This window comes from Columba livia, chromosome 6 (genome assembly GCF_036013475.1).
Source record: "Columba livia isolate bColLiv1 breed racing homer chromosome 6, bColLiv1.pat.W.v2, whole genome shotgun sequence".
Lineage (NCBI taxonomy): Eukaryota > Metazoa > Chordata > Aves > Columbiformes > Columbidae > Columba > Columba livia.
The window spans coordinates 17496825-17785182 of NC_088607.1; the positions used below are offsets into that span (position 1 = coordinate 17496825).

General features: G+C 38.3%; 8 protein-coding genes and 1 long non-coding RNA gene across 32 annotated transcripts in view; 6 read left to right on the top strand and 3 right to left on the bottom strand.

Annotated features, from left to right (window-relative positions):
* Positions 1-22091: 22091 nt before the first annotated feature.
* LOC110362212 (uncharacterized) lies at positions 22092-85353 on the top strand. 9 transcript variants are annotated; one of them, XR_010473494.1, is made up of 5 exons: positions 22092-22512; positions 60735-60941; positions 62812-62878; positions 65513-77991; positions 78490-85353. It is a non-coding gene; the product is annotated as an uncharacterized LOC110362212 (long non-coding RNA). The 9 variants fall into 9 exon arrangements; XR_010473495.1 differs by lacking the exons at positions 22092-22512; positions 60735-60941 and having other exon boundaries at positions 62737-62878; positions 65513-73623; positions 75806-75878; positions 77812-77991; XR_010473491.1 differs by lacking the exon at positions 60735-60941.
* On the bottom strand, positions 62303-132994 carry MYOF (myoferlin). 8 transcript variants are annotated; one of them, XM_065067281.1, is made up of 55 exons: positions 132756-132983; positions 126737-126792; positions 125762-125853; positions 115390-115498; positions 114194-114278; positions 111893-112053; positions 111244-111372; positions 109767-109829; positions 109605-109655; positions 108028-108058; positions 107438-107553; positions 106095-106221; positions 105009-105112; positions 104006-104074; positions 103846-103889; positions 103344-103426; positions 101082-101120; positions 98484-98608; positions 97941-98057; positions 97399-97576; positions 96497-96621; positions 95870-95976; positions 93487-93679; positions 92294-92449; positions 91176-91307; positions 89538-89701; positions 87686-87800; positions 87461-87566; positions 85386-85528; positions 84923-85096; positions 83735-83846; positions 82238-82315; positions 80280-80461; positions 80020-80178; positions 79762-79860; positions 79305-79466; positions 78612-78777; positions 77913-77989; positions 76936-76992; positions 74542-74553; positions 73201-73299; positions 72439-72564; positions 71507-71662; positions 71303-71394; positions 69603-69773; positions 68871-69019; positions 68512-68651; positions 67442-67530; positions 67263-67358; positions 66430-66571; positions 66023-66122; positions 64907-65100; positions 63870-63979; positions 63387-63534; positions 62303-62929 (listed from the first exon to the last, which is right to left on the bottom strand). In XM_065067281.1, the coding sequence occupies exons 1-55, from the start codon at positions 132841-132843 to the stop codon at positions 62894-62896; spliced, it is 6234 nt and encodes a 2077-aa protein (XP_064923353.1). In that variant the 5' UTR covers positions 132844-132983; the 3' UTR covers positions 62303-62893. The 8 variants fall into 8 exon arrangements, 7 of the variants coding, with proteins under 7 accessions (XP_064923353.1, XP_064923354.1, XP_064923355.1 ...); XM_065067282.1 differs by lacking the exon at positions 101082-101120; XM_065067283.1 differs by lacking the exon at positions 76936-76992.
* A 1630-nt stretch (positions 132995-134624) lies between these two features.
* CEP55 (centrosomal protein 55) lies at positions 134625-149179 on the top strand. 2 transcript variants are annotated; one of them, XR_010473486.1, is made up of 10 exons: positions 134625-134801; positions 134941-135133; positions 136720-137004; positions 139675-139740; positions 140541-140682; positions 142728-143035; positions 144988-145059; positions 145913-146038; positions 147217-147483; positions 148461-149179. XR_010473486.1 is itself a non-coding variant. In XM_065067288.1 (9 exons), exons 2-9 carry the CDS (start codon positions 134951-134953, stop codon positions 147421-147423), a joined length of 1389 nt encoding a protein of 462 aa, XP_064923360.1. In that variant the 5' UTR covers positions 134625-134801; positions 134941-134950; the 3' UTR covers positions 147424-149179. The 2 variants fall into 2 exon arrangements, 1 of the variants encoding a protein (XP_064923360.1); XM_065067288.1 differs by having other exon boundaries at positions 147217-149179.
* Positions 149180-158352: 9173 nt separating this feature from the next.
* On the top strand, positions 158353-167060 carry FFAR4 (free fatty acid receptor 4). The gene is made up of 3 exons (XM_065067289.1): positions 158353-159091; positions 159839-159967; positions 163764-167060. The coding sequence occupies exons 1-3, from the start codon at positions 158477-158479 to the stop codon at positions 164169-164171; spliced, it is 1152 nt and encodes a 383-aa protein (XP_064923361.1). The 5' UTR covers positions 158353-158476; the 3' UTR covers positions 164172-167060.
* On the bottom strand, positions 165017-172646 carry RBP4 (retinol binding protein 4). 2 transcript variants are annotated; one of them, XM_005506963.4, is made up of 6 exons: positions 172393-172646; positions 172084-172219; positions 171314-171450; positions 171048-171154; positions 169142-169354; positions 165017-165386 (listed from the first exon to the last, which is right to left on the bottom strand). In XM_005506963.4, the coding sequence occupies exons 1-6, from the start codon at positions 172629-172631 to the stop codon at positions 165373-165375; spliced, it is 846 nt and encodes a 281-aa protein (XP_005507020.2). In that variant the 5' UTR covers positions 172632-172646; the 3' UTR covers positions 165017-165372. The 2 variants fall into 2 exon arrangements, with proteins under 2 accessions (XP_005507020.2, XP_005507019.1); XM_005506962.4 differs by having other exon boundaries at positions 172375-172519.
* An 8653-nt stretch (positions 172647-181299) lies between these two features.
* Positions 181300-210572, top strand: PDE6C (phosphodiesterase 6C). The gene is made up of 22 exons (XM_005506960.4): positions 181300-182026; positions 191423-191575; positions 191687-191776; positions 192007-192147; positions 192728-192802; positions 192891-192955; positions 193067-193133; positions 193851-193898; positions 194126-194275; positions 194949-195092; positions 195176-195244; positions 198338-198484; positions 198867-198974; positions 199082-199191; positions 201215-201302; positions 202947-203047; positions 204109-204216; positions 204451-204514; positions 205517-205591; positions 205729-205812; positions 207004-207157; positions 209939-210572. The coding sequence occupies exons 1-22, from the start codon at positions 181547-181549 to the stop codon at positions 210010-210012; spliced, it is 2595 nt and encodes an 864-aa protein (XP_005507017.1). The 5' UTR covers positions 181300-181546; the 3' UTR covers positions 210013-210572.
* Positions 210573-211393: 821 nt separating this feature from the next.
* Positions 211394-235739, bottom strand: LOC102086349 (protein FRA10AC1). Of its 2 annotated transcripts, none has more exons than XM_065067297.1 (14): positions 235557-235739; positions 231613-231689; positions 230289-230381; positions 230167-230212; positions 229425-229501; positions 228659-228742; positions 228221-228305; positions 223003-223048; positions 218440-218553; positions 217405-217447; positions 215802-215926; positions 215148-215186; positions 213651-213735; positions 211394-213196 (listed from the first exon to the last, which is right to left on the bottom strand). In XM_065067297.1, the coding sequence occupies exons 1-14, from the start codon at positions 235587-235589 to the stop codon at positions 213154-213156; spliced, it is 990 nt and encodes a 329-aa protein (XP_064923369.1). In that variant the 5' UTR covers positions 235590-235739; the 3' UTR covers positions 211394-213153. The 2 variants fall into 2 exon arrangements, with proteins under 2 accessions (XP_064923369.1, XP_064923367.1); XM_065067295.1 differs by lacking the exon at positions 235557-235739 and adding an exon at positions 233191-235424.
* An 87-nt stretch (positions 235740-235826) lies between these two features.
* On the top strand, positions 235827-267204 carry LGI1 (leucine rich glioma inactivated 1). Of its 6 annotated transcripts, none has more exons than XM_065067291.1 (9): positions 235828-236078; positions 254706-255155; positions 255518-255589; positions 259450-259521; positions 259625-259696; positions 263863-263934; positions 265188-265357; positions 265781-265945; positions 266030-267204. In XM_065067291.1, exons 2-9 carry the CDS (start codon positions 254965-254967, stop codon positions 266845-266847), a joined length of 1632 nt encoding a protein of 543 aa, XP_064923363.1. In that variant the 5' UTR covers positions 235828-236078; positions 254706-254964; the 3' UTR covers positions 266848-267204. The 6 variants fall into 6 exon arrangements, with proteins under 6 accessions (XP_064923365.1, XP_064923364.1, XP_064923366.1 ...); XM_005506959.4 differs by lacking the exon at positions 235828-236078 and adding an exon at positions 236123-236307; XM_065067293.1 differs by lacking the exon at positions 259625-259696 and having other exon boundaries at positions 235827-236078.
* Positions 267205-282996: 15792 nt separating this feature from the next.
* Positions 282997-288358, top strand: part of SLC35G1 (solute carrier family 35 member G1) — a 10398-nt gene continuing 5036 nt past the window's right edge. The window contains exons 1-3 of the mRNA XM_065067298.1: positions 282997-283294; positions 287368-287548; positions 288013-288358. The exon at positions 288013-288358 is cut by the window's right edge and continues 5036 nt beyond it. Of these exons, the coding sequence (XP_064923370.1) occupies positions 283087-283294; positions 287368-287548; positions 288013-288358 (735 nt within the window). The 5' untranslated portion in view covers positions 282997-283086. The remainder of the gene's footprint in view (positions 283295-287367; positions 287549-288012) is intronic.

The following is a 288358-nucleotide window of genomic DNA, read 5'->3' on the forward strand; positions in this document are numbered from 1 at the left end:
TCACACCTAAAGATTCTGCTCTGTAGTTTGACTCTAAATGTGGGACAGTGGTGAGTTTAGGAAAGGCACAAGGAGGAAAAGAACTGGTGTGAAAGATTTGGGTAGGATGTGATGTTACACCTCATATTCCACAAAACCAGGAAGACCTCACTGTTGGCTTTACTAAAGCAGAGACTTCATTTGAACATGCCAGACTGCCACCCCATATCCTGGCCCTACCCTCCGGGTGGTGAAAGTGGTGCCATTGCTGCAGTGTTCCCACTGACAGCTGCTTCCCAGTGAACCCTCTGTGTTAAAAGAGAGCCCCAAGATGAGTTGCCTTTGCACGACACACCCCTAAGGTAGCTCAGCAGCTGTGCAGTACCAGAGAGGCTTCTCTCCTTGTGCCCTGCCACTCAGAATTTCATAGGGCCAGCAGCCTCGTTTAAAGACAGGTGCAACCTCACACTTTACGGAGAGGTTTGTTTCTTACCCTTGGGAACAGAAGAGCAGGGTTGTAAACAAAACTCTTAGAGAGGAAAATAGTAGGTTCAATCCCTGGGGTGGCTGCCTTGGCAAAGATGCTTAGGAGATCACTGCTGAGTTAGAGATGTTAGATACACCAGTAATGATGCTCTCAAAGCTTTTTACTTCACAGCTATCATACTCAGGCTGGTTTACAGTGATGCAGACTCAAACTCATTTTCTTTGAGTTATTTCAATAATTGCTTTCTTATAATTAAGACTGATGTAGACGAAGATTTGGACCAATGTCTTGTAACAAATTAGGTCTTTATCTTGTTATTCTTTCTTCATATACTGAACTTCATACTTCTCAAAGCTCTACTTCTGGCCCTGCTACATCACTGTGGCTGGCTGCCATTTTGGAACAGTTGTTTTCAGCAGAAGTGGCAAAAATACAATAGTGATATTATAAATCCATCTTGTATTCCCAAATTCCTTGAAACTGACTGCTTGCACTATCTGACAGTGTGAGGTCTGCAATCAGATTGAACACAGAAATATTTGCCCGTGTTATATACAACTGTATATAGTTATACATCTAGCTATATAAAGTCAGGTAGAAATATGTAAAATGTTTTTATCTTCACATTGCCTACACTTGGCAAAGAAGCACAGATATACTGTGGAACTGAACTTTGGCCTGTCACCTCGAAAGCACAGTGTGTGTCCCACCTGGGTGATGCTCCTTCTTTGCTTGTTCTTCCCAAAGGCTGAGGAAGCACAAGGATTTCATAAGAAGCTTCTGGATCAGACACGCGTGTCTGCTGGTTTTACTGAACACCTGTGCATTTTGCAGCTTGTGTGAGCTGAGCTGGCACAGGTGCCAGGGCCACCTCCCTGTCAGCTTCGTCCTCTCCTGTCCTCCTGTGACTTCCTGCATGTCCCTGATCTCAAATATCTGCCCCTGCTCTGTGGCTTCCCTTCCCTCCTGCAAGCCCCTGAACAGAGAGTAAATGTGGTTTCATGTCCCCTCATGCTCCCTGCACCTCTCTCATCTGTACCAGGCTTTCCCTTTCCCCTTATCTCCCATAGCAGTGCTCAGGGTGGCCCTGTCTCCCCACCTCTCTCAGTAGGCTCCCATCACTCCCATCTGAATTCCCTTCCCCAGTCTTCTACTCCTAGTGAAGATGGTGTCTCCAGTCTTTCTTTGTCTGAGAAATAGGCTCATTTAACTGGGGCAGGAAGGATGGGCAGAGATGAGAAAGAGCCATTGTTATGCTGAAAGCAGTTAATGGGTGCCACCAGACACTTGTGTGATCTACAGACCATGGCAGAAGTCCCTCAAGCTGTGTTGGTGCTGCCCATGGCACAACCATTTCCCACTTCTTCCTTCCCAGTTTTCTGAGTTTCCTCCAGCTGAAGAAGGGTCTGGCACTAGTCTACACCATTCCTTGACATTTTCTAATGGATTTGATGGGATAGTCAAAACAATCATTCTACAGAGGAAGAAATACCCTCAAGTTGAGAGAAGGCCTAATGATGTGTCATTAAAGACCTGAGGCTTGGGGTTTGGAAAACTTGGCAGGACCTGTCCTGCATGGGGAGGACTGACAAGCTGAAGCTGCAGACAAAGCTCCATGTCTTCTTGGAGTTCACTGTGCACTGGGTGGGTTTGTGGAGAAGGGTGGGATTTGGTGACCTGGGCCCTTACTTTCTCTTGAGTGTTTAAGCATGCCATGGAGAAAGAAAAACAACAACAAAAAGTCACACGTTTCCAGGGGAAAATGCATTTTTTTACAGGCAGATGCTGGACCTTCAGCAGATACGTCAGTCAGCTGCATGCTCTGAGGGCCCCTGTTTGATTAAGGAACTCTTCCTTTGTGTTTCTGTAGAAATTTGCCTTAGTTCTTGATTGGACTGGAGCTTTGATGTTTAATTTGCAAAAACGCTGTCAAATAATTTAAGAGCCTAAATAACTTGGGCTTTTATGCCAAAAAACATCCGCTGTCGTATTTCTTTCACTTTTCAGGGGGTTGCCTGTTGGAAGCCATGTGGTTTGTTGCTCACCTTTTCAGTTTTGCTGTCTGAATATGTGGAAATTACTTACATTTTCACTTTTCCTCATTATTTTTTTCCTCTCTCTCCCTTACCCGTGTCTGCATCACAAGTTCTCACTTTAATATTCCACAAGCAGTAAGTCTCTGAGAGTTTTCCTTGCAACCAAAAAAGCAGAAGTAAGATTTTGCTGGTCAGAAACAAAGTGTTAGTGATTCATTGAAACAAATCCAAGTAGCTGGTGGGATCTCTGTAAATATGCTGTAATGAATCACTAGTGACCTCTAAGGGGAAGATAATGTGTCAGAGTTTGCCGACAGGTACACCTCTAGACCGGCACGGGAGATGGCTGTTTTCATATTCCCTGAGAGGTACAGGGAAGGTGGTTGAAATAAATCTTGTAAGAAACGGGGTGGCTGGCATATGATGTCACTCACCTACGAGTTACATCCAGCCCAGCTCAGCAGTGGCTGAAGTTGTTAATATATCATTGTCCTTTAATGGTCTATGAAAATGAACTTTTGATCCCGGTTCTGTTTTAAGTAAACAGATGACCCTGTCAAGCAACACCATCCCATTTGGGAGCTCAGCATAGGCTAAAGCCAGCAGTAAAAGATCTGTCGTTCGCAGACATTGCTAGTCAGCTGTGAACTTTTGTCCAGGGGGTGGTGGTGGTGAAAGGACACAGCAGGAAGTATGAGAAGTGACACTCGGGCCTTACCGATTTCTTGTAGATTTTTTTTTTTTTTTTTAACTCTAATTCCTTCTGTCACAAGGAATTTTGGAAATTAAGAATATTGTTCATGAATAGACTTGGAAGGCAGAAAAGGTTAGTAATCCTGCCTGTCTCTTCTAGAAGCTGCCTGTGCAGTGGCAGGAGAGAGTTCACGTATGGTTCAGCTGACCTCTTACTCTGCTGAGGGACTGCAGCGGCAGCCCAACGCTTTGCTGCTTTTAGTTGGAGTGATGCTGAAGAGTGACGGTCACACGTGCAGGCTTTGGCCCTGTTGATCTGAACTCAGTGATCAAGTGAATGTGTTTCTACAGAACTAGCATGCAGATGGAACTCTTTCCCATTTCAGTGCTAGAAGGCAAAAATGTATTGCAACATGCTGCATTTAAGGGATACCATGCTAACATCTTAAAGATGTTTTTTCTCACAAACAAGAAAATTCACTGTCTATAAACCTTTTTTTTTTTTTTTTTAACAGATTACAATCTTCTTTGCTAAGCCCAAATAATTAGTTTAAAGTTAAGGACTGCCTTATACCATAAAGCTGGGTAAACTTTTTTTTGCTGGGGGGAAGGGAAGGGAGCTGCACGGCCTTTCACCTTCCAGCTTTACAAGCAAAGCCAAACTTCTGGGCAATCACTGTGCAAAATGCTTTTTCCCTCCCCCTCTTCCAGTGATGGTTGCAAACAAAGGTCTTTAGGGCTGGCTACTCCAGACTTCAGGACTTTTAAGGGTCTTTACTTGACTGGAGATCAAAGGTTTCTCCTTAAAGAGTTTATCACTCAGACAAATACTCTGCAGTTAGCATTTCAAACTGGGTTTACAAGTCAAATAATTTAGCAATTTCTTCTAATCATGTGGCCTTATGCGGAGGCTGCTGGATGCCAATTATAGCACCACTTTGACATGGAGTGCAGCATTATCTATTGACAAATGTGTGCGCCCTTTTCACCATTCTTCACCGCAGAGAAAAGAGATTTCCACATATTCTGAGTAGGTCCCAGACTGCTCAGCTGGGGCCTGATTTCCCTTCCTGGGATTGCTGATTCCTTACTTGTCACCTTCAGTATATCTCCTCCTCTCTTTCTGTCTCTGCAGAAATTATTTTTCTCCTTTGAAAGCCTAAGAGCTAGGAAGGCATGTCACTGGATGGTGGGCATTATTATTATTGGTGTACAATGCAGTAATGTAACTAAAATGATGTCTTAAGCGTTGTTCAGATGTTGCTAACCATTAAACCTTCTCTGTTCAAAGTTGTTATCAGAACACCCTGGCTCTAAGTAGAAGAGATTGCCTATTCCACTGGTGTGTACTTGTAGGCAAAACTGTACCACCAGCTCTTTCATGTTAGCTGCTTGAGTTCCGAGCTCTGTTTATTGTCTGTGCTGGATTTTCATCTGTTGTGTTCTGCATAGATCATCTTGCTAAACTCATCACTTTAAGCATCTTCCAGAAATGTTTTGAGCAAGGACACTAGCACCTGTCTTGTAATCATGCAGTTTTTAATCTTATCAGGCAGACAAATGGAGTTGTTGACTTGTTTTGGGGAAGGCAAAACTTATGTTTCTGTTAATCTTTTACATACATCTTCACACATACACACGCAAGACCAAACCAGAACTTTCTTTACACATATTTTATTTTGGATGTAAAATTATGGTAGTAATATCAGTTATCCGTTACATTGTGAGAAGAGTAACAGATAGGATTCATTGAAGGGAAGGTGCCTAGGCTTACACAAACTATCAGCTTGTTGGAAGGGGAGCTGTATAAGAGGTATTATACATCCCTTCTTTCCACCCCGTGGAGGGAGGCTCTCCTCTGCCTGCTGCGGAGGCACAGGGTCTGACTTTGGCTGGTAATTCCAGAACAGAAGCATTTTATGGAAGCAGAAAGTGATCAGTGGGTCAGATTTTTTCATTAAAAAGGCTGAATGTTTTCTCACAGCTTCTGTGCAACCAGTAATGTACACAGTATTTGGGCAACATTATTAATAAGAGTTTAACTGGCTAATTGTTTTCAATTGAAAGCACAAATATGGTAAGGAAAAATATCAGTATGTCATGCGTAATTTGTGGCATGTGTTTTTTTCCAGATGAACATTATGGTTGGTATGTGCCAGTTGTAATATAGACTGATATGTTCAGCATTATGGGTGACTGAGCACTTGATAGAATAATTTTATATGATATTAAATAAATTGTATGTTCTACCTGCACCTGTAGGTATGTGAGAGGTTGGTTAAGGATTACTTTTAATTTAGGACAGCTTTCTTTGGGGGATATTAGGTGCAAAACAACCCCTCTAGTTTTATATTACTATGGTACCTGCTCAGCATCCTGATAGCTCAACAGTGCTAAATTCATAGAAAGCATTTTTGATCATCAGACCCTTTCCCTCATAGAGAGGGTAGTTGTTTTCTATGTCATTGGAAAGTGTATGGCTTCTGTTCCCCAGGATGACAGTTTCTATGTGAAGTCATTCAAGCAATCACATTGGCTGTGTGAGAACTGCAGGCTGAGAAATGCAGATGGTGTTGCATCTTTCTACTGACCAGCTTCTGCACATTAGCTTGTCCTTGTCCAGGGTCTCCACCATGCAGAAGGCCTTTGCAGAACAAGTTGAAGCTAAGGAGGTAACTATGTCACTTCAAAACCAGGAAAATTAAGTTCTGGAGGGCTTTCACATCCGGTGTACTTTCAGGAGCAGCTTCTGGAGATCATAATGAGATCAGAAGCTTGCCTAGTTCTGCTGAGAAAAACTGGCACCCAGTTGTTTAATTTGAGTCCTTCTGGAACAGGTAACATTCAGGTGAAAGCAGTAACAGCTATAGTGTTCTACACCATCTAGTGTGCTACAAATGAAAGTCATGGTACCCCACCCAACTGACTGTGAAAAAAGTTAAGAACTCTAGATTCTTTCATATTCAGATACTGGCCGAATTGCCAAAAAGTTAAACGTGTGTGCTGATATACAGAAGACAACAGAAGAAAAATTCAATTTCTAATGGGTTGCAATTTTAGGTGGACATTCAGAAGTGAATCCTAACTGGGCTCTTGTCAGTATTTGTAGGCTGCTGCATGATTTTTACCTTTTCCCTGAATTATATCCAGCTCTTTCAAAACAACAGCAACAAACAATCCCTGTTACATATTTTATTCCAAATTCATGATAAGAAATTGCTAAAACAGTCATATCAAGTTATTTCATCACAATATGACATCAATATAGTGTTGCCTAACACAGGGACCATGCAATATCACACACAGAAGCAAGGTATAATATGGGAGAGAACCTAATTTGAGTTGGAAGCAAAACTACACTTGAATTTGAAAAGCCCAGACTGTATCTAGCCCACATTTCTTGCAGCACTTCTCTACCAACCCAGTCTTTACCCAGGAGGCCTATAAAGAGCCTATCCTCATTTATTTTGTTACTATTTAAATTTTTGTCGTAGCATCCAGGAATCTGAAGCATGGACAAGGAATCAAAAAGGGTATTTTCTGCCCCACCTTTGTGCCCAGTAATCTACAGGTCTTGATGGACGTGGATGTGTTATTTTTCTACTAGATATGCTCAGGATGTCACCTGAAAGAGGGAAAATAGCAATGGTGTCTCCTTTTCATCTAATTGCCTACTAATGAAAGTTGCCATCCAAGACTCGGGAAACGTAAGTCATACCTTGGCTAGGTGACACACTTCTCCCCATTCCTGGGAAAGCATTCCTAACCACAGAGCCTTGGGCAGTGTGATGGAGTGCCCAGCTCTGGGAGAGAAATTTGACTTTGACTGGAACAATTGTGCCAGAGCAAGATTGTAAGTATTCACTGGTCTGGCCAGGAAGTAGGATTCTAACACAGGAGTTGAGGTGCTTGTCTGAAAGCGAGAGGCTTGGCTACACCTTTTGTGAAGTCATACATCTTTTGATGAAAACTTGATTAGGCTGAGAATGAGTTTGATGTTGTCACTTTGGTTACCCCATAGTGGTGAGATGGCTAGACAAGTGTAGAGTTGATGTGTTCAACTCTGCTTTTTATGTTGCTATCTCAGACCTTAGCAATGGATAACAAATGTCCAACCTTTCTAATGATGAGTGAGTTTGACTTTTGAGAGGAGCACACTTCACAGGATAAGCTAAGCTCCTAGGTACCCTAAATCCAAAGGTTCAAGTCTTACCCTCTGTGATTTAGTTCAAATGTTTCCTAAGAAGACAGTATAGACCAATGCAGTGGGGAACATATTTGCTCATTGTGGTCCTGGGAATAGTAGTTACAACAGACAAGAGTAAGGCAAGAAGCAGCAACACTGGCTTACTGCAGAAATGCTCAGATTTCCGAATGGGCTATCAATATTTCTGTGCCTGAATGTGAACATTGCCCACATTATTATCTCTACCTGGGAAGAGGAATTGAATAAAAGACATTAATAGGCCTGGAGCTTTCTGAATGATTTATCAAGTAGTACGAGAATTTGTAATATGAGGGTTAAATCTGGAAAACAGCTGTGTTATGGACTACAATCAATCCAAAATATAAATTCCTTGTTCTCTCATACCCTATTTGGTTTGTTCATGTTATTTCAATGGAGTAAATGAGGATCCAATTTTGCATTCTTTACTCACATACACAACTAGTGTAAAAGAATTGCCTTGTCTGAAAAGGAGTTGTGATAGGTTTGAGTTAAAACAGCAGCACTGGGCAGTAAGTCATACTCTACAGACTAATTACTCCTTAGCATTTCATCATGTGCCACAAAGCCTAGAAACTAAAATATTCACACTGACTGTAAAAAGATCTTTCTACACTTCACCACGTGCTAAGGTATGTTTTCTTTTGGAAGTAACAATATACCGAACTTTCAATTTAATCAAAATGTTAATTTTGTATAATATATTCCTTCCATTACTGCTGCTTAGGAAAATGGTTCTTGCCATGCAAGCGGTGGGAGGAAGTGGGGAGAGAAAGAACTGTGTTTTCTAGATTTTAATTTTGAGAGAAACTATATTAATATGTTAATAACTTGCAGGTGTTATTTTACAGATTACTTTACTTTGGCAACAATCTGGTTTTGTTTGTTTGTTTTTAAATCAGAGCTAGTATTTTTTATCATAAGCAATAAATGTTATCATAGCATTGGACTAGAAGAGACCTTCTTTGACACTGCTGTTGCAGGCACAATAACTACTATCTGGTCACAAAACCCATTCTTGAAATGTATCAAACTCGGTCTTAAAAAAATATATGTTTTTTGTGTCTAGTATTCTTAATAGACAGCTCATCTTGAAAGTTACTTTTCTAATAGTTAAAACCTTTGAAAACCTGAAAAAAATTGCTCAGAGCTAGATTATATCTATTTATTCTTGCACTAATTTGGTTTTAAAATTAAATAAGATTTTTTCCTATTTTGAGTATTTGTTTTTACTTTTATTTATAGAGAACCATCCTAGCAGACCTTACTCTGCACCACATGAGCCTTTTCATTCTCTTCTCCAGGATCCTGCCTGTGCAGCAAGCCTTCTTTTCAGTCATTCAGTTTTGAACAAAGATTAATTTAAAATGTGGGCTAACGTGAACAGTACTTCAGATGGGACTCGAACAACTCCAGTGTTATGAACATTTGACTGTTTCCAATGGAAATGTCTTGCCTTGTATATTCCAGGATCATTTTTGGCTTTTCACAGCCATATCTTGTTGGTGACTCAGTCTTTTCATGATCAGGTAATACCTCCTGATCTTTCATTTTCCATCTTTTGTTGTCAGCTGATGAGACCCTTAGTCTAATTTAAATCCTCATTATTACTTGCTAAATATATATTGTACTTTCCATATTACTTTTCATCCCGCTTTTTCTGCCGTGGTCTTCAAGAGCATCTGTTTCTCTTATGTGCTGTTTGGATCATTCTGTTTTGAACACCACCACCCTCTGGCTTTTTTTCATCTTATGAAACAAGATGGTCACAAAACTGATCATTACAGTCGTAATTTCCCCTCTAACCACCTCTGACCAAATATACCTCCTTTCAGCAACTTCTCTCTAGCAAAATTCTCATCCACTTCACAGCTCTCTCAACTCGTACCTTATACCTACCTTAACTAACGAGCATGTTTGAAGCATAACATCAAGGCTTTTTCTGTGCCCAGAAATTCTGCTATTTTCTCAAAACAAATAATCATGAAATATCTCACTCACTCTGATACATTTACTGTGAACTCTCACTGGTAGAGCTGAGCTTCACATGTTAGTTCTATACAATTTCCCATGAAGCAATCCTTAACTCGTCAGAAACAATTCAAAGTGTGTGCATTTCAAGTATGGATGATGGTGTTGTTGACAGGTAGTTTTGTAGTTTATCATTGCAATATTCAATAGCTAATTCCTCACATAACAGAGGGGATAGAATACAGTAGCAGGATAATTTTTTTAAAATGCGTGTTGGACCTGCTTTTTTGTCTGTTGGTTTCTCCACTCAGAATCAAGATTATTACATTCTTTCAAAGCTGATTTAAAAAGTCTTGTGACTACAGTTGTGCAAATATCATCTTTATTTATTGACTGATTAAATCTTTGTAATGGGGACCTAGCATAGTTAATCTGTTCCAACAGAAAAACGTGCTTCAAGAAAGATTAATATTCTCCTAACCACATAGAGATCATGTATATGCTAATGATATATACACTAATGCCTTTATTTCCGTATCATTTTATGATTTGACATTGTTTTGAGATCTAGATCTTTGTGAAACACAACTAAGTTGAGAAAGGAAAAGAGAAATCTTCTCTTTTTCTGCTATGGACAACCTCAAGCAGATATAAACACCTACAGAAAGTTTTGTGTATATTATTGAAAAAATAGAATTGAAAAGTAGAGAGGCTTCAAAATTTTCCAGACTTGGACTCTCTAGTAAAATAACTTCTGTAATTTGCATATTAACCATTCTTGAATAGTGGAAAAGGTTACTAATTCCTCAAATATAGGCCCCTAGTACCTGTTTGTTTCTATATATTTTTTAATCTATGACTTATCATGAACAATTTTCTAGTTAAAGGGAGTATGTGGTTCAGACTCATATTTGGTCAGATGACAAATATGTCTGGTAAGGCACCAAAATATTTTCTTTACAAAATAGGAATAAGCCATGAAAAATAGGTTTTCCTTCTCAAAGAAAAATAATTGTATTTTTGTAACTTTTAAAATCCAGCTAAAAATTATAAGAAGGTAAACTTTTCTGCAGATGACTTCAGACTTAGACACCTGGTTTTGCAACACAGAACCACCTGTGCTGTGTTAAACATGAGAGGAAGGAAGTACAGTATACAAGGTAAAAAGTACAGGGTGAGGCAATGTGATGTATCCCTTAGGTCAAACAAGAGGCTGTTTGTAAATGACCCTTCTGAGGCAGACACATAACTTCCCAAGACTGGAGCATTCTACAAAGGGATGCATAAATAGCAGTTGTTCACAGCAAGGGTTATACTATATGGCTATTAGAGTGAATAGAAGCAACTCACTTCTTGCCAATGACAGGAAATAAGGTCAAGCAAGATAACAGGTCTTTGAATTAGAGGTTTTCAAAATATTAGTCTTACGCCTTCAGTATGGAGTTCAATGAGTGGTTCTCTTTTAAATGTCCTACTTCTAAAACTCAAGGACATTTGAAACCCAGCACACAAACAGCAGTCATTAGGTTTTATACCTGCCTTACCCAGCTTCACTTACTCCAGAAGGCAGCATGATTAATAACATAGCCAAGCTGAATGTAAATAACTAAAAAATGCAACTGGGGATTTTGGGAACGCTTTGTTTAATCTGGATGTTCTACCTAAAAAGAAGGGAGAAGAAATCATGAAGTATCATGATGTAGGGGAGGTTTAGATTGGATATTAGGAAAATATTCTTCCCAGAAAGGGGTTGTCAGGCATTGGAACAGGCTGCCCAGGGAAGTGGTGGAGTCACCATCCCTGGAGGTGTTTAAAAGGCTTTTAAACGAGGTTCTTAGGGACATGGTTTAGTGCTAGAGTTAGGTTAGGTTATGGTTGGACTCGATGATCCTGAGGATCTGTTCCAACCAAAATGATTCTGTGATTCTATGCCAATGTTGTAATAGCATCACTAGCCATCTGACGTACCTGAGAAAACAAATATTTGTGTAACAGCACATTGTTCACTACTAATCTTTAATGTCTGTATTCCTGTGGCACAGAAATAGTTATCTTTTTCCATAATCCTTTAATGAATTAATTACATAGTCCATTTCCAGAATGGCCCAAGTCTCAACTTTCTTCTTTGGCATTTGCTAAAGGCAAATTGGTGTTTTCCTGTTACACGTTGCTGAATGTGCCTAATAAGTCATCATTCAAAACTAGCCATTACCATGTTTTAAAATGCAAGAATTTAATATCAAAATTTGTTAGGGAAATAGTTTTTCAGTGATTCCTAGAAGTTCAGCCTGAGGTACTGTCCTCTTTATCTCATATCTTCAAGTCTTACAAGGTGTTTTTTCCTGCAAGCCATTAAAAAATGTAAAGCAATTAGATCTGTGATAGGTGTATGAAATTAAATCACAAGCATAAACTCACAATAATTTAAACTCTTATGTATACATACCATGTTCAGTAATCACACAATAAGTGAACCTACATGAGCTTGTCTCATAATGGGGTGAATTCAATAGAATGAATTCAAAATTAGTGGAGCTGTCAGTAACACTGAGCATATGTGAAAAACATGAAAATATATACCTTTTTTGCAGCCCACCTAGTAAACTAGCACTTTCCATTAATTTTGTATTAATACTTTGTAGTCAAAATCAGAACTGAAAAAAAAAATATATGCCAAATTATTTCTTACAACAGATATATAGTGGTAAGAGTTTTTCTCTACCATGTACATATGTTTAGTAGGTATGTAATTTGATTTTGCACATATATTGTTCTTTCAATAAAATACAAATTACTCCTAGCTGAATAATTTCTAACTAGTTTAGTACATTCATGTAGTAAGAACACAAAGACTACATATTTTGTTTCAGTTTTTGTGTATGCATTTGTGTTTCAAGTCAAATGCATAAGAAACAATGGACAAGGTCATTTTTTAGAAGACAATAGAAAGTCTTGTCTTTCATTTAGCAAGAAAGGGTAAAAACTCTTGATGGTCATTAACGTGTTAGTTGGGCAAGAAAAAAAAGATTAAACATCCTTTCACATTATCCCGTAATCATAAACAATTTCCTTGATGCAGGAGTTTCATACCTTTCATAGGGATGTCAAAATGACCCATCTAAGTACATCAACTGCAAGACAAAGGAGGGAAAAGTTCCCACATTTGTGTTCCTTCCATAATGCTGCAGCTCCTTCTTTCAAATGACAGCATATTTCCACTGGGGTTTTGCATTTAAGTGAAAAAACTTTTTTTTTTATATTTTATGCTTTGTTCAGTAATAAAATGACAGTGATGTTAACTAGATAGATAAATATTGCTAGTACATGAGAGAAATATCTGTTTCTAGTACAAATGTGCTGTTTAGGCAGAAGAAATATGAAATATTAAAATATATTTATTACAAATAAAAACCAGGTATATTTCATGCTTACATGACATTCTTCAGTTTAGAGAGTGATCTATAATCTATAATGAGATCTGTAATAAGGAGCAAGTACTAGAAATAATTATATTCCAGCTATATGTTAAAGATTGATGGTTTGAAACCATGATATACAAGGTTACATAGTTAAAAATATTTTCTTCACTAACATACATCTCTTTAAATAGTGGGAAACAAAAGAAGGTAGTAGCCCTCATCAGATATATCACATTAAAAATCTAATTCAAATCTGAATTGTAGACTGACTACACAGGGAGATATTATCTTTCTAAAACATAGATACTATTCCAAGGTCATAGATCCAATAACTTCACAAAGCTAAAGGTAACATCTCCCCACTGTCAAAATTGCTTCTGATTAATTTTTTACATATTCCAGTACATGGCTTTGGGAGGGTAGAATGGGAAAAAATATTGGCCTTATTGAGGAAGTAGGAGAGGGAAAGCAAGAATTTCTTTTTGCAGTTCAACTTTTGGCTTTTTTTTGACAAACGTTAGTTATTGTTTATTTTTGACAGTCCTCTTGTTGTTTAGAATAATGTTAGAAATAATGATTTCTCTCTCCCTTTTTTTTTTTTCCCCTATTCAAATTTTGCTTATTTTGAATAAAGGATTTATTGCGTTTTCCTTTAAACAGTGTGCAGAGTTGCATCAGCTTGACAACTGTTTTGTTTCTTCGTGTTTTTATATATATGAAAGATTATCTGTCTCACAGTGGTCTTTTCTTCCACTCTTCATTAATTTTAATGATTGTGTATTTCTACCATATACTCTGTGATCTCCCAAAAGCAAATCTCTGCGTGGTATTTGGTTTTCCTTTTCCTTGGGTCTCTAACTTTTATTTACAAACACTTAAGAATGCTGTCACATTTCCCCGTATTTTTTTTCTCTTGAGTTATTCCTTATTCTTCAAAAGATTTTACCCAGTGTTCACCGATTCCGCTAACTCTTTTATTCATGTTGTTCTGCCACAAAGGGTGGGTTTGAATAATTTTTTGGTACCTGTCTAAAGTCAATTGTTTTTATAGGCTCTTGAGAGGTTTGCAGCTCCTCCCTGTTTGCCATCTGTAGCTGTAGGAGATGTATTAATTCAGCAAACATGGCTGTGCTGCTGTGCCATGAGTATACAGAGCTCAATCACTATTTTGCAGTTTTCATTCCCAAACTAAGAAGCTCCTTGAACAGCATTATCTGAGATGTATTTTAAAATGGGTCTCTCCTGTGTGTGGCCACTATGAATGTAATATCTGAGTACTGCAGTCCCAATGCATTTTCTTTGCATTTTTCTTAATTAGGAAAATAAGTGTTGTTATTCCTATTTCACATATGGTTCAGCATGCTTCAGTGTATAACTGCCCCAGTCTTCTGGTGAATGACATACTTCAACACAGATTTTCAACTCTGCAACTCACGTCCTAACTACTGGAGTTTTAGTATGGTTACTGTGCTTTATGTCTGGTTTCTATCTCAACCTTTTAAAGGAAAACTCTTTACAGACATAGAATTCTACATATTCTGAAATTCCTGAGGTTTTGGATGAAAAATGCTTACAGATTGTCGTACAAATTTGAGAAGAAATTTGAGTCCTTCTGCTTTATCTTATTTTCTGTCTCCAGAGGTGCGGGGTTTTTTATTTTATTGTATTACACATATGAACTTTCTCTGTCTATTGTAGTAACATTGAAAAACATTAATATTGTATCTGAGGTGCCTGCTGAGTGTTTCCGACACTTACCCTAGGAGGGGCACACATGTTAGTAATGATATCTCCAGCTGCTGCTAAATAAATCATAATGCCATCTTAAAAACATTGACAAAACAGAACCAGATTCCATACTGAAAGCTGACCAATCTTCCATATGAATGTATTTCACAGAAATTCCTGGGCACCTGTCACAAGACTTACTCTTCAGTTGTAATTAAAATATATCCATAAGTATTTTCATTGATATCTAAGTACACATACTCATATCTTTTTATCTTTTGTTTCTTTTTTGTAGAGTGTAAAATTACCTGCCAAGCATTGTACTCTGTGCAAGGTTTGTGGTTTGAGGGTCATGCAGAAAAGGGGAACCTGAAAGACGAAAAAATGGATGTACAACTCTGAAACTGTTTGTATATCCAATACATAAATGCTGCCCTCAAATGCAGGCACTTTTGTTTTATTTTGTTTCGAGCTGTCCTCTAGAAATGAAAACATAATCCTGGTATTGTTTCCTGCTGGAGAAGCATGAATATAACAGGGAAGAAGTATTACACACATTTTAATAGTAAGGAATGAAAACATACATGGGATAGGGTTTTAAATAACTCAATGATAATTCCATATTTTTTGCATAAAGGTACCCAACTGAAATAAAATTCCTTACCTTTGAAGGTTGCTCTGTTATTTTTCTGGTTTCCATTTTATGATGAATGGATAGGCTTCTGCCTTACTCGTAAGTCTTTCTTGTAATAATTTTTGCACTTGGTGATCCTTTTGTCTGTGTTACCTGGCTTCTGTTTTCTCTGAGGCAATCTGCACAGTTACAAAATTTACCACCAGTCTAGAACATTCAAAAGTACTGGTAACTCTTTATAGAGAGTTCTTCATGTTCCTTCAGTACTTCGCATTCATAGGGGCTAAGAAATACTTTTAAATAGTCCTTTCAGAAATATGAATTTGAGACAATTTTTCCGCGTGTGTCTGTAAGCTTTGCAGACCACAGTGTGCTTTCAACACGATTTTCAGGTAGTCATGTCTTTTGGTCCTGCTATCTGCTGTCCTTTGGAATAGTTCTTTCACACTGATCTACCCTGTAATACCATAACACCAGAGTGATGGTACTTGTCTTAAGGTGAAATGAGTGAGAATCTTAGGGCATGTGGACCATGGAGAGCAGCATACTTACGCCGAAGTTTTCAAAACTTTCAACTCAGGTCTCCTTAAGAGAAATAATTTGGAATCTGGAAGCCAAAAGCAAATTTTCAATGCCAGTTAAATAAGCTTCATAGCCTTCACATGCAACAAACCCCGTTGGTATTACAAGGAGTGTACTTAAACCACTGAATGTTCTGTACAGTGGGAGAAGTGGGGTGTATGTTCAGAGGCAACAAATGCTGCTAATACTAACCTACCATTGTCAGTGCATAAGGCTACTGTCATGCTGAAATTCTGTGTCATGTGAGAGCTATTAAGAGGTGGAATGTAAATTAGAGAAGTAGTGCAGCACCATTACGTGCTGACCTCTTCCTGTTCCTGAAGGCAGCTGATTCACAAAGGTGTTCAGGACATTTATCCATCAGGAGCTCCTAAGAAACAGAGGACACTTGATTGGACAACATCATCTGGTGGAAATTAGCATGTACCAGTATTTATTTTGGTATCAGTCACCAGCCAGCAATGACTAGTATGAGTGCTAGTATGAAATCATTCCAACATATCATGCATGTATGCAAGTAAGAAATACCAAGAAGAATCTTACATCGGAGGTGGTGTATCACATATCTATTAATTTAAGCCCTGTAGAAAACATTGCCAAACCAGGGGGGCCTGTGTGCCTTTTGTTTAAATCGCTGTATTTATTGCCGAACACCTGAGGAAACTGTTAAAACACTATCTTCATACAAAGAGAATCCTCAAAATTCTGCCAAGTTCAATGTTGGCATGGTTTATAGACCATTCCCATGCCCACAGGACTAGAAAGTCTGCCCAAGGGCACAGGAAGGTTGTAGTCTAGTTTGGAACAGCTTAATGTAATGAAAGATGTAAAGTAACCACTGGATACTGGAAATTAATAAAGCATTTTGGATTAAAGATATAACTTACAGGGTTTTTTCCTCTAGTTTAAATATATGCAAAGAACAGCAGCAAGTTTGGTGATGTTTTTTAAGTTTGTTCCTCTAATCCTGTACTTTAAGCCATTTTTGCTTTGTGAATATTGCATAGATAGCCATCCATATTTATAGAAGTATATTCTACTCATTAGTCTCTTTTCTTTCAGTAAAGTACTCAGCAGCCAATACTTTAATTGTGAGCTCATTTAAAATACAGCAATAGTATAACATAAAAGGAATCTAGAGTTAAACCACTGAGACTATTAAAACTGTTCCATATAAGAAATAAAAAGGGGAGCAAAAACTGTCTGGGGTACTGTTATACACAAAGTACGCAGAACACCTCATCTGCTTTCTGGCATTAACCCAGCCGAGACCTAGCTACCATGTTAAAAACAGATTAAACTAACATCCATCAAGGTGAAAGATAATTATTGCTTGTGTCAGACAACACCTGTTTTTGCAGCATTCCTAAAGTGAGTTAAACTAGAGACATGCTGAAGCTTTCCACTGAATTTTACATTTGACAGTTGCCTGAAGCAATTGCGTCTGTGAAACACCTTCACCTCTTCCTTTGTTTACTTTTTTGAGTAGACAAAAAATGTTAAAATACTAAACAGAAAAATTTACAATTAAGCAGAAAATCCAGCAGTGAAATACATAATGTCAATAAGGGGTGTTTATTGAAAAAGATGTTATGATAGTCTTTTGTGAAGTCTACATACAGACCTGCTGAAAACATTCAAGAATGAATTCTGCTTATGTTACTCAGGTGAGTAATCCCACTTACTTCACTGGAATTTCATAAGAGTGAAAGTAGTAGTCCCTAGATAATTCCATAATTTGCTCCTGCTATCTTCAAGCAACACTGCATAGGCTGTAAGGCAAGGTGTTCATCCTACTGTATACAGTAATCTGTATCACAGGCACAAATTTCACAACACAGTCCTGCTTCAGTTGTGCCAAGACAGCTTAGAGTCCATGGATCAAAGTGCATTCTGTTATGTGAAAAGCAATGATACATATGCATGCTATACCTTTTATATGTTAGTTCACAGAAGGATATGGAGTCTTTTCTGGTTTATTTTGCCTTTTTGTGAGATGTAGGATAAAGTTTGATTTTCTGACTGTAAGATCAACAGAAGTCTTTTGAAATAGACATATTTAGAAATAGAACTTTTTTCTCCGTATGGATAAAAATGTTGAAAACTCTGTTACCAACCACTCCACAAGGTACAATCTAACTTGATCAGGTTAAATACTAAAGGGACCAATCCAGAGGTCACTTACATCAACTGAAGTGTGGTTTGGATTATACCTGATAAAGGTCCAGGTGAATTATTATGCTAAACAGTAGTCCCTAAATCAATTTGATTGGAAGAGATGTTGCTTTAGAAGAGAGAAGGAAGTGAGAGGTTTGGTACACGACAAACTGCACATTGAGCCAAGATGGAAGAGAACTGGGAAGGCATGCAAGAATGGAGCACCGACTATCCCATTCAAAGCAGAACTGCTAGCACATGGTAAACTCTGGTAAACTGTGTTCAAGAAGTAAAGAAAATCCCTCTGCAAAAAATGTGCTTCCCAAGAGAGAAACACAGAGGAAGAGAAGAGAAGAGAAGAGAATGAGCTGAGGTCACAGATGTGATGTTTATTGGGGCAATTGATCCAGAGGCAGCACAGCATGCCTCATTGCAAAAGGAGGCAGCAGTTAACAGTGATCTCTACTAGCTGGTTTTAATGACACCCAACTTCTAAAGACTGCACACAGATTTGAAAACAAACATGATCAGATGGAGAGATGTGAAACAGATAAATTGTATAAGCCAAAGGCCTTAAAGGAGAAGGTACTGCCACAAGCAAGTTAGGAGAGGCAGTTGCACCACTACAGATAAAAGATCATCTTGAGGGAAATCTTTGCTGAGTGATCAAGCGGAGGAACTATTGGAGCTACCTCATCTATTCTTAAGAGTTTTATCTGAGAGCATGTCAGGGCAGTATGGTCACAGGAAGGGCAATGCTGACACCACCCACAAACAGAAGGTTTGATGGGACTGCAATGTTACCTTTTCCATTGAAAACTCATTTGGAGGACAGACCTTGGTCAGCAGAGTAAGTCTGTAAGTAGAGTAACCACACTTCCCAGAGAATTAAGAGAGAGGTGAACAGAACAAATCGATAGAGGAGACCACAAGGTAGCTAAAGTCAATGGGCACCAAAAACTTAGTGGCCTGAGTTTTTGTTAAGATCGTAATACAAGAGCAGTACTGACAGAGGAAGGACAGTTGGTGACAAATCAAGCATGAACATTAAATAAAACGGATGCTCTGCAAAAATCATGGTTTTACAACAGATGACAGAATGACCAGTAAAACATTTTTTAATACTTTAGCAACATCAGCACATGAATTTCCAGAAACTTCAGATCAATGGGTGAAGAGAGACCCAAATGTAATCTGACAGGACTGTAACCAGAGGCAGGAGTTAGGAGTATGCAAACAGTAAGAGTGTGTCTGTGGAAAGTGTTTTAGAAATGATGCCTCCAAAGAGGATGAGGTCAGTGAAGAAAGCTGTCAATTATTTGAGCTGGAAATCTACATTGCTGGGAGCTGTATTAACAGTACAGCTGGTACTGATTATATAAAAGCAGTACAGGAAATACCAGAAAGAGAAGATAAAAAATGTCATTTGGTTTAAATGTAGGAAAAATACATTTTTGTAGTTATAGTGATAACTGTGGAAGGTCTTAGTGCATTTCTTTACATCTCTCTTAATTTACTGATCCTGTGCTTTAGAATAATGGGCTTAGAGCATGATTCAGTTACATTGAACCTAACTAAATGAAAGGTGTAATTGGTGATTAGAGAAGTGCAACGAGATAATGGAAGGAACCAAACAGCCTCCATATGATGTTTTTCAGTGTTTTATTTTTCAGACAACTCTGAGTACAGACCTAACATACATTTTTTTCAAATCCTAGCCAGAAAAACAAACAAACAAACAAACATTGTTATGGTTATGAAACATAACAGTTTTTGCCCTGGAGTTTGTAGCCTAGAACTATTTGAGTGCCAAGTCTATATTTCTACCTGTGTTAACACTTCAGCCTCTAACACTGTCTGAAGTGGTTCAAAACTGGTAGAGAAAACCCGAATGCCCAAGGCAACATCCAATCTGAAGAACAAATCATTACAATTAGCTGCCAAAGAGGAGATGATCACAGCTGGAATCTGGTTCAGGGAACTGCTCCACAGACCATGCACACCAGCTGAGTCCCATGTAATGAACCTTCACCCATTTGTCTGCATGACACCGCATTCTTGAGTCAGTGTTGACCATGGCACTATATTTATCTTGCAGATTTTTTTGTCGTCCATGACCTCCAGATACCTAGACAGCTAAAACCTTTTTATGAAATTCTCACCCACTCATATGTCTAACACGTCTTTTTGCCTGTTTTTCACAAATTCAGTTCTTCCCCATTTGTTTCTGTTCAAAATGATGGCAAAAAAAAGATTTTCCTAGGCTGTTATTTCACTCACCTCTCTCTCTCACAATCATTTCACAGTCTAAGTCGGTGTAAGTGATTTGTCTTTTGAGTTTCATAGCTTGTATGAGCTTCTCATTCAGAATATAAAGGTTGACTACTATTTTTAATCTGTTAACGATGCCAGTGTCTATTTTCCACTTATTACATTTTCAAAAGAGCACCAGAGTGCTTTCATCAATATATTTGGCAGAAGCTCCATTAAGAACTTCTCTGGAAGTGCAACCTTAATTGCCCTTAGATACAATGCCTACAAAAAAATTGCCAGCCACGGACTGCTGGGGTCCTGAGAGTCCTGCTCCTCAAGCCAACAAGTATTGTTCTGGTGTTCTGTTGTAATTTGTTCTCTTTTATTTAACAGCAAAGCTCTGTCAGGCAGGGACTTAGGGACTTTTTTTGCTTTGCATTTATGCAACATTGCTAGGACCCATAGTGATACCATCAGAAGAACAATTAATAAAACTGTGCATAAAATTATGTCTCCCAGAGGCCAGAGTTATTTGCTGCTACCCTGTAGCTTATGAAATAGCTACACGCAACATAAATGGAAGACGTACCTTTTGCGTGACCTACTTTCTATCTTGAATTATCTTGTAGATGCAGCATTCCTTCAGTAGGCAGATTCTGTGTGATTAAAGTGTCACATCTCAACACAGACTTTTAAAAAGCTTGTAGCATTTGCTGCATAGTTCCAAACACTGTGTGTTCCGAACTCTGTGTGTTCATTTGTATTTGCTACTCCACTTTTGCTTACTCCAGAACCAATAAAACTGGCCCCAGCCAATTTCAGTGGCACTGCTTGATTCTAAACTTTCTCCCTCCAAATCGCTTAAAAATGCATGCATCAACACAGCAGTCTAACAAGCCATTTTAGGAGCTGATTTGATTGATGCTTCTGTAATAGGTTGCCAGTACAAGTCCTACAACAAATTGGAAAAAAATGGGAGAGCAGGGGCACACACAGGGTCTACAGAGCAAGGGTCAGCTTCCTAAGTCTCACAGAGGATTCAGTGTTTCAGTTGTGGAATGGGCTTCATAGACTGTTCAGAACTTGCAAGAAGAAAGACAAGGGGATCTGAAGGATTAAACACATATTGGTCATCCACACTTGTCATTGTGAAGGTAACAGCAGCCTTGGGGGGGCTGGCAACAAAATCTCCTACCCGTTATCATTCCTGATGCCAGAGGTAACCTTCTCCCTGGATCATGAAATGGGTGCCAACAGCCACCCCTTCTCCAGTTCAGATGAGTCTCAGCCCACGGCCTTTCCACAGAGGGGCAGGACGCAGCGGAATCATTCCCGCATATTGCAGGTGCAAATAAATTCTCCCTGTGCTGTGGAAGGCTTGACTGGAAAGCAAGGCCCGGCAGGGCTTATTCAGCACAGCAGCCAGGGGCAGCTCAGAAACCACGGGGGAAATTCGTGCTGTCCCAGCTGCAGGGTGCACAGTGCCCCTTGGGTCCAGGCTTGGTTGGGTTTGTGGTTCCTGGCAGGGAATGTTTGAGGGTATTCAACAGCTGGGGAGAGGAATGGAGAAACTCAACTTTATCCCTTGAAAAGTTACAAAGGTTAATTCATAGACGATCTAGGGTGTGAAGTTAGGTACTTCATAGAGAATATATCAAACTAATCAAACAATGATTCAGGTGATTATTTTTCAGATTTCTGATAACAATGCAAGTATTCCAGTGCATAAAAAGTTATTGCTTTAAATCAGGTTCCTAAATAGAATTTCAGTAGGATGTTGCCCTTCAAATGGTGAGCCAGGGACTCACTGTCGGCTACTTCACATATTGTTGGGCACTGCAGAGGTGGGTCCTGAAACTGCACCCATCTAATAAAAATCCCCAGCCAGCACTGACGGGACACCCCGGTTAACAGGGAGGGCTGGATTCGAGGTGCGGGTGCTGCCATCTTCCCCAGACGCCGCCGCTACCGCGCGCCGCGGGGCCCGCCGAATGCCCCGGGACGGGCGCTCCCGGAAGGCGCCTCCGCAGCGGCCGTTGGGGCTGCGCGTGCGGCCACGGGCGCGCGCGCGGCAGGTGCGCTCGTGCCGCAGCCGTTAGCGGGGCTGTTAGAGGCCGGGCTCGGCACGGCGGCAGTGCTGTCCTCGCTCCCCGGCCGGCCCGTTTCCGCGCTGCCTTCCTGTGAGAGCGGCGGCTTCTCCCCGCTGGGCGCCGGCCGCCTCGGCTGCGGGCGCCGCCGGTGCCTGGCTGCGCGACGGGCCTGAGGCGGCTGCCCTCCCTTGCAAAAGCCTCGCGGGTTTAGTGCCTTTTGCAAGTGATGTGAGAAGATACCGGGACTGTTAATTGCAGGTACAAGGCATCCCTTTGTCTAGCTATTTGAAATGAACTGGGTCTGCAGTTGGCTTTGGGTGCCAGCTGAACTTCCTCCTTATCGTTATTTGCATCTGTATAACCTGTTAATTGCGTGATCAGGAGTGGAGCGAGAGTCCCAGGGAGCGGCCCCGGAGGTAAAGCGCGCTCCGTTTGCTGTGCAGAAGCCTGTGGGGGGTCAGGCGCTGGTGGCCGCTCTGCGCGCACCTGAGGGGCCGCAGCGCCTCGCCAACCGCAGCGTGGACCGGCCGCCCGCTGGCTGCCCGGCGGGCAGTGCAAGGGCCGGCAACGGAGCGGTGTGAGCGGGTTTGGTGTTAAATGGTAAAGTTGGAAGACTTAGTTGGAGAAGAAAGGAATACCAAATGTCTTTAAGTCACTTCAGGAAATTTCTAATTCTCTAGTCTGTCTTCCTGTTATAGTTTAGCCGATTAAAAACATATATATAACTTTGTTAGTAAGTGCATCAGAGAGGCAACGTTAACTGTAGTATTGTTAGTGGTTATTACAGCCGCTCTCCGCGAGCAATCTCTGGGTTGCTTTTTTCACCCTTTTGGATGGCAGGCAGTAGTGAGTGCCTCCAGTCTTACAGGCTAGTGAAATACAGGTTCTTGTGCGATATGATTGTTTTCACAGGGAATTAACAGGGGGCTGAACAGTTGAAGGGTTTTATCACACATCTGTTGATATTGTAAGGCTCATTTGAACCATATGTAGTATGCGGTCAGTACTTCTAATGTGGTCAGAAATCTCTCATTCATATGTGCTAGTGAGTTATGAAACTGATTGTGAACTTGAAGTATAGGACATCTTGCAGGGTCTTAAAAGTAATTTTTAAAGCCTTGGAATATTTTCCAAGTTTTGTTGGTTGATAGGTCTAAAATTTATAAAGCATGAATTGAGACTGCTGTAGAATTTTTAGTACCATTAGGAAAGGATCATAGCAGTCATGTGCCAGCAGGCCGAGATTTAGGGCCTGTGAGGAGCATCAGCATAAGAATCTGAAATGCACTGTGTTTTCCCATTTTTTCAAGGACTTTTTCTGTTATATGTCAGGAATGCAGGTGACAAACTTTTTCCTTTTGGAAAAAAATATTTAAGCTTCTCTATAATACAGAGAATCCAGCCTGAACATAAAAATGAAATAGCAGTGCAAGGAGCCAAGTGAATTCATGTGTGCAGAGTATTTTTTTTAACTAACTTTATCTGTGAACTCCCAGCCCTGGAGCCTATTTGAAATGAGATAGGAAGCTTCAGGCTTGTCACAAATGCAGCTACAACTTGTCCTGGGGAAGCCTTCATAATGGGGTCAGGTAAAGTTCAATGAACTACCAAACCAGCACTATTTCAGAAATGCTAAGGTGCTCTTTCCACTGATCTCTCCACTCTCTCTGCCTGTTATTAAACTGGTAGTTTTTACAACATCAATAAAGAACTTTCCTACCCAATTGCCCCAGACAAAGGCCTGAAAGCTAGGTTTAAACTATGAAAACTTTGTGTTAGGTTCATTTAGATTGTTTTGCTGTGTCAAATACTCACTTGAGTTCAAAAGTTCAGATGAACCATGAACTTTGTCATCTCACAGCAGGCAGTTCTACAAATATAATCCGAAAGTGAAAAAACATGAGATATTTAAGGTGCATTTGATGTTCTGCGTGGAATATACTTGGAGTTCTGCATTTGCGAAGTTCTGCTTGACTTAAAGAAACTTTTAACTCTTTAAAAGATAAAAAAAACCTAAACACAATTAAGCCAAATAATTCCTTGATCCCTGACCTTTTAGGCTTTCAAACCAACACATATTCAGTGACTAATCATTACTGCACAAACTAAACCCAGCTAATCTTCTTAATAAATTGCAAAGTCTTGTATGTCTCATGGTTTCAGTGATGGCTTTTCTCCCTGTCTGGAACATTGCAGAATATCAAAACAAATGGGTCATGGCTTTATGTATTTGTTTAAAGTTTGAATCTATGTCATCTCCTGATATAGTCTTGAGTTGAGCAGGTTTTACAAGCATATGTGAAGTATTAGAGTGTTTGGAATGAAAAATCAGTCAATGCAATTTTCACTTACTTATTAGACAATAAAATCGTGTGGGCAAAAGCAGTTTGTGCAAAACTATTTTATAAATGTGGAAACATACCAGAAACTGAAGAGCCTGTAATAAATTCAGCTTATTTTCCTTGAAAAGGAATTCCTTATTCCTATTCTCTCCTTCCTTCTAGTATGTCTGGAGACTCAATCTATCAGGAAAAAGCAGCACTTATTTTTTTAGACTTAAATTTGCAATAAGAAACAACAACTGATTTAAGGCTGTTGTGCCTGACTGTTCATAAATTGTAATTCAGGGCCCCTTAGAACTGCTATATCTATTTAAAAACCAAAATAAATATGACATTATCTGAAGAGTATTTTTAGTATCACATGTATTTTGTGATTTTTACATTAGAAAAAGTTTGAAGCTTTGAACTTTATGCTGTGTAAGAGTTGGGACCCCAAAACGAGGAAAACAGAAAATAGTTATAGATTTTTGTTAAAATTGCTACATTTAGTCTCTGTATGAGGCACTTCCTTTTTGCAGGAGTAATTTAATTGCTTGAAATAATTCATTGCTATTTTTGCATTACTTAGCAAAGAACAGATGTAAACATAGGGAAGAAGTTAGCAATTACGTTCTTTGTGAGCAACAGAGGAGAACAAGGAAACATCAAATTTGGTGGACATCTGCAACAGTTCAAAATCTGTGCTGCTAAGCCCATAGTTGTAGCTGAGATTGTGACTGAGCTTGTGATGTGTGTGGTGGTTATTAGGGTCACTACCCTATCTCCTCCCCCTTTCTGAAGGCTTGCATCTGCTCAGTCAAAAAAATACACATTATAAGAAAGAGTGTATTGCAAATGTTCGTTATCTTTGGCAGTTCTGTTGCAGTGTGGTAAGCAAATGCACCTATTCCAGGAGGTAGTGATACTGAACTCATGGGATTAGCTCTGCTGCAGCAAGCATGAGGTTGCTTTCTGCTTTCAGGATGTCATGGGAAGAAGCCAGGGAAGCAAAAGTAGAATTTCCAGAATATAAGCAGTGCGTTTCAGTGGCAATAGCTTCCTGCTAGTTCTGACAAGAAGCATTATATACCACATCAGTGATCTGCAGCATGATCTACAGACCTTTTCTGAAGGCTTGGTTTATAGCCCAATTTATACTTATGCATTATACTTTCCTTAGTCCCTTTATGCTGGTTAAAAATCATAGAGCAGTACAACAAGCTTTCAGAATTCTAGGTCTAGGTGAGGAAGACTGTCTACTGAGACCTTTCCTGCCCTCTCTTCCAGCACTTCTGAAGATGGGTTGGTGGTAGGAGAATCACTGGAGATGAAATCCATAGGCTGTGTTATCACTTAGACTCTGGGCAGCCTTCTGTAATGTTATCAGCAAGTGACTGTAGACACTGTGATGCAACCTAGCATCAGAGATGGCTTTAAGCCAATTGAGTATTCTGTCTCTTCTCTGAGAGCTCCCTGTAAATCCATGTAGAGGTACAGCATATGTACAGTCTTCCTAAAGTGCTGTATGACCTGTGAGTGGAAGAGAATTTCGGGGGTGGTGGTGGTGGTTGTTTGGTTGGTTTGTTTTTGCAAGGTACAGTTTAGACCAGAGTCCCGTGTCAGTTTCTAACTGAAGAGTTAACTAATGCTGAGGTGGCCATTGTTTCCAGTTGTTGAGGCTGGTATAGCAGAGGAAGAGCTAGGAAGAATAGGTTGTTTTTCTCCCATTCTGAACATGGCCAGTGGTTTTAAACATATTTTTCTTCTTCCATTTGGGAGTATGAGTTTTGCTGAAAAATATTCTACTGAAACTAGCTGCAATACTAATAAACTTCATGCACTACAGTACTTTTTATTGTCCATTTTAATCAACTTTAGTGAGACAACAGAACGGTATTTTTCTTCTTATATATATATCTTGCATAAATAGATAGGGTCTAATTTATTGTGGCAGGTCCCGACAGGTGAAAACTTCTAAATGGATCTCCTGTTTTTATCTTCAGTTCTCCTAAACATATAGTAATTGATTTAATGTATTTTGGAGTTATAATGAGAAAATAGAAATATTGATAAAAAAACAAATGTGACTCACTTTTTTGTTACGTTTCTTCCTATAGGTCATCTCAGTTCTGTATAGGTACAAAGAGCAAAATATGACAGGCACTGAGATTCATTACTGAGGCTGTGTATAAAAGGTTAAACTGTTTAGTACCAATTAATAAATTAGAGTGTGTTCATCTCTCATTTCATTTTGACTGAAATAGAATAATATTGGTGATAAATACAATCCCTTTTTCTATTCAGGCTTCTGTTAATTGGAGTGATAAGATTATTTAGTGAATGGAAATATCTCTAGGATGGAAGAAAGACAGGCATAGGTATTGTATTGCTTGTGAAAGCTTGAATTACTAGGCTTTTCTGTTTATTATAATTTGTTGTTTGTTATAGCAAATTTTTAAACAAATAACAAATGTAGCAAATTTGTCATATTTATTATAATTTTATAAATATTTTTATGTTACTTATGCTGATATACTGATAGTTTGTCACCATAGAAGTAAAGCACGTTGCCTGCTTCGAGAATGCTGAAGTTGGAGTTCTGATTTTTGTTTATTTAAGCATCTAAAATGGTGCCAGTCTTTCCCAAGCTTCTTGAGACTTCAAGTATTTACTGGAAAACCTGAAACTAAAAGTTGATTTCTGGTATTAACCTCTTACTGGTCCATTTGCACATATTTGGGGAAGAGAATTTTCAGTAGTATTTTGGTTTTTTGGTTCTGCTTGCAAGGTGTGTAAGACTGAAAAATCATTAAAGTGATTTCAGAAACATTCTGGTTAGACTTGACAATAAAAACTTTAAAAATGTTTTTGGATTACAATGGTGGAAAACTTGTACATTTTTTCCGAAGTGGTTGAACCATTACTAATTCAGTGTTTCCTGATCTTATCCATACAATGCAGTAGAGGCTTTGAACTTTTTTTTCAAATAGATCCTTTAAGAGTAAATATCACCATGTTACATTTTTACTTCATAAATATGTCAATACTTTGCTTAATTACTAGATCACCAGTCTTCTGGGGGCTGACATGGAGTTTAAACTGCAGTCACTTAAAGTAAGGGCTGAACAACTGAAAAGCCGAGACTGGCACTGAGACCAGAGAGAAGGGGCTTGTGCACTAGTGCGTGTGTTTGCTGTCTTAACAGAAAGCACACCGAAAGGTCTAAGAGCTTGATCCTCTGACTGCTCAGAAGCCTGAAAATAGTTTAGTTGTATTGGTGTGTTCCCAGAAGGGAACAGGGAAGTGGTAGATTGCAGTCCCGACTCTTAAGTCAGTGTGATCAAGCCTTGCACTAGTTTGAGCAAAAAGACGGTAGCTGCAGTAGTTTCAGGTTTGCCACTGGTCCAACAGGAGCCATAAGGTGTTTCCTCTAGTGACTTGCGTAAGTACTTGTGTCTTTAACTGCCTTAACAGGAGCCTTTAAATACTTGTGAATGGCAAAGAAACAGACAATTGAAAACAACAGGAAGAGAATAAATGAGAATGTTCAGTTGTAATAATTCTAACAAGAAGTTTGTCTTGTTTTTTGTCTTCGTTGGGATTCTCAAGTGTTTTCTTTGTCATCCTGTCAGGACAGAGGTTTGCTTTGAGCTTACAGAACAATTCCCATTTTCCTGTCAACAAGGAGTCTCTGACAGCAGGCTAACCATAAATTAACATCATTCCATGTTTCATATCCTCCTTGTTATCAGATCAGATACCTGGCTAAATTGTGGTTAGCAGGTCTAATTCTTTGTATTGTTTGCTGCCTGCAAGGCTGTAGTTTGCCTGGACCATCAGTGCTGCCTCCTTTAGCCTTCAGCCAGTTGCTCAGCTGCTGTCTTCTCTTTCACTATTCTTTAAATTGCTTTTATTATGACTGTTAAAAGTGTTTGTTTTACCTCAATTTTATCCTGGCTAGATGAAAGTGAGGAACTGTCAGTACTGGCTTCACAGCCCATAAAAGACTCTGTGCTATTGACAGTTTTCACCACAGTGTTTTGGAAGTTGTACTGTTGCAGGAAGCTGCCAGGGTGCATTTCTATACCCTGTGGACCTGCCCGAGGCCACACAATAAAGTGGTACTTCTTGCTGGTTTGTGAATCTCCACCTTGGAATGCCATAACTGCTGCTGCCTTGTCCTGTGCCCTAGGAGATTTTCCCACCCCAGGAAAAACTCCGGAGGATTAACTGATTCACTGTAATGACAATGCTGGTGTGTGTTCCAGAGAATCCACTGCTGCAGGGTTCTGATATGGCCACTTCTTTTAACTCAAGTTCTGCATGTGTTTGCTTTTTAATGTTTTGTACAAATGTTACCAATGTCCATGGGAGCTGTTATATTAGTGGACATCCTGATGTCATGTTTCCGACTTGAACTGGATAGTGCTGTTCGTATGACACTTTCATAATTTGTTTTGGCTCTATAAAGTCAGTCCAAGGAAATGAATTTGTTTCTTTAAACGGTTCACTGTGCAATCTACAGATGGCTGCCTCTCAGACTCCAGTTCTTTCACGTGGTTCACAATTCCCTGCTATCACTGACTAACTGTTCAGCCTATGTTTTACTTAAAGGACATCTGACCTTTTTGTAGTTTTTGTTTTCTCTAAAGTTACGAGGTCTGAGCTCGTGAATCTGAAAGTTTGTGAACGTGCTGGAAATCAGTGTCTATTCCAAGTTGAAATAATGCTGTACTTGTTTCTTTTACAGTTTGGATTCTGTGTGCTTCTAGAATGTATTAATTATTTAAAACTCAGCTGTTTTACTAGCAGTCTCATCTGTTCACCTTCATATGAACCTTACGTAAATACCAATAAGGAATGACATGCTGCTACTTCAGCTGTTATGTTAGTATAGGAAGTATGCTTTTTTAAAAACACTGTATTTTAATGGAATGGCTTTCTGACACACATACAGAAAGCACAGCTCGGGGGAGGCAGAGGAGAGAAGATGTCATCTTTGTTCTGCCTTTCCTTTGGGAACTGGTTTGCTTGTCATACAGATGCGCTTGGCACAATCTTGCTTCAATGCTGATGGGCTAGTGTGTGGTCCAGGATAGCTAAAGTACCTGGGCCCAAGACTCACTTTCTGTATGGAAAGAAAGCGTAGAGCTTTCTATCTCTGGCTTCCATGATGATGTCTTTATGGCAGCAGAGAAGCAGAAAGAGATACACAATCTTTTTTGGATGAACAGCATTTGATCTGCTGGAAAACATGCAAGTCTAAGACCTGGTTGCACTATTTCCTAGGGAATATCTCATCTCCTTATACTAGTACTTCTGTGATGTGAGGGTTTTAGCAGAATCATAGAAGATTATGATTTTTCAGATTGTCCAATATTTAGAGCAGTGCAGTATTATTAAAGTTAGGACTGGCCTATTGACATTTAGTGAAAAGACTGGATTCCTGGGCGGGATGGAAACTCAGGGAAACCGGGTTGACTGCTTAGAGAAGTGAAGAGAGGAGAAGGAAAGGGAAAAAATTAAGAGTTGATGAGAAATTGTTTGGCCTGAGAGGATGGATTCATCATATCTGTCAGTAGCACTTTGAAATAGCAGTCCACCTTTTAGATGTTCTTGCAACTGTGATCTCTGCTCTGAAAAATCTCCACTTGCATTCTTTCATCTTACAGCTGGAATATTGAATAAATGACCTTTTCTGACTCAGACACATTGTTGTCTCTGACCTCCTCAAATCGTGGTTTCACCTTTGTTGCTGCCAGATGCCTGACTACCTTCCATCTCCCATTTTTCTACACCCCAAAACTGTCCTTCATTCCTAGCTGAGTATTTCCTGTTGGTCTGTCACAGAGCTGCTTTTCTCACCACTTGCCTCTCAGATCATTATAATTGACAGGCATTTACATTTTATTCCACTTTAGGAAAGCAGCTTCCATATGGAAAACACATTTTATTGGATGTTTGATTCATCCAGGAGCTGATCTTAGCCATAATAACTGTTTCTCATTCAGCGTTGCTGCTTTTCTTTCTATATTTTCCAGCTGGACTGTTGGAGGCATAGGAGGTCAAGTGGCTTGTCCCAGACTGTGAGTCAGTGCTGTGAATTTGGACTAGGACCCAGTATCCTAAAGGCTCACAGTCTTCTCCTCTGACCATCACTAGACCATGCAGCATCTCTGAAAGGCCTGGCTCTATGGAAAAATACACATTAAGAACACTGAGTTTGAGTCTTTAATTCCCAGAATGTAGTTATTGAGCCTTGTTCAGATTACAATGAAAACATGTTTTTTTAAGTAAATAAACCATATAACAGCTTTTGGGGGGTTGGCTTTGTCTCTTTCTTTGCCCAGCTAAGTAGCGACAAAGTGTTTTTTATCAGTGACTAATACAGGAAGCAAAACACGAAGGGGAAGAAATCTAGAAATGTTTGGCTTCGCTGTGGCCAAGATTTAACAGATTTTGGAAAGACCATCTCCTTTTGTAGCTGCATGCAATTGCAGTTGGGTGTCTTTTGTATTTAATTTGAGCATACTTTTAAAAAATAATTCTATGTTCAAACCTGCCTCTTTATCTGTGATACATACTGAGTTTTCTCAAGGGTGCCTTTTGTAATACTTTGGTTTCAGAGATCTTAGTTAAGACATTTTGTTTTCAGAGCAGCTCCACAGGATGACAGGGGCACTCCCTTATTTTATAAAGTACAGTAAAATTGCAGGGAAGTTGGTGCAAGAACTTCTGCCATGTTTGGGACTCTGGTCTGAGGTATTCAGACCTGATTTATTGGGGAAAAGAAATTATGTTGCTTATGCTCTAAAGGAATTTGGCTATTATTGTCTGATTTTTTTTTTAAAGAAAACTGAATACAAAAATTACTTGTTGGTGAACAACATCAATGTATTTCCACAAGATGCAATTTAGTTGAATTGGTCCTACAGAGACTTCTGTCACAGGTTTTGGACTGACAGCACCTGTAGCTTGTTGTCTACTCAGTGAAGAAGTAATACCTCTGCAGACATGAACTCTTTTGCTGATGTCTGATCAAACCTTTTTCTGTTTTCTTTCCCCATCCACTGGCTTCTCATCCTAGTCTCCAAGCTGATCTTATACAAATGCAAAATAATGGTCTCCCCATCAAAGTCTTAAGTCCTTGTTCTTAAGCATTGTAGTACTAGGCATTATCATCTGCATGTATTGATGGGGCAAAGTTATTCTAATTTCAGGGTACAGTGGTACAGTTGCACTGAAGGTCTGCAGAAGACTGTCCCAGGGCAGATTTGAGGAATGGGAATGTTCATACTAATCAGTTGGAGAGTTGCAAAATTACAGGCAATTGTACAGAGACTTTTATAATGCAAAATATTGGATAACCTTAGCTTTTGCTGAGTCAGCTGTGAATAGAATGCATGTTGGTTTGGCAAGAGCCACTGTTACGCTATCAATCTGGCCATGAGGCTGAGCTCTGAAGAAAACAAAATTTGACTCATAGACTCCACTAATTTTGCTAGGTACTCGTGGTCCGACTTTGTATTTTCTATTTTGTTTTGAATAACATACAGGCCCCTGGCTGATGCTTCCTTGTCACCTCATATGTGATTAAGCATAAAGTACTTTTTAATCCTAGAACATCTCTCATCAGTGCTTCGACTTGTGTATCTGTATTACTATAAACCAATAATAACAGCACTCCTGACAACACATTATGTAGTTCTCTGTTGGATATTTAAAATACAGAAGCTCATCTAGTTTTGAAAGTACCTAAGTGTGATGATGTCACACTGCTTCTGCTGAGCTAAGCAGATTACCGGAGATGACTGGTTCCTGTGTCAAATGTTTTTTATGATCTTCAGAATTTATAACATAGTACTGATGGTCATTTCCCTTTAGATTCTCTCTTACAGGTAGCACAGCTGTAGCAGATCTGAGGCCCTTCTACCACACATGCAAACTAGCCAGCTTGGTAGGTTTTAACTTAAATTTGAATAGTTTTGTAATCCTCTATACAGTGGAAATAGAGATGGCACTCTCACTGATGCTTCTCTGAAAATAGTGAGGAAAGAGGTCCAGTGTAACTTAAGGCTGCACTGAAAAAATGGGCACAGATGAAATGGCATACATATGCCATAAGATTCCAAGGGAAATATTTCAAGGTTAGTAATTCTTATAAGATGTCTGCTCTTTGAAATTTAATCCTCATGGAAATTCATATTCTCATGAAAATTTCAACCAACTCATAACAGACTAGAACTGGAGCTGATCTGTCTGGTGTTGATTTTAACTAGAGTCAAAGCTGTAGTTTCAGTATTGAACTGGCTTGCATAGCTGAAGTTAATTTTTTGCCGAAATGTTAATTTTTTGCTGAAATGTTAAGTGAAGGACATCACAGTTGAGATTCTGATTATAACTCCTCTCTAACAGACTTCATATAATCATGTGCACACGTAACTTTAAATTTATCAGTTTATACTGGTATACACAGAGTGTGGAACTGTTGCATGCTGTGGAGGTTGTGGGGCAGGGAGAGGGTGTTGGTTCAGTTTGGTTTTGCTTTGTTTAAGCTTAAATTTGAACTCTGGAGGTAGGACTTTCCAAAGGATGTCTTGGGTATTTTTGAGACATAAGACACTTGTGAAATGAAGAACATCTGGTTCAACATTGTTAGTCTCCATTTGGAGAATGCCAGTTAGTTATTACTTGGATTTTAGGGTGAAAAGAAAATATTTTGTTTTCTAGCATTGTCTATTGTTTTTCTGCTTTTGAAGCTTTTCTGAGCTAGTGGAACAGAAACAGTATGCGTTTTATATATATAATCAATGTGTTATATAAGCAATGGGTGGTTTTTTTTTTTTAATTTTTAATATTATTTATTTATTTATTAAGCTCTGCAACTCTGAAATGGTTAGTTTTAGTGCTAGCTCAGTCTGGAAACTTGAGCTGCTCTAAATAGCAAATTACAGTTCTGCTTACTTTATTGTGGGGCTACAGTATGCAAACTTGCAGTGTAAACTCTTGCATTCAGATGAGAGAAAATGAGGGCTAGGGAGGCTTGCCTGATTTTTCACCTGCTGCAGTGAACTTCTGACTTCACAGAATTTGTATGAAGCCTAGAAAACCATTAAAGTTTAACAGCTACCGGTCTTTCATCAAATAACTTGTAACAACCAGTGCTTGGAATACCAGTTGCTCCCTTGGGTTTCATATGTACAACATAAGAATGTAATTTTACTTTCAGTCTTTCCCATTTTGCTATCGCTCCTATTTATTAAAAGTTACCAAACACTTTGTAAGGTCTACTTTGCAATGTACCTTGCCAGCCTCCCATAACTGTAGCCAGTAAGGAGAATGGAAATGTTTACCTTTTTTTTTCTTTTCATTTTTTTCCCTGCTTGGAACAGCCCTTTATATTGCCAGTAGCACTTGACAACGACATTTCTTCTTTCTTCCACAGTACTCCACAAACTGGGCAAATGATCGTTTTGCTTGTGACAGAAAGTAAGGTAAAGTGCATTTCAGCAAAAATCTCCATTAAGTGCTGCTCTTACCTTCTGTCTTTTTATTCCAGAAACTCTGCTCTTGAAGTTAGCTGCTGAACATAGAAGCAGGTAGTTTGCATCACAGGCTCTGCCTCGTTATTGCAAGAGGTTAGTAGTGTGAAAAAGAAAGGAAAAGCCCTAACCCTCATTTTTTTTATTAGTAAGTTTATTTTTTACTGCAGTCATCACTGAGGTTTATCTTCTGTAAGGAAAATCCTTTGGAGGATTTAAGTAAAAGCAAACAGCTTCCGTGAATTTTGCTACTTCCAATAATTGAAAAGTTCAATTCATCAAGTTCTGATTGTGTTTTGCTTGGGGGAGGGGGAATGTACCTATATGTATAAGATCTCCTCTGAAGTGGGTGAAAAAGCTGTGGGAAATCTGTTTTATCTTGATTGAATTTTCTTTTTAATCAGTTATGACATGGTGCACCAAGAATGGCTATTTCCCTCTTCCCGCACCCCTGCAATGAATTCTTCAACAAGTAGCAAATTATTTAAGATAAATGCGTACTGCTGTAGACAGCTGCCAGAATAGAAGTGAAAATAAACTGGTGAAAGGAAACTGCCCAGTTCATGGAGAGGGCAGCAACGATATAGTGCAGCAAGTCCATGACACTTGTGGATACACATGCTGAAAGACTTACCCTGGCTGGCCTGCTACAAATCTCCCAGTAATTCATTAAGGGGAAACGCTCCTTGCAACATTTCACTCCTATTTTAACACCCTTTGTCTTTACCTTCCATACCCAGTGGGTTCATTCCTATGTCAAGTGAGCCTCAGTGAAACCAGTTTTTCATTCCTGATAGAGCATACTGTTTTGCTCGAGTAGAAAGATGAGATGGATGCTTTTACTGTAAGTATTTTAACAGTCTGTGCTAATTTTTCAAGGTTTGGGGTCAAAAGGAGGATATGATAATTGTGATCCAGTAAAAAATGTAGAATAAAGTAGTGTGACCAGTGACTGAAACAGGGGTGAATGTTGTCATGTTTTGCTGTAACTTTGAGAAAGTGCCTTGAAGAAACAGTCATCCTCTGTATGCAATACAATCAGTAGTATATTAAGATGGAAGTATAAAATCATATCCTGGTTGTTCTAATCGGCTTCAAATATTTGAAATTACAGAATTAATTTTTTTTAATTATCACAGGGGCCAATTTGCTATAATTGTCTGGGGAGGAATCCCATTAACTTCACTCTGAATTTTTCTGAAGGCTGACCATGGGATTTGACCTGTTTAAACAAAGAAGCTTGCCATTTATTTCAGCCAGTATTGAGTTACATCAAGTGTCTCTATTCCTCCTTATGTAACTTGACAACCCTAAAGAAAGTTGTAGCTGAGTTCTGGTTTAGTAATTTTGTATTTCTAAAACAGATCAGAGTGGGACCATACTTGAATTTACACAATAGTTACTGAAATATGTTGGCAGAAAGCTGGGTCTGGATAACCTGAGCGTATCCACAGAAGTAAAACTGTCATCTTTTGCTCGTAGTTTACAGTTTTATGAGATTAGACAGGTTGGGAGGACAAAGTATAGCAATACCAGTACTTCTGGTATACTTTTTAAAAGCTGTAATAGCTGCATAATGGCTTACTGGCTGTTGCTGCCAGATCTAGAGCTGATTTGATTTTCTAATCAGCAGAGCATAGTTTGTGGAGAATGGTTCTATCAAGAGAACGTTTCAGAACAGTTCTATCAAGCATGCAATTCAAGAAACAGTCTGTTTTACATTAGTCTGTCTCTGGCTACAGATTCCATTTTTTTGAAGTCTTGTTTTTATTTCCCAGTCTATAAAATGGCTCATCATTGATGGCGTTCTGTGGGGCCTCTGGTTTCATTCATAAACCTTTACAGTCTGATGAGATTTCCATGGTCGAGACACATTCCATTGTCCATATGTACACTTACATACATGTGCATGCTGCAGTCTAATATGTGTGAAGGAAACTCCCCTTTTGTGGAGGCATATAAATGAAACATTATCTTACGGTGAAATGTTTGTACTGGGCCAAGAGTGGGCTGCATGTTCACACTGGCCCAGCAAGAAAGCTAACCTCTACAATATTTGGAGGTTTTGTTGCCTGTGTCTTGTGTGGTTTTGTTTGCTTGGTTTTAAATTGTTTTTTAATAGTACTAACAGGTGTGACTGAAGGTACCAGAATTGAGGCTGCTGGAACTCCTGTTAACTTTCCTGTGGATTTCAACTTGGAAAGTCAGTGAGCTGCTGTTGTCTTGGTTTAACACAAATGGTAGTTGTAACCAGGATGGAAACATCCAATATTATAAATCAAACAAGGCAAACCCTGTGCGTAGTAGTTATTTTTTTTTCACTGACTGCATTAAGTTTGAGACTTTAGGACCTGTTTCTTTAAGTGTCCACCTTTGTGAGTGATTAAAACATTCTCATATTTGTATGTAGGTGTATGTTTGCTGTTCATTTTTTAAAAATCCTGAGAAATGTGTATCTGGCATGATACGGAAGTGCTGTGCTTGATGCTCTTTCTTATTATGCACATAGAACATTACTAAAGTTTCATTTTCACTCTTACATTTTAGCATTGCTGTTTTCCCTTCATGATTGTATTTGGTGTCTAAATATTGTTTGATGTGCTATGGTTAGTTTGAAAGACTATTCCTGCTGTTGTATAAGCACATCTCCTGCTTGGTATCATGCGCTTTGTGCCAAATACAGTGATGCTGTCTGAATTCCAGCATAGGAGTTCACAGGATTCCCTTTGCACAGTTTTGGAACCTGAAGTTTCTCTTGTGTGTTTTATTCTAGTTACTTGTAATGGTGTTCCATCACTTTACTCTATATTGCTAACTCTCCAACAGTATTCTCCATTTTTTGTCAGCTTGTATTCTGTTTTCTTCAGGCCTTCCTTATCTCTGATTGTAAATTGCATCCTCAAAATAACAACTATCTACCCCAGCATTATCTTAGCAAAAACAGACCTTCAGAGGAATGCTAAATCAAAGTACTATTAATATGAAAAGCAAATGGTAATGAAAGTAGAAGAACTAAGTAGTAAGCTTAGTAGCTAAAAGACAAAAGAAGAATGAGTGATGAGTCTTAATACTGTTTTGGGTTAATGTGATGGATATGATTTTACCTAATGACTGGCTATTACAAGCATCGATGCCACCTGGTAAAGTAGATTAACTGTTTTGTATAACTCTAAAATTAATTGTGTTAAAAAGTGAACCATGATTAGTAACTACTTGCGGAAGTGTGTTTCTTTGCCAGATGATCTGTGTTAGCAGGAATCATGACAAGCACATGAAGACTTAGCCTAGCTCAAAAATGCAGACTGATTCAAGGTAGAAGTAGAAACAAGGCACTACACTGTGCTTTGGATCACAAGGAAATGCGGGTTTTATTTGCCTGCTTATACTATGCTGTTTATAATTGACTTTGAGAAATAAACAGTCCTTTTATTAATAAAAATATTACACGTACTTAATAGGTAGATCTCATCCAAGATGTTTTTTTTTCTGTTTTTCTCCTTTTCACAATATTATTAGAAGTTGACTGCTAATGTGAACTGAACATCCTAGAAGGCTTGGTTTTGCTACCTAAAAGCGATGATCTCCTGAAGTACAGGTAGCATGCATATAAGGAAGCAGTAAAACATAAAATGTAATTAATTTATTTTCAGAATTCCTAGAAGGTTTGGGCCTGTGACACCCACTATCTTCATATTTCATCTTGAATTTATTTATTGATGGGAACACAGAGGTCGAAAGGTTTGTATTACTGCTGGAGATGTGACAGAGTGGTTCGTCAACCAAGTTGTGAGGGAGGCTTTCAATACGTAAGATGATCTATGACCTTAGAATTAGCATCTAATACATTTCTACTATCCATAAGAATATATTTTTATATAAATAGCCTCTTCATTGCTGTATGTGAGGTAGGAATGGGAATGACATATTCCACAGGCTTTAAGAAAAGGAGATAATTTGCTCTTAAAGGTGTGGGTTGTTTTTGTTTTTTTTGCCAGAACATTTTTTTAAGCTATTAGTAATGTCAGATAACTAGAAAACATTTTGAGAACATTTCAACTTCAAAAGAAGGATCTGTAGCTTATTGAGACAGTACTAAGTACTTTTGTGTGTTCAAGGCTGACAAAGTAAAATATCTCTAAATCTCTTCTGGTAGGTAAAGCAATGGTTAAAAACTTCTGTTACATAAATCATTGCTTGCACTTAAAGATTGTTTGTATCACTTGTAGACTAAGCAGGGCAAATGTATGCAAGCAAATATTGCTTAACTTCAAAACAAGAATCCCAAAGCTAAATTTTAAATAGAAGGACACAAACAGACCTGTGAGGTGGAGTGTCTGCCTCACCAAGATATCTTAGTTTGCTATAGCAAGAAAAGAAAGAATATTTGTAATGCATAGTACAAACATGGAGGGGGATTATGAGTAGCATTGCTTTGCTGGTCATGCTTCTGCTTCGGGAAGTCATCCTTAATTTGGGAAGCAACAAAAATAGAAAAATGAGAGAGTAGGAGGAAGAATAATGGAAACAAATCTAATTGGGCGTGAAAAGAAGTAATGGTGCGAGCTAGAAGCATCAAGATTCCATGAGGATTTTTCTCCGTTGACAATGAAGGAATAAAAAAGCTTTCAAAGGTGTAACTTGCATTAATCCAGTGGCTACAAGTGTGTACTGCAGGAATTGTTGCTAGGAGAGAACAGGAGGGATTACTTTCATCATGCTATTTATTCTTTGTAGTGTGCTGTGCCATTGAATATGTGGTAGGAAGTGTGTCCTGCCATTCTTCTGTGACATTTTAAAAATGGCCAATCCAACAAGGAGTCTGAGGTTATTGTACCCTGACCAATCAGTTACCTTTTCATCTGGTAAAGTGGTAAATTGCAGTGTTAGGGAGTAAGGAGGACATGTGGAGAGCAGCAGGTTTCAGAAATGTAAGTTTCCAAGTGTTCCAAAGCCTTAGAGATGCATAGACATGAATAAAATAACTTTGCAGAACAGTGTAAACTGTAGTGGAATAGCTGCATATTTTCTGAATCAGGTCACCTAAAATGCTGAATTAGCTCATCCTTACCTCAGCCACTTCAGAAAGGAGCCAAGGGCCTGTTTGAGTTATCAGACAACAGCTCAACCATGGGAGAGGTCTAAAGGCACAGCCTGGTAGTCATGTACCCTTTCATGTGGTTAATGTTCTCATCCCTCCTGGTTTTCTCTTTCCATCAGCTAGTTCTTCTGTGTACAGCTGACTATTTCCCGAGAGGTAAATTCAGGACATTGGCGCATTTAGAATTTGGTTTAGGTTTTAGAATTCCTTGTGACAGTCTTCATTCAAGTGAGTTGGAAGTTGCTATAGCTTTGTCTCCTAGGTAAAATAAAACTCTCAGATACTTCGATTTGGATCCGCCTTGCTATTACCGTGCTGTGTGTGTGCTCTGGGTGATATTAAATATTACACAGTAATTCTCAACATCTCAAATACATTCCCAGTTTTGAACTTCTAGAGCATCGAGTGGTATTGGCTGATAGCCAACAGCCTCATCCTTGTCATCAGTGACCTGAATGCCAGATACACTTCTGTTGTAAATTATGCTTCTACTCCTTGCTCCGTGTTAATTGCCTGCCTATAGTCAGTGTTTCCTATAATCAGTGCTGCACTTCCCATTGGGACTTTATCATAACGATACAAATGCTACTGGGATGCAGAGGATCCGTGCACATGGTCTGGTGTGACCAGACTGAAGGCAAGAAGGCAGTGTTGACAGTAGATTATGAGAGTTGGGTGACTTAGGCACTGGCAGAGCAGGCAGAGCCCAGGGAGCACAAAAATCCTGCCTTCAAGTGAGAAGAAGAAAACAGGCAGGTGTTGAGAGTCTCACAGCAAGGACAGTGGATATGTTTGCATGCCCAGTCTGTGCTGACCCTGCAGCAGTTTCAGCACAGCTCAGATTGTGTTGATCCAGTGAGTGTGACTGATTTGAGGTGAGATTTCTGTAACTTTATGGGGGAATATTATTACAAAATTCCCTTTGTTTTTGTGAGATGTCTGGATCCACATTTATTCCTGAATTGCATTATGCTCATGATCAAAGTTTTGTTTGTGTGTGTTTGTTTTCTTCCTTGAAAATAGCTAGGTATTTGGAAGTCTCAGAGAAAGAAAAAGCAGATAAAGGAAGAGTTGAGAAATCTGTCTAAACTTTAGGCTTAAAATTTGAGTTACTACTGTATTTCAGTTACTGAGTCTCTGGAATACCATCTTGCTACTTTCAAGGAAAGATGTGCAGTGGGAAACAGGGATATTCATTTATTCTTGGGGAAGAAAAGTGAAAACCTCTAGCTTCACACTTGGCCTATGACCATGAACAATTAATCAGTTCATCTTTTGCTCCAGGGAGAAACCCAAATACATTCACCAAAGTGCGTAAGACCTTTATTGGAACATAAATAAAGTGAAAAGATGTCAGTCTTATCTTAAAGGAGTTTCTGAGGTGGGCATCCTCTCCATGTACAGATAGTGAAACTGACCTCACAGGACTTCTGGGACTGATTGTAGAGCCCTTAATACAGGACTGTCAATGCTAAAATGTGAAATTATTTTAGAATAAGTTTCAGTGAGCTGCCATGGGGATTACTTAGGTGATTAAGAATCACTGAGTAAATCTGACCCACAAACATTTACCTAGGATCATATGACAAGTTAGTGGCTGTGCCAGGAATACAGCCTGCATCTTTTGGCTTCCAATCCGGTGACTTATGGACTGCCAAAAGCAAACAGGGTGATTAAGGAAAAAGCATCAACGTGGATTTTGCTGAAAATGGGAAGCCATAATATGTTTGAGATGACAAATGCCAATAGGCTGTTAAATTCACCCCTTAAAACCATTCAACTTCCAAGTACTTTAACAAATCTTAGTTGGGTAAATAAACAAAAGAGATCAAATGCAAAATTCCTTGTTAATCTTATTTTATTTAGTTAGTTCTGTAAGTCATAGAAATTATTCCTGTTCATCCAGAAGAACATTTTCAAATTAGATGGGGGGGGAAAGGGGGAAAGACCAACAACCCCTTTTATTTTTGTTGAGGTCTTGGTTAATTGTAAAAAAATTTATGACCCACTGACTTTAGTGATGTCTTGGTTTTTTTGATGTTTTCCCCTTTTGGCTTGTTGTCACTTCCAGATATTTTTTGGTCCTGTTTTCAGAGAGCATACCTGATTTACTGTGTCCCTTTTAACTGGAGTTACAAAGTCTTAGAAGTTCAGTAATAGTTTTTCTCGCTATGAAAAATGAAGTTCTCAATGAAAAAGGCTTTTATATGATGATTGATAGGTCTACTGTATTTCTGGTTTTAAAATTCACTTTGTTCACTTTTTGTAAAGCAGAATAGTGTCAATATTGCATACTATTCTGACAAGTCCACTATAGGCACTCAGATGTCAAAATGTTTCAAAAACATACAAAAAATAAAGAAATGAATAGAAGCTTCCTTGTTCCTTAAATTATTACTGTGTTACCCTGAACTGTAAGTGAACCCTTTTTGCTTATAAAAGAAGCAGCTGTTCATGCGATTGAAACCATGGTTCATTACAAGCTGACCTCAAATTCAGGAGTAAAACTTCCTCTATTTTACTACAACTATTCAGACGTGGACTAGAGATAAACAATAATCAAAATCAGGATGAAACTTGACTGGGAAACCCTCTATACTCTTTGGCAGAATTATAGCAGCTCTTGGATCACCAAGAGTGATATAATGTTAAATGACCCTAAAACATTCCCTTCTCAAATGCAGCAGGTCTGTGCTGCCAACTCTGTAGCAAACAAAGGCTGATTGTAATGACTCCTTAAGCATAAGAGTATAGCGATGTTAATTATCACATTGTTTCACATTAAATATTTACAGAGATTCAATATGAAAATAGACCTGTTTATGTTGATTTTACACTTTTTGGGGGGGTAAATCATGTGATTAAACAGATTTTCCTTGTGTGTGTCTTATTTGAGTTTCATATATTCCTTAAATGGTTTTGCTTTTTAGCTAATTTTGAAATTACATTGAATGCAAAACTAACAAAAGTAAGCTAGTGTGCCACTACTCTGTTTTGACTGAAGACGTACGTCTAGAATAACGTCATACCATTAAAAAACGTATAGTAAATTGATGCTCATTACTAGCCAACTCTTTCATAAATGAAGTAGGGCAGTGACATAGTGCCTTGGATGTACGTTTCTCTCTTTTGGTCTATTGTGTTTGTTATCCCTTTTCTGTAGCTCCCTTGTTTGTTGTTGTCCAATTTTGAGGCACAGCAATCTTTTTCTAATATTATTCATGACCCATATAACGAGACTCAGAGATAAGATCTTTTACTATTTGCTGGAGTGCTATACAGAGTCCCTAAGATTTCATGATTGAGTACAAATAGATTCTTTATGTGAGTGTGTATTTGCCATGATACATTCAATTACACAGATTTGGGGCAAAAAACTTTGAGTCAGAGTGAAACACAATAGGCATCAAGTAGTAGCAATATTAATGATACTTGTTCAGTAAACTCAATTCTTCCTCATAACTGTGCTCAGACAATTTTTTACTGCATTCTGACCTTTCTTGTGGGGATGTTAAAAACTCATTATGGGAGTGGATCTCTGGGCTTTTAAAATGTGTTATGAAAATGTCTTAAGAAATTGCTGAGAAAAGAATTGAAAAAAGCTGTTCTCCTATGCTTAGAAATCTGCTGGCTGGAGAGGTGTAATATTGTTTTGAGATAAGCTGATACTATCTTCCATTGATAGATTGTTTTCCTTATGCCTTATTCACCCATTGAAGCACTTGTGGTGTTTGGCTCTCATTAATAATCTGCATAAAATTTGATGAGGTGTTTTTACCAAAGATGAGGTTTGTTTAAACTGTCTAGTCCTTGAATGTTAGGAAAGCAAGAAGCACTTTTGTTGAAGTGTCATTTTCAGGGAAGGTAATTGAAAAGCTAAAGCTTTACATTTCTCAGAAATATTTTCTTAAATTCGTTGTCTTTTCTTTGCTCATAATGTGTGCATTGGATGCAGTGTCTTCTTCCCTACTCAGGGGAAATCCATGTCATCTTTGTCCAAGTCCATCCCCTGTCACAGAATCACAGAATGTCAGGGATTGGAAGGGACCTCGAAAGCTCATCCAGTCCAATCCCCCTGCCGGAGCAGGAACACCCAGATGAGGTTACACAGGGATGTGTCCAGGCGGGTTTTGAATGTCTCCAGAGAAGGAGACTCCGCAGCCTCCCTGGGCAGCCTGTTCCAGTGTCTCTCACCCTCACTGAGAAGAAGTTTCTTCTCATATTTAAGTTGCACCTCTTGTGTTCCAGTTTGTACCCATGTCCTTCCCTTAAGAAGGCAGGAGGAGACCACCTAATTCTAACATCACAGTTTTACAGATTGCACTGTTTGGTTTGATCCCATCGCCCTGCAACTTCATTAGATTACTCATGCCTGCCTGCCAGAGGATCAAGAAACTTTACCTGGAGTCACACATGGAAGAGGACAGAATTCCACTATGCTAGACTTTTTTTTTTTTTTTTTTTACTCTTCTTAAGCCCTACTGGTGCAAACTCAGCCAGAGTCTGAGCAGAGAAAAAAGAGGAGAGAGGAAGAGACTGGGCAGCTGCTTAACCATGACTATATGATATGGAGTCATGCTTAACACAGACCACAGCTGCCTGCTGCAAAACATGGGTGCTCTTCTCTCTGTCTGGACTAGGGACAAATCTCTTTCACATGTTGCATGTATTCTGTTTTCAGTTTGTCTTAGCGTGTTTTCATTTAACTGCTGGACTCTCACTGCTTATAGTTGTGCCCTCTTTTTCTTGTGTTATAGGTCTTTACCCTTACAGGTCTGTCTTCTTCTCTGCTTTTGAACTTCTGACTAATCTGCTTTCAACACAGGCATTTTGGATTTGTTTCCTGTCTGGCCACAGTCCTGCTGATTACGCATGGCATATCTTTCTGTAAGAGTGATAATATTTTAAATGTGATATTTTTTATTAGTAGTAAGTGGTATTATGGTCATTAGCTAAGTATAACCTTAAATGTAATATAGGATCCTGTATATCATGTCTGATTATTGGACCCGACTGTTCTTTTTGAAGTGATAGTCTGAAAGTATTTTACACCGCAAGTGTGCAGTGCTGTTGCTCCTGAGGCTGACCAATATTTTGCCTTCACATGGAAAGTGTGTGTTCATGCTCTGCTATCCCGCATATTCATTGTAGGTGGAGTATGTCTAGCACAGTTTCACTTCCTCTCAGCTGCCTGGGGGATAAAACATTCTGCAGAAGAACTCTCTCATGTAGGGAATTAATGAAGATTTTGGTCCTACTGTTGTTTGCTACTGTTATATTATCAGTCTTCAGCCTATGTAAATGCCTGTTGAGTTAAAAAAGAGCCACAAAACCTGAGGCAAATTCTGTTAATAGCTTTGGTTGTCAACCTTTTCTTGTATTAGTAATCTTTGTTCAAGCATTCTTAGTTCATTTTCGGTGAAGGTAAGCCCAACTGTTCTGCTTTCATGGTAGATGCATTTCTGGCTCAGAATGGCATTGTCAGCTTATCAGGTATGCTGTGCTTTGTGGGTGTCAGCAGCATCGCATCATGATTGTTGGCCCTGCTACAGGGGACACAATTCAGCACTGACCATACCCAGCAATGACCAAGCTCCTCTGGCCACCAGTGTGAAAAGAGCTATGGAAATCCTCTAATTTCAACCCTATGCTTCCTTGTTCATCCCCACAGAAATGTGCCCATTGGATCCACTGCAGCTGGTTATTGTCATCCATGTGTCTGTAATCTTGATTACTGAGTGGGGAACTCCTACAGAAGAACAGAGGCAGATGAAGACATAGTGACTTCTTTCATCCACTTGAAGAGAAAACCGAGCTCACCCATAAACTTTTGGATATTTCTTTGTGGTCCATTAACTGTTAGGGCAGCACTTCCACTTAATGAAGCTTTTATGGTTCAAGGCAATATCTTGTGGTTGTTTACAACCTCTTGTCACCTGACTATGGAATGAGTCAGCAAAGTGTATCAGCTTTCCACTGGGGAGACTGTTTTCTTTTTTGGGTATCTGTGTAGCTACAAGTGTCTAAGCAGTCTTACTGTTAAGATAGGGGCCCAAATTGCTTAGATGCTTTTGATAAGTGAGCATCTCTCTTGATACTGGTGTGATTGGATAATTACCAGACCTTTTTGTTCCTCATTGAGTGCAAGCTCGTTGGTCATCGTTGCTTTCCAAATCTCGAGTTCCCTGAGTCCAAGGATGACTTGGTGGTGATTTAGAGAGCTCCAGATAATTTCAGAATCTCTCTTGGGCTTTTCTAAGCAGAGCAGATCTTAGGTTTATTACTCATCTTGTATCTTCTATTTATTAATTTTGATTATCCAAGAACAGCTGAAAAATAGCAGGTTTTGGAGGTACCTTTCAACAACATTGAAATACATCAGACAGAGAAATTACTAAAAAGATGGATTAGGACAACAGTTTTCAGTTGGAAGAGATGTATAATTTACACTTCATCTGCCCATAAAATAGAGCCATACCATTTTGAAGAAAAGGAATGAAGGATGTGCACTCTGTGAAGCTATGGGGAGAGTAGAAGAATGAATAGAACTGTCCAGTGGAATCAGTACATGTACCCCTATAAATGCCCTGAAACAGGACTAATGTTGTGCCTGTTGTAGCTGAGTGTAGGGTTCAGGATGCTCCAAAGCCAAAGGGAGCACCTGGGAGTATGAACCCCTCTTTTCGTTGCTTACAGCATCCTGGATTGTCCTGTCTGTTCTCTTGCCTGTCCAGGCTGATGGTAAGCTATTTAGGTGACTGTGTGATGGCACAGCTTGCAGAAGTCTACCACTTTATCCAGTCTTTCAGATGAATGAAAAAAAAAAAATCTTTGTCATTTTAACCTTTTTTCAGTGGTTTGAATCAAAGATGAAGTGTCAGATGTAACTTTTAATTTTCTGCCTATTTAATTTTAGGCCAGGTCTTTTGGCGTTATTTAGTCAGAGTGCTATTTTAATGCAGCTATTGACATGTGACTCTTGCTCCAGCGTGTTTTAGAAATACACAAAATGTCTGAAGTTTAAAAAGCAAATTATGCAAAACTGAAAAGTATGAGGAACAAAGTAGACTTATTTTTCTCCTTATTCTTAAAAAACAACAAATACTAGTTATCCTAATATAGCCTAGAATGGACTTTTAGAAAAATGTCAAAGATCACCTGTGTTTGGAAGATACTATTTAGATATGGCTCATGCCAATGAGAAACTGGTTTAAAATGTGAGGACAGTATAAAGGGCTTTTTAATATTGTGAGACTTCAAAAATTGGCAAATGTGAAAAGTTATCCACAGCCATTTGTTGATATTGAAACAAACAAACAAAACCAAAACACATTCTCCTTCCCCCCCCCCCCCCCAAACCACCCCAAACCTGTACCAAACCCTCGTATAAGGATAAAGCCTATACAGATTTTAAATAGCTGCTTTCGAAGCTAGCAGTGAAGTGCGCTGTTTGATGACATTGATGGCTCCTCTGTTAGGGAACTTAGATTTCCCTGTGGTCATATTGGTTTGACTCAGGAAAACACAGAGGGGTCTAAATATCTTGGAGGGAGGTCTTCTGTTGTCCCGTGCAGAGGCTGCTCACGTAGTACTGTTGATTATATTATTTTTCAAAGAGAGTCAGAACAAAACCAATCCTCCATGACCAAAACCAAAATACAAGATATCTGAAATGTATTGGCCTCTCAGTGCTGCTGTTGTTCTGATACTGCACCATCTGCCACATGCTGCACTGTGATTCTCTTGAAGTATGTATTTATTTCTGTAGTATCTGATAGTTTATGCTACATACGTTAGAAACATGGAAGAAAGTAGCACTGTGCCTGAAGATCTTTTGAGTTAAACAAATGGGATACAAAGGGAGGAAGGATGTTTTTATTTCTGCTTGCCCTGTTATTTTGTTTGGTCCATTCTGATGCCTTATGTAGCTACTCTGTTTTCTAGATGCTTTCTGTAGCTACTGGCTATTTTCTTTAACTGCACACACATGCCTTGTTGCCTCCGGTGTAACCCTTTCTTAATCTATCATGTTACTTTTATGAGTTTTTCCAGTTCCTTGTAGCTTTCTTCTGTTTTCACACTTGTGTACAAACATTTCCTTCAGTTCTAAAACACATTTAATTTGTATTCTGCTTCAAACTGTTTGGTCGTCTCTGGCTTTTGGGGGAATCTCTCTTAAGCACTTAGGTTCCTCTTAAAAATGCTGATCAGTCTGCTAGTGATCTTGCTATGCCAGAGCCACTGGGTATCTTCTTTGTGGTCATGAAAGATATGCCTGAAGCAAGAATGAAAACTACACTGTCCTTACTACACCTGGTCTACTCTGTACTTGCTAGCCCCAGGATATTGCAGCCTGGAACATCTTGCACTTGGTTTCAAGAACAGTACCAGTGTGACCTGCACAGATGTGTCCCAAACACAAACACAGCCAGTGACTCCCAATATCAAGATGCTCTGATGTCCCTAAGAAGGAAAGTGGAATGCCCTTCTGTCACCTCTGTGGTTACAGAAAAGCTAAAGAAGAATGCAGATGCTACTTTTTGCAATTCAAACATCTTTAACAGTGCAGATTATTTGCAGACAAGGAGAACATAATTCATTCTGTTCTTGTTATATTAGCTGCCATCTGCCTCTAAAGCTAGTATAATTTTTAAAAATAATGCAGTATATCAATAAATACTGATAGCTGGATCCAAAGCTAGCAGCAACCACAGTGTTCTTCAGTTGCTACTCATGGTTTATTTCATAATCTCACTTGAAGGGACTCTCAGAAGACAGAAACTTTTTTTCATTGTCCCCACTTCATAAAAATCACACTCTTCTGAAAATTATCAAACTCTTAATGAAGCGATCGTTAATACTTTGAGAACGATTACAAAATGAACCAAAGAGCTAGGCTGGGAAAGTCATATTTCAGCTCTACGTTCAAAAATCTGTGAACTGGCTTAAATCCAAAGGCTTTGACATTTTTCTGCCACTGCACTGAAGCTGCCTTTTGTTTTTACTTGGTACTTGGTTTTAGTGGGGTTTTTGTTTGTTTGTTTTAATTTTTATTTTAATCACTTATTTTCTGTATGAAAAAACATACTATGGAGTGGAGGGAGCAGTGTGAGTAGAAATTGCTTGCAAAAGGGTTTGGAACTCAGAAGTCCTTAAAAAACAACAACTACAACCAAACTAACCAACCAAACCACAAACTTCTTAAGAATATCTTAATTCAAATAAGAGATTTATCATCTATGTTACTTTACCAGTAGTAGGAAAAAATTAGCATAAGACTTCTAGCCAAAAGCTCAGAACAGCAGGTTTTCAACTACATAACAATGCAAGTTTTGCCTTGTTGTTGATCCTCGACAGAAATCATAATGTATATCCTGCTCACTTTCTTGAGGCATCGGTGATGATGCTGGCTCTCCTCCAGCTAAGGCAGTATTCCGGGGAAAGATAGCATAGCCAAGCCAGTCAACTGTCTAAAAATGACTGTGTTGGAAAGGAAGGGTGAGAATAGAGAATGTCTTATCACATAAAAATAAAATTTGTTATTTTAATGCAGATTTTTAAAAATATATTTAGTCTGACTTCCCCCTAAAAATTGCCTAAGCAGTTTTTTTCTATTGGATCCCAATTCTATTATTGTCCCTCCTACTGGAGGAGGCTGGTTTGAAGAAAACCTGTCTTAAAAAATTAAAAATAAAAAAAATAAAGTATTATAATTAAAAAAAAGAAAAAAAAAAAGAAAAAAAGCAGAAACCACCCACACTAAAAATTAAGTCAAAATATTTGATCAATTAGTATTATCAAAATTTTATTCATTTGGAAACATATCTCCTCCAAAGCTAAGGTGGAAGAAAATAGCAATAGTTGGTTTACAAATTGGTTATTTAGAAACATTTGAAATGCAGCATCACTTAGCACTGATTGTGAAGTAATTGTTCTGTTAAACCAGGATGTTAGATTAAAGAATATTAAATGATTTAATAGGTGGCTGAACTCAAAAAAAAATCTCACAGGAAATGTCACCTGTTTTCCTATCGTGTGTCTCCCTGGGCCAATAACTTCCATGCAGCTGAAGCATTGTCCTGTATGGCTTCACTGGTGTTCGTGACTGTCTTTTCCCATGGCACATAGAAACGTTATTTCCACTGAATGACAACAGTTCCTAGGATTGCAATGATGTTTTTAATTCTGTTTTGCTTCTCTCATATAGCTACGTATTTCTAAAGACTTGGTGTAGGTGCTCTTGTTTTCAAATTATTTTCATAGAATTTCAGTAAGTCCATGTTTCTTCACTGCACTTCTGGAATTAAAAATGCAAATGCATTAAATCTTGCTCTAATAACAGACCTCAAAATAAATTGTATTCAGCTATAGCTCTCTCTGCTTTGCTAAGATTAATAAATCTTAGTGCTCAAAAGGCCAAGTCTGTGTTCACCACAAAAAGGAAACACACAGGTGGGTGCCTTTGTCAGCCAGGATAGCAGAGTCTGGTGAAAATAGTTTTGAGGTCAGATGTACTATGTTATAGTAAAGCTTGATTGGATAAGGGAAAACTGTAATGTGCATGTATGTAGTTTGTTTTCCAGACACTCCAAGCATCTCTGATTTGTAGAGAGGCCCGTTACTGTAGTCACACATGGACTACTCTCTCCCCATTGTGTTAGGGTTTTTTTGAGGGAGTACAGGGTTGAATATGTGAAAAAAAACTTATATGCTGCCTTGGTGCAATTTGAGAACAGTTTCTTTTTTTCTTTGGGTTTTTAATTTGTTTGTATATTGCCATTTCTCTTTGGAATGTTAATCCTGAAGTGACTTGAAAAAGGTTTGGCCTCTGAAACATTTTGTTTCTCCTGGCACATCTTAAAAATCATCAGCCTTTGAAAAACAAAAATTCCAACCAGAACTGAAAGTTCCCCCATAAGCTAATGGCAGAATCCAGAAATGTGTTTTTTGCATACCTTATAGCAACAGTCATGGCAATAAATTAATACTCTTGTAAATACAATCCAGAATTTAAAAAGAAAATATTTAGGAAAAAAAACCCCAGTCAAACAAAGAGAACAGCACCTTTGCCCAAGATATTAATTGGATAAAATGAACAACAGTTGTTGAGCACTAAAGTTTCGTGTTGAGTGGACTAAGCATCAGTCTTGCTGTCATTCTCTTCCCACAGGGGAGGCGTCATGTCTATGAAGAAAGCTAATCCCTGCAGAGGGTGAATTTCAGACACACCTGCCCTGAGTGCTTCTCTGTCGGGGGGTTGTAGGCTGCTCCACATGCTGACTACTTGGGCATTAACTTGTGTCATCTACTTGGCTCAATACACTTTATAGGGAATAGGGGCACCTAATAGTAAAATCTGCCTGCTGTCTAACATGAAAGTGCTTACACCATTTATTGGATCCATCCTGAATTTTCTTGTGTGCTGCTGGTCATCTAGCAGCCTTGTGTGTGTGAGATGGAACCTGGCCAGCAGCTTTGAGACTTATTAGGAAAGGACTGATGAGAGAGGGATAGACAAACAATATGGTAGCATAAACCTTCATTTGTTCCTTAGGAAACCAAGCTAGAGCCTGAACTGGGCAAATGTTGTAATATCTGCTCAAACCTCTACCTTAGAAGGGATTTGAAAATACTGTTACTTTCTGGGTTTTTCTTGCTGTATTTGTCTGGTTTTTATGCTGCCTGATATTGGCTAGTACAGAAGTACTCAAATTTGAATAGTTTAAGGTAACTTGCAAGCCACTCAATCCATCTTTTCAACTGGTGAGTGCAGAAAAATTAGAAAAGTTATGTCCAGGCATGAGAATCTTGAATGCTTAGGTGAGGTGGTTTTGGATTCCATTAATTCTTTTGTCCTTTTTAACCTTAATACCGAGTTCACTCAATAGGACAGAAGAAACAGTCCATGGGACATACCACCAGCTTAAAAATGGCAGGAGCATGTTACCTCTCCCTGCCTTTCCCTTTGCCAGCTGAATGCTCCCTCTTGTACTCCCACTTTATGTTTTAGTAGACGTTCTCATCCCTGCTGCATTAAGGACGTCTGTCTTATGTAGCATCAGCCAATGAAGTTGGCTGAAGTTGGTTCAGCATAATATAGCACTAAAATAAGGCTCTGATTCTGAAAGCATGATACTAGTGATACTCGTGTGGGACTGCATTCTTTCTCAACAAAGTTGGTTTATTTGGGTGTGGCATTGATTTGGCTACAGCAGTAGAGGGTTTTTGCTTTGTAAAATGTTGTTTTCAGGCAATGGCTGTGTAATTGTTACTTTGAAATCTCAGAGAAAGTTTTTTCTAGTAGATTAAACCTTGGACCAGAATTTAATAAATCTGGCTCCTCTGGCTCCTGACCTGTTTGATGACAGTGAGCAAATCATTTTATCACCCTGTGCTTGATGCTTACCTAGTGAAGCCTGTTCACATGCACTGAAGCTAGATATTTTTACACACCAGAGCCAAGAGTAAGAGTGTCTCACTAGAACATGAGATGGCTTAGTCTGATGTGACATTTATCTTCACTCATCAGAAGTGCAATCAGTGGGGAGTTACCCACATCTTTGTTCATGGAGATAAATGTCAAATGTTATCTATTCTACATTCTCATATGGTGTCTATCACCATGGTATCTGAATGCCTTCCAAAGGAATAATGTACACATATTAGACCTAAACCAGTTAGCAAATAATCATCATAAAGATGTCACTGACAATTTTCTGGCAGTGGCTGTTTGGATCAAATCTTTCTTGTTTCCTTTCATTCTGCAACAGACAGGGAGAGATAAGCTTGTTTAATTATTGGGAGGGGAGGGTGGGGGGGATTAAAAAAAGATAGACTTGGACAGTATGATGGAATACTGAATTAATAATAAATTCTTTCTTTCACCTTCCTTCTAGTTTTCCTTTCTGCCCAGGAGGCTAAAGACATGTTCTCTCTTCTGAAGTCAGTCTCGGAGTGAGCACTGCCAACAAGGCCAGGTGTAATTTAAAAATATTTATGCATTGTCAGTTCTGGAATTAATCTTTCTTAATTGAATTGACACGAACTCATGTCTGCAGGTAATGTAAACTGTCAAACACTCTGCCAGTGACAGCATGTTGGTCAGGGTGGTGGAGTTAATGAGAGATCTAAATTATGATGGAATATCTCAGTGTTGGCTCTGGAGCCTGGTGTTTGTAAATGCATTAGTAACATCACATTAACTACAGGCTACAGACTCTGGAGTTCAGAAGGGCTAATTACTTGTTTGCAGTTTCTGAAAGAACTGGGAATGAGGTATTTGTACCTCAGAAACATTTTAGTAGTATGTTTGCTGCAGTGAAATTTATTTCCATTGAAATGCATATAATGGAATTCCTAAGCATACTATGTTTCATTTGATAAACAGTGCTTTTATAGTCTGGAGATATTGCTTTAAAATGCACATATCAAAGCATTTATCGAAGCTGTCTAGGAGGTCTTGCTTGCAGTTACCTCTTAGCAGAGCACTTAGCAGCGTCTCATATCGAAGCTTTCCTTTCTTTCCCCTCATGGCAAAATGGAATTACTGTTAGCTTTCTAAAATCCAGAGAGTGCAGGAAGGGTACTATGTGTGTAATAGAAATCATAGATAACGTTTGTGTTGAAGGAACAAAATTAGCAGATGAGCCTTTGCTTGCCACAGGCAGCTGTTCATGAGGATTTCCCAGGATCTTCCAAGCTTAGTGAAGCAGCATGGGCTCTGCGTGACATGCTTGAGGGGTGAGGCTGCAGCCGGGTTTTACTGGGGGGAGGTAGGAGCTGATGAGTGCAGTGTCTGAATGATCTGTCCTCTGAAATGAATACTTGCTTATGAGCCATAATAAGTACTAGTATCACACTGCTTTCTGTGCTAGCATTCAGACCCTCTTTCCTGCATGCAGGTTGAGCTCAGTGGAGATTTGCCATGCATAACACAAACAGGATGCTGATTAGATTCTAAACAGCAAGGGATTGATTAAGGCTTTTGTCTTGAGGTAGCTGGACCATAAGAGAAGACCTGACTGATAATAGTGAGTCCAGTGATCCAGTCTTCCAGACCAAAGGAACTGTGCTTCTAGATGGAGCCCTGAAAACAAAAAGCTAGATGTTTGAATAACAGCTTGATATTGGACAGTCTCCCTGTGGGTGTGGGTGCAGGATAGAAACCAAAGGATCTCAAGAGTCCCTTCTACCCTTTCCACAGACAGAATTCTGAACTGATAAATTGTGCCTCTCCAAACTTGACAGATGTTCACCTAGGAGGACTAATGAACATAGTTTACCCTTTTTAGTTCTTTTCTGGTAAGCTTTTCAAGAGGTAACGTAATTCACAGTAAAAGCAGGTCTCCTAAAGTTTCACTGGCTTTGGTTTATTTTAGAGTAAAATATTTTCTGAATAATTTGAGATAACTTCACAGTTCAGGTGTTTGTAACTTTTGAGAGTGTTAACTTGGCATATGCTGTCTTTATTATGAAGTGAATGCATCACCTCGTCATTGTGTCAGAGTGCAGGGAAGTAAGTGAAGGAAGGATTTCTGTAGGTGTGTGAACTAAAACAGCTACATTTTGAAGTAACCGTGGGAAAACGGAGGTAGTGTAGCAAAGGTGATATCTGCTCAAAACTTTGGGACGTATTTAAGAAATTCATTATCTGCTCTGGTGCTTCTTTCTGTAGATTGTTTACAGAATAAAAGCACAGGGTTGTTTGACATATTTGGAGAAAATGCTGGTTAAGTTTAGCCATGCAGCTCTTTGTACTTAGGAATAATTATGTTCTCCGTAGACCTTTTTTGCCCTAGTTTTGTGTATTGTTAGGAATTTTGTTCTGTGAAGTAAACAGAAAAAAAATTGGAAATTAATAGATCCTTTTACAAATGCTAACTTCACTTTGTTTTCTCAGGTATCATAAGCATATCGTTGTTTATGAATGTTCTTCTATAATATCACAGGTGGATGCTTGTTGCTATGTAAAACCTTCCTCTCCCTCAAACCCTCCTCAAACTCTACATCCTTCCTTGAGCTCCCTAGTGATTCTATGTCTTATACCAAAAATTTGATTTTAATGGGGTAATTCTGAATTGTGAGTTAAGACAAATGAGTTTAGAATTGAGTTTCCTTTGAGACATACCATTTTGCTCTGAAATTAGTTAAAAACACTCATCTTTGTCAGACATAAATCTTCCAGAGAGATGTACTTATCTGAAGGAATGAAGAAACATAAGCAAAATTTTAGATTTTGAGGTTATATTTTTGACTATGAGGTATTACTAATAGCAGATTATCCAATACCACAACAAAAGTTGTAGCTGAGAAATGGTACACTGATATCTGTGTGGGCAGATCTGCTTTGCAATGAGAAATACGTTGTACATAAGGAGGAGATAGGGTCCTTCTTGGTGTAACTCTCTCAAAGTAGTGTTACATTTGTGAGAAACACGGTGTGCTGTGATCTTTCTTGTTTAACAGTCATGGATGAGTAATATAGTTTTTTAGAAAAGATGATTTTTGAGAAAGAGTGGTTTGATAGCAGTCCAGAGCAGCAGTCATGTTCACTGAACAATGTTGTTCTCACGGCTTTCCAGGGTGTGTGGGGGTTTTTTGTTTTGTTTTGGTTGGTTGTTTTTTTGTTTTGGTTGTTGTTTTTTCTTCAGGAACATAAATCATTGGTGTTCTTCCTAGTGTGTCTTTTTACTGGCATCACAAAGCATGAAAATTCTGTAAAGCCACATTATTACAATGCAGTGACTCATATGGCATAACTCATATACTGCCTCCTCTTATTTTGATTCCTTCCTTGTTACTCATTCTCTTGTTTTGGTGTGTTTTGTTGTTGTTGTTTGTGCTTGTTTTGTTTTTTAAAGTGCGGACAAAGATGAAAGACACAAATAGCTATTTAAAAATGCTGCCCCGATAAGACCGCAGTTCACCAAGGTCTCTGGAGCTGTTGTCTCCATGTTAGCGCTTGGCTTTCATGTCAGAGTTCATTTTATGGTGTTGTGTCTGCCAGCTATTTCCATATGGTTTTCCACTTTTGTCTTATGATGGGAATAGTACAGGACATGTTAGAGCAGACAGGTTAACGATATTCAGACTAGTGTTTCATCTCATTAGGTCTAGGTGACAGAAAAGAAAACATGAGCTTATTGAGCTTGAAGTTTCCATTGAGTTGCTGTGGGTTTCTGCATCTCTTGTAGATATAGGAACAGGGGCCTATTACAACCTGGCCTGTATTCCTGAGCGCTTGTAACAGCACCAGCCACTGCATGGGGCTTGTAGATGCCTCTGCCCAGATTAGATGCAGAGAACTGCTACCACAGGCAGTTCTGGTAGCTTTCTGTAGCTTTTTAATTGAAACTGCTATTTATGGTAAGCAACAAGCATGTTATTTTCACAGATGGGCAATGGATTATTTGTCTTTACCCCTTTTAAATTACTTTCACACCAAATTTTCACAGCCTTTTTTTTTTTTTTCCTTCCCATTGCATCCAGATTAAAAAAAATATATTGGAGGTGAAATTTGGTATTTCCGGAACTGGAAACTCAGCTTTTAAGCCAGTAGTGGCACACCGCAGTGCATATGTGTAACACAGTGGAGGTTTTAGGGAGCTTCACCATCTGTCCTGCATGAGCTTTGCAAAGGTAAGACTGATTTGGAGGCTGGCTGACTTGAAGGACATTTTTCCCATGTGCTCCAAAGGGGACAAAGGGCCGATAAGTTGTTAGAATTGATGATGACAGCAGAGCTCTGCCATGATTTGACATGCTGGCCTGGCTTTTGCCGTGCAAGATGGATTTGGGGTTCAAACCCATTTTCTGCCCTTCTTATTGCTTTGAGCGCACAAGTTTGTTTTCAGGGTCTTTTGCAAGTTTGGGAGCAGGGGAGGTTCAGTTCTCTTTCATTGCTTTGGGGGGTTTCCATTCCATTTTTCTTTAATTTGCTCCTCCCTGTTAATCGCATAAGAGAAGCTTAGAGTGTTAAGTGAATAGATAATTCTTGGTCTATGTATATGGGCCAGAAGAATTCAGATTTGCATGAAAATAGCTATCCTCAGGTTAAACCTTTACATTTGGAAATAAGCTCTTTTCAGGTCTATTTTCCCTCCATTGTTATGTGTTTCATTTAATGTGAATGGTGGATGTTTGGGGCGGGACAGAGGTTTGTTTGACTATTCAGATGCATTGGCAGGGTTTAAGTTGGCACAGCATGGATCAGAGCTAGATGACTGGAGACATCTTATTTCTAATTAAAAGCACACGCACATATACTTGTGCAGTTGAAATAAATCCTTTCTTAGAGCTGATTGCTTCTACCTGTCTACTTTTTCTGTGTTTATACTCTGCACAATAGGACCATCCCATTTTGTTTCAGGATTTTTTAAGGCAAAAACCAGAACAAAAACTGGAATACATCCCCAGTAACAGAGCCCCTGTATGGCAACAGCAGGTGACAGTCTCACTGGGCATTCCTGTTCCTTTCCTTCTTGCATAAATACTTGTCTATCTTTTACAATTTTTATCTTTTCTTTCTTAATATTCTAGCAGTAGAAGTTATATAGTGCATATACAGTGCAGGCCTTGGTATGAAGGCAAATGGAATATGGGGTAGAATGTGTGTATTTGGGGCTGGACTGATCTGATGTGGGCAGGATTAGTTTTAAAAGTTCAATAGGCTGCCTCCGACTCGGAATCAGGCACTCTTCAGCTTTGAAGAAAGCCCACGGGAAGGGATCTCCTCTGCCAGGCCAGGAGGGTGAGAGGGCCAGGAGCTCATCACTGGAGTCCCAGGGCTGCTGAGGCCACAAGTGGCCTTTGGAGGCCAGGGTGTGCTTCTTGCACCGGAGAAGTGAGGGCAGGAGGCTGAAGCGAAGGTGATAGTGAACTGTGCTATCTGTTCTCAACCAGAGAGCTATCTGAACAAAACATTTGTTAATTGTGTTAATTAAAGCAAAGGCTTCATGTATCCAGGAGTAAAAGCGGAGCACATTCATACACAAAATACTTCTGCAAAGTTTCTCCTCTTGAAATCAGGGAATGGAGTGTTAAGAAATCAGGAATTTTGCTGCAGAAGCCTGATGTTTTTCTCAAAGATAGTGATGTCTAACACTTTGCTACTAACTGGAGCTGTCATTGTTTGAGCATATGCTAATATCTGTCTTTTACATTTAGAATAAGTGTTGGGCTTTTTCAAGAATTCTTTATCTCAACTGATAAATTGTCATGTTTGCAGTGTCCATCCCCATTTTTTGGTACGTATGTGGACTGGTGGCTAAGTACTTTTTTGCTACTTTATTTTTATTTACTTTCCCTATTATGTTTGGCCTCCTACAGGCAAATAAATTCTTCTGAAGGTCATTGCTGTGCAGTTGATGTATTCTTGCCTCCATGAGTCTGCCTGCAGTCCTGAAACAGAGTCTTGGGGCAAAGGAACTTGCTGATGACTCAGTGTGAGAATGTTGTGTTTGATGACTATGTCAGCCTTAAGATACTCTTCTCAAGGCCATAACCCATGATTTCTTCCAACACACCATAGTACTATGGTTTGAAGCAAATAAGAAAATAGTCCCACACTAAAAAAATTCAGAAAGTATGTAGGAAGAGCTTAGTGGTGTTTTCTTTTGTTCTAAGTCTGATTTTATTAGTCAAAAGCATGGTAGTGAACAGGAATAATTATCTAAAGTTAGTAAGGCCACCGATACCAATGCATTGTGAAGCCATGGCCCCATTGGAGTGGTAACTCTGAAGCTGGTCCATGATCGTTAGAGATCACTTATTCGTCATATTTTATCTGATAACCTGAGTAGTAAGGAGTATGTACTCAAGTCTAGAGGTGGGGATTCTGCAAGGAAGGGCGTCTCTCGCAGCTGTGCTAGTATGATCCTGCTCCCAGTTGCACAGCGCTAGGTCTGAGTGGAATACCCTTCTGGGGATTCCTGCCAGTGAGCACGGGATGCGGTGAAGTATTAGAGCTAGTGTATTTTGTAATGTTGTCCTAATACGTAAATGCAAGGAGGTATTAGGGATTTTTCTTCTTACTAAACCAAATAACATGCTCGGCCAGTGTGTTCCAAGATTTATCTAAAATCTGCACTAAAATGTCTCCTTTAACCTTTTGTAAATTTTTTGCCTTTTAGTTTCAAAGCTTTGATGGGGAAGAAGGAGTCTTGATGTGTGAACCCACATGGTTTTAATACAATCCCTGAAGAAAGGCGTCTGATTTACGTTCTCTACCTCTCTGTAGCTTTAGATAGCTGTTATTCTCCTGGTACTTTGTCACTTTCCAGGCTAGTGCTGACCTCTTCAGCTTTTCTCATACAGGAGACCTTACCCTACCTGCTTGCTTTTGATTGCTTTCATTGTCCACATTTGAATCTTCATTAATTATAACCTACCTTTTTTGAGACCTGTAGCAAAATCAAAGTTTGACTATAAGAGGATTATGATTGATACAACACTGTAAACATATTCTTGGTTTGTTCGTTAGTCCCTGTCTGATGATGCCTCTAACTTTATTAGTTTTCCTAACTGCTGTTTCATATTGAGCTGCGCTCAGTGGCAGACCCAGTGGAGGACATAGCTGCGTCAAGAGGTACTGATGGGAATTCAGGTGCTTAGGTGCAAATCTGTAACCGTTCCATTACTGCCCAACAGCAGCTGCATTTAAGGTTTATATAAGTTCTCCGGTCACTCCTAGTTATACATTTCTTCCTTTCTGGAGGTTTGTGTGTCTTCCTACGGCCGAGCAGCTTGGCACCTACCCTTCATCGTCACCAAAAATTTCAGCATCTTTGAAGGCCTGGGCTGGAGGTGGTAGGCAGTCTGAGAGTACAAGTGGCTGCAGACATGCTGTAGGCTCTGTCTCTCACTGACCACCTCTAGGTAGCTTTCCTAAATGAATACAGCAAGCGCCTCTGTCCTGTCTGCTGACACTCGTGGGTCCCTTTGAGGTGGCTGGTGGTCTCTGTTTAGGGTGACTGTGTACCTTCTGCTGTGTTCTGAATGCCCTGGTGCATTTTGCTGCTAGTCCCAATATCTTGTATGGCTGGGAAAAGAGAAAAGGCTTTGGAGTCTTTCAGAAGCAATTATAATGTATTCAGAATTTTTTTACTTCCCTAAAGGAAGTATACTTTTTCCTTGCTGTGTTCCTCATCTTGCACCTGTCAATGGATTTAATCTCTTAGCCACAGCAAAGGTTACAAAGGAAATTAACTTTTCCGAAGGGTACCTTTGTGGTCAGAGCATGGTCAGGCTTGACAGACACCACGTGTATTCTCATTTGTTTTCTGCATATGACATTTTGAAGAACTTTATAGTTCTCTTTCTTTAGAGAATTGTCTTTCTAATCCAGGTCCCTCTCTGTGTACATGACAGCCTGACTGTACACATGACACACGCAACTCTGAGCAATGGGCAGTACTGTGTAAAAAGCTGAGTGCAATTTCCTAGCTGAACTAGCACTGGCTCAAGGTTCAGCACTGAATGCTGCCATCTCACTCTCTGCTACTGTGTTCAAGTTGCTAAATAGGTATCCAGAGGCATGGAGTTCAAATTCTGCCTACTCAGCAGCATTAAAGTCAGCGTGGACCAGACTTGGAGTCACTTTCTGTTTGTATGTAATAGACCAGTCCCCAAAGTGCTTATAGCTGTGCTTTCTAAGTACATGTAGAAGCAATGGACTTTGATGGGACTGTGTTTTCCCTTTCCCTATTAAATATATCTTGTTCATCTCCATATGTGAGGTTTTTTTAGGATAGGAATAGAACAGAAGTATTGGCAGGACTTTGTGAACACATGAGACTTGGGATGTCATCTTGTGGTTGTTCAAAGAAATGCAAGAACAGCTTGTAGGCGTTGGTGAGTTTACTGGCTCTTTATTTTACACTGAGCTGGTTTGGATGCAAATTTTTATTCTTGAGCTATGTGATGATTCTTTTGTGTATAATCCGTCTTGTTGTAAAGTACACCACAGTAGCTGTTAACCTCCTTACAGCCTATTCCAGTAGTCAGAGTTTGTGGTGACTACAGCACGTAACCGATAGGAAGTCCCATGCTGCGTGGATATCTGGGTGTACCAAAGAGTGAAGCTGCCACTGTTTGAACCTACGTGATGTCAGAGACAGGAGGACTCTCACATACCGCTGGAAAGTGACATACTGCTTTTATTTAGCCTTTTTTTTGTTAAAATCACTTTCCTTGGCTGTTTCAGCTGGGTAGCATCTCATGTTTGAATGACACACAGGTGCAGAGAAGGTAGCCTCATCAAACATTTTATTTTCACAGAAGAGAGAAGTCATTTTAGACCCAGATAATATTTTCTCAGGCTCTGTGTACTGGGTACATAGTGACAGGAGTACAGCTGAACTGGCCCCATCAGTTTACCGTATGAAATACTTGTCAGTTTATCCATTTAGGCAAAACAAACTGACAGAAGGAGGAATTTCTGGGATTAAGTAATTTCCTGTTGCAAGAGTGATAAGGGGCAAATCTACATTCTGCCCGTTTTTTTTTTCTGTGGCCTCAAAGGATGTTTCCCTCAGTTGCTGGCAGCTGGAGCAGTACAGAGCGGTCCTGGCCAAAGTGAACATCGCGGGAGTCAGTGCAGAACAAGAACAGCATCAAGTTGTTCCCTACAAAGGGCTAAATCTGTGCCGCTTGAATGAGGCAAAAAACTACTGTATGTTGGAACCGTGCACAACAGCTATACCAGGGATTACTCATTTGACTAGCATGGTATGTAAATGTTAATGATTACCTTTTCTTTCTTGTCAACATATGTTCCCTTTTGTTTCTTACTGGAGCAGACTGGGAGACAGAATGGCTTCTCGGACTTTTCAGTTATGTCTTCAACAGCATTGCTAAATGTGGTGAAACTGTCAAGCCTATGCGTGCTCAGACAAAAAAGGCATCTGGAAGAGGGTGAACTCAACTCAGGGCAGAACCTGACACTCTGCAAATGCTAGGGGAACAGGCTTGCTCGGATCTCCATTTCAGAATTGTTTTCTGGGAAATGCTCTGTCAAGTTAAATGTTTTCTAATTACAACCCTTACAAGCAACACACTTTCTTGTCTTACAATGAAAATAAGGCTGCTGTAATTTTTACTGCCTGTCAGGTTTATGGCATTGATGGGGACAGATTTTAATAGTGAATGATCAAACATTAGCTCACAAAAATTGCCAGTTATTTCTGGAGTGCTATTTCGTCATCAGTGAAGGGACAGTCCCTCTGGATGGTGATTAGTTCCAGCTCTGAGCTCTCATTCATAGGTCAAAATGCCTGAGAGTTTATTAACAAGCCAAAAATAAGGGCATTGTTATCTTTTTGACAGAATGACTGCTGCTTGCACCACTCTAGCCAATGGGACTTCACATTCTGGGAATTATTTCATGTAATACCTTTACTCTAGCTTATTCAACAGAATTAAATCAGTATAATTTACTTATTTTGCCTGACAAGTACATGCTGTGTTACAGGAAAGCAGTATGTGTGCCCCTAAACACAGAGATTTTTCAAGCCTAATTCATTACTGCAGTTATTTTTGTCGCCTTTTTAAAGACAGCTGAAGTCTTCATCCAGTCAAGAGCGTGACAGTCATCCAAAACACTGATTTCAGGTTCTGCTGCAGATTTCCTACATTTCAAGCACCAGAGACTGTTCAGAGAGATGCTTCTGCTTTGACCCTCCATAAAAGCGAGGTGGAATCCCTGACTAACACCTGATTTAGTGCAGATTAGATTTTGTTGTGCCAAGGGAGAGGAGACTGAAGCTAAATGAAATACTTCCCATGTGCAGATCAGATTTCAAACAAGGACTGAATCTGGGTTGTTTAGGATTTTATGTTTTGATTCAAGATCACTTCTAAACACAAGGACCATAGTGTAACTATGTAACATTTCATTTCTTTATTAATTTCTTAATTAATGGAGAAATTCTTTAGAACTTTGTGCAGAAGTATTTCCTTCTTCTTCACTGTGAAGGCAGCAGTAAAATACCTTAAACTCCAGATTTGTGGCATTACATCCTCTGATAGACACTGTAAAATACCTGATGCATTGTAGTTTTGTAACAGATAAAGAAAACTAGAGACTTGCATTTTACTTTTGGATAAGTTTATTTAAACATTTGTAAAATATACTAAGTAAACAGTATATTATTTACTTCTATGTGCATGCAATTGTTGTTAAGATTCATATATAGCATTGTCAAGTCTACAGTGCAGTAACTAAGAATTTTAAGCAGCATGATGCTGAAAACCTTTCTAGAAACAGTGTCTGACCCTTCTTTGATTGCACTGTGAGGTTTCTTTGTGTACATAAGTAGTGCTTGTTTTTAACTTAATTAAAATGTAAGGTTTCAAAGTGTGCCCAAGAGAAAGGAATTCTCAAAAGAAGTATCCATTAAAAACCAGAGATAGCAAGAGCAGGCAGCCTCCCGAGTGATTTTTATGAAAAGTCTAGTTTAAAAGCAAGGAAGTCAGAACTTTACCATGTGTAGGTATGACTGAAGTAAAAAGTGTACTTGAAATACGAAGGGGTTTATCCTGTCATGGCCCCCTCAGCCTTGGCTAACCTTGGTTAAATTCTTACTTCTCTACTTTACAGTTCCAAATACTAGCAGATACAAAGCATGGAGAGCCTTGCTGAATATGGTCTGCAGCTGGAGGATGAGGTAAATAACTCTTCTTTAAACTGGTTTCACGATCTTCATTGACAAATAGTTCTGTTGGGGGAGGAGGGAAGAAACAATAGAGGTAAAAAGATATACACAAAATAGTTTTGTAAATGACATTTAAGATATTAAAATGGATCAGAATGTATTCAAGGTATGGTAATTTCAGTTAAAATACAGTAAAAATGAGTAAGATATCTCAAATTAAAGTAGACTGAAACCCAGGCTCTAGACCATCTATGAACTGTTTCTAATTGTGCAGGTCATTAACACTTCTAAAGCACTCATTTGCTCATTAGTTAATAGGTTAGTTTTAACATAGATTTTAATTTTTTTTCAGTAAAAATCATTGGGAATTTTTTACAGCTATAAGGATATACACCTTATCTCCTATTAAAACTGAGCAGATGGAGTCTCTTGTGTGAGTGAGGAGTGTGTCCTGTCAGTGACTCGTACATAACTTAGCTTCTTAGCTCAGTGAAGAACAGTAACTTTAAAAAATTCTTACCGGCAATGAATAGAGGAGTACTGCTACAAACAAGAGTACAATCAGCAAGATGATAAGGCCTATAAAGACCCATTTAAATCTGCGCCACACAATAAATTTCATTGTCTTGCAGGGATTTGTAAACCAAAGGAAGGAAGTATCTGGTCGGCTGCATTTTGAAAGAAACAAATATTACTCATACTGTAAAAATAGGAGATACTTAAGCATAAGAATATAACACATTAAAACAGTCTGGTTTGGAGGCTGAAGAAAATACAGATAGTTTTGTAATGTAAGATAGCAGGTTCAGTAAACATGTGCTGTTATACTGAAACCACCTTGCATTTTATCCTAATGCTTGCAGAAAGAAACGAGACTGGCTTTTATAAAGGTTTTACAAAGGATAATTGATATCTAATAGATCCTTCATGCAGATTTTGTCAAGAACATCAGAGTAGATAGATATTATCTATTTCTCAAGTTAGTGAGAGAAAAGTGTCTTACTTTGGTAGATCAAGTTTGGGGTTCATGTTGGGTTCATCTCTTCCTTTACCAGCTGGCCTTTCCTCAGCTTCTTTTTCATTGACAACTTCCAATGTCATTTCAACTTTACCCTTCAGAAAACATGTGGGATGAGACAAGCATCATATTGAAGCAGCACTAACAGCACTTGTTTGGTGCTTATACAGCAGAGTTTGAGACCACCTCATTGGGTGCATCTGCGTGTTTTTCATTTCCTTCTCAAAATGGAATTGTTTCTGCACTGTGATGGTGTCACCACACAGTATCACAGAATGACAAATACAAAACGAAATCACCATACATAAAATGGTTCTAATTCATTTGTAGTTCTCTTTTAAGCTACACATTTTTTTTTCCTATTTAGCAAAACCAAACCAATTTTTCTCTTATTTTAAGAAAACCCAAAGATGGCATCTTTTCCAAATGCCTAAGCATCTCATTTTTAATTGCTGTGCCTGATAGATGTTTCTGAATATTTTTCTTCAATTAATTACATTCCTGTAATAAGCTTTAAAGGCAAAAACATTAGAAAGAAGAAGCAGATGCACCTGAAAGGCTTAACATTCTAGGAAGTGTTAAATATACATTTATATTCTGTATAGAACAAGTTAAAATGCTTTAGGTCTTCTGGTTCTTTGGCTTTAAACTTTTTTCTTTAGTCTTTAATGCATTTAGGATGTCTTGTGTTTCTTCTAAGCAATAACATGATAAATTCATTCACACAATAACTCTATTGGCTGCTTTGGCAAGATAACACAACTCAACTTGGTGACAGAGTCCTTCAAGTTAAACGGACTTAAAACCAAAATAAATAAATTTAAGTATTAAACTCCTACTTTAAAACAAAAAATTGTTGATGGAGCAGTGTTACTGAACTTGTGCATGGAATGTTCTCTTCACTCCTCATCTGTTTATCCACTGAAAGCTCACAGCTAAGCAGGAGACTCTTTACAATCTTTATAATCTGAAAAGCAAGGTGAGCACATTTTAAGTACTTTTTAAAGAAGTAATAAACTTACCGCTAAAATGCGGGAGCCATCCTTTTCAACATAACATGGCCACCACCCCTTCATGGATTTCTGTTCAAAGAGAGAGGCGGTCTTGGGAACCTTCTGGGAACCATCTGCTTTGTACTCTGGAATCATGTCTATGTTGCACTTTTCTGGAACTTTTGCTGGAATGACTGTTCTATGTAAATCAAGTTCCACAAAGCCTAGGAGATGGGTACAAAAATAAACACTGCACAACACAATCAATCATACAACATAGTGGTTCAACATCAACCTTTCTTATCTCTAAACATGTTCTACAGGAAAAACAACACACACTTTACATTCTTGCTTGTCTAAGGAGGTTGTGTGGCAGGGAAGTGGGACCTGTCAGGCTGTGCTCAAACCCATCTTGCTGGTGTTGAAAGCACTGCTGTTGAGAAATTTGACTTAGAAAGCTCTCCTCCCCCTTTCTTAATGCAAGATCACTTGATTTTTAATAGAGGTTTTTCATCCCCACACACCTAAGCAGAAGATAACCAAATACAGCAGTGTAATACTAAGGTAATTTCTACTAGTTGAACACATGATTTAGCTAACTTTAATAATGGTTATAAATAAACTGTTTATTTTCAGATTTTGAGGCCTATATGATTTGCATGCAAGCTGAAGACTTTGGAGCTGTTTTAATACAGAGCAGAGAATCTTCTCCAGAGCAACATCTATACAAAAGGTAAGAATTAATAATGGTGTGAAGTAGCATTAATAGTCGTGTGAAGTAGACTGCTTAATCTATATTACAGCCTTATGTCAATACTCTTATGTGTAATTGAAGTACTTTGTTTTATATCATTTTACTTAAAGAAATAAGCAAAGTAAGTTTTAATGCACATTATAATTTCATGTACATTGTGATAGGAATTACCTGAATGTAAAGTATCTTGGTTTACCTGCAAGTAGGCCTTTACTGAATAGTCCGTTATTCATTCTTGAGCACAAGTAACCCTGTACTGCGTGGGAAAGCAGGAGTGTATCTGCATGCTCAGTGGCTCACTTTGTAAACACAGTCCTTATGTGATAATGTAAAATTGTTCATTTTTATCTCTTACTTTGAGACAACTGTAATTATTTTCTTAGAAGTCTTACCCAGGTAGTCATCCAAGGAGAATTTGTCATTATCCCATATTTGGATGATAAGTTTGGGTGGGATTCTGAATTCTGTTTTGTCAAGACTCCAAAAATGTTCCTAAAATGTTAAAAAAAATAATAATCCAAGCATCTTTTAAAAATTACTTATGAGAATTCAGTGCTGTGGCCTGTTAGTACTTGTGAATTCAGGGGCTGGTGGAAGTATGAAGGACCTTGCTAAGAGGAGAGTGCTGCTGCTGACAGTGTGGTGTTCCCGGCTTGAAGGCAAAATTGAATCCGTTCGCAATAGCAGTTCAAGGAAAGTGCAGAACTGAACCAAACCGTCTCTTTCATTATGTAGGTACAAAATTATGAGACTAATTACAATCCATATTATAAGTATTGAAATTTTTAGAAAAACTTACCTTTTTGGAAACGACACAGAGTTGCTCTGCTGGGAGATAGTCAAAAGGAAAAACAAATCTCCAGTTAAAGTTCCCTTCACCATCCAATGATCGATAGTGAACATCCGTTTTCTGCTTATTTTCTTCATTACCAGGCATCCATCTGAAAATACAGAGGGATGTGTCTGGTGCTTGTTTGCACTGTAACCACATCACTAGGTGGTTGCAAACAAGCCACAAGAGTTGCTCACAGAAGGCTGGAGGGTCTTTCACACCCTTTCTCAGTTTGGTTCCCATTTGGCACTGTAAATAGGAACATCTGAACTGAATTTCTGGTCTGCTAAGACCAGTACTGTATCAGTGGTGGGATGTTGGTGGTGTTTTTTTTTCTTTCTTTTTTAGGATAAATTAAACTAATAGCCTAGTAGTATGTTTCTCTGATTTCTCTTGTGGTTTGGGTGAGTGTTTTGTTTGTTTGTTTTGTTTGGTTGGTTGGTTTTTGTTTTGTTTTTTTTGTGTGTGTTTTGGTTTGGTTTGTTTTTTCTTTTTTTTTTTCTGGACTAGGAAATGTAAAAATTACGAATCCAGGCTGTGCAGCACCAAAGTTAACTCACTATCTTTTCAATTGTTTCCCACCTCAAGAGATGAACTTCTGGGATCTTTCACTGCACATTAACTGGTCATACTTTATCTCCTAATACTTCTGTACTTCTCGGAGGTTAGCACTATTTCAGAGGCCGTAGTGTGCACTGACTTGGCTGAACCAAATAATCTTTGGAACCTGTGGTCTAGGCATTCCCAGGACACTCTGACAGTTATTAATTTGTAAGTGTTACATGATAGGGTGCTCATACCCCTTAACGTAAATGTCACTCATTTCTTCCCCTGTGATGCTCTTTTCATCCAAAAGGACGTCTTTGGTGTTCCAGACAATCACCCGCAAGACATACCTAAGAGAGATGTTTGGGGAAAGAGAATTGAATTTGCTTGTGTCAGGGCTGCCAGCTGGTGTGCAGTATATATGGATACTCACTTCTTGGCTTTTCGGGGAGTGATGTTGAAGGGAGGGCCTGGAGGTCCTAAGCTTTTGGGGAAAACATCAACCCACATCTGGAGCTTTCCCTGTGGCAGTGGAGAAGATGGATGAGGGATTGTTTGTTGTATACGGTTTTGTCACGGTAATCCCATGGAACTGCTTATTGACATGCTTAAGTACTAATTTTTGCCACAGAGCAGAGCTCACCCATGTTACCAATGTCGGAGCTTCTCTAGACTTCAGATAGGAGCAAGCCCAATCCTTCATGCGATACAAGCTTCTACAAATGAACAATGCCAAGAATTCACATGATAGGGATGTTAATTCCTAGTGAATTCAGTGCAAGTTAGAGGCCTAAATAGTTCTCATTCTGGAGGTCCAACTTCCTGTTCTCTCAGAGGTGCTATTAAGTACAGTGTCATTTGTGTGGCTGATAGTTTGCAGCTGGTGGCCTATGCAGTGTAGATGATCCGTCCCCTTACCTAGACTCTGAAGTAAGGCAACCACTGAAGATTATATACTCTATTTCAAATGCAGGCACCTTTATTTTTGCAGTTAAGTTCTCTGGTTGCTGCAGAAACTTTCTTAAAAATACAACCACTGGCGAGTTAGTAAATGCTAGAAAACAAATGTTAGCCTTTGTTCCTCTCTAACAGAGAGGTCCAGTGTAAGACTTTGTGCTTAAACTAGCACCTTTGGACCTTGTAGAGAAATTACAAGATTGGTCTCATTTGTTGACTGTAACTTGGAAGCTCTCAAGCCAGGCTGTCTCCATTATTTTTGGTGAGGTATTAAATACATATTTCAATTTATTTCAGTACTGAAGTAATAAATCTTTCCCAATTTCCATTCTGTCAGTGTTTAAGGTGTCACTTGGGGGTCTTAGTGGCAAAACTTAACTGCATTTTTTTTACATTTCTAGACTAACTTGCCTTAGTTTCTCAGTCAAATAATGTTTTATAGCCCTCTTCCCCCTGAGTGATACCACACCACTGACAACATGACATAAATGCAGGAATGCTCTATTTCTGTATTGAAGAAACAAGAAGTAAACTGGCTCATAGTACCTGGGAGATGTTGGGCTGGAAGGTGCTATATAAGGTCCTTGTCTCCACATGTTCAGGTACTAAACCCTGGGTTCTCAGGATATGAAGGGCCAGCCGCTCTTCACCTGGACCAAGATGCTGATGCAAAATTTTGTTAGCTTCTGAAATAAAAGAAATGGACAAAGAACATGAGTTAATGAACCAGAATTTGGATTTGAACTTTAAAAAAATGTAAACCAGATATTTAAAATTGAGTGGAAAACTCTGCTCAACATTAAAAAAATCAAATTTTTTCTAATTTTCTGTAAAAAACTAAAAAAATTTATATATGTATCAATGTGTATTTAAGACAGAAATACAGAATAAGTGAACGAGCTCACCAGCTTCCTCCAAAGTATAATCTCGTCCCCCGTAGTTAATCTTTCTACCATTCTCAGAGAGGACAGGAGGAGCATAGCCTTTAAACCTGGCTACATTTTGCAGTAACTGGGTTGGTTTTAGTTGATCACGCCAGGTATTCACACCTGAACTTTTGGGAAGGAAAAGAAATACATCATAAAATTATTCAGCAGTCAGGGCATTTACATGTCATGTAAAATGTATTTATTAAACTCATTCATAAGGGGCAGCACTGTAACTGCCTAGATTGAGGCCACTTGAGTTTGAGACAGTGACATAATTTTGTACCAGCTCTATTACTTTCCAAGGCAGAATGCTTTTTTCTTTACATATCAAAGTAATTTACACTAAAAGATGCCTTCATGTTTATTTCCATGAGTAGGTCATAAAATTCTGTTAGGTGTATGTTCTCTGGACAGAAATAACACGCATTACCATATAAAGAGAATATTAAAATGTTTGGTATCATGGTTTTAAGTCAAGGTTCTTCTGAACACTTTGCAGCTTACCTTGGAATTCAGATGCTAGAGTGAGCACAACAAACACCCATGAGAAGCCATAGCATTGGTTATTAACCATATAATTCTTAAAATGAAGGAAGCACAGGTTTTTGGTAATAATTTTTTGTTTGTTGTTTTTTTGTTTTTGTTTTTTACAGAGACTGGTTACTATATCTTACAGATAAGAAATTTTCAATAGACAGAGTGACTTACATGCAATACTGCTGTGGGATGCCACAGTGAGATCCATAACGAGAAAGGAATCTGTTCTCAAGATCAATTATGGTTTCACCCACTTTTTCATCCTGCGTCAATGTGTCATAGTCATAGACTGAAATTTTCAGATCCTTTTCTTGAGGCAAGAAGCAGCTGAGTTCATACATTCTAAACATAAAAATGTCCAGTTAATGCTATCGCTCTTTCGAGCACTACTTTTTAAGCTTCAAACCAAACCAAAACAACGCCAAACTAAAACAAAACCCAACTTAAGCACGTTTAAGTTTATTTTTGAGCAATACCCTTTACAAGATATTAAAGAGATGCCAGAGGGGTGGTAGATGCCTCATCCATGGATGAGGCCAGGCTGGCCAGGGCTCTGAGCAACTTGATCTAGCTGAAGATGTTCCTGCTCATTGCAGGGGGGTTGGACTGGATGAGCTCTGAAGGTCCCTCTCAACCCAAACCATTCTATGATTCCAGTGCTGATAAATCTAGCAGTAGTTACTGCTCATACCACAATTTCTGTTTTCACTTATTAATAATTCCATTAGCACTCCTATGGATATTACATCCTTCCTTTCTGCCCAGTGTATTCCTTAGATGTTTTCTGTGCAGCACCTTGTATTGGGACTGAGAAAAAAACTAGTGTGGGTCTGCCAGCCACTTTAGAAAAAGGATGGTTGGTCAGTCCATAGTATGTGTGTGATTAGAAACTTTACATTTTTTTTTACCACAATAAAACCATAGCTGGAGCCTTAAAAACTATGGTCCAAATGTATGCTTGTATGACTAGAAGGGATTATTCTGTCATCTAGCTGTCCTACACCAAACAGACTGTATAATTTTCTCAAATTAATTATTGGAATTTACTTCCAAGATATGCAGCCTCAGGGTTTGTACTGCTGCTGAATCTGTTGCCTTTGAGGTAAAGTATTCCATGGTTCATTATTCTCTGCATCTTTTTTTGTTTTGCTTTATTTCTAGTGTAACTTTTAAACTGTGGCTTCCAGAGTAATTCTGGAAAAACTTGGAATCTTGAAGGTACTTTATACCCATAATCAAGTCTCTTTGCTGTCTATGTCTTTGCATGATCCGAACAATTGGAATCCTGCAGCACATCATTACAAAGTAGGCCTTCCCAGCTCTTTATAATGCTTCTAGTCCTCCCCTCCTGACTTTTAAAATCCTCCCCTAACTCTGGAAACCAAGCCAGACCCAGAATTTTATTAGTAATTATAAAGATGCTGTAACCTCTCCATTCCTAATTAGTATTTTTTCTATTGATATATTTCAAATATATTGTTAGTCTTTGAAGGAAAGACCAGTGTACGGGTAATGTATGTTAAGCTGATTACTCATTGTGACATCCAGTTAGTTTTCAGAGTTAAAACTTTTTCCATATTCTATAAGCTTATTTTATTCTTCTTGTATGCATAACAAAGGGCAGTTTTAATACATATACATTATTTGACTTTGTGCAATTTACCCATGTGATACAGAAAATCTGTAGAGTAGCCAAACACCCATGTTGTCCAGTGATTTCAAAGGGAAATGCCTTATGCAACTTTACACACAGTTAATTGTCAGTATGTAACTATGACTACAGCATTGGATATTTCAAATAATTGTTTATCTTAAAAAATAGGAAAACATTCTAAAATACAATAAATTGAAAATACAAAAAAATTTGTTACCTGCCAAAAATTGGGTTGAGAGTATTAGGCACATAATTATCTCTGTCTTCAATTACTTTTTTACTCAGGGATATTTTTATATAAGGATCGCACTATTTAAAATAAAAAAAAATATTGTTAAGAAATAGTTATCAAGACTAACTTTATTTGAAATACACTACAGCAGAGTTAGCTCACAGACATCCCAAAAGTAAAAAGTCTCACCAGCCCATTATTATCCTGGGGTTGAAGCTGCAAAGCTCGAACAATATAAATTCGCACGATGCACTCCTGAGGCCCACTGTCCGGGAGCTCACGGAACTGGCGAGGGGGAGCTGGAACAGTGGGATCATCAGGCAATGCATAGATTTTAAAGGATCCCTAAAAAATAATGTAAAGACTGAGTCAAGAGAAATGTAGCAAAGTTACTGTTAGGTTTGTTTTTTCTTATTTGTCCTCCACATTCACACTCTGTTTTATATAGAATAGCAAAATTACAGCCTGATCCATAGTCACTTAGAAGTCTTTTGGTTTGCTTTAGTGGAGTTTGGATAAGACTTACTACAAAGGCAAGGTTATATCCTTAGCTGATTTAAATCAATACAGCTCTTTTGATTTCAACAGTTACTTGGTTTTCTGCAACTGAGAATATGTAATATATATTCCATAAGCATCATTTAATGTACTGTTTTTATTTTTTTCTTTTGTTTGACCATTGTTTTTTTTTTTTTGTACATACCATGTTAACATTATTTTAATCTTTAAAAATCACAGAGAGAGTCACAGAAATAGTACCAAATACCTTTTCCAAATTTATTCTAAAAATGTACTTTGCTCAGAACACCTGCAGGTGAAGCTTTAGGCCTGTTCACGAGGTTGTCTGGTAAAGTTCTGTACCACAGGTACCAGGGAAGGTCACAGCAGCAGGAACAGAATTTCTTTTAAATTAGCATGTATCACGTTTAGCGTGAGAAACATGTAGCTATACATTCCTTGAAAAAGAAGGGCCTGTACCTAAGCAGTTATGAGCATCTGTTGCTTCTGTTAGCGTGTCCATGCTTAAGCTGAAATGCTTGCATGTCGACTTACTTAATAAACCACTTACATACAAAGCACTGTATGTAGCATTTGCTTGTTGCCCATTATTTGACATTTACCTTGAATTCCCCAACCACTGATGGATCATCACTGTCCTCAGATTTGCCTCTGTATAGCTTAAATGTGTCACAGAAGTCTGTTAAGCTATTAAATTCAGGTACCTTTTCCAATTCACAGTCGTACACCTTAAAAAAAGAAAAAGGAAAATGAAAAAAATGCAGTTTAGAAATTACCGCACAGATGAGCTCCACCATTGTGGCACTGCAAAGTGTATTGTATGTTTGATAGAATATCTTAAGGAACCAAAGCATTTGGAACATTTTTATTTTCACATCTAAGTGGAAGCAAATGCGATGCTTGGAGAACATGCTATCAAACTTCATTTAGGCCATGTTAAAAACAGAATAAATAGCATTTCACAAACTTATCTTTCTTCATGAGGTGTATTAGATGAGAAATGAAAGTGGTCTGGCTTCACCTTCTAACCAGACAGTAAAAGTACTGATCTTCTCTTTTCATACTTTCTGAATGTGTCTGTTTATTTAGGATCTGCCTGGCACCAAAAGAAGTCAGGAATAAAATTCCATTTGACTGAAGTTTAGATTAAACTCTTAATACATCTCTTAGTAAATGTTGTTAAGTAGAAAAGAAGCAAACGTATCTTCTCAAAACCTTCACTTCACCACATGAATTAGTAGTGGATATTTACAGGAAATCATGTACAGTTAAACTCTGAAGAGCATTTAAAAACAAAGGGCACAGCTCTGACCAGCCTTTGGGCCTATAAACACTGAGATAATTTATTTTATCCTGAGCAATACCTTTAAAGTGTCATATCCTTTTTTAATATACTGTCCACATTTTTCATGGTCTCCTATTGAAGCATAAAATTTGCTCCACCAATCAACAATTTCTTCCTCCTTAAAGAAAAGCGAATAAAAAAGTGTTATTGAGATACAAAGCCTTTTTTATATCATGCTGTACAGCAGAAACAATGAACAACAGAAACTACAAAACATACTAAAAGACAGTATACTCTGAAACTTAGTTAAGTAATAGTAAAGGTGCATCTGAAAGAAAATTAGAATGTGAATATTAAGGCTAAAACCACGGAATTTCTCTTACCCAGGTTTAGGTATCTAACCTATAATCCAGCTGCGTTGACAGTCAACAGCCAGCCATCTCCAAGCAAGCAATTAATTGCTGGTATCTAGAAACCTGTTGCAAACGACTGACTTCTGGAGGTGAGCGTATTTCTCTCCTCCATCTCTGGGCAGGGCGGCACATCTCTCGCCACCTGCGTTCTGGAGTACTGCAGTCAGGGCAAGGGAAGGGAACGTATGCTCAGCTGGTGCAGTCTTTGCTTCAGCTGCTACGGAGAAACATTGTCATACCTGGTATTCATTACAGGAATTGCGTGACTGTAAATACTACAGTGAACACGTTGAAAACTTCTGAGGGACAAATATGCTAGTTTGCTTTCAGCATTCCCATTTATTTCAAAACTGTTGCCTTGTAGTAACACTGTAACTGCTCTAATCATGCACCATTCCGTTAAAACCAGTGAGGATTGTCTGTGTTGTGACAGAATCTGGCGTTTGGAGATTGACCTTAATGTTTACCAAAGGCACTTGGAAAAAAGGAGCAGTGAGTTTTGCTGTCTTAGAAATACTTTAGTGAGCTTCAGGAGACCCTAAATGTTAGCAATCTATACATTCCACTAAAACAGTTATTTCTGTGGGGTTTTTTTATCTTTATTTAAGTCTGATAATCACTTTGTTCAATAGTGTGATATTTTCTGTGCTTATCCATAGGGATTGCATAATATAATTATCTGTCCCTGAAAATATCCTTCGATTGGTAATGAATAGTATTCATTCATGGTGTAAATTTGAAAAAGTCTTTAAGATTGTTTGAATTTAAGTAGAGTCTTAAAGTACGTGAGCTGTTTTTTAAAATATCTAGGGGCTTTTATTTCAGTCATGCATATTTTTCCTAAATTTGCCATTTTACAAGTTCACTGTAGGTTTTATGTCAAGCATTTTCAGAGATTACCGTTCTCATCCATGTGCTTCAAATGCTAATTTAGGGGCAGTATTGATTTATTGATTTGCAGTTGGGGAAAACCAACGTGTAGATTTTAAAAAAATAACAGACATTACCTTTTCCGTAAGCTGGTCATGACGATCAATTGGTAAAAAGAGAGCAAAACAAAACCAGTGGTAAGGATATGATTTTTTAATGACTTTATGAATTCTATACAGTTAAACAGACTTTAAATGTTTAGGTTTTTTTATATCGTATGTATGTAAAGTAAGTTACTAACATCAATAATTTATATATACTTTTGAAGAATACTCAGACATCATGTTTAACTTTTTTCCTGCTGTTATGTCCCAGATATTAAACTGGAGCATATATATAAACATTTTTAAAAGCAGGTTTTTAGTACTGTAGGATTTTATCACCCTGCGCTTTGTTCTTCATATAACAAAGCAAAACTGAAACTTGGTTTTCTGTTGTGTCATTGCAGTGTTCCACTCTGAATTCTGTTTATTGATTTCCATGATAGCATCATCTGTGCCTTCATCTGTGGTTGCATAGAGCACTGGATCTGATTTATCTCATTTGAAAAATGTTTCTAGGAGCACTTGCAAAACTGCATCTATTCCAGAGATTGTTTTCCAAACAACTTTCACATATATAAAGTTCAAGTTATTTTTTTTTCCTTTTTGAATATTTAGTTCTTTATAAAACAATTTGCTAATGCTCAACAGCCTTTTCCCTTTTCCTTCTACTATCATTTTTCAATTGGTTACAGGCTGTGGATTTTCAGGAGTCTGGAAGAAAGTGAATTATAAAGTACAGTATCAACCAGTATATATGTCTATGGATTTATCTGTATAAGTGTATTAGCAATCTACACAATCCAAAATGCTTCACCGGTTAAATCACAGATACCATAATTATGACCATAGTCCATTAAGAGCAAGCACCATGCATCCCATTTGGAAGCCAAGATTAGCAAGTGTGATTTTGGATAGTGTTTATGCATCATACCGTGTGTTTTAATTTAAAGGCATAATCCATAAATTTTTGTGCAAAGCAGAAGAAATATGCAAAATGCTTTATGAATACGAGCCAAATGCATCAATAGATCAGGACATCACACTGGTATATCATGGTCATTTACTTCGATTTGCAGTCTCTAAGTAATTCTCTTGCTGGGATGTGCAGGTGTACTGTATTTGCGTAGTCTTGTCTAACTTGAAATCAGAAATACAGATTTTTTTTTTCAGATTTGCACAGGACTGACAGAGGTTCTTAGGGACATGGTTTAGTGCTAGAATTAGGTTAGGTTATGGTTGGACTTGATAATCCTGAGGGTCTCTTCCAACTGTGAAATGATTCTATGATTTCTTAAAGGTAATTGGTGTGATTTCTTCTCAGAAACCACGTCATGTAGTGATTTGCAAAACTTACAGGCAGAATTCATGAGGTAATTTTGAATACTTTGCCATATTTAAATTTGTCTTTGTTTAAACACTGGTTTGTAACATTGACAATATGAAGAGTAGTTTGCATAGCTATGCAATAATGATTTAAACTCTCAATTCAAAGCCTTTTCACAAAATACATTGTGTAGAACTCTGAATCTTTCATCAAAGCATAATGTTGGAAGAGTTTAAATTAGGGTTTGCGGTTTTGTGGTGTTTGTTTGTTGTTGTGGTGTAGGGATTTTTGTTTGTTTTTTGTTTTTTCCTTGATATACCTTCATATGTCTCCTCAGCTAATGCACTTGGTAGCTTCGGGAAGAAGAGATTAATAGAAAAAATAATCAAAACCTTAAGACCTTCTTTAAAAATTCCCAAAGCAAATAATGCATTTTCAATATTTTGGTATTACTGTTACTAAAACTGGTAAGCAGGATGTTCTCACAGAATGCCAAAACACAGAATAAAATGCCATATGATAAATCTGAGATTTTGGAGTGAAATATTCACATGGTAAAGATCATGTAATGGTTACTGTCCTTTTTTTTTAGCATATCCATTAACTTTACTGCGGATTTTTATATTTGAAGTTTCTAAGACACTAACACTGAACTATTAGCTTTTGGGTCCTCTTGAAATTATGGGAAAAAAAATAAGAGATACGTGTTTCCCTAGAAAAGCTAGACTTAGAATTTTATTTACTGTAGATTTATTTTACTCTCCAGAAAGTTCACTTTTAAACAAAGTTTTACTATTAATAGTGTAGTTAAATCCTGTTGATTTTGTGCTTTTAGTAAATAGATTCCAAATAAGTTGACACACAGAGTTTTTAATAGTTAATACATTTTGTACAAACATGGTAAGACTTTCGGAATAAAGATACCTTAATATTTGTGACTAATTATACTAGACTTATGAGCATCATCTCCTCCAAAATCTCTGTATGAAATAATTGTCAAGAGAAGTCCAGCCTTGTGACCACGTCCCATTAACATTCTTCCCCCACCCACCCCCGGTCTGGTCATCTCCATGCATTAGCTGGGGACATACATACATACATACATGCACTGTTGTTGGAGAAGCCATTTTGCTGAGTGCTGCTGACATACTGCTTAAACACTAGAAATTGGAATGTAATTGATGAAATTTTGGTATTTTGTGTCCTCAGGGTGTTCTCTGCATATCATTTACACTTTCCACAGTTGCACTAATTTCAATTCGAATTGTTTTGAATATTCTTTTCTCCGTCAGAGATGCTATCATTGTATCTAATGTTATATTTGGCTTGCGTGATGTCAAACTCAACAAAACAAATTGTGTTTCACCTTATGTAGCATTTCAGGTTTTCCCTGCTATAGCTGAAAATGTGTTTCACCTTATGTAGCATTTAAAATTTTCCCTCTTCTGGTTGAATTTAACTACACAAATTCAATCAATTTTGCCAGTGAGTTCAAAGTGATAAGTTTTCTTTGTTGTTTTAATCTCTTTTCTTAAAATTTTTAAAGGAAATGAAAATTCTCCATACCAGCTATCAAACATTTATATTAGAACAGAAGGCTTAATTCAGATAAAAGTTAAAAGACTGTTGTAAAACCCATGACTCTGATAAAATGAACAGCCAAAGGTCTGTGTTACCTTGGCTTTGGTTCTGTACCCACCAAAGCAAACACTTTCTCCTAGCTCCTTTGTTTAGAAGCACTCAGTCTGTGCAAGATCAGGCTGCTGTAACCATCAGCAGTGGACAACTGGGTGAAGTTCTACCATATGCCTCGGTAGCTACTGAACAAAGGAATTCACTCTTAAGCTACTGGGTGAACTTTACCATGCATAAACAGCTATAGTTTTATGTTTACTATATGAAAACAGACGTTAGAATGATTAACGTATTTCCTTTGCTTTCCTGTCACAAAGTAACTTTTGTTCCCTCTTGCTTTGCAGGCAGAAGGTTGCATATGTTTCTGACAATTTTGCTGTCGAGATAGTTTCTCAGAAAGCACAGAGCTGAAGAAGAAAGTCAGGCATCAAATTTCAAAGCTTACCTGAGCCGCTAGCAGTGGCTGCGTGTCTTCCATTTCAATTACTGTATCCTGGCGAGGTGCAGCAGAAAGGAGACTAACTGTAAGCCAAAGATTTTATTAAAGCAATATGATGTAAGGAAAATATCTTACTAAACATTTTCATCAGAGTTGAAGTCCAAACAGTTACAAAACATGTAAAAGAATTCAGTGGCTGTATGTTTGATCCTCGAAAGAAAGCAATTAGTTGCCATCTGTTGCTAAAAATACACAATATATTTTTGTGCAGGATATGCAAACATTTCTAGAATATGTAGAATTTTTAAAAATAGTAAAACTTGGAAAAAAAATATAGAGGAAATGTGAGCATTGTATTCAGAGCATTCTTGCTGGAATACTGGATCATGATGTTGGTACTTAGTGTAGGGGTAATATGCAGGTAGTTAAATTCCAGGTTGATCCTAAAGAGGAACTTCAGGGAACCAGTTATTATTAATAACTGTTAATAACTCTGAGGGTGGACTTGCCTTTTCACTCTGCCCTCTTATGTGCCAGCTCCACAGAATACTGCATTAATACTGTGATTTTCTTTTTCTTTCAGATCACGTTATCTCTCCAGAGGTACACGAGATGGCTATTTGTCAGTACCGTATGCGGAGTAAACACTGAAGACAGGTTATTCTAGCATAAGAAAGTAGAATTTTTCATTTTCTAGCTGTTTACCTTTCAGTTGTGGTGCGATGTCTTCTTTAGCAGTGTAGGGGTCACAGCGAAAGCTTTCCAGTAAATCAATAGTACACTGTCCCACGATGGGCTTCCGTCCAAATGGCCTGTGGTCTATTACTTTAATAACAAGAGATGGACTGTACAGCTCCTCTTTTGGCAAAAGCTAAAAATGAAAGGTCAGAGTTTTTTTTATAATGCCAACAGAAGGAAAATGAAGACTAAAGATTGCCTCCCTAAATTAGAGCTGTTACTTCATTTATTTAATACTGAACTATGTTCTATGGCTGTTTGGTGAATGAAAATTTCTAACCTTATATTATGATTTAATAGAAGTCAGTGGGAATAAGTTTAATTGCCTCAAATCTTGAATTTTCTTGACTCTTGCACAGATCCCATCCTAGCAATAAGAGAATAGCCACACATCTGCAGGTAAATTGATGCTTTTTCATATATATATATATATTGCACTGAATTATGCATATAAGATGGTATAATTTATCAGCGATTGTACAGACATGTTTATATGATCTTGATTAGAATTTTCAGGCTCAGTAAACTGCTTAATGTTAAGTCAAAAAAGGATGTGTAAGTTTTTCTATTCATTCTTGCATAACAAAACCTTGAGCTTTCAAAGTACGGGATAACTGATTTTTGCCATGGATAGCTGATACATAGCTTTTTGCAACGTACAACTTTCATGAAGAGAACCGAAGATGGAAAATTTGGTGTCTTTTTGAGGTTTCTGATCACCACAGATTCCACCCTTTCACCCCCACATTCCACAATGAGACTCGGAGACATAACAGGTGCCAGCTGGTAGTTTTTCATGTTCCGCAAACCCCAAGCCAGGATCTGTAAAATAAAATCTAATATAACCAAAGGTAGAAGAGACATCAAGATGCTTAATGTGGTACTCAAAAAAGTAGGAAAGAAGAAATTAAGTATTTTCCATAATAAAATGTGACTGGGAAAATATTTCAGGGTGGTTCTTCTAGAAACATTAATGGAAAAAATGAAACTCAAAAACACAGAAAAAACCCCCCCCGTATTTCTCACTATATTTTTTTCTTAAGTAAATGCACAAACTTACTATCAAGAAGATGAGATGACGGTACTTGTACTCAGTTAGTTTAAGAACAACCCATACCTCAACAGCCGTAAGTTGAACTACTGGTCTGATTCCCTGAGGTACCATGTAAAGCTTTGGTGCTCTTTGTGATGGAAGAATCGGAAGGTTGGCACCACTCTATTAAGACACAAACATGAATATTAGTTTCTCTCATCTTCCTTAAATAAAATACCTTGCAAATACGAAGACAATTCTTCAACATTATGACTTGCAGTGAGAGGATATATAATATATCATATTATACATACACACACAATAATGGTAAGAAATATACACCTTGTCCTTCAAAATAAGTTCTGCAGCAAAAAGAATGTCTCCACTGGCTTTGCCATTATTTATTACAGGATACCAGAGCAGTTTTGGTGTGATGTCCTCTTCTGGTATTAACTTGACCATGGGGGAACAAATACTTCTTCCAAGGAATTCATCTTTACCCTGCAACCAAAAATAGCAATCTTAGCCATTAATGTTATTCTCAATTAATATAAATAAATAAATAAATAAATAACCAATCAGGGTAAAAAGCATTCACCTACCACTTGGTCACTGTCGAAAAGTTCAATGACAACATTAGGTGGGTTTTGGGCCACTGTCTGTGGGTTCCCATAGATCTCAATTTCATGAAATATGAGAGTTTGGTCCCATGTAGGATTTAGAGTTGAATGAATGATCTCGGTTGTTTTGCTTTGATGGAGGAAAGAAACATGAGCATATGGATCTGAAATATCATGCAAAGATTAAAAACACAGAGTTACAAACAAACAAAACCCCATCAAGCCATAAGGCATACAGGCACCATTTTTTATCAAATATAGTATATTATTTTTCTTTTGTCACTACCAGTTCTATAAGCCATTCTATTTAAAACAAAAGCCCACATATACACATAATTTACATTTAATAGAGCAAATTCCATTTCGTTACTAAATAGCTTCCTTTATTAATAGTATAAATGAAAATGATAAAACATCTCGCAAATCAGAAAGAAAATCTGAAAAATAAAATGAAACACTGGCTATACTAATCTCCCTTTAGTTATTGTCCCTAGAAGCTTTTTTTGCTTGTTGTCTCCATGTATATACAGCTGTACAGACTCATAAATAATACAGAGAAATAATTCTAGTTCTGACTAGTTGCGAAACAACATTCTCCCAAGCTGTATTGCTCAGATCAAGTTTTGGTTTCAAACATGCTTATTTATAGCAACCTCTTCTTGTAAAACAGCTGAATGATTAAAGTGGTCTAGGCCCAGTGGCAGGTCTTTAAATCATCAGGCTCTATAGAAGGTATCCGACGATGGTCATTAACATTTCCTGTACAAATTGCAATTACTAAGGACTGGAGGCTATTTTAAAGGTTATCTTTAGATCAGTTTCAACAGCTTCTGGCTAAGAACCTGAACAGAGTTTTACAAAATTTGGCTAAAACTTCAAACTAGTTTTAGAGGAAAATAAAATTAGATGTGCTAGTTTATGTGTGACTGCATCTCGGGTCCCTATCTTGAATTCTACATATCCAAATTAGAGGCATGTATTGTTGTTTCTTTGTATTGTGCTGCATTTTGAAGTAAGACCAAATATACACAGGCGGCTGTATAAAAGACTCCCCTCATTTCAGAAAACAGCACTAAAATATCTGTAACTCTATGTCTTTTGTAATAAATTAGTAAATGCATCACACTTAATTATTAATTAAAACACGGAGAAAAAGAATGCCATAAATGGAGATTGATGGGGAAAGAAAATTCTAGGCTGCTCATTTCATCTTTGTCTGGACTTATTTAAAGGGAAGTGTAAAGGCATATTCTTACAGAATCTAATTTCAATTTGCCCTCTGACTACACTGTGAAATTTTAATTCTAATTAGCAAAAATTAAATACTTGATAATCTGGGTATTGAATTAGCCTGACTACAAAGAGGCCAAATGGATACAGCACTGTTGGGATACCTAAGAGCTGAAAATTGCCATTACTATTGAAAAAAGGGCAACAGGTACACTTGTATGAAAAAACAAAAGCCATGCTTATTAGTAAGGGGCAGTGTAGTTTTCCACAGGTTCATCTCAGTAACGCATTAATGTAAAATACTGAACGCTGAGAGGCAGTTGGTGACGTGACAGCCATCCAGCTTTCCTCATCCTTGCTTTTGTGTGAGCTTCCTGCAGGACAGCTTAGGAACCGCATGTAGGCTTAGAAGGAGAAGCTAAGGAAGGCACAGGGATCAGTCCTGGGAAATTCAGACCTTATCTGAATTCCCATTCCCTCGCTGAGAATTAGTTGGCAGCAGCAGGTGCTGCACATTCAGAGCACTTATTTTTGTGCAGCTCCTGGGGCAGTACTAACCAAATCTGGATCATATGTAATGAAGCTGAGACTTCATGGTGCGGTTTCAGTAGCTGGAACCTACCCACAGACCTTAAAGATTTAAGATATTCTGTAGCTAAATCGAGTTACACAAGTGGGTTTTCTGCCCCATTATAATGATTTTTCCATACCTGAAAAGCTGTCTTTGTCTAAAGCCATGAGATTTCTTGCTTGGTAGACGTAACAGCGAAGGTGGTAAGTATATACTCCTGTATGAAATAAATAAAAGAGTTCAACTGCATTACGCAGGCTTCTTTTCTGCAATGAAGATATTTTGAGTTTATAAAAATGCTTTACACATTTTAGCTCAAGCACTGCAGCACATTTCTGCTTTTCTAGGAACAGGTGTACTAATACCAACAAGCTACGACCTGAAAGCATTTATTCCAACACTGTTTAAAGCAGAAATTAAAAAATAAACATAACAAACAGAAAACAAGCAAAACACAAAAAAAACCCCACAAGATTAAAGCTACTTGGATGTTTTTCATCGCATGATCATCTAAAAATTCTTCTATTCAAAAATTCCCCTTTGAAATGCTGTCATAAGCCAGTACCTCCAAAGAGAATCAAGAACTGGGCATTCCTGGGCTTACTACGGCACTTACAGGGACCTGGGAGTTTCACATTTTTAGCTGTTAGGTCTAGAAAGTTAATTCCAATTGCAACTCTATCTGTTTAGCTACAAGATTAAAAAATAAAATAAAATCACTGCAGTTAAGGCGGACTAGCGAAAACGTGAGAGCAGCCCAAGCCCTGGACAGCACATGGCTAAGTTACTTCAGCTGTTCTTTAAAAGATGTAAGCTCTAACCCTTTCAAGCCCTTGGAAAAATCTGAGCCACACACAGCCTCAGTGAGCTGAAACCTCTGAAGTCTGGTAAGAAAAGGTGCCTTTCTGCTCCTATTGTGGTCATTATTTAAAAGAAACCACAATAATCTTCCTCAGCTTCTGAAAGACAAGATTTAACATTTAGGCTCCCATTTCTGGGGGGAGATCAAGTTCTGCAGAGTCCAAATAAAGACAAGTGTTCCAGTCAGAGATCCTCAAAAAGGGTTTCGAGTCTTAGGAGTGGATGCAATTGGCCTTTTTTCCTGTTAACTGACAGTGGTGGATCCCACTGCAGTGATTCCAAGGCATTGAGAGTCACTCCACATGGGCAAAGTTAACATTTTGTTCACTTTGCCAACTCACCTGCATGGTCTTACTGCTTCCTCTGGGTCAGGCATTTGTCTGACCCTGCATTGAGCTGGTTAAGTGAGCTGAAACAGCAAAAAATTGGTTGTACATATACTATCTCTGCTGGCTTAGCTTCCTGCATTGTTACGGAAGGACCTTAAGGCTAAAAAAGCATCATTTAAAATAGACTAAAATTCAGGTGCTGCAATAGCTTTAAAATTCCTGTCCTGTACAGGTTTTAAACATGTCTCCATGACAGTGGACTGAAATATCGAAATGACTAACTAATTTTTCTTTTAGTAGCCTAAATAGAGCCCAATCAAGGATCAGATAGTAACTGTAACAGAAGGTATGTAAACCTATATGTAAACCACAAAGAACTGCAATTGTGTTTGAGACCAGGGAGAAACAGACGTGATTTACAAGAAAGGAATTGTTAAAGAACCTACTGTCAAAGTAGCAGGAAACAAGCGGTGTATTGGCACCAAACACCTTTGTAGCCGACTCCTTGGTTTTGTCTGGACTCTTCCCATCTCCATCATCAACACTAGTGTCTGCTCCCTGAAGTTATATACAGAAAAAACAGTTACTGCATATTTACAAACATAGAAGGAACCTGATAAAAGTAAACTGTTTGTGGGAATATACAGAGTTTCAGTCTCTCCTCCAGGACAAGGTTGAATTTAGTTTCCTGAGTAAATGTACTTAAAAAGATGTTTACTCATGTCTGAAGGTCATTTCTTGCTGCCATTGAAGCTGGGCAGAAGTAAGATCCAGTCATTTCATCTTACTTTCCAGACATTCTGGAGATACACCAACTACCTGCCAGCCCTTACTGAAGGAGAGGTGGCAGGTGTTCTGCACTGCGCTGTTGCAGAGAACTGCTCCAAGGCCTTATCCTAGCAATGGCCCAGGAAGGATACTCAGAAGAGAAACTGAATCGAGAATTTTTAAACTCTGTGGAGCCACTTATGTGGAGAAAGAAAATGCTATCATGAATCATGGTCGACATTTGGTGCAAAAAAGAGAAACAAACCAAGAAAAAGCCACAAACATTTGTTAATGCTATACAGTCAGAGTTAGAATAATGAGTTTAGACAAACAAGTAGCTCTCTCACATTATTTGCTCCAGTTTGTATTTTGGTAAATAGAGCTTGTCTATGAAGCTGTGTTAACCTGAAAACTTGAGTAGTGGTGGTCTGTTTGTGATTTATGACATTCTGGCTTCCCAACACTTTGTTTTCCTTTCTTGTGTTTGTTTATACATGCAAATATTAATCACAGCCAGCTGTTTCAATGCGTGTTGTTTCTATGCACCTGAAAAGCTTGAGGTATCTTTTCACTTTACTTATAGAAGGCTCATCTAGTAATATGGCCTTTTGCTCTAAATCTCAGATAATGTAATAATAAAAATAATTTGAAAAATAAACTAATGAGCATGTTATGCAAGAGTCTCTACTCTGACTTTCATGGTCCCTTTTCAGACTCTAAACAATTTAAATGCTATAAACTCTATTAGTTCCTCAGTTATACATCAATCTAACAACTCAGGGATTAAAATATCTGATATACTAATTGTTTATTTATGGTAGATTAACAGATTGGATTTATAAAGACTTTTGATACTCTGTCCTTACCAAAGCACCTTCAAGTTTAAAGATAGCTGCTGCACCGTGTGTCTCTGAGGGAGCCATTTTTCGTCTCCATCGTCTTCGACGGAAAGTATCAGAACTGCGTTGTTTCCAGTGAAATTTCCAGCCAATCAAGGAAGCGTATTCCCATCCTTCTTGATCTTCATATGAAGACATTCCCTGGAAGACATAAATCCGTGTAATCCAGAATGTTGTATAAATGTAATGAAAAACATCAGAACTTGCCCTGGCAGGCATAATAATCCCCTCGTAAACCAAAGCTGGAAACATCAATTTACAAAAAGACAAAAGGAATATAATGAAAACATACAAGGTTGTTCTAGATATTTTTTGTTTGGTATTAAATTATTTTTTCCGCAAATGAGTAATCTCATGTAGATTTTTTCTTTTAAATAAACTCAAACTGTTACAATGTTCCTGTGTCTGGCTGCGTCTCTCTTCTGCTCACCCTTTCTGCTGTTACGACTTGAGCTGGATCCCTCTTACGTTTCCGCACCAGTCTTCGTCGTCGATGTGTATGATACATTTTCTCTGCAGCAACCCATGACTTTGGTTTAGTGTCTGGAGGAATTGTAATTCCATATTCCCATCCTAAAACAGAATGGATTGGTTGGTATATTTCCAGAAACACAAGATACAGAGAAGAAAACCACAGGAAATAAAGTTATTGTACCTACAGAGGATGAAGCTTTAGTCACAAGACTATTTGATATTGCAGACCCTAAATGCCCAATAGCAAGGGGGCAACTGATCACATTTGTGATGATGCTATGTTATACTATATATGACAATAACAATCTCAACATTAAAATATATACATTTTAAGTTATTTTCTTTGCATTCTTGTTTTTTTCAAATGCTAAGTATATTGATATCACATTTCATACTTCACCACAGGAAAACTCATCCTTCATTTTTAATAAGAGTGGAATGTCCTGTGTACTCTTGCAACTCCAGCAGCTTGGCTTTAAAAGGAACACCTACTACTTGAACTCTGAACATAAAACCTTAAGAATTGGTAAACTTGTTACTGTATTTTGGCACTACAAATTATAATTCAGTTGTCAGCTATCTAGGACTCAGGTTTTTATTTAGATTTATCTCTTATTAAAAAGTTACTGCAGACTCCTACCAGAGGTTCCAGTTAAGACAGACATCAGTACTCTTTAAGATTACATTTTTGTTCTGCTCGAATAGCTATTTATTTCACTTATATTTAAAAGCAATAACTATTTGAGAGGTTTTATATGTTTTAGAACAAATTAAAATTGATAGTTTTGCAAAATTCTGGGCTTACTGAAGTCTTCTCTGACCTTCCCTTTTGCTTTTACTATGCATTTTGTTTTCGAACCATCAAATCAATGTCCTGTAAATACTTTGCTAGGAGGGATTGAGTGCTTTTTCCTATTGCTGTAGAATCCAAATTATTGTCTTATGAGGTTGTTTAGATCACAACTTTCTAAGCTGGTAACAATTTTAATTTAGTGTAAGTAAAAGGCATATAAAAGTCAAAGCAACTCCAAGAAAAATGGTGGCTCTTTGCACTTAGGATTTTTTAACCTGGTCAGGTTGGTAGTACATCTAATCTGAAAAACTCTGTTTAGAAGCATCAGATTCTTCACAGAATTGCCTAATAATCAGTTTCACACTGTTAAGATTTCATCGTGATCAGTCTTGCACAGCTCCTTTCCCACACAAATTCAGGCAGTTACTCTGCTCTCAACAGTACAGGAATCCTTCACACACTTGTGTGACCAACACAAACAGGTTCCTGAGTTCCTTTGGTCCCCAGACCTCCTGATTCACCTCAGCATTGCTTGGTGACTCGTCCCCTGGCTAAAGGCTCCAGTTAAATTACCAGATAGATCCAAAACTGGCTTTGCTGCAGATTTGTGGTGCAATTACAGAGGCTTCATGTCTCAACTTAAGCTTCTGACTTCTTTAAAAAAAAAACCTCACTGTCACTAATCCATATCTTACAATCCTAACCATTGGATGCATTAACATTCAACTTGGGAAGAATGTTCTGGAAATTTATTTCAAACAAGGATGAGTTCCATTTCCAAGCACACAGTTTTCTCAACTGGAACCTCTCACGTTAGTAGATTGTTGTTTCAATTAGCCTTCATTTTGTTAAATTTGCCAAAACTTTTGGCTCAATCTGCTGCTGCAATTAAGACTAATCTACAGGTTCTTAGATTATGTGATTCGCTCTCTAGCAGGCACTTACAAATGCATTTATTACAAATACTGTTCAAAATACTATTTTGATCCAAGAAAGGATCAGTGAGAACAGTGAGTTTGATTGAAGAGTGATTACAATTGAAACAGAAACAGATGCAGATAGTGAACACTTTCTCAAGGTCATTTTACCTGATTTCTTAAGCAACTGTTATCCAAATACTTCCTTGACATTATTCCATAGGGCAATCACTATTCTGCTCACAAGTCTTGACGTGTCGTCCTTCAGTATCGACTATGACAAATCGTCCTAATAATCAGCAGATAAACAGTAAATCTTACCATGCTCATCCACCGCTCTATTTAAATCGGATTTCCAAGCATCATCTTCCCACATCCATCCAAGAGGACAAGTGAACTCACGTGGTTGTGGAGCTTTTTCTCCGTTCTTTTATGTAAGGAAAACATAACAGTTCTGTGCATTAACAGATGAAATACACTGTGTAGCAAATCCTATAATTTATTTTCTTAAACCTTTACTTATCCAGTGAAAAATACAAGTCTTACCACATCTGTGTAACTGTCTTCAGCTGCTTTCCATTCCCCTCCAGGATAGCGACTCTCATTTTCATAAACTTCATCAGTGAATTCAGTATGACCAGCATCAGCTTCAGTCAACAAACTGCAAGACCAAAGCAAATATAATATTAAACAAAATATATTTTAGTTAGCTACAGAGAATATATAGAAACAATGTACAGAGAATGTGCACATGCACTGGAATCCTGGATTGTACATCTTCGTGAATTTCTTTTTATTAACAGAGTGCAATGTAGCCCTCATCTACATGAAGGCTACTTATTTCTTTACAATGTCTTCCTAAAACTGAAGCAACTCCAGTAGTAGTGAGCAACAGAAGGAATGCATGACTAACAGGAGGGTTTTAACTGCTGTGTTATTCAGGATCTGCCTTCGACACTCCATCTTATTAAAAGAAAAAACATCATATAGTTACGTGTAGAAAAACCCAGACTGCCCATAATAGTTATATGCACCTCTAATTTTTATACATCTACCCATGCAATAAAATTTGGCAATATATTTAATTTTGTTCTCATTTATGCTTTTGACAAGGCAAATAATCAGTTTGCTAATATTCTTCTAACTTGCAAGTAAAATAAAAATAATAAGAGAACATTAAATCAGCGAAAATAACCTTGATTTCCACTTGTGATTAACTGTGATGCAAAGTGCTAAAGTATGTTCTAAAACGCCACCTGCTGGTCAAATAAAGCCATGCAGATTAGTTTCCAATAAAAGTGGGTGCAAGGCACAAACTGCTTATGCATTTTAACAGTAGTTTTTTCCATTGTCTGAGAAAATATCTCCATGTCTATTGTTGCTTTTCTTCATGTCAGATTATTAACTGAAACAAAACCCATTCATTGAATATTGAAATAAGTCTATCCATCCATACCTATAAACTGATGCGATTTAAAAATGGATCCAATAATAGCACGTATTTTTCATGCACAATTTTTCTATAGCCACAGTCCTGCATTTTTGTTTTTACCATCAGAACACAAGAACTTAAAGTGGGCTGAACCTTTTATTTTAAGAAAAAAAATATTTCTTTCTCATGCTGGCTTTTGTTTATGAAAAAATAATGTACACAGTCTGGTTTAAAGCCTGGCAACACAAATATCTGACCTGGCACAACTCAGGAATTGAAAACCTCTGACAGAGCGAGTCTGAACCTGCTAGAGCTGAGGGAGGATTGACACCTCCTGAATTCGGTTTGCCATACACCACCACAACGTGACAGCACAGCCTTAGGCTCTGAAAACAAGCCCAGCCTTGAAATAACCTGTGACGGTTGTTTTAATAAACTCAATGGAACTTCTCAACATTTAGTGAAATAAACACGCAAAAAAATATCCACTGTATGCAAATCACCACGCCAATGCTGTAATGGTGTTGATACAACAGGAAGTGCAGATTTATACTGGATATCAGGGTTAAGTTTCTATCTGTGGAAGAACTACCTGTCCAAGGGTCTTTTCTGAAACCATCACAGCAGGGTGTGAGAACCTGACATAGACAGAAGTGATCCTCACAGTAGCTTTCTAGGAAAGGAAAACTATTATTATCCTTTTTTCAAAGATGAGGCACTGAGACACAGAGAATATAAACCCATCATTACATGGGGACTTTTAAACTGGAAACTTGCACGCTTTATTCTACTTTTTAAAAAAGGTAATGTTAATTTTAGTGTTATTAACCAACTTTGAATATTGTCTGGCTTTTGCTGTCCAGTTTAAAAACGTTTCTCAGCCAAGAAAACAGAGAGGAGCTTTCACTCTACAGTCTGAGATTAAACTCCTTTATTGCTGCCTGCATAAAACTAAAAAAATCTGACCTTCTTTCAGGATCAACCATCCATTCTCCTTCCCACTCCCAGCCCTTTGGGGGTAGAAAATACTCTCTTTTCAGTTTGATTTTTCCTGTGACGTCAGAAAACTTGTGGCGACCAACAAGTCCTGAGGTGCCCCACTTTCCAAATAGAAGAGCCTGATTTTCATACTGTTTGAGAAAAAAAGAAAAAAAAAATACTTTAGGAATAATAAAAAGCTTTTAGGAGGAAAAAAGAAAATATATATTTATGTAAATGTTGCAACAGAAAGATTCTACTATATGCTTAATTTCTCTGAAATTAAGTACTCCCTTCCCACATTACTCTGCATTGTCATCATTAATAGTAGTCTTTCATTTTATTCTATGCTGCCTGGTAAACAATGATTTCACTGCTAAACTAAATTATGTTCTCAATTTAATGCCTCTCCACAACCACAGTCAAAATCCCTGCAAATTACGTCTTCCTTAAATAAAATTCCATTACATTATTCAAACAAGTTTCTTCTGTTCCCTAAATGCATGATCCTCTCATTATTCCCATCTCAAATCTCTTCCTATTCATAATCTTTTGTAACATGTAAAACTGAATTACAGTCTTATCATGGAAGCTCCCAGGGGCGTGATTCTGATGTCAGCCCAGTTTATGTGGTATATTTCCCTTCATGCCACTGCAATTATGCATTGTTTAGGATGTTCTTGAGTTTTCTGCTCTTCATAGAATCAAAGAATACCAGGTTGGATCATCTGGTCCAACCTTCCTGGGCAGAAGTACAGTCTAGACCAGATGGCTCAGCACCCTGTCCACCTGAATCTTAAAAGTGTAAAATTGTTGGATTGCTGTATGAAGAGCAAAAAAGAGATATTCAATAAGCTCTTCAACTTTATACTTAAATAATGTCTTTAAACACCCATTGACTACTTTAAGTGACTTACTACAGCACTACTGAATATTTAATCATAGGTGCAATGGTGACACAAGCCTCTGTAAAAATGTCTTGTTTCAGTAGCTGTTATCAGACATTGGATTATTTGCACCATTAGGTGATGTGGTATATAAAAGACACCCGCTGCTTACCGTTATTATTAAAAATCTCTATTATATGTTGCGGGACTATTTCAAGCATTTTTATTCTAGATTTGTTAACTTTTACCATTGAAATGTTCTCGTTTTGTAGCCTTTTTTCAGCAAAATCTATTGGTTTTCACCAGTTTTTCCTCTAACAATAAATTTTCTACTGCTACAAAAGACCCATTATTAAGCAAAACCACTTGTATCCAAGTATCATTTGTACAAGTGAAAAAGCAATTTAAAAAAACGGGTTATTCACATGCCAAAACATAATGGTCTAGATCCCAATCTTAATTACGCTGATAAAATCTAAACTAAATGTATTTGAAATCACTGGCATTAGCCAGATTTTTACCTGATAAACAAGTTCAGAACCTGGTCTGCTGAACTTCATCTGGTAGGCACAATGGACTTGATCATTAATTGCCTTGAACGGGGTCTACTTGTTTCAGTATAATCAATACTACTCTCCCTTTCTGTCCGGCATGCAAGAAAGAAAAATCCAGAAGAGCCCAATTTCATTGAATTCCTAACACTCACACCCAAGTTTAAAGAAAACAATGATGGACATACCATTTCTGCAAAAACACTGAACGTTCCCTCTGCAAAGCTATTGAACTTCTTTTCATCTGCACTGAGACCAAGCCAAATGTTAATTCGCAGCTCCACAGGCATTTTAACATCTTTTGTCTTGTCCTGTGGGTACTGGCACACGAACAAAAATGTTCTTTGTTATGTTATGCAGGTATTGTAGCTTTCAGTAAAATATACACAGTATATTATACACAGTAACACAGAGGTATGAGTAATAATATATGATTTGTCTGTTCCTGTCCTGCATTTCCTCAAAAGCCAGTAATAAATAGTTCAGGAAGGAAACATTCTTTAAATGGTACCTGCCTAGGGCATGTAAAAAACACACACAGTAACAGTAGTATCATCCCTGTTCCTCTATATTCTCCCTTAAGTCTCATCTAGCAATGAGTTTTTAATTATGACAATAACTTAAAACTTCAATGTTGATGTTAGTGTTTCTCGTCAGAAGACTCTGGAAATGCAGAGGTTTTTCTGACTGGTTCACTCAGTGTAGAAGCAACACATTGTAACATGCTTCAGAAGGGGGCTGGCACAGGAACATGAGATATAGGCTTGTCTACTAGTACTTTGACAAACTCTGTAAATGCTATTTTTCTACAATCAGATTGCCTTTTTCTGGTTAAATTTATTTCAATTAAAGACAATATAAACTTAACTAGAGAAAGGCATTCCTATTCAAGAGTAAGAATCAAAGCATGGATACATACTAGGGAACTTCTGGGTATATGCTCTTTACTACTTGCATAAAAACATCCAAAACTTTGAACAGGTTTTTGGAACTCCTCTGACTTACACTAAGTATTCCCTCTGAAAGTCTCCGTTCACATCCAACCCCAGTAACACGTTGAAAGCCTTATCACAATTTTGAGCTCTTTCAGAAAAGCCTCATAGTTGGGGGCTGATGCTGGCTTATGATGAACTTTACATTACAGTTTCTGTGATATTTTGAAGAAGCTATAAGCAGTTGGCTTTTAATCTGTGCTCCGATTTGACACCTCATTGTTCATACTTTGTTTCATGCTCATGTCAGAAGGCATCACAGTTTAGGGAGTTAATTATTTTTTAAGGTGGGGGATGAGGTGGGAGAAGAGTACCTTTAAGAAGATTGTTTGGGTCTTTCCACAATATTTACCAGATGATTCGGGGCTTGTTGTGGAATACAGCACTTGGTGTGCAGGAACACGAGCATAAGCCAGTCTTTTCTCCCCTCGGATCATCCATATGATTACATCAGGCATACTGTTCTGTGGCTATGGATTATTTGTGGGGAAAAGTTAAGAACAGTAATTAATAGAATGTTAAACTAATGCTTAAACAACAGAAACATAAATTAGGTTTTATGTCAAAGGATTTATCACTTTGAATCAATAATTAACATGAATTTATGAGAGAGGGAAGTGTTTTACTTTGCAAGTAACACAATATATAATTCTGAAACAACCATTAAAAATAACATTGAGATTGTTGGAGATCAAATAAGTTTTATTAAAAAAAAACAACCCAGTTCTTATATTTTTTTGCAAGTTTTTCTAAAGATGTTTTGTATCTCAGTTCCTTTATTGCGACTCTAGTGACTGATCCCAAATGCTAATGCTTTGAATTGACCAGCTACATATTTAAGTGCTTGTAATGCCTTCCACATTAAGGGTAGATCATCGTAAGACTTTTAGCAAAGATAGAAACAGCCTGCTGTCTTTTGGCAGCTTTTTGCACACTTTGGCATGCTAGCTGCGAGTCTGCCGTATTAACTGCTCTTTTTATCTTTTTTAAATCAGTGACTTTTCAAAGCAGAAGTGACAAATAAAAATGAAAACATTTCCACAATGCTGTGAAAACCAATTACAAGATAATCAAGATGAAAACTTAAGATGCTGCTGAAAATTTAAAAAACACACAAGCAAACAGATTTAACTCTGTTAGAAGTTTATTACTGAGGCTAACAAGCTGTGGAAGTACAACATATATCCTGCAGTCCCTGAACCAGCAATGTGACTTGCAATTCTGGAAGAAAGGGAAGGACAAAATACTGTCACTTGAAAAACAATAGCCTATTCTACAAATCCCAGAGTGGTTATTTCCAAATGTGCGTTCTCAGTAAAGACAGCTAACAAACTAGAAAGTTATATTTAAGTAAATCCTAATTACAGAGGGGAACATGTTTACTTTCACTGCACCTGATATTACTAAGGAGAATGGATGTTGCTTAATCAGCAGCGAACATTCCACCAGTTTGTGTTAGACAGCTATTCCTAAACTAACCGAATCACTGGTATTGTATGGTACTGACCTCTTCACTCAGTTGCAGTAATTTATCCAACCAATCCTCGATTTCTGTCAGAGTGGCTTTCACATCAGTAGCTTCATTTCTCATCCTTGCTGCTGCTTCTCCAATCTGTCTGAGAGACTTGAGGCGCAGTTTTTCTATCTGAGTGTCAAGGACTGTAACATTAGATTTGCCTTCTATGAGGGGAAATGGTTTACTGAAAAGAGAATATTTATTATTGTTAATAATCTAAGTTTTTATTTATTTAATTAATTTTATTTACCCACACACTAAATGCAGACATGCATACAGTAGCAACAGATTGAGTGCTATTATTTCCCATGATTAAAAAACACTGGAATAGTGATATAGCATCTATTTCTGCAGAGACTTCCACCCAACAAAGTGTTTACAGTAAGCAAAGGAAATGCTGTGCTTAAATAACAAGCACCAATGGAGAACTGCTCAAGGTGTATGCTTTAATCTAATTACTGCTAAACAAACCAAGCAAAATCTATTTCCCTGTACACTGAAATTAGAAAATCATTGTCTCAGAACATACAACTCAAAGATGAAATCAGTGCCTTCAGACCAAGATTAGGTTCTTTTCCTTCACTGGAAACTGAAATTCTCAGAACCTTGACACACAAATACAGCTTGTGTCCATGACTAGAGTTTTCTAACTCTCTGGCAAGGGAACATCAAAGAACTCTGAAAAAACAATCCACCACATGGAACTTCTGAGTCACCAGAAGGCAGAGTGCCTATTCAATGGAACTAAGAAATCCTATAGCATTACAGTAAAGCCCAGGAAAAATGAGCTTTTTTGAGTTGGTGGAGGTGTGAGGAAAAGGCAGCTTTTCAAAGACCAATGACTATATCCCCTTAACAGAGTCCATTAAGAGGTCTTTAATATGATACTTCAAAAAAAATTCTCAAAACACTGCCAAGTTTGCAAAGACTAACTCTTCTCTGACACATTTTTAATGACAAGCCATGCACTCCTAAGGGTTTTGATTCTGCAAAACCTTGACACTGACTATTGTGCCTTCCACTCTAGCTTTACTAATCTGATTGCAAGTCCTGCCTGCCCTGGGTGCAATTCCTTACACATGAATCAAACGTACCAGATTAGAACTTCCAGAAAACCACCTAATTTTAGGTTTAAATACTGCACTGAAAACTCCTTCAAACTCCTAACTCATTTACACTTTAGCATGGCAAGATTTGTTCTATGAATTTAACAGAAAGAATTATGTCTTTGACACAGTTCTCATGAGTTTGCTGAAAAAAAAAATAAAGATCATTGTATCATATGAACAACAGGAAGCTCATTTGGTTGATATATGTTGGTATTATTGCTCCACAATTGTTGAGTGATAAGAAATTTTATAATAATGGATTGAATTAATAACAGTGCAGATGTGTGTCAGGAGGGCAGGCTGACATAACTGATCTAAAACCTGAAGTTCCTACGCTCACTAGATGGCTCCATGTGACAAGTCTGCTGTTCACATTTTACTTTCCTGATGACAGTTCTTTGTCTCTGCTTTCTTCCATGTCACAGCAGGTATTCTATAAAGTTACTGGTTTATATTTTGACATAAGCTTTCTATCATATAATTCCTTGCTAGTATTTACTGATCTCCACTGTTTGCTTCTTCCTCTGATCACTTTTATATTGGCCCCATTTGTTATTTCCTCTAATGGAATTTTCCCTTTCCTTTTCCTGTGCTGTTTGATCACCCACTTGTTTAATGTATTTCAAGTATCTCTTCAGATCTCAATTTCTCCTATTAACGTCTCTTTCACATACAGTCCCTTCCTTTCTGTTTAGAATTTATTCTCCTTCAAAACCCTAAGTGCTGACTCCTGTTACATTCTCTGAATACTCCAATACGTACAGACATGTTGACTAAAGGTTTATTCAAAAATATTATCTTTATAGCCCTTAAGCTCTAAAGAGCTTTCAAATTGTTTATTCTGGGCTTAACAGTAAATCACGGAATTTCTTACGCCTTCTGTTCCAGAAATAACCTTGAAACATGGGTAAACAAAAGGTATGTGAGGAATTCTAAAGAAGGTAAAAGGATAAAAAGGCAGCAGAGATGCACAATTTCACATTTTCAGAACAGTTCCGCCTTACATTTTTTTCAAGAGATGCTGTTTTATTACTGTTGGTGACTAAGATAAAGGAGAATTACAAAACTAGATGGATAACTTCACTGGCAAATCCATACTGTTTTACTACTTTCAGAGACTTTTGGAATTCCAGATCTCAGGTCAGTTCACAGGGGTAATCAGTTTTATGGCCCTTAGAATTTGTTTTCGGACTTAGCAAAGGCAATAGCAAAGATTCTGAGCAGGCCTAGAATGATAATGCAAGAGATAAAAAAGGTACTTTTACCTTATATCTTCTGTAAGTTCATCAATCAGCTTCAACCACATCTCAGCTAATCGGTTTTCAGAAATTTTAGCCTGCATTCCTGATTTTAAGGTGGTTAAGTTGGATTGCTGAGGAATTTAAAAGAAAAGGATTTGCACTTTTAAACTTCCATGGTGGTTTATATATGGTCAATATGAGTTCCAAAACTTGCATGCTATTTGCATGTATAAAGCCCAAATTAAAAAAAACCTCACATGTTCAACCTTGCTTAATATTTAACAGGACTATTCCTATGTTCTCTCTCCCTGTAGTTAACAATACATGATATTGCACCAAACTTCCGAAGCAAATAACAGTTCTACAGACTTAACATGCCCTTAACCAACACCAAGGACTCCTCCTTCCTCTGGGAATTCCCTGCAGATTCAAGCAGGAGTGTGTTGGGCCTTGCCAGAATACAGACCTAAGATTAGCAGTGCTATTTGTTACCATGTGCTATGTTTATTTTTGAATAGGAAAAAAGGAGGGAAAAGTGTCAGAAAATTGTTCCATAATTTGCGCCAAATGTCCCTTTTTTATTATACCTCTAAATGAGAAAAAGTGAAAATGAAAAGCATATCAACAAATGAAAGATTTTAAGTGCCTTACCAGTCTTTCAACCATCTTTAGGATTACATTCACAGGGTCTAATCTATGACTTATGTCCTCCCAAAAGGAAGTCAGTGTTACAACTGGCTTTGTGTTTGCCCATGGCAAGTAGTAGTAATAATTACCTAGTGTAAAATATTTGTATGTTAGAGTTAGAATTCATGGCAGGAATACATACTGTACACTGCATAAACTGGTATATTTATTTCATTTATGTACTACAATTCATTAAATTCACTGTAGTGTCTGTTGGATGGTAAACGTTTACTTCATATTGTTTTAAAATATAATGGATTTTTTTCAAGAAGTCATCCGCTAACATGTTAATTATTCTTTTCCATAACTTACACTTATATTGTTTTATCTACATCAGTAACTCTGAGATAAAATATTCAAATAATTATTTTCCAGAACAAACCTGATTACTTCATTTAATACACAGAAAAAAAAGTACTCCTACTGTTTGCAGTTTATAAAAAAAGGTTATAGCCAAAATATATTTTCCTGTGATCTAGCCAGGTTGTTTTCTTCTAGACTGCCTGGTTTAAAAACAAGTTTTTATTTTGTTCTAAATTGGAATATTCAAGGGCATTTTTCCTATTTCATCTCTGGTTTTCAGATACTTGTAAAATAATGTGATTTTTTCTTGCCAATTTTCCTGTGCATACCTAGTACATGGTCAAAAGATTCCCTGAATTCTATCAACATTTCTTTAATAACCTCAGCAGACTTTACAACATGTATTCCACATATGTAACTTCATCTCAACAGCTGTGAAGAGCCACACATTTCTTTTCTGTCTCGTTTTCAATAAGTTGTTAGTGCAGTTAGGGCTGTCATTCCAAAGCACCTCAAAAAGAGAATTTTACATTATTTTATCCCCACACCAGCAGCATCCTTACCATCAAAAACAGCACGACTGTACTGAGTTGTTGATGCCAAAGGTTTACAGGTGGTATCAAACTTGTTGCCATAGTTCCCAATGCTCACTTCAAACTGGATGGGCTCACCAGTGTCTTGCAGCATGGTAGCAGAATGAAACACTGCAGCCAAGCAGAACTTTCGTCTGCGCTGGTATTTCTACAAGAAGAAACTTTTTAGTTGTTTTTCAGTATTTGTCAAATGGGATCCACAATTCTAGAAAACAATAGCAATTTCTTAATGGAAATAATAATTTTAAATATTTTCACTAGTTTCTGAGAAGCGATCAAAATATATAATGTGTTTATAATAAATTACGGTATATAACATTATAAAAATGTTTCAAATTAACATATAATGCTATAAAAGTATGACATTTTTGTAGCCACACCATCAATAGCCACCTCTCTTAATACTGAGATTCAACTCAATTGTTCCAATTTAGTTAGTTAGATCGTTCTTCAAAAATAACTAGCCATGGCACATCTCCCTTACCAACGCTGACAATAAAACAGGGATTTACCTCAACAACCAGTAAGTCATCATTAGGAATCATCTCTAACTTTTTATTGACAGGTTTGCTTTCAAGTATTGTAGATAGTTCAACCAGAATTCTCCCTCTATAAGCAACTCCTTCTCCCTGTAACATAATCACACATTGAATGAAATTTTATATATTTCTCCTAAAGTAGCATACTCTTTCTGCAGAGTCACAGATACACGCGTTTGAACAAATGAAAAAAGCAGTTTGCTTTAGTTAATGCTAGAAGTGAAAAATATATATATGCAAATAAGAAAATAAGATATGCAAATACATGTAGAGACGCGCATAGTGAAAAATCAGCAAAACCATTGCTGCTCCCACAGAAAAACCTTGACAATGACAACAGATAAGAATGGAAAATACTATCACACTTATTAAACACAAATATAAAATATTATTCAAAAAGAAACACCAGAGGGAGTGCAATGTGAAACAAACAAACCACATTAAAATTAAGCAATCCACTGACTACAAACAATTGAAGTTATTCTTTTATTAAAAACAATGAATAAAAAAACTGACCTTCCCAAAGTTTAATTCATCATATGGGTCTGGGAATCCAGTGTATTCTCGTGGACTTCCATAAAAGTTCAGGTAACAGGGCCCAAATGTTGGTAAAAAGCCAACTTCAGTTTCTCCAGTGTTTACTAACGGAAAACATTACCATCACCTCTTTGTTAGTTATTACTCAGAGACAGAAAAACAATTAACATTACTATCAAACCCAATAAAACAAATGTTAGATATTAGTTAGTTATTAGTAAAGTAAGAAAACTTTATTCCCTGGGTTCATTGTATGAATTTTAAGTAATTATTCCAGTGACTGCACTTGTTCCTAACCTCCTTCTTCATTGTACAATACTTATAAGATACTGCTTCATGCAGTAAAAACCCCACAGAATAAGCAGAACTTCTGCCCCACTCCAAATACCAAGTTTCATTTCTGTGAAATAATACACTCTTATGTCAATAGAAAACGTATTTTCTACAAATAAATGAAACTGAGTAAAACAACATTTGCAACCATTTAAATGCAGAGGCCATTGTTCCAGCTGAACAGCTACAAAAAGATGCACACCACAGCAGAAAAACCCCTGTGGTTCAGCACCGTTATTCCTACTATTCTAATTTTGCATATACTTTATCTGTGGTTATACTTCAGGGTAAAGCACAGACTACTGCAAACTCTAATCATAACTGCTACAGTGCATTTTTTCTTCCTTTTCAGTAAGGTAAAATCCATACAAGACTGTAAGTCTCCAAAATCAGTTAATTCCAATGACAATAAACCCTAATTTGTATACTGTTCTAATTCCATCACTAACAAATTAAAACTTCCCAATATCTTAATCTAGTTAAAAAAAAATAATAAGGATTTAGATATTTTTGTCAGTTTTAATAGCTAAACCAGAAAACTGCACACCAGAGCTACTATTAAGATATCTAAGAACTTGAAAAAGTATTTCCATTGCTAACGCTTAATGTCATAACTTTGTATTTTTGAACAGTGTTCTGGTTCTTAGCAGAAGAATATATAGGGAAGCCTTAGTTCTATTATTACTGTTACCTTTTGTGTTTGCATTCATGTCTTGTAAATTTATTAGATGAATGAAATTCTAAAAAGCTCTTTTTCAGAGACAAGATCTATACTTAATGGAGTTGACTGTCCTTTCAGGAATAAGCAAACACATGCCAAGGCTATTGATTGATTGATAAATTTGATGAGTAATCCAAAGAGAATTAGAACAAGGTAAGCAACACACATGCAGAAAAATACTGCACAGTTTTGAGCAAACAGGAATGATTCTATATTCTCTTCCTTCTTTATCCCAGTGTTTGTTGTTGAACAAATGATCGTGGTATTAAAATAAGAGGAGAATTGGGTTCTAAACCTTGCAACAGATTTCACTTTGACTGATGCGCAGCACAAAGATGGTGCATTTATCACATGGCTGAGATAAGAAAGAGAAAACCAAGGGCTAGGCCTTGTATGACTTTGCCACTGTGACTACTGAGTGACACAATAGATAATAAAAATGAATGTGGTGTCTTGATGTAATTTCCTGTCAACACAAAGCCACATAAAAATCTGCAAAATATAAAATAAAGATTTGCAGTTCTCTGTTTCACATTGGGAAACTTCACATTCTTGCTTCTGAATCAGAAACAGATAAAAATTTGAATGAAAAATATTTCAGACCACTGTTGGAATAGCATCCAACTTTTTAAAAATCCTAACACTGAACTGCTCACATCAGATCTCAATATGACTGGATTTAAATTACAGATTTGTGTTCAATTAATACATTCAGTACTTACTGATGTTAATAAATGAAGCAGAATATAAAACTAAAACCAAACACCAACGAAACAAACCCCACAACAAACAAAAATCCCCTCACAAACCTGGAATAAAAAGATTTTTTGTATTTAAGTTTTAAATTCAGTTGTTTACATTTAGAAGGCTGATGATCAGATAGTACAGAAAGCAATTCAAAAAATTACTTCAGCCTTTAACTTAATATTACTTCATTAAGAAGTAAATGAAGTATTTGTGTGGATGAATGATTGTTACCTTTCAACTGCATTCCAATTGTGTTTATCTCCCACTACATAAATATTTACCACAATGTCTTTCAAAACTGCATGGCAACCTAGACAGTTATGTAAAAACCTCTCTCTCCATCTTTTAACAGAATCAGATTTCATTTTTCAGACTTTATTTATATAGCTAGCTAAGCATAAGCGAAACAGCCACTAATTATTTTAGGCAGTTATTTACTTCTGTGGGGCTCTGCAGCTGCAAACAGAGTTGCAATCTCATAGCTAAGTTAAAAATTGCAAGCCATTGTTAGCCTAAGCACTTTATAACTGAAGCAACTGCATGCTCAACAATAAAACACGGCTTGAAGCACCAGCCAAACAGAAATCTCTTCAAATCAGTTCCAGTGCCAAAACTGTTTTATACCGTTAGTCATGTTTGATACTCTTTAATCATAAGGGTGAAGTCTTTTAGACAAGTATTTACTAAAAATATTTTTAGGATGACTAGTTTTCTTAGGCAATACTTCTCAGTTTGGGCAATGGAAAGCAAAATCAGTAACAGACAAAGATATAAACCTGCATATGACGAAGACCCTGTTCCCAAAGATGAAAATTCTATATTACGAAAAGAGAAGAAGTTACATGACAAATCACAACAGCATTTTGAAAACAAATACATCATAAAGCAATCTGCCTTTAAAATCAAGTTGAAGGCCTGAGAAAAAATAAAGTTCATGTGGGCTAGAATTTTGCTTCCTGATCAAAAAAATGAAAATATTACTCCTCCTGTACAAATTCCAAAGAAAAACAAAAAAGCCTATAGCTGACAAAATATATTGTTTTGATGCTTCTGTTTCAGCTTTGTATAGTTCTCCTCCCCCCAAAATAAAATTTTATTTTAAAATCTTAAGAATATTTAAGAAAACTATGACATTTCAGGGCCCGTTAGGATATATCTTCATTTCCTGAAGACCACAGACTAGTTCAGTTCCCCAGTCCTTCAGAAGCCAGAACAGGCTTCAGGCATGGCACTGGCCTCAAGGGAAGAAAATCTGTGATTTTACATGAAAACAGTTACTCCAATGTCAGTACCGCAGGAGGGAGTCCAAGTAAGATTTTCTCTGTTACTAAGTGCCTGCATTTGAAGTACAAATGAGCTGCGACTCGGCAGCAGTTCAAGTTAGACACTTATGTGGGTAGTACAAGCGACCTCTCCAGAGCTGCATTCTCCCCAACAGCCCAGCCCTTTAGCTGCGCTGAAGGGATTTCCCATCGTGTTTTTTTCTGTTACTCTTTCTTTTGCCTCTGGTTGTGTGTGGGATATATGAAAGGAATGTTTGCACAAAATCTTATTTCAACAGCAGTACTTCTAAGAGGACTGGGTTATAAGCTTGAAGTTATGTGACTGAAAATACAGTCCCATCTGATAAGATAAATACTTGCTAAAGTGACTACAGGATTGAAGCCACTAATTTTGTTTTTAAACTGACATAGCTACCAACTTAAGGGGAAACTGGTCTGCCTGAGACAAGCACATATCATATAGATTTCATAAACACAACAGAAAAAATAGTAATTCTTGTTGTGGCAGTTGTGTACATGGTTCTGAGCTGGTGTCCTTCAACCTAGTGCAGATAGTCAGATAAATAAGCCTGTTTAGCCATAAACTCTACAATTCTGCATGTACAACTAATATGACATACTATGTTCATTAAAAAGATAAACCTTTTTTTTCTGGCAAATTAACACATAATCCTTGTCATGGAGCTGGCTCAACTGCATGAATGATCTTGCTATAAAGAAAAGATTATAGACATAGATAATAAAGAAATAATCAATAATCACAATATTACATTAAAACATAAACACAAGAGGATTTTTTAAAATATTTCCCAAAATCTTGGCACAAAAAATGTTCCTTATAATACTGTAAAGAAGAGTTTTATTACAAGGGTATTTTCTAATGGGAACAACATATTAGCAACTTCATATCTTGCCTAACTAATTTTTTCTTCTTGCAGTTATAATCAGCTTTGGGTTTCAATTTTTATGAAATTACATATGCAGTCACCTATATTGACTGAAACACAAAGTTAATTGTCTGTGATCACAGCATTGCAATTACAATCTTCATTCATTGGAGCTACTAAAATAAGGGTTACTAAATAGTAATCTGGAGCACTCATGCAGTGAGATGCAGTGATAATTTCTAATAGCTACTGATCAGAGCAAAGACTGATCCAACTTCCCCCAGCAACTGAAAGCAGTTTCATAGCACAGAGGAGAAGACCAGGTGATTCTAGACAGTTCCTGCAGGCTGACTACTCAGGAACATTCCCCAGCTTTTACGTTATCTTCCCAGAGAAAGAACAAACACAGTTATAAGGGTGACAAAAGAAGTGTTGTCTACTAGTGCCCAGTGAAGTAGTGATTCTGAAACAGTGACTCCGGATTGTTTTTTAATTAAATGTCCTATTAACTATCTTAGTAAATGTGCATATCTTACTCATGATAGATTGTGGTATCACATAGTTTTCTGAAATTGGGAAAGTACTCACAAATTTAACTATTTAATTAACTTTATCTGTATAGGATAAAACCGAATTTTGAATTAGTTACTGCTATTTCCATGGTGATGTGGTTTAAACGTTAAAAGTTTAATACTTTACTTTGAAAAGTCCTACAGTATTTCTAGAAGCATTGTTTTGAAAACTCCAGAAACAGATAATCTTGTCACAAAATTGAGGAACCAGAGGAAAATACACTTTCATAGAATACTGATCTTTGCTGTTCCTCGTAACACAAGGGAAGTCAGTTACATGCTGCTGCATCAATTACCTTCAACTTCTCCTCCAGAAGAAGCAATTTTTGAGAGACTTAAATATGTTGTTCCCACTACATCATTTTTTGTAAGACGGTCCCTACAAAAAGAAAAGAAGAAAATTATTTAAATATAATGCTGGTCATCCTACACAGCAAGCTACCAGTGACTAAATGCACTCCACGATGGTGTACATACATTTTATATCACTTGGAATGCTTTAATATTACTAACACAGATGGTAATGGCTAGTTACAAAAGTGGGCTGTATCACAAAGAAGTCACCTGACTTCTACACTATCACCTGAACAGCAATTGCACTCAGTGCTCACTGCACAAAATTAACAATACTTCCATGTTACTCTAATCAGGTCTCTCATAAAGGAACCATAAGGGAAGATACTTAAACACTTGCTTAAATACTCTCACAGACTGTAAAAATATTTAACATCTATAGAAAGACACTTCACTTAACATCATTTACCTTGTCTGGTACCTTGTTTAAAAGTCATAACTCACCAGTCAACAACTGCAAGTTTTATCTTCTCACACATTGAGGGAAACTGAAAAATAGCAATTAAAATAAAATAACCTATTACTTATTTCATCTCTGCAATGTGAAATGTCCTGAGTTCCAAAACGATGCCTGTTTTCTACAGAAACAAGAAAACAACCTGACCTTGATTTGCAGATAAATAATTTGATTCCACTCTGGATTAGCATTTTTCTCAATGATGTTTGTGCAAACCTGTGGAAAATGAAATCAATTATACAGCATATCAAAGATAAAACAGACAAACCCCCATATACTAGCTATGATTTAGGATAAATCATATTTCATTTGGTAAGATGAGGGGTAGTGGTTAATGATGAACCCTGAGTGGTTTATTCTGCAATGAGCTATTAGTTTTCAATTGGTAAGTATGGCTAAACCAATCCACATATGCAAAATTAATGACTACTGGAGGGAAATGGAAATTTTGAAACAGTGTTTAAATCTGAGACTGGAGTTACCCTACCTGTTATTTGCACTAGCTAAAATTTAATGTACTTTCACATTAGTACTGATCTCTTTTATCACAACAGAGAAACAAGATGAAGGAAAGACTTGATTCACCTAGCTTTATGTAGATTTTAGAGTAGATGAAGAATATATTCTATGGGAGAGCCTGTATTGTTTGCTAGTCATGTCTGCTGAAGGTCCTATACATTACCGGGTGTGGCAACCTGACCATGTAACATAAAGAAGGATTGACATTTTTCTTCTTAAAAAAATGAAAAAAAAAAAAAAAATATTGGCCAGCAATGAAGATAAGTTGTGCAATTATGCTTCAGCTCAATTTTGGTATTCTAAGGAGCACATTAATTATAAAATGCACAAATGCTATTAACCTTTCCAGAAAGATTTGTACTATCAGTTACAAAAAGCAATCAGGAACAATCACTTGGCAAGCAATCTGGCATGCATCAGTTCCTAGCATTTAGTTCTATGTTCCTTCTATTAGTCATCAGCTTTACACCCATTCTACTTTTCCTTGTAGTTTGTCCCCATTTTACAAACTTTAGGGCTAATGCTCTTTTATTGCCATAATTTCGGTAAGCTTAAAAATTTATATTGGCATATGAAATCTGTTCTCAGGACTACAGTTAGAACGCAAAGATTCAGATAGTTGATAAATTACCTTTTTCCCAGCAAAAGAAACTTCTACAAATGGATCTACCAGGTTTTTCTTGTCTGCTTCTCCTCCAAATATTTCCTTAACAGTCTGTGCAAAAGCATCATCCACTGGAGAGTTGTCAAAGAAGAAATTAAGGTTTATGCATTTTTATTTTATTTATATAGCCTAATTAATAATTTGCCCATAGCAATCCCACTGAAAGAAACAAGCTTGCAGATTTAGGTAGGGCAAAATCTAATCTGATACACAAAATTCTGACCAGCGTTGCTGGTAAAAACGGAAAATTTAGCCTTAGGACCAATTTCAAGAACATACATTTTTTGAAACAGTGATAATGTGCTCCTGAATTTAGAGGTATAATTGTATTTGAAAAACATAATGCATGTATCTGTAGACACTGTCATTTGTTGTCACAGATATATGTGAGAAATTACACAAAGAAGAGACAAAAAGATGCCTATATTCTCTCAGAAAACACATATGGCATATAATGAGAGAAACAGTCTTTGTCTCAGCAATATAGGGTTGACACAAGTAAAATCTCACTAAACAAATTAAGGTGAAACTGCTTACAAGTTCCCCGGCCCTCTAAGGCTGTTTATTTAAGTTTATGACTCTCAACTTACAGCCCACAATCTGTATGCAGCTTTCTGAGATAGAGTCAGTCCCTAGTTACTCATCTCCTTTGGCCACTCAAGAGCAGCTGACTGATTTCAACAGCCCTCTGGCCTTTCCCTCATTGCAAAATAGCTGCAGCTTTGAGCACCTATGAAAAAGAATTAATGGATTGCGGGGAAGAGGAGGGTGCAGGGGGCCATCAGCAGTACTACAGCAGGATCTACTAGGATCTGAATGGCCTTGGAAAAGAAGGCTGCAGGGAACCAGCTGTCTGGTAACCTCTTGAAAGTGGGCAGGGATTGGGATCAACAGGAAGTTAACGCATGCACTGTATACTTGAGCTAAGCATGCACAGAACAATGTAAAACACTAAAGATGTTTTATGTTCAAGGAATGTTTCTGAACAGCTAATACAAATATTTCTAATGGTAATCAAATACACTGATGGGCAAGTAGGAAGAAGCTACATACTTTGTGGAATGTCCTCAGCTCTGTAGATTTTGAGAAGGAAAGTGACCCATCGAAGTGCAATTCCAGCAGGTAATAACAGATTGCTCTCCACATCATCGCTTTCATTATCTCTTTCCCTTTTTTCAACCTGTTGGGACATACAGTGATACATAGTGTCTTGTATATAATGAAGACAAAGCACTGTACAGAATTAAGGTAATTAGTTAAACTGGTGCCCACAATACTCTTCAGATAGAAGACTGTTTTCAGTTTCATTATAAAAAATGAGATTTTTTCCAGTTATCAAGCCACAAAAATTAATTCAACCGAAACTATTTTAGGTACATTTTTATCTCTAAAGTACTCAATTGCAGGAGCCCATTATAATCATACTTTTTAAAACATCATCATATAGTGATGATTTTGGCACTTGTACAATGTCAACTTCATGCAATTTCATACTCATCTCAAGATGAACATTGTGGTAAGGCATCTTACTGCAATTAGAAAATGCATACAACTCTGATATAATTGACCAGAACTTACTGATTTGTCCTTTAAAAATAAATAGGAAAGAAAAGATTTCACCACAAATAACTAGACATATCCTTTCGGTTTCAAGAATCATGAGGATAGCAGAAAATAAGAGTTAATTTGGAATAAGAAGGATATCTTCCATGGCTCTGGGGACCATATTTTATTTAACTAAGTGGCAGTAAGCAAAAATCTCAGGCAGGAAGAACAGCAGAACTTAAACTACAGACAACAGACAAATAAGAAAACTGTCACACAGAAAAGACTGCCTGTTTTTACTTTGACAGGGCAGCACAAAGTTAAGGATTGGATTGTTAAAACTACCTACTGCTTTCATATGCATCAAATTACTTGTGCCTAACTTGTAATTATTGAAGGGTCTGATTTTCACCTGGCAAATATTTGGAGCTTTCTGGTACTCAGATTTCACTATGGGCTTGTCTACATTACCTAGTAGTGGAGACACTCCAGACTTAGTCCTGGAACCAGTACCAGTATGTTGCTCACCCTGATTAGCTATGCTAAGGAGAATTACATATTAGCTTGCATGCAACACCAGGCTAACACCTCTGGGATATCAAGAAGTATCTACAAATGGTAAATCAACACAGCCAGAGCTGGTCCAGAGGTTGCTTAATTGGACAGGATAACAAAATAAGCTTTGAGTTAGCCACTTAGTACTGGATGCCTTTGAAACAACTTGTGAATCTTGTCTTACTTTTAAATACTGTTCAAAGGGTGAATTATACAGTATTCAAAAAATGCCAGGGAGACATGGATAAATATCTGTGAGGTGGAGAGTGGAAGATAAACATATAAATGAAACTCACTGGTGGCTCATCTCCAGTTCCCAGGACAAACATGCTGACTTTCATATAGCCTTTAGCTCCTGAATTTGTATCTTCAGGATCACTCAGCAAAAGCCACTTTCTCATGACGGCATGGCCTAAAATAAAACAGACAGCACCACCCGCCTCCAGTAATATCCATTACAAAATGGCAGAGATTATAAAACCCAAGTCAACTGTTCCAAAAGCATGCTTTATCCTAAAACTAGTTATTTTTAAAAATTCTCCCGTCCTAGACAGGTCTCAGTAGCACCAATCAAAACAAGAAATCTAGTGGTGTTAAAATGTTGTGGCATACTAATTCAGGGACATAATTATAAAATACTTTTTGCATTATTTTCATATTTTAGGTGTTTGATACCAAAAATAATACCAAATTTTAGGTGCTTGTACTTCAGATTGAAACTACTGAAAGAGTTATATCTTACTGAATTTTTTTTCAAGTTAATACTTAAAGCAGCAATCTCAAATAACTCTCCATTAACTTTATTCTTTTACTTTAGAAATGTAATGAAATATTTCAACTTCAAATTTCAAGCTTGGAAAGAAGCTCTGGAGTAACTGTTACTTACCAGGCTCATCATAGACATAGCCAATGTCAATCTGAAATAAAGATCAAAGGCATTACCTCTGGAGAAATAACAAAGCAGAAAAATGCTAGGGCAACTCCCCTCAAGTTTTTAATGAGTACTACTACATTGTTCTCTTGTCACAAAGAAAATACAGTTTGCATAACGTATTCTTGGGAGGATAAAAAGAAAATGCCTTACACTGAAAAATGAGGGATTTCAAATGGATACAGCAGCCAAGAAAGAAAATGCAATAGAAGATAGATTACAACTAACAGTTGTAGGTCCTTCCTTCTTTCCTCAGACCTCAGCCTTTTCATGTATCAGAGACAGAAGATGGGGCTATCTTACTGCTTCTTGAATTCCCTATGTTCCTCCATTATTTTATGTTCAGACAGGCTTCTCAGAACTCTCATTTCTATTTCCTGCTCAACAACTCATCCTCCAGCTCCAGCAACAAAGCTTCATTTTTAATGAATAATCTCCTTTTTCTTTTATGAAGATGATGGGCATTTTTCCCCGTGTCAGATCTAAACAAGATTGCACATATACCATGACTGTACTCATTACATCAGATTTCAAACATGTTCAGGAAGGTATGTTTGCTCACGGCAATTGGGGCCAGTATTCCTCACAGTTCAAGTCGGAAAGGGTGATTTTCTAGAGAGAATTACCCTTGGGGTTTTCTCCCAGAATATGTGCCTGCAGGAACAGAGAGCAGCTGAATGACATGCTGTCACCTGCGTAGTGTATGATCAATCCTCCGCAGAGCACTGACTGAATCACTAGAAATTGCATAGATAATAAGCAGTGAGAAGCAAAAGCAATCAGCTTTGTTGCAGAAACGGTTTCATTTAGAAAAGAGCACTCTTCCGCACTTGCATATTTTTGTGAACAGCTGAATTTATGCAGTAGAAAATAAGCAAACAGAAAATACAGCCAACACTGATATTGGAAATGTTATAACAGGGGATCCCAGTAGCCATAACAATTGCCATTTAAATTCTTTGTCTATTGCTTTAGCAATACCTTCAACAGGCAGATATTGACCATAACAAATACAAATAAAGACAATCTCACTAATATCATTAGAGCCACAGAAATTACTAAGTAAGAGACTTTGCCACCATCTCTTTTACTTAACAAACTTCCGACCAAAGGAACACCTTTCCACATCACTTGAGAATGTGTATCTTTATGCTGCCATACATTTGACTGTTCTGCCTATTAGCCACCTAAAAAATTACCTCTTCAAACCCCACCTCATACCAAACAATCACCCTGATACCTTTTGAGGAAAAAATTTACCTTTTGGTAAATATTTTTTTTTCTCTTGGATGCAAGTTAGTGAACTTGGTATATAAAACATAAAAGTTTATTTATCAATAATCTACTCAAATAAGAAAACTCTTTCCTAGTGCTTTCAGCAAATGGTCTCTAGCATGAGCAGCAAGACATCATCTGATAATTCTTTTGCCACACTCTAGAGTAGTATAAATGTAAACATTTAATACAAGTACTTAAAAATTTCTCCCATTTAATTTAATTTAATTGAGATATGGAAGTTGTTTCATACCCACCTTAAATTCTCCCATTAGACAGTCTGCTCGTAGAGAATAAGAATCATACACCTACAAAGACAGACAAGCATGAAACAGAAATGTTCCCAAACATCAGAGTGGAATGGACAGACAATGCTGTATGTATCCAGCAGCCTTTTGAACATGCACCATTTTTCTTACCCGAATGCTAACTGTTTCATCAAGCAACTCTAAAGGAGTCATGTGGACATTGTAGAAAAATATCTGTTAAGGTAAAAGAAAAAAAATCTGTCTCAAAATGAAAACCACATAATTCTCTGAAAAGAAAATGCAAAACCATTATTTTAAGAGGCTTGTGAAGGATGTTAGTTACAGTACTTTTATCCTGTCTACTTGCTGGACACATTATATGGTTATTTAGTGCAGAATAAAAAATTAAATTTAGTAAATAAACTTAGTACAGAATAGACAAAAGACAGTCACAGCTTCCATTTGAATGCATGCAGAATGCACAGGTGTGCTGCAGACCTTTAGCACTGCCTTTCTCCTTGCCCTTCACTTCACATTTTCCTCAGGGGAACAATTTCAGCAATTATAGTTGTTCGTTCATAATTCACTCAATCCTGGTCTAGCCATCTCTGCTGTAGCTGTCAAAAAGGTCTTGTCTAAGGCTAGGGGTGATAGTGATTGTAATTATTTACATCTTTGAAATTCAAAGCCATAGGAATAAATCTGATAGCTTGACAGCATGAAGATAAATATACTATTTATTATCTTCTTTGTTTTATAATAGTATATGCCTCACTAAGTTAGGTCTTGAGCCCAGCTGTACTCCAGTCCGTACTTTATCCAACAAAAGGGAAGGTACACAAACATGGTCGCTCCTACTCCATTTTTTGCCTGGTCTGAGACTGCCTGAGAATTGACTCAATACATGGTGCAACTGCATTTGTCCCTTCCTTGTTTTTTACCACTGCTTCATAAATCTTGACTGCTTAGTTCAAGTCTCGAAGTTTTATAACTTCCTTGTTTTTGCCTGCATGTGTTAAACGTGCTTGCCTCCCTGTTCCAAAATCTTCTGTATTTTTCAGACCTGTCCAGACAATGAGTTATACCTTGGTATATTCTCTATTAAGCTTAAGCTTTGCAACATTAGTCTTCCAGATATGGGATTTTTGTGTCCTTTATATGGCTTTGAATTCTCTCCTGTATTTCAGTGTGTCTGATGTACAGACCCCTATCTAGAAAAAGAAATCTAGTTGTGATTTTACAAATCATGGGTAGCAAGGCAATGACATTTCCAGATTCAGTGTGACCCAGAGCACTGCACTGATAGCTCATCTGCACACACCATAGAAGTCCAAAATGACTCCTAATTATTTTTTCTGTGGTTTTATAAACTGTACACAACTATTCAAAGTCATTACTATGTCACATGGCCAGTTGTATCAATGAACTTGTTCCATATGTCCAGCTGAAGCTTGACTTCCTCTAGGTAGCTTTATGTGCTAAGACTGCCAGCAACAGAAATGTCTTTAATGATGTGAATAAGTAAAGAAAGGGACTGGGAACTGCAAAATGCATATTAGCCATAATTATCCTTAAATATTACATTATAACTATTTTTCTACATCTGATAGGATCAACATTTCAGCTACAGTGTTCTAACAGCACTCACTTCATCAAAATATGGGTTGTTTCCTCTTTTGATTCTTGTTCGGTGTGTCTGACCGCAAACGTGAACTTTGACTACTGGTTTTATGTTATTTCCAGGCAACTGACGACCTTCAATGACTCTAACACGAATCTGAAAAAAATATGTTCAAATATTTGTGTTAATTCATTCACTATATTATCTGTCATCCTGGTGATAACAATTTCTTACTGTACCACCAAAAATTTTAGATAACATCTGACGTAGCCGGCATATATGGACTGGACAGACTTTTCAAACTTAATTATGATAGCAAGTATAATTTTACTTGAGTTTTACAAGACTAGTTGGGGATAATTACTTCAGTAATCTTTTTTTACTTGCTTTTACTATTTCTTTTTAAAGATGCTATTGTATTTTGAAATCTTAACAATTAAAAAATAAATAAGCTTCATCAAGATTTCAATCAGAACTGCACAAAATTGGACATCTCTGTAATAAGCAAATTTGAAGAATACTTTTGAAATACAGGCTTTCAAATGAGGATGATAATTGTCTCTGTTGTGCATTAGGCTTGTACAATTTGACATCACCTTATACTCAGGCCATGTGAAAGGAGTAGTGTCACACCAGGCAGGAAAAGGGAACATGCAACATTTAATATATCTATCACCTGGAAATCTTGTGGTTTGTTAGAAAGGATTCTTCGTGTTTTCTTTCCTTTGGTGATGCGTTTAGCTAGCTGGGCTTCCTTCGTGCCACTTGGAACTGTTGGTGTGATACCACCAACTGGAGCATCCAAGACATCCTCATAACCTCCATCGTCTTCTCCATCTCATACAGTAAAAAAAAGTGCAATTAATAAACAAGTAGTACAGCTTGATGTTAAAGTCACAGGAGTAAGAGTGTGATATCCAAGAGCTCCACTAAAATTGAATTATCATCTCATTTCAACTTATTTTTTTTTGCTAATAATGTGCTTCCAGCTCCTTTTGAAAGTTAGTCATTTTAGCCTGCTGAAGAACAAATTTATATCCTAACCAAACTAACTGTAGATCTGTCCCTTGTCAGGATGCATGGTACCTAATACAATTCCTGATTGAAGTTGTAGCAAAATACAGTTCAGCTGTAATTGCCACCAGACTTGTTCACAATACACCAGAAGTGATTCATTTTATTCCAGTTAAAGCTGTTTCCCAGCAGCAAGACTAGGTTATACCATAGCATTGGTTTTTACTTCAGAATCTTGAAAACATGAAGACATTTAGGGTCTGCCATCCAAAATAAAACTCTGAATCCTGCTCCACAGCATTTAACTCTGGAATAAATTAAAGTAAGGCTCTTTGACAGTTCTGAAATCACAATACCTCTGTGGAGGACTGTTCTACAACCACATGATACTATAATACTGGATTATACAGTGAGATTCCAGTATTGCAAAACAAGATTCATAAATATCTAGACCACAAAATTGTGTCACTTCCTCGTGTTTCCAGCTTCTTTTATTAACTGAAGGACAGTGACTATGGTAAAATCTACAGGAAGAACAAGCTGTGTCTCTGGTTAGAATTAACAGAATGTTTGTTAATTTTAAGAATGAGTTTGCCAACATAGGGTGATGATCACTTTGCGTAATGAACTTCTCAACAATGCTTTTTAAGAGACATACAAAAACACAGAGACTGACATACCACATATTTTATAAGCAAACACCCCACCTCCCTAACATCTGTCGAAGTCCATCTGCCTGGATGGATACATACAACAGATTGATTACACACCTTGACTTAGCACTTAATTTTTAATTTCTGAAACCGAGCTGTAGCAATCTGCTCTGGGCAGGTGATTTAATTTCATGGGAAATAGGTATTTACAATAATTAAGGCGTGTTCGATAATTTGCACTGAAATACTTTTAATGCAGTTGCTGAGAAAAGCTCGCCGGGTTTTATTTTATCTGTATTACCTAGTAGATCAGGTACATTTTTGAAAAGCTGTCAAAATAATCTCATGTAAGTCAATTTTCATTTTTAGCCTTCAAGCCCACATTTCTGTAGAATTATTTTGAAGTGTAGTAATTTAATACACAACTTTTGTATTTGAATTACCTATCATTCCATTCCCTAAGAACACCTCTCAGTGAAGTCAGTGGAATCAAAATTTCCTCCCAGAAGATTCCTCATTTCAATTTTTTCCTTTTTATGTTACTATCTCTCAGCAGATAATGGTCAAACTCATTAATTTATCCTCAAACATATAACATCTATTACATTTATGTCTTTCTACACAAACATATCCTAGATATTAGGGTAATTATATGCCTGTCAACTGCAAAAACCTGTTGTTACTTCACAGTTCTTTTAAGAACCTGGAAAACCAAAGGATCTTAAAAACACTCTCAGAAAAAGCCTGGTTAAAATTATATAGAGAGATCAAAGAATATTCCCTACTGATCACAGTATTTCATAGTCTAGCCAAACATCAAGCCTAATGTAAGATACAACAGTGTCTTTCAAAACTTACTCATCCTATGGGGGAAAAAAAAGTGTAATGATTTAAGAAAATATTTCCACAAAGTTCCCTGACATTGAAAGTTATAGAATATATTTTTCCATAAATGTGACTTCCCTGCTTTTTCGGTTAGCCCTGGCATTACAACAGCTAACTGCTGTTTCTTTGAACATTCAAAAAGCATTTTTTCCTAAACAAAAACTTTTAAACATCATTCTTTTGTAACCTGACTCCACTGGAGAAAGTTATGCTAAAAACATTTTATGTCAGGAAATGCCTGTCTTCTTCTTAGATATAGTTCTGAATCATCCTTAATTTCTTTAAAATCACTATTTGGCAGTTGACATGCTTGCTTCTGGTTACATTTTTTTCTGATGAACAATGCTGTTGAATCATTTTCTTGCCTTATCTTAAATATCTCCATGATCTTTTAACAATAATGTTCTGAGAGAAGACTGAAATACCTTCCTGCGTATTGGCTCCTCCTGGATCATTTGGATTTGCAGGTGCAGCTGGTGGCTCATATCCTACTACCAAATCAATCGTTGCCTATAGAGAAATACATATTTTTTTATGTATCACACAGTATTCATAACAATTGATTTAAAGCAGTAAGTTGTCCTAACACTGTAAACGAACAGCTAACTATTCACAGTCACAGCACAGTTCATAATAAAATTTCAGCTATTAGTAAATCAATGAACTGTTATTAGGCTACATATATGTAAACGCAACAAAGATTACACAATTTGCAGCTAATGGAATAGGCTCTAAAAGAACATTTAACAAACTGAATCACTGTGTTTATATGTAGAAAAAAACTGCTGTTCATGCCTCCATCCTGGAAGAAGAATGCCATGGAATTTTCCATTCTAATTATAGAACTGTCTTTTCTGTGCTCAACTGCGGTTTTGGATTATTGAACACACCATTATTATTCCTAGTTACCACAGTAACATGAGCAGTCAGCAAAAAAAGCCCAACTTTGTGACCAGCTAACCATGACATTAAACTACAGCTGATGAGATACTGAAATTACCCTTAAAGCCTCTTATTATTAAGTGTACTAGAATGCAATATGAAGTGTTTTAACAGCTGGACTGCACAAGCACACTACGGTTCCAGTTATAGACACAACTTAATTAATAACCAGTTAATAACGCTGTTACATTTAAATATGTGCTAGACCAAGTTAAGCAAGTTCTTGGGTAACTTTCTGAACTGAGTTGGCAGTGAACATGTACATGATTATGTGCTCCCTCGAATTGGTATTATCACACAGGTGGATAGTAAAAACACAGCAAAAATGTGCATATGGGAACTCCACCTGGTACTTAGGAAAATGCACTTTTTTAACATCAGGATGATTTCCCATCCATACTCTGTGGCCCATAAGATTTATAACACTTATATACAAATAAATCACGCATACACAGAAAACAATTTATCTAACTTGAAAGATATTAAACAAACTCAGATGATACAGATATAATTGTATCTTGTTAAAAATTTCCTCTGTCTGAAGCTTTTGCTACAAAAGTCCAATTATTTAATTTATACAGTAAAAATAACTTGAAAATATGTTTGTTTCACCATTAGCCCCATTGCTGGAGCATTTTGATTAAGAACACAGTAAAATAAGAAAATGTAATCCACTCACTCCAGTTTCTTGTCCCCTTTCATTTAGCAGAGGTATGAGTTTGAAGGGAAAAGATCTGCTTTGGTTACCTACAAGATCCTTAAGTCCTACAGATGCACTGCCAATTAATCTGAAATGAAGTAAAAATCATTAGGAGAATGCAAGCATACATCAAACAGAAGTTCCCTTTTGTCTTTTGCAGATGTCTTTCAGTTAACCAAATAACTCCAGTCATGACTTGAAAACCCAAGACACAACAAAAGTTCATTGCAAATGTTATTGAATGATTGTGTACTGCTAATTTGTATTTTCTGTTTCACTGCACTTAAATGGGCAGGTGTTATTTACAGATGACACAGCTTTAACCTAAAAGAGGTTAAAAACCTAAATTAAATAAATGTATGTGTATTTTTAAAAATAATCTTCTGTATCACTTTCAACAGCCACATCACTTGTTTCAGCCACTGAATTCTCATTGGTAAACTAAAGGATGTAATACTTTATTTGCAAGCTCTCAGATGAGATGTATAAAGGCTGAATATGACATTACTGTTGTACCACACAGAAACAGACACAAAAAGACACACACACATCTCTGTAATGAAGACAATTAAACAGAAGAAATGCAATCAATATGCTTACTAGTGGCTTCACAAAATGAATCTACTTGCCCGTACTCTACATTTTGGAATAGGTTCATCTGCTTGCCTCTAAATTCTCAAAATGTTTTGATACAGCTCTAGAGAGGCCTAACAAACTACGCTGCCCAGGAGATCTGGTATTATGTGGTAGAGTCTCCTGAGCTACTTCTGCCTCCCTCCTTTGGGTCTGCACCTGTCACCCTCATTCTCTTTCAAAGTGAAAACTGCATGCACTTTTAACCTGAGAAACTTCTTTTATGCAGAGTTTCTAACAGTGTGATACTGGTCTCATGATATCTGGCACTGTATTTTGTAACAGCTTATTCCTATACTGAAGTGGATTACTGGAATAACTTGAGATTTTTCACCTGTAAATACCACAAAGAACAAGCTTTACAAACAAAATACCAGCTTTGCTGCCAAAGTGGAAAAAAGATCTGTATACTGAGAACTCGACTGAGGTCAAATTGAATAGATTGCAGTGCTTGTTCATAGAGAAGCTAAGGAGGCAAGGGCATTTTATGACACGGAGCAAGAGCATTATTATAGCTAGTCTCAGGTGCTATGCCACAAGAACATTATTTTTTTTGCAAAGTACGCTAGGATAGGTAAGTATAAAATATTACTTTCCTGCAAATATACATTCTAAGTATTACATATTACAACATTTGTTTAGCTGTGCACAAAAAATAACGACACTTACTGTTTGGATGACCTTTTGGAATTACTTTGGTGCTTTCCCAGTTCACCTCACTCCTTCAATCCCAGCTGTCTTTTTTATAGTTTTGACTCTCTACTCAAACCTTTCACTTCTGCCCCCAAATTGCCAGAGTACAGCAATGTTCCAGCTATGCCTCATATTCCTCACACACAAGGGACGCGATAGATGTGAAAGCAGTTTAAGATCAGGACATGCTGCAGAAGAAATGCACAGAGTTGTTCTAACGCTTCAGATGACCATAACTGAAACTCCGATGCCATTTCTAACACCTGCCTCTCCTCCCTTTACTGAACAGAAACCTGGATTCAGTATTGTAGTCTTGATCCAGTATCCTTTTAAACACTATGGAAATGTACCTAGTTATTTCAGTGACCATGAGATCAACCCTAGGTGTATTTTCACTTTTCACAAACTGTTGCACAGTGCTGGACGTTAGCTGAAACACTGACTCCTTGCATTTCTCAACTTTAGGGAGCTTAAGAAGCAATTTCTCCTGTTATGCAATCAAAATTGCATTCAACCCACAAGACAAACCTAAATTTGGAACACCAGGTATACAGGCAGTCATCTTATTTATCTCTCCAACTGTAGTATTATTTGACATTGCTTATGATTTGATGTAGCAAATCTTGACATCAAACAGTAATGTATACCTAGCTCAGGAAACAATGGCCAATGGTCTCAAACAGAAAAAGGCTTATTTTTTCCCCCTGTGGCTTCAACATTCTAAAAATCATGTGATATAGAAGTCAATACACAGCAAAGAGAACATCTCCCTCTATATTCGACCAAACTTTTCTATGTAAAGGGCAGGTGTTATACAGACAGACAATAATATTATTGAACAGTCAAAGAAGAAAAAGATCATTCCATGATTGCAAATCCCCAAACTGTTAAAAGAGGAAAATGCTGAGTAGATTAATGCATTTTTCTCTTTATTACATACCCTTCTAACATGTTAATAGTTTGAACGTAAGTATAAGCAAATGGGAAACAATTGCTACAGTTGGAAGGAACAAATGCTGGAATTTCATTTACACAGCTGGATACTGAAAGAAACAAACTGTTCTTCACTCCTTTCCCTTCAGTGCAAAATTAATCAGTAAAAACTTTCAATTCCAAATACTCTTATTTTCCCCAAATCCTTCAGTTGTGACTATGCCTTCCCATTTGAGAATAACAGAGAAGGGAAAAACCCAGCAAGACTACCACCAACAGCCAAATCTGATTCTACAGAAAGGCCAAGAAAATATTTTCCTATGTACACGGGTAGAAAAAGATTTGCACACTTGCTACTTCGATTTGATATGAGCTGGAGTAATTTACGTTAACTCTAAAAAGCACTTCAGTTAAGAAGTCGCCCAGTCTCACATGATGTGGATGACTGTTTCAGCAACCACACCCACCTATCTGGTGACATTAACTCAAGAACAGCGGTTCAGTAGTAGCGCTGCTGAAATTTTCCATCATAAGTTACCATTTATGCATCCTCATCAGTCTTGTGCAAATGGTAATTGTGCATGCATTTGAATACAAAGTAATTGTTTCTAAAATTCTGATCACCTTCAGGAAACTGAAGTTAGACTACTTGCTCGCTACTAGTTGCCTCTAAAATCCTTTGTTTCTCCCTCCATTAACAGGTTGGGCAACAATAGCCTCCAGTCTTTTTCCACTCTAGCAGGAGTGATAAATCTAATATTCAGCCTATACACTATCTTAGCCTACTTCTAAGCTTCAGGTCGTCAGTCTTTTGCCTCCCCTGAAGTGGTCTTGTTCACTGGATTTGGGATGTTTCACCCTTCCCTTGGCAGAACCACAGGACTGATGAGGTTGGAAGGGACCACTGAAGATCATCTAGTCCAACCCCTCTGTTCAAGTAAAGCCAGCTAGAACAGGTTGCCCAGGACAACGTCCAGTCTTGTTTGGATCATACAGCTACTCAAGTGGCTGAAGTAGTATTTTTAAAAGTAACAAGGAATGCCTCAAGGTCATCACTAGGTCTCATTTTCTTGTACAGATCTTGAAGAAAGACTTTTTCTGAGATGCTTCTCTCAGGTCTCTAATCTTTAGCTAAGTCAGGTAAGACCACATCAGCTAAGTCAGATATAGCAGCAGCTGTTGTTGCGACACCACATCCCTTAACAGTTCATTGATGTTTAATGCTTTGTCGCAAGGTCTGCTACTGTACGCAGTTCTGATATGTAACTAGACCCCCAGTTCACTGCACCACTACTGTTAAGTTGCTCTGTTCCTCTGAACTCTGAAGACTTTTTACCTTCAGGCAGGACTGCATGCAATCTCTCTCTCTGAAGTCATGACTTTCAAGGTGATGAGTCCGTTCCTTTCAGCACAGCTGAAAAGACTTTCTGTCACCTATTCATCCTCAAAGGATACTGCTATTTGCTGGAGCTATTTCAGCTTTCTTCCTCTTGTGTAGGCAAACAACATTTGCCCAATTAATTCCAGATCACACTGGTCTCTGGACACCATCAAGTGGGATAGCTTCTGCTTTCAGAATAGCTCAATACATCCTCTGATCTTTTGTTCACCACTTGTTTTGGCAGTTGACAGCAAATGAGTATTGCTTCTTAACTCTACTTAAGTACTTTTTTGGCCACCCCTAAGATTTGTATATGTATAGTGCCCAGTCAACCATGTCTCAAACCTTTCCAGCTTTGCAGAAGTGAAGCAAAAAAACCTGTCCTGCCACAAGCAGTTTAAACATTCTCATCTACCACTGAATAATATGCTACAGATAAAAGCAAAATATACATTTAGAAGCAGATTTTAAACCACTTTAAATATACCTTATCAGTACTAGGCCTGTAATACTTTCCCCCAGTAATCAAAGGGAATTACTTAGTGCATCAGGATGAAATCAGTGATGACCAACTATTAAACACAGTGTTGCATTTGTGCCAAAGCTAATTAATCCGTTAGTGCTGTGGTTACCACTTCCTGTTAGCTGCCCAAATAACCAAAAGAAGTGAAACTTCACACCCATGCCTGGATCTGGAAATGTTCACTCACAGTATCAGCCATTTTATTCCTCCTCCTCTGTTTGAAGGTAGCAATTTATACTATATTATTTAGCATATTGCATCCTTCAGCTGCTTAAATGTTACTTCTACTGGAAGCCCAGTGATTTTAATCCCCTGAGAATCAAGCATTTAAATTCTTTCGACTTATTTTTAAGGGCTTATTTTGGCAGAGGTTTATACTGATTATTCTCATCAGAAAATCTGATCCCTCACTGCAGTTATAATTGCTACACTCGACCTTTCTTTCTCAGTTGTATATGTTCCATTATAGCTTTTATGCTACATGACCCAAGACCCACCTCCTGTTATTTGTGCTGTATTTTAAAATTTTTGTTAAGAGCAAACCAACTATTTCTATCTTATTTAGTTATTTGATAATACTCTCTGCAAGAACAAACTTTTAAAAAGAAAAAAAACATGGATACTATTTTGTATGTGGCAGAAAACCCCCAAAGTGAATCATAACCAGGCTGGATCTTGCATACAACATACGCAGGGAAAACCTCCAACTATGCATGGTCACGCTGATGTGGAAAAGAATCCACACAAAAAGGTCAGAGCTGTAGGAGGATTCAAACAACCTAAAAATCATTTAACTACAGCAAATACTTCAAAATTATTAAATAATTTGCTGCACAGTTCTTTTGTGGATGCATTTTTCTGCTTGAGAAAAGGGTGTGCCCAGCCTGTTTTTCCTCTGTGTCGCTAGGTTACTAACTACGCAAAGAACCTGGGGAAACACACAATCCCAACCGTCTTTCAAACAGAGTGAAAATCAGTTCATTCAGACACGACTGTAACTTCCTGTTAACATTTTTTTTCTTAACTTCACAGGGACAACTGAAGTTACTGAGGGGTTTGTGTTTGTTTTCTAACTGCATAAAGATCTGTGTTCTGAGAGTTTGAAACCTTTTTACTAACAGTATTAGACATAATAGAAAACAGATGTGCTCTCTTTTCAACCATCTTTCTGCTGGAAAATCTAGCTAAGCAGGGATCATATGAGTCCTCTCTAGTTTATTCCTGTGATGGTCTGTCTGCACATATGTCAGTGTGGTTTGCTTTGTTTATCTTTTCCAATGACTGTGTCTTTTTACCATGAACAGCACTCATTTAATCTATCTGCAAAAGTTTAGCGATCATGTAAATGAAGCAGTAAATTCTATCTCCAGGAAAAAAGAAACAGAAAAATATTCAAATGTTCTTTCGGGGTTGATTTACAGAAACATGCCAAAGCGATGAGTTAAGTGTTTTGGCACAGCGTAAAAACAGAATAACATCCACTGTGTTCCTCCTCCTGCATCAGCATAAGAACAGGCTGGATGAACAACTATGTAAGTTTCTAGGAGCTGCAACAAATCACAGGTTATATCACAATCTTCTGCTGTGTCATTCTAGAGGGGAGTGTGGGTTCTGTAGTCACATCTGAGGTGCAGCGATGAACCAGGTGCCCAGAACTAGTCAGGAGTAACCCACCCTGCATGGAACAGCAGAGCGTGGACTGGCTGGGAGCTTTGTGAGTGAGCAGCTGGAGAGAGGGAGTTGGGTTGAGAAACATACTGTTTTGCTTCTAGCCTACACTGTAGCAAAGGCGGCAGAACCTTGGAGAAAAAGTTGCCATCCTTGAAAATAACAAGAACAATCCCCACTGCTTATTTTCCTCCAGAAGAGAAAATAATGCTAAAGATATGGTGGAGTTTCTTCTCAGCACTCTTTCTTAGGTGACACTGTCCCTCATGTGTATCCTTTACAGTCAAAAACTAAATCCCAATTCAATCGAGACTTTAAAGTAAAATAAAAACATGAACCCTCAAATCTCCCTTAGTTAAACACCAGATACACCTCGCAAGTTAATAGGTCTACTCATTAATAATGTTGAAAGTACATGCCAAACACTGGGTTTCTGGAATAATGGACCTTTACCTATGAAAGACTTCAGTTAACACCAAAATTACAAGTAAAAACTAATATAATATTGTCCAGCCCTCATTCCCCTACCTCCCTTTTTAAAAAACTGTCATTATAATAGGTGACATTTCCTATTATCTTGCTACAGTCAGGAAGCCTACTCATCTGTTTCCCACTTCGCACCCCCTTATCCTGTTTCCCTGCCAATAGCCCTTCCAAACACATCACACCTTGCAAATATGTAGCTGTTATCACGGATTTATTTTCAAAAAGCATTACTTTGCTCTGTCTTTGGTATGAACTCTACATATTTTTGCACAGCTCCATACATAGAAGTCACTTTCTCAAAGAATTTTACTGGTTTCCTTTTTAAATCGTACACAGAATAAGTAAGTGGTGGACAACTTCAGTGCAGAAATCCAAGAAAAACAAACAGGCATTTGCACAAGCTGGAGGTTAAGCACTACATATATGAGTCCAGATGATATTTACAAATATGGTTGAAAAAAAATCCCAAATGCCTTCCTTTATTTTCTGATACGTTATAAAATCCATTACAAAATTCTGATTACTGGTAAGCTCTCCTATATCAAGTTCTGGGATTTCCCTAAAGTTAGAGGCATGTAATATGTTCCCGCTTTACTGACCTACAGGAATCTCAAGAATGAGAGATCTGGGGGCATCAGCTTGACTCACAGTGATTTTACGACAGAGCTGTTAAGAGTATTGTAAAGAACTGAATTCACAAACTGGGAGGAGGCAGAAAGTAGTAAAAATAAGCTAACAATGGAAGTGGACTACTGTCAATAAATATGAATGTATACATACTTCAGTGTCATCAAATATATGAATGTGCAACAACAACAACAAAAAGAAAGATTATGTGATATCATGCTCCCTTTCAAATCAGCAACAGCCAACTTGGCATTGACAGAAAAGAGGGAGCGTGAGAGTGCAGCAAACCGAGAAACGGATCCTTGTTTAAAATCTATTCCTTTATACAAAGAAGTAGGGAACTGGTATATAATTTTTGATAAGCTGTTCTTTTTTTCTGCACAGATTTAGAAAAAATCTCTATGAGTGATGCTTGTCCAAATGTACAATTTATCTTTTTAGACAAAAATCTATGATTTAAGCAGAAATAGGTAGATCTTAACCACTATAGGATAACTAAAGATTAAACACATTGAAGAAACTTTATCTTGTTATGCGTGTTAAAGAACTCCTAGGCTTTGCCAGAGCTTTTAGTACAACCATGTTTCAACACAAAATAATGTGCTCTATCCCTGCTGTAGATTATCTTCTGATTAGCTTGCTGCCACCCAAGACCTTACCCTTTTCCTGCAATTGATTTTAGGGACCAGGTTTATTTCTTTGTGATGAGTCAGAAAACAAACGGCATGCAAAACACAAGAGGTTGCTAACAATTTCAACCAGTAACTTACGTCTTCTTCATTCAAATGATGTGCATGTATTGCTTTAAAGTATACTGTACACCTCCAATTCTGAAAAAGCTTAAATCCTACAAAACTCCAGATACTTAAAAAATTAAACCAAACAACTTTACCATCTTATGTTCAGAACCATATAAAACTGGTTATAATCTGCATTATGTATTTGTTTCATCACAAATACAGCAGGAACCCCAAAGTCTAGTTCAAAATGACAAAAATTACTCTTCATCTTTATGAAGTTTATGTACTATGCTTTTTAATAGAATGTGTAATGATTGAATTCTACTGTTCCCATATATAACATTTTTAATCTTTCATGGCAACAATTTCTTTTCAGTGGCCACAGTCAAAAGGTCTTACCAACTCAATTCATAGCAACAAATCTATTCTTATTAAGAAAAAGTTTGAAAAAACACAGACTGCTCTTAAAAGTTAGTTGAACAAGACACCTTAATTATTTATGTGCTTACTTAGTATATGTTCCTATTTTGTAAAACTATAAGCTTACAAAAAATGTTTAAATGCCAACATGGACACCTGACAGCATTTCAGTACTCTGAAACATTTTATAATGTTATCTCCTTTCCTATACAGATAGAATCCTCAATTCAAGTTGGCTCCTTTCTCAGTGTCTTCAACAGCAAGATTAAACTAAAAAATTGCCCAATAATTTCCAGAAGATCATAGTCCGTGCATCTTTTCTGCTCTAATTACTTTATGTGTAGAAAAAAATAGATGTATTTTTCATTTTTTAGTTGAAGGAAATCTATTTGTGTTTTGTGTGATATTCTTCCAGGCACATGTAGATACAGCTGCTATTTGTTTGTGTTCAGTTTTCTAAAATTAAAAATAAAACCTGATTTTGTCAAAACGAAGTATCTTACTACTACATGAAGAAGTTTTCATCTGAGCACTGAGGACTCAACAAACTGCATGAATGAAACTTCAGTTTAGCCTCTCACAAATGAAAAAAAAAAGGCCCATACACAAAAAGATCTGCAACCTCAGAACCAATAACGCTTGATTTTTAGATGTCTGAAAAATGCAGAACCCAGTTTTAGGTATATACGTGCTGTACATTCTGCACTGGTAGAGTTTAGACTTCTAGAGTAGGATTCAAGGCTATCGACATGCACTAACAGCACTAACCAAAACAGAAATGGTACATGAGGAAAAGAGCCTTAAATTCCTGCATGTTGAAAATGGGTACGGCATTGAAAATGGCATAATGAAAATGGGTATTTCTGTCTGCTGAAGACCCTAAGCTCTCGATCCTTTACTGACAGTAGGAGTGTCTGCTTCTACTTTCCAATAAATGAATGTCAGAAAAGACAACTCTCAGAAGCCTCCCATTTTTATAAGAGTCCTCCTCTAAGGAATGGGAAGCTGGATATCCATTTTCTTCCTCTGCTGAGGTTTTTCAATTTACTTTTCACTAAAGACTCTCATAATATCAAACTACATTATTTTCTTAAAAAAACAAACCGAACCAAACAAACCTCACCAGCCAAGGAAAAAAACCTCAATCCATTTTTAAACAATGTTTGAAACATATAACCAGAAGAGGAGGAAGCAACAGGATTGCCAGTCTTCCATATACACAATGAGCCTGAGGTTTATAACACTTGGCCAACAATTGGAGACAGATTAATCTCCCTCCTCAGTGTGAGAGAATTTACTCTCACATCTGACATCAATAGAGAGTTCTGCAAGGTGATCTTGTAGAATTTACTATTGCTTTCAAGTTCAAGCTTTTTAATGACCATGTAGAGAACTCATGATTCATTGTGCCAGGAAGAGTACAGTAGGAACATGACATTTCATAGATTTAAAAAACAAAAAACACACACACAAAAAACCCCAACAAAAACAACCAAAAAACCAACCAAACAAAAAAACCCCTGCCACCCTCCCCCCAAACAGAAACCCAGATTCCATTCCCAAAACAGACTTTTTATTTTATCCAACATATTTATTGTGATGATTAAGTCAGTGTCCCAGGAGATGAGTCTAAGAATTCATTCCCCCCAGACAAGATAGGAAATTGAACTTAGGTTTCCCCTCTTCCTCAAAAATACAGCCTCTCAGGGAGATTTTTAAAGATCGTTAAGAGGCTTAACTGCATTTTGTAATTTTTGGTGGTTTGTGTTAGCTGTGCTCTGAGAATGCCGATTACAAGTTCCTCAGAACTACTTTCTGGACACTTATTATGTAGTTTTTTGTGCTGCCCTGCACCATTCTGCAAGATGATGAACTGTACCAGGTATCTGTAGTGGCATAGATCCAGTTAGAGCAGCTGTGGTTTTCAAATGACAGTAACAGGTCAGGAGGTCTATGTTTTACCCAAATTCTGCCTTAAATACCTAAAAAGTTCTTTGAGTTTAGCTTTGGCATCTCTGAAATATAGCATAAAAAGAAAGCTGACACTTTGCTTCAGAGTAAAAATCCAACTGGTGAGAGATGGAAAGTCAACTGGCTTACAGGCTACAAGTAGGTATTACATCAGAAAACATCTAATTGCATCCATCATTTCTCTCCAGCAATCATCAGTACCATTTTTCCCTGAACGTCTGTATTGAAAGTTGTGTTTAACACTGTTGAAAAACAACAACAACAACAACAACATACTTGTTCTGTCCAATTGTTTCGAAATCTTTCACAATAATTGTCAGGGAAGATGAATTATCCAGAGCAATTCCTTTCAAGTCAAATTCAAGAATCTGAACAAAAAAAAAAAAGATTAAAATCAAATTATAATTACAAGTAACATGCAAACTATTTAACAGCAGAGCAGTATATACAACAAAATTATTCAGCAGTAAATTTTGCATTTAGTGACAGACCAGACCAGCTTACATTTGCAAAACTTAAGTTAAAAATCTGGGAACATGCTCATAGTACATTCTTGATTTGCTAGTTACTAGTAATAGTAACAGAAAAACAACTGGTTTTTTTAATACCAAGCCATTTATCTCTTTTGCAGTTCCACTTCCTCAACCTAACATAAATATTTTCTTGTCCTTCATAAGATCTGGTAGTATTCCCCTGCAATACTGGTTGGAGTCAGTTGCTGTTTAATTTAGATAAATATTTGTAGAATCCCTTTCTTTGTATTCCTAATTACAAAATGTAAGAATAATCTTTAACTTTCATTTCTGATTGTGAAAAACATGCTACTAAGAAAGCATTTTCCCCAAGAAAAACCTTACTGAAGATGCAATATAGGACCACTCCCACAAATAAACCACAAGGAACTTCAGTACAAGATTCATTCTAATTCTGTAGGGTTTCCTTCTAGTATATAATGAAGGATCAATGTGGCTAAGCAATGGCTGAGTATCATTTGGTCCACAGTAAGATGGAGCAAAACCAGGCCCCAAACTAACTCAACAGATATCCATCCACTTTTACATAAAAACATTACTTAATGAATTGTAACACATTGCAAGATGAATCCATTCACCTACATTTACCAACACCTTGAAAGAACACATATGACTAGTTCCTGTTTCTAACTGATATTCACAACTGTAGAAATTGACTTACCAATTTTACAAGCATTTTGTCTTAAAAAAGAACAAGAATTGATTAAAAAAAATTTACCTCATTCCAAACAGGATTAAGTTCACTATCAATTTTCTTTGTTTTCTTTTTTTCATCTGCAAACACAAAAAAAACCATGATGATTTGGTTTTGCTAAAGCATTACACAAATATCACAATTTTTCCTTTCACTTTTCAAAAGAAAGTTTGAGCTTTAAATCAAATGTTCCAATTCTTTTTGCCTTTTCCAGTAGCTGCACATTTTAAAATCAAGAAGTCCCCTGGGCAATTTTAATATCTGAGGCTTTTTATTCTGTTTTGTTTAACCATAGTTAGACGTATTCCCAAAAAGCAAAATTTGTGTTTATGTTTCTCAACCTTTTATGACCCTTGACTGCAACTTCACTAGTGATGATAGAAGACAGACTAAAAGGCTTAAAGACATCAAACCAACCAGTAACCTCAAAGTGATGAACTTGAGTACTAAAGACAATGTGTTATGCATTTACCACATCCTAGTTACAAAATACTTGCAAGTGTTCAGCTCTGAAATAAAATCACTTGGAAAAAAAAAAAATCTTAAGATATGCATACAGTGTCAGCACTTTCTGCTTTAAATGAGCAAATATTAGCAGAAATATACATGTCTATAAGAGGAAATGCAGTCCTTCCTCAAAAAATTGGTTTCCAGAGGTTATGCACATCACTTCACTAACACTTACTGTAGTCTAAAAATTACAAATTTTCCATACTTCATGGTAAAATTTGCATTTGGTCAACCTACAAATCATGACAGTGTGGGGTGTGGTGTAAATTATATATAGTTTGGAGAATAATACAGTGTTGCAGAGGCCCTGTGCAGGCTCCCCTCAACTATTAAAAATGGAAACAAAATACTGTTTTTACAACAGGTTCAAAGCAAGTAACATGCCATGGCTTATTTTTGCTTTTTGGTAGCACTATATATAGCTCTGACGGAGAACAAATCTTGACACAGCGCTCAGAAGTGCAAAAGCACACCAGCAAACATGCAGCTCTCTAAACAGAAATCGCATACAATAGTGACAGCAAATGAGTATATTTAAGTAGTCAGTAAACTAACTGGCAATCTATCAAATGCTCAGCCACCACAAGAAGGATAAATTTCAGACACACTCTTTGTATGTAAGGACTACTATAAAGGCAACAGCATTTTTATTATTTGCAAGTTACAGCTATACTTTGCCAGGAAAACACTGCAATTGACTGGGAAGCAAGAGTAAAGATTGCTATTTCATCTACCTGCTATTGAAGCAGCAGACTGTGGTGGCTCTTTTTAGTGGACAAGAGGGGGATGTACTGCAAGAAGAAAAACCAGCTTATACTGCAAATTACGAGAACTGACTCACATTTATGTAACAGGAATTGTCTACAATTTATACAGGATATTGACTCACATCGTACCACAAAGGAAAGAGCATTCATAACATACCATGCTGTGGACTCGCATTTTGCGGAACAAAGAGCTAATTAACATGCTAGTAAGAGAAATTGACCTTCATGTTACTTAATAGGAGACAAAGCATTTTCAAAATTGAATATCCCAGAATATGTGGGGTTTGGCACTGGTCCCTCTACAAACAGGAGCTGAAAGTCAGGGAAAAGATGTTCTCAGTGCTGGTGAAAAAAAGAAAAAGTTGCAGTTGTTTGTAAAGGAGGTAGTGAATCACAGACCTGATCCTGAGGGAACTAACGGATAAAAGTCCTGTGATCCCTGCCTAAGCTCATATGTAACTCTGTAAAGTAAGGAAAGCCCTGGCTTGAACAACAGTCGAGACAATTCTTGACAAGGAATAAAATTTTACACTCTGGGATACCTATTTTTATAAATACAAGAGTAAGACTTATGATATCACTAACAATACACATATTCTAATTTACACTGAGAAAAATACTTTTTGTGTTATGCATTTGTGTGAATGCTGGATGAAAAACACTGGGAAACAGCTTACATTGGGATTTAGTGGTAATTTTAGTCAATCTGAGTGTAGCATTCACATTGCTTGAGCATGTACTTTTCATGTATTTTATTCACTTTACTAGACTTTTTGTTACATGTTTTATCATTCTGTTAATGCATTGGTGGTTTAGTTGTTGTGGGTTGTTTTTTTTAACTGTTGGCAAAGAGCTTTCTTCTTCCCACCAAAAGAAATCTCTTTCAAGCAGGGTAAAATGGACTGTCTAGTTATTCCAGGAGATCACATAAGTTCCAGGTCCTCAGGCTGCCTCTTCTACTGGTAATGAATCCAGCTACAGTAGCCAAGACTGTAAACCACATCAGAATAAACTGTAAGATAGGGCCAGTCATTATTTTAAGTTTAGCTCTACCAAGAAATAAGAGTAAGAAATTATAATGGATACAGGTAGAACACTTTGCATACCTGTTTCTTTAAAAACTAATTACAATAACCTTGGTACTGTACAAGAAATAATTATTTCCTTTATTTTGACAGAAACATTATACTATCACATATTGTTTAATATTCTCAAGTGGAAATGAATGCTATAAGAACTTGGTGATAGTCAACAAGATGACAGTCTCCAAAAATAATTCCAGATGAGCTGTTTAAATAAGAACTGCTCCATCATGATAAAGATAATCAGAGTACCACAAAGCAACCACTGGTTACATCTTAAATTTTTTCTTCTATTATACCTAGCTTTTTCATCAATTTCAGCAGGTGGGGAATAGCAGATGCAAACACCTTTAAGAACAGTCTTATGTCTAAGATTCAAGAGAGAATCACATTTCAGTTCGCTAAGTTTCCCATAAAACTTTTGTGAATGAAGAATTAGGATTGCACAGTGGCAGCAACTGCAGGATCAAACAAGCAGACCTCAAAAACCCAGGAAATTAAAGTTAGGGTAATTTAAATCTCTGCAAAACAGAAAATATAGACTTAGTGAATAATTACACTCTAATAATCTTTTCTTTTATACACTGAAATATAAACTAACATAGATACGAACTACTGCAGGCCTGCTGGAAAGCTCTAAGATTAAGCACAAACGGAAAAAGAAATTTTATTCAAGTTGGCCCAACCAAACTGAATGCCATTTCACTTCATTTTTTAATGCATAAAGCTGACTGAGGCAGTCAAAAGGAATGATCAAAGCACTAAACATCCTAGTATTGACTGCATATAGGCAATTTTTGTGTCAGTTTTTACACCCAAAGACAAGAATCTGACACATTTTCCTCCAGTTTGCTATTTCTTACGAACCAAAAGAATTGTACCAGTTTAATCATTACCACTTAGTGCCACTTGAGCAAATGGCAACAGTTTTTAATATTAATTTGACTCATAATTTGTATCAAACAGAGTGACGATGAACTCAGAATTCTGCAGTAACAGCACCCAGTTCAGACAGCAATACTAATTTACTCTGAGGGTGTAGTTCTCTTTGAACAGTGAGCTGTTCTTAAAGCAAATAAAAGTTTCATCCCACTAGACTGAACATAAATGTGTAAAAAAAAAAAAACCCTCTATTTAAGATATCATAACAGAAACAGCTGCCTGTTTCCTCTAGTATGTACCTAATATATGTCACTGTATTAAATGTACTGGCTATAGTCCATAACTAGCTCATTTATACAAATTTGATGAAGTCTGTTCTATACACAGATGAAACTATACTAACATAGGTGTGTTAACATATAAAGTGCTTGCAGACTCACTTATATATTAATAGTTGTAGGATCATGGCCTTTTTCTTCACAGCTGTAAAGGTCTAATCCTGAGAGATACTGTGTGTTTTCATTTAAGTCTTAAAATTACTGAACCTGACATCAGCAAAGGTTATGTAAGTTAAAGCTAAAAAACAAAACACTGTTCAATGAAATCTCAACTTTTGCGGCAATTTTCTGTCAAATGAGCGCTGTTCTCTAAGACTTCTCCAAGAAAACTCCAGATTCAAACAAAAACGTGAAAAGGTACTGCGGGGCTGTGGCCAAAATCCTACAAATGCCTGAGTTTGTCCCAGTCTGGAAAATAAACTCCCAGTTGGGTTTTTTGTGTCCCTCAGGAGCTACAGTGGGTATGGACTACTGTTAAAGACTGCTGCCCGTTGACATAGAGCTTCGCAAAAGTAAGACTGGTTTCCCATCTCTACACACTAACCAGGTATATAGAAAAAAAAATATATCTATAAACAACCAGAAATTCAACATATTTCAGATACGATCCCTACACCCTTGTACCTGGCAACCAGCTACTCCACTTACAAATTAAATCAGAACTGCTCAACAGGTGGCCAAACTCTAAAATTTTCTGCCCCGCCTTGAATCAGTCTGGACAGAAAGCAAAAAAAATCAGATTGTTGTTATGCAGTAAATCCACATAAAAAGAAGTGGCAGGTATAATGAGAAACTAAATATCCTACTAAAAACCGTCACAATTATGAAGTTGTATTTAAGACAATGGTTAAGCATGTTTGTGAACATTAAAACTCCCAGTTATAGCACATAAAGGAATGAGTTTATATGTATCCTTTAATGTCTGTGGTCCAATTCCTGTGTTTGGATAACTGAAAGATTGAGAAACAAACCCAGCAATGCAGGAAAAAATAAACCAGTAACTTATATTTACTAGCTAGGACTGAATTGCATTAGAGCACACAGCTAGAACACAGGATTACAAGGAAGAATTAAACAGACACCTAAGGCATAAAGAAATGAAGGCATAAACCAACTCTGGAGTATGAAACTGCGGGAACAGAGGTAACATAAAAGCAAAACTGTGACAGGAAAGAAAAAGAAGGAGAAGGAAGTGATAAGACCATATGAATGCAAAAGAAGCAGCAGAAAAAATAGAACAAAAAAGAGAAATTACAGTACACCAGTAACAGCACTTTCTGCAAAGCAAATAAAATAATATTTTAATAATTAGGAAGTTCCAAAAGGTGCTGAGCCAGGGTCAATCACTTGTCTGAACACACAGGGGGGTAAAAAAAACCCAAACCCACAACACCTTGAAAAAGAGAAAGAAAGAGAATGATATCACATCTTTCTGACACTGAAATAAAGTACCCCAAAACTTTTTATTTTGGAAGTTAAGATACTGGACTTGCGCTGCTTTGTCCTTTTCCAGCCCCCAGCAAAATGTCAGGATTTCAGATTTGCCTTCTGAAGGTGACAAACCTCTGCAATGATTTTGCATACCTTAAGAAATCTCATTTCCATTTCAATGCACACTTAGGAAACTCAGTCACCAGGAATTAAGATTACCATTTGTCACTGTTTAGCATATTAAATGATCCAAAATTGCTTGGATATTTTTCCACTTTAAAGATAAACCAACACTAGAAATCAAGTTCCTTTAGTCTAGCCAAGTGAGGAAATGATGGCAACAGGTAAAATACACTGAAAAAATACAATTAGCTTTACATGTAAATGTTTTGTCCATCTCCCATATCTGTCTGACAAGCAATGAAAGCATAAAATGTGGTTTCCTTCATAAATCTTTATTTTAAACTAAATAAACTTATCAGGCATTTTAAAGTACAATTCATTAAAAAATAAACAAAAAAACAAAACCAAAACCAAACACCCAAACCACAAACACACAAACAAAAAAACCCCAAACACAAACCAAACACCTTCAGTAATGGTACTGCTGTATTTCAACATGCTGATAATAATACACCAATTTTTATGGTAACTGGTTTAACAGTGAGCTGTGGCTGTGCAAAGCAGTCAAGAAAGGGCAATGATTTTTTCAGATGGCACACAACAAGGTAAACTTCAGTACCAGAACTAGATTTATCTATGCCATTAGATTTGAGTTTTTAAAACCAAGGGTTAAGGCTCTGCAAAAGCTTGTAAAACATGGATCCTGAAACAGAAGCACTGCTGGCCAGAAAAGACCATTGCACTCCACCCAGTTTAAACTTCATTCAGGTAACTCCAGTCTCTAATTAAAAAGGCTTCACTAAAGTTACATCAGATGTAACACGTTTCCTCAGCTTTTAAAATACTTACATAGAGCACTATCCTTCAGAAAAACCTCCTCCCTGAGTACATTTATGACAGTTTTCCTTACCTTTAAAAATAACAGAAACAATAGGATCTGGTTTCCCAAACTTGGTTTTAGGTATATTGGTAGCAGATTCCACAATCACCCGAAGCATTGCTTCCAGTCTTGACTAAACGCTGAATGTTACCAAAGAAATTCAAGGGAAGCCTTAAGTTTCAAACTCCTTAACTTCGGGGCTGAAATGCTAGCAGGAAGAGGAGGCAGGGAATAACTGGTTTACAGTAAAGGTCTATGGGTGGATCTATGACGGACTGGCTACCGAAGGCTATGAAAAAAAAAGTACCTGTAAACTGACACCAAGTTCTGTGTTGCAGAAAAAAGAAAGACCTCTTGCTAGTGAAATCCAGTAACCGAAAGGGCACAGTGTGAAAATTGCACAGATAGCTTTTGTTGCTTTTATTCTTAAGCTGTGTGATACGTCTCATAAGTAACCAAGGCAAGAATAAGCATAAGCAACATGAACATTAAGCACAACTCCAGTACTCCAGATACATCACATCTGCCTGTTGGCATACCTAGGTATTAAATTGCACAGTAGCTTTTATTTCCTGCCTATTAATTTTTAGAACTTCATTGTTTGTTAATGTTTTTAGCTTTCCTCCGTGCCAGGGTATAATCACGAAATACTCAGTTTTCAAAAATAGCTTAAGTGCTCCCCCTTCAGTTGTGCTCTGGAACAACTATGTTCTACACAGAACAAATACTACAGGTTCCACATTTAACACCTTGAATTTTGTAGATCTCTTGAGAAATTTTAAAAATATATATTCATAAGTAAAAATAAAGACAAATTAAGGAAACACTTGCCTAAAATATCCGAAGACCCTCTGTATTGTTTGGAGGCCTACAAATAGTTTGACTTAACGTAATACATGTAGGAGGTTCTACTACAATGAAACGAGGAACTCCATGGTAAGTAAAAAGAACTCCGCTCTCAGCGACCCTGTGTTCAGCTTTACAGCAGTTTTAGCTCAGCTGCAGATCAGATGTAAAAAAAACAAGTGGTGCACAGTAACACTGCAAAATATGTTTTTAAGCAGAGATGAGAGAGGAAGCCAACAAGACAGAGAAAGTGAGTCATATGTGGACAAAGCCTGGTTTTTATATGGTCACATGAGTACTATCCTAGCTTATTACCTTTGAAGCCAAGATGGACATTGATTCCTTTCTAAAACGATCAGATTTTGGGTAGCCAAAGAAGAGGATTTCTAGGGAAGAAAAGGTAATCTAAAGACAACGTGTTCAGGAAGGAATGAGGATAAAGACACAGAAGACACAGCACCCAGAGGACCCAGACTTGGCTGAAGCATCACGACAGGTTGTTCTGCCCTCGTCCACTCCGGACCTGGACGAGTCCCCCAGCGGGTGCACAGCCAGAGCCACAGGCCAGGATTCCTGCGACTAGCAGCCACTGCCCCTTCTGCCCCAACGGCGAGTGAAATAAGCCTGATGGAGGGTGGGGAGAGCCACCTGCTGGGAAGCAATATGAGGGAGCACTCACCTGCCACCAGCTCTCTTTCCACAACTGCCCTTTAACGGCGAAATGGAAATCCCCTCACAGGTAAAATTAATGACGGTCTCGCAAAGGGGAAGCAAACGCTCCTGCAGCCCGCCCAGAAGCGCCGGCCGCCCCTCGGCCCGGCCCCTCGCCTCGCGGCGGCCAGGCGCCAGCACGTGCGCTGGGCAGACAAACGAGGTGAGGAGAAGAAAGGCTCCATGACATTGGCCAGACAGGTCGCGCGGCGCGCACGCCAGCCAATGGAGAGCCTCCTCTCAGACATTACGCGGAGAACTGGGCACGCCCCGACAGCCGCTAACGGCCGCGCAGCTCGCGCCCCTCCAGCCCCGCCCACACCTGCTCGTCTAACTCCCTCTAGCCCGTGTCCTCGCGGAAGCGTTCTTAACCCCTCCCCACCTTTTCTGACCCATCGGAGACGCCGTAGCCCACGCTCCGACTGTGAGGTGGCCCGGGCGGAAGTGACGATCCGGAGCCGCGGGATTCAAACTCCCGGAAGCGGGGCTGGTCCGGCCGGAGCAGCTGCTGCCCGCCGCGTGGGTCCCTCCGTCCCCGGCGCTCCCCCCCCCCGGCGCTCCCCGCGGCCCGGCCCGGCCCGGCCGCCAGCACAGGCCGCGGAGCCCGGTACTGCCGGGTGGCATGGCTGTTCCGTAACGCTACGGCTGTTTTTCGTAGGTGCTTGAAGATGAACTCCAGGACGGCCAAAGGTATAATTACTGGCAAGTGGGGCTTAAAGTCGGGGAGCTCCAGAGCCGAGAGTGATCTCGGGAAGTACAAGCAGGAGAGCTCATCCCTGAGAAAATCGGCGGGGGAAGACGCGGCTGGGACCAGCGGGATGCCCGACCCGGAGAGGAACCGGCTGCTGGAGGTGAGAGCGGGTCTGGGACACCCCGACCGGGCGCGGCCAACGGCACCTGAGCATGCCGCGCTTCGTAAGGGAGGTGCCAGTCTGTTCTCTTAGAACTTAATTTACTTTGATGTTACTGCTGTTTCAGTTTGACACGAGGTCAGACGTGCTAATTAACCCATTAATATCTGTCCTCACGTGTCCAACTGTTTCAAGCAGTGCCAGAGAACTATCTCGAGCATTTCCTGCAAAGAACGTTGTGTTTGCAAACACTTGCCTAAGAACATGCCAAAGAGTTCTGGTAGTTGCTTGAACTAGATTCTCAAGCTTCCGCTGTCATCATTTCACCACGTTATTTTTCCATTACAACCAAAGAGCAGAAACAGGCGCTGCAGTTTCCACACCTTGTAGTCCATTCAAGGTAAATGCGTGGTTGCAGAGAAGGAAGTTCAAGACTCAGTATGTGACCAAGTCTAATGCTGTCAGGCTGCCCAGAAGGACTGTGAACCTTCAAATGGACTCTGTGGGAGGCTACAACTAATGGAGAGCTGGCACACTAACATTTCTGGGCCACTTCTGTTGACAATGAGGTTTTTGACGTGTCTGTGCTACAACAGCAGTTGAGAAGTGCTAATCGAAGTGCCAGCTATGGCGAGACAGCTCATGTACCACTTCTGCTAAATTCCTCAGCGCACTTGCTGCGTCTGGTGGAGTTTGGTGCTTGCTCAGTGTTGATGATTTCATGCTGGGTTCCTAGTTTACGGGTGGAAAACCACAGGCATGCCTAGGTATACGAGGCACTATTTGCTGTCAGTATTTTAATTCTAGTGAGCACTGTGTGGTCTTCAACCACTCCCTATGTGAGGCACTCTAAAATTCTATTTCTTTCAGTTTCTCTGTCATCTTCTAATGACTTTATATCAGCACGTAGGATTTCAACATCAACCTTTCTAATGGAAAATAAATGTTATCATACAGCAGGGCTCTACATAAGCTTCTGTTATCTGAAATGCAGTACTAATGCTATGTAAGAGTTACCTGTGCTGGAGGCTTACTGAAAAGAGAGTGCCTGTTGAAAATATCTAAAACTAAAAGGCTGGATAATTTGGAAAACAAGATCCTTCTCCTGAACACTTGACTGTAACTATTTTGGGACTTCAGTTATTGTCATTTAGTTTGCAAGAAGGCTCTGCTGCTTCTCAAAAGCTACTAAATATGTGAACCAATACTAGTAAATGTATCGTCAGCCCCTTCACTGGAAGTGTCCAAGAGTTCTGGTACTGCTTGTGTTTTAAGGTTCATCTGTTGTAGTGATCTGTGTTCATGTACAAAACTGAGTACCTACCAAGTCTGTGAAACTTAATTCTTTGCATTCTTAACATGTTTCATCTACTTCAGACTGTTTTTACTATCACTTGAAATATTTCAGATCATCACTGTACTATTGTCTGTTTTGAGTAAAAAGTAATATTCTCAGCTAATTAAAGGCTAAAAGAGAACCTTTTAAAGTGAGTATCTTGTCAAACTCTTGTAAGCTTGCTGATGCGTTTATTGCATAGACTGGTACTTATTCATTTGTGTTATCACTTTTAATCTGTTTCATTTAGAAAATACTTTCCCTTGAAAAAGAAAAAGAAAAACACAAACATCTTCTTGGAGAGAAGGACAAAGAAATCCAAAACCTGAAAGACAAGCTTAAATCTAAAAACAAGAATAGTGAAGTCTCCTTGTTACAAAGTCAACTAGAGGAAAAGAAAAAGGAAGCAGAAAGGAGAGAACAGTTACTTCATTCCCTATCGGAAGAAATGAACCGGTTAAAATGTAATCTGTCTGCTGTTACTGCAAAATGTTCTGAGCTTGAAAACAGAGGCAGTACTACTCAAGCATCCCAGGTAAGTGCTGAAGAAACACTGTAATGGCATATTCCAAGTCTAACCTGTTTATACCCACTTAGCACTGATATCTGTTACAAAAAAAAAAAGGATGGATTTTTAAACTTACTACAAGTTGCATTGCATGCTGAAATATTCTTGTATGAAGAGAGATGGTACCCAGATTGAATGCTAAATAAAGAACAGTCAGGGAGCACGACTTCAGGCAACGCAGCTGGGGAGGGCATTCTCTAACGCTGTACTGCAAGGTCCCTTTTGCAATCTCAGACGTAGGTGATGTGATACTATGTGTAATGGTCCACTGTTGCTTATGCAGATATTATGCCCTTCTCAGTTTGTATGCTCAGTGACTAAATAGACTGAGAAGGCAACAGTAAGAAACCTAGGGCGCTAACAAAGACAAACCAAGCTCTTCACCTAATTCAGCTTCAGTCACAAGCTCATTGGTGATGTCAAGATTGGAGGAGACCGAGTTACTCCTCTCATTTAAAATAGTTAATAGGTTCGGTGCCATGTACGTGGCTGCTTTTGTAAGTGCATTTAGATTTCTGCAGTTGTTTTTTCCACCCCTGACTGTTCTTATGTTCCGTGGAAAACGCAGTAGTATCTCAAGAAGAGGCCCAGGGAAGTTGGTGCCTCAAAGAGGCGTCTTTAAGCCTTTTCCAGCTCTTCACCTGTAGATGGTGCTGGTTCCCCATGTGCTACAAGGAAGTCGAGTAATTTCTAGAAATCCAGCTTTAGCCAAATCGTTAGCAAAATAACTTAATCTACTAACTTTTAATGATAATACGTATAAGTATCACTTATGATAATGCATATCTTGGAAATATCACTTTAAATGAAATGTGTTTATTTTCAGTTTCAAGAGACTTTGAACTTTGTTAGAGAACTTAAAATGTATGTTAATTCAACAGATTTCTACAATAACTTTGTTAATGAACTACCAAAATACTTTCTTTTAAATGTTTTACTGATTTATCAATGGAGAATGACAAAATTTGACTGATGTTTTGACTGGATGTCTTGGAAAACTTGAAAACAAGCCTAGCAATGCTCCTTGAAACTGCCAGGTGTCGTATGAGCAGCAGGTACACTCTGAAACAGAAACAACAATTGTGTGACTGTTTTGAGAAAGTTTTCACTGAGACAGATTTCTAATGTTTATAGAAATAGGAATATGAGCAGTTGTAGTGTCTCTAAATCCTATTTTTATTAGGAAGAGCTAAAGTTTAATGATTGCACTCAAAGATCTCCTTATATTTTTTCAACTATAAAGCTGGTTCTAAATCATGTTCCAAAAAACACAGGAAAACTTTGGAAAAATGTAGCTTGGGTTTGGTTAATCTACCTTTTTATTTCCTTAAAGGTCCCTGTTGTGGTTTAGCCCAGCAGGCAACTAAGCAGCACACAGCCAGTCACTTACTTCCCTCCCAGTGGGATGGGGAAGAGAATTGCAAAAAAGTAAAACTCGGGGTTTCAGATAAAGACAGTTTAACTGGACAGAAGAGGAAGGGGAAACAATAATACAGCTAAAATAATGTACAAAACTAGTGATGTGCAGTGTGAGTGCTCACCACCTGCTGACCGATGCCCTGCCAGTCCCTGAGCAGCAGCTGACACTCCTGGGGCCAATTCCCCCATTTTTTTTGTCCAGCATGATGTCATATGGTATGGAACAGCTCTTTGGCCAGTTGGGGTCAGCTGTCCTGGCTGTGTCCCCTCCCAGCTTCTTGTGCACCGTCAGCCTCCTCCTTGGTGGGGCAGTATGAGAAGCTGAAAAATCCTTGTTTGGTGTAAGCACCGCTCAGCAACAACTAAAACATCAGTGTGTTATCAACATTGTTCTCATCTTAAATCCAAAACACAGCACAATTCTATCTCAGCTGAAACCAGGACATATATCTACACAATTTCAAAAAGCTTTCTGTCATGCAGTGAATAAACATGTCACATTCTGAAAGAAGTACAACTGTTTAACTGCTGTTTAGTTTTAGATAGGTCTAGAGAACTGAGTCATGCTTTAAGCACCCTACTGTGGATCACGTCTCAGAAAAAGTCAGTATGTTCTTATGGTTCCAGTCAGGCTTGCACAGTTTCCCAGATGTCTGTAATCCTTCTGTTATCCCAATGAAGTTGTCAAGGTCTCTGTCTTTCTCCAACAACTCCAACAGGTCTAATATTGTCAAACATATGAGGATACAAAATAGAACAAATGTCTTTTTGTGTGTGTTTAAATAATATCATTAATATCTTCATTTTTCAGAAACTCTCCTGTACCCTCCAGGTCTTCCAAGATAGCAGTTCAGCAGAAGACATAATGCATTCTTCTTCAGAAATGTTTTAATGAAACAATGAGTTGCAGAGTTATAAAAGAAATTAAATGTATACATTTGTCCTGGATCTTCCAGGAGATTTTATTTTAAATCTTTGAAATAATTTTTTATACAACTTAGATCCTTTTTTTTCAAAAAAAACCCAAACAAAACAAAAAACCACCAACAACAAAAACCAACTATAAAGATTTTTAAACACAAAAAGCACTTGTATGCATCTGTTTTCCTTTTTAAAAATATTCTTATGCTATTTAGGTGAGATTAATACTTACACAGGACTAGCTTTATTGTTTCAGCCATCTATTTTAAAGAACACTAACATATTCTTTGTCTGCAGGATGCTGTAACAAACAGCACTGGATCAATGACTAATCTTTATGAAGTTGAAAAACAACTGAAAGATGTAAGTTTCATGTACAACATTGCAAGTATAAATCATCTGTATTGAGATGCATAAGAATGTAAATTATCACCATATATATATTTTTGAGTAGTATGGGACCTCTGATGGTATGTTTCCCTCTAAAATATAATATCTAAAATGACTTTATGACAAGACAATAATTAAAATTTTTTGAGTTCTTGCAAAAAAAAAAAAAATCTGCAACAATATTTCCTTTTTCTTAATAAAAAACCTTGCTTGAAACATCAGAAGAAAGTGGTTGCTGACAAAACAGAAGCCCCAGGTAACTTGGTCTGTTCTCAGTGCTGACACTGCCTGGGATAGCATGAAGTTGGATTAGAAACCTTCTGAGGTCCCTTCCCAACTTAATTCTATGATCCAATTGGATGTATAATCCATTTCCTTGTTCTTACAAGCTTTAAGTTGCAATGATACAGTTTTAGTTTATTCAATTTTCAAAATTTTATTTTATATTTAATTTTATATTTGAGACTGAAAGGTTAATTCTTCATACTCTGGGCATGACTCGTGAAAGCCTTTAAGTCATTTTCCCATTCCAAGAAATCAGCCAGTCTGTGTTTAATATTGCTCCAAGTTTAACTTATGCTGAACAACCTGACTTCTCTTTCCAAATGAAGATGTTTATTGCACAGAGGTTACTACAATTTGCAGCAGAACTAGCTAGCTTATCTTTAAACTGTATTATATATAACTTCTAACATTTTAAGATGACTAACACTTTTAAAATATATTAAATTACCTAAGGCTTTTTTGTTGTTCTTTTGTTCCTTTTCCTGAAGGCTCTTGAGAAAAACCAACAGTGGCTATTGTATGACCAGCAACGTGAAGCATACGTCAGGGGGCTGCTTGGAAGAATCTTTGAACTTGAACAGAAGTCAGAAACAGTTAGCCAACAAGAATCCAAAGAATTCAGTTCAGAAGGTATCAACGTTATTTTTTCCCACAAGTGACCCAAACTAGAATTGTCTATAGAATAAGTTTTCTGAAAACAAATTATAGCACAATTAAACAAAATCAAGACTGACTTCCCAGCATTTTGGTTTCTTAATGGTAAAACTTAGTTAACTAAAATTTCTTTGCTTCCTGTTATCCAGCTATCTTACTTGACTGACAGTATTTAATATTCTTATCTACTTCAAAGCTGTTTCTTAACAGCCTTAACACTCTATTAGCAACCTCTCTGTTTGCAGAAAGCATTGAGGAAAACACACATGTGTCTCCCATCCTTCAAAGTACACATTCAGCCTGTATAATGGAAGCATTAGGGATTTATTAGCTAGGCGTGGATCTGGGGTATCATATTTTTTTTAAAATAAATATTATAAAAATGACTCAAGACTGCCACATTCTTTACTCACCTGAATAGTTCTTACAGGGCATGAAAACCTGTGGTAGGTTATGGCACCTATCCAAAAAAACAGTGTTTCACAATATGGATCTGGCCACCTCTAGCTCACTCGTGTGCTATGTAGTTCCTCAATAATGGGCACCCTTTCAGTCCTCTGCATTCAGACCCACTTGTGCTTGACCAGCATGTGGAATAAAATTAAAACCATGTTGAACAGAGGAACCAGAAGGAGCCAACTTGCTATTCTTAGTATCAAATTATTAGCTTCATATATGCTGCAACTGACCTTGCAAGGTAAATTCACTAAATAGAACTAGCATCATCTGGAGCTAAGAGTATGCCCACTGATATGTACCAGTTAGTAATTCATGTGCAGTGGTTTGGTTTCTGTATTACTGCTTCAATCTTTATGGAAAACAGTAAAATATCATAATCTTGTTTTGCTGCTGCTTAGAAATCTATGAAAAGCATTTTAGAGGGAGGCAGACTAAGGTAGCTCACCAGAAAATGTAACTCAGAGTTACTGCCACTAAAGCTTTGTCATCAGGAGACTAGGAGTAAGGGTATAAGAAAGTTCCCCTCTTCAAGCAGCTACACGCGGGCAGAGACCCAAGTTTCTCAGAACCAATCTGTACAGGGTGCAAGTAGATATGACAACTTTTTCCAAGGAAAATCTTTGGTATTGCTCTGAAGATCTTGCCACCCTATAAGGGAGTATTGCTAACCAGACGGTAAGGCTTAGCTCATAGTTGAGGGGAGGGAGAACAGTCAAGAAACTTTCCCTAGTAAATTACACTTTGAAGAACGAGGGGAGCTTTCAATAGGACATGTATCAAAGTCAAGAAACTTACAGTGCCCAAAATCAGCAAAGCCTGGGAAATTCCGCATTCCTTGTTGTGCTTTCAGGTATATTTTGTATTACTACTGAATTTCTATAGACTGCCTACTTTTATTTTCCTACTTATTAAACTTTTCTTGGGTTGACAAGCAGAAATTTCTCAAACTCTGGTTTAAGTAACAGTCACTAGCCAAAAAGCAGGCATTTCTTATCAAAAATACTATCCTAGTTCCTTTTATTTGCAGTTTAGAAGTAAATGATGGTGTATAATTTGAAGAAGATGGTCTGGCTTTGGTCAAAAAGGGTGAAGTAAAGCCTGTCTAGTCCCCAGGGTATCTCTGGGGAGTGAGTAGTACCAGACCCTTGGCTAAGGAGCCTAAATCTGGAAGTGAGCATCAATTCAGTGTCTTTGGGCCTCAATTCCCATGCATGAGGCCATACAAGACCTATGTGTGGGTCATGGAGCTTGTGTAGTCAGGGCAAAGGATCTACTGTTGCTGTAAGGGATAGTGAAAGAAGTGGCTGTAGCACAGAATACACAAGCCAAGTTGCAGTTTTTCAGTAACTATACAGGGAAGGAGACTTTACTGCATTAGAAGTATTGAAAGCTGTTTTGCTTGAAGTTTGGTGCCAATCTGAGCTGTGTAACAGTCTAGAATGTCCATTTCTATCAATATGTCTTAAAATATCATCAAGGATTTGGTGTTCTGATTTTTAAGTGTGATTTTTTTTTTTCTTCCCCTCCCTCATTATTATCTCAATTATTTCTGACTCATTAAGATCATCTACAGGAGGAAAAGCAAAAATATGACCAGCTGTTACTAAGCGCTAAGAGTGATCTTGAGGCTGAAAGACGCACTATAACTCAGCTGAGATCTGAACTCAACGAATTCAAAAATAAATATGAAGAAACACAACGAGAAATATTGAGTTTAAATGCCTTATTGCAGTCACAACAGAGTGCTGAAATGAAGACTCTAGAAAATGAAATTAAAGGAGAGAAAGTGCAGAGACTAAAACAAGAAAATGAAACTATTAAAGGACAGCTCAGAGAGGAAAAGAAAAAGTCTGAAGATCTTGTATGTCAGGTAAGTGGATGCATTTGGAGATTTAAGATCATTAGCAAACAATCATCAATTACTTCCTCTAACTTTTTATGTACATCTAGACTCCTGTCCTTGTGCTTAAAATTAAATTCTTTCTTTAAGATACTGGTTTGAATCAAAATCCAAACTTCTGTGAAATTTTCTTGCTTAAACAAGGAACGTATTTGTTCATGTATTGCCCTGGTCTTGTGGGACACAAGAGGGAGAAGTGAGAGAATTGATTCTGATTTAGTTCATCTTCCAGGTTAATAGTAAATGAGAACAGGAAAGGTTAAAATTCAAGTCCATACAGGCTATTTTATCCTGTGGTCCTAACTATAGAATATCACTGACATTTGCTGTCACCTGGTTGCCACAAATACACATGTGGGTTTGCAGTTTCACACTTACTGGGTAAGCAGCTGTGTCCCTGGATCAGTGTCCCCAGCCACCCATCCACCCATCGTGGCTGTGCACCTTGGGGGTGCGGTGTTTGTTCTTCCATTCAGATGAATTCCTGCATTTGGGTCTCTGTGTGATGCCATGGATAAGAACTGTGCAGGCACACCTGAGTACCAGAAAGCAATGGCCAGAGAAGCAAGGGAAGGGATGGAACTGAAGATGTCTTGAATACTGCTATGGTAGAAACCACAGAGAAGAGTTCTGTAATTCCCTGTAAAGCCTAAAAGTGCCTGTTGGGCAGGCTTTTCAATATGTGTGGTTCACACTATTGCCAGATCTGTTCTGTTGTTTTGTGTCAGATTCTAATGGTTTGCAGGGCTTGCCTGTCTCCCAAAGAGCACCGTGATGACTTCAGTGAAATAATTCTGTTCATATGAGAAGTTCTTAATTCTTCCTTCCTTCTTTTTTTGAACACAATGACTTTAACCACTCTGGCTGATCAGAAGCGGGGGGAAGACACATGTTATATGTTTGTATTTAAAAATATTCAGCGCTTACCTCCTTCTGCTTGGGATGCTCATGAGGACTTTGTAACTTCCCCTACATGGAGAGTTACAGTGGTGTCTTGGAATATTCCTATCAGCACAGTGATGCTAACAAACAAACCTGTTGTTGCTGCTGCTTCTAAAATCATGACCACATATCTCCTGAAGAAAAAATGGAAAGTCCTCCTCGGAGGACTGTCCTCAGGGCATCCAAATAAGATAGACTTGCTACTTAGAGAAGTTCCTTCTCCATAACAAAGCGAAACAGAACTGAAATTTGAAATGTGAGAATAAAACTTACTAGGCACCAAAGTAGGCTAAAACCAGAACAGTTTAGCTCTAACCACAGGCTGGTTCTCACTGGTCAATAATGATTAAAAGGTGTTGAGTTTTTTGTTCGGTGGTTGTTTTGTTTTGTTTTTTCTTTGTTTTCCAGCAGAACATCATCATTGACTACAAAAGTTGCTACATACTGATAATGGAGGATATTTTTATTTTTATTTTTTTTTACATTTTCTTAATCCATTATACTATAATACCTAGAGTCTTAAACTTCTTACATTAAAAAAAAAAAAAAGTTGCATTGCTTGTTTCTTAATGTCATGGCATGTTAGTGCAAACATAGATTTTGTGTGTATATTTTTGTCTGCATCCAAGCCTAGGAAAGTTCAGGGAGGTTTTTTGTGTCATGTTTGTGGTTTTTTTGTGTGTGTGGTTTTTGTTGGTTGGTTGGTGTTTTGTTTTGTGTGGGTTGTTTTTTTGTTTTGTTTTTGAACTTTAACATCATCCTGCATTCCCCCTACTCAAAACGGTGATAATGTTTCCCTGGGGTTTCCTCCCAAAGAATTAGGTATATTTGAATTGGGTTTGGCTGTTGTGTAACAGGTGTTCATCTTTCTGTTGGTGCTGGAATACAAAGGTTTACTTCTGTCCCTTGTTAGATTCATTATTTAAGCTTATTAACTGTTGCATATGGAAGTTCTTTCTAAATGCTTTTCTGCCTTGCAGGTGCAACTTCTTAGTAAATCATTACTCAAACAGCAGGAGGAACACAGCAGGATAGCTTTGTTGGAACAACAGGTACCAAATTATATTCAAGACACTGCTGCTTAATCTGCATTATGCATAAAGGCTTTCTAGACTTTTCAAGTTTAAGAATGAGTAGTATATTGAATCAAGTAATGAGATGTGAATATTCAACTGTGAGTAATTTCTTAATGGTTCTAAAAATTTTGCCACATCTGTCGAGGAAAATCTGTAACCTTTTACAGATAAGGTGTGATCAAACCTAATGTTATTTTCTCCACAATCACTTATTCAACTGTGTAGCCTCAGACTAGGTATGGGAAACATCCTAAAACAAATCAGCTCCTTGAAGTTTTGTAATATACTCTTGATAAAGTTACATAAAGTATTGCATTGCCCTCTTTTCCATCTTCTTTATTTTTTCTAATTACATTCTTACAGATCTAATGGATATTATTGGAAAAAAACCCACATTTTTTGCTAAGCTTGTGTGTACACTGTTACCCATAGTTTCTGCCCAAATTGTCTGGCTACAAGAAAGATCCTGGAGAAGAAACCGGCTTTTTTGATGAGAACTTGCACTAAATGCTTTTCTACAGAATACTTGAAGATTGCAGGACAGCTTGAAACATTCTCCAACCAAAATAATTTTAAACTCTACCTTTAGTAATGGAGAAGAATTTTGAAGAATTTTATAATTAGGCATATATGAATTTCACTGTAATGAAAGCAACAAGTGATGATTGTTGTTGTTGTTTTTAATCCTATTGTAAGATATTATAGCAGAGTAAAACTTTATTCAAATATATAGAGGTGAAACACCTCTCTCTCTCCCTCCCTTTCACCCTCGTAATTTCTTAATAATCCTCACTTAAATTCTTTAATTTTCACTTTGGGGGGTTGCCAGATCCAAATACGCACCACAGACTTTGAGAATGAAAAGCTTGATCGCCAGAACTTGCAACATCAGTTAAACAAAGTCCTTAAGGAGCTGCGCAAGGCCAGGGAGCAAATAAGCCGTCTGGAACCTCTGGTATGTACTGAATAACTTGCAGGTAAATTTAGTCCGAGATTTTGCATCAATGTACATCTCTTCACTTTGAGATCTTATTTCAAGCATAGTGAGTCTTCTGTTAACATCATCAGATAATCGCTGTAGGCACTTAAATCTTGACTTAATCCTTCCCAACAAATTCCTCCAGTAAGTATTAAGCAAGCCATTCATCATCTGTCTTGCTCTATCGTATCTATGCATTTTGACTGTTGGTGCTTCTGAACTCTGCAATAAGGTATCTTGTAAGATTAGGTGACAGCTGAATGAGATTGTCAAAACTGCATTTCTGGACTGACTTAAATGAGATTCAAAACAGAAACTGGATACTTGTCTTTCATTAGATCAAGCCTGTGGCTGCTGCGTTTCTTTTACAGAGAAATGCAAAAGCTCCTAACAAGTTACAGATGACAGGAACTCTTCCGTGACTCTGCCAGACTGCTCTCCCTCTTAGTTATACGCAACTTGGAAGTATTTTCTCAAATGATGAAGAGAATGGAATGAATTCTGAGATGCTGATGTTCTTTGTTCATGTGTTGCCCTGGGAGAGCCTTGCTTGCTAGGACTGCAGTTGGTGCTGCTGCCAGGGGAGGCCACTAGAAAATCTCCTGTTTCCTGGGAGTAGAGCAGAAATTGGGGCAGAGCAGGGAACTTTCAGCTTTGAGTTTCTGTGTGCTAAGAAGCTGGAGGAGTAGCTGGCAAATAGACAACTGGATGCCTTTTACAGTTAGGGACAGCCTTCACACACAGAATCTTCATGCATGGGATCAGGAGAGAAAATTATGGCAGGGCATGTGGGAACGTAACTAGGCAGCATCCTACGTAGAGAGGACTGAGGCATCATTTCTTAAGGAAAAAAGTGAATGGCTAGGAAGACAGCTGGGGCAGGATTCCCTGTCCCACACTGTGGGAAACCTGTCCTAAGTAGCCTGCCAAAAAGCTACCTGCAATCTACTTTAAATGTGATGCTAGAATTGTACAACAGGCACTCTGTTATTAAGATGAATAGCACAACTGCACTTAGCCGTCTTTAACACTCTATCCTTAGGGCTATAACACACAGAAAGCTTGCGTGCCATCAAACCTTGAAAGTATTTTCCTGCAGTATTTGATCAGTGCATACATGCCCCAATCTTACACTAAAGCTTCTCCTTTTCCAGAAACTCCAGGTATCTGGATGTATCGAATCACAAGAAGATTTGCAAGCTGTGTTTGAAGAGAAGCTGACCACATATGACAGAAGTCCTCCCCTGAAACATTCAAGCCTTCTTGATGAAAGTTTTCTCGAGTGTCCCAAATGTCAAATGCAGTATCCAACAAGCCAGCACAGAAAATTAGTAGCACACATTGACTATTGTACAGCCTGAGTTCCAAATGGACTTACTCTATTTGCTTTATACACATTGCCAATATGCTCTTCTACAAAGGTAAAAGATCTTTTTAAAGCTTGTTTCTTAAGGTTGTATGAAGGACTGGTAGTTTTGTAATTCAGTTCCACAAAAATGTTACAGTAATCTTTTCAGCCTCAAATATTTTACCTGACGTTTTTGCAAGAAACAGGTTTGGTTGCAAATGGAAAGATTTTTAGAACTAGGAATATCTTAAAATAGTAAACTACTGACTTTTTTGCACTATTAAAAATGAGAACAGTGAAAGCACACCTATTGTGTCAGACTTTATTTTAACGTTTGGCATATCCAGTTTCTGTTCGGTGAATCCTGATGATTGTGCTTGTACCTTAACTGACAGTAATAGCTGCAAAAGATTTTTGGCCCTAGTTGGTGTACTATATATATTTATATATACATGATGTGTGTATATGTATAGTGTGTATAGCATATATATATATATGTATCACATACATGTTTAATGTATCACCATCTTGATACATTAAAACTCAGGAGGCTCATATTAAAAGGTCTTTGTTGGTTTAGATACATGTTGAAAACATAAATCATAAGTCGCTTGTTTTCCCGAACCACAGTCAGGGTGACTTGGAGCTCATATAAAAATGCTGACCAAGGTTTAAGGTCTTCTCAGAAAAACGTCATTTAGAACACAAATTTCCTAGCAAATACAAACTTCCTTGGTACTGAAAAAAGCTTGCATTGCAGACAATGTCAGAGACCATTTTCAAGTTTGCATATAGAATTATGCTGAAGAAAACTTGCTTGCACTTCTGTATTTTAGGGGTTTAAGGTGAGAAATGTCAGTTATTCAGTGTTACATTTGACAAATAGCCCAGCTTAAAAGTGCAGTTTTTAATAAATTGCTCTGTGGATTTGAAGTGTCACAGTATTTCAGTATTTCCAGAAAAGAAGATAGCAATAAAGTCTTGCAACAAATTAGAAACTGGCAAAAAAATGCCTTATAGATTTGTAATGACAGCGCTATTTTCCTCCAGTGCCTGTTGTAACCTCGAATCTGTTGCTAGCGTTTTGTTCCTTGCACCTGCAGTGAAGTCCAACAAGCAGTTCCTTCTACAAAAGTTACTAAAGTGAGGACATTTTACAAAGATACACTAGGTAAGATAAACTTGTAAAAGAAGCAAATTTATAATTTGCTGAGGACAGTGAAATACCCAAGGTCTATCTTTCTCTGGTATACTGATTCTGATAGCTAACTAATATCATGCTTTGCTGTAAAACTGCATGCATTTATCTCATAATGTTCACCCTAATTTCTGATGGTTAAATGTTATTCTTAAATATGAGGGTGTTTTCCAAGTTGATTTCAATAACTTATAATACCAAGTGATGTTGTTATTGATTTAAATCCAGTGTTTGTGAGACAAAAAATGTTAAATGCTATTGTCTTTATATCTGAATTATCTTTGCCAAATGTATTGTATTAACCACTATCAATGTTTCAGTTTCACTGACAAGGTCTCAGGCTAATTTTTGTGTTTGACAATTTGCTTGGTTGTAGCAACAGGTTTTTTGACCAAAGATGAACTAAGAAGTAAAACAGAAATTGTGCTTTAGAATATCAAGGTTTTGCTGTGATGGAAATTGCCTTAACTTCATGTCTTTTTAAGCACCTTTTAAATTCAGGATAATAACTATGCTTTTCATTGCAGCCTAATAATTTTAATCTCTAATTAAACTACTTTTGGAAGTTTAAGTTGGTTTTCTTTTAACAACATGTTAATCAGCTAGTATTCTATCCCCAGTTGCATACTTGGCATAGTTTCCGCAAAAGGAAATTCTGATCTTTTATGTATTATAGATGAAATAAGTTTTCCTACTAGAGGTCAGCAGTCTTCTCTTCAGTAGTTTTGAGGCTTTCTTAAATTAGCATAAAACACTTTCTCATTAGAAGCTGGTACTGTAGAGGAACACTCTTAATAATGTGATAACCTTTAAAAAGTTTTGTTTGTTCCAGCACCTCTTCTGACCTCTAACAGTGCATTTAGTCCTGTTTGCTCAGTGCTACACCTAAGCACAAAAAAAGTTACTGATAACTACAACACTGATGTTGTGGTATATATGTTTAAAAATACCCAAATAACATTCTAGTGCAACAAAAGACCTATCCTGAAGGCAGAACCACAAATATTATTGTCATAACTTGCATGTAACTAAAACCAACTATAAAACTCCAACTCCATAAAGCTTGCAGACTATATAATTTGTTTTTTTTTCACTCATCAGAAGCTAAGGAAGAGTCTAAGACTGAAAATTATTTTTTCCTCTTAAAAGTAAATGAACAAGAAAAAGGTCTGTTACTCCTCTGTGTGTAACTATATGTAGGAAAGAGAGGTTTATGCCTAATGAGCTCATCTTAATGCTAAGATTTAGCTGTAAGCTTATACTTTGTGAGGCAGGAAGTATTTTTTTTTTTCAAATGCTGTTATTTAAAGCAGTTAACTCAGAAAAAAACCTACTGAAATTTAAAGTATTGTGCATTTCAAGTAATAGAAAAAAAACCAAACAACCCAGCAGACATTCTGTAAAGTCTGCATCATTTGAAGATGTTGGTCTAGAGAAGCTTCTGGATTAATACAAGGGTTCACCAATACCAGCATATTTATAAATCCTGGCTTTCATAGTGCTCTTTGTAAACTGTAAGTGAATTAAATGGTTTTGATGCAATGTGGCTGAAAAGACAGCTAAACTGTGCATAACAGCTGACGTGTTTTGCATAAGGAGAGCTGCTTGTGCAATAAAAATTGAAAGATGGCTCTGTTATGTTTCTTATATTAAATGGATCAAATGCTAATAACTTACTTGCTTGTGCAGCTTTGATAACCATCTTTCATTATGGTTTTGATAACCATCTTTCACACAGTTACTTGCTGTGTGCCAATTACTATACTATAGACATTTAGGCAAACTATGTAATAAACCACTTATGTTTAACTATGCAGATAAAAAGTGGCAGAGAGGCATAGTGTGGTTATGCTGTAAAAGAATCAACCTGAACGGGCAAATATTTAGAGACAAGGTGATGTCACTGTTCACCTGGCAAAGAACGCTAATGTCAATGGTGCAGTGTCTTCAAGAAGACTAGGGGGAATATTGCTCTCGTGATAGTTCCGTGACAAAGCAGAAGGAGGTGGGAGTTCACAAGTGATAAAAAAGTAGCAGTAGAGAAGCTCTAGGCCTTTTCATTTTCATCTGGCAGTCAACCTGTCTATTAAGATAACAGTTGTCACAAGTTTCACCTTAAAAATAAAAAGCAATTATCTCTGTCATACAAGATACAGTTTATGTAGTAATACACATTACATTACATACAGTGGGAGTATGCAACTCTGAATACTACCTGCAGCATTTCTAAATCTTTTCCTTTCTCTAATTTGGAAAAAAATGACAGAACCATGTAGCCAAGTGGTACTCCCTGCAGGATGGGACCGTCCCACTGAAAGGCTACCGGAGTTAAAAATATGGTCATATTGTCAGTACGAGGGTCTGTTTGGGTTATTTTCAAGGCAGCCATCCAAAGCAATACCAGGGAAGGGCAGGACCTCTCTGAAGTCACCTGCTGCACAGTGAGTGATTGTGTTGGAGAATTCTGCAGCATAGGTGGGATTTTAAAAGGTGGAGAAGGAAATAAAATTGTGGTGCCTAACAAAGACCAAACCTTTTGTTTCAAATGCCAGTTTTACAACAATATAGGGAAATACACTTATTTCCTCTAGTCTATACAGTGGGTGGCATAACTGGCTGAAAAGCTGCATTACATAATTAAGTATCAATAATTTACAGCCCTAAGACTATAAGTGCAGCAAAAAATTGATCTTTGTTCTGACCCACATGTAGTGTCTCTGACAAGCAGCCTAAGGTGGATGTCTAGGACATAGTCTAAGGATTGGGGATACACATGTGGGACCTTCTAACAATCTCAAGCTTTAAGAGCCAGGTGTGGTTCCCATGTGTTAGCACCTCAATGGATTTCTCTTCTAGCCTCCCCTTAAGCCCCTTTTAAATTTGTAATTATTAACTGAGGGTAGTGTACTAGACAATTCCATGGTGGTCTGATTCCAAAACTATTTATGTTTTCATAGGTGATGCAGATGCTACTAGAGTGCACATAAAATCTGAGACACTCCAGGGTAGGAACTGAGAGCTCTTCAGGGGACGGAAGAATTTTCAATTTATCAACACCAATGTTCTGAAATAAATAGGATGAATTATTATATTAACTACCAAAACCCAAAATAAATAGTATGACGGTATATCAGCTCCTCCAGAAAGTTTCTCAGAATTACTGTAAACAGAAACTTGAACATGATGCAATACCCCACCTGCGTGATTTTGCAAGTTTTACAACATGATGAATAAACAGACTCTTCACATGTTTTACATGTATGCTTTCATTTCTAGTCACTGCAGATGAGACTTTTAGCTGGAATACTGTATCCAGTTTTGAGTATTGGACTTCAAGAACAATTTAGACCAATGTGAATGTAGCGGATGTCTTTCAGAGTTCTGATCAAATTTATGAAAGAATCAGGGTTGTGCAGTCTAGAAAAGACCATGAAGAAAAATGACAAAACTTCATACAGAGGAAAGAAATAAAGTCTTTCTGTGCTCATAAGAGTAACAAGCTTAAAATTGCAAGAGGCGAAATGTTGACATAAGGAAAATCTCTCTGGTGGTTGGAATAGATGAGCAGTGAAACCCATTGCTTACGGAGGCTGCAAAATCTCTACCACTGGAGATTTATGGGGACACTTAGGTAACTATCATAACCATTCCTGACAGGTAAGTCTGCCTGGGATCAGGGATGTCAGCCATATGATTTCTCAGAGTCCCTTGAAATCTTGCTTTAAGCACATGTATAGACACACAAACAACTTTTACCACAAGATTTAAATTTTTTTAAAAAGCAGGTAACACCACTACAGTTGTTCTGCACTGACTCTTCATGTTATTCCACTCCATGCAAAATCAGTAGCTACCGCACCAGAAGTCAGTATAACAGTTTAACTTCACCTTGTTTCTCAACTGGAAAATTGCTGGCGTTCTATGTCTGTATAAACCTCTAGCCTGAGCAGACAAAGTCATGTAGAATTGGTATTTGCACTCGTGCATCTCAGCCCCGCTGGAAAAGATAAATGGCAGAAGTGCAACTTTGATGTCACTTAATTCCCTAGAGTTGGGAAATGCCTTGTTCCCACATTATTTTAACAAGCAGTGCTGTGCTGTTTGGTTCTTTGGCATTTGAGGAGTTCGGGCTCCCCTCCATGGGGTGCCCAGGAACAGGACTCAGAAGCCAGCGTATTGAGTGGGAGTGACCCAAGCCAGACGGTGAGAAACACAACTCCTCAGGAAAGGTTGCAAGGTGCTGCACAGAAAGGAGGTGCTGTTGAGGACTCAAAGATGTAAATTCTCTTCTACCGTTGGCTGCCTATGGCAAACAAGTCTCTTCTTGTAAAAACAAAGCTGACTTCGAACAGGAGACAATACAAGCCTGGGACCTTATCATAGTGATATCCAACTGGCTTCTTGACAGAAGTGCAATCAGGTTTCATTTCCCTGATAAACTCAAAACCAGTGAACAAGCACATTGCATCAGCAAAAGCACAAGTTTTATCAATGTAACAAGTGTGATCTGGTCATTATTATCTCATTCAGCTAGACAGAAAGCTATACAGCCTAATTTAGACATCCATGCCTTCTGGACATGGTTTATGAGAAGCTCTAAGTCAAATCTTTTTAATCATTTCAAATTATAATGCAACCAGGCCCCAAACGGCCACCGATAATGAAAAACATGAACAGTGCATAAAATAACATGTTTTAGCATTACACTTGGGAAGTCATAAGGGTTTATAGCAGAATTTAAAGCGTTATCTGTACTTTCCCTCATTGATGTCACAAGAACGATTTTTCTGTTTCTCCAGCCCTAGATTAATTCTAGCTAAGCACAAGCCTTGTCTTCCAATACAAACAGATCTTCGCAGCAGACCGACCCTCTGACAATCTAATTTCAGAAATACCTGACATTTAAAAGTAAAGCCTTTATCCCGATTCTGACCTGAATAACTCCTGTTGCTCCAAACAAGTTACTCTTCTAAGATAGGATGTAAGGGAAAGAAAGCAAGTCGATTCTCCTCAAACCTCTAGAGCATTCTCTAATCACTGTGTCTTTGAATATGAAGGAAACTATGACATCTATGATCTCTGCACTGCATGCAATCCAGCAGACCAATGCGTTCAGGGAATGTCTGAGTACAACTCATGAGAAAAAGAGGTTGGTGACAAGTTTTGCTTGTAAATCCTTCAGAGGCACACCATAGTATTTTGTTTGATGGCTCTGTATCAAAGCTCATCAGCGAGAATGTAAGTAACTTTATGCACAATTGAGAGTTAGCCAAGGGCCAGTGGCATTTAAATATCAGACTATAATTCTCCATGTAAATCTCACTCAGGGTCTCAGTTCTATAGTGAGAGTGTTCTACCAGATCCCATAATGTCCAAATGAACCATTCTGATACCCTGTATTCACTGATAAGCTCCCTAAATCTAAGGACTAGATGTGGACGAGTAATCTAATATCTAAAACTGTTAAGAAACAACCTCATTTAGTTAGAACAGCCTAGCTAGAGCTGAGTCACCCCGGTGAAGCTTGGTTAGCATGCAGTGTAACAGAGATCATGACCTTTCAGGGGAATTCTCTGTTACGTGGATTATGTACTTACATTTGCACTTGGTTCAGAGACAAATCGCTCCCTCACTGCAAGTCTTGAGGACATTGTTCAATGTTGCTGCTGGCAAAACTTCTGGTGGTCTTGATGAGAAAAAGCTGATTTGGCTCTTATTAAAAGCATACCTACTGAGAGTATTACCAGCAGCTCTGCTACCGACTGATGTATTGGTCAGTAAGGCTGTTGCTACAGCTTGAAACTACAGCACCACTGGCACATAGCTAAGGAAGCTGCTGATGGATATTGACCATGGGAAAATGAGACACCCTAGAAGAAACAGTGACTTGCTCACTCTCCCGAAGAAACAGGGACCAGTTCTTGATATAATCACACAGATCCATAGAAGCATCTGGTATTTTCAGTGGATGCTAGAGTGGGAGAGTTTGCTACTATGTGAAGACAAACAGTTGCATTTGTATTTGCACTAAAAGTTTCAAATTGTCCCTTAGACATGGGTGTAAATGCTTCAGTTCACCGATAGAAAAATGCTACAATGGGTGAGTACTTAGAAAACTTCCTAAAAAGCAAATTCAGTCAAACCAGTTCTGTATTTGAAACAAACCTTACAATGGCATAGCTCCTAAGCACTGAATTAATAGTGTCTAGAAGCAGAACAGCTGCAGTACGGTATATAAAAGCAAATGTTAAAATGAAAAGCTAACCTTGGTTGTAACTTATGCTAAAACCCTTATATAGACACAGCTCGAGTCACCTACAATCTTGTAACCTCTTTGTGAAGACAGAGACAACTTTTCTAATCCAACAAATTTAAATCCCCTAGCAAACATTAAACATGTAATACATCTGTTACAGAAGTCAGTACTATTCACTCATTGTGACACAGGTGCATGGAAACAGACCCAAAGACATAAACACCAATCTACATGCAAGAGGATGCATAGATAAGGCAAAAACTTTTACTAGATAATGTCCAAATGCAACGAGAATCTCCATCTCCCAGAATCACCTAGCCCAAGAGGTCCCTCTCTCTGGGACTATTTTTTATGACCAAGCTGAACTATCCCCATCTGTCTTGACAGTTCATGGTTGTCAGGGAAACAATCTGAAAAACAGAGCTTGACTTCTGACTTCTGGTATGAGGTAATACAGCCCTTATCTGCCACAGAGAAGGCAAAAACTCAGGCTTTCATTCAGGACTAAAACCAACCAACCAACCAAACAAACCAACAAGAAACCACACAAAAAAAAGAAATAAGATTTTTCCCTGCTAGGCTAGTTAACCAGTTCCACAGAAGTCCTTGCAACTTTAATTTAACCTAGAACAAGGAAATCTGAGTTGACTCCATGTTTCACCACTTCTGAGCATAAAAGAACATACAGGTTGAAAAAATAATATAGGTTAAGCAACCAGAACAGGTTTCCAAGAATCTGTTAATCACTTCCTTGTCAGTGGCACACGTGGAACATACACTGCACACAGCATCCACCTATTCCAACAATGCCTGGATAGCTCCAGCGAGGTTATGTTTCCTCCTTCCTCAGATTTCACATTGTAATGATTGCTATGATTGTAACCACCCAACAACAAATTCAGCTTTTGTACTTCATGGGAGGGAAAAGAAAACAATTTTTTTAGATAATGGATCCATTAGACCCAAGAGTAATCAGGCTGGTTGTGTTCCTGCAAGAAGCTCCCATTCATTTGATTAAACTCCATGGAAACACGCATGTCTCTTCCCACCTCTGCTGTCCCCCAACACAGGATTTTGTACACAGGTCAGTGTGAAGCTCACTCACTAAGATCATACTAAAACCAGCATTTTGCTTTGGTTCTCCTGAGCAAATAACACGCTTGTGTCAAGTAAGTAAGGTTCTCATTCACACCAAAGGACCACAGCTAAAGGTGATCTTTTCTAAAGAAGATCTATCCAGATATTTCCACACATCAACTCATTTTCAAGCCTTCTGCTCCACTATGGCATTCCTTTCCTCCCTGACTGAACACATCTTCATTTCTTCAGTAGTGCTTCTTTGGATGTTTCTCTCCCTATTTTCCTTCATAGAATCACAGCATGTTAGGGATTGGAAGGGACCTTGAAAGATCATCTAGTCCAACCCCCTGCCGAAGCAGGAACACCCAGATGAGGTTACACAGGAATGTGTCAAGGCAGGTCTTGAATGCCTCCAGAATAGGAGACTCCACAACCTCCCTAGGCAGCCTGTTCCAGTGTCTGTCACCCTCACTGAGAAGAAGTTTAAGTGGAACCTTTTGTGTTCCGGTTTGTACCCATTACCCCTTGTCCTACCATTGTTTGTCACCGAGAAGAGCCTGGCTCCATTCTCGTGACACTCACCCTTTATATATCTGTAAACATTAACGAGGTCACCCCTCAGTCTCCTCTTCTCCAAGCTAAAGAGACCCAGCTCCCTCAGCCTTTCTTCATAAGGGAGATGCTCCACTCCCTTAATCATCTTGGTTGCCCTGCGCTGGACCCTCTCCAGCAGTTCCCTGTCCTTCTGGAACTGAGGGGCCCAGAACTGGACACAATATTCCAGGTGTGGTCTCACCAGGGCAGAGTAGAGGGGAAGGAGGACCTCTCTGACCTACTGACCACCCCCCTTCTAATACACCCCAGGATGCCATTGGCCTTCCTGGCCACAAGGGCACAGTGCTGGCTCATGGTCATCCTGCTGTCCACCAGGACCCCCAGGTCCCCTTCCCCTATGCTGCTCTCTAATAGGTCATTCCCCAACTTACAGTGGGGAATCATCAAAGTTTTTTCTCCCAGCAAATGATGTAGAATAAAATATGTGTTCCAAGACACTTGCCAGTCACTTGCATTGCTGGCTGCCAAAATACATCTTTGCAAGATTTCTTATTACCTTAATTTGAGTTAACATTTCATAGCAGCCACCCACTTAACAGCAAATCTGCCCACATTTCACACGGTCAAAGAAATCAGCAGGAATTAGCAGGAGCATCTCATCCACCTGTTTATGGGACAGCATTGATAGAACCACTTATAGCACAAGAGAAGACATGTTAATTAAAATCAATGTAAATTCTGCACTGGCAAAGATGTGGGAAGTGGTCCAGGAAAGATCACACTCTTGTCATTCCTCATTAGGAGATTGTCCCTTAGAAGGACCGAGTTTCTGGAATCCCCGCTAATCTGGAATCCCCATTAATGCCATTGTGTAAGTGGTTGATGGTAGGGTCACATCCAGGGTACCACAGAAGCACTGCCCAGTCACCCCGTACCATCAGCACACTGGTTTGGAATAACTCTCACCTAATCAAAAGGTGCAGCTCCATACAGCCCAGCCTGTAACTGCACCCTTAAGCGCCTGCCCTGGCACTGAGTCAAATGAATTCATCCAGAGCCGTCTAAAGTTATAGAACTGTTAACATACTTTATGAAAACATTTTATCTTATTTTATGAGACATTATCTGTTCATCTGTGACAATTTACACACTTAACTCCTAGTTCATTTCTAAACCATCTGGAACGAAGAACGTAAGCAGAAAGGCCTACTTTCATTTACAATTTGAGCAACTGCTTTCAGGAATTGAACTCCAGAGAAAAATGGTATTTTCTAGGTCCTAATTTACCAAGCTTCTTTAGCAAGAAATCATAACTGAGGTGGATAAGACTTTGGATCAGCTAAGTAAACAGATCCCAAAAATCAAGATGGGGCACTTCCCCTCCACACCAGACCATGGTTAACACAAACATGCACAGGACTGCTTGTTCCAAACACCATCATCAATGCACAGGGCAATGGGTAAATTCCTTTTTTACCTTAGAGCAGAGTTTGTTATCCCAGGCTCCCAAGAAGAGCTCTGGAGTGGTCTGACAGTCGTCCCTCTGTTTTAAGCCATGCACACACCCTGCACACATCCCCAGCCGGGGGAGCAGCTGGGGTGGCTTCTCTGGGTCACTGGCACCCCAGGTGACTGCCTGTAGACCAGAACAGACCAGGGCTGGCACTGGAGGAAGTGGCCAGGCCTGGGACCCTCAGCATGGAGGTGCCAGCATACAGACCCATGCCCTCCCAGGGAAGGTGTCAGGCGGCCCCGCTCGCCTCCAGCCCCTCACTGCCCCCCACGCACAGCGGCCTCGCCTTTGTGTGAGCTGCACCGTGTTTACCCTCCCACTTCCTTGTTCCACTGTAGTGTGAGGGCCATAAACCACCTGTCTGGCACAGCTGAGCCCTCAGCAGCACAGGCAGGAGGAAGAGGAGGGAGGGGGATGGCGGCCAGCCCCCTGCTCCGTGCCAGGAGGGCAGCCCATGTGCCACCATGGTGGTTGGGAGCACAGCCCTTCCTCTGAGGCTGGCACCGCTGCCTGCGGCAGGCTGCTCATGCCTGCTGCTCACCCTCATGCCGAGGTCTAGGGGCGTGCCCGGGGGGAACAGGACCTACTTTCCCTTCTTCTCAGACTTCAGGGGAGGCAATATGACGGCCCTGCGCACCATTGAGTCATCTGCCCTGGCCTCCATCTTCCTGCTGGCCTTGGCGGGAAATATCTGGGGCATCTGCCTGCTGGTGCGGCCGCGGCAGCGGCTGAGCGCTGCCAACTGCCTCGTCCTCAACCTCTTCTGTGCCGACCTGCTCTTCATCACCGCCATCCCCTTCATCGCCGTCGTGCGCTGGACGGAGTCCTGGGTGCTGGGCGACGTCGTCTGCCACATGCTCTTCTACGTGGTGAGCCTCAGCGGCACCGTCGTCATTCTCTCCCTCTCGGCCGTCAGCCTGGAGCGCGTTGTCAGCATCGCCCGGCTGCGCCACGCCGCCTTCCGCCGCCGCAAGGGGCTGGCCGCCGTCCTGCTCCTCATCTGGGGCTTCGCCGCCCTCGCCACCCTCCCGCTCTGCTGCTTCTTTACGGTGGTGCGGCTGCCCGACGCCGCCGGCGAGGTGAGGGCGAACGCCGCCGGGGAGGGCCCGCAGGAGCGGGGCTCTGTGCGGCCGGGGGCGCCGGGGCAGAGTGGGGAGGCGGGCGCGGGGCCGGGCGGCGACGGAGGCTCGTCCGCCTCTGTCGCCGGAGGGAGACGGCTTCTGGGGAGCGGGCAGGTGCCGAGGGTGTGCCTGGAGCAGCGGCCGGAGCTCCCCCGGCAGGGCAGCCCTGACACCCGTGGCCGCTGTCGGCAGCGCCGCCGTCCCGCTCCCCCGGCGGGCCCTCTCGTTAGATCGGCTGGGATTTTTTTTGCGTTCCCCAGTGCAGCTCGGAAATCCCCTTTTCAGCGCTCTTCCCCCTTACCGAGGGGTCGGCATCCCGGGAGAGCGGAGTAGCTGCCCCGCACAGGCGGTAGCATCTGTACGAAATGACCACACATGGATTTTTCTGCCTCGTCTTTTGAAATGTGTACAAAAGTTCACCCAACGTGAGACTCAAACACGTGGTTAAGCCTCAGGTCTGTAAGTTTCAAAGTTGCTGTTAGCATTTGATATGAAATTTATGGCAATATTTAGATTGTGGACAAAACATCTATTTGCAATTATATGGGCTTTTAAAACCATGAAGTAATACAATCATTGACTGCTCTCCGAGTAGAGTGTTTTCACAAACTCAATTTAGACTGCAGCCATTTTCTCTACAACCTTGTAGTAAGAATGACTGCACAATGTTAATTTTCTTCTTTTTTTTTTTTTCATTGTAAACAGAATATTCGCATTTGCACCTTGGTTTGGCCCAGCACTGCAGGAGAAATAGTTTGGGATGTGACCTTTGTTATTGTTTTCTTTCTAATACCAGGATTAGTAATTGTCATCAGTTATTCCAAAATCTTACAGGTATGTTTTTTCTTTAAAGTTTGTTATAGAGCTAAGGGAAGTAGACAGTAACTCACTAGGCATCATCAGGTTGTCACTGAATACAAATGCACTGTTTGCTCAGTACATGGTATGTGATATAAAATGAGGCACTTCAACCTATACATAACAGCCTGTATGTTTCAAGTAAGAACATACTTGAACAGCCCATTAACAGAAGCCTAACAAAAAGTTTGTCTTCATTTATATACAGTATTTAATGCATTTCGCTATTTATGTGCTGTTCATATTTGAAGACTTTCAATCTCCTAAATGCTAAAAGAGTTCAGCATTTGAAATAACTAAAAACTAGATTTTGCTTTCCTTGAGTCTAAACTCCAGAATCACAAGGGATTTGTAAGAAAGCAAAGAGAGGCAGGACTATAAAAAATCCATCTTCTTTTAGATCTGCTGTTTTTCTACATGTATTTTTAGTACACAGATCTTGTTAGAATACACTTATTCCTCCACAATTTCAAACTTCACAAACAAAAACTAAATTAAGCACTCAGCTTCCACTGTCTTTCTGAATGGATGTTGTTTAACTGCTGAAATGTAGGCCAAGACACCAGGCACCACAGAGTTTTTATCTATATTCTAGCAAGCACGATATTAGTTACCTGAATTGCTTTTAAAACATCTAATTTCATACCACTTCCTCTTCCAAAAACAGAGTGAGAAAGAGTGAGAAATCTTCAAACTAGGTGCTGAAATGCCTAGTTTTTAGCAAGTGCCTCCAAGATATTCTTGATTCCTGTATTAGGTAATTAGACTTTTCACACTAAATATAAGGAAAAATACAGGGTTTGAAAAGTAACCTCAAAATACACGGATTATTGAGCAGGGAATTAACTGATGACATGCTGAGCACCGAGGGGTTGTGGGTACCTGCACCAGAGCTGCAAGCAGGTGTTTCCATGAACCTAGAACCTAGAATTTTGGCTCTGTGTGTACTTGCCTGTTGATCAGGCTTAAACTCGTAGTCAGAATCATCAGCTCTTAGTTTCTCTATGGTCTATGAGCTCATTATAACCTTCAGATAAATGCATTAGGTAAACCGCTTCTAGTGAAGTAAAGCACTTGCCTTTTGCAACCTTGTGTTTGCTGTAGGCAAAGAACATGCAGTAACTCAGTGGGAGTCTGAGTTCTTTGAAAGAACTCCAAAAAACTGCAGACCAAAGAATGCCACAGTTCTTGGTCAGAAACCAGGATGGGAACACTATTCCTCTTGTCCTTGCAGAATCCAGATTACAACAGGTGTATGTAGAAAACACAATGACATGTAGGGAGCTAGAAGCCCCAAAAAAATGTTTGGAATACTGGGTTACAAGACAGCCCCATGCTGCCATGCTCATGTTTCTTTTCCAACTTGGTAACACAGGTGCTGTGTTACTATTTCTCCTGAACTGAAAAAGGAACAAGGCCCATAGCAGGATCCCACCTGTTATAATTGAATCTTCTCTCTCACGCATCCCTCCAGGAAGCAGCCAGGACTGAGCTGGAGAATATCTTAATCCCTGAGTCATTGCCAAGAGCAGATTCACTCTCACTTTGTGAGAACACTCCATGGTGCCTGTACACACAGAGAACAATGCTCAGCGTTACCAGAAGCAGTTCAAAGCATTAATGTATTCAAATAACACAGCATCTATCATGATGATGATTCACTACAGCTATAAGACCTCAAATTTGTTAACAAATATGCTCTACAAATGTATACTTTACAATTTAATCTGAATCTGAATATTATTTTAACTTTTATTTATTGCACTTACCAGAACCCTGGCAAAAATGATTGGAAGCCATGATTTGTAATTAAGTTATTTGTTTCTGCGCTGTTCCCCCTCTCAAGCAAATCTTAGATAAGAGGCTAGAACTAGTAAAAACGTTCATGTTCTGTAAGTTACATACTTGTATATAAGTGACTTCTAAGTCTCTGGTTCTCAGAGTGTGGTCCAGATGCCCACTGTAGGTATCTAAATTCCTTGTACTAGGCAGACCAAAAAGTGACCCCAAACATATCGCTGCCATCCCATTTCAGCTGAGCATTTCCTTAGGATGCAGTTGTGCCTTATTTGCTGCAGTCCTGGTGATTCCTGCATTCTTAGTTGTAGGCTATGCAGCTCCAGCAGGAAAGATGGAGGGCACTTAGGTGGGAGGGTTACAAAGATATCTGATGAGGACATTCTGTAGCCATTTCGAACAATGGAGGCTGAGGAGGGCACAGAACTTGGTTTTCCCACTTTTTCCCACTTTTATATTAGATGTGGATACTGGTCCTTTGTATTTTACGAAACCTTCATTCCTACTAAGGCAGGTAAGGTGTTCTCTGAGAAAAACTCTTGGATTGGATTGTTTGGAGGAGTTAACCTAGTTTCTGGATTCCAAATGCATACAGCAGAAGATAGTCAGCTAGAATAGTTTTACTTGTTCAAAACATCAGAATTCTCTGCCTCTTTTAAATCAGGGAAGCAGCTAGTGAAACTGCCCCCTTCTCAGGCTCAGCAGCTGCTGAGAAGGCCGTTTTGGATCACAGGTTTTGATTTATTCACCTACATTCTGTTGAAATCTTCCGTAAACGTTTAGGTTCTTAATGTGCATTTATTCTAGGCCGTCTGTGTGACAAATTCAGAAAACTTCAGAAAGAACATCAGATTACTCAATATATATATATAACCAGTTTCATCCTTACCTGAACCAGGAAGCTATTTAAGTATCACTAGTATTAGCATTATCCTTCCTTTAGTTACTGCTAAAGGGAAATGTCACACATAAAAGTAGTAGGAAGAGTGTTATGCCTTTTGACTTTCCTACTCAGACACCAAATTGATCCAGGCTTATACTCCTTCTTTACCCATTCAGGGTGTAAAGTGACATCTCAATTATTTAGCCTAAATGTTTGTTTCCTAAATATTTCCATTTTATTTTATTTGCATCGGATGTGTGAATGTAACAGGCTTACCGTGCTATACTAAGTTCAGTGGAGACAGGGATGTAGAACATGAGATTTAGAGTTTTTTTCAAGCCATTGGCATTCAATATTCTACCTAATAACAGATGACTCGTACTGACGAATACTAGATTCCCAAACTATCCATAGTCTGCTTTATTACATCAAGCAGTACTTCTACAAGATGCAGATTTTCATAGTGACAAAAGGATCCATAAGATTTCAGGTTAGTCCACATAAAGCACAATTCTGATTACTGACTGAAAAACTAGAAGTTTACACAAGACAGTGTAAAATCCCATTCAAATTTAAAACATATAATGATTTAGTAAATATATAATGTAATAAATTCATGCTCCTTTTAATACCTACCTTATAATAACAGCATGGCAATAAGAGATTTGGATTGCGTTCCTGCTTGTGCATCAACAGCATTGTTAAGTATGTTCCAGTCTGCATTTGCGAAAAAAATCAATGGGTTTATTTAGATAGAACAAATGAGGTCATAATGTGAAGTTAATGGGATTTCATGAGTAATTAAGGCTGTGGTTTGTGCTGAAAAGTATTTATGGCTGGTAGAGAGCCATGAGGAGAGCAACCAGCTTGACTAATATTGAGGCGAGCTGAGAGGAAAAAAAAAACCTGCTAAAGTGAGAATGTTTGAAATGGAACCATTGACAAAAAGTAGAAGTGGAATTCTGCAATACATTTTTTGTAGTCACTTTTCAAAACAGAAAAATCGTGTGCCAAGATTTACTTTTGCCCTTGTAAAAATGTATTATTAACTCTAGGTTACAATGAAAGTTACTTTCTTCTCTTTTACTGCAGATTACGAAAGCATCAAGAAGGAGTTTAAATGCTGGTTTAGCCTACTCAGAAAATCATCAGATTCGTGTTTCCCAGCAAGACTACAAACTATTTCGAGTCCTCTTTGTGCTGATGGTCTCTTTCTTTATCATGTGGAGCCCAATTACCATAATTATTCTTTTAATTTTAGTCCAGAATGAAAAGCAAAATTTGAATATTTTGCCATCAGTTTTCTTCTGGATAGTGTTGTTCACTTTTGCCAATTCTGCTGTCAATCCGATTTTGTATAATGTTGTCTATTTCAGACGTAAATGTCAGGAAATTCTTCTCTGTTGTACAGGGAACCCTGTAAGGCACAGGGCTGGTTCAGAAACCACTGCAAGAAGAACTAACCAAAAACAACCAAATTTGTCTTTCATTACCAGATAATTATTTAAAGTTTGAGCTGTGCCACACTTTGGTTGTTTTGTCTACGCTTTCCCAGGTTTAACAGGTCACTATGTTATAGTATTATATGCCAGAGAAGGAAAATAAAAAGCTGAATCTGTATTTTTAATTCCTGCAGGTAAAATTCTCTTGACTTCACTGCTTTGCCACAGTAAGGTTTAGACAATTTTATCCAATTGATTGAATTCCCCAGTTACACTGAAATAAACAGAATATGCCAGTGAACTTGGTGAATGTAAAATAGCTGAAATAAGGACTTACCAGACAAATTAATTGCTATGAGGGTACATGTTCAGTTGACATAAATGTCATTAACTTTGATGAAGTTATAGTGAGTCTATATCAAGAAGGCATCTGATCCTTTTTTTTACTCTCTTTTCTACTAAGAGAGATAAACTTTCTAATGAAAATGTACATCCTCAGAAAGTATCTGCTCTTTTTTAAATCTCATTTTAAAAGGGCACTTGATTATACACTTAGATAACTGACTGCCTGAATATTCCACGTAGGAAACAAGATGGTGTATTATTACCAACCAAATGACCAATTTGGTTCCATATCTAATTAAAAATATGGACATAATGCCTGTTAATTATAAATAAAGAAGAAATAAATAAATGTTTGCTTGTTGTGTGTAAAATAGTCCTTTAAAAAAGATGCGTATTTTTTATGTCTTCAGTAGTCATATACCAAAGTTAATCAGTGATACGTAGTGTTACTGAAATTCCTTCCTTCTTTCTAAAATGCTATTTAGAACGATTTCCAATATTTCCTAAAAAAAAGACGACATTTTATTTGAAAAGAAGTTTAAAGTTTTAGAAAGCAAATACATTTTTAAAATTAAAACTCTTTTAATCAGAAATTGAAACCACAAAAGAAAGGTTAAATTATCAATTATTGCCATCTGTTACTAATTCAAAATAGTGCATTAAGATAACAGTTTACTAATAAACCAATGTCTACATATGTACAGATGTGCATACAAACAATTTGCATCCCCTGCAATCCAAATTTATTAAAATGTTTCATTGGTTTATTAACAAGATGAGCCACACAGCTCAGATAAATATACTCAAAATCTAAATGAAGCCATTTAAAAGGTTTTCAAGAGAACACCCAATCAATGTGTTAACATTACATCCATGGTGCTGTTACAAGGTTTCTTTCCATAGTTTGGATCTTCTTAAGAGCAAAATCCTGAAACACACAAGAAAAAAAAATTGTCTTTTAACCACACTAGACAAAAGTATAATATACAAACTTTCACCAAAATTAAAATGCATACATATCTAATTTCTTTAAAATGCTTGTGAATCCAGCAGTCCATTACTTGTAATGATAACGCCAATTACATTGCTCTGTAGTTTATAATTCCACATTTTCAACTCAGAACAAAATAGGAATTCATCCAACCTGTTACATCTGTCCTAAGCATTTTAATACTTTGGCAAACAAGGTACTGGCTAGATCAGTGATAAAGGAGTTATTTATTTACTTTAACAAGCTTCAAATTATTTGCTTTTTATTAACTTAAGAATGTCTTTCAACCAAATAAGAATCTAAAGCTTCTAATGGCAATAGTAAATTAGCTGAAGGAATATACCACTCTTTAATTCACACTTTTTCCTTCTGGTAAATGCCAACAGCAACTTCAGCTTTCAACTCTAGTAACATGACATTGTATTGTATTTGCAAAAAGTCCCACTGTGATATCCACACTCCATTTGGATAACTTAAAACAATTTGAGCTATTACTCTGAGACATTAAGTTTATCATAGCCTGATCCAACCCTATCTGGAAAGGAGCTACCATCAGAAATGCAATGTAAGTCACTACCTAAAATCTCATCATTTCCTAGGTTTCATTTGCCTTAAAGAGCCAGTATACAAGCAACTGATTTTTTTTTTTTTCCCCACCAAGATAAGTTTTGTACACCTATTAGTTTTCTGTGGGAACTTGATTTGAATACAGTATTAATTTTAAAAGCTAAAGAAAAATCTTTGGGGAAAAAAACAAACCGAAACACAGGCAGAGTATGCACAATTAGAAACAGATGCAAGCTTATTCTTGCAGCAGCTATTAACGCCAGTCAGAATTTTACCACAATAGCAACAGAATGCGGGTCAGTATAGATAACTGAAGCTGGCTTTTTTTTGCTACTAATTCTGCAGCTCTTAAAAGCAGAAATAAAATGAAAGTAGCTCGGCTTCCAATCCACACATAAGAAATTAAGTGGATTTTTAAAGATATTCTGATACAAAGCTTTCAGTAATATTTTTCAGTTTAGCTTACAATCTCTCCCTCATTCCCAAATGTACTTGCTTTGCAGGAACTTTGCCTTAATGACACGTGAGAATTCCGAATCATCTAACACTGGTAATTACAGGTTCTGATCACTGTAAGGGGAAAACGCAAATTGCTGGCTTTAAGTTTCATTTATATTTTGATGCTGGGCTCATAAAGATAATCTCTGGCATAATCCTCAATAAAAAGAAGACAGCGTTGAGGACCTGAGCTACTATTTTTCATTTACAAGCAGTATGGAACTCACACGGTCTTATCAGACGCTGCACTCACCACCTAACATCTGGATAGAAATTAGAGTAACAGACAAAGAATGCAGCATTCAGTGCAACTTAGTAGATTCAATATTTCTATAACAAACTAGTGGCAGCATGATCAACTTTTAAATTAAGGTCAGGAAGTCAAAGAATGTTTAAGGCTGAACTTTCAAAAGACATTCTGAGCTTTTATTTTCAAAATACACTGTTGGTTCTATATTCTGTGGAAAAACAAACATTCTGTTATATAAAAGTTCTGAGATCTTTGAAAAAGTTATATCACAATTATGAATAAATGAATATATTCAATTTTTCTTTTTGGTTTATACTTTCTTGCAAAGATTGACAATACACTTATTGCCTTGCAAGCCTTATATAGTGTAGAAATAATAGAAACACAGACTCCAGCATGCTTAATCAGACCAGTACTTGGACTCAGCCAACGTCCTGATTTTACAGTGAGACAGTACTTCCTCTGGGTTTGACAGAAATGCAGGGAACCACTGTAACACACACCTCCCAAGGTCACAGCACAACAGCTGCGTATCTGCACTTTATCTTAGATTTAATAAAAAAATGTCCCTAATCATCTCATTATTTTGTTTTCTTATCTTCAGAAATTTACATTCTTGCTCATTTGAAGAGCAGTGAATGCAGCATTCAGAACAAGTATAATCAATTTATATAATGACATTGTTTCTTTTCTCTCCTACCCTTTATGCAATCATGCACATCATTCACAGAAGACAATTTCATTTGCATTTATGATGTCTCTTAGTCCTGACTGCCTCAAATCTCAACTGTCTCTTATATTGTCTCTGAATTCTCATTCAAGACAAAACTTTTCTTTTCGTTGTTGTCAGGCACTTTTTCCAGGTCACTAATCAGTATTCTGAATACCACCCACCTTTGCAGATCTTTCAGGCACCCTGTTATCAGCATATCTACTTTACAACATGGCAATATTTTACACTCTGTTTATAGATCAGTTGCACAGGTAATAGAGCCACAAGAGCTGACTGTGCTCATCTATTCTGACTTTTCTTATAATACACAAAAGTTCCTTCAGTCAATCCCAGTTTATTCTAACTTGTCATTTAGAAAAGCCTTTAATCTTGATTTACAGATTTCAGTGATGAAGAGCATATGACAGCTCTTGGTAAACTGTTCCAAAGGTTAATGACCTTTGGAGTTAAACAAATGGCTATTTATTTCTGCTCTGAATGTGTCCAGTTTAAAGTTCCATTCACTTTAATTTGTTATTCTTAGGTTTGCAAGTTCCCATTGCTGGTGTGGGCAAGCACAGACTTTGCTCAGGTCGGCTTTTAACCTCTTTCTGATGAGAAAAGATCAAGGTCTTTGAAACACTCACTAGATGACACATTTTACAAACTTTCAATCATTTTCTCTCTTCTTCTTTGAAAATTCTAAGTCATGCTTGGTACTCTTTCCAGTTATGATTGTCATTAAACATGACATAGCAAGCAGACCTATGTCAAGCACAACAGTCTCATGAGTCTGCATATTAATCTTCGGCATCCTTGGTTTATGCACCCAAGAATCACATTAACTCTTTTGGCCACAGCATTACATTGGGATTTCACATTCTGCTGACTCACCAGTCAAGCCTTCTGTAGGTATTGTGTCTTCCAGAATGCGAGAAGTGGGGTAAGGACTACACCACTGTTTTGTTTGTCCTAAATATCCTGATCTGTCTTCTCCATTTTTTACTATTCCCCACTCTGGGAGTAGTCTTTATCGGTAAGTATACCATGTTTTCCTCTAGATCACTGATTAAAGTAGCATAAATTGCCATTTGGCCTTTTTTCGTACACTTGAGCATAAGCTAGCTAATCTGTATCTTTCCTTATGCTGGCAGCTCAGCCTGCCTATATGACTGAAGATAGGGTCATACTTTCAGTATGAGGGATATGTCCCTCTTCCACAATCCTTTGTGAAGTGGTTGGCATGAGGACCTATGAGAAAGGGTCTGCTATAAGATCCTTACCAAGACTTCTGATTTTCTTTCAAGGGCTTTTATGAAGAAAGGCAAAGAGTTCTGATTAAAGTGACACAATTTCTTTTTACAGTAACTATGAAGTTTATCCTTACTATGTTTACTCATACTACATTGATTTAATTGTTTTACAACTTCCTCTAATTATTGTTTCAGCTGATGTGATATGCCACATAATAACCTATACACCTTAGCTCTCCTTCAGATAATGGAAGTAAATTTTGGAAATAACTACAAGCTTCAGTTTTCAAAAGATAATATGATAACTACTAAGTAAAAGACTTCATGCATTTGCTATTTAATGAGCAAAAGACTCCCAGTGCTTTAGTCATTAAACCCTAAAATAAAATTTTTCAGAAAAAGATGTTCTTACCATTATGAACGATAACTCTGTATTTTCTTTCCAAGCAGAGGTCTACCTGTCTTTGTCTGACAATTTTCTGTGCCTCTGGAGGCAATCCCTTGGGGTCCCGGGAGAACACAAAGGAATAGCTATCAGCACAAGTGCCATCTTCATTTAGTTGGCGGCAGGAGTAATGAAGAGCATATGTATCATAATCTGTATCTACTACCCAGTGATCATCATCTGGAAAAACCCACAACAAAGAAACAAAGGTGTTAGAGACACAAGAAAAAATAATACATCTAAAGAGATGGCTGCCATAGCTCTGTAAAGAAAATAATATGACAGAGATTGGTGTGAATGACAGCAGATTAGCTCTTATTTTATCACTGTGTCCAGTATTTAATTCCATATTTGGGGGGAAGTTGTGTTTGGTTTTTTGTTTGTTGGTTTGGTTTGTTTAAAAAAATAAAATAAAACGAAATAAGCATATTTGTCATGGACAGTGATGGAGAGAAAAGGAATGGTTGGCACCACTTCTTCTCTAACGTGGGCACAGAACAAGAGCAGTATGAAGAAATGCTAATAAATGCCTTATAAATCCATATTTGAACATCATTATAATATGTGGCAACAGACACAAAAAAGAACTGTGTATTACAGTAGCTACCACGAAACAGAAATAAAGTTTTCTTATTTTAACCAAAAAAGCGGAACAGTCAGACAGAAAATAGTAAAAAAAAATAGCCCAAACAAACAACAAACATCAGAGAAGCTAAATGTGCTGTTGGTCATGCTAGTCATGCTCCAGATTACTCAAAATGGCAACTGTTTGCCTACCGGGGATGTTGCTTAAACTGTGTTTTTAAGGAAAAAGATTATCATGCAGTGCCCATCTGTTAGAAGTGTATTTGCTACAAGCTCTATCATAAACCCTCTTCTCAAAACACGGTTACAATTTCAGATAATTCTTCACTATTTAGCTAGGTCATCTGATAAATACCTGGTTGCACTGATACTTTGTGCTCACAGAAGTGAACCTAGGTGTTTGCAGTGAAAAGTGTCACCTCTGCACCGTCCTCTGCTGGAGCACAAGATCCTCCCTTGCACTATGTGCTGGTGAAGGCAACACTTTAAGTTCTCCTCCTTATCTCTCATGCGGGTGGGGACCACAGTTTTTAGAAAAATAGAGTCTGGGGTCAGCTAGCAATCTGAAGTATCCATGAAAACATCATTCAGCAGTATGTCATGAGGAGATTTGGCAACAATTCAAGAGCAATTGACATCCAAAGCATTCTTTGGAACTGTGTTTTTGGAGAGAACAGAGCTCCAATCACTTCCAAATTCCACCTACTTCTCTTGGAAACAATCCATGGAAATGTCTTGAGCTACAAGTGTCTGAATCTCTACTTGGATCAATAAAATATTTTTGCATAGGGTGTGACAGATGACAGGAAAATATGAATATATATGTATACTGGATCATATTTGTTTCTTAAAACAGACAAATCCCTACATTTACAGACACAAGCCTAAGCAAAATAACAATTGCAAAATCCTCTTCCTTCAACCAAGTCTGACGTTAGGCTTTTCAGAGTGAACAGAAGCATCTGGTGATTGAGTTCTGAACTAAAACATGACCTAAAATACTTCATCTGCCTTTAATTTCTTTCCAAACAGTGACCTTTGATTATATTGTTGGGTAACAAACAAAAGAAATATGAAGGCCTGGTCTTCACTTGTTTAAGAAAGCCAACCAGCTGTTCCATATAAAAAAGTTATTACCTTGTTCACATTAAGGTTTTCCAGTATGATAGTTATTACATGTTTCAAGTGTGCTTAAAAAATTCAACACTACTTTTTCCTTCCCCATCATGGACATATGACATAACTAGGCTCCCAAGCAGTTCTACATCTTCTATAGCTGAATACTCACTTCCTTTCTGCAGAAAAGAGGCAACACCCCAGTACTTCATCTTGAACTTGGCAGGATCCTCTGTGTCAGTGAAAGAGCCAATCATGTCAGCACAGACATCCCAGTTACTGCAGCCAGAGAGAAAGAAAACATCGCATTTAAACTTAGCAGCACAGATTCAGTGTGCCTGTGTGACTAGCACAGGGACAGCAGGTAGGATTAGAGTGCTGGTAAGTGAAGCAGAAGCTTAGTGAAATGGAATAAGAGGAAGATTGCAAACAACTTACTTGAAGAGTCTGACCCTGCCTTTTGCAGTGGCAGTCATTTGTCCATTCTCATCTACAGTGAACTCAGCTACCACGTTGTCCTGAAGAAACAGCCCCTCGGGATCTTTTTTTGCCATGGCATACCAGATGCCACTGTACTACAAGGACATGAGAAAGGCTGTAGTTAGACCTAGAAGTATGGGAAACATTACAAACTAGGGGAGGTGGCAGAGGGGAGGACATGCAGATCTTTGACATCACGTCTCAAAGTTGTACCTAAGAAACAAATCTAGCTCTTCCAACAGCAGAAACCCACCAATATACCCTAGCGCAGCCAGAGTTTCTGAGAGAATTGACATTTTTTGGTTTATTTTTTTGTATCTGCAGTTCTCTAGTATTTAGAATACAAAACTTGATGGAAAGATGATAACAGCTAGCAGATATTGATAGAGCTACATATAAATGATTTTTTTCTAGCCATGATGTCTGAAAACACCAGAGTATCAATTTTTCATAGAAACAAACAAGTCACTGCACTCCCTTTCTCTTTAGACCATACAGTCTGAGGCCAGTCTGCTAAACCTCAGTTTCTGCAGTATTCCTTTGTCAGATGCATCAACATCCAGCATCTGTGGAGGTGTGGGCAATATCACACACTTCTGCTGTTTCTCAGTGTTGCAGTCTCTGACTGAGTGAAAATGTGAACACGCTGCTACTGAATGCCAGCATTTGTAGCCTGGGAAAAGGAGTTAGGTAAGACATCACAGATCCAAGAAAGAAAGAAAATTTACCCTGCTCTTGTCAAAGTTCTCCTTGACTTTGAAGCTGCTTACTCGGCAGTCCCGCTCCGCTGTGCTGCTGCCCAGCAAGGCCAGTGCCAGCAGCAGCAGGTAGGACAGAGCTCTCTCCGTGTGGGCCATCCTGTCCCTGCAGCAACAGCAAACAGAGAGAGAATGGTATCAGAAACAGGCTCTGACACACAAGCAGGGAAGGGAGGAAGGCTGTCCTGACAGGTCCCCAGGGCATCGTGCAGCTTTCCCTGATGCATGCGCAGGCAGTGCACCCTGTTGTCCCCAGCTCACCACAGCAGGGTCCCTTACAGACAGTGCTGGTCCCTGTAGCCTCTTGGAGCCCAAGTGTCAGTTTGAGTGCAGTGGTAGGGCAACCAGACAGGGAGGGCTTTATGTAGTCCTGAGGCTTTCGCAACCCCCCGAGGTACAAAGCCAGCATTGGAGGGGGCGTAGGAAGGCGGGTTGGTGCATGCTGCAGGCTGGGGCTGCTTCACAACAGCCTTTTGCGTAACACCTGTGGGCTCAGGTGGTCTTTGACCCTGACCCATAGCCAAGCAGGCGCTACGAGAAAATGCCTCTGTTTGCTTTTCCTAACCCAAAGGCAGAGCTCATATCTGGGGGAAGGGGTGTGCACATGTGTGGGGAGAACAAAGGAAAAGAGAGGCACTTCATCTTTGCATGAGGGAGAGTAAGCAGCCTGCACCTCCTCTGTGATTTTACACACTGCGGTACAAAGTTCCTCTTACCCAATGTGCTCAACCCAGTTACAAGGTGCAGCCCTGTTTCCTCCACCTTCTTCCCGAATTCCTTTCCCCTCTTCCCCTGATAAACAGTGGCAAACATCATACTCGCAAGTTTCTGCTTATGTTTCTGCAAGCTTGATCATGCCAGAACCTCTTCAGATCCTCATGACTGGTTCCCTCTTGCTGCCCAAAGGCTGGCTCAGTTGCTAAACCATCCATGATCAGCTCCCAGAGACAGAAACCAGAACCCTGTGAATCTTCAGGAAGGCAAAAGCACTTTTGTGTGGCACTGGAAAGATGGCAAGACATGTGTGAGACCTGCAAATACCTGAGTGCATGTATGCAGCACACCTGGCCCTTTTGGCATCAGTTTTAGATCAGAACTTCCAGAATTTCTATTCTGTTTTTGGCAAACTGTTTTCAGTTATATAAACCATTATTGTTTTCTCCTGTCCAGGCAAGTTTTGCTGTCTCTCAGTCAATATTTGTTCTATAGTTTCAACATCTTTAGGAAGCATTAGAGAAAACCTGTTAATTATTTTCTAGACATGTAACCAGAGCAGGACAGGAATGATTGTTACCTAGAGAACTAATTCACCTACTTTTTTCATCTCTCAGTTTTGAAAGAACAAAGGCAGAAGCCTGATGGTTGAAAGGTCTGTTTTCATTACTTAAAGAAATAAGCAAAAATATAATGTAAATATGGAGATACCAATGTAGTGTAAAAAATACTCCAATAGTAGCTGAAGTACAGAATTAAACCAATTTTTTCAGCATGGCCTTTCCCAGAAATTTACTTCAGACTTCTATTCCTTTCATATACTCAGAAAAATATTAAATTCTTGCTGTTGCTGCCCTGTACAATATTTTTCATACGTAATGCAAACAGTGGCACAGTCTCTTTGATTTGTATGTCATTTTTTCTTTCCTACTTTCTGTTGGAACCTTTTTGCATAGAGAGTATGTGTTTGTTCACTTTCTGAAACATCAGATCCTGAGGGATGTTCCAAGTCTGCTCTGAAGCCTTTCCTTCCCTGGATAACATCAGACACTAAAAATTCTACTATGTTTAATATTAAGCTTCTATTTGGAGTAAAGAACATATTTAACACAGGTAACAAGAAAGGTTGATGCATATTAATTGTCCTGAAATTTTAAACAGTAGTCTTTCAATAACTCAACATTTCCATTTTTAAACTGAGATTTTCAAGTTTGCTAATTCCCACAGAGACTGAAGAGAAGCAGCAGTAAACACGTCCCTCTGGTAGATTTAGAACCTTGCTTCAGCCCCTGGCATTGATGATGTCAGTTATATACATGCATTTTCACAAATATTTTACAAAATACTCACTAGTCTTAATTCATCATACTTAGAAGATCAAAATCCACATGGATTTTCTTTGGTCTGCGTCTCACATGACTGATAGTAAGAAGAAGGACTATAGCTTAATTTATAACTTTTAAATCTATTGCTTTCTTGAATATCAAATAAAATAATTATTTATTTATTCTCTGCCAATTTGTAAATTATTATTATTATTATTTCTCCTAAGTTTCTTCTCTTCAAAAACCTGTATCCTGCTTTATATTCTCAGGGAGGTTCTTTCAGGATCAAAGCTATTCCTATAAAATGTTGTCAATAGTGTAGTTTTCCATGGAAATTCTATGGCAAAGGTTTTCAAATGAGTCTACAGTTACTCATACAAATGAAACAAAACCTGATGAGATACGGTCACCTCTGAAAATCTACGTGAGTAGTCTTATTATACTTACTGCATATTGTCCTCAGCACTTTTACAGACAAGAGACCAATCCTGGCTTCACTGTAACAAAAATTTACTTCTGTTAATAACTTTAAATAAGATCGGTTCTAAATATATGCAAGAGCCATTACAGTCTCTTAAATTAATCTAAGGTCGTAAACAAAAATAAATAAGAAACATGTAGTTTTGTATTAGCCATGACACAGCATTTCTTTAATTGTGTGCCTCCAGTGATCTCTGCAGTGCTGGGCAGCTCATATCTGATGCTGATGCCTAACAGAGACTTAGTAATTATAACTTTTCTTTCATCCAGCTCCTCAACTCTGGGATCTGTACAAAGTCTAGGCAATGCCTGAGAAAACTTCTTTTGAACTGTTATCATGGTGGATTTGTGGGAGTGCAACTACAGTGAAGTCACACCAGTATTTCCCAGTCAGATTTCAACAATTGCAGAAGAGGACCTAGACAAGTCTGTACAATTTGAAGGTTACATAGTAAAATTTTGGCTCTATGCCTCTTCCAGTTTAGCTATACTTCCAAACACTGCCTACCTGAGACACAGTTTACATTAATGAAATTCTTTCACAAATACAGCTAAAACACTTCTTTGGTTCAATGAGACAAGCTTTTTAGGCAAAAAGGCGCCTCTGTGGTCAGTTACATCTAGATTGGGAGCGCATTGGAGGAGGGATGGAAGCTTGTTGGCAGACTAGCATCGTTATGGCAATTCAAGGGTGATTTTTTTCTCAGTCCTAACAGATGTAGCTATGCCAGCACAACTATGTAAACTCATAAACAGTGTAAACTTTGCCTCAGTTAATCATCGTTTGGATTGACTTGGGCTATGGGTTCAGCTGAGAAATGGTGCCAGCAAGTGATCATAGATCTTTGAAACCTGGATATACCCCTTGCAGATTTGTACTTCTCATGCAAACAGAAAGGAACAGGATTTGGGTCAGGACTTCAATTGACTCTGACAGCAATGTGCACAGATCAAGTCAATGGCATCGAAAGATTGCTGGGTTTTGAGAAAGCTCAGACAATCAAATTTAAAAGAATTAATAAAACATTGATAACACACAAACATGCAAATAACCTCTATTGCAAAGCATACATTTACAAAACCTGTGCTGAATTCAACACCAAGTGTGATAAATTTCATATATAACTTCCCATTCCAATGTTTGAAGCTGGCAGCATATTTTGACTACTATAGAAAGTTTTTTACATGTTGGTACAGATTTTTTTGGAACTGTGTTTAGCTGAAGGGTAAAAAAGTCTTCTACAATCGAATTTTGCCAAGAGGCGATAAGTTCAGGCAGTGATACTGTGATTGAAATGTTTTCTTCATTAATAGCTTGTAAAAATTGGCAAGACTTTCCATTAGGAATAGCAATAGGAAATACACAAAAAAGGTCAGATTTTCAAAGGAAATGGCAGAAAAAAGTTTTCATTATAGGAGTTATTCTAGTTTCATTTATGACTTTACAATAAAATGGAAGAAACGAGACTCAAATTACTTTTTAAATGATTTTAACACGGCAACATTGAAGCTTCAAATATTAAAAGAACTAGCATTATATTTGTGGTCACAAGAGCAAGTCTAGCTCTTAGGAGAAAGCTGGCTCAAAGAACTGGTAATAGAAAATGGAGCATCCATTTCCAGCCAGACTACATATAGATTGAAAGACTTTTTTCTCTCTTCCTGTGGTTATTTATGTATGGAGTGCCATTCACAAACAGGGGTATCCATTAAACTCCTAGGGGCATTTTGCGGAGGGATGAATGACTGCTGTGTACACAGTGGATCCAAGTGTAGTCACTGCCCTGTGGAGCCAGGTTCAGATGAAAAAGCGACAAATGGCATGAGCTGAGCCAAGAACCTCCATGTACTTTGTAAGGAACAATTGTGTACACTGCCACCATCACAACTGTTCCTCTTGGTGGCACTCTGAGTGCAGGGGTCGAGGACAGAACGGAATTGAAAACATTGGCCTTTGCACCATGCCAGCCTGTGTGCCACCTGTTTTTGTAATTTAATGATGTGACAATCTGCTTAAGGAGTAAATTTACATTGAAATCTTTATAAACAGTATTTAAGCAAACCTTGTTTTAAATGGTACCTTTATTCTCTTTAGCAAAACTTTGCGAGGATCGTGATTCTGAATTGAAATGTTTTTTCTAGATGTATTACTAAAATGGAAACAACTTGAAACAAAGATGTAAAGTTTGCCAACAGGCTGGACAGCCTGGTGAGGAGAGCTTTAAACTGCGAATGATGAAAGACATGAATATACAGGAGTGAGTCCAGCAAAGAGCCATAAAGATCATTGAGCGATAAGGGAATCCGACCAAAGAAGAGGCTGAGAGAGCTGGGACTGTTCGGAATGAAAAGGGCTCCAGGGAATCTCATCAAGTGCATAAACAATGGGCAGGAGGGTATGAAGAAGACACAGTCAAACCCTTCTCAGCAGTGCTTAGTTATATTCTCAGTAATAAAAAATGGTCAGGTAGCCTAAGATCTCCACGGAGTAAATGTGAGAGTGGATGAGATTAAAAGGCTGCTGTCCTTTGCCCAGTTTGTATACTAGAATTCATGCCGACCAACCAAGAATCCCACACTCACAGTCAAAGCTCCAGCGCATCTGGCAATGCAGGTTAACCCCTTCATGCTAGACTGGCCATTTACTTAGTAACTCTGCCCTAGAAGCTAAAATCTCTGTTGACTACTTGGTTCATGAACCCCCAGAGCTAATAATTGGTAGTTTTAAGGGACCATGAATATTTGCAGCTGTATGGGAAAAGCAGCTAACTTACTATCTTCAGAAAAGGGACAGAAAATTTTAAAAGAAATGTAAAAGTTGAGGTTGTTCATGAAGGTCCTCAAACCATACCAGATCAGTGACACAAAAAAATTGCAGTGCCAAAAAACCGTCTGTGTTAGGAGCAAACAGGACCTGTTGTAAATACCTACAGAATCCATTCACACAACATAATCATTCAGAAAAAAAAATCAATAATATTTCTGAATATTAATTTCTTGGATTATACATATGAATTTCAAAGGTCCAGACAGTGGTCACAAAACAGTCCACATCAATAGCCAAGTGATTGAAATAAACACATTTGATCTGTTTCTTCAGAAAAACTCAACTGAGTAAGCCACAGAAACTGCTGCTGAGATGGACATAGACAGTCAGATACAAACACTGAGCTGAACTGGGAAACCTCATAAATACCTTTGACATTTACATGCTGCTTGAATCTATTTAAATAACCGCGTCTGTCACTTATCCTTTTTAGGAGTTTCCATGTCTCAGAAGGGCTCAGGAATGGTCTACTGCTAAGAACTACTCCATAAATAATTTGATTTCTGTAGTAACCGTAAACATCAAAGGCAAATGATGTCATATCTATTAAAATCACAAAGCACACAGATTTCTGGTGTTCTCTGAATTTAAAACAATTTGAAAATTATTGCACCTGGCTCATTGTGGTTTTAAATCAAGCCACCTTAGCATGGAAAATAATCAAAGCCAAATGCATATTATTTTTGCCTTTAAAAGTGCAGTGAAAATGGCTGTGTGAGGTTAGCCTCCAGTGTTAAACTTTCGTGCATATAATGGATCCTACATTAAAATGCATTTTCTTAATAGGTGATCTTACTAAAAAATTTCTAGGAAAGACGATAGCAAAATCATATTTGAAAGTGCCAGACATGTGAAAGCATTTTTTTTTTATAGTTTCTTACAATAAATTTAAACATAAACGGGAATTAGCATTACTAGATATAAAATGTTCAATAGCATGGAAAATGAGAGTAAAGGAGACAGGACAGACATGAAATATCTTATTCCAGTGGAGAAAATTTTAAATTCATTACAATGCTAGATATGATATATATTTGTTATCTCAAAGTAAAAATAGTGTAATTTACCATTTGTAAAAACAGTTGGGCATAGGGGAGATTTGGTGGAACTGTGATAAGCATTTTAATTGGTCTTGCATATAGGAAAAAATGGACACAGAAATGAGCTTACAAAAATGTTAACCCAACACCCCCAAAGAAAACAATGTAACTGTATCAGGTTGCCTCTGTTCTCACATGTGATTAACATGAATGTGTAAATCTTATGCAAAAGATAATTTTCTAGAATGTTTAAACTGGGCATTAGACAGATCCTCTATTGACCCTTTCTATTTCAAAGAAACTAGTATGTAGAATGTTCCAAAGTCAGTAAGAAAATGTAACTGAGCAAGTCATGCAAAAATGTTACTATTCCTTCACACAATTTCATTGGAGCTCTTAAACATACTTTTTTTAATGAGTAGCATGAAAATTATTGAGCTACAAACGAGGAACATGACAGATCAAGAGAAATAATGTAACTCTGTGTCAATACATATAAAATTATTTTCAAGTCTCTATTGCTTTTGTACATATTGATCAAATAATGAAAAAAACCCACAACTATTCAAAGTCTGAGATATATGTGCATTTCTTTATGACCATGAGCCAGGACTGTGCCCTTGTGGCCAGGAAGGCCAATGGCATCCTGGGGTGTATTAGAAAGGGGGTGGTTAGTAGGTTGAGAGAGGTTCTCTTTCTCCTCTACTCTGCCCTGGTGAGACCACATCTGGAATATTGTGTCCAGTTCTGGGCCCCTCAGTTCCAGAAGGACAGGGAACTGCTGGAGAGAGTCCAGCGCAGGGCAACAAAGATGATTAAGGGAGTGGAGCATCTCCCTTATGAGGAAAGACTGAGGGAGCTGGGTCTCTTGAGCTTAGAGAAGAGGAGACTGAGGGGTGACCTTATTAATGTTTACAAATATACAAAGGGTGAGTGTCACAAGGATGGAGCCAGGCTCTTCTTGGTGACAAACGGTGGTAGGACAAGGGGTAATGGGTTCAAACTGGAACACAAGAGGTTCCACTTAAACTTGAGAAGAAACTTCTTCTCAGTGAGGGTATCAGAGCACTGGAACAGGCTGCCCAGGGGAGTTGTGGAGTCTCCTACTCTGGAGACATCCAAAACCAGCTTGGACACGTTCCTGTGTAACCTCATCTGGGTGTTCCTGCTCCGGCAGGGGGATTGGACTAGATGATCTTTCGGGGTCCCTTCCAATCTCTAGCATTCTGTGATTCTTTTACTGTTTTATTGTGAACCACACATGTGTACAGTGGTAATAATTTCTTGTTGTGCTGCAGTTGCACAGTCCCGCCACAAAGTTCATATCACCAGTTCACACCTGTAAGAACATCCTGTAACCTCTTCCACCCACCAGTGAGGGTCCTGTGTGCCCCCCTAGACTGTGAGGGGTGAGTAGCCCAGCCAGAGAAAAGGACCCAGGCCAGAATGTGTCCATACTGTGCTGATTTTCACATACATTTTTAAATCCTCATGGCAACTGCAGTCTGTCAAAAATTAATGTGTTACACAGCGTTTGATATCACAGCCAGAGGGAAAACTGAGTTAGTGACACTACAGACCAATCACTGACCTGTTCTTTGTGCACGAGAGGATCAGTGTCAGTTGCCCGTGTTGATTCTTTTAGATCTGTTGATAAAAATGGATGTTGACACACTGTGGCCTCTAACAGACAAAGTTGTACTTTGACAATTACTCTTTTCAAATTAAGAACTGTCAAAGGGTATATGGTCTATTTTCTTTGTATCAAGAATCTCTTTCTGGTCTCTCATCAATAGGGATGCCACAAATAGAAATAAGATTGTATTGCAGCCCTAGTACCACACTGAAATTCAGATCTGTTTCAATGCACACAGATCATTTGCTGTCATAGTTGGCACTCAAACTCAGTGTTCTCACCCACATAGCCCTGAGGTGTTTGATCCTAAAATTCAGCACAGTTTTCATAATTCCTTTTGCATCCATCTGAATAATGTTGAACTTATGATTGTAGGAAACTTCACGTTATGAAGATACAACCAGACTCAAGAGTCTCTTTGCCCACTATCTGACAGTTATTACCATTTTTCTGCTATTTAAGAAAGCAGAGATCTCCCACTACTTCTGAAGAAGGCATAGAAGAAACTACATTTCTTTCAGCACCCTGCCCAGTTACTTATGCTTATAGAGTAAAAATTTTACTGTCTCCTGAACTCAATTTGAACTCAAGCCATTTTCTGCTTTTACTCTTTCTTTTATACTACTTTTGAAAAAAAGTTATATATAAGTCATATCTGGCTGTGCTGAGTCAAATTCTAATTGTTTTATGCCATCTTCACCTGGGTGAATCACTTGAGCAAGCTCAGACTTTTGTAAGGTCTTTAAGATTTCTCCACTTATATGCATATATAGCTTCATAATTATTTACTTTTAGTAATCCAGTTTCTATCATCTCCTGGCTATCTCCAGGCAAGCTAAATTTTGCAATTTAAAAATTTTCTCTGTAGCATTCTGTGTTCCTCCCCTTAAGTACCTCCCACAAATACACGTGTGTATGTCTGGGCACGTGTATAATGTGGGCTAAGCACCTGAGTGGAATTCCTCATATTAACTTTCAATGGGAACTCCTGTGTGCATAGTACAACATACATACTGTGAATGTTGGAAATAACATACAGGTATACATATCTACACATCAGACAATTTTTTATAAGGTCTAAGAATTAATTGGTTAGTTTAAAATGCTAAAATGATTCCCTTAGGATTTAGGAGCTAAGAATGCTCAGGGGTTTAGTGTCCTGACATCTCTTTAATTAGCAGTCTCCAAGATCTCACACTAAGAAGATGTTAAGCCAGTGCCTTCTGTCATATCTCAAGAGTTTCAGAAGGCTTGGAAGCCACAGAGGAAGGTAAATGTACTATGCCTGTGAGCTATACAATATGTACAAAGTACCATTTTCTTATTAGTATCAAGTTAGGACTTCTTGCTACCACTCCTGTTTTGATGGTGATGCAGTTCTAAAAGAAATCCTAAGAACAATCCAGCAAAAATGGGTGAAGTAAATAAAGATGCAGTTGAAAAATACTTGGAAAACAACCCCCAGTTTGCCAAGGAGTATTTCGACCGGAAATTGAGAGCAGAAGTGCTGGGAAGTATTTTTAAAGTGAGCCCTGGAGATGTGAAGGAAGGAGTCAGCTTCAAAGACATGTCCCGTCTGGAGGAATGTAACATACTTTTTGAGCTGCTAACAGAAATCCAAGATGAAGGAGGCCATATGGAAAAGATAGTGCACAAGGGCCTGCAGAGGCTGGCACAGCTGCTGGCAGCTGACCGGTGTAGTATGTTTATTTGTCGATCCCGAAATGGTATTCCAGAGGTAGCCACCAGGCTCCTCAATGTCACTCCAACTTCCAGCTTTGAGGACAATTTGGTGAATCCAGACAATGAGACTGTTTTTCCTCTGGACATCGGGATAGCAGGATGGGTTGCTCATACCAAGAAGTTTTTTAATATACCTGATGTGAAAAAGGTAAGTGCTTTCTCTTAGGGTATGGATTTCTGTGCATTTGTTTACTCATCTTCCTGCATAGGGCTTGTGGTACAGAGTCACTCTTCAAAAACATCCCAGGGACAGAAATCCAGACCAAAAGCATGAGGAAAGCAGCAGCAGAGTTTACTTAAAATCCAGTAGAATCACATAATGTAGCCTAGTGACGTATTTCCCATATCCTTGCACAATAGTTGCACTGTAATTTACTATAATAAAGGAGGAGAATATTAGATTAATAGAGACCAATTGAGTATTTGTGTTTCTGTTGAACAAAACAGGCTCCTATTCTCTTTTCCAGTCCAGGCTTGCAAGTGTTCTCTCGTATCATTCCATGCTGCCGTATTTGTACCTCTGAATACAATTAATTCTCAGCTTTTGTCATTAGGATGCTTCCTTGTAAGTAAGTGAATGAAGCCAGATGAAGATTATGTCAATGTCCAGCTTCAAGTCTGTCTTCAAATTTAAAATAGCTTCAATTGACCAGATCCAGGGCTTTTGTTCAGAACCATCTATAGAAGAAGATTAATGAGTCAGAACTGCTCTAACATTTTCAAAGTTTCTGTTAAATTCTCACAGAATCACCTTCTTTAGTTATGGTGCTGATAAGGGTTATTACAAATCTTAATTAAAATGATGAGTGACCTAACAGAAATTAAACTCGCATGAATAAGAACTGCTTTAAAAACTGCACTGAAACACAAGGGGAAACGTAAATATGCTTTGTTGTAGATTTCTTTAAAAACAGCTAACCTTATATTATCAAATGGTGATACCTTCATCTCTTTTTAGTCTTATGTGGAAAAGCTCAGCATAATAAGTGGTGCTAAGATAATTATACAAGATGACAGCCTGGATTCTCAGTATTTTCTATACAGTCAATTTAAAACTCTGGGCCATTCCACAGGTGGAAACCACCTCAGTGTTCTAAACCTGATATAAATAATAAAAAACTTTATATACTGCAATTATTTATGTTTTCCAGGATGCAAACAAAAAGTAATATATTTTATCATCTTAAAAGCTGGCAGGCATAAAGCAATAGAAGAGTGCTTTTACAGCTCAGAAACAAACGAAAATGTATATATATGTAAAAACAACATTCCAATATATAGTAAACCACCTCAGATGTAAGTAGTAATCACAGGAGCAAACAGAAGAATGATTGATCTGAGAAAACAAATCAGTTGATTGTTAACTGCCCACTAAGATGCCTTCTTCAGTGGCTGTTGGTCTGACAAGAAGCATCTGATTTACTGCCTCTTACCACCACATGGGGAGATTGAAGGATAATCCTTCTAAATTCTAAAGGCTGATTACATGAGAAAAGATCAGGAGGATCAAGAAAGATGTGCCTTCTATCAGACTCTGCACTGCTCCTTCATATAATGATATGAGAGGTGCCCAGAGCAGGGCTGCCCAAGTATTTCTGCATTTGAAATTGGATATGTTCAAAATTATCTGACAAATGTAATTTGAACATACTTAAACAGAAAACCTGTCTGTCCATCTAATCCATGTCAGCTGAATATCTGTCCAGCTGTTATTCAGTCACTCTAAGGTAATCTTTACTTCAGTATCCATTGACTCTCTTAGGATTACTGACGTCTATGCCATTACGCCCGCACTTAAAAATGCAGTTAAACCATGGTGCCATTAATCCACATTTGTTAACTAAATGTCATCAGAACATTGACATTTTATAAGTTAATTGCAAAACTCTCAGAGACATCTCTTGGACCAAGATTTTGTTATTTATCAACAACCCTCGAAATTCTCACCATTTCCATTCTAATTGTAAAAAATGTCAAGTGTCCAAATCCACACTCCTCACACAGGCAAAGCTCCCACTAATGTCACCAGAATATTTATCTCCGTAAGGAACCCAGAACCACAGCTTTAGTCAGTAACATTTAAGGAATATAATTAGTCTGCGGCAGCAGAAATAGGCAGCCAGTGAAGTCTTTATCATGTTTGTGAAATGATCATTATTTTTCAGATGACTTTGTATGCACTTCAGTCAAACTAGATTGGCTGCTCCCCATATCCTGAGCAAAAAATGACAAGCAGAGTTAAACCAGAGAGGAATTTTGCCCCTACTACCTTGTCAAATACAAAATGCGTAACAAATAATTCTAGATGGCTACAGTACTCTAAAGATGTCATGTCTAACCATTTTCTATAGTTGTCGCAATCCATTTCCAAACAGCACAGTGGTTTTTAAGTGTTAAGCACATTATGACATTGATAAACCCACAGTGAGACATTTTCATGCTTCAGTCACCACTCCTTTATAACAAGAGTGAATGTAACGAAAGATCACAACAGCAAGAAATAATTGGAAAATGTAAGACTCCATTTTTAGTGCCTGGTAGCCAGTTCTTTAGGGATTATCTCCTTTTTCAACCTGGAAAGGTACCAATAAACGTGAGGAAGCTCCTCATCCTGACTAATGCTTCAGAAAAGAAAAGCAAATGAAAATATATAGACCTTCCATAATTAACTTAGTAGCCAGAACAGTCTCCCCCCACAAGATTATGAACCTGTTGACTGTGAGAGCTAATAGTGTCTAATCCAGGATTTAATAGTAGTGAGAAACAGGAGGCCAGGCAGGACCGCTACTCTAATAATTTTCCTCACATTATTCCCAGGGTCTGGCAGAGTATGTGACGCAAATATTCCCAAGTAAAATAACAGGGTGCATAAAATTTGATATCTCCATCAACGATCTTTAAATATTAACTGATAACATGGACCACATGATAGAGTACAATTACCTTACATCTTTTGCTAAGGCATTATTTCCAAATAAGACTAAGAAATAAGAACATTAAACAAGGAGCATGTCTTCTGGGGAAACAAAATCTCATATGCTCAGCCTGTAAGAACCAACAATAAAGACTATATAGATATTTGCGTTAATCTATCATGTATTTAAATTATTGCATTATTCTTTTTAATTCAGAAATAGTTGAAGACAAAGATTTAACTGAGGATTGGAAACTCAAGAAATAATATTCCTTGTTATAGCAGAATATAAAATTATATAAATGGTGAAAAAATGCTTCAAAAGAAGTGAAGGCTTTGGATTAGATCCATAAAGGGACTCAAATGTTCTGATACTGAAATAAGAAGCTGTCATTTTTAGAGATCCTGCACAGGAATCCGCAACCCCCGGTGAAGTGAAGAAAAAACAGAGTGTGGAGGGATTCTGGTGCTTCCAACTCAGATTAAGCAGCCAGAGAATTGATCATTATGGCACATAATTTAACCACTGGAACTCTATGATACAAAACATCTTAAACACATCTTCAAGTTGCAAGCACTTGTGTCATCCCTTTGTAAACTGATCCAGCTTCAGTTTGCATTAGGTTGTTTTTGTTTGTTTGTTTTGTTTTTCCCCTTTTTTTCTCTGGGAACTCTATGTCTCTTCAATGCAAATGTGGGAGAGACTTTAAATCCAGGCCTGTCTGAAGTGACAGGACTTTCAGATTCATGGTATGTGTCAGTTCCTTGACTCCAGGCTGTCTGAGGGGCTCCGTCCCTTTTATTGAATCTACACCAAATTGTAAAAAAAATGAAAATTATTTGAAGAGGGGAGAGAAAATTGCAAAGAGAAGCATGGGTTTGCAGCTCAATGGTTCAGACTCCCATGTGGCATCGAGGAGACCCAGACATCAAACTTTGTCCAGCTGCTGTGTGTGAACAGTTGCTCTGGAAACACAGCAGTGGTCCTTGGACCAGACAGTAGTCTTAGACTCCCTCCAAGGGCAAGAAGACATATTCTGGAATCAGGTGAATCCATGTCAAAAATATGAAGCAGTGGGAAAGCGCAGGAGAGCACGAGATGGTCAATGACACAACTGGTTGCCCTGAAAATGGAAAGAATTGAGTCACTTTGTGGTGGAGCTAGTAACAGGGCAGTCACTTGCTAATAAGATGTTTCAGTTCTTAACTCATGTTCTGCTAGAGCCCCAACAATATGATCTTGGAGAAGAAACCCAAATATCCAACATAATGACAAGGCAGAGTATATTAAAAAAAAGCTTTCAAAGCCAGAAGAAGATAGTTAAAATAATTTTAGAGGGAAGTTCTTGAGAAACAAACTCAAGAGTTATTAAGATGAGAAGAAATGAGAGCAAAGATATACAACACTACAGAAGTACTGCCTTCCTGAACGTCTGGAAAGAAATGAGAATTGAAAGAAACAATCCTAAGAAACAAAATGTGGAAAAAATTGAGAGGTAGACTTTTACCTGGGAAGAACTTGCATTGTAAATATTAATGTCTGCTCCTCCATTTTATAATCTTGATAATAAAAACCAGATTGTGATAAACCCAGACTCAGTATGGTAAATATTAACTGGAAAAATGGAAATGTGTTCCAATTTGATATAAAGACAAATATTTTGTCAGCTTACAAGAAAATATTTTAATACAGGAGCAAATGTCTATTAATCGTGCCTTCCACAAGAATAACCCAAACCTTTCTTTCCTTGAATTAACTTACATTAAAACAGGAAAGCTCCCAAAATGGTAGAAAAAAAAAAAACATTAAAAATTACAATTAAAAGCTTTGTTTTAGCCTAATATTATTTTTTTTTTATTGTGAAAATATATTCATATCAGTATAATACAGATTCAGTTTTTAAAAGTTGCAGAATAGCTGCTACATACAGAAAATGACAAGCAGACATTACAGTGACAGGTCTGAAAAGATCAGCCCCAAAATGTTGTTAAATATATATTAATTTCTACTTAATTCAGTTTCAAAACTCTAGTGATCTTGAAATACCAAAGTCAATTTGTTCTTCAATGCTAGTAAGTTACATGCCAAAATGTAATTGTTTTACATCCCTGACAAAACATGATTATTTGAGTGTGGCCTAATGAATGGCCAACTCATTTAGCTAATTGGTTTTGGTTTTGTATCAGGCTGATGACGTTTTCGTAGCTGATAGTAGGTGCTTTCTGTTTTCCATTCATCCTCAATTACATCGTTATGAAACAAAAACATTTGTGAGTTGAAATTAGGATAAGCAGAAATAGGAGATGAAGCGATATAGCACACCAATACCACCTACTCAGTGGTAAAAATACTGTTTGAGAAATCTGAGCCAATGCAAGACAATCAGTGGGAGAACAAAATATCAGGAATAGGAGAAGATACCTCAGGGTTATCAGAAAGAAAACCAGAAACATGTAAAGATGGTGATAAGAAACGTGTGACAGTGATCAGAGTATGACACCAGCTCCTGATGTCAGGGGTTCCTATGGTTCCTGTTCCAATAGTGCTCCAGACCCACTCCTGGTCATCACACATGCAAAGGACGACACACTTTGACTAGTCTGAGCTCATCTATCTAAACCAGAACCTCCAGCCCAACACGAGCAAAGTAGTCATAACTGCAAGGGGTTCCAGAAAGGCTCTGTGCTTTGTAAGAGGAAAGAGGTGGGGGAAAATAGGCATCTGCTATCTTGGCATTATCACCTTGGCTGCAGGATTAAGTCTTATCACCTTTCTTTAGCTGTGATATTTGATTAAATTCACCAGACTCAAAATGGAGAGGTAGGCTGCACAGTAAGTGTTGACATGTCACTCAGAGTCAACACAAGAAGGAAGGAACAGTAAGAGCTTTTAGAATGAGAGTAATTGTGATGGTGATATGAAAACCAAGGTATAAATGTCTTCTGTGGGACATGAAGAAAACAGCATCATGCTGCTTCCTATCAAGGCCTCCAGTCAGGGAAGTAAAGGTTTATGGGAAAGCCTCATTTCCTAACATTTCAAATATGTGATGAAGATGCTGATGGTGTACCAAGTTAAAAGCAATTGGTGATAAACAAGTATACTGGAGATGTGAGAAACCTCAGTACTAACAACTTTGAGCTGCTGTTCCTATTACCTCAAATGAATCAGAACAGTGAATCTTCACCCTGACGAGACAAACAGGGCAGAGGGATCCTTGTTCCCTTACACTTTTGTTTTGAGTTACTTCTCACACTTCTCCATTTCTCTGTCTTTCCTGCATTTGTATAAATTACATACTTTTGCGTGTGCAATGGAAATCAAATTAACAAGGGATACACTACCTCATCACTTAGAATAGTTGATGCATTTTCTGATCAGATTTATACTCAACAAATAATTTATACTGCAGACTTTGACCTGACATTTCCAATTGTGTCAAACTCACTTGCCTCAGACTACATTTTGTCATTAATCCAATCAGAAATGCTCAAGGCTTAGCTTAGTGTTCTGAAGTAGAGTGTAGCAAATCCTAAGATAAATTTATGAATTGGGAGATGTATTTTCTTTATTAAATACTGTAGGATGAGTCAATGAACATTAGAATGATGGTCTTCATCAGTTTTTAAGCTTGACATAGAATAAAGCCTGCGAAAGGTTACAAATTTTTGCAGTGCTTTTTTTCATAGTTTGCTTGAAGAACTGTGGGATATCTAAAAAACAGCCAATGAAGGAGAATTCATCATGAAAGAAGTAAGGTCTTTAAAAACTAGTAAAAGAAAGCATAGGAGAACATATCACTCGCGAGAAAGGAACAGAGATCTGCAGAGAGAGACATAAAATGAAACAGAAGACAGTTCCTTCCGCTGGGCAGTCCATGAAAAAGAACCTTTCATAAACAATAAAGAAAACACTGATTTTTTTTTTTTTTAACAAAACTACATAATTGTAAAGTATTATCTGCTTTAAAATTAAATTTCTTCTTGAAATGCCTGTGGTTCCCAGGGGAGTGAATTTTTCTCGTTTGTATTTATTTTACCTTATTACAGTTGTGTAGCTGCAATTCAGAATCAGATGTGATACAGTCTCAGTAAGCAAGTCCATTTGTAACTGCCATATGAGGAAAATAAAAATTATTTTTAGAAAGAATGGCCCTATTATTCCCTTTCACAGAGGTATAATCACACTGGTTTCACAACAGTGACTTCCGTTTTTGTAAATTCCACCGCTAGCTATGAGATGGAAATTAGGCTTATAAAACTTAAAGGAATTGAAAATTTGAGGCCAAATGATCTAAACATAGAGCATTATATTTATATTTCATTGGTAAGAGGCTTATAATAACAATGTATAGTAGCATTGGTAAGTTACAGTGAGATAAAACTCGTGTCATGGTTTAGAAAATCAAGGAACATGAATTAGCTACTAATTTGAAGTGTATAGGTTAGATCCATAGTAGCCTGTCAAACCCCCCTCCAGTTAACAGCACAGGCTTGTATTCTTTACAATTTTCCTGTCCTCTGCAAAAACTGTAAGACCGAAGTGCTTCTACTGAACACTTCTAGCCACTACTGCTTTTACCTGCAGTTATTAAACAAATTAAGACTCAGCAGCTGTGTCCTGCTGATTCAGCTCACTTTGTGTATACAGGTCCCTTTTAAGCACTCAGAAATACAGAAATGTCTGAAATTTTGATTTATTCCCTCATATCAGCATACAACATTCTAAAACCAGGAACTCGGGCCTCGCCATTATGCTAGCTGTTCTTGGTGAGGCAGAGGGACACCAAAACAGGGCCAAATTCTCAGTTTGCTTTATTTTGAAGATTTACTTTAATTCTAATGGCTGAGATAGTCACAGATTCAGTCTACATTCTCAGGGTTGTATATGCTATAGATTGATTCCACATATAACAGAAACCATTGCTAAAATAGGAAGAGAGGAATAAAGAAATTAAGAGGAAAGATCCAAATAGCAGACAAATAATTTTGGTTCTTGCATCTCCTAGCCTTTTCATGCTTGATTTTACAACCTAGAAGACATTTGTATGTTTATTTGTTTGTTTGCTTGGTCATCTAAGATTTTTGTGTATAATTTATGAAAGCAGAAATTCCATTGTGTGGCAACCTGGAACATTCCCCAGTCCATCAGCAAGGAAGAGACCTTGAGATTCACCATGCAGATCTTGGATGCCTCAGCTAACACAGTAGTTAACAGTAGCTATACACATCAGCTCTGTGGGTGGACATGCACTAACAAGTCTGTCACTTTATAAGTGGGTTCACAAATTTTTGCTAACAGCAGGGAATTGGTAAGGTTTGGGAATCTTGGTTCCAGGTGGATGTCCCTAAAACAGGACCCCTTTGGCCTCCCTCTGGCCAGTTGCCATTCCTACCCATGGTGTTATAACGTAGTCTGACCTTCCCTGGCTATCAGGCCACTCACCACCTCCTGACATTGCCATTTAACACCAACCGTTCATCACCTTAAGAAATCAGAAGGAGACTTGTTAAAGGAAATTCAGGGAGAATCTGCCATTGACTGTAGACCAGGGCTTGAGTGGTCCTGTCTCTCAAGAAGTCTGAGCACTGAATTGTTAGAAGTGGCAGATGCAAGGGGATGGAGAAGGCTCAGTGAAAATAGAATCTGGCTGTTTTATGTGCTTGGTAGAACCATGTCACTTCTCAGTATGGACATTTTGACAGATTTCAATTCTCCAACTCATAACTCTAGCTCATTTAGGTGTATTATCATAAGAACATCCCAAAACACAACCACCTCTGCCAACAATTTCTTTGATGTGAGGAAATGAGAGAGTCTTCTTTGAAACAGAAACCAGCTTCCCAGTATTTTTTACAGAAAGAAATGAAAAGAATAGCATTTGGTTTCAAGGATGAAACTGGTAGGGTAGTTAGTTGTGGCTCTTACATCAGTCATATGGTCTCATTCCCACAACATTCCCACATTCTCACCCAACAAAAGCAGCTCTGTGTCCTGATTGCCCTGGCCCTGCACCCTCCCATTCAGCAGAGGAGCGTGTTGGGCTGGAAGCAGCAGGGCTGGGAGTCTGGCAGCCAGGAAGGCATAGGAAACAGCTCAGACAGATGCAAACCTGCTGGAGATGCCTCCCTGCCAGAAGCATTTTAAGCCATATACGTTCAAAACAGGACGCAGTTTTAAACATAGTGCAGTAGGACAGTATCACGACTTCTATCTACAGAAATAACTAAATAATGATAAATCTTAACATAGCTATGAAGTAATTCTCCTACACGCAAACCATTGGTATTAGACTTTTAGGTAGATTAAAAGCCATATCACTCTCTCCTTTACTCTAGATTTTCCTGTATTTTTAACTCCTCAGTTTCTCCATTATTCTAATAAAAATCTGCACAGAACATGGTTTCAGAAGCTATATTCATAACCAAAGCCAAGTTAAACTTATATGTATAACTCTGCAAGATTGGCTTAAGTAATGATAATAGGTTTTTTGCAAGTATAAACCTACTGCACTGTGAAACTGTGCTCATAGCATTGCAAACAAATTATCAAATGAAATGACTATTTGGTCTTGGCATGGTGACTAACTATAATGCATTTCATCTGTGTTTTGTTTTGTTTTCTTTCAGAACAACCATTTTTCTGACTATCTGGACAAAAAAACTGGTTATACAACAATCAATATGTTGGCAACCCCAATTACACAGGGTAAAGAGGTGCTTGCTGTTGTGATGGCACTCAACAAATTAAATGCCACTGAGTTCTCAAAAGAGGATGAAGAGGTAATCTCAAATGTCACACAAGAGTAGAGTTGTTAGTTCAACAAGTAGTTTGAGTAAATCCACCTCTTGTTTTGATCATTTTGTCTTATTTTTACTCTTTGTCATTTTTAGGTCTTTAAAAAATACCTCAATTTTATATCTTTGGTCCTAAGAAATCATCATACGGCCTATCTCTACAATATTGAATCCCGAAGAAGTCAGGTATAGAAGAATTCGTTAATGATAATACCTCATTTTTGTGTGAAATCATTATTATTCCCACTATCTTATATTCTTGCAAGCTTATCGAAGTAAGGATAACATCTTTTTAATTTTTTAATTTGATACTAGTAATGCATCTTATCATTTTATTCTGGAATGCCTAGAATTTATACGTTTATGTTTTCTTACTGTTGGGAACATTTACCCTCTTTCTCTTTCATTGTAAATAGATGCTTTTGTGGTCTGCCAACAAAGTATTTGAAGAGCTAACAGATATAGAACGGCAGTTTCACAAAGCCCTGTACACTATTCGAATGTATTTGAATTGTGAACGATACTCTGTTGGTCTGCTGGACATGACTAAAGAGAAGGTAACAATCATTTTGCCTACTTGCTGTAAGTGTGCTACTCCTAACTTTAAGCTATAAAATCCATCCTTCTGATTAATTTGTTCTACATATTTCTAGTGCATGTCTCTCCAAGACACAAAGTCACCATGCTTGCTAGGCCTTTGGGATAATTTATATAATATAAAACCTAACCATGTTACAAAAATTGTACGCAAAATAGAAGCATGGTAAAGGAAACAACCATGATAAACATAAAGGCTAATTCTGAAATAATTTTTCATATGGATAATTCCATGTGAGAAAGGGTAGAAGAGAGAAGTGCAGGTCTGATTACTGCTTTATAAATACCTGCCTTCTAAAACAACAATTAAGGTGTACAACCACCCAGAGATAAGCTTCAGAATAGCCTGCAATTTACTGGTAAACATGTCTTGCCTGGAATATATTTAACAACGTTTTCTTAATATTGTCTGAAATGCAACCATAGTACAGCTATGGAGAAGGAAAAATAAAACTGCTGTCCACAGATATTATACTATCTATGAACACAGAACCTATTTTGTTTTTTCTTTTGCTAAACCCTTTGTATTGTTTTTTTCAGGAGTTCTATGACGAGTGGCCAATCCGGCTGGGGGAGGCAGAGCCTTACAAAGGCCCCAAGACACCTGATGGACGAGTGAGGATATTAATTTTTCTTTTTATGAATCTTAATTTTGACATTGAGTTTGTACAGGTCACCTACATTTTTTTCTGGTTTTATTTAGGAAGTCAACTTTTATAAGATTATTGACTATATTTTACATGGAAAAGAAGAAATCAAAGTCATTCCGTGAGTATTCATTGGCAGCCTGCAAATGAGTGGCAATTAGATAGATTGCTTGGATATAATAACAACATGTCTGTATTGTAGAAATAATTTAATTTCATTCTCTCTCTAAAGGTCACCTCCAGCAGATCACTGGTGTCTTGTCAGTGGATTGCCAACATATGTTGCTGAAAATGGATTTGTAAGTTCATAGCAAAAGTAATACCTAAAAATTGTAGTTCATGCAGTTCTTCTGATTGAACAAAATAAACCCCCAAACCTTCAATGACCAAAAACCTCTACAAAAATACAATGCAGTCTCCAGTGTCATTGGTTCCCAGTGAAATCATGTGAATCAGTAGTCTGGGTGGAGACAAGACCTCAGCACAAACAGCCAGCGCATCAGGAAAACTTCCCTCTGATTGTGGTGACATTGGAGGAATAATAACATGTGTCTGATGTCACTTTCCAGGTGTACTAAATCTCACAACAAAAGGTCAAAGTAAGAAAATCATCATATATGGAGTTCCTTTTTTTTCTTCTTATCTCTTCTTGGGTAGACGACAGTTATTAGTAATCCTATGGTATTTTTAATAGCAGTAAGAACAGAGCGTTTAGTACTCACTTATTTCTATGTACAAATCCCCATGGTTTTTGAAAGTGGAAGTGATTTCCTTAACCATCGTGCTTATGCTCTGTGAGACAACAGACATGAGGGACTTTGCTACAAGCACTCCAGAATTAGGTTTGTTAGAACAACCATATTTAATTTAATAGGAGCAGTTTTAATTGCTGTAGCAGGCTAAGGTGCTCACTGTTGATAGCTTAAAAAATAAATATGCCTTTTACACATATCAGGCGAAGTCTTGGTGCACATTATATTCCAGTTAAACAGTGTCTCCTTTTCTTTATGCTGTAGATTTGTAACATGATGAATGCACCAGCAGATGAATATTTCACATTTCAGGTAATTCTGGTAATCTCTAATTATGTATAGATTACAATATTTACAGTTATAGAAATTGTAGAAAAATATGCTAATGTTTTCCACCAATTATTTATACAGTTGATTACATAACTAATTTCTCCTTTGTTTGTGATGCATGGGTCTTTGTGTTACATTACCTGTATCAAAGTTGTATTCCTACTTTCAAAGAAATAAACAACATTTCCTGTTCTTTGGCTTTCCTACAGAAAGGACCAGTGGATGAGACTGGCTGGGTTATCAAAAATGTCCTGTCATTGCCTATTGTCAACAAAAAAGAAGAAATTGTGGGAGTTGCAACATTTTACAATAGGAAAGATGGAAAACCTTTCGACGAGTATGATGAACAGATCATTGAAGTAAGCTTAATAGGATTAGAGGTTTTAAGTAGCCATATGATGTTAACAAAAATGTTATTGTAAGAAGTAATTTTGAAATGTCTAAACATTTTCAAATAGGCTATATTAACATCTCAGCAAGCGTCTATTTTCTTCACTATGCAGTTTCCTAGGAATCAGAGATTTTGTTTCTCTTTATAAAACTGAAAATCTGAGATCATTTACATTCTGATAATGAACAGAAGTCAGATGTAATTTTATTTTTTGATCATTTGACTCTTAGTGACAGCCAGCGTCTCCTAATTAGCAGTGGTTAAGCAGGTATGACATTCTGCTTGCCAATGGATATCATGTCTGTGATCATGGGAGTTATCAGAGCATTCATGACCACATGCACTTGGGCAAGATAAGATGCTACACAGTGTACTCAAGTCCACTCAGCTAATTTAAGCTTCGTAAATCTCAAAGTCCCGTATACAAAAATGGGAATATGGCCCTTTAATTACTAGGTTGAGACAAAGAACGTCATTAAAAGCTGCACACACAAATCTGCTGATGGAAGGTAAAGGCCCCTAACAAGTAGAGTTATACACATTGCTTTTCAAAGCAATGTAGTTTTAAAAAAGTAAGTTCAAATTGCCAGCTTAATTTTATAGTCATGGTGTCACCTTCACTTTGCTTGGCTTTGTTCCAGACTCTCACACAGTTCCTGGGGTGGTCTGTCTTAAATACTGACACTTATGACAAAATGAACAAGCTTGAAAACAGGAAAGACATCGCTCAGGAAATGCTTATGTACCAGACAAAGGCCACCCCTTCTGAAGTTGAATCTATACTGGTAAGTTTCTGTCCACAGTTACAAAATTAAAGAAGAAAATTTCCTACTCAAAGACTGAATTTCTTACTCATTCTTATTTTTAGAAATACAAGGAGAAATTAAATGTAAATAGTTTAGAAGAATGTGATCAAAAGGATCTTATCAGGATTTTGGTAAGTCATTAAACTGAAAATTCTGGTAGCACGTTTACATCAGATATTTATGTGTCTTCATTACAGAAGAAGTTGTGTATAGCCACATTCTGATTAATACAATTCATCTTAGCTATCAGTCCCACAAGCTAGATGGAGCTGATTTAGTAATACATCTTCAACCTCTTTGGTTCTTCGAGGTGCAGACCCCACTGTTACCTACAGGGAAACACTCTGTCCCAAATATGTGTCAATAGACTCGGATAGTCCAAGTTATAGAGAAATGTTTAGAATTATAATTAACATTTAAAGTCTTTAACTTTCTTAAATATCCATGGGGACAGTGCTATACTTATAACTTAATTTATTTAATTTTGAAAATAAAAGAAGGGATATTGATGTAAGGTCACATTTGTTTTGAGTAAAAGAATATGTGCAAGAGTGTCCAGTGGAACTGAACTACTTTTCAGATTAATTTTTCTGCATTTCCTTAGGCAGAGAAGTTCAAAGAGAGTGATCAGTGACTTCACAGTGATGAAACAGATTTGATCTAATCAGCCAAAACTTCGCACCTACTAAACCAAAAACGAGTGTCTTTTCCAGACTGTGCAGTCCTCTGACTGCCTTAGTATTTCAATCTAGAAAGGGAGTACCTTTTTGGAGGAAAACTCCTGCTTGCGCTCACTTAGTGCACTTCCTTTTTTCTTGTGGAGCAGTCCTGGAGTACATGTGCTGGCTTACTTTACTTTTAGTAAATGAACTCCCACTGTTAATAGATCAAAATAGAGCTAGGCTGAAGAAAAAAGGTCAAATACACACAAATCTGTTGACTTCCAGTACCAACCAATTCACATATTTCCTCCTATTCCACCATGTTTGCTAATGTAGAGATAGCCATAGGGAAAAGATCTCATTAAACTATTTTAGTTATGTACATGTGCATGCTGGAATGTAATGGTGTTAGGGTTTTGCGGGCTCCCACAAGACAGATGCTCACACAGCTTACAAGTGATAAAACCAAAATACATAATCAGACCATGTGTAGCTTCATATACCTTTTAAAGTAAATTTAATTTAGCTGCATGAAGAATTGCAAGAATTAATAGATAAACATTATAAAATACCTCTACTGGTAGAGCAACAAGTGATTTTTATGGTACAGACTCCAAATATAAAAACCATAATACTGGTATGGATTTTTAAATCTCAAAAAAAGCAATGAAAATGAGTTGTCTCAACATCGGGGACTCAGAAATTCAAAGATCTGATATCTTCTGCACTGACAAGGCTGCATGCAAACGCCTTATCCTGTTATAAGACCTGGAATCCCAGAGAGCTAATGGGATAAAGCAGGTGTTTCTAGATCTGATGATTCACAAAGTAATGGGTCTTAGAACACCACTGCCCCAGGTTTCCCTGTCCTTGACCTCAGCTCAGAGTAGATATAATGGAAAATCCCAAGGAGAAGGAAATACCTTTGCATGGATGTTCAGCCCTATTTGTTGAAATATATGCATACCTTTAGTCATCTTTTTTCCTTACCCATAAAATGGAGATAATTTGTAGACTATTATGGGGGAAGGTAGTAATGGTGATCATATAACCTAATTTTTGTGTTGCATCAGACTTCCCTGATTTAATTCTTGTTTGGACTGGGGCACATCCTTTGAAATATAATACCTCTCCCTAGGCTTTGGGATATACAGATGAAAAGTGTTATATAACAATTCAATAATATTGCCACCACCAGTTAGGCTATTCAATGTGAATCTATATAATGTGTACAAATAGGCAACTTAAATTGAATACAGGCTCCTTACCTTTCATATCCTCTGCATTTTAGAATTTAGTGTGTGCTATATGGAAGTTCTCCAGTCCAGGAAAGAGCTGGTCTAAGCTCCGTATCTGCTCTTCAGAGAGAGAAAAATCCCTGAATGGCATCCAAACAGCTTTTAATGAAATTTAGTATGTGGGGAAAATGTTATGCACTTACACAGTACACTACTTCTGAAGTGACCCCTTGTTTTTGTCAGTGGTCAGGAATGTTCAGAATAGACAGTTGTAAACTACAGAAAGGCAATGACTAAGACAGAATGACCACCAACTACAGCACTAGAAAGTAAATGATACTGAGGTATTTGAAGCCATAATAACCATGATTACTATATGCTTTGGATATTTAAGCATTGTAACAATTTTTACTTTATGCATACACGGAGATCATTCATGACCCAAGCAGTCAAGAGTCTACTGCAAGCAGACTAAGAAGAACACAAATAAGATTTGTGAATTTTTATGTCTGATCTTGTAGGATATTCCAGTCCACTTTCTATGTGCTAAATCAGCCTTACAGGTTTGTCTATTAAGTGTATATAGTCTAGCACAGACAAAGAGAGACTGTCACAGGAGATGAGGTAAGACAGACTAATTTTGAGAGCTGGTTGTGGAGTAGAAAGAAACCACTAGCACTCCAGAAGTTAAAAAACATACATCAATCTTTGTTTGCCTATAGTCTCTCCAAGGGAAGACAAGGCAATGAGTAGGTAGGCATGCAAGCAAGCCTTCTGTTATTAAAAAAAAAAAAAAAGTTGTTATACTTTATTCTACCATAAAAGTAAAATAATGTTTTGTTCTAGACAGGTTGGTTTTGGTCACTATGTTCACCACTATTCATAAGATCCATAAGTGAAAAGCAACACTTAACAAGAAAAATTTTAGTCGTGAAAAAAAGGTGAACTGCAGCCTTGAGACCACGCTAAAAGGGAAGAACCATAGGATTTTATACCAGGAAGGAGAAATTCCAAGGCCTGAGATTTCTAAGCTAAGGAAATGTTGAGATGGTCACAACAAATAGTGTTGGAATTCAGAGTAGGAAGAAACACTGTCTGGCCAAGATTTTTACCTATCTTGTTTGAGGGGAAAGCTAGCAGTATCACAATTCTGTTTCCTAACTTAATACACATCAGTTTGTACTGAAACCTGAGGCCTTTGAAGATATAGTAAGCATACTGTATTTAGACAATATTTCTACTGAAGTGAGAAAAGAAAATAAAAAACTTTTCCCACCTTTGTTCTTACCAGAAAATCTCTTGTGTGTTTGACTTTTTCTAACAGAAAGAAGAATTACCTGATCCAAAAGATTTAGAACTGTATGAATTCCGCTTCAGTGACTTTCCTGTTACAGAGCATGGCCTGATAACTTGTGGAATACGACTGTTCTTCGAGATAAATGTTGTTGAAAAATTCAAAGTCCCAGCTGAGGTCTGATTTATTTTGTTTTGTTTATGTTGATTTTAAGATAGAAGAGAAAGAGCTGACTGTAGGTACTTTAATATAGAAGTAGGCAATACTAAAATATTAGTGGTATGGATAACAACCTTCCATTCTTAATTAAACATTTGCATTTGTCACAAAGACTTAAAACTAATAATGAAATTATGTGAGGTATGAAAGGAATTAAGTCAACATGCATTTACCTAAGAACAACTTGCTGCTTCTATGTTTAACTCGATGAAAAACAATTATTTTCATAGAACTTGCACGTTATTACAGTAATTTCATAGTTTATTCCAGTAATTTTACAGGAACTCCATCATTTTGTTTCAATTAACAGCACAGTTTTCATCACTTATGTTCATAATAGGTCCTTACAAGATGGATGTACACAGTTAGGAAAGGTTATCGAGATATCACTTACCATAACTGGCGACATGGATTCAATGTGGGACAAACGATGTTTACTCTGCTAATGGTAATATTGCTGATATTAATCTTACATTCATTATTTAGTTTTCATTTCAATTCCAACTGGAAAATTCAGGAAGGCACACACTCAGAATTGTCTGTTTTCTTTTACAGACAGGCAAAATAAAGAAATACTATACTGATCTAGAAGCCTTTGCCATGGTTGCTGCTGCTTTCTGCCACGACATTGATCACAGAGGGACCAATAACTTGTATCAGATGAAGTACGTATAAATGCTCAGATATATGGATATGTAGTATTTTTAGTTGCAAATTAAAAAAAACATGTAAAAACTTGCAAAATATAAGGTATATATTCCATATTCATCTGGCATGAACGAACATTTATCCTATAGAAGATTTCTGCCTCAGAGCATTTGTCACGACAGGTGAAACATAAGGACAAAATACAAAAGCAGAATATTTTAATAGATGGGTCTCTCGGAGTTGCAATTCATTTTTAAGAGAGACAAAGTTCGTGCGATGCTTGGATTGTGTCAGAGGCTCACGCACATGAGGCCACAAAAAAATGAGAGAAGTAAATTAAAATCCCTAACTGGATCACTTTTTTTCAAGACAGGGCACAAGCACTTTTCTGGAGAGGGATTCAGAACATGGCATACACAAGGGTTAGTTAGAGGGAGACAGGATTTAAGGTGCATTCTTTTTCTCTGTTTTCTACTGTCTGATTTGACTAGCTCAGTTGTTATCCTCCCCCTCAGTTTACCGACGGATGTAGGTCCTTTCCTGAGGTGTAATCTCCTCATGTTATACAGGATTTTGAGCTAAAGAGTTTGTGTCCTGCCACTGCGTCCACATGCCAGAATGTTACACACCATGAGGTTAAGCTTTGCAATTCATGATCCTTTTTGTTCTGAGAAAATATTCTGAAGGATTTGTTATTTTTCCCTTGTTTGTGATGAAACAGTACTAATTATTAGGTGCTTGTTATAAAACCATATTAATTCATTTTGATTTAAAGCTATCTTTTAATTACAATGTTATGTATCAAGGGGAGACCTACTCTTCTCCTGAAGGGGGTTCAATTTACCGTTCAGTCTTTTATAAGATCTGTTAAGGCTTGTTTCTGCGTTCTAGCCAGAGAACATAAGTCTCTCAGAATGTGATATGTACCAGAAGATTATAACCATAATTTTCTGAGTACAGTTTCCCACCAACTGTATCTCCAGAATGAGTCAATCTCCTTCTCTGACCCTGGAGGGGCATTTCAGCCTGCATGCTGGAGCAGTGACGCCAGGGGATTTTCTGATTATTCTCAGGGATTCTCCAGGTGACGTAGGAGGGAGAGAATGACAGACACTGATTCTTATTCAACGGCTGCCTCTTATCCAAATAAGTTTAAGGGAGGTTTTTAATCTCCCTACTGTGGTCTTCCCTAGCCGAAAGCCCTCTGCATGAGGTCATACACAGTAAAGCTATTTATAAAATTTATCAGGCTTTACCACGACAGTCCTAATCACAAGTCAGAAAACACACACAGCACGTAGCAATCCACCTTGGGTTAGCTGAGTAGCAGAGTTATTAGCCAATGGAACAAAGGAGGAAAATACACTTCCAAAGATGCAGAACCACCTGAAACCTATGGAGACAAGACACTTCTTCCTGCCTCCTGCTACCATAGTCTGACACAGAACTTCCTTTGCTTGAAGCTTAGCCCAACATCAGAGGCACGCTTTGAGCTCTGTGACAATACTGAACACACTTGAGCTGTCAGGACTTGTGCAGTCCATAAAACAGTGATTTTGAGGCAGGGGAGGAGCCCAAGGGCATTAGAGGAATTTAACTCTGTTATACTGTTACTTGAGATTTAACTCACTTACAGTGTTAGAATCATAGGGGACATGGCCCAAGTCATTACAGACAGACAAGAGTTCAAAAGCTGTGCCGCACAAGAAATACTAAAAGATGTATAAAGGCCATTTTTAAGCTACACGGAAGGTGTGTGGATTAAACAAATAGCAAAACTGAACATGCGAAACAAAACAGAGGCATCTGACCACATGTTTGACTCCAGTGGGCACTGAACACCCAGTGCTCTCCAGTTGCCATCATTACTCAGTCACAAGAGAGAAGGCAAGCAAGTATCTTTTTACATCATACCAGTGTTTAAGATATATAGATTATACTCTTGGACGTGCAGATAAGAAGCATTTCAATCCTAAAAATTTGAATCTTTAATCAAAAATATTGCCTCAAAAATATAAATAATTGCTTCTTTTTCAACAGATCAGCTGCTCCGCTGGCGAAACTTCATGGCTCATCCATTTTAGAGAGGCACCACCTGGAGTACAGTAAAACCCTTCTGCAGGACGAGGTATGTCTGCAGGAACCTCCTGCTCACACCCATCAACACTAAACGTCCAAATCATTTATGATGTTCCCAATTTCACCATGTCCCATCCACTCCTCTAAGTCTATATTAAGAAATTACACTAGAATTCAGAAGTTTAAGCCAAATTCTTATGCATTGCCCACTTTTAGAGAGACATCAGTAATTCCACCAGAAATAGACTCACTCAAGCTTTTTCTTTGTGTCTTGCTCACAGTCCTCAGGGTTTTTCCACTTTCACAAAACAGGTAATATGGAAACCAAAGCAGAAAATACATCATGCACAGACAAAATGTTATCATTAAACTGCTTCCTCTGGTTCAGTAGGTCCGTGTTCAGCTGCTGGCTCTGGCAGCTGACGAGCAAAGGGATGGAGCTGTTTATTATGCCCAGCTGTCAGCTGTTACCCCAGGCCAGACCCCCCCCCCCACCTTACCTTGCTAAAACAGCGAAGGCAGTATCATGAAGCTCTCCCCTGAATTGGGCAGCTGCTCTCAGCAGCCGTTGCAGCTGCTGGAGGTGAGGCTCCCCGCCAAATCTCCTCAGTCTCCACAAAATGGCGGCAGCCATTCCTCTGCCCCACGGGGCCCTGCTCCTCTGGTAGACATCAGCCACCTTTCCTCAGCGGTGCCTGGATACAGGGGGAGAGACTCTTTACAACTCTTTACTATGTACTTTGTAGGGAAATAAGAGATTTAACAGGCATGCTCGAACACATGTGCCTCTTTCATCCCGCTTGTTTGCAGCAGCATGGCAGGCTTTCTCTGCCACTCTCATTTTTCATTTTCTACTCTCTGTGGCGGTACTATTTCCTGAACTGAGGCCACAGAATAAATCTTAACACTAACCAGCAGCACAATGATAAAAAATCCAGGAGATTTGTAATTCTAAAAAAACCCAGAAACCATATTTACCTTTATTAATAGAAATGTCCTTTTTCAAAAGTGAGGTGCCGGGGACTAACCCCAGCTTTTTGCTGGAGACGTCGTCAGGATCTCTGTTGGCTCTCAACAGCACCCTGTGCTCTCACAGGTGTTGTCCGCTCCGTTAAAGAAGGAAGGAAAGCTAGGACACTCAGGAAAATGCTGAGTGTGACACTCTCATTCCCTTTGCCTGAGGAAGGCCCGTTGTACTGGCCATAGCAGCTCCACAACAGTGCAGCGGGAGGTTGCGCTGACCCAGGGTAACAGGGAAAAAGGGTGTCTGATACAGAGCTTTAAAAAGCCTAGGAAAATTAGGTGTATGGAATGTGTACTGCAAAGAAATTATGAAGAACTGCCATTTCTGTACTAACTATGTGGAATACAGGTGGTTTTCTTTGGTTTTAATTTTTATATGGCAATAGCAGGACTTGCAACTGGTTTGCGTCACTGTGGATTTAGTTATTTGTGCAGCCTCTGTGGGCAGCATCATAGGTCCACCAACCATTCACACAGTTATTTAGCCATTTATTAGCTATGAATAAGGGACATCTTTACCAATTGAATAATTTTTCATTTGCAGCACTATTTTCATTTGGAGAAATTTTCATTTTGGCCAATTTTGTTATAGCATTCTGTGACAATCTGTGTAGTACAAACACAAACCAGTGTATTAAAAGGAACTGAATTTGTAACTTTCATCTTGCAGAGTTTAAACATCTTCCAGAACCTAAATAAGCGCCAGTTTGAAACTGTTCTACACTTATTTGAAGTAGCAATAATAGCAACTGACTTGGCTTTATACTTCAAGTAAGTATTGAATTCTGTATAACTTCCTACTGAAAAAAATGTCAATCTTATACTATTTGTAACTTTAGTTTTTAGTTGTTTAAGTACAGAGATGTTTCTATGCAGAGTACAGTTATATTTAAAATTGTTATTAAGCCTACTTCTTGTAAACAAAAAAAAAAGATATGTTCTTAGATCCATTGTAAGCTTTCAAAATAGAGAACACACAAATGTACGTAATACTTAGTATATATGTAGTAGGTCATTCAAATATGCTTTTAGTTACAACAAACACTATATTTCAGAAGTGGGGATTCTGTAGCCTTATTTGAAGGTTGTGTGCATGTGTTATATTCAGTATACCACACTACAATTTCTCATACTAAATAGAAGTACGATTATGGCATGGAAATTAAGATGCTGGTTTAAAAACAAAACTGCAAACATCAACTGATCACAGTGCCAAAGATTCCAAATATCAAATCATCCCTTCTGTTCCTAAGTTACTCACTTAATATGCTTTTATAATAGGTATTTTCCTTAAAGATATATGGAGCCTTTTGTTTTGGTCCAGATCTCTTACGACTAGGAAAATTTAGAGACAATTCAGTAAGTTGTTCAAAGGGAGCTATTAAATTTTAATGAATACTAATTCCACTATCTCATTTATTCTAAACGCAAATTAAAATATTTATTAAGCAATAAGCGGATTTTTGAGGGGACAGAGTGGAAGAACATTTATTAGTATTTACCTCACTTTTCTCAATTCAATATGTTACAGAAAGTAACAAACATGTAATACTAAAGAGGTAAGAATTTCACCCCAAACAGTTAAATAGGAAGAGTTAGGAAATGGGTTATTTGTCTCTTTGTCAGAAATTCTCACATAGTATTTCACATGTCAGTGGTGTATAGCAAAATCTAACTGTGCTAGGTTACCTGAAAAGTTTGAGTTCAACATGAATAACGTGTCACTTTGATACTACGATGACTAAGACACTACTTTGGAAAAGCAGAAATACGGTTTTCTATTTCATTTTTAATGCAGAAACTATATATGGTTTATTGGTATGTTTTAACAGGAAAAGAACTATGTTTCAAAAGATTGTGGATGCAATTGAGAAAATGGAATCAGAAGAGGAGGCAATTAAATATATATCTATTGACCCAACCAAGAAAGAAGTAATCATGTAGGTGGTTAATATTTCATTCTTTATTCAATCAGCTATCTATGACCAGATTTTAAAATAATTTTGGCACCTAAACATGTAAATTAAGACTTAGTGTTATTGTCTGATGTCTTCAATCTTCTCAAAATGTGCATTCATCTGTATCTTAGATAAAAAAGGTCTCGATTTTTAAAAGGAATCTAGATGCCTATCATCATCCTAACTACACTCCTGTTTTGGTTTGTGTTTCCAAAGGGCTATGATGATGACTGGGTGTGACCTGTCTGCTATAACCAAGCCTTGGGAAGTGCAAAGTAAGGTAGGTACTTTTCAAACAGACAATACTACATTTGCTATCTTTTCTACTGCCTATTTGGTGCACGATAATTTAAAACAACAACAACAACAACAACAAAAACCCTTATGATTTTATGGATATTTAAGTATCTGCACCTAATTATGTTTCCAGAAAATAATCTGTGACTGTGGGTTGATCCACCCATTTCTGCTTGTCTTTCAGCTACAATCAGCATCCCTGATTCTGTTAGCTGTTCTAGCTACCCTTAAATATCACTCAGTTATTTTTGTGCTATCCACCTTTGCTAGTTTTCAGGTATTTTTAAGGCACAGATTTAACATCAGTATGATTTGAATTAATTGTGCCTATTCTGTAAATCTTGGTGCCATGTGAAAGTAGCTTAAACATGCTGAAAATAAATACTGTAATACAGTGTGACACTGCTTTGTACAACAATACTTAAAGTACTTCAATACTTATTGATCATTGCATTGAAGCTTATCATTAGCCTTACAGGAATAGGTTTTAACAATGCATAATCAAAATACAACTGCAAGATGTTTGCTGAGCCTCCTAAGTAATATACATTACAGATAGTAGAAGATTCTGTTATGTTGCTAATATTGTCTTGTTCCCACTGACAACAATCTATCATTTACTCAACACGTATCAGAATATTGGTAGAGATAATTTGCTGGAAAAAAGCTTTAAGTACACCAGAGAGTGTCTATAAGTTCTGAAAGAAGCACTTGATTATCTCTACAGGGATTAAAAAGTGGAATTTTATTGTGTTTTACCAAAACTCCTAATTTCTGGAGAGTTTTTAAACTACTTGGAGATAATGCAGCTAGCAAGAAATAAGTCATCTCTTTGTGGAAGTTAGTAGTAATAGTTAAGTAGTAAACAGTAATATGCCAGTTATTGGTTAATCAACCTTTTCACATTTTCTGGAAAGCCTTGTTATTTTATTTATTTAAATTTACTGCTTTCTGCTGACACTTCCACTGAATTGTGATTATTCAGGTTGCCCTTATGGTTGCAAATGAATTCTGGGAGCAAGGTGACCTGGAGCGAACTGTGCTACAGCAACAACCAATTGTAAGTACTAAATAATATAACTGAGTGAAGAAATATTAACTGTTATTAAAGCATTGACTAATGGTCCATGAATCTTACTAGATCAATATACCAAAAAGAATATCTACATAATCTAAATTACTGCTATTCTCTTCTAGCCTATGATGGACAGAAACAAAGGAGATGAACTACCTAAGCTCCAAGTTGGTTTCATAGATTTTGTGTGTACATTTGTATACAAGGTAAGAATATATTTTTTTTGTTCCCCACTGCAGCAGTTTTGATGGCACAATTAGTGACAAACTTGCAGTCAAAAAACTCTAGACAGCAGCAGGACTATTGATCACAGGGTAAACAACTATCACAACCACCACAATTTCTCAGTCTTTTTTTTACAAAGAAGAATTGCTCCCACAAAGCAAATTCAAGAGATGTGAAGCAAATTCATAAAAAGTGAAGATCTCAGCGAAACTTGAGGGTGCTGAGATTTTGTTACTACCTTGAAAGACTGAGTTAGAAAGCTCAGTCTAAGTCTTCACAGTCCATTTTAATATAAGCATGCAACATGTAGATGGTCATAGAAAGCAGGAATAGGGATAGGAAACCTGAAATATTCTGGAAATACAGATATTCTATATCTTCTGTAAGGCATTAAAATGCCAACATTATTAATCCCTGTCTAGCTTTTAATATCCCAAAATGTGATGCAGAAGTGTGACATGTAATATTTTAACATTTTCAGATACATCCTCATCAGCTTAGAATATACTATAGGATACTAGACTTTTTAAATTATATCCTGATACTGGTAATCATATGAAAAAATATCATGTATCATAGTTATAACCATATTATATGAATCGGACTATCAAATGTGGGATTAGGGAAGACGCTAAAATGTGCATTGTATAATTCAGATCTTTTCTGACTGTGCACAATAGGGCATTATTGTCCCATGGTATATCCTGATACTGGTAATCATATGATAAGACATCACGTATCATAGTTATAATCATATTATATGAATCGGACTATCAAATGTGGGATTAGCAAAGACATTAAAGTGTGCATTATATAATTCAGATCTTTTTCTGCCTGTGCACAATAGGGCATTATTGTTCCATGGTATTTCCAGTAATATGCCACCACTGCATGTCCAATAACATGCTTTCAAATGTGCACCAGCTGTTACACTATTTCTTTTAAAATGTTTTCTCTTCTACAGAAACCCACTACCAGAGATGAAGCAAGTGCTTGAAAAACTGTTAAGTGACATAAAATTAATTTATCTAGCATACATACTGAATTAGATATAGTACAAAAAAGAAAGCTAATGTTTTCTCTGAAAAGCAGCAGTTTTTCTACAAATTCAGACTTTACACATCATTAGTGTTAACAAATTTCTAATTTACTAATTTAAATTGTTTGTACAGGAATTCTCGAGGTTTCACAAGGAAATTACACCCATGTTTGATGGTCTTCAAAACAACAGGGTTGAATGGAAAACACGAGCTGATGAATATGAAGAGAAGATGAAAGTTATTGAGGAACAAAAGAAAAAGGAAGAGGAAGAAGCGGCCAAAAAAGGTTAAGGTTCTATGGTTTTCATTTGTATATATTTGTAAGGCAGTCAACATATTCTCTCTCTCTCAAATTCACACATGCAGTGGACTTTTGCAATATGTATTGACTTCTATGCTAATGGGTACGTGAGTTCTGAATTAGCCAAATTAGCTTTATCTTCACTTGGAAGAGTAACCTTTAAAGATTACACAAATCCAGTACACTGACCTCATTTTCTTAGCTGCAGAATTATAGAGAACACGACCATCACAAAAGCGAAGAGAATGTAAAATTTCTTTTGTCTTAAGACTTAAAACTGAATGCAAATAAATTTCTGTGAATGCTGCAATCACCTGAAATACTAGAAATGTATCAAAATTCTATGTGGCATCAGCCCCAAATGTATTCAGGTGCTTTGTTTAAGTTGAAAAACGAAAAACGTAAGTGAAAGCGATGGGAATGGATAGTGTGCTTTTGGAAGATGAAAAAGCAGCACAAATCCCTACTTGCATTCCAAGTTTAAGATATACTTTTGGCTCTAGTTCTCTACCATCAGTTTCTTGGCTGAAACACACTCATACAACAAATGTAACGCTAATCTTCCTAAGACAGCCCAAGTCCTAAAATTGAGAATGTGGCTCTGCATATGATAACCTAGAAGACAATCTGATTTTATAGAAACTGAGAACCTATCACTCAAGTGTAACGGGAAAATATGTCAGTTATTTTTACTCTTTATTACATGAGGAACAGCAGGTTATCAGCTCTGCCAATCAGCTGACTGAAAATGTTCAGAGAGTAAAACAAAAACATGTGTGATTTCTACAGAATTAGTTATTGTCAGCTAGTTTGAAGAAGAAAAGTGAGTTTACTCTAAGCCTGTGTCTCACATCTTTAAAACATAAAACAGTAGTGAATAATTTATTTGCTAATCAATGTCTGTGGGAAATAGGTGAGTATTCTTCACATTTCACACAAAGAGAGGCTACTCAATGCCACCCATCAAGTTGCTGTCAGAGTGTGAATTGCACTAGGTAGTTACTGGCTCCTAAAACAAATGATACTAGGCTTGCAAAAGTTGTTACAAAGTTGTTACAAAGATGTTGCAAAGTGGTTTTAAAAGTACTGTAAGTTACATGACTTGAAAGAGAACTTCAATAAAATGAGTCAAATATTATTAGTGTAATCAAATTACAAGAAATATTTTGGCCTACTCACACCGTGATACCACTTACACACACTTTCAGAGAAATTCTGTCCCCCCCACTGTCTCCCAAATTTCTTTTTAAAGACACTTTTTTGCAATGAGTCATATTTATTTATGACTAAGTCATTGCTGAGAACTAGCTGGCTGTGAGTAGGAACAAAGTACTCTTTCCTTCCACTGAAACACAAGCATTTGAACTTCACAAAAATACCAGCAAAACAAAACAACCTGGGACCTACACACAAACATCCTTGTACGTTTGCTCTCTTGGCAAACATTGTAGTTGCTACAATCTGATCCTTTGTCCTTAAACATGTGGTTCTTAAATAAGAATTAAATTCTACATTTAGGAAGACTCAGGTAGTTCTACTCCCGCTTGAAGTTAGGACCATTTTACATCATTGGTATTACGGAATCACTTAGTCGCTGACTTAAGAAAAGAAGTATTTTCCCACAAGGAGCCTCACACAGGCAAGCATGGACACACTGATTTGCAGGAGCTAAGGATCGGACCTTTGCATATCGTAATCGGTATCACAAAATGTAAGTGAATTATTTTGCATCATTTTAAATGTGCACTGGGATGAGGCCATGCACATTTCTGAAGAACAGATCTGACCCTGTCAAATCAAGGGCATGTAAATATATGGGTTTGTTAAGTCAGTTCATGCAAACAATAATTTGATACATGCTGAACCACACTGGTGTCTCTAGATCACGCTGACCTGCTGGCTATTTTCAGCCATTCAGTAGACAGAAAACAAAATAAACATATTTGCTGAACCACTACAGTGGAAAGTTCAGACCAGAAACAGAATGCAGTATAAGTATTAGAAAATAAAATAGTTAGTAACATTGTGTTGATTATATCCACAAATTACAAAGGGTAGGACACTGATTATGTGACATGTTTCAATGCAGGTGGAAAGGGTCGAAAATGACCTAGTAACATGGTGATCCACAGCTTTCAAATGTAAGTTTTAATTCTAATATTGGTATCTTACCTTAAATGAACCTGAGAACGCAATTTATTACATTGAAAGAATCTTAACTATGACCAATGAACATCTGTGGAATCATTTGAGAGAGACAGCAACAGAATCAGTAACTATAGGTAACAAACATAAAAAGTGTCTCTCTTAATTGGTAATTAGAAAGGGATTCATGCAGGGTTGGATAAAGGCTTATGCAATTAGGTCAAATTAAAGTTCTTGTATCATCTGCTTCAAAAATAGATTCACAGATTATATTGATCCAAGACTTTATTTCTTTAGCACGGTTTGCATACCTCAGTTTTGTATGTGTGGGACAGAGTTACATACATTTAACTACTGAAACTTTCCAGTAAGAGTGGTTCAGTGTGTGTTCGGTCCTTTGAGAAAAGTTGGTATCAACTGCTACACTATATACCCATATGTATATATAGCATGCATTATTGTTTCTTATTCCATTTCCCAGACAAGTAGTGAAAGCACGTTCAGTTTTCAGAAGGTCACACATAATATGCAAGTCACAAAAGCAACACCTTTTAGACTAGAAATTAGAGCAGCTAAAATTAACAGAAAGTACTCACTTTACTTTTCTTCTCTGTTTTTTAGCTGAAAATGCAGCTGGAGGTGGTGGCGGAGGAAGCGGAGAGGACGGAAAATCCAAAACCTGTATAATTTTGTAATTCTTTGTCTCAGACGCTGTTTTCTGCTACAGAAAAGACATCTAGAAAGAACTTCAATAAGCCCCAGTGGATTTCTGTTTCACATAGAATAGTATAGAACGATCTATTAACAAACCTCTTAAACACTCGCCATTTGGTGGAAATAATTTTTAATGGAGTAAACAAAGAGTTACAATTAAAAACTGGAAAATTAAAAGAAAAAATAATTGTGTGAAATGAGTTAACTGTGTGCTCTAGATACTTTTTCATGTCACTCAATTTATATACAGTATTTTTATTAAAATATGTAACTTCTGAACACTGTCCAGAAAAAATATAAATAATTTTGATAGATCTTATATGAAATTACCGAATGAAATATAACACATCCAATTAACACAAAAAATCTTTTTTTTTTTAAACTTGTATGTTTAGCTTTTTATATTATGCTATCTCCTTAATCTGGAATTGTCCTTTTCCTTCATTCTCAGTGCTATATAAAGTTCTAGAGTAAATACCTCCTTCATCTTAGGAATGCTCAACGCAATTCCCCAGGTTATATTTATTAAAAAGCAGGTCCATGGGACACAGTATTTTTTTAAAATTACCAGGGATAAATCTGTAAATTGTTGCCGTAACCCAGAGAAACCACTCGTTTGCCCATGTGCAAATGGCTCTGCCCCCAGTTCCTAAACTGACCGCCTGCTATCGTAAAAATCTAAAAACGCAGACCATAAACATCATACTTTGCACACAAGTAAGAGTTTACTACAATGCCCACACCAGTGTATCTAGAGCAGGATCTACATTCACAGGCATTTTTAAAGGCTCATGTGCTCCCAGTGCATCTTTTTTAAAACGCAGTAAATGAAAGTATTTGAAAACCAGTGAACTGTCACCAATTTAATCTTGGGACAGAGAGGAGAGCAGAAGTAGACCACATCAGAATTCACATTCCCTCCCTTTCTACAACCAAGAGGACAGACTGCACACAAATTAGCTCTTCATAAACAACAATCTCCCCGCCAAAACCTCCTGCTCTTGAAGAATGGGAGGTCCCTCCATCCTTCTACTCCGGTCTCACGAAGCTGGTTCTTCCTGCAGATGAAGGAAGGAAAAGGGCTAGTGTTTTATGCACAGATCTGAGTATTTCACTGGAACCAGTTCCACATCTAAGGGGAGACAGATGTCAGATGCAATTCCTGCAACAAACGAGCCTGATGGGCAGACTCAAGCCTACCACTTTCTTCCCCCTTTCAAGAAAGCAGACCCATACTTTTCTTTCTCCAAAGGGCCCTCAGCATCCACAGAGAAGGGAGAATGATTGAATGATTTGCCATATAACATACCTTTCTAAGAATGCTCTATGAATGTAGATACTGTGTACAAATATCACCCAAAATTGAAGGAATCCACACACACAAAAAATTAATTTATTACATCCTTATTTATAAATGGGCCAAATATTTTACGCAGACTTGGTTATGACATAAAACTGGGTGTCATGTATTATCTTCTGTTTTAAACGCAGATACTAAAGTAAGCTATTTCAAAGTTGCTTGATCATCTGATTTTATTCAAACTGTATTGTTATATTTAATATCTATACTGTACCTTTTCATAACTGTATTTTGAAGTCCCAAAGAGGAGTTAGTTATACAGAACACATCATATACACTACTTGAAGCAACAAATATAGCAACACATTTGACAAAAGCCCCTTTGGGCAAGTTGCATACATGTAAGCAGATTGCTGCAGATTGGATTTGACTCTCAATCAAGCTTGCATGATGACAGAGAATTAAGCTTTAAATCCACCTTCTTACCTAAAGAAGCCTTCACGCAAGGCTACGTTTATTTCTTGCTCAAGGACACCCTAAATATCTCCTTGTACTGTCATCTATTACGTAAGTACAAACTGTTTAAAATGTAATTATGTTAAGTAATATTTGTAAATAGAGTTCTCAACTTATTCATATGAGTTCATGTAAAATGTTAATAAATAAACTGCAACTATCTCTGCTGTTACACTTTCCACATACTTTTAATAAATACTTTTAATAAATACTTTCTATAAATATATCTACAGTGGGAAGTACTTATCAAAAATATTTTTTATACAACATTAACTTTCCTCAGACGAACACAACCATGAAAAGGACTTGTCCTTTATATTCGAAGTAATTTTCATCTGACAAAGAAAACGGCCACTGTAACTATTCATGTGCAGACCCTTTCTTTGGAAACATAAAGAAAGCTTGAAGTTGTATGGCAATTTGAAGAGGAAGACGAATGCAGTAGGTTTCTCAAGCAATATACATTCCTTACTTGTATATTTAGGATTACACTTTAAAAGAAGGATTAACATTCAATCAATGTTAAGGAGATCAGAAACCACAGATAGCATACAAGTCACATGTACATTCCCAGTAGAAAGCCACACACTTTATTTATATCAAAAATTTCACCAACCAACCAGATTTTTATAAGTAGAATTATCAGTCACATCATATTATAACCGAAACTTAAAGTCACAATGAACTAAACTTTTCTAAGGAGCAGGGGATGCATTTCACATATGGTTTACTTAATTCAAGCAAAATACAGATATGATAAAAACTGAACTTCTCCAATAGCATTTCAAAGTACTTATAGAGACTAATACCTGAATATTGAAGTCTACATGACCAATAAATTTAAGGCTATTAACTTGCATTTAATAAATTAGAAATATGAATATATTAAAGTATACGGCTTTAAACTAATAACAGTATCTTCCAAGATGCCCCTTTACAAAAATCTGACAATAACTGAACTTTGGGATAAAATAAAAAGCAGCCACCTTCCTTAATGTAATGTAAATAAACTATATTCTTGTTTGTTTACATCCCTCCTACTTTTAAGTCTGGGTGCCACATATCTTTTGCACTGAATTGAAAAAAATATTTATTTTATTTCATGAGTAGACAGCCTATTACAAGAAAAATGAAGTTGTTGCACCTGAAGCCTTCTATAAAGACAAGCCGCTGAGATGGTCCACCTGAGTGACTGCAGAAGAGGTATATTGGCACAAAGAGGTCTCTGGTCCCTAACTATAACCAGATTTCCACACTTGAATCTTGGCAATTCATGAAGAAGTTGAGCCCACGTCAATTTCAAGTTTCAGAGAAACAAGTCTTGAAAATATTCATCAAACTCCTCCTCCCTGTCAAAAAAAGAAAAAAGTCAAAGGAAGTTCTGCTTTGGATCTGTACCTAGGAGATAATCTTTGTTTAAAAAGATTCAGTAGACTTCTGATCAGAATTTGTATCCACATAAACCATTTTGGCTTATTCAGTACATTCCAATACCCTCCACATTTCCCCTTCTGTGTGACAGCAGTGAGTTGGCTGTTCAGGATTTTCTTCTAAGATAGTTAAGGGTACAGAAGGGGGTAAGACAGCAGTGGCACAGTAGTGGCTTGTCAAAGGCGTCTCCTCCAGTGTTGTGTATGTCTCCTCTTTAAAAAAAACACACTTAGGTTCACTATATGGAAGAAGATCTGACACAACATTACATGTCAGAATATCCATTGAAGGACTCCGGAAAAATCTCTGCCTTTTCAGTTTTGAATGGACACAGTACGTTTTACTGCTACAAGTTCACTAGATCAAACTAACCGTGATTTTTCATCTGCTTCTTGTAGAGGACCTTTCCAAAAGTCAGAATCAGAGGGACCATCTTGTGCATCGCTGTTATCTGAATCTGTTAAAAAATAATTAGAAGTGCTAATGAAATACATTTTAATTTTTTTTTAAGAGGGTAAAATGCTAGGAACAATGTTTAATTGTAACCAGGAGAATAAAAAGAACACGTTGCTTTGCATAAAGTAAAAAATGAGAACATTTTCTGATATTATTCAATACAGCATCAAAAAGACTCTTGGACCTCATCTGGGTGTTCCTGCTCCAGCAGGGGGATTGGACTGGATGATCTTTCAAGGTCCCTTCCAATCCCGGACATTCTGTGATTCTGTGATATCATGAACTAATATTTTGGCCAAATTTAACAACAAACATGTCAGAACACTGATCCTGACACAACAGCAGCATATCACTTTGTTCCTAAAAGTAAGGGTTTATAATCACAAGCACCAAATCACAATACAGTTTCAACTCATGGTATTAAGTGCATCAATTACTTCTACTTGAATGACAACTTTTATCAATGGTAACTTACCAGTGAACTGGTCAGAAAACATGGATTACTGCATAACTGTTTTGTGTAAGTATTCAGAAGGAGTGAAATGCAAAAAGAAAATCTGATTATCAGAAATATGCCACGACCTAAAAAACCCAATCTTCCAATAGAGCTTCCCTGACAAAACAGAGACTTAGGGCACAGTCTGAGGCATAAGTGAAGAGCTGCAGGTTTTCCTGGGAAAACACAGGTGCTGAGAACATTCCTAAGAACATGTAGCACAACAGAGCAATCAGCAGAAACGCTCAGTCCCTTCTGAACAGCCTGCAGCAAGAATGGGTGTGACCAGGAGATGGGGCTTGTTTCAGCAGAGAAGAACCTGGGGCTGGAATGAGAGACAGAGCCGGGCAGCGCCCAGGGAGCCCCGAGCGCCTCCACCTGCGACCAGCCGGCCTCTGAGGGGGCAGCTGGAAAACACTTCAGTTGAAGCCTGGGATTTATTTAAAATCTATTACTTTTTTTGAGTAGAGTACATATTAGTATCATTCCCTGAAAGGAGACGTAGTAATTATTATATTGGAAAAGTACTTTCTTTATATGGCACACATTACACAGCATAAATTTGCATAACTGGGCCCATGCAGTTATTAATAATGTACCTATTTTTGCCCTCTCTACTCTTTTCTGGAACAACCCGACCTCTCATTTTTATGATTATTTCCACTCTGTTATCTGCCCACATTTTTATTCCTTACTTAAACTTAAAAGATTCCCTTCTTAAAATTCCTTACACTTTTTCTCCAAGAATTTGTAATTTTTTGGACCCTTCATATCTCCCTGTTTTCACAGAGCATTCTTATGCTCTTATAAAATATCAAAACTGCCAGTGAATAAAACTAAGACTAATGACAAATGACCATGAAATAACACAACTTATTACAAAAACATAAAAAGCAGAAGATATTAAAATACTTTACCTTTATCCGAATTATCTGAATCTTCTGAAGAAACCTCATCTGGAAACAAACACCATTTAAAAACAATAAGCTTATTTTGGTTTTATCTGTTCTCCTAAATTGTTCACAAGGATATTTGCATCCCACTGTACTACACATAAGCACGTGCAGATGCACCCAGCACACATTAAAAGCACGCAAGCAAACACAGAAGTGAAAAGATTTTTTTTGCACGAGTTCAAAGGTCATCAGTTTGAGCTCAAATACGTTATCCAGAGATCTGTGGTGTAAAAAGGTTATCTAACATTTCCAAAAGGCTTTCAACCCCAAAGCCTTAAGGAATTAAATACTACACAACCCTTTATGGTACGCAACGCCCAATTCTTCAATGTATTCTCCTTGCAACGCATACTTTTCAAAAGGCTCTCCCTCTCTGTAAATGTAAGAAATTTATCTTTTGTTTCCCTCCAAATTTATATTTTTTGTGCATCTAGGAAATTTTACCTAAGAAATTTATTGTTTTAACTACCTGTGTTACACAGTCAAGAAAGTTACATATCTACATTTATACATAACTACATATCTATATCTATCCATATACAGCTATAGCAAAACAATGACTCCACTAACATATTTGAATATGTTAAAAATTGACAGTCTAAAATTTAAATTTACCTTTATGGGTCTTTTTTTTGGACTTCTTTTTTGCTGACCTAGATAATTTTGTCTTCTTAATTTTTGGTTCTTTAGAGTTTGGTACAGATGTGCCCCTTTTCTTGCGTGCTTTGACTTCTTTCCTCCTTTAAAAAAATGAATGTACATCTTCTGTGTTAAATGTTCTATGTACTCCTCAAGCAAGAGTAGATCATAAGTATTTAATTACACCGGACAGTTGTCTTTTTTTTTTTCCCTGAAACTTTTTACTAGGTAAACCGAAAAAGATTAAATTAGTTAAAATGAAAAGTGCTATAGAAACACTAGAGCTCTGTAGCCAAAGACAAAGGACAGGAAACGCTCAAGGTGCTAAAATGACACTGATGCAGGCAACAAAACCAGTGAATTGGCAACCAAAGATTAAAATAAAAAAATTATTAAAAAGTAATTTTATGACATGCCAATTTCCTGATATTGAAATCTTATTTTTTTCTTTTACCAAACAATTCCGTACATGTAATGAGAAAAACACAGGTTTTGAAAAATATTTTCATATTTGATAGTGACAAAACTTGAGGCAGAAGAATCTCATGTCTTAGAACCTGCTGCAGAGTAACAATCCATGTATTTTAATTTCAGCATTACTTATATAGGCTTACTGTATAAACATAGGGTTTTTCCTGCTTCTCTGCACAAAGAATTCACTAAACTTTTTCAAAATACTACTCTGCAGTTGATAAAGTGTTTGACTCTGCTTACTCTGAATTCAAGTGGTTTTACAATTTTGCTTCCAAACAGAAGCAAGACAAATCAAACTAATCTCAGTTAGGTAATTCTCCTTCTTAATATGTGCCTACACAGTGCTTTAATGAAACTGAATATGAATTACCTTTTAAAATAGGTTAATGAACTATCTTAGAACTATCTATATCCATATAGATGCACCTTTGATCTGTGTTACTTTGAAAAAGAAATCATTATTTCCTAGCTCAAAGGTTTCCCTTTCACATCCTTTTCAGGTAATTGTCCGGCTTAACTACTGAGCTGTGCAACGAAGTTTATGCCACATCAAGATTCAGAAAATCATAAAACCTGAATATCAACAGATGTGGAATTCAGTAAGATTGTAGATGATAATAATAATATTAAAACCCCAAATCTTAATGCACACATTTTATAGGTTCAAAATTCACTATTTTTCTCTCCTATTAATAAGTGATTCTTAAAGAAGAACAAATACTCAGAGTTTCAAAGCACATTCATGTGACTGACACAGAAACCCACTGTTTCTAAGAAATCAAAAGCATTCCAGTTCTTAGCAAGAGGGAAAATAAAAAACAGTGTTGTGCATAAACTTCCAGAAAATAATCACAGGGCTGAAATTAAGCAACGAAAACTTGTGTGGCAACAGGATTCTTCCAGTTTGAGGGGTTTTGTACTTTCATTAGCAAAACAATAACTCTCAACGCTGTCAAGACAGTGACTTAATAACTCCAGATCTGCATCTATTTCAATACAAACAAAGTCCTTAATCATCTAACTGAAGTCCTCCCTCTATTTGTTGTTCATCATAACTGTTACCTATCAATAACTCAGTCCCCATATTTCCAAAATATTTCATTACCGGTGATGAAAGTTTAGTTTGTAGGAACATTCTGGACATACTCCTAAAAAAGAGAACATGAAAACATTACACCCATACATATGATAAGCATAATTAACAAAACTTATTAATACATATATAAAACTAGATAGAACACTATCTTCTAATTTCAGTAGCTTTTCCTTCAAAACAAAAGTTACAGTGTCATTACAGCCAGGGTTGACAAAAATAGCACAACAAAAGTCTTCACAAAGTATTTCACTAAACCTGGAGAAGGATCACAAGTTAAGCACTGGCAACTCTTCGTCAAAAAGTATCAGTGCTTATCATGCACAGATATCCCATTTTATGGATCAAATTGTTCTACAGTTATACTGAAGACCTCTAAGTCTCTTACAGCTTTGCCAGAGAACAAGTGCTGCCACATGGAGTGTCTTGTGTACAAAAGGGAAAAGCACCATTGACTTGCTTAACACAAAATCACTGTGTAAACTGTGGTAAGTTTAATTATCTGATGAACATATCAAAATGTTCACCATATTGAGTAAGAAAATCCCACTCAAGAGACAAGACTGGAAAAGGAAGTGATTTAATTCAAGTTAGAATTTTTGGAGGAAAACATAAGTATTAAAAATAAAATTAGTTGAGCTGAAGGTGTGCAAGAAGTTGTCTGGTTCAAAGCCCTAAAATCTCCTAAGCCGCATAATTGATTAAGCAATGACAATGATGAAACCCTCCTTGTAATGCAGTGTTGTCAGTTAAAACCAGACATGCTTGTATACAAAAGAGCTTCTAATCAGTTTTTCTAATTTAACGATAGCACCAATTACACAGCATGAAGCTCTCAGACTCATCTACAATGATAATAGCCATTCTCTCTAAATCAAGACCATCATACTATCTGCAATTAACTTAACAAAATTATCTCCTGTTCAGCATTTTCCATTTGGCATGAGCTAATATAATTACTTATCAGTGGGTCTCACTTGATAAGCTTTTAAAGCACAAGATATTTGTATTCTTTTAAGTGTACATATCCTTGAAGAGCTGACTTACTCAATTTCACAAGTGCATTCTTCTTTTCACCATGTTCAACGTAACCAAAATTCACCTCCCAGCTCTTCAGGCCTTCTTTCTCATCACAGTGCTTATTTCCACAGGAAAACTGACCTTTAAAGATGTCAAAACCAGCAAACTGTGGTTCAATGATTAACAAGCACAGGTTTGGCGTTATATTCAGTTTTGCTCAGTTTTTGCTTTTTCTTTTCTATTTCAAATAAAAAAGCTCAAATAGGAAACAATGACAGATAATGACAGAGCAAGTAATCATACTTGTCTAATATTGCATCTTTACAGAAAGAACATAACTTGAAAGTATATGTTATGAAATACTAAGCCTAATACTGAACTCTGAAGAAACTGATGTCAAATTCTGTATCTTAAATGATTACTTAGCAGAGGCTGATGGATCAAGAGATGTGATTCAGACATCTATCTTCAATGACATCAAACTATTTAAAGTATCATGTATGTACAAAATTAAGAGATCCATTGTTCTTATTACCTTACTAGTCTACCTGATATACTGGACACACAATTTGTATTCTAATGACTTCCCATAAACATTCTACTTTTCTTTTAAGAAAAGGAAATCCAATTGTACGAGAAACTATATGGCAGCTTTAAAAGTTTCCCGGGGTTTATTATGCTAAGTACAACACTAATCTTACAACTATTTGCACATAACCAATGTTGTTTACACCACTGGGTTCCCAATATTGCAGCTATAAAGATACATATATTCCCTTCGCAGGAGGCTGATTTGTATGCAGAGCTGGCAGTAAGGATGTGCATTAATAGGCTCACGAGCACGACTGCTGGTGAACGATTAACCTCAGAACATTCTGCTTAAGCTGCTAACTAATGGATTGGCAGTGTCCTCAGATACTTCAGTTCTGCAATGTAAAATCACTTGCAATGCTAACATTTGAATCTAAAATAAATCCCCAGGACTCCCTTTTTAAAAAAGTTTCAAATTAATAGACATTTAATATGTTTAAGCCTATGTAAGCTATGGCTACCAGTACCCTCTGTCATCAGCAATAATTTGTATCCTCTATAAAGAAGTAAAAATCTATAAGGCAAGATTTATGCTACACAAAACTTCCTTGAACTTAACTAGACTCTGTTTACTTCACATCTTCTCAAATAAAACCCTAAAACAAACCCAGAAAAATAGGCAGAGAGTAAAGACAGATACATGAATTTTATTTATGTTTAGCTGCTCTTTACAGTATGTAAAATCGATTTTGGATATTCTACATTTTGGATGTGAAACTGGGTATGTTCACAAGAGCAAAGTTGGAACAGCATCTTCAGATTGCTAAGGCAAGCAATAAATTCTTGGGTAAGCCAGAACTTAACTGCATAAACCACCGTAGTTCTGTGCCCTTACACATTCACTTGCATTTATGATTATCTAAACATTTTATATCATGGTAAGGTTTTTTTTAGTAGACCCCTGCTCCATGCCATAGCCATGTACAGACAGCCATGCTTCTCTTACCCTCCTTCCACGCTGCAATCCCCACAACACATATTCAAATGTTTAATTGAATACAGAATTCTACTCTTTCTGAAGGCTTTTTCAGTAGGATTTATCACTCTAGTATATCTGAATGTCATAGAAGCATTAAAAACCATATTTCTGTGAAGAGATCATTATAATCCCCATCATGTATATGAAGAACCAAAATCAAAGGGAACTACAGACCAGATTATTCAGTACTTGAAAAATGATTTTTCCCACAGTTACATGTCCAAGAAAAGTAGACACAGAATCCAGGGTGCCATGTGGACAGTTACCTAATTTAATCAGCAAGAAAACTGTATGTCCAAATTCCATTTCTGTCTCAAGTTCTGTCACCTTGCTATGAGCTGCAGGGAAGTTATTGCCTTCGTGTTCAGAATTATAACTCCTATAATCTGGCTGTTAAACGTGTGCTTTTGAATACTATTAACGCCTTTTGCTTCTTGAAGAAGAGCAGAATAGGTGGAAAATACCAGTACTACAAGCTAACATACTAAGGAAATCCACTAAGTCAAAAGAGTGATTTTAATGCATTTTGTTCAGAGCTTAGATGTACCAGATAGGTACAAAGACACATGGAGCACCATCCAGGTACTGACACCCTGCCTATTTTCCACGGAGGAAGTTACACAAGAAAAACAATTAATGGAAACAGGTTGGGAAGAACATTTGTTTAAATGCATATTATATGTGCACTTATATATATATATAAATATTTTGTATATTTTATAAAATAGGCTAAGAAAGACACTTTTAAGTGAAACGTTAGCTTAATGAAATAGTGGAAAAAATGGAGTAGATCAATTAGCAGGTATTAAACCCTATTTTGGCAAATAATATGTCTGGCTGGAGTATTTTACTTATTAATTTACAAATTCAAATAAGTAGAAAACAGAAAATACACCCGCATGTCCAGCTTGCTTTCTGCATATTGCTGAAGAAGTCCTATTTCACCTCTAACAATGAACTTTCTACCAGTATTCCTACAGAAAACTTCTACCACTCTTGCCTTTGGCCTAAAATACCTTTTATTTTAAAATTTTACGCCGTATCTTACTACTCATCCTTCGAAAGTAGAGGAAAAGTACTTGGGAATGCAAGTCAAATGTATTTTTTAAATAGCTGAAAAGCTTTTCAATTTAAGGATTTATTTTAAGACCAACTACCTCATTTAAAGTAGGGTTTTTACCTTAAGATTTTAATTAAGAAAATGCCCATTTTGTAGAACCATTAATTGAAACTGGCAACATATTAAACCATTAACTGCCATTAAGGTTATATTTTAAATTTCACGAGATACAACAGCAATCTCCAGTATAACCTCCTTTCAAAACACCTATGGGAAAATATTGGAGTGGGAAAGAAAAGAAGAGGAAGAAACAATCTGGTATTTACAATCAATTGCATAATTGATACCTCTCCTTTCACTCATCCTAACTCTTCCTCTCCATGACCTCTCAAGGACAGACACCGAAAACAACCAAATATGAGTGACCCACTCCTGCGTTCCCTTCTTAGCACACCCCAAAGCACAGCACAGTGCACCAGCACTGGCTCTCGTTACCGTGGTTATTGTCACAGCTAAAAGAAGCACGTGCTCTCCGTTTTTTGATGTGAATTTATCAGACAGGTAGGTATTACTGCTCTATTACATTTAGTTAAAGCCACTTATACTACTGATTTATACTTAAAAATATCAAAAGAAAGGCATTAAAGATTCACACTTTTTAAAAATAACAGTTTGAAACTGCACTTGAAAAGTGCATCTAATACACCAGATAAGGTTGAATTCTTGCGCCCCTTAGTGGTGAAAGATTCTATTTCGCAATTCTCACGTACCAATTGTACATTTTCCATTCAGATTTCATCAAAAAGCTTAAAACATAATTCTGCACTTCCCCCCACATTTTAAACACGGAGAACCAACCATTAAAAGTGCAATACAGCTTTACCTTTTTTTCCCCATGAAGACATAAATTGTTCCTAAATTACTCATTTCTCATTTAATTTTAATTATCTTTTAAAAGCATTCAATAAAGCATATAGCTATATCAAATGTAACTATCTCTTAATGTAATCTGTGGTGCTGAATGCAACATATGACTAAACTACCTTTAGAGCTTTCATCTTTCTAGCTTAAAACCCTACCACTAATGTTCACACTTCCTTCTGTGAAATGTGATTGAATTTTTTGTTTCAAAACAAGTGTATTTCTAACTTCTTGTAATACATTATAACAAATATAGCTGTCTACAGGACTGTTCTGATGCATAGCACTGCCCCATGCAATTTTCTTACGCGTGCGTGCATGACTTCGGCAAACCGTACACACGTATGAAGATCCACCCACAGGGAGAGCGACACATTCACACCGTGTTCTTGCTCATCCAGCTACTTGAAAAAGTCCCTGTCCCTGGGCCAAGGAATGGGGACCCTGTGCAAAATCCTAGTAACACGTTGGTAAGAACTTGCACACGGAAGCAGCCAGAATAAGCTACCAATTTAGAAACAAGAATGGAAGACATGACAACCATTTCCACCAATTCCCACTGAAGTTTTCAAAATCAATTTAGCCTAAGACTGACATCACATATGGAACTTTAATTTAAAAGTTAGCATTTTGCAAAACAGCATTGGAGAAACTGTCAAAAAAATTATTTCCTGAGGAAAAGTATCAAGAGATTTCAATTAAAGGTTTCAAAGACTAATGAGGTAACATAGAATGACTGAAGAAAACCAGCTAAAAAACATGTCCATGGAATTCTACATTGTTAAATGCATTACATTGGTGTTCATTACAAATCTGACCTTGTGAAAATAAATAATATGTTCTCTTAATTTTAATACATGCAGGTGAGTGTGCACTTTAGAGCTGCGTGGCATGAAACAGAAAAGTCAGGTCAATTTATTGTCCATTATTATCTGATGAACTTACCGCTATTGTCAAATACTGTCTAACAAAATCATGTCAAAAAGCAGCAAGAAAAGCATCAAGAAGGAATGTAATACAAAATGAAAACCGGCATTACCTTTTCCCGAAATTACTTCTTTCTCATGTCGCCATCTAAATCCAAACTGTTAAGATAAGAACAGAAATTAAGTTGTGAATAGTCAACATATTCAGTAATATAAGGAATAATTTCAGTTGACTGATGTCCTGCACGTGGTTCATTCATTCAGTTGTGGTTTGTAAAATTTAATTTCTTTCTCTATTAACTAAAAATATCTTTCTGCCTCTGCTTTCCAGGATTCCAATTTACCCATGCAATTTGAATGCCAGTAGATGCTGAACGGCTTTCTAAAGGCTGCAAAACAGGCAGAAGAACAAATAGGGAAGTAGGATAGACTACTTTATTAGATACTGTAATGCAATTTTGTCTACTCTAAAAACTGAGAAGACCACTGAATACTGAAAAGTCATACTAGCACACATCACTGCACAGAAGTATCTATTGCTGTGTGTGGTCTTTAATGCTTTAATGTTGTTTTTTTTTTTTAAACATAATAACTCTTTATCTGAAGGGCAACAGTATGGAGTTCCCATGCATGAAGTGTTATGTGGTTCAAAGAACAGTGGAAAAAACAGGGAAAGAAAAGTTTTGGCTTTTAAGAATGTGCCATACTCTAACATAAATGCTCTGCACCTTAATAACAAGGCTGAAAAAACCAAGCAGAAAGACACTGGTAGCAAAATCTTTTGTTGGCACTGATATTCCCCAAGTCAATATATTACATAAAGACATCCAAGAAAACTAAAAATGTGTACACCAACAAACTATTTGCCTCTTTAATGAGCCCACTCGTTTTCAAATTGGTATTAAAACATAAACAATGTTTTCACACCTACTGGCTTCACCAGTAAAAGAAAAAATCACAGGAGAAGATCAGGTTCTGCTGTCACACTGTATCTGATGACAGCGTGCTAAGGCTGCATCAGGCTGTGCTCGGCCTACTCTACAGATCTGCAGTGTGGTCTAAAGTACCACCATACCACTCCAGTCACACAAAAACTCGTCAGTTGTAAAAACCAAGAACTGTGCTGAACCATTCAATGAAAACAGAATGTAAAACATATCTGCAAAGGTAGAATTCATGATGGAAACCAACCACTCCAAAGACTGATGGTAATTGCCTTTGCTCTTTTAAAGGACATTTCTTGTTTTACAGGGTATTTTAATTGTGAAAAGCTTGTGATGCAATTGAAAAATACTGCAAGTTTACAATTAAAAATCAACATTATTTTGGCACCAATTTTGCACATGTGTGCTGCTGGCAATAAACATTAAAAAACAATTTGACCTTATCTGCATGTTTGCTTTTTCATAGTCCATCTGTTACTTTACCAATCACCAAGCTTTCCACGCTCACTTTTGCTAGACTGAAGTAGACTTTTATACAAATTTTCCCTCACAGTCCGTACTTGACTCAATAAGAAATAAATCAGATTCTATCCTTACAGAGTATTTCTGTAATGATATCAAGAAAAAGAAGCAAAATAGAAGAAAGGAGGGAGCCAGAACTGCCTGTAGTACATCTAGGACAGAAGTTGTCCTCATCTGCACTAATTTTTGCCAATTGTTCTTCCACCAATTAGTGGAAAAAGACAGAGAGCGGCCAAGACTAAGAAGAAAAAAAACACACAAAAAGCCAATATAAATTAATTCCTCTAAGCTAAAATATCACGAACATATTAAACTATGTAGGAAAATTTAAAATTAGGGTATGCTCTCAAATAGTCCACCTGCAATATTAAGGAATGCAAAAGCATTGTCAGCAGACAGCATTTATTCTGCCTCATCTTCTTTGTTAAGTGGGTTCAACAAGATACTAAATGAGCTACTTCCACACAGTAGACCAAGAACAAGTAGAACAACTCCAAAATAGTTGTTTTATAAGAGTATCAAAAGGCTAACTTGATAAGAAATGATAGTTTTAAAAATGTGAAAGACCATTTAATATCCATAAACAATAAAATTCCCAAATTAAATATGGACTGTGTGTGTAATATGTGTGCTGCATTGGCTGCAGCAACAACTAACACATCCACAGTCACCTCTTCCAGAAAAAAAAGAAATGTATAAACTTAGACAACACTGTGGAAATAAACAGCAGATATTGTAAATGTTTTTATTTTCACAGGAAGGCCTCCGTGCTGAAAAACTATTACAAAAGTGAACATATTAATATTATCAAGTAGAAAACAAGTTGGCCTAGAAATCTGAAAAATATCTGGAAATAAAAACAGAAGAATAAAATGTATTTTTTTTAATGACCAGGTGTCAGACAGATTTCATTTCTTAGCAAACAGGAGACATTTCCAATCTATTAACCTACAAAACAAAGCACATAAGATTCTTTCTAGGAAAATAATAGAACAAAGAGAACATTTCTAGCCCAATGCGCATCAAAGCAAAACTTACATGCAGAGCACTCTCCCTTGCTGCACTGCAAAACTGACAACAGAACTAAACTATCTGACAATACAGAGGGGCATTTATCAGCCTCAGAGCTTGCAGACAAGATGCACTGAAGGTTCAAAGACAACCTTGACCTAAAAAAATTCTGATCTACGGAAAATGTAAGGAGTGACAGAAGCATCACAACCAAGAGCTGTCAGAGCACGTTCTTCCAGTGTCTCTAACCACCAAAGGGTCACCTTGGCACTTCTCATTAAAAGCAAAGGATAAGATGATATGTCCTAACTACACAAAGAAAAATGGCATCATGGGTCACAAGGTTCCATAAGCCTGCGGTGCGAGCCAGCCCGGTGAGTGCAGGTGTGCAAGCACCAGCGAAGACCCAGCCAGACCAGCCCTTCGGCAGGTGAAGCAGCTGGGGAGCAAGGAGGGCGAGTCGGTCCCCACCAGCCCGCTCTGGGTGTGAGAGCACCTCTGTACCTCTAGGGATGAGAGAATAGGAGGGTCTGCTATGGGACCAGAGGAGTCCCAGCCATCTGTGTGTGTATGTGTGTATCCATGCTTGAATGTGAGTGAAACAGCTTGAACCAGCAAGTGAAATGTGGCTGTGGCCTTGTGGTTTCTATGTTTTGGGGCTTCTTAGTGTTTTCTTTTGAGTTTCAGTCTTTGACAAGGTGTTCTGCTTAGTTTTCAGACCTCAAGAGATCCCCTCCCATGAAACTGGCCCTTATCATTATCCAGTACTTAGGAAAACAGTGTTTTTTCTCAGAAGGGAAGTTTTAAATGAGATCTGAGCTACAATCTCTAGGTAGAGGTCTTCAGAAGAATTAGCTGGCTAGAGAATTTTGGCTAGTAGCAAAACAATTACACCTGTGAAAAGTCAGATGAGTGTGTATGTGCAAGTCTCAATCTATGCCATAAGTGTGTGTATACATATATATATATAAAACATCAAAGAAAACTGATCTCCAACTTTAATTTGACACCACTTAGCAGGATAGAGAATCACAGAAGAGCCCAGGTTAGAAGGGACCTCAGATGATCATCTGGTCCAACTTTTTGTGGGAAAGGCAGCCTAGATGAGATTATTTAGCACCCTGTCCATCCACATCTTGAAAACCTCCAGTGATGGGGACTCTACCCTGTCACTGGTGAGGCTGTTCCAATGTTCTCGCTGCCAATAATTTCCTTCCTACACCAAGACGAAGCATCATCATGTAAAGCATCAACAACTATCATATGAAAGACTGGCCAGCTGAGAAGCTTGTAACCCACAGCGCACCAGCACTGCAAAGCAGAAGGTACAAGGGGCTAAAGATATTGAACTTCTAGTTTCTGGAAATGCAGAAAAAGAATCAAGGCATGAAAAATACGGAAGCACAGACTGCATTCCACTGGTGTGAATGGGAACTGATCAGCAGCCTATTTCTGACTTGCAAGAAAAAAATCTGTTTTGACATTGTTCTCTACCAAACACAGACATGGATAAACCTGTAACAGAGAAAAATATCATTTTTTCTATTTTTTGAAGAATTTCTAAGAGAGGACTCTCACAGGGTCAGAATGGATTTGAGAACAGAAAACATAACGTAATATAAGAGAACAAATTACATGATACAGCGGAGTTACGCTGACATGGCAATTAAAAAAATATAGGTAATGACTTATAAGCACACAAAGGAATTTGGAGTGACCTCCAAGTTAGGACAGCCACATTTGAAGTCTGACAGGGAAACACTGTTCACACAACACACACACAAAAAAGAAACTGGGGCAGAGCAGTTTCCCACAAAAGATAGCAAACATATGGAAACTTGGCACCATTGCGAAAGAAACAAAATCTGTAAGCATGCTCAAGGGAAAATCAGTTGGGAGGCAGGGCAGGGATTGAGGGATATGAACCAGCTATAGGAAAATAAAATTTACTGAAAAACATCAAAAAGGGAAGACATCCTCAGCATTTCACTTTTTGTTAATTTTTGATTTTTTCTGTACAATTTTTCTTTAGAAGGCTGTCATTTTTTTCTGCCTAATATTAGAATTTCAGCCCAGTCTTCGCAAATATTTACCAGTGAATGTTATTTTCAATATTATAAATAGTCTCAAGAACTTTATATAGGCACTGTTTGCATGGCTGGATTACTATGTGCTAACAACACTAAGATGCATCTGAGTTCAGGAACACTCTTTGCAAAATCACAACAGAAATTCACATATTCTTTTTGACTAAGAGGTCAGTTAGTCAAAAACGTGAAAAGTACAAAGGCTATTCCAGTTAAGAAGAAAAACTGGTGCTGGAATTGGACTGTTTCTCTTAAGAAAGTCTACTTATTTACAAGGGACATATAAATCCTGTTTCCATAAACAGAAAAGAACAACCAGCAAAAGACACTGCTTTACAACACACATTTCCAAAATTGTTTCTGCCAGCATTCAAGTACAAAACTCTCTTTTTAGACTCTTTTTTTTTAACAGTAACATTCCCAGGGTTTTTTTTAGGCTTTATCTAGTGCCTCTCGCCAGGCAAACCTCTCCAGCCTCTTCTCCTTAACCTCTCTGCGTTTTCTGCCTTTTTACACACACTGTACCTCTTATTAAAACACCACTTGACAGAAACGCTCCTGTTCCCACAGAAGCACATTTTTGGGGCAGTGACAATGCTTGGATTCAAACTGCTACTGCTTATTAAATAACTTGACAACTTCTCATAACTCTCTTTCTAGGGAAAGGGGTACTAACTTTCTGGTTTCACAACATATCCACAATCATAAGGTAATTTTACAAAAGGACATACATTAAAACCAAGACGATTTACAATAATGAAATGTACCTTGTTCTCTTTGTATCTACTGAGATCTGCTATACAGTATTCTTTGAACAATTTATCGTAATACTTCTTTGCAAGCCTCTTCTCCCTATAACACAAGGTATTATTTTTTTATTAAATACCAAACATGATACAATTCATTTTACATTATAATGACATTAGCAAGACAAAGACATTGTTTCATCTGAAGAACACAAGTTGCAGGGCTAGAATGCAACAGAAACACATTCATTGAGCTAAGGCCTAATTTTCACAAAACTGGAAAAATACACCTAATATATATCTACAGTATAAATTAAACTACAGGTCTTTCATTTTTAAATACATTAAAGAACAAAGAATGATCACTAGGTACGCACAGAAATTCTTAATTAGTAGGGGACAGCACAAATTTAGTACAAATGATCTCAAAATAACACGTTCTGTAACAGTTCCAGGTACCAATTCATGTCTGCTTCATCATCTTCATTCCACAGGAATCTATGGTTTTCTCTAATAACATCAAGATCCGTCTTGTCGTTTTCTCTATAAAAGGACATGTTTTTTTTAGTACAATGTAATATTAAAATGAAAAGTCAGTCAAATAATAATTTGGTAAACATCAGTATGTCACAGTTGTGATCTCCACGTCACTACATAGAGGAATATATTGCTATGGAATAAAACTATCAAAAATGCTTCCCTGGCATGCCTTTTCCCAAATGAAAAATTCACAGTGGAAACACCAGAAACAGAAACATTCACTGAAACAGTGCATGACTTGATCCTGTCTGAAAATACTTTTAATACAAAACAGTAATGTTAGACCGCATATAGATAGCTCTAAAGAAGGTTATCATTATTCTGGACAATGGCTAGAAATTCTGCACATTTCAGAAGTATTTCAGGTTTTTATTTTGAAGGTACTGCTAGATATCTCCCAACGTACTCTCAATTAATGCTCACCTGTCATCTTTTATTTTACATAACAAAACAAGAATAATTCAGCTTATGGTAAGTTCTTATGTAAAAAAAAATGGTGCAACATGAAACAAGGCAACTCTGTGGTTTGGACATTTAAAATGACTGTAGCTGCTATTTGTGACCAAAGGAATTAGTAATTTGATACGCAGCCACATCCCCCGCCAAGCAGTAATATATATTTAACAGCTTTACATAACAGAGTAGCTTTGCAGGTAAGAGGGGAAAGATTGCTCACGGTTCTTACCCAGAACGTCGGAAATCCTCCATTTTGCCACCATAGTATAAAATGTAGTCATTCACCAATTTTTTATGTCTTTGATACTGAATAAAACAATTAAGGATTTTTTCAGAAATTATCTTCATTTCTTTTACCGTAGTTTGAAACTAAAAAAACACTAAAAACTTTTTATATACTTAACAGAAAGAAGTTTTCAAAAAAAGAAAGGAATTTATTAGTAATTTTTACTTAATAACCTCTCATAAAAGCTATTTTCCAAATACAGGAATTCAAGGCAACTGAAGGCAAAACTGAACATGATCTTAAAGAATCGTACATTAGAGAACCTGCAGAAGATATTACTAGAGATAAGGTTGTTTTGAATAGACTTTTGAATTAACTAATGCATTCTTAAATTTCCAGCACAGATGCTTTTCTACAGATAATAGCAGCCTTATATAGAATTAAGTTCTGCATGAACTCTACTGAAAGAGCAAAGTGTCTCTGTGCCAGTCTAAACAAAATTCACTGTATAATTTTGTCTCAAACAGGACAAATGAGCATACAGGAAGAATCTGGAAATGCCTCTGCTGAGTAGAGGCACTCTCAGAGACATCTCGGCAACAAAAAGAAGCTACTTTGAAGAATGACTCAGTATCCGACACTGCACTGTCAACTGCTGTGATAACTGAGAAATCTCAGTGTTTCACCATAATGGATAACCTGTGCTCCATCTTCAAACTTGAAGAAAAACGAAACAGAAGGATACGGCATCCATCGATATCAAGTGAAATCTTCTTTTTCTTGCTTCTTCCCTGTTAATAATGAAAATGTTTGAGTGAAAGCTATCTTTACATTAAGTGAAAAACTTCTCACAAAAGCTAAAGATACCTATCCCATTCTTCAGCTGCGAATCGTCTGTGAACCACACTGCCTTGTTTTGCTTTTTGAAACGGCTTTCTGAGAAGGTCATCTTCCTTTACACTAAAAGCAGGGGAGAAAAAGGAAGAAAAGTTGTCAAGAACTTTTCATGAAATAAAATCTCCATATCCCAAACTTTGCATTAACTTGAACAATAAAAACTGTTACATTGCTGGTTTCTCCATGACCGAACCAAAACTTCAGTGAACCCACACAGGAGCCCTCCTGGGGCTGGCGGTCGTGTGCCAGAACCAGGGTAATGATGATATTTATGAAAGGCTCCTCACGGTTAATTAATATTGCACCTAGAAAGTGGAACAGTATAATGTGTAATAGCTTTATGAAGAAGATGAAAACTGAACAAAACCAGCCACTGTTTTAATGAAGAACAGCTATATTTATAAAATAAATTGAACAGCACAATCCCTGCTATTATTCCAGTGATTAATACATGAATTTTTTCCAAGAATGTAGGCAGACACTACAAAACCCACTCTTTCAAATTTACTACAAAGAAAAATATGCAAGAGTCCTAGGAAAGTTTCCAGAAAACCTTTTTAAATAAAGTCCATTAGCAGAGCAGCAGAGAGACAGGAAAATGTAAGAAAAATACATAATAATGTAGGTAAAATGTTCAGTATGGTGCAGAAAGTGTTGAAGGACTATGGTGCCTAAGCAAAATAAATACATAAATAAATAAAAATCTTAATAATTTAATGAGATCAGACTACAAAATTCAAGGTCAGTAGCTGTGTGAACCACTGAAAGAACTGGCGAAGAAGATTTTAAATAAGAGATGTACAGTAACATTTCAAGGATCGTGTACAACACAATTCACCAATTCCCAGGTCTCTTCACAAATTAAATAATAAAAAAGAAGCACCAGTTCTTCACTTCCTCTAAGCAGCTCTTTTATACCTACAAAGCCTGCTGCCACTTGGCCTTTTCTGCCTTGCTCTCTTAGCTGTTCCACATATCCTGATGGATCACAGTGAACAGTGCAGCCAAACCCCAGCAGTTCATACTAATACTCAGAAAAATGAAACACTCTGCTCCGAGAACTGAGGGGCATATAGACACCAGATGGACATGGCAGAACGGATCTGAATCAGCTGTCCCTGGGAGACGATATGCTTTGGCAAGCTTGACACAACATGATGCAAGAATCAAAGAAACTGATTTTTCAAAACCCTTTTCAACACCAGACTTTACACATCACAGCATAGTCTTCTATACACAGTAATAGGCCATTTGCACAAAATACATAATGCAAAGTGTTAATTCCGTTTGTTACCTTTTAGTCTTTTGCACGGACTTCTCTCCACTCTCCTCATCACTAAAATCAGAATCATAGTCTCCATGGCCACGTGCCTGAAAATAACAGACAACACAGTCAATACAGCTGCAAATGTGACATGGACACAGAGTAACTAGAAATCAGTGCTGTGCATCAGGCAGAAATGAAAGAGAGAAAGACCACAAGCAAGCAAATGCAAATTCTCATGTATGTCTAAATCAAACCAAAATCAACAGACAATGCAGAGTATATTCCAAGTAACACAAGGCAAAGACAGACATCATCAGTCTGTCAAAAGATTACTTTATAAATAATTGATATGCAGATGTACCCATATTTAATCTTCACATAGATGCAGATAACTAGAAGTATGATAAACATCTCTGGTCTTTACTTCCAATCAATCTCCCTTATATATAAAAAGGTGTTTTTTTCCCAGAAGCTACTCTTTCAGGGGGCCTGGAGGACAGAAACTCATGTGCCCACATTATAAACAAACGAAAATGAGAACCCAAGTTTTTTGGGCTGCGGTACAGCATTTTAGATCATTAGATTTTACACTGGGGTAGTTGGAAAACTGACTGAAATTAAAATATAAAAGAGCAACATGCCTGCAAAAATGTACTATCTAATCACTACAATGTTCCTACCATTAAATTAAACGCTTTTCTCCACACACTTTGGGACTACAATATCAAATTAATGCATATAAGAAAACCAAAATATCCCATTTCTTAATGGCATCAAACAATGAAGCACTGACTGATGCCCAGATGTATCACCTCAATTTTTCAAGGCACAGTTACATGTCCAAGTCTTTCACCAGAAGCAATGGCTTAAGTAGATCCCATGTCCTTCCTCACGCCTACTATGGTACCTTCCTTCCAGTTGCCCAGTTACAGCTGTGAAACTACACATGAACCTGATCAAACAACTCACCCAAGTTACAAAGGATCCTACGCCAAAAAAGATTATTTTAACCTAGGTAAGTTTACCGACAGTCCATCCAGAGTCCCCCAGCCAGCTACACCAGTGAGCTGGAGGGGCAGCACAGAAAGAGAACAATCAGAGCTGGGCACTGCACAAACCAGCACCCACACCCAAAAAACATTTACACAACTGGAACATTTACACAACTGAGGTAAAAAGAAGAGGGATGGTTATTGCACATCTGCACAGGGAAAGGTTCAACACATACTTCCTAAGGATCCTGGCAATTCAGATTGTCAATGAGAAAGGAAACTGGGTTAGAAAATCAGTGTATTTGATTCAGAATTCCTGATTCCTACATTACCTATAATCATATTCCTCCTAAGATAAAAACCTAAGGAAAACAAAATCTGCAAAAAAGATGTATCTCTTCAGGATGATTTTGATGAGGTGCCTTCTCTGGATGCAAACACCTCCCAGAAATGCCATGCTGGACAGCCAACCATACTGATATCAACATACTGATATCAACAACTGGTCTGTATCATGCAGAGTATGTAAAGCACTATCTTCTCACACTGACAGTGAAGGATTCATTTTTAAGATTTTTTAAAAACTATTTTTATTAATAATGATGAAATGTACCTTTTTTCCTTGCTTTGATACTATAATGTGCTTCTGCTCTGGAACTCCTTCTGAAGAAGACATAGCTCTTATATATGTGTATATTTGAACAAAAGCAAATCGAACTTTCTGATTTGCCTTTATGTTTTCTATTTCCCAGGAGACAAAACATTATTAGTTACCCAAAGAAAAGTGCAGCAGAGCAGATGTCTGCACATCTGGTGAAAGTGGGCCGCATGCACTACTAAAACAGCAGCAATGGCGCAACGTCCTCCCAGGTCTCATGATAATCCACGGTGCAGGTCTCCCAGCTGAGGTGGTTCTAACAGCAAGCCTGTCACTACTCTTATGAATGAAGCTTATGTGGTCTTTAAAAAAGACTGAATACCTTATGAGTGTACATCAAATACATTTATACTTGGCCTCTAAATTTTAAAAATATCATGGTAATCCAGGAATGTTTTAAACAGCAAAAGTAATACTTCCCAGATGAACACTGAGAGCTTCCTTCATACTCAAAAGGGGAGAAAGTCCAAGCCAACACAATGTGCATGAAAGTCAACATGAGACAGATGAAGTATAAAAACAGGCAAGAAGAGAAAAGTTTGAATAAAAGGAGATTTTCCCAAAGCAGTTGCCCTTGGATGATGGGCCCCAGGAAAGAAGTAGATGTACTCAGTAATCAGCTCCCAACTAATTCTGGGAATGACTCAAATGAAAAAACAAGAAAAGATGCAAGAAAAGCTGCTCCAACAGAGTCATACTGCAGGGCAGTCAGAAGCCGATGAGTGCCTTTTGGAAAGCTACGTCAAACAATAATCCCATATAAGGAAAACGTATTTAGTATTTAACTACAGTAAAACAGGGGCAAGTGCCCAAGCTAGTAGATTTTAGAAGAGGCATGAGGAGACACAGACATGCAAAATTGTCAAGAAAATTTAAAATAACTACTTTCACTATTTGATAAAACCTTTAATATAATCTTCACTTTGATGGCATTTGTCAGAAAATCAGAATGCTTTTAGTAAACTAGTACGTTAACTGCCAAATATTTTATCAAACCATGAACGTGAAAGCTACATAACTCAAATGCTACAGTGTGTTTTGTTTGTTTCACCAACTTCAAACGCTTTTTACCCAAACAACAAAACAAAGTGAAGCCACAAAACTAAAACAAGTAACAATATGCTTTGGGATACATCTAAATCACTGACATTTAAGTAATCCAAACATCTTGAATTAATAGCAAAGCAACTGGAGACAAAACCAAGCCCACTAACTTAGCGCTCCTAAAAAATGGGAACTTGAAATCACAGTAAATGTACAAACACTGTAGGCAACTGAGGACAGACAGAGGAGATGTCAACTGTTGATGTCAGGACACCATGGACTCTCCAGCTCCACACTGACAGGAGGTATTTGCATCCAGAAAAGGCACATCCTTTAACCCTCTCCACTGGGCACTCTAGTGAAATGGACACATCATAGTTCATGTTGACTCCTGTTCACAACATGCAGCTGAACAGAAAAAAGGCAGTTAAAGCAATGGCAAAACAAACCTACACACAAAACCCCAGCTTGTGCCTCCTGGCCTCAGCCCTGATCTTGCTGCTCCCCTCACAAGAGTCACTCCCATCCTTCCCTTGATCTGCCCAGCACACAGGCCTGTGCTCATGTTTGCTCACAGCCTGGATGTGGCCCAGAACAGACACAAGGGCTCAATTTGGTACAAACAAACTACTCTGGGAGGGGCTGAAAGGAGCATGGGGATCTGGAACGGGATCCTGGAACTGTCCTGGCTGGATAAAGGGTGCCACACGGAGAGTCAGAATGTGTCACTGATGTCGTCTTGAAGGCTTTGTAACCTCACTTGGTGGAAAAACCTGAGAGCATGTACAAATAGCTTCAAACCTGTCCTTCCTTGTAAAACCAGCTACAAGGGATGGTTGCATATACTGCACAGCGCACACCTCTAACAAAGAGAAAGGATATCCACAAGATACTGCCCTTTATTAAAGCTCTAAAACGATGAAAGGAGAAGTACGAGTAGAAGGGAGGTAACAGCAGACCACGGGAGTGAAGACTAGAGCTTTGTGGGGCTCCATGAAGAAAAAATCACACGGAAAACCGGCCCGTGAGGGTCCCACACGGCCTCCGAAGCCCTTCTCACGCCCCACAAGCCGCGCAGCCCTACCCCGGCCTGCTGCGCGGCCCAACAGCCCGTCCCGCCGCCCCTGGAGCGGCCCTCGGGCGGCCTGGCCCCTTCTCCGCACCGGCACGGCCTGGCCGCGATAGAGGCCGCGGCCTCTGCCGAGGCCTGTCCACCGAGCCACCGCCCGCCTCTGCCGGGCCCTCTCCTTCCGTCCCTCCCCCCGGGCCCCACTCACGGCCGCGGAGAGGCGCAGCTGGCTGGGCACCATGGCGGCGCGGCCCGCCCGGTGGGGGCAGCTGGCTGGGGAAACGGGCGAGGGTCGCCTCGGCCGCCCGGTCCCGTTCACCGGCCGCGGCGCTGCTCTGGCGGCCGCTCCCGCCCGCCCCTCCCGGAAACCGGGGCCAGAGGCGGAGCGGGGCTGCGCCGGGGCTGCCTCCCTCTCTCCCGCCGCCGCCGGCGGGCGGCGCGGCGCAGGGCAGCGGGGCGCGGGCAGCCCGCGGGGCGCCGGCGGGCGGGGGAGGGCGAGCAGCAGCGGAGGGGAGGGGAAAGCGGCTCATCATGTTTAGGGGCGAGGGGAGTCCCTCTGCCCGGGAACCCGGTGTGCGGCCCCGGCTGCGGCGGTCTCCGCCTCTGGGAAGGTAGGACTCGGCCGCAGCGGCTCCCAGAGAAGCCTTAGCGAGCCCCTTCGCCTCCCCGCCCCGCTTCGCCCCGCGCCACCGCCGGCGCTTTCGGGCAGGAGCGGAGGGGGGCTGAGGAGGTACGGAACTGCGGGGCCCGGCAGAAAAGGTCCCTCGGGAGGGGTCGGGGAGGCGGGGCCGCTCTTGAGGGGGCCCGGAGGGAGGAAGGGCCCCGGGCGGGGGTGCTCGGCGGGTAGGAGCCGCCAGGCGTCCCCGGGGCTGGGCTCCGGGCAGGAGGCGTGTGCGGTGCCCTCGCCGCGGCACAGACCTTGTTCACAGCCGCATTAGCGCCCTGGCAGCCTCGGCAAGGTAAATGTAACCTTGATTTCCACATGTTTTGGCCGTTTCTCTTCTTTTCAACCGCATCTCGCAGTTAGAAGAAGGAAAGGCAGTATGTGACCGGTTTGTGAGGATCAACGGCAGCTGGGTTTAGAGTTTGAGAGCCTGTGGGTTGCATCAGGGAAAGGAGCTTTATAAACAAAACCTGTTTTCTCATGAGCAAGCTGGGAAATACCCCTCTTCAGCATTAAGTCATCAGATACAGCAAGTAGCAGTCAAGGAGTTGATATCAAACATTAGGGTGTACAATACCTGAACCAGCATTTTGACTGCAGAGCTCTGAAATGCTTTAATCCATCACAGATACTTTATTCTGGACCATATCAGAGTTTCCAGTCATATTATTGATTCCTGGAATCTTAAACCACAGAGACAGTTAATACAGGGAAATTTTCAAAATTGAAATACTACTACTGTCACTGTAATATAGAAGTTGTAAAATACAAGTTGTAGGTAGTTGCTATTATGCAGTAAGGCAATCACACACCATAGTTGAGAGTGTACCTCCTTACCCTGGCTACTGAATCTCAGTTTAAAAGCAAAAGTATTTTTTCTCCTGACCTAGTATTTGTGTCTCTCATGTTATTATCGCCCTGAAGGGATGTAAAGGCGATGCTGAAGCGTTCTGTGGAAAGGAACTGAGTGGCAATATGCTTATTTGAGCGTGTGCAGTATTCTGCTGAAGTCCTACTGAATGTGGCCCACTTCCTCTAAAGGGCAGAGACTCTGTTGCAAAAATGGAATTATCCTAATTAATTATTTAAATATCTCAAAATAAATAATGTATACCCACAAAGCTGTAATAGCAGGCATCTTTTTGTTGTTCCTCTCTTATGGAAATGGCAGACTGCTTTAGTGTGAATGAATTCTGACATGATTCTGGAAACTGGGCCAACGTATCATTGATTATGCACTTTGAAGAAAAGTGGGAAAGGTAGAGGGAAGACTGACAATTCTTGACTCTCTTGGCATTGTGATGTGGCCACAAAAGTCTGCATATAGAGGAAATAAACTTTCTGGGACAGGAAGGTTCTGCAGTGAGTCCAGCTATAGCAACTGTTGTAGATGCTGAAGTTATTTTATAAACAGCTTTTCTAAGAATAGCAGGCAGTTAATTTCATTTTACTATGTTATGCTTTTCTGATGTCTGACTGTGTTTCTTTTAAATATCACCCGACTGCTTTTTATATGTGGGCTGCAGTAAGCTGCAGCTGGGGAAGAGGATCAGAAATGGCTCCCTAAATAAATTGGGAGTTAGAAATGGAACTGTCCTTAGCTCTTGGTATATGTGTTATAGTTTGATCCTATGGGAGTATCTCCATAGTTTAAATCTAGCATCTATGTGCTTTGACACCAAAAAGGACACTTCTCTCATCTGAATCCCACAGAACTGAAAAGATATGGGGGAAAAAATAGAAGAGATGGGTGTAACTCTTTGCAGGGTGGGATGTGCTATGATTTGAACTGGATTTCAATGATTGTGCAACCAAACCTTAAAAGCACAGTTTTCCATTACGGTACATCAATCAGTGGGGTAGCTGCTGCTGGAGAGAGCATTTCTCTTCTTCAACTGGCACTAGTGTTTATCTGACCACTTCTGCTGAACTGCAGTATTTAATTTTCTGCCAGTCTAGCTCCTCTGACTATCCTGCTGTGGTGTCTGATGAGTAACAGGGGTGTTGCAAAAAAAAGGTTAAGGACGGAGGGACATGAGGGAAGGGGGAGGTGAGACTCAAGGGTGGCCCTTTCAGCAGCAGCTCTCTGTTAGATCAACTTAGCATTAATGTGAAACTGTACTCACATTACAGCAGCCCTGAACTTCATGGCCCACAGAAGAGACAACATCACTGTAGTTCCTACTTTACTCTTGCTCTAAATCTAGAAATGGGTTACATATGAGACCTCATGTATCCTGAGGCCTTAGGTCAGACATGGCTTTAAAACTTTGAAGAAGTAAATGTTTTCTGAGTTTTCAAATCATCAACATATTCTTTACTCAACTTTAACCAGTTTTCTGATGACTCAGTGTAACAATTCCGTAGAAATTTTTGGAAAGAAGAAACACAAATTTTTTCCTCCAAAAATTCTTCCCAGAGATATTCTTAATAATACAAGGTAACGTCCATGATTCTTCAATACTCCCAAGAGTTCATCAGCTTCTGTGTGTTTACTTTCTGTCTTTCCTCCAGTCAGCTATGTAATCTCAGATCATATTATGTATAATAGACCATGGAGACAGCCTCAGTATGCAAAAAAAAGAAACCTAGCCAAAATTATTTGATTGAATTTGCCACTTCTCAATCATCCAGATTCATTAAATGGGTAGTAAAACTGTTGATGATATCGAGAGTTTTATTAATACATATTGACTCATGTTGTTTCTACTGGAGAGGAAAAGGTGCATTTTAACAACTGGGATGTGTGTTCAGGACAGACCTCTGACCTTCTTATCATTTGGGGGTAGCATGATGTTTACTGAAGTAACCCATGTTCATTTACTTATTTAATCCCACCATATTTTTACGGGGGGTACTTTTATCAGTGTGTATGTACTGAGAGAAGGTATTAAATCATGGAGATGCAGAATTCAAAGAATCACACCTGACATACTTACTGAGGTATTCCTAAAAGCTTCCAGTATAGGTGATTTCACAGCATAAATAGCTGAATCTATTAACCTGTTAAGTATACAGTGTTTTTTCCCTAATATCTAAGATAAATCTCATTTGTTGCTACTTGACATAATTTCTTAATGTCCTATACTAGTTGGTAAAGAAAGCAAGAATTGATCATCAGTTGAATAAAAAAGTACTGGGAGACATGAACACCCACAGTCTTCCCTTTTTGAAGCTAAAGAAATGAAAGTGCTTCAACCCTTCCATATAGGTTGCATTTTTGAGAACTCCCCTATATTTTATTGCTCTTCTTCAGTCTCAGTTTTCTGTCTATATTTCTTAGAAGCACTAAGTGTAGCTGTTCAGTCCTTATGAGTATTTAGCTGGGAAGAAATACCTCAGCTTTCTTGCAGGAGATTATTGCCTTCTAAGATCTTCAGGTAAAGTTGCTTAAACTCAAGAGCCTCTGATTTGTTTGGTCAAAATTAGTTTGGTTAGACAACTTAAAAATTGGTCCAGTTCTTAATGAAGCAAATCAGGTGGCTTTTTCAGCAGGCCAGAATAGGCAGCTGCCACTTTTATGGAGAGCAAGGGTAAGGTGGTCACTGCCAACCATATCCATTAGAAGAGCTGTTTGCAGAGGACATGTATGGCTACATTTGAGTTTGATTATGAGAAGTAGTGTGAACCATCAAGAATTCTAGTGAAATTGAAATTTATCCTGTCTAATCTTTCTCCGTTAAGTCAGTTGTTTTGTTGAAAAGTGAGGAAATTAGGCTTTCTGACATTATTTGACGTTGGCACTTTCCTATCTTCTACATGTCTATGAAGTTAAGTCGCCAAATCATTTATTTTCCTGTCTTCATAGTACACACCATCTCGTGGTATCTGTCACGTTCCTGATTTTCATCTCCCTCTATCCGAAGTCCCCTAGTAATCTGTAGAAAAGCAAGTAGAACTCTAAATGGACATTCACATATGCCAGTAACATCACATTCAGTAAGTGTAGTTCTTGTTTCAGATGTATCTGTGTACAACTTTAGGGATGCACTGTGCCTCCCAGCAAGCCCCAAGTAAGGTAGGTGCTTCAGTCAGACGGACGATTCCCAAGCCTAAGACTTCTGACAGAGTGGGAAAACCAGTGGGGCTGTGCTGGGGGCAATGGCTCATGTTCACCAGTTGCCATCATGGGGACTGGTCTCTCCGGACTAGTCATTGAAGACTGCCGTTGTGCTGTAATCATCTAGTGGTTACGTACAGGCTGTTGAAATGCATGTTTATTTTGTCAAATTCAGTAAAGGTTAGTTCCACATTTTTTGGTCACATAAAGGGTATCAAATGTAAAGTAGCCACTAGATGTCGATGTTGCTGTGCTAAAAGGCAAATGCAGTTTTATTTGTTTGGCTGATAAATTTATTCAATAAAAGCACTTCTGGATTCCAAATATTTTCCAGCATAGGGTCAGTTACAAAAACTATGATAGGCAAGCCTGTGCTATGTCCATGATTTTGAGAGCAGCTGTGCTGTTTTATGCAATTTTGGAGTTGCAGTTACCATTTCAGTGTAGAATCATTGTTAGAAAAGTGCCTTTGAAAAAACAGCATCTGATTGTTCATCAGTTTCCTCCCTTGTTCCAAAATTCCAGGCCTTTGTATAAGTAACTGCAACCATTGTATTGCATTGTATTTGTTAATAATATGAAATTGAGATAATAATATGATATCCAATCCTATTATAAGAGTATAGAATTTCCTATATTTCAATTATGGGTGGAAATTTTCCTCTTAATTATTCCTATTTAACACCATTGGGGATCAATTTCAGATATATCGTGTGGGGACAGGATTTCTGGAACACTAAGGCTTCCCATGTGACAAACAATACAGAAACTTTCTTTTTTAATCTGGCTCTGATTCTATATAACTAAAGGCAGATCTGACAGGTGATGGAATTTTAGAAGGCCTTATGAAATAGAATTTGACACACAGACCTTTCTTATTCCAGGCTCCTATACTGCTACAGGGAACATATCTCTGCACAACTGCTCCACAACTGCTCCACAACTACTTCTTGCCTAATGCACTGTCAGACTTTATCTGAAGATGGTGGTTCTCTTGGCCATCAACAGAGCATTTGCTTTTAGACCAGAGTTTGGGAGTTAGTTTTATAAACCCTAATGCAAATCTCAAGAAGAGGAAAGTGCATGTCTCAAATTCCAGTTTACGTTTGCTCTGCTGATAGGATAAACAAAAATCAAAGGCTTTTATTAAAAATGGAGTTGAAACTTCCATTTGATGTGAAAATCTCCCAAGAAGCAAAATATGAGGAAATTGCACCCTCATTCTTAGCTGATCAATTTGGTAAATAGAATCCCAGTTTAGGCCACAATCTTAGAAAATACATCCTAACCTGATTTATCCCATTAACTCCACCTCCTGTGACACAGAAAAGGCTTCTCAGCTTTAAGCACAATTCACAAAATAATTTTTTTGTTACCGTTCACAGAGGAGCAGCCTTAATCTTCATGATCACGGACTGAAGTAGTTTAAGTCATGTGCAAAACTTTATTTGATGCCAGCATCACTTACACTCTTAACACGCTAATAAATCAAAGATATATGAAGAACTATAACTTTTAATTTCTAACATCTCTTTTAATTTTCTTAACTATAACTACAGAGTTATTTAAGAATCTTAACATAATATCTTGAAAACAAGATTGTTTCATTCATTCTCTTGCAATTAAAGGAACACTTGTAATAACAACCTTGATGCTAAAATTCCTGTCAATTTCAAAAAATACTATTAAAATGAACAAGGCTACAAGCCATTGTTAAGATGTGTATTGTAAATAATTCCAGTATGACCCTATAAAGACTAACTCACTCAGTTATGGAAATAATAAAGCAGACCTTCATAAAAAAAAATAAATATTGGAAGCAACCTCCCATATTATCTCTTTTTAATTGTCACTTCTAGTGCCATGTTTGTTTTGTGGCAGGTGATTGTGGTCTCCAGAGGTTACAGCCTGGCAGCTCTGCTGAGAACAAAGCTCACTACAAGACTACACTTCCATGCAGGCAGGCATAAACAAGAATAGTCACTTCAGCCTATCAAGAATTTAATTAAAAAGTAATTATCAATATGCACAAAATACTACTTAGTTTTATCAACCTGCATTGAAATAAGTGGAATACAGAAACTAACTCCTCCGATGTGTTCCAGTTTTCATTTAAGGAGATTTTAGAAGTGCATTATTCTTAAATTCCCCAAAGTATGAAAATTTCCTAAGAGAGTAAAGAATGTTTAATCCTGCTTTTATGTCTAGATCTGCTATGGTGGAAAGCAACTGATGGCATTCAAATGCATAAATCCAAGAAGGGAAATTTGTTTCCCACTGGATTTTTTTTTTTTTTTTTAGTGAAAATAAAAAGAATATGTGAGTGAAATTACAGTCCATTGCACTTTTAAACCAAAGTGGAAAAGATTTGCATTCTCTTGCTTCCTGATACTCATTTTTGTGCATAATGTCTATTGTATATAGATATTCATAATATTCACTTATCATGAGAATTGAAGGAAGTTACAAATAAATGACAGTTTTATGTGTGCAATCTTCTGTATAAAAAGGTGAGTGACAAGTAACAAGTTCAGCAGTGTTTTTGTACCTAGCATTCTACAAATCCTAGAAAAGAAAGGTGCCTCAGAGTCTGAGTGCATGGTATATTGTAGTAGAGAAATAAGGCCTCATTCCTACATATGTGGTCCAGAAAGCACCTGCTTTTAGAGCTCTGCTGCATCTTAGCCCAAAGTTCAGTACTTAATCCAGGAATCAAGAAAGCCAGTCCTGCAAACTGCGCTGTGCAGCTGGTCCGACGCACTCATCGCAGTGTTTTCCACTGGTTGTCCTAAAGCTGAGAAAATATTTCATAGCAGAGATTATTTGCAATATACAGTGGTGTATTCAAGTGTATAGAATCACAGAGTTTTTAAAAAATAAGGCATAAGAGCATGATAAGGTATAACGATGTCAAAATCTACCCTCATTCACCTTATGATTTCTGTGGTTTTACTTACATAGTGAAGTAGTACTGTGACTGCTTGTGGAGACTGATGATCTCAAATCAAAGCTCAACCTGTATCTAGGTTGAGGTGCTCCGTAGCTAATCATTCAATGGATACTGAAGGGTACAGGGATATAGAGAGGCTGCTCTGTGCAGTGAAGTAGCATGAATCAGTAAAAATTCCTATTTCTTTATTTTAATGAACATGTACTGTAAGACTGTACTACTGTAAGACCTCAATTAATAATACCATTAGCCATTCTGCTAGGACTGACTTTTCATTAGTAAAACGATACTACCAATTGCCAGATTTTGGAAATAATGGGGTTTATATTTCAAATTAAATACAATTTTGTGTTATTTAATCACCAATATAATTCAGAATTTAAACTGCTGAAATACTATCTACCTTTCAATTGAAGGTATTGCCAGGATACTATTCATTCCATGGCACCTAAGTGGAAAAGGAAGGATAACTATCCTAAATGGGAACAATTAGTTTAACTTAGTTTCAAATATCAAGTTATGTTACTTAACAGCCAGCAACACTGAGCCATCCAATATCCACAATTCTAGAAGTAAAAATGGCAGACTCAAAAAATTGCTGTGGAGAGTATTTATAGCAAATAAAAAGCTTGTACCTTGGGGAAGATCCTGCTACTTGCTAAAACCTCATTCAATATGCAAGCCATACATTAAAATGTTAACGGTTACACACCTAGGTGACTTGCCTTGAATGGAAATAAAATATAAGCACATGGAAGATAAGGGTCAGGATGTGTAACGAGATTTTAGTGAAAAACCATTTCTTTTAGCGTATCATGGAATTTTCTCTCAAGTTTGCATTACACTGTCCTCAAACACACAGTTCTTAAAAGATGGGTTGTATTATTTGAGGTTATGTCAGGATCTTTTAGTATATTTTAATAATGTTGTCTTAGTCAATCTATGACACTCCTTCCCTGTACAACTAACTTTTATTTGAACCTCAGCCTTGACAGAGTCAGTATTTGGCAGTTTTTTGTAATCTGAGTCTGTTAACAAAAGGAAGGTATTATTCTGACTACCTCATTGATGTATGGCCGTAGTCCATCCATAAGTTTTGAGAACTAGGAAACTGGTATTTGGAGATGAAACATTAAATTCAGTTCCTATTATGGGAGTCCTGAAGCATAATCTTTCTCATACATTTTTCTGTTGAGCTTCAACTTTTAATTGTAATTTTCTAAAATCACCTAATGTTTTAGAAAGTTAACATAGCTCAGTAAGTTTAGGGTATTCGGCATACAGAAATGAACCTGGTTTATGACATGTTTGGGAGCTAATGTATGCTGTGGAATAAAACTCCCGTGTTTCTACATGGGAGTTACTTTAATGACCAGTACTTGGACATCCATTCTTCCTTGCAACTTGCTCTTTAACTCATGTATCTTGCCTTTAAATTCGAAGTCAGATTGTTACCACTTTGGATTTTCCTATATTATGAAAGAAAAGTGACACTTGCTTATCTCCCTTAATCCAATCTTCATTGTCCTGAAAGGATGCAACCAGTGATACTCTCTTAATGTAGAAAAGTGATTTCTAAGGGTCGGAAAATACTTTAAGGTGCCCTTAGTTGCAGAGTATTGAGATAACTATGTTCTAGAGACAGTCATCAAAATTTCCAGATGTTCAAGCTTGACAAAATAAAACCTGTCATATAATTCCAAAATATTTGTTGGATAAATTTTGAAAATGTACATTTCATAACCTTAACAATCAAATGACACTTATCTGTAGCACACTTCACTGTTTTATGCAGTGTGTGATTTGGAAAGTTAAATATAAACAGTTTCTTAGTTGCTGTATCCATTAAATTGTAGACTGGAAGGTAACTTGCAAAATTAACATTAGCTTTGTCAGCATTGTCAGAGGACACACTGCCAGAAGTTTAAAACAACAGTATGTAGTACAATTTTTTGATGTTGTTTCATTGCTGTCTTGAAGGTAATCAAATAGATGATGAATTGTCATCCTTTCAACTCTGTAGCAAGAACAACTAGCAAAGCATTTTGATGTCTTCTTGCTTGGAGATGTCAATGCCTGCAGGAAAATATGCCCATACAACAAAATATTAAATTGTCTGCCCAGTTAAAAAGAAGCTAATGTGCTATTAATATATGAAAGTACTGTTGCACTGTGATCTAACACTGCAGCATGAAAAACAAAGCCTTAAACTTGTGGTGACAGCCGTGTTTTGTATTGACTTGCCATTCAGTGCAGACTTAGAACACCACAAATACCCCCACCTTGGAGCCTGAGAGTCCTTCTGAAAGGGCAGCGCAGCCCAGGTCACAGACAATGACACATCTGCCCGTCAGCCACATCCACGCGCATTCTCCGTGTCCTCGGCAAAGAGGGATGTAGCTGTCTTCCTAACAGCACCCATTCGGAATCTATAGCAACCCTCCTCTAATATGCGAAGCTATTTTTAGCATCAGGGCAGCCTTGAAAACAGCAGGTAAAGCATGAAAAGAATGAATAAGTGGTTGTGGTGCTTGCCTGTGAATAGAAGCTATATATAGCTCTTGAGAGAGAAAGAGATCTTAATACATATAATGTGGATGTGAAGGGAGATCTGCCTCCCTGAGGGGAGGCAGACGTGTCAGAAACATTGAGTAAAGTGTTATTACTACTTCTGACCTGAGCAGTTATCTAAAAATTCATTATTTCAGATTGTTCTGTTGAGGAAAATAAATTGTTAATGGAATCCGGTATCTTTTATTCAGTCTTTATTTGCAAAGAATGTATAGCATTCATTTCACAGAGTGAAGAGCAAATTGAACAGCAGATTATTTGCAGCTCCAAGCTCTTTTCAGCCAATATTTGCTCCAAGAAGTTCTCTAGGGACATTTTTCTCAGGTCTCCCAATGCCTGGGGTCCAAGATCTCGGTTCCTGTGATGTCTCTACTGCTTTCTGAGTGCTCACTCCTGATTTTTTTTTGTCCTGTTTTTCTCTTATATATTAATGTTTGCTTCAAAAAATGCTTAGGAAAAAAAGCCAGATATGCCTTTGTTTAATCAGTAGTGTGTGCCATTTATTTAGCTGGGGAACTACACTGCTTCATGAAGGAGCTTATTCTTAGTGATTTATTATGCCGAGGCTGGGAATTAGGCCCTCCAGTTTTAATGACTCTTCACCTTCACAAGGGCAGCAACAGTGGAAACTTGAAGATGCCTAAAAAGTGACCGGTGTCTAAAAGAAAGTTGGCTGTATGGAATATGGAGCATTGTCTTAAAAAAGTGATATGTAGGAAGCATTGTAAAGTCAAAATGTAAACGTTATCATACTCAAGGTAGAGAAAATCCTTTAGCTTCTGAGCAGTCGTAACTAAAACATGTATCTCTCTGTTGCCATGAAAATTGTGTTTAAAACTACAGCCAGTTCTTAGATAATGATGTTATGTTGGTTTTGCTTTCCCACTACAAGGAGAGAGCCAGCAGCCAAAAGAGCAAATCCTTTCTTAAAGCTGTACAGAGTAAATGGCATGTTGACATATGAGCAAGCAGATGTGATGCACTTCTTCAGCCTTCCAAATCCCCTCTGCAGGGGGATGTGGTTCGTAAGGAAAAGAGATGGGGGAGTTCAGCTTGGAGCCGTATCTGACGCGACAGAGAATCTGCTGGACCGGTGCCGTGGTGGTGTGCTCACCACAGCCTGCCGTGGGTGCCAGGCAGATCTAGTATTTGTTTGCTCAAGTATTTGCTCAAGGCGTGAACTCTTACCAAAACAAGGTGTTTTTCCAAATTACATGAATTGTTAAGAACAATAAAAAGTCGGTAAAATCCATTTGTGGAGCTATCAGCAACAACCCCTTAAAATGCTTCAGTACCGATCCAAATCCCAGCCTTGTAAAGCATTTTGATTAGCAATGGTGAAGCAATAGTATGCATTTGATGAGGCACATCCTTCCCATTGTGCAATTCATTATGTCAGTGGCACTCCAGCGAGCCTTTTACTTGAACTATTTCAGTGACTTCAGTGGCACTAAGATTTCTTTCATTGTGAATTATTCAGGACGTAGAAAACTTCTGTTTTAATTCTCTCCTCAAAAGCCCTCTTATTATCTCTGCCATGTAACAAATAAATTTCCTATGTACATTTAAATAAATACCATTTAGTTACTTTTTTTCTGTCTGTAAAATGACAAGGAAAATTCAATACAAGTTTATAAATATTAGAATAATTGCAGTGAGCCAATGCCATGAACAAAGTACAGAAGGGCAACGTAAGATCGCACAGGTCAAGGAAAGGATTTTATAACATGCCGTCTGTTTTTAATTAGCATCTTGGCAAACTGGAAGAGCTCAAACATTTTTCCATGAATAAATGTACTATAGACTTTTCTAGCTGCCAATTAAATGGCATTTAGCTACAGTGACAGTGGTATGTTGTTTTGGGTCTGTAAAAGCACTTGCTCATGCTTGAAAATCTGGGACATTTTGTTTCGGATACAGGGTTCTTTCTGGACAGGATTTTCTATCCCTTGGTACTTTCACTGTAGGAACGAAGAATACCTCCCATGAACAACCACTAAATCAATAAACAGTGCAAGGGGCTGGTAGAGCGGAGATCATAATTATAAAATAGCAGTTTGAGCATCTGTCCTTCAGTTACATAATAAATTTTAAACAATGTTAGCTAAATTGTAGGGCATTTTGCAAGGTTCCTGTTTTGTCCTGTTTGGTCCAGACAGAGATAGTTTGTGACCAGTTCTATCCTATGATTCACTTAAATGTTTGTGGGCATTTGTGACATCAATCTGCCCCTCAAACACGTGGCTCGCTATACGTGTTCTCCAGAGTGAAACCAATGCTCCCTGCCTGCTCATGTCCTCAGCTGCTTGTTCTGGCTCTAGCAATTCTTGTTTTGTTTTGGACAGATTTAGGCTTGTTCAGTATTTGATTTGGTTTTTGTTTTTTTTTTACCAGATCATTTATTTGATCCAGTTTAGAGAATAGCATTAGAGATGGAAACACTGGTAGCAAGCTGTGGAAGGGTCAGGAGCAAGAGCCCGTGGAAGAGTGGGGAAGAGAGAAACCACCCTATTAAGGAACATGTTGCACAGAACATCACCATATCATTTTCTTCAGAAGTCATGAGACGATTTCCTATTATAAATTAACCATAGATTTTCTGAGTTGCATCATGCTCTTAATGTCTGATCAGGCCTTGTAGGGGAGAAGAAGGTAAAAAAGTAGCTTGTGTATTTGAATGCAACTTTTGCTCTTTGAGAAGTTCCTATAGAGGGTGCTTTAATCTTACAGTAGGATGCACACTGGGTGATGAGTCTCATGTCAGGTCCACTTGGATGGGCATGTTGTCTGGCTGAAAATAGCCCCCATTTCTAGCCTTGCACACGTGAGGTACTGATCTTCCCAGAATCTAAATTAATTACTGGCAAGTTTTCTTGAAAGTTTTCTTTAAAGAGTGAGACAGTGCAGATTTCTGCAACAAGTGAAGAGCTGGTGTTCTTCATTATTGTTTCATCTCTTAATACTTTGTGTTAGGTGCAGTCTCAGTTCCTGCTGTGAACCATGAAGACAGCTTCACATGTCTTTGAATTGGGCTCTCTTTTGCTCTTGAGCTTGTATATTTGCTCCTTTCATTTCCCCCCCATCTCTAAATATCCATTCTCAGCATTTTCAAAGCAAAATGCATACAATAGAAACAAAGCGGGAATTATTTGTTTGGAGCTGGAGAAAAGCGTCTGGTATTCAGGAGAGCAGTTAACTTCATGCTACTGGACTGTGTGCTGCAAAGCATAATGTTTTGTAATGGAGCTTATGAGCCTTGTAAAAATCTGAGAAAGCAACTGGTTCCACTCCATGGGAAACCAGAAGGAAGGAGTTAGGGTAGAGCTGAGGAATCCCAGCTCTGGGATTTATACAAGCATCCAGTCCCATTCAGAGGAGCAGGAATAGACAATCCTGAAGGAAACTGGGGATTAATACGTAACAAGATCAGTAGGATTACTGGGGCCTTTCTCATAGCGAAGGGCCAGTCCAGTAGCTGAGGTTATGTCCGTGTCTGATCTGAAAGAAGGTTAATGGATTTTTTCTGTTTGATAGTTCGTTATGTTCTTTACTTACATAAGGTGAAGCTACTGAGCTGTGGCACTCGCCTGCCTGCCTTGGAAGACAGTCAGACTGGCATGAACCATCATCCTGCTGAACGTGTAAACACAACATTAACAGTATTGTCAATATCAGCTGTTCAAAAATGATGGATCAGGTCATTAAAATTTTGTGATACTGGTTTAGAAGTCATGCGATGGCAAAACATAGTACATTTTGGATACTTCGTATCTTGCTTCTGAGCCTTCATCCCTCTTGGTATCCCAAGAGGTTGGATGAGGTGTCCTCCCTAGGTTCCTCCCAGCCTGAGAAAGCCTTTCAAAAATCACAAGGGGTAGAAATCCTATAGCTTTAAAGTGTCTCCTGAGGTAATTCCTAATATTCTGTACTATTTAAAAATGTGCAAATGAAAACAAACCGTCAAGGATCATAGATTTCTGAAGCCCTTGGTTGTAACAAAATAAAACCTGAACACAGATTAATTTTGTCTAGCTTCTCTTTGGATGAAATACATTGTGCATCTATTTTTCTTAAAGAATGACAGTTCAGATAACAGTACATCTCTCCTGACATACTTTCTGTTACTGGTCAATACCGAAGCCAGCGAGCAGTCCTGCGCACTCACCTGGACATGCTCAATGGCACAGGTGTTCTGCACCACTATGTGCTTTTGGCTATGAGAGCAAAGACCTAACTCTCTTCAGAGGTGATCACTTCCAGCTCCATGGTGAACTGTGAACTGGCTACTTTATGCAAGTGAAAGGAGACCACCCTCCGAGGTTTTCTTTCCTCTGAAGTTGGCAGCAATGAAGTAGCCAATTCCTCATAGTTTTCACACAGGCACTGGCCTGGTTGTTCTGCTTTTAATGAAACTCCTGTGGTATAATAAAGAAGGATATCTGTAATACAGACCTGTATATACAGGACAGGGCAAAGTCAGAAGAACTTTCCAAAAAACAAATATTCTGGGCAGCCCCATGCTCATTCCCAGACTAGTCTGTGCTATGAGCTGTTGTAAAGGCATCTCAAGTTTTATTATGCCTAACCTGCAGAAGGCCTCTTCTGGCAATGGCTCTTGGTGCCAGATCCACCAGGAAGCACAGTCTTTTCAGAAGTGTTTAGAATTCACAAGACTTCATTTTGTTTATTGAAAGTACAGCCTCGGTCTCAGCTGCTTAAAATTTGCCATTTGCTGCAGAATTTGTTAAAAGGGCAGCACGGGGAGAGCGAAAACTCAGACTCATGAGACATTTGTAGGAGTCTTTGATCTCAAAACCCTTCTGCTCCAAACACAGCGATAACTTAGCAATGGCAATGTTTTGTTCTTTAGGAGACTCATGAATTTTGGGGTGTGATTTGGACTATTGTGCATCTGTGTGGTGAAATATTATGGGCTTAACACCAAGCACAGTAAAGTTCACTGAAGTCTCGCCATCTTCAGCCGTGGATTTTGGATTTGGCCACATGTGCAGGCAGCTCATCCTGAGCATAGAAAAGGCAACAGGATTTTCTTAGAACAGGATGAAATAAAGGATAACTGTAACAGTATATGTGTCTACAAAAGGAAATGTAGTCAGCATGAAACCACAGGAAGCTTACTTAAATTTTGTCACACGTTGTTAATGAAAACATACTGGGCTAATGCAAATATGCAAATACAGTCAGTGGAGCAGAGTTAATACCTCAGAAAATATTCAATATTTTTATAAATAATTTTTAGCTTTACGTTCTGACCACTTGTGTTTGCTTTCTTCATGTATTTTAGGAAACAGGTTAACTCATGGCAGTATTCACTTTTTAACTAGATATTCGATAATACTGGCTAACAATGTATGTTTAGTAAATAAGCATAATAATAAATGCATATGTTTGCTCTAGAAACCAAGGCACAAAAGTTGGGCTGAGTCTGACCAAAGAACGTGAGTAGGTGGTGAATGCCTCTAATGACAACTAGCAAAAGTATGTTTAATTTTGACCGTCATACACCTGCACCAAGCTTGTTGGATCATTGGATGGTTGGTTATTATCAAAAATTGTTGTTGCCAAAGAATTTGGATACATTGGAAGAAATAAGCTCTTTGATTCTTACCACGTAGAGTAACTATGTGGGAAATAATAATTGACTAAGGTTTACTTAGCTCCGGTCAAAGGTGAGAGAGTGAAATATCGCAGGGTGTCAGTGAAGTGCAGGCAATGCGGATCACTGCTGTGCTTAGGGCAGCGGTGGATGGTTCTCCATTATCACAGAGCGGACAGCCACCATGAGGAGGCAGCGGCGAAGGGCGGGGAAGCGCCGGGGGGAGCGCGGGCACCCCCGGCCCTCCCGTCCCCTCCCGGGTGTCCCAGCCCCGGCCCGCCCGTCCCCTCCCGGGTGTCCCCTCCCGGGTGTCCCCTCCCCGGTGTCCCCTCCCGGGTGACCCCAGCCCCGCTCCGGCCGCACCCGGCGGGCGGGCAGGGGCAGCGCGCGAGCCCGGCAGGCGCGCGCCGGGGCGGGGCAGGGCAGCGCGCGGCGGCGGGCGGGAGCGGGTTGCCGGGAGACCGGCGCGAGCGCGGGCGCGCGCAGCCGCGGCCCGGGGTGCGGGGGGTGTCGCTCGGGACCCCGAAAGCGAGCCAGCGGGAACGTGTCTGCCAGCGAGCACCTCCCTTGCGCGGCAGGGCCAAGATGTTCCAGCTGAAGCGTTGTCAGATGACATCCCCCTTGCTGAAACCTTGCTGAAAGAAAGAACAAGTACATTTCCAGTCGCATTGTGCCTAATCAGCACCTGAAACCCCAGCGACAACAAGGCAGCAAGGAGCGAGGGGCAGGCGCTCGGATGTGGGCACAGCGGGTCACTGCCTGCTCCAGTAGCCAGGGCACAAACAGCCATGGCAGAGGGGAAGGGCGGCCAAATGTTGCCATGGATGGAGAGCAGACATGCCACTGAAAATCCACGGGCCAATTTGTCCTTAAACCACTGCATGGCAAGAAATGAAATACTGAGCTTGGCACAAAAGGACTCTGGAAAATGTGTTTTATGCTTCTCTTCTGACGGGGCGGTTATAAATATTCATAATATTTGCAATTTTGGAAAAAGTGGTTGTTTTGGCATGCAGTTTGGAATAGAAAACAAACTTACAGGCGCTTCCCTGCACCGAGCAAACTGAAGTCAGGTTACTGCCCTGCTGCAGAATGTGCTTTTATTACTGAAAAACCACAACACGGAGAAGTTTTCAGGAGGTTCACAGTGTGGCTAGAGCATTAACTAAAAAGAAATGCTTAAGTAATTGATGGTGGATTTCAGTGAATGAGCTGAAGGAAATGAAACACGGGGTTTCACCATCAATGGCAAAATATTGCCATGGCAATGGGTGTCTTTGCCAGGAATAAACAAACAAACAAATAAAACCAGGCTTCTTCTCTTTCAGCGAAAAGCTAGAGAATTTTCTGTGCTCACCTCACCAAAGTCTGTGCCTTTGCACATCTTGGAGGGGAGATGGTGGTGTACCCTACTTACGCAAGTCCCACAAATCCAGCTCCCTTCTCAGTTGTGCAATTAGATCATTTGCAGAGCAAGAAGTATCCTTTATGCCCAAGGGAAGGCATCGACATTTGCTTTATAATGATTTCAGTGATTTGCTTACTGTAATTCTGTACCATTTTCTTACAGAAAGTGGAAGGGCTCAGAAATAACGCAGCTCTGTGTCACTCCTAGTTGAAGTCAATCCTGCTTCGGGAGAGACTGCTGACAGGGAAGATTTTCCTAAGAGCAAAACCATGGGCCTGCACTTAAATTAATAAAGAGCTTTTAAAAAAGACAACGCAGCGAGTGGGGGAGCTGAGGCAGCGCCAGCTGCCCTGGCGCTGCAGGCAGGGGTGGCTGGCGGGGAGCGTGCCCACCGCGGGCACCGGGGTCCTCTCCCAGCAGGGCCCTCAGCGGTGGGCCTCTGCCTCTGAAAGCTTTCTGGACATGTGTGGCCATCCCCAGTCCCCTGGAGGATGCAGTCCCACCACCTGGTGTCAGCTCTGTGGGTCTCCTCTCACCCAGGGGATCAGACCTCAGCGACTGCCCAGGCAAGGATTCATCAACGTTGGCGTGATGCGCAGTATCCGTACACCGAGTTTCTTGCAGTTTTGCAGGCTGTTGTTCCCCTTTGCCATCTTTTACCCAAAGCATATGGAATTCCTGCCAGGCACCCATACCTGGGTATGCGCTGGGGCCTTGCTGGCGTTGTTCCTGAGGACAACATGCATGGGCCAGCGTTGGTGTTGAGATTTCACGGCCTGTAGAGCAGGAGTCAGAGCCAAGTGGCCATGTGGAATCAAAGGAGGAAGAAACCAGAAGTCAAGAAAGATCTCATCAGGAGATCAGGTGTCTACTGGTGAGGAGACAGAACCTATGTGAAGTAGCCAACAGTGAACATGACTGTATTAAACTTCTCTACTTTGGGTCAACCCCAGTAGGTTTTGTGATCTGTGTAACGTAAACAGTGCCGCCACTCTGATGGAGAGTGTCAAGACCTATTAAAGTTTGCAAAACTCTTCTAATAGCGATCCTATATTGGAAAAAAATAAAACAATCCCATATGGCTTTCCAGCTATTTGGCATTCATCAATTTTGTCTTACCATTCTTTATATAATAACACTTAGGTGCTGCTTAAGTTCCCTATAAAATATTTAGTGTAGTTTACTGTAAAGTCTTCAGGCTGAGGACTGTTTCTTACCGAGCATTCACACTGCACCCAGCACCAATCTCAGTTGCAGCCTCCAGACAGTATTGTGAAGATTCTTTATTACCATCAAGATCTGTTCCTATCCTGTCACTTTTCAAAAAGGTCCATTCTTAACTACAGGTTTAACATAGCTGGTGTTTAAATAGCAATTTCCTTTTTTTCCATCTAAAATGATCAAAACCGTCTCCAAGCAAACAGATTTTTTAACTTGAACTTGGAAGTAATGTCCATTTTTGAACATTGCTCAACCCACTTTATTTAACCAGCTCAGAAAACATGTAACAAGTAAGAACGGTTCTTTTTCTGAAAAAGAAAAAAGAAAAAAAAAAAAAGCAGCAGTTGGGGTCTATTTTGCATGAGAAAATATTTTGTTTAGGACTGAGAGTTGTGGGCATTCTCTCATACATTGTAATATTTTCCATGTGTGGCAGCTTGTTTTTCAGTGGTGCAAATATGTGCAATAAGGGCTAAGGATAAAAATTAATCTAACAGCTTTTGCAGCAATGCTTTTGATGGTTTCACTTGATTTCATTTTCCTGTGGATAGCTGCCGTTAGTTCTGCTGCTTGCAGTATGTGAAGCATAATTCTCAAAGGTTCACGAGGTTGTAGGGATCCAGTAAGAGAAGACTGATTTCTCCCCCCACACACATACACTCCACCCCACACCCACTCACCCACCCACCAGCAAAACATAATGCTGTACTATTTTTGGTAACAGGGAAAGGGCCTCCCTGTGAAAACAGAAAGCAGTGTATTTCTCAGTTACATCACTTTGCGATCTAACGCTGTGTTGTGCTCAGTGTTTTTGTGGTGATGCAAGTATTTTTTTTTCTCCCCTTTTTTTTTTTCTTTCCTTTCAGCCGGTTGGATTTTCCCCATCTTACAGCACCTCGCAGGTCTCTTCTCTGAGCAGTACGTTGCCTGAGTGAGTGGAAACATACAGATCAGCTGCAGGTTTCTGTCTACAGAAACAGAGTGAAAGAGAAAGAAAAGGGTTGGGAAAGCAGAGACAAATACTGACCTGGACTTATAGAAAGACAACCAATGGCTGAATAAAGAACCCCTGTTCATGTTTTGGGATATTCTTTCAACTGGCTGGAACGAGAGCGGATCAAAAGAATGGGAAATGCCAGCAGACCCTTTAGAAGAATTGCTTATTTCTTATGCCTTTTATCTGTGCTTTTGCTGACTGAAGGGAAGAAACCAGTGAAGCCAAAATGTCCTGCCTGGTGTACTTGTACCAAAGATAATGCTTTATGTGAAAATGCCAGATCTATTCCTCGCAGCGTTCCGCCTGATGTTATCTCACTGTAAGGGCTGTAAGCATTTGGTTATTTAATTTATGATTTAAAATGAACTAGGATGTGTGGTGTTTTCAGTGCATACGGAAGGATGCTTGCTGCAGGGAGTACCTCCAGCATTCAGAATCATCAGCTAATGTGTTAAAATTGTGCTGCAATCCTGATTTTTACATCTCTTTCATCTGTCTGTCTGTCTGTGTATATGCACACATACCATTTTATACCTTCTTCTGTATTACATGAAACCTGTAACATTCTTTTTTTTTTTTTTTTACTTATATACATAATTTTCTCATTGATGACCAGATCAGTATTATAATCACGGATATATGAGATTACATTAATATAAGGTTGTTTTTTCTTCTTTCCAGATCCTTTGTGAGATCTGCTTTTACTAAAATCCCAGAAGGGAGTTTTTTGCTCACACCATCTCTGCAGCTTCTGTGAGAAATATTTATATGATACAATTTTTGTTATTAAATGTATATGTATGCACAAATATTACAGAAAGGGTCTAAGTATTAATTTTATAAGAAACAGCAAGAGGAGACTCATTAGATGACAAAATACAAGACTTTTTAGCAATTTGAAAGATAGTACATGTATAATTTTTCCAAAGTGTATCTACTTAGTATTTTGCAAGGCTTTCTGTTGTCAGTGCTACTTTGAATGATTACGTGTTGAAGCTTTTGGTGACAGAATCTATGCTATCTTTACGATACTTTAATTAACATTACAGTAGGGGTTTTGGCATTGCAACAACTATTCTTGTTTCTTTTCTGCAGTCCTGGGCCTGATCCCAGTATAAAGCTGTCCATTTGCAACACTCCCTCACTGTGAGCTCAGAACCCCTCAGATCGGCCCCTTCATTGTGGTGGGACAGGTCCTGAAGCCCCTTTCCATGTAAAACTGCCATTGACTTCTGTGGAAGTTCAGTTATTTCAGTGGGAGTTTGCCTTCATAGTGCCTGGATTTGACCCTGTTTGTTGTCTCGTGTTCTTTGGGAAAAAAAAAAGTAATTAAGATTTCCTTTAAATTAAAAAAAAAAATAAGCAGTTATTCCAAAATCAAATACTGTGATGAGGTATACACAGAAAGAGAATGCTTTTGGATGTTTAAATATTAGATTCATCTCTATGTAGGATTTTTACAGGCTCACAGGCTTTCCTAGAAATGTGGGCATACGATTATATAATTGTGAGCTATACAGAGGCAGAGGGGGTGTAACCTGAACTGTTTATAGTGGATGTGCCGCCAGCCTGACACACACCCAGATTTGCCTCAGAAATCCGGCAAGACGGACTCCCCGATGTGATAGCAATGAAAACTGAACGTGTGTCCCAGACTGACTTCCCGAGCACTCTCCAAGGGGCCAGAGGTGCAGTGTTGATGTGCTGGAGCCCCAGGGAAAACTGCTGGGGCAGGGATCTCTGAAGCCCTGACCCTGGCTGTACTCTGCTACCTCAAGTGGAGCTGATAAGGAGGTGCAGACGTTCTGTACAATTTTGGATACAGGGTAAATAGGTAAATGCAGTTACTATGGAAACCTAAATGCTTTTCCATGGTGCTTTATTCCTGAGCAGCTTTTCCCAGGTGGTCACAGATCACAAAAGGGACACATTTAACATAATTCCTGCAATGGGCCTTTGAAAGGAAAGAAAAAAGAAATAGCAGCATTGCTGGAGCTCGTATCTGAAGAGAGTGAGTAGGACATCATCTCTCTTGGCTACGATACACCACCTACACTTACCAATACCACTGCCAGGGAGGCAGAACGGGGTAGGGTGGAGTAGGACAGACACAGTCATCTTATTTTTAGTTATGATAGCGCCTTGTACAGTGGGGTCTGGCAATGGCTTATGGCGTTTTGGTGATGGTAATGATGTGCATGGTCTGCCATATGCTGAAATGCATGTTCTAAGCTGCTGTTAATAAATGCTGCAGCAAAAGGTCTGACCCCAGAAAAGCAGGTTTTGTTCCATTACGGGCTCTGACGAGTGATCTGTTTTCCATATATATTTCTAACATGGTAGCTGAGCTGTTTGCCGTCTTTGGAAAGTCAGGCTGCTGATCTAAGGCAAATGACTCCTTAAACACGGACCATAAGAGCAGGATTGTATTTGTGGGGCCAATTACTCCAGTTTGCACATGGGAAATAAAAATTTCCACCTTTGGCAGATAATAGTAAGGGAAATAAGAATATGGAAAACTCAGGTTAACTAAAAATTACAGTAAGTTTTAGTTTTGCATGATTATATCTGTATTGGTAGGTTTAAATTAGCAAATAGCTAGATTTAGCAGCCTATATGTATTTTTATGTAATAGTCTGCAGCATTACATTTTTAAAGTCCAAATGTTACTTGGTATCTCCAATATGCCAATAACACATTTCTGTGTGTGGAATAATATCTGCCACTATTATTATTTACTACTGTTTTTACTGTAGTAGCGGCAATGGTCTCTGGAAAAATCATGGTCTAGTGATAGGACTTCTAAGTTCCAGGACAGGAGAGCTTTTCTTCTTGAATAGTACGGATTGTATACTCTGTTCTCTTCACGTGACAACAAAAATATGAAGGACCTACGGAGCTATGGTGAAGTGCCAGCAGTAATGTTCCCTAAATGTTGAGAAAATCTCCCTGCTCTCATCTCCAGCACCCGTAACTGTGTGTCAACAACATGCTGAGGGTGCCCTTTTGAACTGATGACTTGAAAGCCCGTAGAAAGAAGGGAGGTAATCATGGCACCAGGATCTGTACCTGCTCACAGAGTACCAGTCCTGCTAAGCAATACCGTGCCTATCGTCAGTCGCTGTCCCCAGAAGTACCTAGTTCGTGGGTCACAGATCAAGAAAATCAGGTGTTTGAGGGCACAGAGTGGGAGAAAAGCCACTTTGTGCATGAAATACGCTTGATACAGCCATTGAGGGGAGGTATGAGATGGAAGGCAAATGAGCTCACCAAGGGCAAGACCTATGCTATAATATAAGTCTAGCAACCTCTAAAATAGCTATACTATTTAAAGAGATACCACCCTGTTCTTTACATTGCAAGGAGAGTTGAGTACAGAAAAGGAAAAATTATCCGGTGAAATCACATCAGAAAAGTGAAATTAGCTGCAGGCAGCAGACTTACTAAATTGGTCCTCTGGTTCAGAGATTTTACAAAAATACTTATTATCTCTAGGAAAGGGAAGTATCATTGTTTCTAACAAAAAGGAAGAATTTCCTGCTTACATTTTTCATACATACATAGCAACATATTTAAAGTGGAAGAAGCACAGTCTGCAATAGCCAAGTGAGAAAATAAATCAACTGCAATTTATTCTTAATGCAAGCTTCAAAATAGTAGATTAACTCATTAAGTGTATTAATTCATACTTGGAAATCTTGAATTCCTGAATGCCTAAAGATGTCATAATGTAAATCTATTTATCCATCAGGTCAAACTGAAATAAAACATAGATGTGCATCTGGTATTTCACTGGGGTAAAGTTCATCATACTTGACAATGCCTCACCATATTAAGGGTGTGGCAGTCCAGAGCTGAATTAAAATGGATAAATGCAACCATGGCTGATAAGCATAAATAAAGGTGGAAAAATCGATGTTAGTCCATTTTTAATGCTTACAAAATTACATAAAATTAAATGTGTTGCTGGTATTTTTACTGCTAGATGGATGAAAAATAGATGCACACACTAAGAGCTATCTCCAGCAGGTATAATGTGGTCTTAAAAATAGTTCTGATTTGAACACTGACTAAATTAAGAGATTTTCCATTTTTTTCTCAATTAACTTCTAAGTACCTTCAGGTCAAATGTGCCCACATGTTTAACTCATAAGTTAAGGGATTTTCCTGCCTGTCAGTGGTGCAGATTCATCCTGATGCCTGGCTAGAGAGCTGGATATTTTCCCTATGTTGTCACCAAAACTAAGTGTTCTTCAAGACAATTTAGACAGGCCTCTATAGTACTTGAACATTTATTGTCATCCAAATATGTCACCAGTGGCACTTGTACAATCTCATTGTTTTACTGGCATGATAAACCCACGTTTGCATCCCACAGAAGTCAATGGAATTTTATCAGATGGCCCCAGTAGGCAAGGCAAAGAGTTATTGGGTCCTTCCCTTTGCACCAGACTATGGTGCAATGTAAAATATCAGCCTCATGTTCCTGTAGTGCTTGCACAGACAAAACCGTGAAACCAAACAGTGCAAATTTGCCCTACTATGACTTGCTAAACTGTTTTCTAAAGATGCTAATAACCTAACAGTCTTTTGTTTTTCATCTCTTTTCGCAGGTTGTTTACATCTAACACTTTTGATGTTATTAGTGATGATGCTTTCATGGGCCTTCCTCATCTAGAATATTTGTGAGTGGACAAATGTATATTTCCTGGCATTATTGAATGAAGTGGGTGGGCTCACAAATTCCAGGCATTGCTTTGACCAGAATGACTTTACAACCCATTACAGGTTCATAGAGAACAACAGCATTAAGTCAATTTCAAGACATACTTTCAGAGGACTGAAATCTTTAATTCACCTGTAAGTAAAGTGGTTGAATATATTACTTGGTATATTTAATATAGTAACGGAACCACATTTTTATATATAGCTGTTCACATTTGTTTAGGCAGTATTATTAGTCATTCAATTAGAATGTTAATCGTCGTGTTTCCACCAAAGACTTCCAAACTGTGGTATGTGTAGAAGGCTGGGACTCAAACAGCTTCCAAGCAGTACACGTTTGGCAGTCACTCCCCAGCTTTCTCTGCTCAGAGCACTGGGGATTTCCAGCTGAGCATGTAGGAGCGGGAAATAAGTGGGATGGGTTGGGAAGCTTTGCACTGATGAGGTGAGTCCCAGTTTGGGAGGTGGAGAAGAGGAAGGTGGGAGCCGTGGTCAGTACTGAGGCGCTATGGTGGTGGGAGGCTGAGAGGTGGACGCGTCTCTTCCCAGGTACCACAGTCCGGTGTGAGTCAAAGAGAATATTACAGCCATTCATGGGACTGGCCGTCACTGTCTGTAGGGTGTCCACTTTAGCCACTGCCTGTATCCAGCAGAATTTGACCAAATAGAATTTGAAAATTCACACTTAGAGCAATTCTCAATAAAACAGTTGCAACAAGATGCGCATAGTATAACTTACCGATCCACTTCTTCCACTTGGCTGTAGGGCATATCAGCCTTTAGACTGCAGCAGGATTGGCTTTGCACTCCTGCACTGCACCCTGTGCTGTCCTCTTCGCAAGCCAGAGCATCCCATGGTTGGAATCTGTCATGCACTGACACCAGTATCTGCTTAACGTTCCTGGTGTGGCTGCTCAGCCCTTCAGCTGTCCTGGAAACACAGCCAGCCCCTTGCCCCCTGACGTGCTGCAGCCCCCCGGTGCATTATCTGAGAGGGGACATGAGTCAAGGGCTCACGTGGCTGCTGGGAGCAACGCTCCCTGTGCGCACACCAGCAGAGGCATTTATCACGTTGTGCTCACAGGTGAAACGCACACTGGCAACAAATACCTGGAACATTTCACTGCAAACACAAGAGCAGAATCCTCATGCTCTGAGCTAGCAAGACAGTTTTTAGACAGGCTTTTGTCTCTGTATCTTATATCAAGTTTATCTTTTAGCAATAATTGTATTTCAGCAAGCAATAAATGAAAATTGTATTGAAAATACAATATGCACTGTAAGAAAACATAAAAAATACAAAAATACTGTAAGAAAAGGAGGCTAAAACATCTGGGGTGTGCCTGACATGGGTTTACACCCAGCTCTGAACATTTGCATTCTGAAGCATATATCTTGGGGTGTGTGTCATGGGCAGGGGAGTGGATTCTGACCTTTTGGCCTTAACACAATAACCTCCAAGAGGGTTTTGACACAGGGTCATTTAACTTTTTCTTTCATATATTTTGACACAGGAGAGAAAGCAGAGGTTCCATTTTAAATGGTTAATGCATAAATATAATAGTTGAATTGCAATTCACCACATCCTTCACCACATAGTAAATGTACCATAAACCACTTCACTCTTCCCTTTTTGGTCAGAACAGACAAGACTCACAGCTGGCTGAAACCAAGCCTACTGTGACTACTCTTGTAGATAAAGTTATTTATAGAATGGCTCTAGGTCTGAGGAAGAGGAAGGAGAGAGGAGAGGGAAAAAGGTGTATAAACAGGCTGTGCACATCCCATAAAAATCCATATTAAAGGTATAATTATAGTACTGTTAAAAAAGGCAGATAATTGGATAAGGCTGGTAACTGGAACCCTGTCTTCAAAATATTTATGCACATGAATAACTTAATATTCACAAATGGGTCCAGTACATTATTTATCATATTCGTTTACTTATTTAGTAGCTGTTGCTGCCAATGAGCAAATTGCTTTTCTAACACACAGGAAGGCACAGTTTCTTCTCCACAGAGCATACGGTCTAAGAGTAATGTCTTGTCTTGCCTGTTACGTTGGTTTCTGGGGATGCTTCAGCAGTTTCATAAGAGGAAACATATGCAAAAGATAGAACCACATCTGAGGATCCACTGCGGTTTGCATGCACATTTTTGGGACGTAGATTTGTGTATCATGCTGCTATTACGCATGGAACACTATTCATGAAGACAATGAGAAATTTGCAGAAAATAACTGCAAAGGCAAGTCTATTAACCACAGAATGTGACTAGTTTAATCTGCTTGCAGAACCGCTCCCCACCCTTTGGGGAAAATTGCACATACTCATTAAGAATAATTATTTGGCACCCTGAGGCATTTCTCATTTAAGAAACAGGAGAGTACTTGTGTACATAAAATATATTAAAAAGAATCATAGTAAATAAGCATGCAGATGATTTCCATGAAGTTAGAAGAGAAGATGAACTTTGTTCTATTTATTCTGTGACTTCCTTTTCACAACGTAACTTTTGCAATGCAGTAAGCTATCCAAATATTTGTATTTTCATAATGCAATTAACTTTGATGATGATAGTGTGTCCTTATTGTAAAACAGAGCCATCTAGTATTCAATATTATGCAACACAATTTATTTTTTGCTCAGAGTAGATTTAAGAACAGAAAAAATAAAGAAAAATAGCATTCCTTTTACTAATTCACTAATTTAATGTCAAAATCTTACAGTTAGAATTGCACAATTAGTAATTTTGATTGCATTTCTTTCAGAACTGCAACCATGAGTTTAACTGCATGCTTGATTCAACCTTTACTCTCTTATTATAAACCAAATACCTCATACAGCACCATCTAGGCAAGCCAGTGTTTTCTTATATATGTGTGCTTTTTAACAGTGTAATATAAAGTGCATCATTTTCATCCAAAAATTGGCAGATCCGTAAACCTTGTCTAAATCTTCTTCTCAGTCACATTCCCATGGAAGTTGTGAACCACTGGTACTTCCAAGCACATCATCCCTTTCAGTTTGCTGTAATCCAGGTTATAAAGAATATATAGGCCATTAAACCTGTGCCAGCTTGCAAGCCTACTTAGCTTTCTCCCTCTGAGTTACCTGACTTTTAAAGAATTGTTCTTGAGTATAAAATTAAGCATAAGAGAAGCACATGATACATACACCCAACAGTGTTACAATCAGATGTACTTTGAAAGTGAAGTCAGAACAGACTAATAGCATCGTCCCGTATTTACTCCTTCTGATAAGGCAAACACTTAATTTTAAATGAGGCAGTAGACATAATATGTCTGGGCCTGTTCTTCAGTTCAAGTATATGCCTAAGTGGCTTTGCTTGGCTAGAGGAATCGTAGTTAATAAATAACTCTCATGTTTACAAGTGAAAACAGAAGAGGTTCTGAGTCTTACTAGCTACAGATTAAAACTGGGATCTAAACTAGAATGATTTATTTCCACTTTTATTTCTTCTCATAAGTCATAAATAACCTACAACAAATACCCTACAACATTATTCTTTTCCTGTCATGCCCTCCGTGACATTTCAGAGAACCCAGACCTTTGGTGGACTCACTCAGATGTATCTGACTGAAATGTAATATATTGCCTGTTCAAAGCCTGCCTGCATTTCCTTGTCACTTTTACCAGATAGAATACTCGCTGAATTTAAGGGAGCTTTCCCAACATTAAAAATTGGTAATTAATAGCAGTGTTTTGCTGGTCTCACACATACATACTCATACACACACACGCACATTCCAGGAAAGAAATTGATGCTAATCAGCAATTTCTTGCCTATTACTGCATATTTCCAAAAGCCATAAGATGAGCCTAAGTCCAACAGAATAAAACCTTGTGTCAAGATTTTGCTTCCAGAAGATAAAAGCAAGTGTGGAAATTGCAGTAATATGAGCACCATATATTGGTATCTCATAAGGAAAACATCGGTAGATCAAATCATGACTAACTGTTTTAAAATAGTGGTGTTGGCAAAACACCAGAGGTGATTGCACTTTTTACCCTGCTAAGTGAAGTATCATAAATGCTGCAAGGCTGCTGAAGAGTCAGAAAGCAGAAGGGGGTATCGCATTTTAGTGGGAGAAAGAGTCACAAGGTAAATGAGCTATTCTTAAAAGCAATCCTTCAGAACTAAGTGCTGGAGGATACCAGGGCTCTTTACCTTTAGAAAAAAACAAACCAAACCCAACCCAACTCAGCCCACGCAGTATTATATGTTGAAAAAATGTGTAAATTTATGAACTAGTACTGATACTTGCGTCTTCTTTTGCAGGAGTCTCGCAAATAATAATCTCCAGTCGCTTCCAAAAGACATATTCAAAGGCTTGGATTCTTTAACAAATGTGTAAGAAGGCAATTAATTAATCTATTATTTATACTAAAAATGTAAAGGGATTATTTTAGAGGACATTCTGAGTAACATTCAAACCAATAGCCAGTGATGGGATCTTACTACGGGGTAGACACTACCCGATATGGGTAGGCTTGTTTTTTGTCTAATGTTGTTGATAATTTGCTTTAGTTTTGAATATTCCATCAGTTTTGAGGGTAAGTAATATTGTTGGTAGTTATGTAAGAGAGCTGCATGTTCATTAAGACTTAGTGAATAAGAAGGAAGTTTCCTTAGGGATGCATGAGAGAGCATGGCATGAGGGGAGGGTAGAAGATATTTAGTGTAGTAACATCTCTGTGTGCAATTAATTTCTGGGAATTTCTGTTTTGTCACAAAATCATGTATTAATAAATAACCATATCCCTTACTAAATCTAATTGCAACCAAACCAAAACATGACATTGTTTAAATATATAACTTCAATACCAATACAAATACAAAATATTGATAAACAGATAAATCCTATAGTTGCTTCATTGAAATATATCCTGTTTACAACAAACAAATTCTGGTTCACCTGATTTGAGATAATGAGCACAGAACATCCTTTCCCTGCTCCCTGTGTTACCAAGGTAGGCTGAATTCATGTTGTAGAGCTGCAGCAGTAAGTTGTCGAGATGGTCAGTGTCTCTGGTAGCATTACTTGGCATGACTGACCATGGCCAGGTGGTTACACAGTCTGGTCCTGGCACTTGCCTATTCCTTTACATACGATCTAAAATCTGGCCCAAGACAGTTGTAAAAGACTTAAACAGAACTCCTTTGCTTGTTTCTCCTAAAGCCCTAAATGAATACATCTAAAGGAGGTAGCAAAGACTGACTGGCTGACCATCAGGTTACATTAATCCTGGTTTTGTTATCTAGAATGCTCTTATTGAGAAAGTGTAATCTGAAAGAAACAACCTCCTGAAACTTGGGGCCAACAGTCTGATGGGCTTTTGTGCACCTGTAAACTTGGGGAAACCAACCAAAATTTCCTGCTGATCATCAAGTTAAGTTCTCCTTGATTACCTTAATATAATTCAATCTGTGTGGGTTCTGGTATGTAGATTTAACTATGGGTCAGGACAAATTAAACCAGGGAGGCATCAACTGAGAATAAGCAAGAAAGCACATATTTGACAAGAGCCCAGTTTACTATTGTCCTGCAAGGAGGAATACATCAGTTGATTGCTTGTTTTCAATGTATGATTTGTTCGTTGTAGAGATCTTAGGGGCAACGCATTTAATTGTGACTGCAAACTGAAGTGGTTAGTGGAATGGCTGGGCAGCACCAATGCAACCGTTGAAGACATTTACTGTGAAGGCCCACCAGAATATAAGAAGCGCAAAATCAATAGCCTCTCTCCAAAAGAATTTGATTGCACTATTACAGGTAATGGGCTTCAAATTATTTAATCTTGTTAAATTTAAGTCAAAGCCATATATATTTTGTTATTGTAGGGTCCATTTCTGCAGGCAGTCTGCATACTGGATGGAGCTTCCTCTAGAATCAGTATGAATTCTGTGCAGGTGTAAGTCTGATGTGTGAATTATTTGAGAGTGGGGTCTTAAATTGCAGCTTCTACTCAGACTTTAATATGCTATATAAGGATTTGGAGAACTGGGACCTAAACCAGCACCTCTTTTAATTGAGGAAGATGGATAAACAAGTTGCAGTGCTCCTTTATCAACAGGAACATTTGGCTACCGATGAAATACTCTAATTTGTAATAAATTGGTATCTGTTAAGCAGAATTTTTCAATACAGTATGGAAAGTATCTCTGTGACTATCATCTGTTGTGTGCTCTTTTACAGAATTTGAAGTTTATCAGTCCCTTCCATACCAATCTCTGTCAGTAGATACTTTCTCATACATGAATGATAAACACGTGGTTATTGCTCAGCCTTTTACTGGAAAATGCATCTTTCTTGAATGGGACCATGTAGAAGTGATGTTCAGGAATTACGACAACATCACAGGTATGAACACTGCTCATCAAATAACTTTACAACAGCTGATCCAAAAAGCATTTCTAACCCTGTCTTTTACTTTTCTCTTTATAGGTACTTCAACTGTTGTGTGTAAACCTATAGTTATTGAGAGTCAGCTGTATGTCATTGTCGCACAGCTGTTTGGAGGCTCCCACATATATAAAAGAGATATTTTTGCTAATAAGTTTATAAAAATTCAAGATATTGAGATCCTTAAAATCCGAAAACCCAATGACATTGAAACTTTCAGGATTGCTGAAGACTGGTATTTTGTTGTTGCAGACAGTTCAAAGGCTGGTTTCACCACTGTTTACAAATGGAACGGGAATGGATTTTATTCCCATCAGTCTCTGCACGCCTGGTACAGAGATACTGATGTGGAGTTTCTTGAAATATCCGGCAAACCACATTTAATTCTGTCAAGTAGTTCCCAAAGACCTGTAATATATCAATGGAACAAAGGAACAAATGAATTTGTTAAGCGTTTTGATATCCAAGATATGGAAGATGCATATGCAGTGAAACATTTCAAAGTGAAAGAGGATGTGTACATTTGCTTAACAAGATTTATTGGGGACTCTAAAGTAATGAAATGGGGTGGTTCAGCATTTCTGGATTTACAAAGGATGCCATCCCGAGGGTCAATGGTATTCCAACCGCTTCAGATAGATAATTATCAATATGCCATTCTTGGAAGTGATTATTCTTTCACTCAAGTTTATTATTGGGATGCTGAAAAGGCAAAATTTGTGAAGTTTCAAGAATTAAACATACAGGCACCAAGATCTTTCATACATGTCTCCATCAATAATCGAGATTTTCTCTTTGCTTCAAGTTTTAAGGGAACTACATTGATTTATAGACATGTCATAGTTGACTTAAGCGCATGACACTCATAATTCTGAGATTACATCAGACTTTCTACCATAAGTGGACAAAATGAACTAAATGCATGATGACTCTCTTATCTTACTTCCAAATGAATGCCTTTAAAAGTTGAGATTGCTAGAACAAAGTATTACTAGTATCTTCATCTTTAATTGTCAAGTCTAGTGGTGTTGGAAGTTGCATTTTTTAACAAAAAGAATTCAAATTAACTGTTCTTTGCATCCACAATATGTAAATATGTGTGCAGCTGCATCTGTTGCTATAAAGAATATTAAAATGTACTTTTCCATTTATTTATTCACCTGTTTGAAACAACTGCCAAATAAAATGTTTACATTTTGTGTCTTTCACATTCCAAATATTATTTGCAGGTGATACTTTTTATTTGTGTATATATTATACACATATAAAATAAACCCAAGAAGGCATATTGCACAACGCAGTGTTGTACTGCATGGAAGATGCACGGTATCGAAGAGCAGGTGGGTTTTCCATATAACAAGAAGTTATTGATAAAAACACAGCATTGAACCTCAATCCTGTAAATTATTGCCTGGACATATAGTTGCTGATTTAAACAGGACTCTGCCCAGAAAAAAAGAAAAAAAAAAAAAAGATTAAATAGACGCAGTTGTAGGATAGAGAGTTCAGTTATATAGATCCAGTTGTAGGATGGGGCTTTGTACTGTGTATAGCTGAAGTACCTGATTTTCTAAAAAATTATAAAGAAATCAACAGAATAAAAGATGATGCAAAGGTCTTTCTTTCTCCACCTCATGCTGAAGCAGCACAAAATGAGTCTCTGGTATAACGTTGGGGTTGTTACTGGGCTGAAAGCTAGAAGCACAGCTCATTTTTCAGCTAGCAACGTTTCCATAGCTGAACCATCACACATCACTTGCATGAATTCGATGTGCCTTTGTCGGGTCTTTCCACTGTAATTGCAATTATTTAATCTTCAATTAATTTATTCATTATTCTGAATGATGCTAGTGAATTTGAAGTTGTTTTCTTCCAGTATCCTGCAAATAAGTTTAGTAACAGACACTTCTGAAATTCAGAGAACTTTGAATGTGGCAGGACAGATTCAGTTGGTATAGCATATGCCACTCCAGGGAAGCTACCTATATCTGTTAAATTATGCCAAGTTTGAATTTGGTGTGAAAATCTATTACAAACTCAAAATAGTCTTTTGTTGACATACATCTAGTGCATCACTTGTGAGAAACCTGTACTGCTGCTGAAGATCATTTGGTGCAGCTCAGGAAGAGAGCTCAAGTGGAAATCGTCGAGCCTTGTGCTCCAGTGCCATCTTTAAAATATACCCATGAATACTGTACATGTTGATACACATTTCTAACATTTACAGATGTTGATTGACAAATAAGATGTGTAATACCATGCATGGCAGTTAATCACACAATCTTATTTTGCAAGCTGGGTGCTCTGTGTACTCACAGACACCCCAAAAATGTCAGATTATTATGGTGCTGCTAAAAGCACCTGCAGCTGAAGAATAATAATTAGGAAAAAAAGACACATAGTGTATGTTTTATGAAGCCAGTCCTAAACAGGATGCTTCTGTAATAACGCTTAGAGGTTTTTTTAATATTAAATGTTATTTGAAAAGCAAAAAGTCCATGTGAACAATACTATTCTAATAAGTTAATTTTTCTGATGCCTTTATATCCATAGCTGCCTATGCTCTAGTCAGTATTTGGCTTAACAACTACCTAGTCCATAAGTATTTACAGGGTGACTAGAAAGATTTTAAACTATGTTTCACAGTTCAAACCTCCAATTTTTTTCTTAATAGACAAGTTTCCAAAAATAATCACTTGCTTGACAGGCTTCCTTTATAAATGCTTAGCTTTTATATTAGCATGACTTCGAACCCCAGAAGAACCCAAATAATCTCTTTTATTATTTCTCTGTTGGCTGCACATATGTGATTCCCAACGAAGTTTGTCCATCTCATCTTCAATACACCTTGCATGGCAAAGGAATGAAATGGAAAGTCATGAACTGATGTCAAATCTACCAGCAAAACATGAAGTGTTTTCTACTTCATCTTGTCTTTTGTTTCTCTCTTTTACTTAAGGTCCTGGTGAATTATGTGCACTGATTTTGATCTGATTTCTCCCATTGTACTTGCCTACGTGTGCTCTCTGTCAAATTAAATAGATAATGGCTGTATATCCTTCTTATTATGGACATCTGGCTGCGTTTAAGTGGAGTTGCATAACCTTGCTAATTTGCTACCAACATTTATTTACAAACACTACACCCCAATACATTGCCTCACAATTGTACCTTGAGAAGGCTAGGTTTCATGGAATTATATTTCAGAGCCAGCCAGCTACATGACATATGTTATAGTGGTGCTATGATTGTTTTCTTGAGTTAATTTATTTTGAAATAATATGATAGACTTAGGAGAATTCGCTGTTACTCCTGGGTTTAAAGGATGAGTTTAAAAGCCTGCCAGGGTGTGAGTCACTAGAATTTTACGTTCACAATACTTAGAAAACTAGCCACGGTACAGTGGAGGGTGGTAAGGGATTAATCTGCTGGGTTAATCTACCAAAGTATACAACTGTGTTATCAATTTGGTTGTTCCTTCAGGAAATTTTACTTGTAGTCAAGCAGTAATGATTTAGGAAGTTCCAAATGCCAGTGTCATTTTTGGAATGTCAATTAATCACAATAAAACGCAGAATCTGAATCTGTTCTCTTTTGAAAATCCCTTTCTCTAATCAATTTGTGTAAGGTGGAGATTCACAGGGACTGCAGCTGGTTTCTTCTTGTGCATGAATAGCGTCTCATTGCACCACAAAAGGAACTGGGGTATTTTTAGAACAGAACTCATAATCCTTAATGTAGAAGAGCTCATTAGGTGACTCCCTGTGCTGTTTCTTCTCAATTTCAGAGACTGGGCATTTTAACAGCTTTTCTAAGGCCATACTCCATCCTGGTTCTCTGCTCAATATTCCTTCTGATAGCAGTAGAAGTCCTGGACAACAACTAAAATAGGACCTTTTATCATATATATATATATTTACACTTTTTTTTTTTTAAAGATTGCTTTAAAAAATCCATTTCTTTTGCCAAAGTCTGTGTTACTTGCGGCTGACTGATTGTCTTCTGTGGTTGCAATGGATCTTCTAAACTCCCTAATCGTTTGTTTATGACTGACAAGTATGTAAAGTACTAAAAGTATTATAGAAGACATTATTGAAGGTTATTAATGGATACTGCTGATCCTTGATGCTGCTTAGTCATGCTAATACCTAAGACAGAAAAAACCTGTTAATGGTATTGTATGTATTGTATTTCCTACAACTACTTCATTATATTTTTATAATGGAGCACACACATACAAGAATATACACTTCTTTACTCTGGAAGGGATATATAGAAGACATTCAGAATACCCGATATTAAATCATGTGTAAGTTTTTTTTCTTTGTCTGTTATAACATCTAGGACTCACAGGTTTTTTTGTTTCTCCTTATTTTCTATTGAAAAAATATTCCAAAATGCGCTCTTCCTACTGAGAAGAAAATTCAGTAAGAAAAATCTCATTCTGTAAGGTAACAAATAGAAATAGGGACAAATTGTATTATTGTTTTGGAGTTGCATTTTAATTATAAATTATTTTAATTCTCTTATTTTTATTTTTGTAGCTGTATTTGAAGGGGTGATAACAGCCATTCACTTGAAGATGGGGGAAACAATTATAAGCATAGTTAATAATATACGTGATATGCTTTGATATATTCTAGTGGGAAGCTAAATGCCTAACATCTGCATTTATGTATATGAGCATTACAATATATTGTGTTAGTATTCAATGGAAAATAAAGAATATTTAAACAATAGACGTAACAAACAGTCCTCAGACTGTTGGTAAACATTACTGATTATAGCGCCCAGAGAAAGCAGAGAAGTCGGCAAGCCCAGAATGCTGCAACTAGGGACAGGGTATAAACCCACAGCAAGTCTCAAGAGTCCCGGAGTCTTCCCTTTTAAGGAAATATTTTCCTTACCATGAAAAAAGTAATGTGTTCCTCCTCAGTGGAGACTCCTGAAAATCCAGATGATCACGCAGTTCTTGCAAAATAGAGCAAGAGGCTTACAAACTTGCTGCGCTACGTCCCTGATCTCAATTTGTGGCCATTTTTCCTGTTGACATCTGCATGTTACATCAATCCCAGCAGTGGTGATGTGAATGGAGTGGTGAACAGGCCCACTGAAAAGGCCAGGACTCTGCCCGAGCAGAAGTTAAGCAAGGTTCAGAAGGAGGAAAATCCAACCCCAAAACCTCAATTCACTCAGCTGTTAATGCCTGCCCCACTGCCTACCAGGTTTTCTCTCCAATTTAATACATATTGCAAACACTCACAGCTACCTTTCATAGGCCTGCAAATCTCCTCTCACACTTGCTGATCTGGAGACCCGAGCGTGGTAGTAAAGCTGTGATTTAGTCTCCTATTGATTAGGATGCTAAACATGTCTTTGTGGTTGGGAACTAAGCGATAAATGTTGAGGTCTTGAGGAGTTCGATTCCTCCAGAGCGAGCTGCGGTACACTGCCTGACTCACTGCTAATGGCAACTTTCTTCATTGCTGATGGCTCTGAATTCTAATGGCTGGTGTTACAGCCATGTCTCTGTTTATAGTTCACTTAAACAGAGTGCTCGGAGGCCAACCGAACCATATTCCTATTCAGGAATTTTTCTGAAATGAACTATTGCTACAAAGACCTCCAGTGTGCTATACAGCAATGGTGGTGTATTTGTGCTTTGAGACTTTGAATTTCTCCAATTAGTTATGCTACTGTAATACTTCTGTCTTCAAATTTGTTACAATAGAAAGCAATTTGCCCCAAATATTCATATTTATATTCATATAAGTGTTTATTTATTCTCCAAATAAACTGAAGTGGATGATGGCAATAATTATGTTACTGTTCCCAGTCTCCCATTCATCAAATCAAGTTTGGAATTCTCAAAAGATGTTTTCAACTCAGCCTTACTTTTTGCTTCCTACTGAATTATTTCAATTGAAAAAGGACTTTCTGACCCATTCTCACTTCCTGTTCGGGGGCCTGGATAGCGCCAGCAGTATTTTAGCAACTTGTCAACCTGCCCAGATGGTGAATATCCAAGAATGCTGAAAGAGCTTCAGAATAAACAAGCTGATCTGCTAAGAATACACAGTCCTTCATTAAAAACCATTTATGAGCAAAAGAACTGGAAGTAACAACCATCATGTCTGTTTTTATAAAAAGTTCATGGGATAATCAGTGGAGTTTTGCACCAGTAATATCCACAATTATATTTGGTCCATATCTGAAATGATAATAAAAGATTGAAGTGTAAAATTTCAGGAGAAAGTAGGTAGTTAAATGAGTGGGACAGGTTGAGTAGTGAAGTTCAGGGTCCAGAAAAGCAAAATATTATACATAGGAAAGAAATGCTTGTAAGGTTTAAAATTAGCAGTAAAGAAAGGCAACTTGACATTGTTGTGAACAACTCAACAAGACTCTGATCTCAAATTACAGCTACAGGAAAAAGCAAATAGTGTTACAACACGTGCAGGATAGTAGGGAGTATACAACACTACATGTTACGGCAAATCAGTGCTGTTGCCTCATCTGAGATACTGCAAGCAGTACTAGTGTGTCCACCTCAAAAAACACATTGGAGAATGATTAGGGATTCAGAGAAATGTGGTAAAACTCATTGAAGATGTGGAACAAGATGACACTTGACTTCAGCGAACACCAACCCATAAACCAAAATACTATCCCACCCAAATGAGACTGTGGCATTCATTGCAGTAGGCAGTTGTTGAGGATGAGAATGTGGCATTCAGAAAACAGTCAAACATGGTAAAAATACATAGACATTGTATTTATCTTTTTAGTACTTAAAATAATTTCTAATTGTTAGGGAAAATGAGGTCTTTGCACTTCTGTCAGAAGCATCTGTCTTGAGCCATTTAGGACAAGAGGACAGACAGCCGAGCAGCTGGATAATGACTCTGCTCCAGTGGGGCATTTCCCGTGTTCAGTCCTTGAGACACATTGCTGAGAAATTAGCTCAACTTTGTTGCTGAGATTTGCAAAATAAAATACGTAAGATGTACATTTGAATTAGCTGCTCAGAAGCATTGACAATACTGAGAACACAAACACTGAAAAAGTCTGGAAAATACTGGCAACGTATATTTTGAGGATGACAACAATTAGAAAATTTTGGCAAACTATTTGCAAGAGCTTGAAAATGTAATTGCACAACTTTGGCTGGCTTCAGCTACATTAAGTCCTGACACACATAGACTCCCTTGGGAAGAACAGACCTCAGCCTTTTCATAAGCTTATTATGAAGAGCTGAATATTAGACCTGTGGTAATATTAGTTGCAAAGCTTCTTATGATTAACCAGGTAATAGCATTGTCCTGTGAGGGAATAATTTCTAAAACACAAGAACAGATTACCAGTTTTGGAAAAAAACCCAAACAAACAAAGAAGTAAACAACTCCAAATTTCACAATTTCCAAATAACTGTGAAATTTGAAAACCTCGGCCTGCTCTTTTTTGTCCTCTATATACAATAACATAATGATGCTGCCCGTTCAGGAAAAACACCAGTAAATACATTGCTCCAGAATGCAAAGCAAAGGAAGAAAAAGGACAAAGCTGGAACAGAAACAATAGTTTGTGGTCAGGAAATCTGTTTGGTTTTGGAAAGTTTAATTGCACCTGTGAATTTCTAAATTTTCTGAGATACAGAACATTACTGAAAAGAGAACATCCTTTTAATGTTTACACTTATAGATTAGATAGGTGGATTATGGACTGCAAACACCAATAAAAATCCTCTGCTTTTAAATAATCAACATGCACTGGCGTTATTCCAGTGTTAAACCCTATCTCTAACTTTCCCTCAGCATTATTTGAGATAACAACAACTCCTTCACACTAACCTTGCTTCAAGGCTGAGACCAAGAAAAAATATCTACTACAGTAACCACTAGGAAAGCTCTGCCTTTTCTGTACAGGGTTCTGGAGTACATCAAACTGCAGCAGCAGTACCGCAATCATATTGTATTAGCTTGAACCAAATAGGAAATGATTGTTTGTTCCAGAATTAAAACTAATTTCAGAATTTCTGAGACCAGTGATACTATCAAAGGATCTAAGAAAAAAGGAAGCTAATTCCAATTGCTTCTCAGAAAATCCTATTATTGTGGTGGCTGTCACTATTGTCTAAAAGTATGCGTAAACGCAACTAGGTGAAATTGAAAAATAACCAGTAAATTTAACAACATGAACTGTAAAGTGTACCTGGCAAGACTATAACAAGTAAACTATGCTACAGTGATATCACTGTGTATGACCACAGCTGTCTAAGCCGGCCCTGTGTCCCTGTCTGAGAGTGCCTCTGCATCCTTCCCTGTGCCTGCACAAGGAGCAGGCAGCCCAGAAGCTGCCCTTGGAAGAAGGGACACGCTGCGTGGGCGCCTCAGCAGTGACAGTTTTCTTGCGGTCCAGCCACAGACCAGCAGCACTCCTCCCAGAGACAGGGACAACTCAGCAGGGTCTTGAGGACACCAGCTCTTGCATTTCGGAACATTCCCAGTTTTGCTGGTATTTCACAGGGAGTAATCAGCTTGTGCGTGTGTGTGTGTCATCAAATCCAAGCTCACTGAGTGTCCACTTGCCGGGGAGCCAGGAACAGATTGCATAGATGAGCACGCTCTGCAACGCTTGGTCAGCCCATTCCTGAGGGGCTGCACACTGGCACTGTTAGCAGGATCTGTGCTAGATGAGGTTACAGGGACATAAAAATAACAACTTGGAGTTCATGTGCTCCAACATCCTGCCTGCTTGGCCAGAAGTGGTGTTTATAAAAAAAAGAGCATGGGGAATAGAGCACGATGATTCCCTAGGATAGCCTCTCAGCCTCCAGCAAGGAAGGAAAAGAAACCGCAGTGCCTGCCTTAAGGAAGTATTCTTGTGGAGAGCAAAATGCCTAGAATCAGTGCATTCTGCATGCACGTCAGCAGCAGGGTTTTTTCTGTAATGAGGAATGTTGCTCTGCATTGCAGCTCCTGGAGGTAATGAAGGAACACTGACTTCACTTAAAAAAAATGAGGGACAAAACAAAAAAGACCCCACCTACATCTGTGACACTGAAAAATGGAAAGGGCTTTAAAACCAGTGTTCAATGGTTTTCTTCCCATAACAACAGCAGTTAGGGTTGGTTGCATTTCTGATCATTCCCCTTTGAACATACTAGTACAAGCAAATTCAGAGAAGCAGACATTGCACTAGCATGTCGGAACAAGATGAGAGGTGCACAGGCTGAACCATGTTAGTGTTTTATATGTATGTACATCATATGTTTATATAAATACAGAACACAAATATGTTTTATATAAATAATAAATCATTCATCTATAAAAATATATATATGTGTGATAGACTCCCAATACACTAATACTGATCCATCACCTGTGACAAAGTTATGTATGTTGTATGTAATTTTTGTTCTGGAGAAAGTAGAAGCCAAGAAAGAATAATCTCCTTCAAGTAAGGCATGTAAATGAATGCTTAATAATTCATAGGAGTTGCAAGTAAGGAAGTTTCTCCCTTTCTGCCCTGCAGAGCAGCCCCGGGCAGATAGCTTACAGAATAGGAAAGTAAGTGTAAGTGCCAAGAAGTGCCAAGAAATGCAGCTGATTGAAATAGTTGCCTCCCCTTCCACAAAGATACACCATGCATTCAGTCATTTCTGTTGCTGCAAAAACACAGTTAAGGTGACAGTGAAAAAATATAATTGGACAAGTTATCTTCTTCCAACAGCCACAAATGCCGTTATAGAACAGAACAAAACAAAGCAAGCAAAAATCAACTGTGAGCAACTTCCACTTTCCTCCACTCCTTGGGAGCTCTAACACTCAATGGCACTCAAGCCATATTTTACTGTCTGATTTTCGTACTGTACTGCCTGCAGAAATCTCTGGAAAATGCCCACGAACTTTAAAGTTATTTTAAAATTTCTTTTTCTTTTTTCTCCACAGTGCTGACTGCTATGAAGGACAAAAATACTGCCCCTTGTCTTCTATTAATCTTCTAATTAAGTCATTTAGAAAGAGCATGTATTTAATTATTACATTATTTCTAATCAGGCATGTTGCACAATGTTAACTGATACCTGTTTTCTCTGTCTATAGTTCAAAGAATATCTGCCCTTCCTTCTGCCAAGACCTTTAGCTTTGATAGCTGTGTTGAACAAGCTCATATAGTCATCTCTGCAAGTGGCAATTTGCACTAAATAACAGGACAAGTTCCTAGGCGGTTTCTGAGAAGTCTTCCAGGAAAGAGATGGGAAAAAACCAAGTTATCAAAATCGTCAAAGGTGGCTTTTTGAAAGACTCAGAAATTAGGATGGTTTTGGGAAAAAAATTTAAAATAAAAAGATGTTTGAGGCTCAAAATGTCAACTACCTGGGGGAAATGCTTACCAGAGAAGCACCTACCCAGGGCAATGCATACATCAATACTAGCATGCTCATCTATTCTATACATCAAATGACATCAATGTTTGGGTTTTCTTTTTCTGCATTCCTTGTTCGTTTTCTCTTATTTTCTTTTTGTTCACCGTGCATTTCTGTATGCACTGGATGTTCTTACTCTTTATGAGTAAAGAATTATTCGAAGGGAACAGAGCTTTAATTAGTTTTATAGCTAATCTCATAATGTTCTGCATTCCTAGCAAAAGTACTGACACATCAGATGAGAAAGTACAGTAAGGGGAAGGGAACCTGCCACAGTTGCAAGCTCTTCACTGCTTAAATGGCCCCACTAAACAACTGAAAAAGGAATTACAAGAGTTGCTGTGTTACAGTGAATCCATGTTCTTCTCGTTTTACATATATATATACATATATATATATATATATAAAACACCACTTTCCTGGAAATTGTTTACATATAGCAAGGACTGGGATACCCTCAACCAATGAAATGAAACAATATGCCTGAATAAAATGCCACGCACACTTCTTTGGCTGGAAAGGAGATTTTTACAAATTCAGGCTTTCACAGTGGTTATTTTGCCAAGTTTATATTCAAAATATAGATTCTCCTAAAGAAGCGGAAGTAATAGCCTTGACAATGTATGTTTTATCAAGCCCTTTTGGTTTTCTGCATGTAGGAATTCTGTTCATTTGCTTCACTGTCTCACAGTATAAACTAAGTACCTTCACATATATCTGTGTGCACCCGAGATACACCTGAGACAGAGGTGCATGGGGTGTGTAAATATATATTTACAGTTAAAAACCTGCTGATTTTGACTAGCTCAGTAAGTTTTGCCTCTTTAGCATGGTATACTTGTAACATGATAACATCAATCTGCAGAACTTCACAGCAGTAAGACAGCAAGTGCTGCTGTTTCCTGAGAGAACCAGGGCAAATACCTGGATGCCACCTGCCACTGTGCTTTACAAAGCTTACAGTGGTTTAGCCTGTGGCAAATACATTTATGAACAACAAAACCAGTACCAATGTTCATTTTCTTGTCCATCAGCAAGCTACTGAGGTTCACTCTATTTGTTCACTGAGATGTTTATGTTCTTCAGTGTACACAAAATTATGGAGAAAGAAATAAAAATAATCAGATGGCTTTGTTATTAAGAAATTTACTTTTTTTTTGTCCAAGATATATGGGAATAACAGCCTTTTCCATGTGCTTAAAGAGAACCAAAGAATGACAAGATAATGACATAATATTTTTTGATTTAAGGATCACCATCTAGATTTGCATAAAATCTTCAGAAGTTCACGTGAAGAAAGAAAACACTAAGCTTACAGTGCTCAGTGTACATGGAAAATTATTTTTAATTTATCCTCCCATGAATACAAGCTACAGAGACTTGATTGCTTAGCAGGCAGTGTGGTTTGCCATCTGAGGATAGAAGCAATGCTGCATGACCAAAATAAGCTAAGCAGCACACCTTTAACACTGGATTGAAAGCACACTAACAAGTATTGAAGCAGAATTTTGATATTGTCCTGCTTATCCGTTATTTTTCAGTGATTGAGAAGAAAAAATCATTCTGAAAACACAGAAGGTTTTTGTTACATGTACTCCTTACTTCTACCTGAAGGTACTTGTCTCCATACCTTCAGTTTCCTGAACAGCAACAGCTAATAGTGCAATTTGAAAAACACAGTTAAAAAGAGTCCCAGGATGTCTCCATTATATTAACTGTAATTGCAGGATTCCTATTATTATAATGCTCCAGCCCACTTCCTATTATTAATATACTATTCTGTATAAACACCAACTCATGCGGAAGAAAACTGTGGTACACTGAACACACTCTTTGACACAAGAGTAAACATTTGTACAACAGTTGTACAAACACACGTGGAAGCAATTTGTGGTGATTGCAAAAGTGAGTATCACTCACCATCCACTTTAACGGTGAAGCTGTCTCTTCTAGCACATAAGATGGCCAGAAGATCCTCTAAGATGTGCACCGGAATTTTGATGGAGTGGCAGCAGCTCATATGGACCATATCTTCACTGGGCTGCCCCAGTGCGTGCTCAGTGCACAGACATCATCCCTGGAAGAAGACAAAAAATGACACTGTTTTTCAGGACAAAGCACCTTCAATCTTCTAATTCACAAAGACCACAGGCAAAGAAATGGCCTTGAAAGCAGTGTTCAAAGCACAACGCTCCCATGGTTTTGTGGATCAAGATCAAGACATACAAATAAAGGATGGGAGGGCATTAAGAAGATGGATCCAAGCTCTTCTCAGCGGTATTCAGTGACAGGACAAGAGGCAATGGGCAGAAACTGAAATACAAAAAAACCAAACCAAACCAAACCTTTATTTTCTTTTTTTTTTCACTGTGAGGTTACTGAATGCCGGAGCGTGTTGCCCAGGGAGGTGGTGCAGTGTCCATCCTTGGAGATATTCAGAAACCCAAGGGACAGAGTCCTGAACTCTCGCTGACCCTGCTTTGGGCAGGGGGATTTGGACTAGGCAGCCTTTCAAGGCACCAGATGTGCCCATCGAAGTCAGCTATTCTGTGATTCCAAAACAACTCTGGGTTGACCAGAAGTTTGAATGAATTATCAGGACAATCAAACTCCTTAGTGGTGCAATAATCATCTGTTTTATGCCATTTAGGTGCAGAGGTAAACGTTTATTACAGTGCACTTAAGAGTTGGATCCATTTCAGAAGCTGATAAAGTAATTCTTATATATACTTTTGTTAAACGTTTCAGAAGAAAGGAACACATGCAAGTTGATTATTTATTGTGTTACTTCCTTTTCACTAGCCTATATTAGTTTTAGTGAATTTATTGCTAGACAACTTAAATCCCAAATGAAGATCTTAAAAGTGGTTTTACAGAATTAGCATTTTTAGATAATAAAACCCATCAATACAGATTTCTGTTTTGATTTAAATATTCTACTATTTTTATAGCTTAAGCAGTATATAGCTGTGCTGGCACGGCTATGTTAAGATCAAACTGGGGTAGATGTCACCGGGGTGTTCCACACGCAGTTCCCAGGAATCCAGCCTGCTGGTTTTTTCCACCAGTGCTATGCAGAGCCAGTGCTGCCCTGAGGTGAGGCGAGGAAGAGACAGTTCAGTTCCAAGGCTCCCTGAATCGGTATTATTTAGTTCTCACTAAATCCCCAAGAGGCAGCAGTGTTTCAAAAAGCTTATTAGTATATCTCAGCGGTGGATAAAAGAAATGATGTGATAGTGGATAAAGTTCTTATAATCTCATAGAAAACTCCCACGGTTCTCCACAAAACTCAGATAATTGCTTTGTCATTTGTGCCTGTTTCTGTTAGAGACTCTGAAAAGGCACTCTGAGGAGTTGGAGATGGCACTTGCAGGCAGGGAGATGGAAACTGAACACCAAATGATCTCTCCCTGCGCACACAGACCCAGGCCAGTGACTCATTACAGTACTTTACTAAGTACCTGTCAGGTCTGTATCTCAACCTGAGATGAAGCACTGGCTTGTTCCTGGCATTTTTGATAAAAACTGTCTGCCTAAATTCTGGATGAGGACGATAATATTTCTTTTTTGAAAAGAGTAACCGAAGAAAACTCTCTGTGCAGAGAGTGGTGACTACTCAGGAGAAAGTGGCCCCCTCTCTGCGCTTATATTATGGAAACCAGACAAATGTCATTCCAGCTGGTGGTGCAGTTTAATTTTCAATGGCCAAACTGCCCAAGTTCACTAAAGCTTTTTCTTATGGATTTTGCACTCATGGAAGATACTATAGGAGGTCCTTACTGTTGGATGCAACCTGGCAATGTGCTGAAGAAAATAATAGCTAGTTGTGAGCATAGTATTACACAAATGAGGTGTAATCTGTAATTGAAACGGCTGCATAAAACATTGACCTGTCACACTTATGCAGCTAGTTCATTTCCAATCTAGGGCAGCGAGACTGCAAATTACATTTGCTTACTGGTTAGTTTGGGCAGCTGCAACTGCTCTGTCTTTTTGGAAGTGCTCTCCTTACTCAAAGAAGAGAGTTATACTTTACAAGCAGAACTTGGAAGCTTTCAAGTGAGACAAACCTGGCAATTTGACCAGAAGCAACAGAACACTTTACGTATCTTGGCATAAACAGCCACTGCCCTTAGATGTTCCTGTTCAAAGCCAGATGTTGGGGGGGCATAGTGGGGGTTGTTGCAGAGTGTCTTTCAAACTCTTTACGGGACAGTATTTGGCACTGTGGCACTTAAAAAATTTTACTTTGTTTTTCATATAGGCAGTATTATAAAAGAAACATGTAATCTGCATATTTTAACGAACTGTATAAACAAATAGCCAGAGATCATAAGAACTCACTAAATTTTGTTCTGTGCCTGTACTATGGATTAAATGTGTTGTCTCTCGTTTTCTTAACTGAAGATTTGAGGTTGCCAGCTGTTTCTGCTGTTGCTGGCTAAAGGTAACTACCTAGTGACCCCAGAGACAGGCGTTTTTGTGGGTGCATGTGCTCTGCAAGCCCACTTCACGCTCGCTGCCCAGGGGACATGCCAGGTCATCCTCCCAGAGACCTGCGGGACTGTGACCCCAGGGTGGCTGCCGAGAACAACTCTGGGGAAGGACTGCTCTAACTTTGTGTTGGCGATTCATGGCACAGTGACCTGTAAAAGCTGCCTTGGAGTACAGAGAAGCGTAAGTTTATTGGGAAAGCAGCGGGCTGTCAGGTGTATTTGCAACTCCTCTAAATTAAACCAAACTCTGAGAGATAGGAAGTGCATCAGGCAAAAGTACGTTCTTCATTAAGGGTGTCTGGGAAATTTTGCCAGCATGGTTCTCCCCATTGTGGGACATGCAGCTGCCTTTGCATCTCTACAGAGGAAAGACTTGGTAAAGGTTTCAGTATAGACTTTGCAGAGGACTATGCTGATAGGAAATTTAATAGAAATAGTTTGTATCTAGTGCAGCAGGTATTTATTTATTTTCTTGGTTTATAGCAAGAGGAGTTCAGATAATGTAAATCTTTAGAAAGAATTAATCCTGATTTCTACATAAGCTTTTAAATTTATTTATCTTTTTAATAACTGATATCTTTTAAATTTATTTATTTTGTCTTTTTAATAACTGATATAACACATCTCAATTTTAGTTAAGAATAATTTGTGAAATAATTCTGGTCATATTAATCAAATGCTAGCTTTGAGATAATGAAATACTTAATGGCCTTTGGTGGGTTGGCATGGACTATAAAATGTGCTAAACCAGAAACAAGAAAAGCTTTAAATAGCTTTCATAAGGTAGCTTGAGGGAAAACTTGAAATAGCTTGTGTGAAATAGCTTGTATTTACCATTTAGTACTCATTTTGCTATAGATTACATTTCCCCTTAAGAATAAATAAAAAACACTGATTATGCAGCTAAAAGATCAGTGTGAACTCTTATTTGAATAGAAATTCCTCCCTATTTTAATTATTGGTAACATCTCATCTTGCTCAAAAGGGAAGAATTTCAACATTTGAAATATATTCTGCTTCTTTTTCTCTGCATTCTTTGATGGGTAAGGAAAAAGGGCTACTCCGTTTCTTTGCACCAGCTCCCTTACTGGTTCCCCTGCCCAAAGACATAGGTGGCTTTGTTTTGTTTTTTTGAGGAGAACTACCACAAAACGTGGTTAAAGGATTTGTGTACCCTTCTAGCGGTTCCATGAGGCTTTCCATGGGCACACAGAACGACTGAATCACCCGCCAGGCTCCCAGCTCCCTTTTGACCTCCGTGCAAGCGGCTGGTGCAGGCGGCAGCTCTTCCACAGGGATCCTGCTGCTGCCGCTGCCACTGTCAGGGCCATTAAATGTTAATGGGCCCGCTGAAGGAAAGCCGAGCTATTTAAATCGCCGCGGGGATTGGACCAGCAGGATTTCAGACTGTGACACACGGAGCATGAGGAAGCTGTAATAAGAGCTCAATTATCTGAGTGCAGGGTGATGAGCCGATACTGTGAACTATGTCTCGTGTACAGTACAAGCCATATACTTTTATTTCAGGCGCTCAGATGACGCAACAACGCCCCTAAAATAACTTCGCGTCACCGTTTTCCACAGTTTTCTTCCTTTCCGAGGGCACCGCCCCAAAGCTGGCCAGCGGCAGCCGCGGCCTGTGCCGCCCGGGGCCGTCCGGCACCCCACCCCCAACGGGCACCCGGTGGGGCCGCGCCGCTCCGCTCCGCTCCGCCGCCTCCGCCCCCTCCTCTCTCCGGCGGGATGAGAGCTCCCCCTCCCGAGGCACCGCGGCCTCGCTCCTCCTGCCGGGCCCCGCCGCGGCCCAGGCAAAGCTCTCTGCCGCCCGCGCTGAGTCCCTCTCAGGGGGCCACCGCGGGCTGAGGGACCCTGGGGAGGAGCTGGCAGGGCGCTGCCTCCTCTCCCCCGCGGGAACGTCTGGCTGCCTCCGGGCTTTCAGGCAGGTATCTGCCGTGGGCGGGGGGCTGGCAAGCCGGCTGTTTCCAGGCGCGGCCCTGACTCGGGGAGCCAGCCGCCACCTGGCGTACCCCCCGCCCCGCGGGTGCCGGGCGCTCCGGGGCGGGGGCGGGGGAGGGAGGGAGCCGGGCGGCGCTGGGCGTTAGCACCGCATGCGCAGGAGGCCAGGTGCCCGCCGGCTGGTGAAAAGCCGGTAGCATCGCGGGCAGCCCGGCGTCCTCATGGTGCTGTGTCAGGGCGGCGAGGCCGCCGCTGTGCCGGCTGCGGCCGGGGAGGAGCCGGAGGTGCCGTTGAGCCGGGAGGATGGTGCCGGTCCGGGGCAGCCTTGCCCGTGCCCGGCGCCCGGCATGGAGGCGGCGGGCGCCGAAGAGCGCCGCGTTTGTGGCTGCTGCTCGGGCTTGTCCTGGCCGCGCTGCTGCAAGGCACCCGGTGAGGAGGGGGAAGTCTGGCAAGCGGGGCAGGCGGGGCAGAGCCCTCCTGGCTGGGCTGCCCGCTCTTGGGGTGACATTGCCGGCGGGGCGGAGGAAGAGGAAGCGGCCCCGAGGGCACCGGGGCTCACCAGGCGGCGGCGGGGCGCGGAGCGGGCTCGGGCGGCCGCAGAGGGCACGCAGCACCTGCGCCGGCCCCGCCGCCGGCTGCCCGCGGGCAGGCTCAGCCTCGCTGCCTCCGAGCCGGCCCCGCGGCGGCGGCTCACACCTGGTGCCCGGCGGGGAACACCGGCCGCCCAGCGAGCGTGTTCGGCCTTTCCCGCCCCACGCTTTGCTGGGCAGTCGGTAGCTGGTGAGGGCGAAGCCAAGTGAAGCGGCAGGCACGACCTCCGTGGCGGGAGCCCTTGTGCATGTCCGCCGGGCTCGGCTGGGGCCGGGCCCCCAGTGCTGTGCCCGGGAGCGGGCAGGCGCTCGGGGCCGCTCCGGCCGCACCGCTCGCTCCCGTCCGCAGGGCGGGCTGCGAGACCTTCGGCAGCGATTATCCCTCGGGAAAACAGTAGCTCTGTTGTCAAAGTTTTAAAGTGAGACTTGCCATGTTTGGGTAAGCCGAGGTGCCTTCTAGCAGTGTGAACGTCTGGCACTGTAAACACATTAAGAAGGAGCACGAGTGCTGATCAACAAGTCCGTATACTGGGAACCATGGCTTCTTGGTAGTTTTTATCTTGCTTTGATGTGAGTGTACTCTTTATTTGGTATTAATTTGTGCTTTGCTTCTTGGTCAGTTTGAATTGCTAAAGGCACAAACTTAACTGTGAAACATGCAATGTGTTATTGTAAGTTTCATGTGGCTTACTTTTAAAACACAAATGCCTTCTTAAAATAGTTTTTGAAGTTTTTATCTGAAGTACTTCAGCACGTGTAATTTTTAAACAACTTCACTGAAAATGTGTTTCTGATTAAATAGAGGCTATAGTTGACTTTCCAGCAGAAAATTGATAAAATGGTAATATTTGTTGGCTAGGGAGCCATGGAGATGCCAAAAGAAGTAGCAATACTTCACTAGTGAAATTCACATCGCTGTAGCTTCCGAGGCAAAGCTTGGGAAAAACAAACAAACCCCAACAATGTTTGACATGCTGAGAAACTTGCATTTGTTCACCAAAAAACACTTTTAAAAACTTTTTTGCTTAGTCTTTCTAGCAAAACGTTAGTTGAGTCAATGGTTGAGCTTTGTGAATCATGCCTAGATCTTGTCTGCATGACCATGATTAATTCAGACTCGGGATCCTGTGCTCCTGGTGCTTTCTTGAAGTCTGTGAGAAAGCTGTTCTGCTTATGGTGTGAAGAACAGATCACCCTCTTCTGTCTGGGTGAATCATCTTCCCACTGACCGCTTTCCCCATGACAGTACTCTTGCGCCTCTGCTACTATTCTCATGATGCATATATGTGAGAAGTGTCATTTTCTTTACTGTATGAAATTTGCAAGTGTAAAAACTATTTGCACGAAAGCATGGCATTAAAAGGCAAACAAATAGAATTAACACAGAAGATAGCGTGCAGTGAGAGGCATTTGACTATGACTTAAAACAGGAGTGGAAGATTGTTTGAAAGCCGTACATGTGGAGATGGCTGGGGAATAAAATGAGAAGCCCAAGTCTCAAGTCTGTAGCTGCTGAGAAAAGAGGACTTGGGTACTACTTGACACTTTTTTATTTTCAGAATGCTACACTTTAAAAAAAATACACGAGTGCTTGAGTATTTTGGTGGTATTGGACTAGTGTTTTGAGGCTTAATGTTTTGTGGGCTGGGAATGTTATTTTAACCTAGCTTCTCTTTAGAACACATTTTGAAATAAGTACTCTTCAGAGTTGCAGTTCTTGCTTTTGGTGGATGAACTTGTACCATTTTACTATAAAAAGGAAGTAAAACACTTTATCATTGCACTGAGGACATGCTTTGGCAATATGAGGTGTTGATGGTTTGAATTCTAGTATTACAAGACACTGTTTCTGATAGGGTTTGGAATATTGGGTAGCTTACAAAAATGTGTTCTTCCTGGTTTTTCTTTGTTCCTTCAAGTCCAAGGCTTAGTTCTGGATACAAGATCCATTCAGCTTACTTTGCTTTAATTCGATTGGTTTTCCATTTCAACACTTCCATTATTTAGATTGGCTTTTCTTTGTAGTAATTGGACAAGTTCTCATGCCTGAAATAAAATTTAATAGTTCTGTTTGTGCTGTATTCATCCATAAGCCAGTCTGGGTTTGGATTTCCCATTTCGGTTATAGGCCAGTGTGATTCCTCTTGCTTTAATATTAGAGACATTGTTGATTTTGCAGTTCTGTTGTTTCACTAGGTGGATTAGGACATTACATAATTCATGAACACTTTTAAAATCCACTCTGTTCGTAGCTGGTAGATTTCCTGGTCCAGTGTTGGTTGGTGATAGTTTTCGTAGTCACTTTTATGTAAGTGGCTGTTGCTAAATAGAAATATTTCTATCTAGCAGAAGTGGTCATTTACTTTCAGCTGTAGTGTGGTTGGGTTCCTTGAAAAGCAGGCCTTCTGCCTACTTTAAATTCTGGTTGCAGTTGTAAAGTTTGGGTCTCTAGAACTGGTAAAGCCAGAACTGATAAAGCCAGAACTGATGCTGTCTATACACATGGTATCAGCCCACAGTCCCTGCTCTTGGGTAGTAAGCAGCAGTTTCTCAGCCCTGAGTGCTGACCTCAAGGAGGATCAAAATGGTTTGTGACAAGTTTTGTTAATTTCAAAAAAACTCCACACACCCAAAAGAAAAAAAACCCTCAAAACCATATTTAGTTGCTAAGCAACTCCCAGCAGTGCCCTGCTGATTATGTCTTAGAGGATCCACAGGGCTCACAGGCTCCCACACTAAGGTGAGATGAAGCACCGTTTTATCAAAGCACCACCTTGGGCACACGGAGTTCTCACTCTTATCTTTCGAGGCTGTTGTAGAAGAAAAGGTAACGCTCAACGTTTTAGGCAGGCAGAAAGAAGAGAGATAGTGAGGTAACATCCCAATCAAATATTTCACGGGTTATCTTTTGCATGGTGTTCACCTCTCAGTTCAGTGGCAAGACTGTTCCTTTTATGCAGCAGTGCAATAACAAAAAAGCAGGTTTCTTTGGAGACAATGTTGAGCTCAGCAGCGGTTCACTCTGCTTTCCTTTTTTAAAGAGTTGAGGGTGGAGAAGATGAGTGGAATGAGGAAGATTATGTCACTGAAGAGGGCCTGAGGCAGTGGGGAAGCTTGAATAGAAACCATTAGACTTGGGAAACTACTCCAGGAAGAGAAAGTGATAAATATGCGTAAACTAAGGTGAAACTGAGGTCTTCGTGGCACTGTGATGGATATCAGTACTTTAAACAGGCCTGTGGTGTTTTAAAATTAGTCACTGAAATTTCTTCTGATTAAAAAAGTGTATTTGATGTCTATTCGAAGAAAATATTTGGATTCTTACAGCAAGATAAAAATGTTATATAAAACTTCGGTAGATCAAGGTCAAATTGAGGGTGATTTAGCTGCAAAGTAAACATGAGGTATAACAGAAGACAGCTCCTGCACACAGACTTTACTTGTGTGTGTTTGTGAGAAAGAAATTGCATTGTTGCTTAGGAACCTTAATTAACTTACTCAATAATCAGATGATTCCCAGGTAATAAGTTTCAGTATTTCAGAATGCGACCATGGGCCATTTTGCAGTCAGTTGTGCTTGGGTGCTGGTCAGAATCATACAGCCCATCCTACAGTGAATTGCACAAACTAGTCTGGTAACTCACGTAGTACTGTGGCAAGTGTAGGAATGGTTTTGTATCTAAAGTGTTAGAGTTCATGTCCTGTTTTAAATAAAAAAGGACAGCCATGGTGGTCAGTGAAGCATATTTTCAATATAAGTCTGAATACATGTGGCATTTTCATTTGTTTCTTTTCCTTCCCCTGTCTTCTACCGTAAGAACAGCTACAAAGGTGTGGAGCACTGCAGAATGTAGAGCTGCCTGACCTGAGAAATTGAACAGATCATTATTAACTGGAGTTTGTCTGTTGCAGGAACAAAGAAGAAAGCTGCCTGTCCAGGACTTGGTCTGTTCTATACTGTACTGTCTGCCTTCCTTTTCTCAGTGGCCTCTTTATTTCTTAAAAAAATAGAAGACGTACATTCAGTGGAAGTGAGTGCATTTCGATGTATTTTCCAAATGGCATTCGTTCTTCCTGGTTTAATATACTACAAGTAAGTGTAGCAAATGTTTAAATTTAAAAGTTTTTTCTTAAAAACACATCTAGAATTATCACTCATTTAAATCAGATTGTAATACTACTTTAATTCAGGCTTGAGTTGCATAACTACTTTGTTTTGCATTACTTGATAGTTTCTTAACACAACTGAGAAAACTGAATTGGAGAGGTTTCTACAGAGATTATATCAAATGTATTAATGTTTCGTGGTGTTCTTAAAAAAAAAAGGTAATCTGTAGATATTCTTTTGTTATTTTTCAAGCAAAACAAAATAGTACCTAGGAGAACAGGTTCCAGATTTTGAATGTGATTGAATAAACTGGTTTGTGATCAATTGAAAATATTTTGACATTTGAGATAAGTCCCTCATCTAGAAAGGTGTGTGCAGTTAAATGTGATTGGATATTGGTCATGAAGTAAGCAAGCCAGTGACATTAATGTGACATTTCTGTTTTTCAGAACAGGGTTTTTGGGACCAAAAGGCAAAAGAATTTTTCTTCTCTTCCGAGGATTCCTTGGCTCCAGCGCAATGATTCTTCTCTACTATGCTTTCCAAGTCATGCCACTAGCGGATGCCACTGTTATCACTTTTAGCAGTCCTGTTTTTACATCGTTGTTGGCGTGGATCTTTCTCAAAGAGAAGTACAGTATTTGGGATCTTCTGTTTACCCTCTTTGCAGTCACTGGAGTGGTGCTTATTGCCAGACCACCGTTTCTGTTTGGGTCAAACGTGACGGGGATTGAAGGAAGTTACACAGATCACCTTAAAGGAACTATAGCAGCAATCACAAGCACGATATCTGCA

Bases quoted from the DNA above. Each gene is read 5' to 3' on its own strand.
- LGI1 (XM_065067291.1), top strand. From the start codon at position 254,965: ATGGGAAATGCCAGCAGACCCTTTAGAAGAATTGCTTATTTCTTATGC. The intron at 263,935-265,187 runs GTAAGAAGGCAA...TGTTCGTTGTAG, and splicing joins TTGGATTCTTTAACAAATGT to AGATCTTAGGGGCAACGCAT. The intron at 265,946-266,029 runs GTATGAACACTG...TTCTCTTTATAG, and splicing joins GAATTACGACAACATCACAG to GTACTTCAACTGTTGTGTGT.
- MYOF (XM_065067281.1), bottom strand. From the start codon at position 132,843: ATGCTTCGGGTGATTGTGGAATCTGCTACCAATATACCTAAAACCAAG. The intron at 112,054-114,193 runs GTATTTCAGTCT...TTACTGTATGAG, and splicing joins AGGAGCCAATACGCAGGAAG to ATGGAGAAGACGATGGAGGT. The intron at 63,980-64,906 runs GTAAGTTTATTA...TGTTTTCTGAAG, and splicing joins ATGGCTCCCGCATTTTAGCG to GGTAAAGTTGAAATGACATT.
- PDE6C (XM_005506960.4), top strand. From the start codon at position 181,547: ATGGGTGAAGTAAATAAAGATGCAGTTGAAAAATACTTGGAAAACAAC. The intron at 204,217-204,450 runs GTAGGTGGTTAA...GTGTTTCCAAAG, and splicing joins ACCAAGAAAGAAGTAATCAT to GGCTATGATGATGACTGGGT. The intron at 207,158-209,938 runs GTTAAGGTTCTA...TCTGTTTTTTAG, and splicing joins GGAAGAAGCGGCCAAAAAAG to CTGAAAATGCAGCTGGAGGT.
- LOC102086349 (XM_065067295.1), bottom strand. From the start codon at position 233,253: ATGTCTTCTTCAGAAGGAGTTCCAGAGCAGAAGCACATTATAGTATCA. The intron at 228,743-229,424 runs GTAAGAACCGTG...GTCCTTTTATAG, and splicing joins GAGGATTTCCGACGTTCTGG to AGAAAACGACAAGACGGATC. The intron at 215,927-217,404 runs GTAATGAAATAT...ATTTTTTTAAAG, and splicing joins AAACTAAACTTTCATCACCG to GAGGAAAGAAGTCAAAGCAC.
- FFAR4 (XM_065067289.1), top strand. From the start codon at position 158,477: ATGGTGGTTGGGAGCACAGCCCTTCCTCTGAGGCTGGCACCGCTGCCT. The intron at 159,092-159,838 runs GTGAGGGCGAAC...CATTGTAAACAG, and splicing joins TGCCCGACGCCGCCGGCGAG to AATATTCGCATTTGCACCTT. The intron at 159,968-163,763 runs GTATGTTTTTTC...CTTTTACTGCAG, and splicing joins GTTATTCCAAAATCTTACAG to ATTACGAAAGCATCAAGAAG.
- RBP4 (XM_005506963.4), bottom strand. From the start codon at position 172,631: ATGGGTCAGGGTCAAAGACCACCTGAGCCCACAGGTGTTACGCAAAAG. The intron at 172,220-172,392 runs GTAAGGGACCCT...CTGTTGCTGCAG, and splicing joins TACAGGGACCAGCACTGTCT to GGACAGGATGGCCCACACGG. The intron at 171,451-172,083 runs GTAAATTTTCTT...ATGTCCTTGTAG, and splicing joins AGAACTTTGACAAGAGCAGG to TACAGTGGCATCTGGTATGC.
- CEP55 (XM_065067288.1), top strand. From the start codon at position 134,951: ATGAACTCCAGGACGGCCAAAGGTATAATTACTGGCAAGTGGGGCTTA. The intron at 135,134-136,719 runs GTGAGAGCGGGT...TGTTTCATTTAG, and splicing joins AGAGGAACCGGCTGCTGGAG to AAAATACTTTCCCTTGAAAA. The intron at 139,741-140,540 runs GTAAGTTTCATG...CTTTTCCTGAAG, and splicing joins TTGAAAAACAACTGAAAGAT to GCTCTTGAGAAAAACCAACA.